The sequence below is a fragment of the Struthio camelus genome, chromosome 1 (genome assembly GCF_040807025.1).
Source record: "Struthio camelus isolate bStrCam1 chromosome 1, bStrCam1.hap1, whole genome shotgun sequence".
In the NCBI taxonomy this organism is placed as follows: Eukaryota; Metazoa; Chordata; class Aves; order Struthioniformes; family Struthionidae; genus Struthio; species Struthio camelus.
The window spans coordinates 176,350,232-176,638,589 of NC_090942.1; the positions used below are offsets into that span (position 1 = coordinate 176,350,232).

At 38.2% G+C, this 288,358-nt stretch overlaps 3 protein-coding genes across 12 annotated transcripts; 1 reads left to right on the forward strand and 2 right to left on the reverse strand.

Moving 5' to 3' along the window:
* The first annotated feature begins 27,981 nt into the window (after positions 1–27,981).
* EDNRB (endothelin receptor type B) lies at positions 27,982–76,438 on the forward strand. Of its 8 annotated transcripts, XR_011138305.1 has the most exons (10): positions 28,023–28,217; positions 28,496–29,023; positions 37,763–37,875; positions 38,056–38,260; positions 38,600–38,749; positions 39,718–39,851; positions 40,440–40,548; positions 42,133–42,278; positions 72,433–76,166; positions 76,359–76,438. XR_011138305.1 is itself a non-coding variant. In XM_068929407.1 (9 exons), exons 2-8 carry the CDS (start codon positions 28,805–28,807, stop codon positions 42,262–42,264), a joined length of 1,062 nt encoding a protein of 353 aa, XP_068785508.1. In that variant the 5' UTR covers positions 27,982–28,103; positions 28,760–28,804; the 3' UTR covers positions 42,265–42,278; positions 43,131–49,553. The 8 variants fall into 8 exon arrangements, 7 of the variants coding, with proteins under 7 accessions (XP_068785508.1, XP_068785501.1, XP_068785498.1 ...); XM_068929407.1 differs by lacking the exons at positions 72,433–76,166; positions 76,359–76,438 and adding an exon at positions 43,131–49,553 and having other exon boundaries at positions 27,982–28,103; positions 28,760–29,023; XM_068929400.1 differs by lacking the exons at positions 72,433–76,166; positions 76,359–76,438 and adding an exon at positions 42,476–42,829 and having other exon boundaries at positions 27,982–28,103; positions 28,760–29,023.
* Positions 76,439–108,584: 32,146 nt separating this feature from the next.
* On the reverse strand, positions 108,585–158,624 carry SLAIN1 (SLAIN motif family member 1). Of its 2 annotated transcripts, XM_068929416.1 has the most exons (8): positions 158,087–158,624; positions 154,408–154,547; positions 131,239–131,388; positions 129,079–129,228; positions 126,491–126,829; positions 115,502–115,666; positions 113,292–113,574; positions 108,585–109,685 (listed from the first exon to the last, which is right to left on the reverse strand). In XM_068929416.1, the coding sequence occupies exons 1-8, from the start codon at positions 158,614–158,616 to the stop codon at positions 109,610–109,612; spliced, it is 1,833 nt and encodes a 610-aa protein (XP_068785517.1). In that variant the 5' UTR covers positions 158,617–158,624; the 3' UTR covers positions 108,585–109,609. The 2 variants fall into 2 exon arrangements, with proteins under 2 accessions (XP_068785517.1, XP_068785525.1); XM_068929424.1 differs by lacking the exon at positions 131,239–131,388.
* A 10,318-nt stretch (positions 158,625–168,942) lies between these two features.
* Positions 168,943–225,559, reverse strand: SCEL (sciellin). Of its 2 annotated transcripts, XM_009670282.2 has the most exons (18): positions 225,462–225,543; positions 225,024–225,218; positions 218,603–218,675; positions 214,761–214,878; positions 214,035–214,097; positions 213,637–213,708; positions 208,683–208,751; positions 207,034–207,099; positions 205,706–205,771; positions 201,914–201,946; positions 199,671–199,742; positions 184,299–184,355; positions 181,731–181,790; positions 180,106–180,192; positions 176,970–177,044; positions 175,543–175,651; positions 172,493–172,595; positions 168,943–171,603 (listed from the first exon to the last, which is right to left on the reverse strand). In XM_009670282.2, the coding sequence occupies exons 3-18, from the start codon at positions 218,643–218,645 to the stop codon at positions 171,587–171,589; spliced, it is 1,110 nt and encodes a 369-aa protein (XP_009668577.2). In that variant the 5' UTR covers positions 218,646–218,675; positions 225,024–225,218; positions 225,462–225,543; the 3' UTR covers positions 168,943–171,586. The 2 variants fall into 2 exon arrangements, with proteins under 2 accessions (XP_009668577.2, XP_068785542.1); XM_068929441.1 differs by lacking the exon at positions 184,299–184,355 and having other exon boundaries at positions 225,462–225,559.
* Between the last annotated feature and the right edge of the window lie 62,799 nt (positions 225,560–288,358).

Below are 288,358 nucleotides of genomic sequence, written 5' to 3' on the forward strand. Positions count from 1 at the left end.
AGTAAACTGCTTTATGTCTGTGGCCTGGAACATATGGACGGACTGAAGGGCAGTCCCACACCGCTGCCTTACCCTGAGATGTGTGAAGAGGGGAGCCCTGGTCTCGCAGTCTCCCCTGCTCTTGCAAAGCCGTGTGTGCCTCCCCTGCTCTTCTCCACGACTTTACTCAAGCTATAAAGGTATGATTTGCAATACCATACCTTCGGTATACCGCCATATGTGCTACAGATCAGTGGCTGCATTTTGGTATGAATTACATTACTGACAGTAGAGAGAAACAAGATATATTAGCCTTGACAGAAGGCTAAAGGTATATCCTGCTTCCAGAACCTGATCTTGCTCATTGAGAGCTAGCTTGTATATATATGGCATTGTAGCATGCCTTACACAGCCCTTCTCTAGCAAATGCTTCTGTATATTCTCCTTCCAAAAAAAAAGTCAGCATAGCATGACCTACAGTTTTTGTACGCGTTCAGTGCTCTAAATACCACATTAAAGTCATTTTGCTTCAGCCAAGAGGTGGTTGATTCGTCAGTCAAAATATGCAGCATGGTCAATACCTCTACTGGCTTAACACTAGAGCTGGGCTGGCTCCTAGAAGCCTTTATGCTTGTCAGTAATCCTCCTACACATGAACAGTCACAATTAAATAAACAGGATTGTTCACAGCAAGGGAAATTGCTGTGACTGGTGCCTTATCTTGCATATTTTGAATCTTACTTGAAATTTTCACCTTGAAAACTCCTTTATGCATGGCTTAGTCACACTCACCTTTGCTCAGTTCCACTTCTGAATTTGACGCAATGGCTGTTCCAGGCATTTGGGTCAGAACTGCAGATTGTATTTATACTTCATTTGAATCTCAAACCTGCTCCACCCAATTTTTCACAAAGATTAACCACTTTCACGAATCACTTAAGTCTACACCATTCATCTTCTAACACCCTTCCTTCAAGGATACAGATAGCAATTTATCCTTTGTTTTCCTACTACAAATGAAATATCATATGCTTGCTGGGAAGAAGGAAATACACGATTTCTCAGAACCTGAAGTAGATCTGAAATAGCCATAGCTGTGAGCTGCAACCCTATTCCGTTTGTAGCTTGCTAACGTTTAGCATAAATGCAAATGGCAAAAACTCCAAGTAATAGAACATGCTTCTTATAGAAACCAACAAACGCTACTTTTACGAGCAAAACTATACTGTTGGCCAACAGTGTAGACCTAAGTAGCTCTTTTTGTATCCAGTTTTCCACTGGATATGGTGGTCAAATTGCTGACGTCGGTATGGTGGCAATTCAGTGAACAGGAGTAGCAAGGCTGATGTAAGAATGATGGAAACTTTATGAAGATGCATGTGTTTACAGGTGGAAAGAGGGAGGAAGCAGAAAAAGAGCCCACAACAGACAGTTATATCTGAAAAATGTGCAGAGTATCTGTTCAATATCTGAGTCTGAAAATATTTTTCACAACAAGTTTATCTCACATGGAGAATAAAGAATTGATTTTGTTACATCTAGCTTTCAACAAAGCATCTGAAACCAAATCAGCACTGGCTTGGGTGGCCAGGCTGCTTTGGTGGTCACTTATTTTCCCAACAGAGACAGCAGAGTTTATCTCAGATTGAAGTTCTTCCATAATTAAATTTTATGATATGCAACAGCAATCCATTCTCATTTAGACTGCTGATATATCACCCTGAACATTCTGACAAAACAGAGAAGATCTTGGAGAATAGGCCAAAAAATGCTGTGGATATTTATGTACATCATAGCACTCAGCTATTTCACAATGAATCGGCCTAGAGATATTTCGATTTATATTTTCATAGGAGATAAGAGATATTTATTTTTACCTCCAGGAATTGCTGATTAAATAATATTTGTCAACTATTAATTTCTTTAAAGTTTGCTCAGTTTTCATGAAATAATCTGACAACTAACTTTTTAAATGTTGAATTAGGCAATATTGAAGGATGCCAGAAAAACTGTAATCTAATAATTGAGGCCTTCTTAGGGACAGCTATGCTCATATGGGAGTCTTAGGGTTTAAAGTTGGTTTGATTTTAGTTACTAGTGGAGACAGCCACCAGAAAAATACAACAAACAACTCTGGGTTTCATCTGGAGACATCTACTTATGTAAATAGTCTTTACTTGAGCAAGAAGTTCAGAGGGAAGAGCTGGCATGCCATTCAGCTAATAATAATCTGACTAGCACCAGTGTCAGAAATATATCCATGTGTCTGACAGCACACAGACACAGAGGGAGCTGAGTGACCCAAGTGAATGCAGTTGAGGATGCAGTCACACTGCCTTCTGCTTCTTGCTTTGATTACAATTGTTAACCCACCAGATATCATTCACACTTACTCATTTCCTGGGTACATAAGTAACAACGACACCCATACATTACAACCTCAGTTTGGTTCCTCGCAGAATGTCCTTGTTCCTTCTACTTTAGAGAAACATTTAAATCAAATAGATTCCCAGCTGGAAGGGCGCACTTCATCCAACTGCCAGAAGAATAACTCTGCGCACAGAGTCCTAGTACTTGACTGTTTCCTAGGGGACCATGCAAGTGTCATGCAAAAAAATATATTTCAGAGTATAAAACTCTTCATACGTTAATCTGTGATTCTCAGTTAGCACTGACATTGTCAAAAAGGAAAACACTCCAAATTCAGTGAAGAAAAACCATAATGGGGAATTTTGACAGCATCGCCTGATGCGTGCACACTGAAGCTAGCCAGGAGAAACTCATTGCCTGACAAAATATACATGCACTTCATTTTCTCAGTAATTGGTGCTTGGTGAAATATTTGTGCACACTTATCATCACGTCAGAGATGTCACGGCCAATTGAATGTCTAAAGCGTTCTTGAACCAAGATGACAAAGGCCCTCCACTGTGCGATTCACGCTGTTGGGGCTCAGGGAAACCTTTTATGTCGTGTCAGACATCCTCGAATGTACCTGCTGTGAATGACTTGGTGGCATTCCTTCTTGATAGCAATGGACTTTCATTTAGGCTGGATCTGTTAAAGTTATATGAGCAGGATGCATGAACCCCTTACTGAGTGCCGTTTACCATGCGATAAACACACAGTCTTTGCTTATAAAAAGCTCTCAAACATTTCTTGTAGCTGTGGGTTGCTATTCCACTTGATTCGTGATTTTAGTCTCCAGCTGACACTTCTGCTGTCTTAATATCAGTCCAGAATTAATAGGGGAGCACAATTTAATCAATTCTGCAATAGCATGAATGTACAAGTACATTTGAATTTACTATTTTATTTCATAGCACCAGGAATTCTGTTATAAGCAAGAGCATGCACCCTCTCCCTTTATCTCCAGCCCATCATTAAAGAAGAGAGCATTCCCTCTGGTATGCTCTAATAGCCCCGTGCCATGTCAGATACGCAAAGCAATCATAAATCCACTTTAGCTTGTTAGTTTACTGCTGTTTTCTATCACCAGACAAGCACAAAGCAACTGGAATGTGTCAGTGAATCTGGCCCTAAATCACGCTTCTTTTTTCTTTCTCAAGTGGTATTTTTTAAGCTGTGCCAAGCAATAACATTCCAAAACACCAAAGGAGACTTACACCACATTTACTGGCTTTCTAGAGTGCAGATGGTCAGATCCTCTGTGAAGTCCTGGTTGCCTGGCACTGCTTGGGCAAAGCAGTAAAAGCCCAGCTCAGTTGACTAGTTAAATGGAGATTATAGCTGAATTACCAGGGTAGTATGTACAAACTGACTTGCCCAAGTATATTACTGCTGAAAGAAGTGCACCAGAATTCAGTAAGTTTATTTCTAGTTTTATAAAAGTATTTTGGGGAATTAATCAAATAATTAATTCTGTGGGGAAATAGTTGCTTGAAACGTTTCTAGGAGGAATATATTCCTCTCCTTCTTTCCTTCCTTCCATTTTGAACCGTGTTATATCTACATGTTACTGTTATTTCATCAAGAGCAAAAAAAGAAGTATAAAAGCAGCAGTCAGGAAGATAAAACTGTACTATTAATCCAAAGTTAAAAGTTAGATCTCCAGCAGGGTAAAAGGCGTGCATGTAAGATGCAAAGACTCTCTGGCAAAGCTAGAGAGACAAAATGTCTTTCTTTAGCAAGACATGGAAGCACATAAAAGTCTCTTTAAGACCACATTCCTGAGTGACTGTGCTTGGTTCCATAGCCAGACTAAATGAAATGGCAATTGCCCATCCATTACATTTGGCAAGGATGATGCTGTTATTAAAAAAACCTTTTTCTTTCATATGTCAGTCTGTCTCAAAGAAAATCATGAGAGTACACCAATGGTTCATGATATATTTGACGATCTCAATGCTCCTGTGACCAGGGAATGACTTTTTTAAAAATGTGGGACTTTAATATTGTTTGCTTAATCTGACACAGGAAAGAGCAGCAGTCTAATTCAGTTTTCTTCAGTCCAGGGGTCACAGTTTTCAGCTATTTTTAATGAATAAGCAGATCAAACTAGCTACATATATAAAAAATAAAATCCTCAAGAAAATTGATACAAATACACAATGCCAAGTTATAGTTAGCAGCAAATCAAGTACTCCAGAGGCAGGAGAGAGAATATTTTTACTAGTTTCTAGATTTTTCACTTAACCCTCCAGCCTAGCAGGGATTCAAACACAGCCAGCAAGTAAATGTAGTTAGGCAGCCAAAGGTTAGACAAAAATGAGCTCATAAAGGAGCTCTGCTTGTCAGTATTTTGAGGGTTACAGATTTCATTCTTTAGTGTGTATTCTTCTGCTCTTCTTTCATAGGAGATATATTTCATAGGCAATTCACAGCGTTAACTTAGTGGTATATGGTTTTCCTAGGGCAACCCATACGAGAGATAATAAAGTGCTGATGTAGAGGTTGGAATAATTTAGCAGCCCCATTTCACAAAGGTCTAAGAACGCGCTCATCTTTTTTCCTTACAAGTCTGTATTTTCACCTGATTTTGCAAACCCAGTTAAGTGTCGTCAAGTATGTCAGCTTGTGAGGATTCCTTGGTGCTACGACTCTGATACAATCATCTTAAAAGCAGTATGGGAATGTGCTTCACTTTCAGACTATCCTACACCTATGTCTATTATGTGGGTCAAGAGTCCACCTAAGTGTGCCCTTTCTCTGAGCACACTGCCATGCAATGAATGCCCAGAGGGCATATCTGTGACAGACCATAAAATAGCCAGGAATGATTCTCAGGTCAAGTGGAACAATAATGTCTTTTGCCTGTGCTCTTCTGAAAGTTTATTGTAGAAGAAGGTGTAATTTATGATGCTTAAAATCCAGTCTGTCTGTAAGTTTGAAAGTAAGACACCTACTGAGAAAAGAAGAAAGCAAGTCTTAGAAACCATAATATGGCCCAGTATCTCAGTTTCTGTTTAGGCTAATAGATTGTCAAATTCTTAGAGGACTTTTTGAAATATGTACCTTACTATATTCCACCCGGAAACATGCTGTTGGCATTTAAGAAGTAACCATGGGATCACAGGATAATATAAGTTGGAAGAGACCTTGAGAGGTCCCTAATCCAACCTCCTACTCAAAGCAGCGTTAGCTCTGAGGTCAGACCTAGCTGCTCACAGCTTTATGCAGTTGGGTTTGAAAACCTCCATGGACAGAGGCTGCATAGCCTCTATGGGCAACCTGCTCCACTGCTCCACCGTCCTCAAGGTGTTCTTTTTTCTTTATATCCAGTCAGAACCTTCTTTGTTTTGATATATGACCCTTGCCTCTTGTTCTTCTGCCATGCACCTTCTTGGAGATCCTGGATCTGTCTCCTGATGACCCACCTGTAGGTACCAGAGGGCTGCTGTTACGTCCCCTTGTAGCTGTCTCTCATCCAGGCTGAACAAACCCTGGCACCTCAGCTGTTTCTCAAAGAGCAATTGCTCCAGCCCCCTAAGCAACCTGGCAGCCCTCCTCTGGACCATTCTCAAGGTTTGTACAATCGTTTCATCTGCACATATGTCTGAGAACAGAATTTGGGTGGGCACACTTTTTTTTAAGTTACTTAATTCTCTGTGTATTTTAAATGCAGGTCTATGATCCAGTTCTATGATCAACAAGAGTTGATCTCACCTCAACCTGCCATCGCTCTGCAGAGCTTTCAGATATTTCTCTTCAGACTTTCACATCACAAATGAGCATGTCTCATATGAGATTCCATACGGACTCCAATATTCACTTGCGACTTTCACCTCTTTTCACTCTTTCCTTTTTTCTCTTTCTCATTGCTTCCCTCTCTCCATATCCCAGTTCACTTTATAAAGAAAAAAAAACATTCAAATGCCCTTTTCATTTTTTTTGGTGAAAGCACTTTCAAACTCACACAGTTTGCAGTTGCAGCACACCAAAAAGGAAAAGTCACTTAGGTGCAGCTTTGTTTGCATACTTTGTTTTATCTGGTGGACCTAGGCTTACATAGAAGAAGAATAATAGCTACAATGTCTGAAGTGCATCTTGAAGCAAGACCTGACAATCTGTGAAAGAATTTCAAATGAAAAAGAAAAAACATAACAAAACAATCACGGTCATTTCTGGTAGGTACAAAATATTTCTTTTCTGTGACTATCTTGAAATGTTTAACCCTGCAGTTAGTTAACATGTAAAAAGAATAACTACTTTAAGTTGACAGGTCTGAAACAATTTCTAATATATCAAAAGTTTATTATGAGATTTCACAAGATTTCTAAGACCTATTAAAAATAGAAATATGATATCTCTTATGACATAAGTGTTTAAAAACCTCAGAGTGTTATTACAAAATATATAGTATTTGGCAGCTAGTTGTCCTCTGCTTTGGACAAGGAGTTCCAATTCAGCTTTCTGGGAAAATACTTTCTGGAATTGGCATGCCAGTTCTTTATTTTGGTCCTTACTAAAATGAGTTCTAAGGTAGTCAACAAAATGGAGAATGAATAAAGATATTTACTGTGCCATTAATTCTCTGGGCAGTCAGAATGCCGCTCCTCAGAGCTGAAGTCTTTCCTTCTGCCAATTGGACTCCTTAAACAAGAAAAATAATACATAAATACTTCCACTATGTAGTCAGACCTTTAAACCAGAAAGGCAAAGCATCCCTATGAGCATGATGGTTGAGCTAAAAGGTCGAAGCAGTGTCAAAAGCGGTCAGATTTCTGATTCCTGTTCCCTTCATAGTTTATGCAGTTTACTCAGCGCCCCGACAAAATTAAACATGGAAAAAGTCCTGGTAGCTTGTGCTAAAACCCATTAAGCTATTGTGTAAAAGGCATCCTCATATAGTCATTGGCTGTCCTAAAAAAAGTGGCAACAAAGTCTGTCAGTGTGTGTCATATGTGTCCAAAATACCTTTACTGCATCAAGCCTATCAGGGAAGATAGGCAAAGGAATATTCCCAACTCAGTTAGGCTCAGATGCTCAGCTCATAGCAATTTTGTGCACGGTTAGAAATGTAGAAGTCACAGAGGGAATTTTCTATGACATTTTAGCATTTTAAACTATGTGACGCCTGAGTGCAGTCTTATTTGCATGCATATCATTTCCTCTCCATAAACTCTTCATTAGCCACCTAACTCCTGAGACATGGTCCAGCTCTTATCAGCTACATTAGATTTTCCCCTGTAGTGTCTTGCTTCTCTTCTCTTCATGGCAGATAGCTACAAGACAAGGATGTGAACTGTCCTACAGCCCTGGGCTAATGGCTCCTGTCTGACCTGACCTCTCAAAGTCAGCAGTTCTTTCCAAAGTACTAACTTAAAAGGAGCAAAATAACTGCAGGTTAACTGACATCGTTTAAGTTCCTTGGACAAAACAGAATCACTTGTGCTACATGCCAAAATCCATGCCAAGAATGGCTCCATCTTGGGTTTGTGAAATCTTTTCTTATGAAATCTTAAACTAACACAGCACACTCCTGCAAAGGATTTTGGTTTCATCTGTCATTTTCCAATGAAAATCACTTTCCTGAAAAATACATAAGTGCTTCTACTGACAAGCAGGACTTCAGTGTCTTTGGTGTTAAGATTACGACATTAGTGGAATATAACATCTTGGGAAGCACAGCAGACAGAAAAGCAATTTGAAAGGAGTTTCAGCAATCCAAAAATTTGTCTGTTTTCTACTGTTTTTTTCTTCTGGCTCAATAGCCAGTAAACTTTGCTCTGTCAATGCAGTAACAAAAGCAATGTGCATGGCAGACAAAAGCATAAAATCCTCATGTAGTTTGCCCCAGGATTTTGTTGGCAAATTCCTATTGATTCTTCTTTCAGGCCTTGAAAGAAAGCTGGATAAAAACTCCATTGTTTTGTTCTCTAGTCATGACATGCTCATGTCCATTTGTTAGGTTCTCGTTAGACAATTAATACCTTACTGATATCCAGTCCTTTCTTAGTAGCCCTTTGGAAATTAGAAAAACGTGGGCAAGAAAGACAGTATTACAGTTTACCATCTGAGAAAAGAGAAAAGAGAAAAGAGAAAAGAGAAAAGAGAAAAGGAAGGGGAGGGAAGGGGAAGAAGAAATAAGAAGGGGAAAAGGGAGCAAAGTAAAAAAGAGAAGGGATAGATGGAGGGAGGGAGAGAGGGAGAGAGGAAGGAAGGAAGAGAAAGGAAGAAAGAAAGAGAAATCAAATCAAGTCAAATTTAGAATGAATTTCTATTATACTCTTTCTCCTGAATAAATTACAACTTACTCCAACATTTGCTCCAACCACTTCTGTGGTCTGGTTTTGAATTATTGCTATTTTGGGAGGGACTTGTTTATTCAAAATAGTAAGTGCCAATTCCATTGAAAGCAAAAGGACTTCTGGGTATTGAGAGTTTACACTGATAATGACCATTTGGGACCAGATCATGAGCTGGTCTTTTGCTTGCCTTGCTGTTGTTATTTAGCTAAGACAGCATCGTATGTTTATACGCCTTAAAATGGGCTTATCAGCATAACGTGACTAAGGGCTAAGCCCTGCACACTGTCCTGAGAAGTTCAAATAGGAGTCAGTCCACTGAAGCACATGTTTAACTGTTTCACTGGGTCAGGAAAAGAGTGATTAGCGTATTGCAAGATCAAGCCAACCTGCACAGTACTTTGGTTAGAGAAGTATATGAATATTTTGAAAATAAGAAACCTCTAAACTTGTTATGCACTTTGCACATTTGGAATAAGCAAACTTTCAGGACTTCCTATGGGAAGATAAAGGAGTACTCTCTCTCTTGTATTACTGGACAGAGAGAGAAGGAAAACGTTCAGATTAATCACAGGGAAAGAAAAATTGTAGAGGGGTCCTGGACCTCTCACAAAGAACCCAAGTCACTTATGAGGGATTAAAAACGGAGTACACGGGCTCACCAGCATTTTAAGAAGATGTTCAAATGTCTTCTTCTTACCTCAAAAATTCTTATTATCTAATTATTTTGAGTTCATAATTCTTTTGCTGCTTTCTGGATTTAATCCACAGCCAAAGTTAAAAAAAAAAAAAAAAAAGTAAAGAAAGTTACTACAAACAGAAAGTAAAATTGAGTCAAATATCTTTAAAGCTTCCGAAGCAGAAACAAAAAGAAATATGCTGACATAGTGTTTTGCCTATTAAATGGGCTGTCAGAAATCTTTAGGCCACTTTTTTGTTTGTAAGATTGTATATTTAAATCACCATTAGTAATACGGAGGACAATTAAGTCCCTTAGATTTATTTAGGTATCTATATTTCACTTTTAGCATGTTTTTAATACTAAAAAGATAAAGGAATGTTGGTATTTTTGCTGATGGCAAAAAAGGTTTCCATTAATTTACTAGGTAAAATAGTGTGATCTCAGTGGACACAGAAAAGATCTACGAAATCTTCCAATCTTACCACTTATCAGTATGACTTCTTCTGTGACAGCAAATTTATTACTGCTTCACAGATCCTGCACCATGTGTGGAAAAGTACCTATCAATTTCTAATCTCTGCAGCGATGGCATAAACGTGTTTTACTAGGATCAGTAGCACTTCTTCCTATTACATTATGCCCGTGCATCTAAATTTGTTAAGAGACTAATCCTAATTCTAGTCCAGACACTAATTTCACACAACTGAATTGACTAAAATAATATTTTGTTTTCTACCTTCTCTGTAGGGTAGAAGCTTTTGTTGGAACCTTACATTCTGGGCACAGGAAAACTGCACAACCAAATGTGATGAGATTGCATCATGCCATTTAGGCTTCCCCTTAACTGCCTTCAAACACTGTAGGCATGAAATCCAGGCTATTCCCTGCATCTCCTGTGCCAACAGATGAAGCATCATGAAATCAGACTTTCAAAAGAAGGATGATAAGGAATTGGGTAAGTACAAAAGAGAAGCTGGCACAGAACAGGGAATGTGAGTAAATTCCAAATATTAATCATGAAAAGATACCTTAAGCTATATCATATACATCTGTTCAGTTTTTCCTATTCATCTTATATTGTGACACAGGAGCCTGCTAAATTTCAGTCATTTACATAAAATACCTACTACATTTACATTACATTTTCCTATCTTTGAGATGTGGCCCCTGGTAAAAAAAAATGGAAAACCTATCCAAGCTACTAAGAACTTCCACACAAAGATATCTGAAGTGTGGGGACTGTAGGTCTTTGCAGCAGTGAGATTTACCTTTTGCTGTCAGACACAACAGCTGCTTCAGATTCCTTCTTCTCTATAATAACTTAGTTTCCTGGCAGAGCCAAATTCTCCTTCTTTCTGGGTTGATTAGGGTTTCAAGTAAAAGAAAACAACTTTTAAAGGCACTTCTGCCTTTCAGAATGGATCTTCTTGTATTCAGTCTTGAATGCCTATGGGATGTCTGAAGCCCCTATCTGTGAAATCTAAAATACCTTAGACACTTTTTTCAGCTTCCTAGTTATTCCTTAAGAACTTTTCTTCTGATGCCATTCAAATAAATCTTCGAAGCCTTCAGTCACACATCAGTTCAGGGGTTGGTTATATTTTATAATGCTGGCATGAATTCAACTGACCAGAGTTCACAAGAGTCCTTTGAGATGGAAGCAGAAGATTTCCTTTATTCTGAACGGCGTCTCATAAAGGAAATATGTTGCTTGATCTGTAAAACTTCTTAAAAGCAGAACCCTGTTCTACCAGAGTCCCAACTAACAGTTTAGTTGAGGAACAGTTGAATCAAACGATTTGCTATGACTCCTCTTAGTGTTATATTGGTTAGATACTTAAAATCACGTGTTACAAAGATTTATGATATTTCTGTCAAGTCACATTCACTTCAGACTTGGGAATTAACTAAGTACTTAATGAAGTGTTTTCATACAGAAAATCATGGGCAAACTTTGGAAAGCTTGGATAAACCAACAAACGTCCAAAAGATTATTTAAAGGTCATTTCAACTTAATCAAAGCTGTGCTTCATGACAACCTCATGGCATAAGCTTTTCTTAAATACTTCCTAGCTTTGACTGCGCCAAAAATATATGAAAATAGCAGTTCCTTAAAATATACTGGCAGACATATACCTAATCCAGCAGCAAATAACATCCTGCAATCATTTAAAAATAGATAAAAAAATACATTTAATAATAAATTATTAAAAAAATGTTTGGTTGGTTTGATTTTTGGAAAGGTTTTTTGTTCGATTTGGTGTTCTGAATGACAAGTCTAACTGTATTTCCTATAACCGCATTTCTTTTTTACAAAGTAAGAGGATTGTAAGAAGCAATTAGCAATCAATTATGCTAAAGCAAGACATTATATTCATAGAAGATTTTATAGCAACTGCAATGTCCTTTTTGCATTACTGTTGAACACAGTGAGAGGAATGGGAAAAGAAAGAAATTAAGAGAAAGGAACAAGGAAAGAAGAAACATACGAAAAGAGAAAAAAGATCCACCTAGAAAAATGGAAGTTGGAAGGGTGTGATTCAAATGCCTGGAATTATATTAGGAATCAGGAGCTGATTTTAATAGCAAGCTGCCATGATGGCTTTGTTGAAGTCATTAACACCTTTGCATCAGTTTTTCCATCTTTAACAAAAATTCTTATCAGCACAGAGGCAATGGTTAAAGTTAGATCGCCTTTGTTAGATGAAAATTAATGCCAACATCTTACATCTTCAAAAGGCTGTGTCCAATTATTAACTAGCTTATCTAATCAAATGGTTCTAAAGTATAAAGCATCGTGACAAGATTCTTTTAATAGAGCACAAACAGCCAATAAAAATGTTTTTCCTCACATGTGTAGAAATAAATCACTTGTATAAAATAGAAATTGCCTGCTGTGCTTTTTATGAAAATAACAGTAGCACTTCAGACAATGAAGCTGAGGGTGGGACTACTAACAGTTATAAATACAACATTAACAACGTCATTGTATTTCCCTTGACTTCCACAGTTGTATCTCTGGGGACATAAAGACTCTGTTACTTACTAACTTGAATTCCTGTCATTGTACTTTGGGAATCAGTTGCTTGAGATGAAAACCTGCAACATATGCCTAAGGTTATCGTATTTGGGGTCATTCATAAGCACTGATGTACAGCTGAAATAAATGTTTTTTTTTTTTTGAAAGAGACTTATAATAAATTAGGAAGGACAACAAAGTACGTGATGTTAGAAATCGTAGTGGGAAAGTGAAAGATCTCTGTACTGTGATCATTGTAACTTTTATTTTAATTTTTCAACCATTCCAAAGTGATGATATGTCAAGCTTTACAAAAGCACCAACTCCATCATTTCCTTCACTCTATCTTTTCCTTGTTCCTGCCACTACCCAGTTAAAGTGAACTGACGATAGCAAAACACTTCGGGGAAATGTGCATCCCCTATTCTAGCTCATACCACTTGGTGTTTATGTCCCAGCATTTGCTAAAAATCTACCCTGGGTCAAGACAGAGCTGTTACTGAACTTCTTTCACCAAGCTAAAGCATTCCTTTCATTCTGAAAATATCTATTTCTGTTTAGAAAGGACTGCAATGTAATTACATGTTAAATCACATTATAAACATGTAGGTCCTTCTTTGGTTGGTGTGGAATTCTGCTGTTCTTGCAAGCGGGTGACTGAGAGCCCTGGCGGAGCCAGGCACAGTGTGAGTAAACAAGGGATTCCCAATCAGTTCAGACAAAACAATGCCACAAAACAGTTCAGATAGACTTTCAAGGTCCTGGAATCTCCATTCTGTCTCAAGCAGGGTTTGATTCTTCAAGATTGTCTTTCAAAAGAAATTCTCAGAAACATAAATGAGGAAGCAGCCATGTAGGGGCAGAAGAACACAAAGGTAATGGTCCCAGGTTGCTTTTTGATGCTTCTCCATAGCCTACATGTGATCATGGCTATGACATACTCTATTTCAAAAAAATCTAAAGTTCTGAAGAGAATAAGGCAGCATAGTATCAGCAGTCACTTATTCTGGGTCTAGTTGTTTTATATTTTGTATGACCAGTTCCCGTGTTTTCCCATTGGTCTAATAACTTCTAGTAGTTCATTTAAAAGGGAATGGCCAAATGCCAGTGTTATTTATATGGCGCTGCGGCACCAGGAGTTTCTTGTTGCACTTGTACTTAACCAGCATAGGTAAGACAGGGAAGAGTTTTAGTGCCTGAGCTGAGGCTGCATCTGTAACAGTGAAATAAGCATGCCCAAGCTATTCTCTGGCACCAAGGCTGAATGGCACAGGACAGCCAACAGTTAAACTCTCTTGGTTTTCAAGACAGAATAGCTACACCCTAACTGCTCATTAGAAATAGTTCCGGCCCCTGCTAGCTCTAGAAGCATGCCCAGGTACTGTTTGGGAGGGTGATAGCTAGCTCACCAGAGCCAAGGACTACAGCACGGTTTAACAGTACCAACAATCAAATCCCAGTACTTGGAAGATTCCCTGGCCATGTCTCATTTATTTATAGGGGCATAGCCGGAAGTTTCTAGGATGGTAAGAAGTGCTTGAAAGTAACTTTCTGCCTGTCTCCACAGGGACAATACAGAGACAAAAGAGACTGAGATCTTGTATTTTCCTTTCTTCTTTTCCTCCCTCACAAACTCTGCAGAAAAAGAGTAGATTCCAATGAGCTTCTTGGTTTTTTTTTTTTTCCATACTGACATAGCAAGACTATGTTTTATAAGTAACCTTGTTTTCATAGAACTACCCTCAGAACAGTTGGGCATTTTTCCCCTCCCATTTCTCAGCCTAGGATTGAGCAGGATGTGTATGCCTTTTGTTTTCTCAGTTTTCCTTACCTCATCTGAGGAGCTGATTCAGAAAGGTGCCGAGCAGCCTAGAAGCCACAAGGAGCCACATCTGTGGGGAACACACATGAAGAGATCTCTCTTCTCAGCTTCTCTAGGCATCACTTTTTTTTCTATATTTGTAAGGAGCATCTATCTGAGGTCTCAATATTTTCCTTTGCCCAACCAGAGAACAACCTTCTGTTTGTGTCCTCTTTATGCACAGCCCAAAGAAGAGGCTCTTACTATGACTTAGGGCCATTGTTTCTCAGATCTGGCTAGATTCCCATCTTTCCCAGGCTTTTCAGACTCAGATTCAAAACAAGGATTACATATGCGTGCCTGTGCAGATGAGTATGCTAATGGTTAGAGCACGTTGACAAATCCAGAAATATAGATTAATATCAAAATAAGTATAGGAGTCATTGGCTACAAAAAGTGCGTGCTGAAACATCAGTTGCTACGGAAGTGAGGGTGAGTGCGGTAATCCTGTGGCAAAGGATAACATTAAAAAAAAATGCTGGGTGGAGTAGCAAGGATAAGAACCCTTTTGGGTGAGAAAAAAGGTTTCTGAAGACATCAGAACAGTGGTCTGTGAAGCAAGCCAAGGGTAAATCCAAATGCACAATCTTGTCCTAAGCATTGAGAAGGCACTGTTTTTTCCAACCCAACCAAGATCAGGACATTTTGAAAATTCTGTAATGTGATTTCTTTCCAAGAAATCTTAAGCATTCATTGCAGATCCAGGAGAGGCTGAATAATTATCCAGACCAAACCTTTGGATCTTACTATGTTTGTCCATCACCATGATAAAATGTGCTATGCCTTTCAGTCATTGCCTTTGATACCCTGTTGTTTCATGCTGCACTTCCAAACCCATTGCCCATCAAATGGCAGCCAAACTGTAATGTGGATTTATTATATTAAGAAGGCTCCAATAGACACTAGCTCACAGCCAACAACGTATTTTACTTGGAACCAAATCCAGGTTTCAAGCCAGTTTTCCAGAGGCTGAATCCACTCCACCAGACAGCACTTCATGCACTGAATTCATTGTTGTCTGTTGTCACTACTTTTCAAACTAATTATCTAAAACTGGGTGCCTAAATCTATGCTAAAGGACAAAGGCCAAAAGATGGCTGAAACAGTAAGCATTGTCAACTCCTAGCATACAGTCCCCCTATGGAATCGGGAGACCTCAGTTCTAAGCAATACTATTTAAAAAATCTGCTACTCATCTTCCACATGATCAGATGAAATCCGTTCCTGTATATCTTCAGTAAAGCTACCAAGGTTACACCTAGAATTTGCCTATTGTTATTCAGAACAAACCAGCTTCACCAATGCAGTATTACAGTTCACTGTCTTTGATGCCTGGGAGTATGTAGCCATCTGTATAAAGGATGAATTTACAACAGCAGACAACTGAATTAAAACAATGCTGGCAGCTTTCAAAGCTCAATATTGTGTCCATGAAGCACATATGGAAACCCACAAAATGTTTATTTTAATCACATGGTTACTGAGACTGTCGCAATTTCTTAGGAAGCAGGGATCCTCTTCAGTGTCTTACTCTCAGCTCTCTGTGCTATGATTAAGGCTCTCAGCTTCGCTAGAGTTTAAATGAATGAGGAGGAGAGGAAAGGAGTGGAGCAGAGCGGAGACAAGGTGAGGCGAATCATTTCGCCTCAGACAAATTCATCCCACTTAAGCTCAACATTGGGGCTCACACAGCCTAATAGAAAAGGCTTGGGCTTGTTCTTCAGCCCTGAGGCCAACTGTTTGGCATAGTTTCAGATAGCGCTGATAAATATTTTCACATTCCAAAGATGGATGGTATCTTCCATTCTACCTTTCGGGAACAGCCCCTCAACTGTACTAACTCTCAAATTTTAGTACAGTGCAGAGGTAGCTCTAACAGTGTATAGGTAGCTATCTCTAGTCAAAGGCATGCTAGGGACTACGCTAACAATTTATAAATACCGACAGCTGCAGAGTAATGCCCATGCTCCTGCGCTCACACTGGTTAGTTTACTAATAGACATGCGCCCAAAGAGACATCTAAATTAAGAGCCTTATTGCTCTAGGCTTCCTTGAGGCCAACGGGAGAGAGAGGTCCTTCAGATTTCATATGGCTCAAATCTAACTTTTCAGATGTTTACCTTTTCTCATTGAATCTAGGTGGTCTAGGAAAACTAAGCTCTAGATTTAAATGATTCAATTAAGTTCCTAAATTAGATGGAACGAAACCAGTCCAAACTTGCTAGCTTGCCAGCTGCCTATTTTTCAAGCCACTTGCATGGTTTGCACAACAATTTAAAGTTATTAGGTCAAAACCTGTCTTCAGTGTTATTTGTACATTTCTAACAAAGGTAGCTTATGGAATATTATCAAATCCATTCAATTTACTTTCTGTACAGTAATATTTTTTACATTTTCAGATCTTCTGAATAGTTTTAATCATTTTGGTGTTCAATATATACAAATTCAGTTAACCAGAGAATACTGCATTTTAAGTGCTAAAAATGGTAAATATCAGAATAGCAAAATATCAGAATTTTCCATAAGGTACAGTACTCTATCTCCTTTATTCATGACATATTTGTTAAACCTAGCTTTTCCTCAGAAAATATACAGGAGCAGGATTTATTTCTTTTAGCATCACTGTTTTTAACTTTAATATAATTGAATTCAACAAAGATATTTATTATTAAGGGCCCTATTCTGTCCATTCAGGAGCCCAATGGGAGAGCTGTTATTGATTTCCAGAAGAGTAGGACTTGGTCCTAAATAATCTGTATCAATGCCAAAAAAAGAGTTTGTTTTGGTCTGAGCTTTTGGCTAGTTCCTTAAGTCAAAAATAGAGATAAAGGAAATGTTTCCTCTTGATCATGAATATTAACCCATTTGAATCGAAGCATGTGTTACCCTCTGGCTGTGAGGCTGTGATTTTAGAAGCAGGAACAGTTTGGGACATGCAATGAGACACTGTCTGGAAAAAGTGATCCCAACTTATTGGTGACCTAAACGGTGACTAAAGTTACACAGGGAGAATTAGTTGGTTAGGAAACAGATGTTAAGAAGAGAAATAAATGACAAAGAGAGGTAATATCATGTAATCTACCCTTGAGTGGGCACGCAATTTATACGACAAGATTCAGAGAAAGATGAGGAATCTCAAGAACAGCAACTAACAGATGTAGGAAAAAGCTTTTTTTTTTTAATTTATGCATACCTATGCTGAACATTCCTGCAGCTAAAACTCAGACACTGGGATTCATCTCATCTAATTTTAAACATCTAGAAGCTTGACAATTAAGACTGAGCTAGTCACTATAGTCTCATTAGAGTCAAAGGAGAGAGAATAGTAGATTGTCTGGAAGACAGTTCCTCTGAGCAATCATATGTCCTAATCTCCAGATGCAATTAATCAGCTCCAGAGACACCTGATATCATTCACATGAAGAAACATTATGGCAACTACCTCCAGCTTAGCATCTATCATGCAGATGTCTAGCTCAGAGATGACTCTCTGGCAGAGTACAGCCTCCAGCATGCTTTTTGTGGGGAAATAGGGAGATCAAGAAAACCAGAGCTCCATTAAGCCAGAGTCCTGTCCATCATTGTAGGCCTCATTTGCATCAAACTCTTTGAGATACAACATAGCGCAGAAATCCTACAGCCAGCCAGCAGAGATCAATTCAGATAGCTCCAGACACTGGCCAAGATCTAACAAGGGATGGGCTTTTCTTCTTCCCTGCTTCATGGCTGCCAGTTCCCTCCCAGTTCAGACTAAAACCCTTCTGTTTTTGCCAGATGACCCTTCTCCATTAGCTGCTTTTCTTCTCCACTATCTCTGTCACAAGTGGATCCAGCCCTGACTCAGGGAGATCTGCATGACTCAGTGGGAGCTGCACCTTATATTTAAGGCGAGTGGTTCACTAACTGAATGTCTTTCCTCCCTGTGCAGAAGGCAAGTCCATGGTCCACTATAATCCTCTCTTCAAGGCTTCCTTGGAACTTGCAGGCTATGTCTGTATTAGTAAATAGAGTTAGCCAGGGACCACTGAGGATCACTGGCAGGGCACAGTGTCTAGCCCCTTTCCCTCCCACACAAAACAAGGTGCTCGTGTCCAGATTTCTTACTGGGAACAGTCCCTGTCATGTATTACATCCCATAACACACCCAGGCATTATCTAGAACAATGCCAGCTGGCATTATGCCAAAACGAGGCAGGGTGTTAACAATCAAATAGCATCAATTGTCATTAGCTAGTACCTGAGCCCATGCCACAGCTCTGTTTTATGACCAGCACAGATATAACGACACTGTGGTGTGTGGGTTCTCTGAAGAGTGCTGAATTTCATCTACACTGCAGTTAGAGAGACATAGACAGAATTATTCTTTCCTGTTTGCCAAAATCTTGCTCTTGCACAATGGTATTTAGATTCATAGCTGTTCATGGTGCTTAAGAGACTGACATGCTATTGAGGCCAATCACCTATCAAGTGGGAGACAGTAAGTGGGATGTAAAGCCCTTAAAAACGATGGTTGACTTGCACTCTTGAGAATACATTCATCACTCAGCTGCTGATCTGTAGTAGGAACCACAGAGCCACATATTTGCAGGTAACATGAAAATGTTGGGGAAGGAATTCATGTCTCTAGCTGTTCTCTTCTTTTTCATTCCAAAGGTAGGAAACACCCAACAGTTTCACATTTGGTCTACAGAGCTTGTTGGGGTCTAAAATGTTAGATGGGGTAAAGGCATCATAAATCTTAAAATAGCAACTGCAAAAGAAATTATGAGAAAGGGACTGGACTGTCTTCTTTTAACAGTGAGGGCAAGCAGAGAGATACACTGGCAGGCTTAATTCTGATCTCAAGAATAACACTATTAACTAACATTATCTGCCTTACACCATCAACAAGCAGCAGTAAGTCTGGTCTTATGCATTTATTAATCAATAAAAGGTGTGCAAATTAAGAAGGAGCTAATTTTAACATTGTAAGGTTTGTAGTAACAAGATGGTTTTAGCAAATTAGATGTCACTACAAAACGTATCACACAGCAGGGAAAATTACAATTGCATTCTTAAATATTATGGTGTCTTATCTTCTTTGCCCTAATTCTCATGGCTTTTTGCCCTTTGCATCTGGACTTCTGGCATAACACAAGTATGAAAGAAATGTGCATTTCAGTCCAGCGATTCAAAGGAAGGGCTGCATCAATCTGAAGGCACAGGAATCATGTCTGAGGGATGTAACTTGTATTTAACCAGGAAATTCCCACTAAAATAACGTGTCTTGTTTGCAAGGGCGTTCTGTGTCTAAAATAGAGGAAGCAGCGATCCTCATTCACGTCATTACAGAAGGCAGGCAACATATCTGTAATGAGAACATGGGCTAATGGGTTATCATTCTCTTATATTTAACCTAAAAATACAACTTTGGTGCTTTATTTTTAACATAATAGGAACAAGTTCATTCTGCTGACAATGAACAGAAACAGGGGAAATGGCTCAGATATAATGAAACTCTCTCTGACACTTCAGCCCAATTGAATGAGCCTTTTGGAAGCTGCAATATTTGCACTTGTTTTTCTTCGTTAACTAATGAAGAAATTCTAATTCCAACCAGAAATACAGGTGATGAGGAACTGAGTAAAAGATAGCTATTGCACAATTTCAGGCCTCAGTAAAAATAAAATACGGTAGAAACAGTCATAGCCTGAGTTTTCAGTGCGTTAAAGCTGCTTCCAAAAAGCACTCAGAGTTGTAGTTGCTTATCCAAACTGCATGCACACTCCAGCCAGCATGAAGTAATGCAATATTGTGAATTCCTCTTCATTTGCTTTGCATGCTTTATGTGGTCTTACTCTAAAAGACAATTACCTAAAATCGGCACACAGGCACCAGAGAAAAGGCACAAAGGGCACAGGAGTAAATTCTTGAACTATTTGCTCTGCTGTGCGGAGTAAAGAATATAGGGAGACTAAGATGTGCTAGAGTGGGATTTGTAGGACCCCAGGAGAATGGGAGATGAATGAGAAAAAGGTAGTTATCAAAACTGGGTATGGTTAGAATGAGGCAAGATAAAAGAATCTGGAAAACATCCACTCGTCATTTTTCAAGATGCTGAAAAGTTAAGAACTTCAAGAACATTCTGAATATCTGCAGGTGAAAAACTCTGGAAAATGTATTGCCTGAGCACAGACAGTCTCTAGAAAGGCATACTCATTTGGACTGGAGTTAAGTTTGGAACTATCTTCATAAGCCTTTCTCAGTTATACGCAGTGTCTGTCTGGAATTTAAAGCTGAAATTTCAGTAGAGTGCCCATCTACTGCAGAATCATGGCCCATACCCAACTATGGTAAAAAGACCATAAATATGTCTATAAGGAGACAAGTAATAAGCACTTCAAGGTAAAAGTTAACTCTATGGAGGACTCAGAATAAGTTCAAGCAGCTGCAAACAGAAAAGGAGCATGCACGTGCACGTTTCCAGAGGTAAAATATGAAACAATAGAAGAAAGCCTGGAATCAGCAAATCCAGTCTATGAAGGAATCCCCATGATGCACTCAAAAATGAGAGGATAGCAGCAAGGTCTGAACACCAATTTTGTTAGAACAGATATCTAGATCACGCTTCTAACCTGTGAATCTCTGAATATTGAGATCCCCCTGGGCCTTATATTAGCTTCATGTCATATTCAGAAGCTTGGAAGTGGGAGAGATGGAGAAGAACCAGAAGGTTGCCCTGAAAAGAAATGGTATTCTGTGGCTGTGGCTTCCAGGAAAGTTCAAATTCTTGTAGGGAAAGATTTCAGTAGATGAGGTCAAGGCTACATAAAGTACATAGGATATTACAGGAAGAGATATGCCAGAGGCAGGATATCAATGCCTCAGTGAAAAGCTAAAAAGATTAGTGAAAAGTGAAAAGAGCAGCTTCAGAAACAGTTAACAAAGGAAAGGAGGTAGAGTAGAATCTGGAGGACTACATTTCTACCCATGAAAGCAAGGAAAAAATTAAGTTTACATCAAGATGTGACACAGTAGGGAAGCTTACTTGGAAAAATTAACAGCAGCAACAGAAAGTCTCCAGCTTAAAAAGGGGGTGGGAGGAGCTGAAAAAATTTCATTTCTGTTCAGTACTGGGGAGAATAAAACAATGCAAGCCTGGAAGAGAAGAAGATATGGGTACCTTTCTCTACCAGAGCAAAGAAAGAAGGAAGGGTCATGACGAGAAGGTCGCTGAAAAACGATACATAAAGGTCAAGGATGGGGAGAGAGCTACAAACAAGTTAGGGATAACATTTCCCTGGAGAAATCAAAATGTATTTTGGAGCAGGAAGTAACTTTAGAGAGTTCCTCTTAAGACAAGAATACTGCATTTCCTGGAGATAAAAAATAGACTGCCATTAGGAGCGAAGAGGTCCACTTAGGAGAATGGTAGCTTGACCTGAGAACAAAGATTTGCCCAGAGTACCAGAGAATCTACAGAGGTCTATTGTAAGACTCGTAATCAGGCAAGGTGCATGACTGTTAGTATCTGCAAGTGGAGTGGTGTCACAGGGCAGAGGACTGTGTGAGATGGGCACAAGAGTGGTACTTACAGCTACCAAGCCAGCCCAGCTGAAGGACCAGAAACATCAGAAGATGTCATACAAAATCAAAGCATTTAGAAAACAAAATGGATTCCAGACCAAAAAAAAAAAAAAAAAGCTTTAACGCACTTGGGAGAAGAAAGTACAGCAAACTTTTCAGAAGAGTCCATCATCTGGCAACAGCACGGTCTGTCGTTTACAGAGGGCTTGGAGGCTACAAGTCAGTACTTGTACAGGTTACATTAAAGGATTATTTTATTAGTGGTAGTTCACCTGAACAAAAGAATCCACTTTGGCCTTTAAGCCCAGACTCCCCAGTGCGCCAAAGTAAGGCAAAACATGTCTGGAATGGAATGAAGGATTTTGAAGCTAGAATCATCCTGGTAATGTCAATAACAAAGTCAGGTTTTAAGACCACTTTCTATAAAAAATAGCATCTGAAGACAAAATTCCTGTTTTCCTTTGGCTAAGTGTACGATCCTCTAGCACTTGATATAGATGGGTGTAAAACTGACACTTAAAGTCTGAGTCTTTACCATGTAAAGGGAGAAGGAGGTGTTATTCCTTGACTACATTTTTTTAACTGATGAAGACTAGATTATGCAATGACACATATAAGATCAATAGTAATACTTCTCTGTTTTCAGTGTAAGGACTGCATTTGATGAGCCAATAAGATGACATGCATCTACAGTAACTACAGAACGTCTATGTAGAAACACAAACCCTTCAGTAGTACACACAAAGATGTAGTTAAAGTAGTAATATCAGCAAGCAGCTATGCTGATTTAAAAGAATGATGTCAGTTCACTAGGCCATGTTCTGGACCTCCAAATGCCTACTATCAAAAATATGGTGATAGGCAGGACTCAGAGTACGCAGAGCTACCTGAAGGTACCAATCAACTTCAGGCTTCACTGACCTGAGAAAAGAGACTGCTCTGTCCTTCTCAATGTTGAGAGCTAACTAACAAGCTACTCAACTATTTCCATGGAAATAATACTGTCATCCCCCAAAACAGAGAAAATGACCAAACATAGTTTTTTCTTCCACTATCCAACATTTTTGTGAAACAAAAGTTAAGAGCTTCCTCAAATGTGGGATCAGTGAAGACCTATTTGCTCACATACGATTTTTGTACATTTTATACACGTATGAGAAAAAGATAGACATTATGTAGATCTGTAGAAAGCCTTTTCTAGCTTCTATAAACATCTGAATGGTTTCCAGTCATCCTCACAAGCAGTAATTCCGCCTCTTGAGGTACATGGCAACTAAACACTAACTCTTGTTTATTTACCGGGGTATTAATCTAGGCAGCTTGGTGAAAGTGCCCTCAAGGAAACTACTGTTGCCTTGGAAATGGAAGGGATTCCCTCTGCAAACTCAGTAGAGATTTCCAGGATAGTTGTTGGGAAGTCTAGCCCTGCCTATGTTAATGCACAGAACAGGCCCCTATGCCAGGTGGCAAGAACTGGCTTTCATGAACACTGCTTAGGGCTGGCCCCTCTGTAAGAGTTTTGTTTTGGAGCTATTTTGAACAGTCCTGAACAGAGGCAAGGGCTAAGCAAACAAGTGGTCTATCAACAGCCCTCTCCCTGGCCTTCTTATATTTCACAGCATGAATTTTTTTATTCCAGCTATTTTGAACTGGATGGTTTGACTGGTGTACAATTTATCAGTGCAATTTAAAGTCAGTATATTGTGGTGGATTCCGTTTATCCAGATGAGAGTTCTGTTTGCATTATACGGCCACACTTGCAGAAAAACACAGATGAGTGAATCACTGCACCTCTTGTTGAGGTTAGACATTTTGTCTGGAAATGAATCTAATCTAGACTTGAAAGGCTTTCCTGCAGTGATTTCTGTGCAATAACATAAACAATGTATGATTAGTTATCACCTCCTTTGAAGAAACTTATACCTTTCCCAGCAGCAAAAAAAAAATGACATTTTTGTTTACAATTGATCTTATCTAGGCTTCCTGGGAGATTCTGATCCAACCTCCTAACTGCAGCTGGAATTTAAAACTAAACCTGGTCACCTTCATTCTATTGAATTAATATGGAAAATAGTGCCTTGAATTATTTCAGAAAAATGCAGAAATGCTACTAATCCAAACCTCCAGCTACATCCCTAAACAACTTCTTGTAGCTTTTCCTTAAAAGACTGCAATTCAGTGTATTTCAGCTTACTTTGAGTTAATTACATGCTACTACTTTAATTTTAGAACTTAAATTTACATTGTGATTTCCTTTCCTGACGCTGAATAGGAAGGATGAGGAGAATGTGTTTTACTAAACGTCATTTTATTTTTAATCTTAGAAGAGAAAATAACATATTTCAGCTGGCAACCAATCTGTCTTAAAGGCTTGAAATTTATCCCTTCTAAAAATCCTCAAAATCATATAAATAAGGACTGTAAGAGAAAACTGAGTGTTTGGTTAGCACAAATTTGATTCAGTCTATTATTGTCATGCATTTTACATCTTTAAGATAAAAGATGGAACTCCTACATAAAAACAGGTATCTGCTCTCAACTTTCATGTTTCATTTGTGATTTCTACTACTATTGTTTTATTCTGATAAAATAAATATTGCTCACATTGTTTCAAGAATTAGGTGTAACTTCAATACACTGCAATTGAAAGACAAGAACCATATTTTATGGAAGTTGCTTATCTCTGTAGGAGAAAAGACAAAACACAGCTAGGCATCACACTGAAAAGACCAGCCATTTTCAAAGCCATTTTGGCATGAATTTAGACTAAGGAAAACAAAACTGAGACAAACGTGTTATTCTTCTGTATCATCTGTCTAGTATTAATGATGTCCAGATACAAAACTGCAACATTCTAATTTCTGAATTTCTCAAAGTACATTTTGTTTATTTGGTTAAAACTGTCATTGGTAATGTTACTATGGTAACTTTTAAAATACAGAAAACAATGTTCAGACTTTAATTCACCTCATGCATCTAATGAGTAGCTTACACTGAGGTTGCTATTCTCTCTATTCATCCTGAACTTGTCCTAGTTAGTAGGCAAATTTTCACTGGCTTCAATAAAAGGAAAAACAGGCCTGATGGAGCAGATTTTCAGTGCTACTTAGGCATTGAAAGATGTAAATAGATAATTAAAGAGATTTGCTAAAGTATCTGCAAGCTCATGACAAAATTCCCATTAATTCACTGAGTATAAAATGAATTAAAATATACATTCCTGAGGTGTGTCTCAGGATGGTGTTAATAAAAAGATCTTCTGATATCATAATCTTGACCACTGCTCATGATTTATTCTACATGTAATGGAACAAGTTGGAAAATCTTTCTGATGTTGAAAACCATTCTGGTGCTGATTACAGATTACCCAGTCTATTCACTCTGTGTACGATACTCCAGAAAATGTTGTCAGAGCATTATCAGTCCTTGATCACAAAGTTACATCTGACTTAGAATTAAAAGATTCATTGGCCATGGTTCATAGGCAGAGCGCTGGAATTCAGTGGAAGTAAAGAACGTAATAAAATGAACATCAGACAGTCTGAAGAAGCTTTTGGATGGTGATCTAACTTTCCCTGTTTTGCACTTGAAATTGAACTTTGTATAGGAAAGGGAGTATTTCTGCTTCTTAGAAAAAAAAATCCAGATACACTAGTGGCAGTTTGCATAATCCTATGTAATGAATTACATACCATTCAGTAATGAATTTATTTCATAACTTAATTAGCATGGACCATTTAAGGGCACCAGTCTGTTACAGTCACAGATGTTTTTTTCTTGTTGCAATACAGATTATTAGCACGTTAGTTGCTTCTTCATTTAAACAACAGTTAATTTGCCAAGATATCCCCTATGCTCTCAGTTTAATATTCTTTTAACATCCACACACATTTCTGTGGCAATATATTATCTTTTACTTTTTCCCAAATTAAAGAAGACTTGCATGATAGCACGTGCTCTTTTTAATTTCTCAGATATTCTAAACCCTGAAAAGAACAGAAGAGAAACAAGAAGGATGGTATTGCCTTGCCTATCCCATCATTTCTGACGAGCCATCAAATTTGTCATTATTGACAGTTCATCATAACCAGTAATTACGTTAAAAGAGCTGGTACAGACAAATTGCTGGCAGCCAGAAAGAGTTTGGATGCTTCGTCCCAAAGACCTACTATGTGCAGTACTACAGTGTAATTCTGTTTAGGTATCAGCAGTTGTCTAGAGTCCTGTATATCCTAATGCTTTTTCTATGATTTTCACTTCTGATGCTTAAGTAAGTGGTAGCAAATGTTGCTACCAAACCGTAGCAAATACAGCAAGAATAGGTGCACCAACAAAAATGTTAGGAAAGATACAGCAGTGCAGTTGCAATCTATTTCTCGATGGTCAGCCTAAGAGTTTTAGAGACTTAGCGGGTGACCCTGCAAGCAACAAGCACTTCAAGATAAAAGTTAATGTTATGTTAGTTGGCAGGAGTTTCTAGGAAAGATCAATACCACATCTAGCAAAACATTGCTCCCTTACAGATCACAGAACTGGAAATTCAGAGAAGGCAGAACTGGAAACTGTAAAGACTTTAAGTCCCCAGGTCTGAGAACACTACAGGGCTAACACAATTTTGTCAAGGACACCGACGCAATGAGAGTGGAATCAGCTGGTACTGCAAAACTTACCCTACTGTAAAACATAATCTGAGAAAGTCTGAACCTCTGAAAATCACTTCTCCAGCTAGAGTACAATCAACTTCCACTACACTCACACAGCTTAGAAGTGACTCTGGTGCCTTTATTTTACAAATAGCACCAAATGAAATAAGGTGGGGAAAAAAAGAACATGCCAACTAAATCAGGAAATGGATCACAAGTGGTTAAGTGAGAAAAGCACTGGATGTGGGAGACATTGAAACAAAGCTGAAGATGTGAAAAGGGGGCAAAAAGAGGAAGAGAAAAGACTGGCTGCTGCAGTCTCTCAAGGGGGTGTTAGCAGGAGATGCTGGAAAGAAAATAAGATGAAATAGGTCAGACTGATTTTAGGGAGAGGTTTGAAAGCACAGTATTTTGTTGGTGGTGTTTCCTCCTCAAGAGTATGTCAATAACGTGAGTGGGTCACTTGTGTAAATCAGTGGCTATACATTTATTTTCTGCATATGATTTAGCTTGCAGCATGATTTTAAACAGATCGTGGAGACATGCAGAGATGCTGGAAAAGAGCTTTAAACTGCATTATTTTCAGTTAGATGTGCAATTGTTTCCACCCCTCGGAGGCTATTCTGACTCTCCCCAAGACACTGTACGAATCCGAGTGCTCCTTATGGTCACTGAAGGGCCCAACGGCAAGACGGAGCTCGCTGAGATCAGGTGCGTTTGTTTCTAAGGCTGCCTAACGGTGGCGACGAGATAGCCAAGCTGGATCACTGCACATTCGCAGAAATCAACATGCTACTTCTTATAAAAATAGTATTCAAAGCAGGTACCCGAGTTTGCACGGCGCTAGCCTTTTAGGCATCGCACAAGCAACTTCTTCAGCATTTCAGCCACTCGGGACGTGCAGAGGGGCTGCTCGCAGCGGGGAGTAAAACGCAGAGGGAAAGTAGAGCAGCTACTGGAAACGGGTCTGGGGAGGGAGAGCAGAGAGAACACCTTGTCGTTCCCCTAGAGGTCCTCTCACAATGGGGAAAAAAAAAAAAACTCTAAAACCCAACAACAACAAAACCACTTCGCTTTGCAAATTGCTTTAAAAATCGCACAGGAGGAGGACGGACGGCAGAAAAGCCCGGCGAGACCAGGGCGCACCGCCGGCCCCACACCGAGGTACCGGCTGCCTGGCGAGACGGGGCGATGCCCGCCACGGTTTAACGGACGCACCTCAGGGCCAACGCCCCTCCCCCCCACGCCCCCCGCCGCGAGCAGCCCCCCCCCCTCGCGGCGCCGGCCCGCCCGGCCGGGCTGGGGCTGCGCGAGGGGCGGGAGGCGGCGGAGCCTGGGCGGGGGGCGGGCGCGGCGCCTCGGCCGCCCCCCCGCCCCGGCTCCGCCGCCGGCAGGAACGGCCACGGGCGGCCGGGCGGCCCAGCGGGCTTGGCCGAGGGACGAGGCCCGGGAGGGGAGGTGCGGGGGGAGGGCGCGGGTGGGGTCTGGCCGTGACGGATGGGACAGATGCGATTGAATCTTTTAGAAAAGGGAGGGGGGGCCCGGCCCTGCCCTACTGGCTCGGCTTCAGCCGCCGCGTTTGGTGCGCTGCTGACAGCCGCCGCGTCCTGTGGCGAGAGCCGGTGCCTGCCGCCGCTGGCCCCGGGCGTGGGGCAGCGAGCCGGGCGTGGAGCGCGGTAACCGGCGGAGCGCGTTTCCCTCGCTGGGCGGGCAGCGCCCCGCAGGCGGCGGGCGAGGCGCCTCGGCGAGGCTGGGCTGGGTGAGAGGAGCTCGATGCCGAGGGGAGCAGAGCGGGGCGCCGCGCAGCAGCCGCGGCCGGCGGGGACTCGTCGCCCGAGCTGCTGTTGGCGCAGGTTTCCCCGCGGCTGCCGCTGCGGGCTGCCCTCAGCGCCGGGCTGCGGTGCGGTGCGGAGCGGCGAGGCGGGGGGCAGCCCCTCGGGAGGAGGAATGGCGCGGCCAGCAGCGGGGCGGGGGGGGGGGGTGGCCGGCGAGACGGCGGCCGCCGGCGCTGACGCCCTGTCGCTTCTCTCCGCGCAGGTCGGCGCTGAGCGCCCTGCGGAGGATCGGCTGTGCCGCAGCGCCATGCCCGCCGCCCGCCTCTGGCGGCTGCCCGCTCTCCTACTGCTGCTGCTCCTCGCCGGCCGCGCCGCTACCGCCGAGGGCGACGGCTCCCTGCGCCCGCCGCGCCCGGGCAGGCAGAGCCCGGCGGCGGCGGCGGCCGAGGCCGTGCCCCCGACGGCCGGGACCCCGGGGCTGCGCGGCGCCGAGCCCAACGCCTCCCGCCCGGCCTCGCTGCCCCAGGGCGGGGGGGCGGCCGGCGGCAGGCCGCGCTCGGCCTCACCCCCGATGTGCACGGGGCAGACGGAGATCAAGGAGACTTTCAAGTACATCAACACGGTGGTGTCCTGCCTCGTCTTCGTGCTGGGCATCATCGGCAACTCCACGCTGCTGCGGATCATCTACAAGAACAAGTGCATGAGGAACGGGCCCAACATCCTCATCGCCAGCCTGGCCCTGGGGGACCTGTTGCACATCATCATCGACATCCCCATCAACGTCTACAAGGTGAGGGGGCAGCCGGCCAAGGGCCCGCGCGCGGGGGTGGCGGTGCCTGCCACCTCTCCTCAGGGCTCCCTGCCGAAACGCCACCTGGCCCGGCGGGGAGACGCCGGGGGCTAAACCCTCGGCCAAAAACCTGCCACGGGATGGAACTGGGGCTGCATGTTGCCCCTCTAATTGCAGACCGCCCCCATCTTCTGACCCTGTCGCAGCCCTCCCAGATCTGGGCATGGGTTTGGGACGAGGGCAGAGGGGGCCATTCGTGATTAGAGGTAACGTGGCCCTGAAAGTCACCTGGAAACAGATTTTGTCCCAGGGACGAAGGAAATGAGGAGTGCGTTAGATTTGTAGGTTCCCTCCTTTCCCAAGGGATGGAGGAATGCCAGAGAAGCACTTCTGCCGCGAGCGTGGGTACTGCTCAGCTCCTTCTGCTGAAGGAACCAACCCGGTTAAAGCTGAGGGCTTGACAGAGCAGGCGGGAGAGAGCTTTGTGTTTGTTTAAACATCCAGTGGCTGTGAGATATGCTGTTACTGTGATCCTCTCCCCCTTTCACACTCCTACCAGAGTGTTACGGCATGAGCAGTGGAGAGGGAGTAGCCACACCTGCTACTCTTGCAGTTCATCTCTTACACCTTCCTTACTCTTTAAGGTGATAAAGCTTGCCGCAGAAGGAGTGCAATCTGTGCCCTATCTACCCAGCTTGAGCAGTCCCTTTGCTTTTATGAATTCGAGTTGAATGCAGCCTCTAGTTAAGATCAGGACTCCTGGGAGGGATGATGGGAAAACAAGGCTGCCTTCTGCCCCAAAGTTTGCAGTCTAGGTTCCTGTGCACCCATCAGCTATTGCATGAAGTGAACATGAGAGCCTTCATCTATCTATTCCTTCTCCTCACTTCGTGTGCATGGTTTTAAACTTTTGAGTTTTGTTACTTTAGCTTTGGAAAGCTGTGTTGAACTGACAGGTTTTGAATTTAGTCTTTTATATCAGTTGTGATTTCTCCCAGAAGTTGTTGAAAGGGGAGAATGCTGCATTTTTGTATTTCTGAAGTAATGAAGCAGTGAACTTACACGTCATCATAATTGTGTCAAACTGTTGGGCTGGATAACTTGGATTACCTGAAAGTTGCTTCAATTTGTAATTTCAGTAATTTCCATACAATACATTTATGGGAGTTCTCATATGAGGCTACCAGTCTTCTGAGTGAGAGTGGAATTTATGAAAAAAATATTCAGGGTTAACTGTTTTCAATAACTTTAACATTATAAGAAACTATTAATTGAAAAGAAAGATTTTTTCCATCCGTTCTCAAAAAAGGCAAAAATAGTGTATCAATAATACAATTGTTCATACAGTAACACAATTGCTCCCTGCAATCTCAGGGACACTGACATGTCAAAATTAAATACATCAGTGATAAAATGCAGTAATATATTGCAGTCCTTATCTTGGTTGAATATCATCAAGTATATCATCATGAGTAGGCTGGAGCTGGAGGAAAGGTCAGCTTGCCTACTGATAAGTATTAGACAAGCTGCAAGTCCAGGGTTCTTACTGCGCTATTGATAATACTAGGAGCTTATCATAAGCTCTCAGGTGACAAAACTCCTATGCTGCCACTCATCTTTACCAAGAGCCCACATTAGAATTACATTATCCATTAGAATAGTGAGTAAAATATTTGCCATTTTAAAACAAGATTTTTGAATTAATATAGTCAGAAAAAAAACAGACCATAGATTGTATTAATTTGATTTTTCATCAAAATTGAATAGTTTGAGTGTAATTTGAGTTGATGATAACTTTTTTTCAACTCTACATCTCCTATAGTTCCACCGCAGAGCTGCTTTGTAGGTCTGGGGAACAACATAGTAGTGTAATATAGTAGTTAAGCCTGACTATAATCATCTAGTAGTATGGGAAAAACAAAAGTTAGCAGAGTCTTAGTTTGTAAATCAAGTGTACTTAACATTTGTAACTTGCAATTTGAAACAATTTTAAAGTGAATGAAGTAGATCGTCAGAATTGCTGTCAGATACACAGCTAGCCAGCTACATGGAAAAGAGTGTGAAAGAATTTGTTCTGTTTAAAAAAAAAATGCCATGGCTTTACTCAACAACACTTGCACTAGAAAGTGTGAAAGTGTCTGTGAATGCTTTCCGTAACAGATAACTCAGAATTTGTACTAGGAGCATAATTTTATTAGCTATTAAATGTGATGACTGCAAAAGATGTCCCTTGTGAGTATTTAAGTTAAGTGAATATTTAAGTAGCTGAAAAAATACACCAGTGAAGATTCGGATCACTCAGTTGAGAGTACAGCCAGGGTTATCTATGTAACCAGATGTTACATATGTTTTGAGAAAAATGCACTCTAATGTGTAAGATGCTAATTAGTCCATCTCAGTTGATAAATTTGACCAAGACATTGAGCTGAAAATGGAAAATATTGCAATCTTTCAAGCAATCAGGAAACTGAGTATGAAAAGGTATGAGAGGGGTTCTATTCCGGCTTGCAGAGCCTGGAAGACCTTTTCAGCTTTCGGGGTCCTAGTAAACATTCTGGCTTTGGCTGTAGCCCCAGAACTGCAGAATGTGAAGTAGAGAAAAGAGTGCGACAATCACTCTGCAGTATGTAAAATTATGGCAGTATAGATCCTGTGCCAAATTACTACTAGTTGGATGTGCAGATGCTTTTATATCTGGATCAATCGCTTCACTAAAACAAGCTTAAGTCTAGGCGTCTTCATTAATCGAAGGCATACAAGGCTGCGAACAGCAATTCTGCCTGTGAGCATAAGGAGCAGAAGAGTAGAGTAGGAAATACTATATGCCAGTGGTCAGTGAGTCTTCTGTGTCCTTCTCTGCATTTAATCCATGGAAGACTTAAAATAGTGGCAGCTTGTCTGCCTGACTGTATAGCTCTACGGTTTTGGAAGCTTTCTGCTCAGTTTCCCAAATTGAAAAAGGTGGTAAGACATCAAAACAACCCTAAGACTGAAAATTCCAAACTTCAGTGCTGTTACACAACGTTAGCTCTGCCTCCCACGCATATATCTGTAATGATATAGGAGCACATACTTTACAAAACAGTGTCATTTCTCCATGTAATACTGTGCCTTCTCTTTTGAAACATAAACATATCTCTCTCTCAAGTATAATTCTGTGATATTTATTCTCTTATATTAAATCGAATTTATTGTTGTGTTCCAGTAGATTTTTAACAGCACAGACACTTTTAGCCAGATCGTAGTTTTGCTTCCAGTGTTCACACAAAGAAATAAATGTGGGGGATCAATGCATACACTGCACACACTTGTATGGCTTTCTGAACTCTGGCTATCAATTTGCTATGACACAAATGAGTGAGGAAAAATGTGTACCCAGAAGAACTGTCACAAATTCCTTTATCTCAGTGCAAAATATATGAGTGGAAAAAATAAATTTCCAGGAATGAACGGAAAGCCATCATTTTCCAAGGCCACAGTCAGCTTTGTAGGCAATAACTTCTTTTTCCATAAGATATTTTAGGGTTTACATTAAAAATATTAGGTAAAGAACATTATATAGCGCTGTCAAGCACTGGAAATATAAGAAAGATCAGGTTAGGGACAGCATATCCCATACAGCTTCAGTTTTGCTCTAGAAAAGGCAAGTTTTCCATGGGAATGTCTCCATGATGATCTTAGTAACTCTCAGGACACAAGTACCTATAGAGCATGAATCAGTGTTGCCTGCATTATGATAAAGTTCATCTTTACTAACTTTCCAAAAAAGTCAAAGATCTTATCCTCAGAGAATATAGTTATTATTCCTTATTGCAACTCTTCTGCCACTAATTCTTCTGGTGTTAAAGAAAGAAACAGCCATTTTATTGAGAGAAACATATATTATTTCCTTTATTTCAGTGCCTGAACCATTTTCTTGAACTCTTGCAAAGTTCATCTCTGGGCAGAAATCAAGCATTGAGAATTTCTTACCCAAAGTTTAATCTATGACCATATTAAGTTAAAAGTTTTGTTTGCTTAGCATCCCTGTATGGTCAACAAATGCAGATGGGCACTTAGGAAAGGGCGCTGCAGCCTATCTAGGATCTGAATAGTCCTTTAGAGGAACCTGTGTCTCTCAATAGACTCTAGAGAGGATGGGGACAACTTTATTCTGCAGGTAGGTGGGAAGAACCTAGGCTGTAGTCCAAGATACGGGGTAGTAGAAATGTCTGTACATTGTTTGCAGTGCATGCATTTGTAAATTTAGAGTAATTTTTTTGTTATGTATACAGTTGTCATTCACCCAGAGGAAGCCTGTGAAAAATTTCAAAACCACTTTTCGTCTTGTTTTTTGATTCTGCCCTGTGTTTATACTTACCAACCTGAGAGCAACACAGTTTACTTAACAGTTAATTCTGCCCCAGTCCTTTCACTGAAGTTGTGAGATTGCAGAAACTTTTTACTTCGACAAGACATTCTGGGGTTTCTGTCATTTTCGAGATCTCTGTAGGATGTTGCCTTATCTTAATTCAGTATATAAGAAAATAAAGTTTATAAGCAGAAGTTACTAATAAAAGAACAGAGAATGGGACTAATTGTGTGCCTCATATTAAGATTTATAGTGTTTATCAGACAGACTCGGTAAAACATTCTTAGCTTAATTAGGGAAATGGAAATGTACTTTCTTGTCTAGAAAGACAATTCCTGCCCTGACATATGAATAAATCCTAGTTACTGTTAAGTAGTAACAAGTTTTTTAATGTTGTCTAAGTCATCTCTGACCGTAAACTTAATTTTCTGAGCAAAGTCATGTTTAGGGAAATACTTGCTCCTATGAAATACTGAAAATGCTTTTATATGCATGAGCCTATCTGTCTTCCCAGTATAACAGGAAAGATATGAATGTATCAGTGAAAACGCGGCAGTCTTAGTAAATTATTTATCATATAAATTATATATTAAAAAAATATTGCTCATGAATTAGGTAAACAGTTGCATGCCTGGTTTCACATGTAACTCTGTGATTTATAATCTCTGAGCATCAAGTCCTGTTGCACTGTGAGCTGGACTTCTTTGAATACACACATAAGGGGAAGTAAGTTCCTGCTTTGCATTTTCATGTGTGTTCAGCACTTGGGACTAGCACACAGACGTAAATAAGCATACACTTTGCTGCGTCTTCATGCTCGGCCAGAGAAAGTCAGCCGGTGCGGGTTGGAGCCATGGCATCAGCTTTCTGGCTGGTGGCCGCAGCAGCTGAGCCTCCAAGAGCAGAGTGTCACACTCTCATGCTGGCATATTCCAGTAGTAGATCACTAACGTCCTTCTGCTGCTGCACAACCGAGAGGAAGCTGGGAATTGTAATGCACAGGTGTGTCTCTGAGTCACATCATCTCTTGGGGCTACTTTCATAGCTATGCAGCTGTCACATCAGTTCAGGCTGAGATCTGTGCCTAGTCTGACTAAGTATTTGCTAGGAATGCATCCGATGCAGGAACAGTTCTTCATAGAACTAGTGCATTTTATGATTTCACATCATTCTACAGTTTATTCTCTGCCCTTTTCTTATAGTTAATTTAACCTTTTTACACATTTCTGTGGCTTAGCAGTTAAAACTTTGCCCATTTAAATAAGTCACTAGAAAATATTACAAAAGAACAGGCAGCATATAGCCAGTGGTAGACTTCTCTTGGCATTTTAGTTCTGAAAACGCAATATTATTTTTCTTTTTACCACTGCTTGGCAGTATTTCATGACTTAGAGTCATTCATTATTTGTAAAATGGAATTCTCTTTGCGCAGATAACATATCCTGAATCTTATGAAAATCTTTCTACCCATACAAAATTGTATTGGACTACATCCATAATTTGCTAAGAATAAACATTGTTTTTGTCCACAAATGATGATCCTAAAAACTTCACACTGGATTTTCACTATATTTCAGTGCAGTTTCTTGAGGAGATGGCAATACATAGGACAAACAGAAGCAAACAAGGGAGAGTGAATCCAACATTTAAAATATTCTGCTTTTCCTTTTATTTAGGTTAGTTTTTTCAAATTTTTACTACAAAATATTGAATTTCATGATAGAAGAAATGTATGACTCACGCATTAGAATGCACAAATTTCATAATAGGTCAGCTACGGGAGACAGCGTGTTTTTCCAATCCAATACAGACAGTCATATCCATTCTCCCCCTGATTTAAACTGGCTGAATGCAAGTCACATTTTGGTGTGATGCTAAACCCAAACTAACACACCCTCTCTGTCAGTAAGTCATACTCGCTCGTGTGCAGCGCCATTGTAATCTAGCCATAGGGCTCCCAAACTGGAGCTGGCTCAAATCCGGCCAACTTGGAGCACAGGTGAGACTATCTGCGTCTGACAGATAAACATTAGTTCTTGGGAAATCTCCGATGTGTGGCTGAGCAGTTGTGATTTTAGGGAATAGAGACAGGGGATGCCTTGCACATGCACCAGCTAGTTTTAGCTAAAATTCCTCAAATTAAGATCTGTCAACAAACGTTTGATAAAAGTTCTAAATTTTGGTTTGGGGAAGAGTAAAACATTCTGATTTTTAAAAAAATGCCTTTTTTAATGAATCATCTCTGGTTTCATATATACAGATACACTTGCTACTAAGTCCTGGATTTTTAAAGCAGCTAGGTGTGGTAGGCTGGCGGTTCAATGCCTGATTATTATAAATAGTCCAGGTGTAATTTGATTTTATAGAGGGTACATTTAGAATACCTGTAATTATTCACATTGAAATTTTAATAATAGTTTGTTACTATCACCCCCTTATGGAAATTGGAGAAGTCTCACAGGAGGGGCTTTAACTGGAAATACTTTAATTACGAAGACTGAATTATTAGCCCACATCACATAAGCAAAATGCATATACTGTGGTTATTACAGCCTCACGCCTGCTTCCTCTTTTTTATTACCTTCCATGAAATTCTCAAGAAACATAAATTGTTAGGATTTTTCTGCTTAATTTCTGCAAAAATATTGTGCTGTTCACCTCGCCTCAGTAGACAGTTGAGGAAAGAGATCAAAGTTGGGCTGTGATACGATATTCTTACTACTGTTTCTTCAAAGGTCTCATTTCAGCAGAGGACTAAAGCAGATTTTTGCAGGTGTTCATGAGAATCTTGGGGGATTTCCAAAAGCACTTGATTGTCCAGTGTACCTAGCTTCCTTTGGATTAAAATATAATGGTACTTAAACCATATAGGGGCTTTTGAAAAACTGTCTAGATCATGTTCATGTAATTGCTTATCCTTACATGCATGTATATGTGTGCTTAAGATTTTTGCTGGATTGAAGCCAATGTAAGCAGGCAACTACATGGCTATCTTGTACCATTTTGGTCCTCAGCAGAACCTATATATTATGATGATTTATTTCTTCTTTTCTCACATCCTTGTTGCTAAAGAAGATACTGAGGAGAGTTGAGTCGCAGGAAAGGATTTGTAATCTCCTTTTGGAGATTATCACTTTTTTTCCTCTACTTCTGCATTTTGTAGCCCTCCATCTGCAGTACATCGAAAAGGCCTGCTGTGTAGAAAGTTACGAGAAATAGATCTGTAGAAATGGGCTTAAATGATGTGACTAATTACAGAAACTCAGAAAGTTTACTTCTGTATATAACAATTGTGACTCTGTTTCTTGGCATAACCTCTATTCTGGAGAGTCTTGCTTTTATGAGGAATTGAAGGATTTGGCTCCTGCTATGATGTATTTGAGACGCTAGAATAGCTCACAGCAGGGTACAAAGATTAAATTTGTCTAAAGTAAAGCTACAGGCAAACAGTTTAGGGCATCCGCTGTGAGGAAAGTGTTCTCTATAATCCTGGGCTATTCACCCAGTAGATCTTTTCCTCTGAATTTGCTAAAACGTACCATCCATGATCTTAACATGTAAGACCCAAAGAGCAATTGAACCAACCTAAAATTCAGTGTACTGTTGTCTTTATTCAATAGCATATATGGGTATGCTGAATGCACGATTGGTCGTTTTGGTACTGTAATAAATATTAGAGTCACATCAGAACCTGTCAGCAAAGAACTCCAGCGCAGGGATTCATCTGATCTGTCTTTACCTGCTGCAAGACAGTTAGTACAAACTGGTTGTTTAGGCTTCCTGAGTGTTCTGTAGAGAGAAAAGGCACCCCCATAAGGCAATTCTTCTTGTCATCAGATAGTCATCAAAAATCTGTGAGATCAACTGCTCTTCAGCATTGCCTGACTTCTCAGCTGAGGGAGACACCTAGCTTCAATTAAATCCCACCCCAGGTGTGCGATCGTTAGCTTTTTCTCTGTCCTTGTCAGTCTTGAGTCATTTTCTGTATTTTTAGTAAATAGTTACCTGGAAGACTTAAAGAAGAAAAGTAGTGAACACCAAAGACAGATAATAGCCGATATAAAGAAAAGGGAAATCCAATCCTGCTCAGTCATCTTGCGCTATAATCACTGAGGTAGTGAAGTTAAAACAGAAGCATAATGAGTGGAATTTGTAGGGGTTTAACTAAGCCTTTATGCACATCCTTGTCTACCCAGGGAGAGATTGTGAGGCTACTGCCCAGTTTTTAGGACACACCTTGGAGACTCCCTTCTGAAATGGCTCTTTTTGACCAAGTTTTACATTCTTGGATAAAACAATTAAGATAAAAGTGTATGTTGCAGATACAGGAATGATTTTTAAAAGATGGGTCATTTGTAATTGTATGCTTTTTTTTTTTCTTTTCACAGCTACTTGCAGAGGACTGGCCCTTTGGGGTCGAAATGTGCAAATTAGTACCCTTCATTCAAAAGGCATCAGTGGGCATCACAGTCCTGAGTTTGTGTGCCCTCAGTATAGATAGGTGAGATCCATTTTTTCACCACACTGTAAAATTTCTTTAAATAAGGGCATTGGTTCAAATTCTCCTTTCCATTCAGTTGATGTAATACTAATGAGCTGAGTTTAAGCCGGTTAAACCACATGGTTTTTTTTTTTTTTTTTTTTTTTACTTTTAATCTGTAAATATGTCCCATTGCTTCAGATACCGAGCAGTTGCTTCTTGGAGTCGCATCAAGGGAATAGGAGTGCCAAAGTGGACTGCTGTTGAAATTGTCCTGATCTGGGTTATATCAGTGATACTAGCAGTTCCAGAAGCTATAGCATTTGACATGATTACAATGGAGTACAGAGGAAAGGATCTTAGAATTTGCCTACTTCACCCCACACAAAAAACATCCTTTATGATGGTAAGACGCTGAAGCTTGCATCACAACTTTCTGGGACAGTTCCTTGAATCTTCTCAATGTACTGTGAATTGAAATGTTCACAAATGTATGTGAAATATATGTGAATATAATGTTCAAATGAAATACTGACAAATTTCTAAAGTATATTGGTTAAAAGAGGGGCATTCAGAAATGTTTTGTCTTTTGGGGGCTTTGGCATGCTACTTTCTTGTCCTGTTTTCTCATCTGTAATATACACTTTACACAGAATTTTTTGAGGACAGATTGATCACATCATAGAGTAGACTTTTGAAATGCTCAGCGTTTGACTCCTAACAGTGCTTTTCTTTTCCCTTCTAGTTTTACAAGCAAGCTAAAGACTGGTGGCTGTTCAGCTTTTATTTTTGTTTGCCACTGGCCATCACTGCGTTTTTCTATACTCTGATGACCTGTGAGATGTTAAGAAAGAAAAATGGAATGCAGATAGCTTTAAATGACCACTTGAAGCAGGTAAAAATTTATCCCTGACAAGTCTGCTGACTATAGAGAGATTGACAAAACCACCTTTATTAACTTACGTGCCACATCATTATTCTGCTCTTAAATGACAATTGTGAGGTTCGTACTAAGGAGAAGTTTACTAGCAGTCGTACTGCTGAGCTCATATATATCAGAGTGCTCATATTTCTCAGATTTCCTTCAGAAATCTAAGACTAACTGACAGTCACAAAGCTTTGTTTCTTGTTTGGTGTTAATCCTTCAGGATTTATAGTTTTTATTTCTTCTTTACAATTATGAGAGGTGGATATTTTCTAATGAAAACTAAAATGTCACTGTAACTTAGAAGCTGATGCTGGAAGAATACTAATTTTTTTTGAGTCAATTTCATGCCAGACTGTAGTGAGGTTAGCAGTATGTCAGAACAAAACACGCTCCATAAAACTAGTAGTGGACCAAACAGAATTATTATAAGTAACTTGAATTAAACTGCATTTGTACTGTAAAGTGCATTTGTGATCCTTTTTAATAGCTTTTTAGTTTGCATGCTAATTTGCAGTGTCATTAGTCATTGCAGTGTCATTGCAGTGTCATTAAAACAAGCGTGGTCCTCTAGTCTCATCGTCCTCATTGGATATTTAAAATTAGACCTGAAATCAAAGCACAAGAAACAAGCTGGCATTTGAAAGTGATTGGGCAGAAGAATTTCTTTTTTCTTTTTATGTTTGTTTGTTTGCCCTTGATTTTCCATATTATAGTTCATAATTTTTTAAATTGGAGATATAGAGAATATGTGCAAGGCACTAGAAGAATAGAAAAGATATCAAAGTACATATTTCAAGAAAATAAGATATTCTGATGTTCTCCTAACTCCTATTTTGATAGCTATATTTTTGCTTACCTAACATTTTGATATTAGAAGGCAACAATGGAATGAGAGACAAAAACTGTAACACTGTTCTTTCCAATTTTGTTTTCAGAGACGTGAGGTGGCCAAAACTGTGTTCTGTCTGGTGCTTGTTTTTGCCTTGTGTTGGCTCCCACTTCATTTAAGCAGAATATTGAAGCTCACTATTTACGATCAGAAAGACCCGAACAGATGTGAGCTTTTAAGGTGAGACTGCAAAATACCCATGTACTGCTGACTTTATTTATTCTCTCTAAGCATATTTGGATTTCCTAATGAACTAATTTATTTTGTGTGTCTGGAGATCTCTCTGCTTTTTCACCCTGTATGCTCTGGTTTTACTCCAGTGGCAGAATCAGGAAATTCCAAGGAATCCCAGGAACACAGGGCTTCTGTGCTGTTTGTCCTATCTTCCTCTGGATCCTATCTGGATCTATCCTACTGCCTTGTGGCTTGATGTTAAAGAAAGAGGAAAAACTGTGTTCCCCTTTTCACTTTCAACAGAAAAGCTAGGATTGACTTGGTGAAGAAAACATGATAGATATTTCCTACCCAAAATTAAGGTGATTGGATCTTCTGTAATTACTTTCATGAGAATGGACTAATGATTCAAACTTTATTACTATGCACAGTTATTGCCTCCGTGAGCTCATCTTAGTCACATAAGCCCCACTCCTATTATTATATTTAATAGTCTTGGTGAGTAAAGTGGAATCCAATTTTTAGGTTGTTAAGCTCTACTAAGCCTTTTCAGAAAAAATGAGAAGTGTCTCATTTACTTTAATTTCCCCACAGCTTTTTTCTTGTGATGGACTACATTGGTATTAACATGGCTTCGCTGAATTCCTGCATCAATCCAATAGCTCTGTATTTGGTGAGCAAAAGATTCCAAAACTGCTTTAAGGTAAGAGACTCTCTGCAGCTGCTCCTTTAGTTAAAACATGGTGTCAGCAGTAAAATTAATTCCATAACATGCACAAAGTGCTTTAAATGGTAATTAAATATTACTTTAAATTTTAATTGGGTTATGATAGGTATTCTCTCCCTCTCTTACTGAAGCTATGTAGAAAGAGATTAAAGATTCATAGGGATAAAAAGAGAAAGCAAAAGAGAAGAGTGTGTAATAAACCCTCTCAGCACCCTCCTAATCAGGCTACATCACTTCCTGACTGGAGCTGGCATATAGCCAGCTTGAGAGCACTGACAAAGCAGACTCAGACTTCTCTGCAGGGATTCACGTAGACATATCCTCTCTAACCCAACAGGGAGGACACTGACCGCAGAATCTCTGCATCCTGACTGAGCACTTGAGGTGGTTATGTAACAAAAAGGGTATCAGTATTCATTTGGCCCTCTCCGGTACCTCCATGTAAAAAGAAAAGATGGACCTTTTCATGGTTTTGCCTTGGTTTGAAAGAAGAGTCCTAGGCACTAATTCTCCACACAGGATTTGAGGCTCTGGATCCCGTGTGGATTGCAGTCCAATTCTACCCTCTTCACCAGCCCTTCAGCCTTCTAGCAGCCCAGCTCTATCGTATCTGCTCAGAAAATGTCTAGATTTGATGCTCAGCAGCTCCAGAGGCCCCTAACTGTCTTTAGGCTGTTTATCAGGATTCTTGTTTTGCTTAGCATAAAGTCTTAGATTTCTCTCTTGGTACCAAGCATTTAACAGTTGTGTGCTGCAAGGCCTACTCCCTGGTTATCCAAATCCTTTATTGGCTATATCCTTCAGTCAGAGATAAATCACCTTTACATCTAGTAGTCTTGTATTTCCCTCATAATTATGACAGGACATTTTACAGAGGCTTTAGCGTGAGTCTTATCTTCCCTGTCTACATTACTGGGTCCCTGAACTACTGTAGTCAAGGGCACATCATCAAGGTCTGTAGAATCGGGTGCTGAGGCTGGGAACAGGTAGACATGAGGAGAGGAAAATTCCATGTTGGACACCATGTGATACCTGCTTATCAGGGGTCAGCACCAAAGAGCAGTCCGCAGCATCAGCAAACGGACTGCAGTACGTCAAGGAGTTTTTTGAACTGTAGGTTTTTTGCCATTCTCTTATTTAGTTCTTTTTCACCCTAAAAATCAACTAAATAGCAGCATCTCACTCAGGAAGTATAGATTACTGTGCATACATTTTTACAAGAAAGATTATTGTAGAAATTACAAGGAGGAGTCCAATTTTATTTTCAGGTGCATCTAGAATTGCAGATAAGACTCAAAGTGATATGTCTGTGGCCAGAACATTATTCTTCCTGTCGTTCAATCCTCAGATTATTAATAGGATATCTCAGGAACTAGTTGGTTTTCACTTGGGTAAAGCAGAGCTTAGCGATATTTCTTTGCTTACGTGGTAGCACCAAAATGGTAGCTTAGCCACTTTCCATTTCCTACTGTACCACTGAATAAGGGCAATGTTTCAATGCATTTTGCAACATGCACAAAACAAAATGATGTAAAATGTTTATTCCTTCTGTTTTAACAGTCATGTTTGTGTTGTTGGTGCCAATCCAAAGATCTGTTATCCCTGGAGGAAAGGCAGTCCTGTTTAAAGTTCAAAGCTAATGATCACGGATATGATAATTTCCGCTCCAGTAACAAGTACAGCTCTTCATAAAACAGGCGTAAAAGGTATATTCTCTTAAATTAATGCTGATGCCTTTTTGAGTAAGAGTGGCAATTACTTTTGATAAGAGAAAAGAACCTTCAGAAAGATCGAGTTCTGTGGTTTTGTGTTTGCACAAAAAAAGGAAATCGTAAAAAATAATTGCCCAAAATCTGTATAACTTTCAAAATCACAGACATATTTGTAAAATTGTCATTTATAGGACATGAAGAAAAGCACAGAAATAACAAGTCATTGTTAGCACTTGAATACTTCTGAATCAGCACTTCCAAATGATCCCCACTTCCTGTATATTAAACAATCATCTGTATTCACTATAACAGTTGTAGGAACTGGAGTCACAGTAATTACTAAGTAGTATAATATAACTTTATTTGGATCAATGCCAGTATTATATATAACTCAACACATTATCTTTTATAAAGCAGATTAACAAACCATCATTATTGTTTTTAAAAAATCTGAAATATTTTGTAATACATGTTTAAATGTAAAAAAAGTAGAATTTTTACTGGGGGTGTTATAGAGGTAGCTAATAAAAACATTAAAGGCTGCAGTCAAGTTGAAAGTGCATTTCACTTTGATGATTGTTTTTACCTATTATTTTTATAAGGAACTTCCAAGACCTCTATAAATACTGTTCTGTAATCAGTTTGCTTGTTCAGTGCATTTGGCAGCACTTTGGATATGATCACTGTTTCACTGTCTCCATGTTATTTGTGTTTCATATGACGGGAGAGGAGAGAAAAACACACTGAAACAAATACGTATAGTCATAGAACCACAGAAACTATGCCTGGTATTGGAAACTAGCTGTTTTTAACTGAAAACAAATTGATTGTGTCCCTTGTTGACAGCGGGCATTCGAGAACCTGGTGGCTGTTCAGTCAAGATCCTTCTGCGACAAATTGCAACTGTTGCAATCGAAATACTATTTTGGGGCAAAAACCTTTAGAAATAACAGATAGTACAAAATGTAACAAAGCAAAACAGAGGGAGACAGTGAATTTGAAGTTCTATTTGCATTTGGATTTTAATCTTCATAAAGAAAATAGTTCACAAACTGTACTTCTAAAACCAGTACTATGTAGCACGCTAGTCTTGATATTATATGTTCTACTTCTGTAGTTCCATAGTTAGGGGCTTAAGAAGGTATGTGATTATTTTCTGCTTCTGTAAATAGTTTAGTGAAGCATAATAAATTATAACGTATTAAAATATGGGCAGGACCCTGCAAGAAAACAGAAAGATAAAGAAAGATGCCTGTTGTAAACATGATGTGCATTGCCGGGAGCAATTCACATTTTGTACATATGTGACAGGTCGTTCTTTGGCTTTTCATTTCCTACTAATTTGTTGCAGATGTCCCCAAAGACTTATTAACATATTTCATGCACTAAGACATGAGTTTTTCAAGAAAAAATATCATATAACATGCTTTTTAAAATAATAGAAGTATTTATCAAAACTCAGGAATTTTTTTAATTTCCAAATTTCACGTGTAAGGATTTTTACCTTTTTGTCAGCCTTGATTAACTTCAGATTTTTTTTAATGAAGTGCCTTAAGTATGCTCAGGATGAAAACAGTTTTCATAAAATTTTCAGCTAGTGTTGCCTGGGATGAGGATCATCTCACCTGACTTTAGGCATCTACTGCATACCTTGTAGACACCTAAAACAGGTAAGGTGAACCCCATTCCTGGTATTGCCCCATCAAAAGCTAGTAAGTCTATGCCCGTATAAACAGGCTGAGGACATATGTATGTGCACTGGACCATATGCACGTGTGTGTGTGTGCGTGTGCAAGTGTGTATGTTTTCTACCATTAGGTTGCTGTTACCATCTTTCTGTAGACATACACTCGACTGCTAAAATGCTAAACTTTTATAAATATAAATGTATGTAAAGTTTTGTTCATTACATTTTTACCATGGAAATAATTCATAATATTGTTCTTTGGCAGTTCCTAAATTAAGTAGAAGATTAGAATTTTACGTGAAATTAATTCCTTTTCTTCTATCCAGGAAGGTAATAATTGGCTAGTTTGACTATAAAAATATTAATCATAGTTGTTTACACATGTTTTAACTTTCTCATGGTAAGCCGTGAATATCACTCCACTCTGCCTGCAAGTATTTCTGTGAAATGCATTTCCTCTGTTACGAATGGATAATCAGTTAAATCCTAAGTTTGATACTAGTCAGTGTTATTTTCATCAAGTTATATCGTTACAAATTGTACTTATATATTATTGTTATTTTTATTTAAAATACAGCTGTTGTATGGGCAGCTGTGTGAAAATTTTTTTTTTTTGCCTAGACTAATTCTCTGTTAAGACAAATCCTGCTAAGTCAGACATTTAGGTTTTGCAGACAAAGTACATGTATACTTCCTGCTTTTCAGAAATAATGTATACTTATGAGCACACTTTTTTCTTTTTTTTTCTCAGTATTTTTCAAAGCAGTATTTTTCCTGAAGTTCTCATTTCCTATAATAAAAATTAAAAAAACTATGCTCTCATACACTTAGAAAAATATACAGGAGAACTCAAACGTGCCTGCGTTCTAGCTAGAATTGAATCTCTCATACTGAAGACAGGCATTCTCAAAAGTCCTCAGTACAGGTCTATTCCTGCATACACTGAAGTCAGTGAATGTTTAACCATTCACTTCAGCTGGGGCAGAATTAGGGCACAACATGAGCTTTATGAAATTTGCTATCTTGAATAAAGAAAGGAAAAATAAGTTTGTTTTTTTTTTTTTGAGAAAGGAGTTGTCTAGAAAAATTAGAAAGTAAAAGCTCTTGCTGCAAACAGCCTATATAAAGCTCTCTAACTAGTTCAGCCTCAAACAGGGGGGTTGCACATAGCAGGACAATTGCAGAGGCACACGTGCATCTTACATAGGAGTTTGGCAGGCTTGCTCAGAGAGGTTTGACATAAAGGAAGTGTCATCAGTCCCAGTGGCCTGAGGAGCTGACACGGAATGGCTTGAGATAAAGCCATTTGAGATTAAAAAAAAAAAGGAAACTGCAGGACTTCTCTGAGTTTTCACCTTCAGATAATACATTTTAGTTCCTCAGCTGCTCTGAATTCTGTCTGCATACAGTGCTCTGAGAATTCAGAGAGGGAATTTCAGACTGGGTGGACTGAACTTATAGCACTGGTACTACACCTCAGAGAATAAAATGCAAAAATCAGTGTGTATGGAGCGTCTACTGTGAGCTGCCGTATTTCACTGTCCCAAACTGTCCCCTGACCAACACACCGTTGGCTTAACAAGAGAATGTTGTATGTGCTGAAATAAAAATGTTAAAAAGATTTTTTTTAATTGTCTGTATAGCTATGGAAAATAATTCTATATTTCATTTTCTCTGGTCACTTAATATAGTAACTTCTGTGGTTCACACAGTGTAAACAAACTAAGTTACCAATAAAATATTAGTAATTCTGATTCATTAAGAAAAGAAGTCTCTGACCTTTCTTCTTCTACAGGATCTCAAATCTTATTTAATTATTTAACAGTGACAGTGATATAAAAAAAGAAGTAAAGATTTCAGAACACAAAATCAAAGCCTTTATATGAGCTAGCTTTATACTGCTAGTTGAAAACTGGAAAGAGTTCAGACTTGCATAAGCATTGCAAAACTGTCTGATGTTTGTTGGAACAATCAGTCATGCCTATCTTTACTTGTTTTTGCTCAAAATGTCAGTTGCAATCTCTTCCCTACACGCCCATATATAGTAACAAATCCTCCTATGTTAGGGACATAACAAACAAAAGCCATGAAGCTTTTAATTCATTAATTTAGAAGGGCTTGCGTTCTGTGCTGGACTATGCATCATGAAAGCCATCATCCCTTTGTGAGGTGACAGTGCAATCTTGTGCATATTTTCAGTTTCCCTTTCTTGAAGCAATGGAAAACAATATCAAACTATATATGCTGTAGTCAGTCACATACATAATTTTATATGCTTGCAAAATGTGTATGTCCCAAAGCGTATTTGTTGTTATTGCTATTGGTTTTGTTCCAAAGAGTTAGGTTTCCTTCTGTTTAATTGGTGCCTGCTGCATCCATGTAGATTTGTCTTTTCTCATGGTCCCAGGACCTTTACTGCATAGTTTCAAGTTTCCTGTGCTTGGGACAGAGGTACCTGTAGAGATTGGATGCCTTGTGAGTAAATATTCTGTCTAATACCTTTCCTGCCCTCTTCACTTCCCTTTCCTTCATCTTTGGTCCTAAGTAGTACTATGTCCAAAGTCTTTGCCAACCATTCCTTACAAAAAAGCATTTTTGGCTTATTTCTCATTTCTTCTTTCTGCAGCTTCATATATGCAGGCCATAGCCCTTACACCCCAGCTAACTTACTCCCTGGCCACAACTTGCTTCTCTATTTGTCTCATCCTCAGTGTTATCTACTGAAATCTTGACTGTTTTATTTGGAGGATTAACTGTGCATCTTCTTGTCAGTTTTCTAAACATACTAGAGCTTACACAACAGCAGGGATATACGTGCAGTTTAAGTTCTTCAAAGGCTTGCTCACCCTGTCCACCCTGAGAAAGGTAGGTTTGGCACTCTGGTGTTGGAGGAGCAGGCTGGTGCAACTGGCAACCTGTGGCTGGGTCTGGTCGATAGGATGATTCTGTCCAGCTCATCACCTCTCCTGCAAAGGGGACAGAGCAATTAGGGTAGCAGGAGCAGGCAACACTTGGGCACTTTTTACTGCGTGTTCTTACAGAGGATTCAAAACAAATCCATATTCTTCTGGTCACCTTCCTTCTCAGTTAGCAATGGTAAGATCATTGTATTCTATAGCCGCAGGTGGTCAGATGAATTAGAGGTTCGCAGTTACTGATTTAAAGGTGCTATCACTAAAACCCTAGTATCCATCTCGTCTTTTGTCTTCCTATGTACTCTCATTTGACTGTGAAGGAGGTCCCAAAGCTCACCCTCACTACTGAAAAAGCATTCCTCCCATCACCTTTTCTTCTCTTGAGCAACAAAACTTGGAAAGAGAAATCTGGTATAACTAAAGGTACAATCTTCAGAAATTAATCTTTTACTTCAATAATCAGTATCCTAAACCTGTGAATCCTTTATGAAAAGCCAAAGATGTGTTAATTATGGGAGACAGTGACTGGAAGGAATTTTACCATAGTGATGTGGTAGCTAGTTTGATTATACTATAGATCATCCACCTCAACAGAGAGCTGTGTGTGTTAGGGCAGGGAAGGATGCAAAAAAATTTTTGAAACCATAATATGAAAAATATCAAACTAATACTTAAAGTGTGTCTGTCAGTGGCTATCTGCAATTACTGTAGCAGCGCTGCCATGAAACTTCCCATCCCACATTGTCAGCCTAGAAGAGGGCCCTGGAAAAAGTGAGAATCAAAACCTGAAATCAAGTAAAACCTGAAACAAAACACTGTTACGAAATTAGCTTAATGATAACTTCTTCACAAACCCACATTTTCCAAAAGTTGCTTCTACCTGTTCTTTTTGCTCTTGGTGGGAGGTGGTGCAAGTGGTGTTTGTTGCTCTTTTTCCTTTTTATGACCTTCATTTCCCAAAGTTTGCAATAATTAACAAGCCTGCTTGCCCTGAACTACTCAAACAGACCAGTGTTGAAAGTGAGGAAACCAAACTATGGCTCCCATTTGAAAATATCAGGAAAAAGCATAGTGACAAGTCCTCAGGACACTCTCATCTGCATCTTCACAAGGACTGCTTCAGCACATGCCCACCCTTTGCAGGAGGAAGAGAAAAAACATGCCAAGCTAAGAAAAACAGAACTGGTGGATTTTGCAGGTTTTTTTTATTTCTTTGGCACTCCAAGTGTGATGGCAAAATTCATGCAAACAGGGTTATTTTTTGATGAAACTGAACTGAAAATGCACCATAGTTGCTAATGAGTGTTCACTCCACAGGACCAAACTGCAGCTTGCCCAAGTTATATGGAGCTTTTCCCTGAAATCTATATGGAGCAGATATCAAATCCTAAAGCATTAACTTTGATACTACAGACGTGGTCCTGTAGTTCTACTTAACTTGTTAACGTACGTATAGCATGAGTAGTTCACCGCTGCTCTATTTCACTACCTAACACCTGCAGTAATCTCACACACGCATACACACACACACGCACACACACAGAGTTGAGATATATATATATTTTATACATACATATCTATACACAAACATATAGTACATATCATGTACTATATATTATATATGTGATTGATAATGTTTTTTGATTAAAGTGGTTTTATCAGAAAAAGTTCTTCCAATAAAATTTAGCATTTTTACAAAATCACATTGATTTGAACAAAACATACCCACCTGTTTTTTAATATCTCATGTGTTCTATCTCTTTGATTTCATATTTTAAATTTTATTTTAAGGGTTATTTTATATTTTGAAATAATTTTACAGTAATTTCTGGCATAATATTAATAGCATGTAAACTATGAATGTCTTATTTACCTAACTATTGGACTAGTCTATTATATTTTTTAATGTTATGTTTATAATCATTAGTAGTAAAATCCACTAAGCACTAACAAAAATATTTCTGTTGTTTTCTGACTTGGATATCTGCTCATAACAATAAATGTTTGGCATAGTGACAAATAATGCACTACTATATGCTACACAAAATTAGGATAAGGAATTAAAATATAAATCTGAGAATTTAAGTGATATTCACAACAAATATCTGAAATTCCAGATAGAAGTTGTTATGAAACCATCTTATAATTTTCTTACAGTAATTTTAATACACTTTATAATTTTGTAACTTTTATAACTATTTTATGATAACAGAAAAGCATTCTCTGTGGCAAAAATTTCAAAACTTTTTATTCTGATATGCAATGAAAACAGATTGTAAACGATGAAATGAACCATGAAATGAATATTCTGCTAACCACCTCCATAGATTTTGAAGATATTTCCTGTAGGACAGACTGCTAAAATTCTCTTGCAGAATTTGTTTACCCAAATTTTGTGTTAAGGAAACAAGAGTCAATGAATAGGTGTGTTCCTGGCAAAGTTCTTCATTTTTGAAACCCACCTAATATTTACTATCTTGAAAGCATTTGATCTTTGTACAGGTACGCATGCTTGATCTGAGATATTTTACTTAGCGAAGTCTTCATAGGAAAGACAATTAAGTCACACATAGCTGAGGTCATTCGATATTTGTTTACATATGTATGTAATTTATGTAAGAAAATTTAACATTATATTTTAGTTGACTAAAAATAAATTGGTATCATGATATTAAATATACAATTCAAATACATTGAATATACTATATAACATAGGTAGGCATATATGTGTGTTTTTATCTGTATGTGTATTTACATACACATATATTCGTGTGTGTACATACAAATATATATACTTGCACACATGCATGCTACATAATATAGGTATAATTACATTTACCAAAATGTAAATGTCATAATGAATGGTCACATTGAAAGAAGCAGAAAAGACTACAGAAGCTATAGCAGGGAGTAAAAGTACCAGAAAATTCTGGTAAACAGATTTGTTGAGACTTCCACTGTGCTTTTGTCTACTCAAGAGGTTACAGTAGTTCAGACCGGCTTTGATACAAATATCCACAGTTTTCCAAGTATCCAAAGTCTGACCATGATTACGCCAATCTTTCCAATGAGTTTTAAAACCTGGAGCGCAATCATGCTTCATGGCACTCTTACAGAAGAGTTGTATAGAAAAGTTGCGAGCCTTGGGCTCTTAGCCAAATTCCAATTTAAATAATTACAACCTGCTTGCTCTGCTCTTCTGCCTTCCTATCAACTGCAACGCGGATTAGAAGAGCACACTGCCCTGTTCTGGAGTTTCGCACTTTGCACTGAGACATCTGCTGTGTCTCACACTGGAGGTGGCTGTATTTTGATGCTAGAAAATGGGAGAGTTCCAAATCACTTGTGAGTTTGTAAAGTACTGGCAGATGTTTCAGAATGACAGACAGAATTTAAACATAAAATCAGTATCATAACACTGAAGCTTTCTTTCCATTTGTCAACTCAATGTTAAATGGATCTAAATCACTCCTTTTTTTACGGACTCTGTTGAGGAGTTTTATAAACATATGCTTTAAAGGGCTTTTAAATGTGTAGCTTTTATTTGTATAGCTAGAAGGTTTTATTATGGTCTCGAATCCATTAAATAACATTCAAGTACTTTGAATAGGCATTAGGCATGTCCACAAAGTTGGGTGTAGAAAGTCAGGAACTGCAGAGCTCAGCACTGCAGGAGGCTAAGGTGGCTGCACTGCTTCAAGAGCAGAACAGACTCACATGCATTCAACTCAAAACTTGGGCAGTGAGCTCATCAGTATGCTCCCACCCATCCTTCCTAAGTACTACATAACTGCTTACTAAGACAAGCCTAAGCGTTTGAACCATTAGGCTATATAAATATATCAAGGTCATCACCGCCCATTCCCTTAATCAGTATATTAAAAACAAAACAAAAAGCTACCATGAGCATTTCAAGGGGATTGATCGGTCTATGGACATACACCATGTGTATTCAGAATATGCCTTCTGGGGTTGTTTCTCTTGAGAGGGCCTAGATGATACTCCATGTAGTTTCTTGATCCCAAGTTGTCTTACATAGCAGCTAGACCCAACCTGCCCAGGGCAGAGCACGCTGAGCCTGCACATAAGCAGCACTTTATGCCCTTGCACAAATTCCAGATTGAAATAGACACCTGCCTATTAAATGTAGGTGGCATCTAAATAATGTCTTTTTTGAGTTACATGCCTAACATTAAATCTGTACCTTTATCTAAGAGCTGAAGTCATTCATCTGAATCTGCACATAAATTTCATTAGGTCTGTAAAGGACTTAGGCATTCAAACCCAACTTAACCAGCCTTAATATTACTAACCCCAATTTAATTTAGCCTAAATCAATTTATCAGAAAAGTTCTTGTGTTGCTGCAAGAGTTCGCTTATGAGAATGTCAATGCCTCCTTGAAAGACTGAGCAGTTGAGCTTCCAGTTTACGCCTAGCATTCATAAATTCAGTGATCCTTTCGGAGCGCTCCTGAGCACTATGAAACCCAGAAATGGTATTGTTGAGACACCTTTTTTATCTGAATCTAAGCCCAGTTATTCCATGAGCAATGCTGAAATTTTGGCTTTTTGAATTGGCTTCTTGCTTGCTTATATTCAGAAATTTCTGAATTCCCTATGGAAAATAAATATTTTCCATTTTCCAACCAGTGATCTTGATGAGACAAAAGATGGCTTGGAAATGAACTCTATTTAATTTATTTGTTTGGTAGAATCAACAAAGAACTAGCACCATTGATTTTAAGGTATTGTTTCATTACCTTGACTCATTTTGTATCATCTGACGTACAAGGTGGGGCTGAGGGAGCTGGGACTGTTCAGCCTGGAGAAGAGAATGCGCAGGGGCATTTTGTCAATGTTTCTAAATATCTGGTGGGAGGGTGTTGAGAGGACAGGGTCAGACTCTTCTCTGTGGTGCTCAGTGACAGGAGAAGAGGCAATGGGCACAAACTGAAACACAGGAAAGCGTCCATTTAAGCGTTAAGAAAAAAATTTTTTATGGTGAGGATGGTCGAACACTGGCACGGGTTTCCCAGAGAAGTTGTGGAGTCTCCACAACCTTGGTAATATTCAAAACCCAACTGGGCAAGGTCCTGGGCAACGTGTTCTAGGCGACCCTGCTTGATTAGGGGCGTTGGACTAGGTGATCTCCAGAGGTCGCTGGCAACCCTAACCATTCAAATATAACCTAGTTTAGCATAGGTTCATACCTAGAAAAGAATCTATCAGAGAGTGGGCACCTGATCAAGTATATAGGTAAGAAGAAAATGAAGATCCCATTTTTGCCTACATCTGTGCCCATATCGATCCTAGTCGAGTCACTTTTTTTTTTTTGATTAAAAGGATACTGGGAGATGCGTAGATGAAGAACTGATGTTTTGTATGTTGCGTTAAGTATGAATTAATGTACTTGTGTCAGTGAGAGTCAGTGGACGTTTTGGAAAGGTTGTCTTACAATCCGCCAGAATTGACTTGCTTGTTGTATGATAGCTGGACATTTAAAAAAAATCGATGGAAGTTTGCCAGGCAAAGCTGTGTTGATATGCAAGAGAAATAGCTGACAGGACCTTCTTATAAAAGACCCTTCAAGTTTGCAATTTTTATGGATATGAAAGGAGAGCAAAGTGATAACTGACACGTTGATTTTATGATAGCTGAAGAAGTTCAATTCCACTGAGTGACTTTTTTGTGGACAAACGTATGTCAGGTATAATGCTAACGATACTGGGTAGGTGTGTTTACCTTTTCATTTAAAATAAATATTCAAAGACAGTTTATCTTCTTTGTGCAGGCTCTAGTGTGTCTAGTTTTGATCTACCCTTTTATATCCTTCAATAGGGATTAAGCTGTGATTGTGTTTCTAGGAATTTTATGCTTATTGTTAACTGATGAACTCACAGCACAGGTAAATATGAAGCCATAATCTCTCCAGATTACCTTTTCTGAAGATTTTTATTTCTGTAACTTGCTTAGATAAGATGAACCTAGTGTTTCTTTTAGAGGTTAAAAGCAAAATAATATCTTATTTGTAAAGTGATACTAGTGAGTGACAATGTGTACACTTTTCTCCATTTTGTCCCATTAACAATTGTATGCATTTACAGTGACCTTGAAGCAGTAATTCTGTTGTTTAGAAACCTTTGATTTTGCTGAGCTTAAAAAGCACGAAGGAAGTTGTGAAACACACATACGTATACATACAGATGTCAAGTGCAGTTAAGGAAGATAAGCAGATGCATTCCTTAATAGTAATTAAAGAAGACAAAGGAGCACACTGTCCACTTCAATTAAGAATTTTCTCTTCCAGGTTCCTTACGTGACAAGAGATGTCAGTTCCTTTTCCTTTCTTATAGCAACATTTAAATTATTCATTAAAATATTTAGCACATAGAAAACAACACCAGACCTTTATGTAATATAGTAGTCTACATTTGCAGCTGCAACTGCATTATAAAAGAACTTAAAGTCTGGGAATTACTTTGCTTTAACAGGCACACAATGGATACTGACAAAGTATTATACAATATTTGAAAATATTAAAATCAAGGTGTGGCACACTGGAAATCCACGTCTATATCTTACATGTGACACTCCTTCCAGCACATCCCAGAATTAAATTTTTCTGTTTTTTACAAGGCTATCATGAAGCTGAATAATCTTTACTCTATGATCCATTACATTCCTTTTCCTAATTATAGCAGTGCATACTAGCCTTTATAGAGGTCACACTGTTGATTGCAGACCACCTGATTGCTTTCCAGCAAGACAGTTTTGAGTTCTAACACTGTTCTCCAGTATGTTTACATACTCCGTTTCATATCTAATTCATTAAATGTGCACTACATTTAACCAGTCCAAGTCGATTGTAAAAGTGTGGAACAGAATCATGTCCACAGAATATCTTTGCCAAACCTTACATGAAATGACCTACCAACTTAATGGGGATAGCTAATATTTAAGGGTGATTTTTTTTAAACTGTATGGGTTTGGAACAACTTAAAGTGATTATTTTTTAGATCAGTCTTCTTTAGGTTGTTCATGAGGATGTTATGTAAGACAAGGTCAAAAGTCTTGGCAAAGACAAAGTCTATTCTATCTTTCCTGCTTAGCCTCTATGCCGGTCAGTCCTTTTGTCTGTCTCATGTAAATCAATCATGTCATTGCCCACACCACCATTGCCTATACAAGTTCTCTTGCCCAAAGACTTATTTCTGTTCCTGTTCATGCTGTTTCCAAGTGATACTGTGGTGCAGCCTTCCCAGAAACTACCTTCCCACTGGTGTCTTACACCAAATGCGGTGTAAGACACAATAAGGAGAAATGAAAATGGTGCAGCCCTATGGCTGCAGTGGCTGCAGTGGCTGTAGCAGCAGGACACCTCTTTGAAAGAACTGTCATCCAGGCTCTCCCTTTCTCTGAAGCAGAAAACAAGCAGAATGGGTGTCCTTGCTTTGAGCGCAGTCACGCAGAGGTTATGGGCCTAAAAAAAGAGCCTCTTTATGTGCAAGGGACAGGATCCACAGTGCTGAACTGAGCAGCATTAGGAGCTGTGTTCAGAGAAGGGACGGGACTACAGGGTAGGGTTTTACTACAAAAATCTTGGTAATTTGTATTCTCATAGCTGCTAAATGGGTGGCTCACTTCATTGCTGAAACTAAAGCAGAAAGACACTCTTAAAGGATCTAGACTAAGATGGCAGTTTCTGATGTAGCTAGTTGCTATGTAGGAGATTATTTCCTGCAGCTCAAGGTCCTCGGACAGTTGCTTTAAAAGACCGCAGCCTTGCAGTCATGGCACATGGACCTTAGTGTAAGACAAGAACCACTTCAGGGTGCCACAAGATTCTTAAGTGGCCTTCTATTGCCACAGGCATGATAGGTGTGCGTTGGGCATTTTGTGATGGTGTGGTCTACTTAGAGGTTCACACGTTAATATCCTTATCGGGCATTGGAGGGTACTTCAAATGCAGATTCCTATTCAATTTCTTCCAAAATGAATCTAGTTTGTAATCACTGAAATTGCTTTGAGAACCAAATTCCCAGTAAGTGAAGACAATTAAGGCTTTTACTTCAAAACCACCCTACCAAATCCAAACTGCTGTAGACAGAGTCACAACCATTTTCTTCAGGGAAATGGATTTATGAGACACTTCAAATTTAGATAGTAATTAGCCCCTTCGCCCATCTTGATTTGATCCCCATACGCTTTTGCTATTTTTTATACCCATACTCAGCCCTCTCTCCATTTTTGGTGTAATTCCTTTTTTTTTAATTTTCAGATTATTAAAGTGTCTCTACACTTGCATTTAGAAATAAAACTGCAATTTTAATTCTGATTTTTCATTGCATATTTATGTATTGAGGTTGTTTTGGGGAAGTTTTTTTAACAGATGTTGTAAGGTTCCAAGTGACTATAACATCTGGAAACATTTGTCTGAGGCAGAGTAAATAATATATCCCCTAGCCCACACAGGTATCACAGAATCAGACAATATGTGTCCAGAAAATTCTAGGGATGAGATCCAATACCACAAATAATTACTAATTATGTTACGAACACTTATTTGGAGTAAATAAGGAATGAGGTTCTGGTGCAATTCCTCCCCTTCTGACTGAAATGAACAACTACAACGTCTGTGAAAAGGTTTCCGTTAGACTTTCATTTTTTCACACATTTATTCACGGAGGAGTTATCCATTTTCATGTCAGCTATTTCCTCTTCTCAGTACAAATAATGTCATGATAAGCTCTCTGTTTAGTCTTCCTCCTAAATCAATAGAAGTAGGAATATTACACGTCAGAACCAAAAGATAGCTAAGAAAACCGGTAACAGTGTGTCATAGCGTGGCTAGTATATTAAGACAACCAAACACCCAGCTGTCACTGGGATCCAGATATGTAAAACAGCTTCAAATACCACAAGGCAACTACAGTAATGACTTTTCCTTCATTAAAGAGTGAAGTATTTTATTTTAGCTATTTTTTTAGTACACGAAAACATACTTGCTTAGGGTCTATATTGAACTGTACATACACCAAACAGCTGCACAATCCTTGTTTGTGCAGAGAGCCAGCTCTGCAAGGGAAACAGCACAGTCACATTGCCATGTTAGGTGGATTGGCCCTTGTGCTGGCATGGTTAGGTAGCCTGAGATCACCATCCCTGACCAGCCCTCTTGAAGCACTTACCAGATCTATCATTCCCACTGCTATGCCACACCATATAGATATACTGGCTCTCTCAGAGCACCATGAAGAATCGACATATTCATACAGTTACTGGTAAAGGGCAGAAGGGCTCAAATATGCTTGTCCAGTCTCATTCCACTTATGATAGAGGTCACAGAGTTTCACCAAGACAGTCCTGTTTCAGGATCAGTACTCCTTGAAAATTAAAATTTGTCTTTAGAGAAATGTCCCATCTAGATTTAAAAACTGCAAGTGATGCCACACTTCTTTGGTGAGTGAATCTAGCTGCTAATTTCAGTGATTTTTAAGAATAAAAAAAAAAGAGTGCTTTATTTTTAGCTTGAATTTTTAGCCTTATCTTTTTGACAGAGGAGCTTGTCAGACCTTTAACTGCTGGACTGAAAAGGCCTTTGCTGTTTGTCCTGCTTTTGTGTACCATGACGAAGTTATCCTTGAGTCATCACATTGATAAACTAAGTAGATTGAACTCCTGGAGGCTTTCCAGGTCTTTAATGATTCCCATGGCTTTTCTTTGACCCTTCTCCAAATTATTCATATTCATCATGAATTCTGAATGCTACAAATGGACACGCTATTCTAGTAGCAACTGCTTCTCTGCCAAATGCAGAAATGACATAACCTTCCAGTCCTGTCCAGTGGATATACCTGAGGATAGCATTTGCCTTTTTTGTCAATGTGGTCTCAGTGGTGGGCTATAGTATACCCTCTTCAGAATCAAGGCTTCACAGAAAAGTCTTCACTCCCATTTCTATGGCTTATATTTTTGTCTCTAGATGTTAGAGCATCTATGTGGCTGCGCAGAAATGTCATTTATTTATCTGTTCTTGCTTATCCAGTATCCCTGAACACTCTTTATCACTGACCCATCTCTTCTTAATTTTCCACCCCTGTTATCTTTGTGCCATCACCAAACTTGGTAAGACATGATGTTATGTCCCTTTCCACAGTTATTGATAAAAAAGTTCAATGGCATAGAATAAAATATAATTCCTCTAGCATCTCATGGAAAGCATAGTTAATCAAACAAGATGAAGATACACCCTCCGTTACAAATACATGTGGAGATTTATCATTAAGGTAGTTTTTAGTCAATGATGTAGTGTGTGCTATGTTGAATAATTTTTCTTTAGTTTATTAATGAAGATGTCATGCAGTGCCAAGGCAAACATCTTACAGAAGTTTGTCAGTTTGTCAACCAAAGTTGGATCTTCATTCAAGAAGTTCAATAACTTTGAAACAATCCCTATTCCTCTTAAAAGTTATTTTGATTAGAATTAATGATATTATCCTTCCTTAATTCTTGTTAATTAGTGTATACAAACTCTTTTGTTATTTTCCTTAGACTGTGGTCTAGCTGCTAAGCCTGCCATTTCCAAGCCACTTTTTATTTTCTGTTTTAAAAGGATGGCAAAAGGTTAGCTTCCGTCTAGTCCTCTGGAAGTTCCTAGACTTACTGAAAAGCAACACCAGAGCTCTTCACACTACTCTTAAAAATGATTTGGTTGCAAAATATATTGATCTTAAAAACATGTGACTTCAGGACCTGTTAGCTATCCACCACTGGAGGATACCGCTAGAATCATCATCACCTGATAGGAAGGCATCGTTCATTCTTCTCCCCAACTCATAATACAGGTACACATTACTTCTGCTTTCTCTGTTTGAACTTTCACAATTACATCAGGATCGCCTAGCCTTTGCTATTGTTAGTATTGGTTTTCCTTTGATCTACTTCAAAAACATTTTATTGTCTTTAAGCTAGATAGTTATGGACTTCCTCGTTCATTCTTTTTTATCTTCTCTCATTAATTTTCTTCACACTCTGGCTTCTAAGTTGTACACTTATATCACTAATAGACGTCTTCTTTTTTAAGTATTTATTCTGCCCTGATTTCTCTTACATCTACACTGCTTCTTTTCATAGATATAACCCTCTGTCCACTTTGGAGAACTGTGGCTTTTTCAACATCTAGTAAAATACTTCTGAGCAGGTCCTAGTTGTCATTCCTATTTCTTTTCATATTATTTCTCCTAACTGATTACACTTATCATACTGAGTGATAAGACAGCAGTTTCACGCAACTTAGAGAGGAAGGCTGAATGGCAAAGACTGTCACTCAAATGAAAGAAGCATCCTGCAACTTAAAGATGCAGCAATGAACCAGCACAGGTTCAACGGGAGCAAAGAAACGCAAAAGGATCTACTTAACATTACTTTGTTCACAAAGCCATGAAAAGCATCCTTATTGCCACACAGCAGTACCACCACTGTGCAAGCAGATAAGGATATACAGCAATGTTGTGCTAAAACTGAGGAATTAAATTCACATTTCCATGACATTCAACAGCTACATTTTGATATCAGCATACACCAGACCAGTGTCAGACATGAAAACAATTTTCATTTCTCTTAAAAGGCAGTTGCATTCTTTCAGTCCTTTTTAATAAAATGTATTATTGTGCAGGCTCAAAACATATTTTCACCTTTGTAAGAAAGAGGGCAACTTTGTTAATTAGGTTTATTACCTAATTTTGAGGCAATCAAAGGAAATAACAGAACAGCAAGAAAAATTTCTTAAGTGGTATTGTTTTTATTTTTATTTTGGCTGTTGTAAGAAGATACAGCACCTCTTGGCGTGCATGTTTGGACACATATATGAAAGCTATATATACCTTGCTGTCTGAACCCAGGAATGGGTTAAGTTTCATTCCATTCTTCTTCTTGGCTCCACATATGCATATTGCCAGTCTGTATGTTTCATGTAGCACCTCTTCAAACGTCCACAATTATAAGGGTAACAAATCCCACTTGTCATTTAGATGTGTGACATTTGCATTCTTCCAGTTGGGCCTTTATGCTGAGTTGTTTTCTTAGCATTGGCTCTGTGTCAGCCCAGTGTGGTGACAGACGCCAGACACACGAGGTGGAATTTATCTCCACTAACTTTAGATATCTGTAGTACAGATGCCCACATTTTGGCTAGTCACACCAGGATTCCTTTTTCAGTCAGCGGAGAGAAATAGTCACTAGTGGTGTCCAATAGGGATTAATACTGGGGCAAATACCGTTTAACACCTTCAGTAATGACCTGGATGATGGGACAGAGAGCATCCTCAGGAGCTTCACAGATGACACAAAACTGGAGGGGTAGCTGATACACCAGAGGGCTGTGCTGCCATTCAGAGGGACCTCAACAGGCTGGAGAGGTGGGCAAGAGGGGAACCTCCTGAAGTTCAACAAAGGCAAGTGCAAAATCCTGCATCTGGGGAGGAATAACCCCACGCACCAGTACGGGTTGGGGGTTGACCTGCTGGAAAGCAGCTCTGCTGAGAAGGACCTGGGGGTCATGGTGGGCAACAAGTGGACCATGAGCCAGCAATGCACCTCATAGCAGAAAAAGGTCACCAGCACCCTGGGCTGCATTAGGCAGAGCGTTGCCAGGAGGCCAAGGGAGGTAATCCACCTCCTCTACTCAGCACTACTGAGGCCAGTCTGGAGTGCTGGGTCCAGATCTGGGCTCCCCAGTACAAGAAAGACATGGATTTACTGGAATGAGTCCAGCAAAGGACCACAAAGATGATTAAGGGACTTGAGCACCTTCCATATGAGGAGAGGCTGGGAGAGCTGAGATTGTTCAGCCTGGAGAAGAGAATGCGCAGGGGCATTTTGTCAATGTTTCTAAATATCTGGTGGGAGGGTGTTGAGAGGACAGGGTCAGACTCTTCTCTGTGGTGCTCAGTGACAGGAGAAGAGGCAATGGGCACAAACTGAAACACAGGAAAGCGTCCATTTAAGCGTTAAGAAAAAAATTTTTTATGGTGAGGATGGTCGAACACTGGCACGGGTTTCCCAGAGAAGTTGTGGAGTCTCCACAACCTTGGTAATATTCAAAACCCAACTGGGCAAGGTCCTGGGCAACGTGTTCTAGGCGACCCTGCTTGATTAGGGGCGTTGGACTAGGTGATCTCCAGAGGTCCTTTGCAACCTCAACCATTCTGTGATTCTGTGAAATAGGCAGGCTCAGACTGAGATCCACCTTGCCTATTTTTAAGTTCTGTATTAGGACAAAGTCTCACGCTGGAGGGGCTTATTATTCTCCAACGATAGAGCTTATACTTTACTAATGGAGAGAATTTAAGGTGAATAGCTCAGATGTAGATGATTACATTTGGTTCAAGGAATATTAGTGATGTTCTTACATCCACACTGTGGCTGGTGAATGCTTTGCTTTAATATAAAGAGTAATGAGCCTAATTTCCCATTCCTCCAGTTTGTCAATATCTTATCTAAACCTGCACCTGAGCTTGAAATTTTGCTTGAACAGATACTAAAAATACAATGGTCTTCTTATTTATAGGGCTAAACTCTGAATTTTTTACATCAGTGTAAGTTTAGAATGACACAAAAATGATGAAACTGAAATTAGACTTTGCACCATGATTTGAAACTGCTGTAGCATTTTCTGAAACATATCTGCATTTTCCTTCTCACTGAGAGCTATAGTCAGGTATGCTTAAAATTTGCATCTTCAGCAGTTAAATTTCTAAAAACACAGTTTGTTTCTTAAACCTGGAATGCTTCTTTGTGAAAAAAGGACATGCAGAAACTCCGAGATTTTTAAAACAGAATACCTGTAGCGACAACTCTTACTATCTACTAGGATGATTTGGCAGTTAACTAATAATAAAGAATGGAGAATAAACTGGAACATAAGTCCTTACTCTTCTCCAAACAATTCATTTAGCAAAAAAAACCCCAAAAAACTTTTCTGATATATGAAATCTGTCAATAAAATAATTTCATGAATTTTAATAAAAGCATTAATAGGTTTTAGAAATTTTCTATGATGTGCACTATTTACCTCTTTGTCTAAGAAGAAACTGTATGCAGATCTCTACTTTTTGTCATCTGGAGTAGAAATTAGCTGTATCAAGAATGTTGTTTGTCTACTGGTTTACTCCTTCATAAGGAGGATACTAAGTTATCTGAAGTTATACTCCTTTCCTTTTTTCACAATGAATGAATGTTGCTGTTATAGGTGACTAGAGAACAAAACAACACAAAAAAAATCCAGGATTTCTTTTGTAAATATATATTCGAGGATCTGAAGTCACATATTCATAAGAGTTCTCTATGTTATTTCTAACCTTTGCCTTGCAGGTAAGGCTTTGCTTCACTCTTGACTGCCTGTGGTTACAGATGAAATATGCACAACTACTAAGATAAAACTTTTTGGCTTCAACTCATTTTTTTTGTTTGAGTATTGTCAGATGATCTTCTTGTCTACCATGCTGGTACATCTGCAGATCCTGTCCTCTTTTTCTTATGACTCTTGGACACCCAACCAAAACCCATTAGGAAGTAAATTTGAATCCTAATGCTTTTCTCAAAAGTTTCCTTTCTACAGATGAAAGTCCTCTGTTCATTTGTTCTTGTATGTATTGCCTAAAGCTTTATACAATTCTACATTTGCATCTATGCTCCAAATTTTCCTTATATCTGTCAAGATTTCCTTTGAGCTTGCCAGACTTTTGTCCTAGCATCCTTCTGTCCTACTGACTTATCCTGACTCCATGATTCTCAGGCACCTCTCTTCTGTGTCAGACCCAAGTCAGTTTCCTTGCTCAGATCCCCTCTATATCTGTTCTCTTCAGATTTTTTTAAGGTAGTGTTTAACCATAGCATCCAAGTACACTACCTAACAAACCTTGCTAAACTGATTTCTTCACCTAATTCTGCATGCTGAGAATTATTATCTGCTTCTTTTGTATTATTATTTGTGCATGGGTTATCACAGGTTTGAGCTGGACGGGTAAGGAATCTGGTTTATGCATGTTTGCAATAGTTACATCTCTCTCTACAAAAGTATCTCTTGTATAGGCATTTCCGTTTGCTTTTATTCCTTTTCTGAAATCTGTTGGACAGGATCTGGACTTGATAAAAGCACTAAAGGGATTATTCAGTGGCTGGTAGGCATCCAGTGGTAATGCAGCTAAAATAACATCAGAAGCCATGACTTTGTTTAGAAAAGTAAATTCACTATTAGCTGTATTTATTTCTTAATGCACGTTGTTACCATCTGGCTTTAACTAAAATTGTGCATTTTTTCTTGTTTTATATTTCCTCCTAGATTTTTCAACCCTGGGAAAACAGGGAGAGATTTATGAGCATTATTTGAGTGCTCCTGCTTTCCATCTACTATATAGCCATAGATCCTTTGTTCAGTCTTTCCCCTAAATTGATTGAAGTAGGAGCATTGCATGTAGCAGAGCCAAAATGTGATACTGAATTGTAGAGCAATTTAGGTTGGAAGGAACCTCTAGAGGTCATCTAATCAAGCCCTTACTCAAAATATGTCTAACTTCAAAGTCAGATCAGGGTGCTCTGATCTGACCTTGTCTATTCAACTTTTGAATATCTGCAGTGATGCAGATTCTGGATTACCTAGTTTATCAGTTTCGTGGTGAGATTTTTTTTTCATTCTGTCTAGCTGGAATTCCTCTTGCTGCAACTTGTGGCCATTTCCCCTTGTCTTTTCATTGCGCACCTCTGACAAGAGTCTGGCTTTGTCTTCTCTATAACCCTCTCTCAGGGCTCTAAAGACAATAATTTGTCCCCCCTCCCCACCAGGTCCCCTCTTTTCCAGGCTGAACAAACCTAGATCCCTCTGCCTTTCCTTGTGCACCATGTTCTCCAGCCCTTGTGTTTGTGTTTGTCACCTTCTGCTTGCTTCTTTCCAGTCTGTCACAGTTTGTCAAAAAACAGACCTCGCACTCCAGATGTGGTCTCACAAGCACCAAAGAGAAGGGAAGGATCCCCTTCCCCAGCCCACCAGCTACACTCTTACTAATGGAGCCCAGTCTGAGATTAGCCTTCATTGCTGTCAGGGCGCATTGCTAGCCCATGTTGAACTTGTTGTCCATCAGAACCCTCAAGCTCTTTTTTTGCCGAGCTTCTTTCTGGTCAGTTGACCCCGAGCCTGCTCTTTTGCATGGCGTTATTCCTCCCCAGACACAGGACTTGGCATTTCCCTTAGCTGAACTCCATATTGTGCCTGTCTGACCGTTCCTCCAGCCTGTCAAGGTCCCTCTGAATAGCTGCCCTGCCCTCCAGCGTATTGTGCCCCCGCTATGACCCTCCCCCCCTCGGTTTGGTGTCATGGACAAACTTGAAGTCCAGAGGTTCCAGCCAATCACCCAGGTCACTGATAAAATATTACATAATATCTGTCCCTCCATAGAGAGTCCTGAGAACACCACTTGTAAATGGGAGCCAAGTAGACTCTGAACTATTACTCACTACCCTTTGAGCTTGATAGTCTAGTCAGTCTTTCAGCCACCTTTTAGTACACATATCCAGTCCCTATCTCACCACATCATTGTCTAAAAGAATACTATGGGAGACCATTCAGAAGGTCTTGCTGAAGCTGAGAAAAATAACATCCACTGCTCTCCTTTTGTCCATATAGCCAGTCATTTGAACACAGAAGGCAATCAGGCTTGGTCAGGTATGATTTACCCTTGGAAAATCTATGCTGACTGTTCCCATTTACCTTCTTCATTTGCCTGTAAATGGCCACCAGGAGGATTTGCTCTATAACCTTCAGACAGACTAAGGTGAGACTGACTGGTGTGTAGTTTTCCAGATCCTCTTTTTCTCACTTTTTGAAAGCTAGCATGGCATTTGCCTTTTTCATGTCATCAAGAACCTCCCTCAGTCTTCACCACCCTTCAAAGAAGATGGAGAGAAGCATCACAGTGACATAAGCCAGGTTCCTCAGCACCCCTGGATTCATCCTGCCCAGTCCCATGAACTTCTATATGTCTAGGTTGCTTAACAGATCATGGATACCACTTCTCTCTCCCCAGACTCTGCCAGAGATTCGGGAAGCCTGAGAGCAGTCATTGAGTCAATCTGTCTTTTCTGCATCCTTCATCACCAAGTCAAACTTCTCATTCAGCAGCAGATCCACACTTTTGTTGGTCTTCCTTTTTTTATACTAATGTACTTGTAGTAGTTCTTTCTGCTGCCATCTACTTATAGTAGTTCTTTCTTTTTTTCTTTCTTTTTCTTTTTTTTGCCCTTCATATCCCTTGCCAGTTTTAACTCCAGACAAGCTTTGGCTTTCCCAACATCATCCTGGCATGCTCGAGCAATGCTTTCCATACTGCCGCTTGGCCCATTCCTGCTTCCACTTTCTGAGCACTTCCTTTTTGTGTTTGAGCTTGATCAGGAATTCCCTGTTGAGCCATGCTGGCCTCCTGCCACACCTGCTCCACTTCCTGTAGGTTCTGACAGACCTCTTGTGCTTTCAGGAACTGTCCCTTGGGGATCACTGCCACATGAGTGAGGGCTTGTCATGCAAGGCACTGCTGAAGATTTTAGCATTTCTACAGCTTTGCTATAAGAGTTTATATCAGTGTTCCCTAATCCACTTCAGGCAAAATCAGCCAGGTAAACTGCTTAAACTGTATAAACTAATCCAAGTAATTTTGCCTGAAATGGGGTAAGGAGTACTCACAAATCATTTTACTGGCTGGATATAGGGCAGTCAATGGCATAAATATGGTAACAAACAACTGGAAGAAAAAAAACCCACTGAAACTCAGTGAACATATGCCTCCAGTCCAAGTTCAAATTTGCAATATTTAGAGCCTAATTGGGAAAGGTTGATTTTGTCTCCAACTGATGTGAACATTTTTCAAGTTATTACCTACCAAAAAAAGTTATATACATCTATATATGAGCAGTGGTTGAACAAATAATTTTAAATCCATTTTAATACCTTAGATAGCATAGGAACCGTTGGATACTTAAATCAAAGAAATTTAAATTAAAGGGCACGGTTTAGACCCAGCTCACAAAAATCTGTAGTCGCTCATTCTTGAAACCCATCTTCATCCACTGGGAGTATCTCTCAATGCCTCTTCTTGACACTGTTTCATTTTCCATTAAGTACGTAAGTATTATTTCACCTGGGAGAAGAAAAGGTTATGAGAATTCTAAACATAGCCTTTAGGCCATTCAGATGGGAGCTAGGAGTCAAAATCTTTTTAGGTAAGGGTGACATATTGAACCTACATCTACATGCCCAGTGGAATCACTTGTTCCTTTCCAATTTTGTGGATAAAGTCCTGAAAACAACAGCAAAACCAAAAACAACCAAAACTGATTTGCAAATAAAAATTAAATTTCCAGTTACCTTAAAACACGCTTCTGGCAAATAAGTCACCTGATGGGGAAAAATATTATTCAGGTCCAACCTCACGTTTATTGCAACAGCTTTTTTAAAAATCAAACACAAATGAAGTATAAACATCAGTGCTTTGGAAAACAGCTAAATGCAGCAGTTTTCCTCTCTATTTCAAATACATACACTTCCTTTTTCTCAGTCGTTCGCTGGCTAGAAATTCTAATGTTCCCTCTATTGTTTGTTTTTTCATAATGATTTTACCATTGTTAAGTCTCCTCCCCTTTACTGGAAATAACATTTCATTTTTCCCTCTCTTCAAACATCCTCGTCTGCAGATGAGCAGGATACAGAAAAAGGCACACCTATTTACTGAATCTAAACATGCCCGAGTTATCATGGCATCTTCAAAGTGCTCCTCTTCCTTCCACTCTGCCCCCCACCCTTCTTGCCACATACAAATTACAATTGCTTTTGATGTCAATGTGTCTGGATTTCTGGTTTTAGTGTCAACCACAATGTAGGATACTTGAAAATTGAAAGAGAAAGAACAAGTCAGATGAAGCCTACTTTTTGTTCTAGGAAACCTTGAGAACATGAATCACTTTAGACACGGGAATAATCCCATTAATATCAGAACAGAGGGTTTAAAACTATTCATCTTAAGAAGCTGAGAAAATATCTTACAACATCAAGGACTAAGAGCTAAAACCTAGGTCCATGTTTTTGTATACATGGCATAACCCAGTGCTTTGAGCTACCCTAGATATCAGGAGCAAATAGATATGTTAATGGGTATACTAACTAGGTAATCAGTCAGCCATGCTAAAGCCCAAATGGTGGATTTCAGCTGCCTGAACACAGGTTACTGGTATAATTTGAGATATCCTACACCCTGCCTCCTCTCCCACAAGTCTTGTGTCATATTTCCCACCCCATCAGCGTATCTCAGATGTTCATGACTGGGCAACTAAATCCCTCCAGAGCGTATTATTCCCACCATAGCTTTGTGCTAGTGCAGCCACACTGCAAGAGCTATCTGCAATTCATTTAAAGCTAGCTCAAGCACTCATATGTGACTCAGAATTGTGAAGTGTGCGTGTGTGTATAATGTAAGATCTGAGCATCGTTCAGCCACTTAAGACCCAAACTACCTTCCTGAAAATCCTAAACCACCAGCCACTTAAGACACAAACTGCCTTCCTGAAAATCCTAAGTTGCCACCTAGCCCTGGAAGTGCCCAAATTCTGTATTTTTCTTATTAAATTGCATTAAAAATTCCTGAGATAAGATTCTAGGATGTGGGATATGCAAGTTTGCTCTCTTTCAAGTCAAAGAAGTCCTAACATAAGGTTTTGTGCTATGAGCCACCAGCCTGTTGTGCATTTTGAATACCGTTCTTTTTAAGAAAGTATAGTATAGCGGAAACAATACTTCATATCTGCATCCAGATAGCCCTCAGAGCAAAGAGGCTTTCAGGGTAATCTCAGATTGACAGAGACCTCTGTGTGCAGCCTGGAGATAGATGCCTAAACCTCAAAAGAGCCAGTCAGTCATACTTTCCTCCACGGTGTTTCCTGTTAGCCGCTTTGGCTGATCTGCTCAGTGTGATGGATGGTGAGACACCTATTCTCAGGCACCTTCCTGATGTCTCTGGGACCTCTGCCGCAGGTCCCCCACCTGTTGACAATCCTAGCAGGTCTACATTCATAGCGACATTTTGGATACGGTCGCACATGCCTGTCTGTACCAGTGAATTTCCATGATAGTCTACTTCCAAGTACATGCAGAATTGCTACCATTTTGGCAAAGTGGAGCAGCTCAGCACATACCTCATGTTTGTATATAAGTGAGATCTTTAAATTAAGCCTTCCTCTATCTATTTTCCCAGGCAGCCTAATCTAGCAAGTAGATTCTGTGCCCACATAAAACACATCTAAGGCTTGTATTCCATGCAGAATACAGAAGCTACGACCACCTTTCTTCTAAAATTCAGAAGCAGATTATTTACTATTCACAAAAGGGAATTTATTATTCAAAAAAGATTATTTTTTGGCTTTCCAGCCCTTTATACAGTAACTCAAAAGATATAATAACATCTGAAAAGGGAAAACAACTTCTCAAATCTCAGTTTGTCCTTTCTCACTTCTAAACGATGCATCAGACATCAGACTGCAGGCTGCTGCTGTCAGGAAGCAAAGACTATCCATCCCCGCTGTTCATTTGTGCCTCTATACAAAAATTAAAACTACAGCCAAGTCCGGAGAACAAGTAGAAAATTGATTCCTCTTTTCTAGCAATCAGGGCACTCACTTACAAAAGGAATTCTCATTCCTGCTCCAAAGACTGCACTTCACATGAAGCAGTCATCAGCTAGCATGACCACTGAGTGCATTCATGATTTCCTCTTCTTACTAAATTACGCAAAGCCACGAATGTAAAGAAAAAAACAGTGAAATCTAGCTTTCTTCACTGCAAAGAGAATAATTCATCAACACATTATAAAAGAAAGAAGTTATCATTTTTGCTTTCTGTGACTAAATAATATCTATTCAAGACTCTAGAAGATGAAGGCTAAGGTCATTGTAAATCAGTTGTCAGAAGTACTTAACTCAGCAAATTGTTTTGGATTACCATTTGTATTTCTTATTATACTTGCATAAGAGCAGAAATTCACTAAGCCACAATTTGTGAGACAGGCTAGGAATTAGCCTTAAATTCAGATTTTTAGTATGGCATAGACAGCAAAGACACAACAATGTGTACATTGGCACAGAGCTCCACAAATCCAAGATTGCTGATGGACAAAATCTTTTACTTTTTTCAAACAAGTTGTAAATAAGTCTAGGTCTATCTGAATATCACATGGAAGACTGCCTTGCAACTCTAGCCTTTCTGTCTTTGTACTTACGTCTACTTATTCTCCTATCATTAGATTTTCTAAAATTTGTTTGAGATTTTTACTATCTTAGTCTTCTACAAAAACTTTTAAATTTAATTTAATTCCTAGTACTGTATATTCTCTTCTTCCAATTGGATATCAAGATAAACAAGAAAGCACGTCTTATATTTTAAACCAGTAATTGCACTTGTGGGGTTCTATTTCTTTAAGTACACTTATTGTTTATTGTTTTATGTTTTAACAAGTATTGAGGAGAGCTTTATGTCCTCTCGGGATGTTGATTCTTTTGTTTTTTTCAAATTAGAATAATTTACTTAGCCTGACTCTCTAACATACTCAGTATTTTCAGTGCCAAATGCCAAATGTAGTCAATGCATATAGATTGTACAGTAACAGTACACAGAATATGCTGTACAGGGAGAGCATATTCTTCCAGAACATCATAGAAAAGCTCTGGGAAAACCTAGTCACTGCATCCGGGAGAAACTACACGCTTATCACCACATTAGTAAAGCCAGCAATGCGTTATCTATATTGGCATCTGGTTTCTCAATAACGTCACAGAGCAGTCCGCCAGCCTTCCTACTCCAAGACAGAAGACCATTTAATTCTCAGACTATACCTTACACACAACTGGTCCAGGCAAGCACTGAAATATGCTGGATTTTTACTGTTTTTTGGACTTTCTAAAAATGCATATAGTTGTCACTGGCCACATTTCTTCCTCAAAGCTTCATTTTCTACCTAGGAACTTAACCTTTAGGATTTAGGAGGATTTTGAATATTTGTCCAAGGTTCAATGTGGAAGTTCTGAATGATCTCCTGATCTCCTGTCTACATAATGCAGATATGATTGCAGCATGCATACGGACCAACTGTACAGGAGGTGCCCAGTGAAAGAAAGTGTCCCAAATGCAGCATGCTTTGTGCTTATATTCACATTAATGGAATTGGATAGCAGGAATAGGAAGAGTCCAGTGCTCCCTGGAAGCCTGGGACTAGAACACATACAATATTCAGTAGGTGAGCAGGCCTCCAAAACACAGCAGCCCTAAGAAACCAAGCACCAGACATACATAACAAGAGGCTTAAAAGCTATGCCATGAGAGCAGACCTTCAGGGCAGTCCACAAAAGATGCACTTAGGCACAACTGGCAGCCTTTACACAGCCCAATACATTTCTGTTGGCCTACAAACTGATCAAAGGACAAATCAATAGAAGAGGGGCATTCCTTAACAGCATTAGATGGCAAAAAGTAGTTTGCAAAATAAGTTGTTAACAGTACCCATTAAACACAACACTCCGTGTCTTAAACACTAACCTGCCTTACTGGAATGTAACAAAGATTTGCAGACATGCAGAAAACTAGCAATATTATTAATAGTCTTGTTTATTGCTCCATGAGTTACTTTAGTCATATTGAATGAGACTTAATGACCAGTTTGGCAAGTCTTCTCTCTGAAGAATGGGTACTTAACATTTAACAGAAGCATTATTGGTTTGGTTTTAGTACCCCCTGTACCTCAATGCTGACAGCAGTTCAGCATTCAGCCTCCTCTGCGCTCAATTCAAATCCTGTTAAAGTCAATGGAAGTCTCTCCCATTTTAATGGGATTTAAATCAAACCTTTAATCCCCAGTGTCTGTGCTACTGAGAGAGAAAATTATGAATGTGGGTTTGCAATGTAGATACCACTGCAATGGAAACTGAATGGTAGTCATCGGTGTAACCTACTACCAAAAAAATACTTCTGTGTAACTTCCTCTCTGATGAGACCATAAGGTCTTGCATCCTTTAACAAAAGATAAAGCCAAGTAAATATTTTAGATATAAAAGTTTGAAGCCCTTTACTCTGCCATATTTACACCCCTGAAGGGATTTATCTGCCTTAATGAACATGCCTAAAACTTGGAAGCCTAAATCTGAGCTAATTCTTCAGGTTCCCTTCATGGTAAAAGAAGATTCCCCTCCAGAGAGCAATTCATTTGAGCTGTCTTAGATGTATATCTTCAGCTGAGTTGAATTGCCCTCTTCTGGTGCTTATTTCTTGCCATTGATTTAAGTGGGAAGCTTGAATGGATAACTCAGAAGTCTAACTTTTAGTGACCTAAAGTTAAGGTAGCTGTATCCTACTCCTTTCTGGATTTTCTGAAAATTGTCTTACTTGAAAAGTAGGCAGTTTACCTGTACTGTGCCAGTGCTCAACTACATTTTTAAGGCTAGAAGCAACTAGCGTAAACTGCTGGTTTGACTTGCATAAGGAGAACATAATTTTTGGTTAGATAAGAAAATATATTTTAGATAAAAACAACTGCTCTTATATACATTCTCTGAATTATGGAAATATCACCACATTCTTTGTTAGGCTATTGTTATGATTACCCACCTTCACTATTAAACATATTAACCCAGCTCCAGCTGAACTTTGTCATTCCTCCATTAGTCCTTTTAATCACAGCAGTATGGGAGGAGTTCATATACAATTTGGTGTCCGCTAAAACCTGTCATGCTTTTAGGGATGTTGTTTTTCAAGATACATTTCCTCGAATAGTAATATAGTCTATATTCACTTTCCCTAGAGCAAATGCTTCATAATTAGCTGTATTATAAACCTGATTCTGCCAGTTTGCTCTGCTGGCAAAGCTGTTTTAGCAAAGCATGCTAGTACGGGAATTTTTCCACCACTATATCTACCACACCTACTTTAATGACTTTAGCTAAGTCAGCAAAAGCACTTTTCTGTCATTAGAGATGCATTGTGTGTGCATAGATATATGAGTTTAGGGTGTGTGATTTTTTTTCCAAGCTCAGCTGACACATAATCCTGTCAGAAAAGCTTTGTACCATAGACCAGATCTATACTTAAAATTTTACCTACAGAACCTTACTGATGTAATCCTATCAAGGAAAACAAACAACAAAGAAATCTTAATATACATATAATCCAGTAAAAGGTATTTTTGGGATACAGCTTGGCAAACTCCACTAGCAAATATGCTCTTATTCCTCCCCTATACTTTCACACACTTTAATACTGCCTCTTTGCTAAGTCATTTGTTGATGTAGAAGTGCCACCCCAAAATATCAGTCCCCCTATTACTATCACAGTGCTGAAAAAAAAATGTATACCACCTGTTTGAGTCTAACTTGTAACGAGCTGTATAAATGATCTTTTCTCTTTACTATTTATTTGTTAACAGTTCCCATGTTATTTCTAAGAGATGATTGCTATATCAAATTATTATTATGAGACTTCAATCCTAGATTATGTGATTAGGTACCTATGTTATACTGTAAAATGCAATCACCAGACTAAGAATTCTTTAACTTTCTTCTTTTCTCTGCCTCATAGTTGAGAAAAACAAAATATTGAAGATAAAATTGAATAGAGAGAGATCAGCTTTTTTTTGTGGATTGTTCTGAAAGCACAAAGAATGTGTGCCTAGAACTAAATTGCCATTTGTAAACTAGACACTGGAGTACATGTAAAACTGTGCAGGAGGTGACAAAAACCTTTGAGTCACTTAGAAAATGCATAGCTGTGTTGGAGCAGGATTATTGTTAAAGCCACTAAGTTTTACAGATGATACACTGATACTAATGGGTATTGTCTGAGCTTAGAAAAGAATTATGATGACATAGAAACCTAAGATCTTGAAAAAATGAACAACTTCACTGATATGAAAAAGACTTTTATATTGTCAGGAAAAACAGTTGCACACAGTTGGAAGGCTCTAAAGCCTTTATAGTAAAATCACTATCAGTCAAGCTACCCTAAAAGAAGAAAGAAAAGAAGTAGGAAGAGTGAAATAACTAAAATTCAAAATCATGAATCAATTTTTAACTTGTTTGTGGGACCACTCAAGCGCCTGCATCTCACCACAATTACCCTGCTGGCAGATGCAACCACAGCACTAGCACTAGGTTGCTTGTGTGTTGTCATCACAATGCTTCCTTTTGTCTGCTGGCTGCAAATATTTGACAGTCATTAGAAAGTCATCCAAGGAAATACTTCCTTTCCATGCACAAGATCCTTGTAGTGGATTTTTAACACTGAGCTTTCTCAGTAATTCAGCCAGTATTAGCAAAAGAATAGTTTCTTACAGGCTGCCTCTGCCCTTAAGGGTCCTTTATAAAGAGGACAGAAGCTCTTTGTTGTTTTTCCTTCACACGTTATTAGCAGAGGTTTAACAGAAAGAAGAGGGGCTTGTTACATGCCTGCTGCAATTTGTCTTTTTTTCAGTTCATTCAAATCTTCATCATGTCCAACCAGAAGATGGATTAACCCAGATGCAGGGTGACTGTTTCCATACTAAATAGAAAATGAATTAAAAAAGGCAGACAGAGCAATCTCTCTCTGCAAAGAACCAGCTGAGGTAAGTAGACAGTAAATATTCCTGCATACCAAACAGTACGTTCATAAATGAAAGTGCTGTTAAACAAATGAAAGCAAAGCTCAGTAATACCCACATATACTATCTTGATAATTTAGTATTATCCTTGTTTTGCTAGTGGATACTTTCACTTTTTGTCTCTGCTGCCTAATTCTTTCTACTATACCTATGTACATCCATTTCTGAGCCCACCAACTGTGCTATGCAAAGCAGTAACTTACAGCGATTGCTTCTAACCCTGTTGCATTTGTGTCTCTGATTTGATAGGTGGGATTAGGCTGTCAGTTGGTGTAAAACAGCTTTGTCTAGTGATAACAGTGAAGTTAGGCTGACTCACACTTGGCGAGGCTCAGGGTCCTCAATTCTGCCTTTGGCAGGGTCCACACACCCACAATGACTTGCCACTTTTTACAACTCTAGTAATACTTCTGATGAATTTGGGATCAGGCCCAGCATGAATCATGGGCAGCTATCTAGTATTGCTGCTTTCTGCTCAGGGCAGGAAGCTGTAGATTTTTCCATTATGGCCCAATGAGTCATTTAGCATTCTGTGAAAATTTCCGTTGGTCCAGAATTTATAAAAGGGTGATGAAAACCAAAGAGACACATACATAAAAAAGGGAATTTGCAATATGGAAGCCAGTGCTATTCATGCTATTGTACTAAACTCCCCTGTGACCTCTTGAAAGTCAAGAGCCCGTAGCCTAAGATGTTTTGAAAGGTTTTGAAAGCTGACACTTAAAGTTAACCCTGCTTTAAATGCCACTTATTCAGGAAATGGGATCTAACCTATGTTTCTCTTACAGAGCCAATTACATGTTCCATTTTCTTCAGTAACAAAATCAGATCCTAAAAAGTCTCCTCTCCTCAACTGTTCCCACTTCCAACTGTAGTTGTCCAGCCTGAGGTCTGTCTGATCGTAAAACTTTGCAGGCGTATGCCAGGTCTCGGCAGCAATCTCAGTTTGAAAAAATTACAGCTTTGTATCAGCAATATTTACTATGTGGGAAAGTACAAGCAAGTCAAATGATGTACTGCTGCTGCTGAAAATAAAATGTAATTTTCAATTCTCTTGGAAAATATCACACACTCCGGTAACATCCACAGTGCCCTATTGTTGATAACAGTTGCAAGTAACACACACTCCATTCACTTGAATGTCTGAACACTAAGGGACATATTCTCTTTCCCATTCTGTTTCCCCTCCACACAGCTGCCAAAACGGCAAAAGGAAGCCAACTAAATGCTATGGGTATTTTTACTGAGTATAAAGCCTTCACTTGGTCATAGGAAAATAGTAGTTCAAATATACTCAGCTGCTTCAGAGCAACTGAGCAGCATGAAGACAGAAGATGGACTAAGAGATCAGCACTGTTTCTGTGCTACTTCCTGACAGTGAAGCCAAATGGAAGCGAAGGCCTAGATACTGTTGACAACCTGCTCTTCAAATACCTTTCTCGGATTAGGATTCAAAGCAGTTTGTGTGACTGGTCACCCCAAGTACTGATTTTTTTGGGTTTTAGCTAGGAAAAACAGGTTGAGAGTTAAGCAGGACACTCAGCAAAGCAGTAGTAAGTGGTGGTGGAAGAAGGTCCAGCTGTCATTCACCAGCTAGGAAAAGAGTTCTTCTAAGCCGGGGGCTGTGTGAGGTATTTCTTTCAGAAACAAGGAGTGTACAGCTTGCTGATGGCACAGTTATTGTCACAGTAACTGTGAAATGTCCTTATACAATTGGTACTGTGAACCAAAAGGAACATTCATAATACAACAGATGTCAAAAATAAAGTATCTTGTCCAGATCTTGTCCCCCAATAGGACATGCACATACTAACAAGAGATGAAGACAGTCATTTCTGAAGCATCTTTCGCCATAGAGGGGTATTAGACAGTCTGAGACTCTGAGGAATATGTTGCTAATGTGAAACCCTCAGCACTGGTTCATCCATATACTTGTATCTAACAGAAGGGTGCACAGACAAAGGAGAGGAAGCTTCCTAAAGTCCAAGAAGCTGGTAGTAATAACACGTGTCATGAATGGAAGACCCAAACCCAAGGACCTCTTCAGCCTAAGAAGTCTTTAGGCAGAGGCAGAATCACCACTTTTTCTTTGTGTGAATTGAAACTAATGCTCTCCATGTGTGTTAACCAGTCTGATCTCTATAAATAGATTGACCCTGAACTGAGGTAATTGCTACGGTTCAGGTTTCCACCTGTGCAGAGTGGGACAACTTCTGAAGATGCGTAGGATTCTGTGTTTGTGATGCTGAGGGAACTGCAAGTATCTATTATGACTAGATATTTTCAAGGGCGCTCAGATGTGGATTGGAGATATTCTTAATTTCTCTCTTGAACCTTGTAATCAAAACTCAATCTAAATCCAACTGAATAAAACCCAAATCCCTATGTGAACATGCTAGTTTGACACTGAGAGCGCCTTTCTGTAGTTTAGCTTAATCCCATGTTAAATCCTTCCCAAAAATGTGTGAAGAAAAATTGCACAAATGCCTTTTTATTGCAGAGAAGGGAGTACACCCAAGAACCTCAGGCAGACTAGCCAAGATGAGAATCATGGTCTGCTGGTGCTTTTCTTTCTCTCAGGATTATAGAGTTAGAAAAACCTACCTGTAAACTATATGATTTCACTAGATGCCTGAATCTAGGTGAAATGAATCCAGGACGTATAGCCTGGACAAAAGGCTGTTCACATTGAACAATATCTAGCTGAGACTCTATTTTAAGTGTCAGTGAAATCATGTGGGTACCTGTTAAATAAAGTATTATTCACACACAGTATGCATGTGGGAAGCAGAAACATTCTCTCTATGGAAGAAAAATACCATAAAAAATTCTGATACATTTCTGCTAAAAGCAGAAGCAGATCAACATACCAGGCAGTGTGTGCAAGTCTGAACTCAGAAAGGAAAGCAGGAAAAAGAAGGAAAAACAGCAGCTAATACTTAAGGAAATGCTTGTTTGGAAGAGTTGCATGAGAACATACAGACTTAATGTTTTTGGTTTCTTATCAGGCTGGACCAAGCTCAAACCAATGACCTCAAGATTAAAAGCCCTACATGTCTTTTCCATGTTCGTAAACAATCTAACCCTTCCTACTAATAAAATGCCTTATCCAGAAGTCCATACCACTGTATTACATACAGCTTGTAAAAACAATCAAGTTCAGGCAACCAATTGACATCCACACCGCCAAGTCTTTATTCCCTCAAATGGAGGACATGAAGAAAAGCAGTCTGATGACCAGCTGCTACAAAGTGCTACCTTGAAGGTAATGGGGAGTGATGCTGTCAACAGCAAACAAGGGTCTCACCTTTGGTGTTTGAGTTTGCATGTTTTAAGGACAGATCTTTGTGGTACGTGTGTTCATGGCAGATGTTCCATAGCATCTATTCCTGAATGAACTACGAACTTCTTAGATTAACATGTCATTTAATCTTTCAGTATTTCACTTTGTACAGTGGGAGATGAAGATAAAACTCTTCTTCACTATAGAAATGTTGCAAGGTTCATCAGTGCCAAATGGACACTTTTTCTTAGGTGTGCATCGTTCAGTGCTATCCTATTTTTGGTAAGTACTGTCTTTCTGTTTGTGCACACTTTTCCCTCCTGTATTTATCACTGAAGTTTCTCTAACATGTGAAATAGTAAATACAGAGATGTATAATTTACCTGTAAGTGGAGTTCACCAATATGTGTTGTTCATATCTCTCTTCTACACAAACCCATCAAATGCTTGAGCACAAATAATTTTTCTCTTTAGCAGTTCCAGTGCCATATATGTGCCTTGTATTCCACATGGAAGGTATAGAGAGGTGGGCATTTTCTACTCCTCCGTTGCCCTTCAACCACAAGATCCCAAAGTACAAGGGCCTTGAAGGAAGAAGAAAAAAAGGCAGTTATAAAAGGTATGTATGTATGGCATATATCAAAGGGCTCCAGTCACAGGTAAGTCCTATCTCCGAGCATTTACTCATTCCACTACAGGTGATCTCAATGCTTCAGGGTGTGTCTGAGGTCTGTGTGAGCAGGAAATTGCTTTGCTACATTAAATGGCTACTCTAGAAACTTCCAAAAGGACACAGAGTTTGGTGAAGTTGTACACAAACTTGCAGATGACTTCTCTGCCAACATCTAGAATATAAACACGTCAAAAGGAAGCCTCTGAAGGTGAAACAGGATGCTGTGGTAGTGTTCTCTAGGATAGATATATAACAAAAGAACAGCTGAAGAGTGCCATCGTTATAGTTCTTAGGCATGAAGGAGAGATGGATTCTCCAGAGTGTAGTATCAGTGCCAGGATTTCAATATTTAAAAACTTCTAGGCTCAGTCAGGATTCACCCAGGGTGACAAAGTTTTAAGCTAGCAGTGAAAGTAATTGGGAAAAGCATTTTCTCAAAGAACCTCAGGATGCGGATATCTTGCCAGAAGTGCCTCCAGGTCTGGTTAAGAAGGGAGAAAGACTTATGACAGTGATCTTTTGTCCAAGAGACCACTATCTTAAGTGATTTTTGCGTTCAACGTAGGAATGTGAACCTGCAGTTTGGCCTTATTAACCTTCCTTGTGAACACTGTCAAATACTTTCAGCTAACCTCCTGGAGACATGAGATGGAGCATATCTATGCATGGCAAGCGTACTGTCATCCCAGAAGACGTGTTGCTTGAAATTCAATTTGAGGAATAAAGGGGAGGTTCAATCAAAGTGAGGAAAATGAAGAAGTCACCTGGTTCAAGGGAGCTCAGGGCTCACTGTGGGGTAATGAAAGTGGATTGAAAGAGTAAGGAACAGGCTGAAAAAGGTTGCAGAAAACAAAGTGTGTGTCTGTGTGTCTGTGTGTGTCTGTGTAAGAGCCTGGGAGAGACAGAAGAAGCGTCCTTCAGCTGAAGTTCTGTAAGGGAACAGAGAAAGTAAGAGCATCTTCACAAGGCCTTTAAGATCCCTCTCAGTAGCAAGAAAAAGACTCTGTTACTGATCTTATCCATGATATCCATGTAGGCCATGTCTTCCCAGTAGGCCAGGAGTGGCAGGAGAATTAATCTTATCTGAACAAAGCCATGGGGCCTTCTTCCTTCAATTCGCTACCCTTATAGGAAACATGCTCAGGTGAAGAATGAAAGAAGATGGTGGACAAGCTGAACAGAAAGAACTAGCATTGTGGCATGATAAGGAAACCAAGTGTCAGTGACAGCATGTGTCTACAGAAATGTTTGCATTCAAGTAAGTTCTTATCACAAAGCTGGCATCCCTTTGTTTGCAATATGAGAACTCTGTGTCAGTTCAGAAAGTTGACAGAAAATATGTTTCTCTCCTCATTTCCATTTAGGAGCTACCTGAGGCTATTGTTAATATTTCAGAGCAGGATACACAACAAGCAATTCTTTATTCCCTTTCTTTTTTCTAGAGGTCAGCAAATGTGTGAGTAAGAAGGATGAAACAGATGAGGCTACAAAAAACATGTGGAACACAGACTGGATACGTTTCTGACATCCATGTGGCTTCCTTCACATTTGTTTCAGATTTCCAAGCATCCAGCATTTCTAGCCTCAAAAAAACAAAAAAGATTGGGAAAAACCTGGTCTGAGTCAGGTGGTGATATTTCATTAAAGTCCTTAAGTGCCGTTTAAATAGACAAACAGAAAATCCTTTCTCTGTTCTCAGTAGGTATAATTTAGACAGACAGTGTGTAATGAGGCAAGTTACTGTTGTCCATAGTAACCCTCAGATCCAACTCTCTGCTTGGATGAGCTATTCCAAAAGACTCAGTGTTACTGTTGCATTCAAAGGTACATCAAAGAATAAATATAACTCATAATAGTGCTAGTATTTCAGGGACTTTAAAAGGGGTTAAAAGATATACTGTCTTTTCATGACTCTTTCTTCTCAATGTAGCCACACAAAGTCAGACCACTTTATTAGGTCAATTAGTTTGATAAATCTACTGGGAAAATAATAAAACAAGTCTTCTTTCAATTATTTTCTGCACTCGTGAATTTACCTGTAATAGAGTTGCTAATTAAAAATATACTGCATCTGCAAATTACACTGTTCCCAGTTTAGTGGATTGTTTTTACTATTTCAGTTCTCTCTGTGTTTAGCTATAAACCCTGCATATTAACATTGAATATATTTAGACCAAAATGCTGTTTAATTGCCTAAAATGTTACTTTATTACAAAGAACAGTAGTTCAATATATAGGAAAATGAATATGTAATTACTAAGATGGTGAAATGGTGAATGAGTTGAAGGAATGGCATTAATATTGTAGGGAGACATTCCAAAAGAGACTAGTTGAAAGAGCTTTGTGTCATTAATGTTACTGGGAGTCTTTCCAAAAAAATAGTAGTTGAAAGAGCCTCTTGTAGGATGATTAATTTGTTGGTTTAAGTAGATAAGTTAACCCTTTTGGTATTTGATGTTGGGTTTTGACTGTAATTCACTAAGTTTGTAACTCTCATAAAGGGAAGTGGGCTTTCCCGGGCTGATAGTCACATAAGGTTGAAATTAACTGCTTGAAATCAGGAATCAGTGTTTCTTGGATGATAAGCAATCAGCAGCTTCCAGGTCATGTCTTCTCCAAGCCCCTTTCTCTTCCTTTTTAATGACATAAACACAAACTTTTGTTTCCATGGCCCTTCACAACTCTCTCCTTCCCTATTTATTTCCTCTGTCTCGTATTTATTACTGATATATGTTACTACTTTTTCATGTGCAGTAGCGCTCTTTCTCTGCCAGGACAGATGATGCCCCAACAGACGAGCTCTCAACATTTTTACTTTATTGCCCAGTGCTTCTGCACCAATAGCAGCTTGAAATGCTCACTTGTCATCATCTTTCAAAACTGTTTCTCTACAGCTGTCTTTCTTACACAACACACACTGTGTGTATTGGTCTATGAATCCATTACTGCAAAATTCTCCTGAGTCTCTTACATAGTAAGGGAGATAGCTTCAATGTCTGTTATGTTTGATAATACTTGTTCCCTTTTATTTCCACATCTTTTCATATGCCTCTGTCAGCGCTTGTCTTAGATCTTTTTTGGACATGGACTGTGTTTTCTGTATTTGTTTGAAGAGCACCTAGTATTGCGTAGCCCTGGCCATTGCAGAATTCTCTATACTGTTACATCTACACTGTCATGTTTTTATAGCCCACGTTTCACACCTAGGACTCAAGTCTTAGTCCTTTGATCATCCTGACTACATACATGTTATTTAGCACTCAAGCTCTAGTTTGGGGGAGCAGGAAGGGGGAGCCTAAGTAGTTCCCCTGTCAAAAAAATTGCAAGTGTGAACGGGAAAACAGTGCATACCAGGATTTCATTCCTATATATACAGTATAAAAACAAACACTGGCAGATCTGGCTTCTTCAGCCTGCAGGCTTCATGGCCTTGTGTGCCCTTCCCTATTCTTACGCTATACACTTTGTTGCAAAACAATATCCTTCAACCTTGGTAACGTACTACATTCCTGTGTCAGATTGAGGCAGCTGTTGTGTTTGTGTCTGCTGAATGGCAATGGTGCTAAACGGCATTTAAAGATGTGCCAACTAGGGCACTTCTAAAGAGGGGATTAATGTTCATAATTTTACCAGTTCAAATCCAGATAACACCATCTGAAGCCAAAGAAAGAAGCTGGAATTCAGAAGTTTCAGTATTTCCAGAATATATGTTACAATTTCTACAGAGGCAACTATCCAATACACCCATGCTCAAGCCAAGCCCTACAGAGAGGTGCCAGAGCTCACGAGATAGGTCTGTGTCTCAGGATCTCTGGCCACACCAGGACCCAGCTGTGCCAAATCCCACTGTGGTAGCTCCTGTGAGTCTCTAGATGCTGGTAACCTTATTGTGGTGAGGGTCCCAGGAGACAGAAGAGGAAAGGCACATGATCATGGTGTTCATGAATCTCCCCACTGATCAGCAAGGCTCTGCAGGATTAAGAGTGATACCTCTACTGATTGACAGTTATAGGTCCCAAGCACTGGGAACTCTGGGGGGAATCTATCCCTTTAGTGTCTCACACATACACTGTGAAAATATCATTACTACTTCAGAGAGGTCAAGCACACAGCAATGCATGGAAACGGACAGTCAGCAGAACAGCCTCACTTAACTTTCATCTAAGTTACCTGCAGGAAACTTTCTCTCTCCAAATTGGCTCAGGATCAGACTGCCCACCAGGTCACCTCTTGTCCATGGGAGGAAGGCACTGAAGATGGCGTGTTGCTGCTGCATGACAGCACAAAGAATTTCAAATGTTGTCATCCCTATCTTTTTGGATGCACTTTGAACATCTCAAGTCTGATAGATTATGCTGTGCCATTAGAGAGTAGCCTCTCTCATCCAAAACTGCCACTCAACAACAAGGACTGTGGCTGTCTCCCTTACAAGATGAAATAAAGAGTAATGTCTCAATCAAAATAGCCTTGATTGATAAAAGCATTTGAGATGAGAGAGCGTTCTAGCTTGCCAGGGTCTACTTATCCTGTGGAAGATATCTTTGCTCCAGCACATAGGGTGTGAACAACCCTGAAATATTATTCTCGGTCAAAGCCATATCTCTGCCCCTAACAGCAGCAGCAGCAAAAGCAAAGGACAAACTATGCAGCAAGTCCAAATAAAAGGTTAAGTACATGTCTTTGTTCGGTAGAGACCTGGAGACTTTTAAAACTCAAGTAGACAAGATCTTGAGCAACCTGATTTAAGCTGATTGTGCTTCAGGTGAAGAGTTGTATCAAATGACATCTGGAGGCCCCTTTCAATTTACATTATTCTACGAGTCTGTGATTCTAACTCAAAAATATGCCAGAATACCATCACATTTAACTGTTGGAGAAAAAAGTCACCTAACTTAAAAGAACAATGTAGAAACCATATGAAATCATTACTAACAACTGTGATGGTACAATGTAAAGCTTGGAAGTCCTTCAAAGGCTGAATCTATTTTCTTCCTCTGTCTTTATTAGTATGTGATAAGCAGAATACATTAAACAGGCAGCATGAACTAACTTTCAGAATACCTTCTATGAACAGTACTCTCTTCATTATGGCAAATTATTCACTATAAAACAAGACACAATGTGCCATATAATACATGTAGCATGAGACTACGATATTTTAAAAACAGTCTACATCTTGGACTAATTTTCAAAGAAGGATGCAGACATCAATAGAGTTAAACATGAACTCCTGTTGTGCACTCTGTCATTCAAGGCCAAAGTAAATTTGCAGCTGTACTTAAATAGGAAATGTGTTAGTGATAGTCCTAAGTGTAACTATGTGTATCCAGAAGACACAGGAACCCATACAAAATAAACAAATGTCTGGTGTCGAACACATCCCTGTGAGCTGCTTTCCCCCAAGGATCACAATCAGCTCTCACTGTGTTCTTTCTCCCCAAGACTGTGATCTTGGTATGCATATATTTATGCATATATGCAGACCTAGTAGAAGCTCACAATGTGCCACTAGAACCACTAACAAAAGTGCAATTCTCCGTAATTATTGTTATATTTGTTATGCAGCAGGTACAGGGCAACACAGAATAACATCCACTGTGTTAGGCCCAGACAGTACAAGCATATACTCAGAAAAAGTCTCAGGGCCAAAGAACTTAGAAAATAAATATACACAAAAGTCAAAGGGTAGAGGAAAAGAAAAACATACAAACTGAGCAAACAATGTGATAGCAGCAAACATTAGTGCTGTTATTATTATTATTATTATTGGCTTTATTTATTGCTTAAACCTTTTCAATGGAGTTCTGAGAGGAACTAGCTAGGTGGAAAAATAAAAGGATGGGAACAAATCTGCCAGAGTGAATGACAAATCAGTATAAATGAGAGACTATACAGAGCAAAGACAGCAGAAATAAGCTTTCTAAATCATTCACACTTTGGCTGGTTCAGGTCTGCTGCTTATTCTGCAGGTTTTAAAACTTACATGGCTAAGAAAGGAAGACATCTAAGCTCTGTCCAAATTACCTTCTGGATGGGCAGCAATGTACCTCAAGACCACCAGATGTCCACGTAACAGCGTGGGACTCCGACTTAGCCCCTGTTTTCAGCGCTCACTTCAATGTAAACTGGGAATCCTATGCGCCTTCATTACCCTGACACAGGTGGAACCCGCACCTCCATCTAGGATGCAGTCCTAGGTATGGTCCTCTAGACACAGCCCTAGTGATTCTTAGCCCATACCTCTCAGTCCTGAAAGTTACACAAGTTTGTAAGAGTCTTAAAACATCAGTTGCCTCCACAGAGTATGAATAAAAAGGATGAGTACTAGCTAAGGGTAAGACTTTCAAAAAATAACAACAGTTAGCAGAGGGTGGCCCTTCTGATCAGTTGAAGAGGGACTTTCAGACCTAGAGGTCTGAATTTTGGTTTAAAGACAGAAAAAATGTGATTCTTGCAATAACTTCTATTAAAAAAAAAAAGACTATACAGGTCATTTAAGGATTGAAAAACCTAAAAGGAGAACCAGAGATGCTTTGTATTGGCTCAACTGAACAGAGATATGGAGGAAACTGTCAAGGATTGTTATGTATGCCAAAGGTACAAGCCAAATCAAGCAAAAGAGCCCTAGTGATGGCACAGGAAAAATTGTTCCCCTGGAGTAAAAGAGGCTTAGATATGTTTAGATTGGCCAAGAAAAAAAGTGTACTCTTTTCTGGACTCTTACTTGCTCTTTCCTTAAATGGCTTTACTAGAATTCTTACTGCTAAATAACTATTCATGTTAATAATTTTGAAACTAGGCCACAGTTTATTAAGCAGCAATATTCTGTGAAGTTTGGATATAGACAAGTTACTGCCTTACCCATAATCCAACATTGACTTTGAAAAATTTACCACAGTTAATTACAAGACATAACCACAAAATAGAGGCTGTCACCTGTATACGTTTGGTTTATTACAGAAGGAGAATTATAATGCCTTTCATGTTGATAGAAGCTGATGTCAGAGATTTGTGGAAATATAAATATCCCTATATGCAATCTGATCTGATGGTCCCTGAGTTCCCAACGATTCCTGAACTTAAAATAGCATAAGTACATGACAGAAATCAGTAACAGAGAACAAAGGAGGTGCAAGAAGCTCACATTTTCCCACATTCTTATGAGATTGGCAACAGTCATCTCCAAATTTCAGGAGATAAGAATCACAGAGCTTGCCATTTTTTTCCAGAGACAGTCACAATTAGGCAGTTGTAACAAGAGGTAAGATAGCTAAGACCTAGGATTTAGCTATAATCAGCATTTAACAATGCTAAAATAAACACCACTTAAAATTTCTTGTTAACAGTAATTTTGACATTTCAAGAGAGATCTGCTAGTCAGCATACCAGTGAAAGGTACCTCAGAGACTAGTTGAAAATGGTTACTAAGCTCAGTTAGCACCTGATAAGCGGTTTACTTAGCAAGTTGGTTATAGATATTTGGAAGTAAGCTACATGCATGTTGTTTAAGGGTTGCTATTTAAGTCTGTTGGCCAAGAGGCTGAGCGAAGGAGAGCAAACCCAAAAGTAAGTGACAAGTAGCCATAACTTTGAACAATCTCTTGCCAGAAAAAGAGGGAGACTCAAACTAGGAGTTGTGTGATTTGAGGAAGGAGCTGTACATTGTTCCTACTACTTTGCTTCCCATCCCTCCCTTCCTCCCTCCCTCCTTTCAGTAAAGTACTGTTTAATTAATCTATTTGATTCATCACATACAGCTGTAGAAGTATTTGTCCAGACAAACTAGGCTTATTTTCCCAGGTTTCTGGGTGGATACTTTAGTCAGTGTTTTAGTAAATTGCTGTTGCCAGTAAGGGCCTGGCAAAAAGATTATACTTACTAGGTTTTATCTGGGAAAAGCAGCTGTGGTGCATTAAATCTTACCTTTAAGTGGTTCAGCTTGCAATCTGTATTACTGATCAAAAAGGATCTCTCTCCATTACCATAGACCCTGAGGATACATCAAACATATGCCACCATCACCACTCAGCTGGCCTGAAGGCTAGGTGGCACCAGTTTGTTTAACTCAAAGTGGCTTAGCATTAAGATCCTAGAGACTTGTCTTGGAGATGGCTAGCTGGAGCAGTGCAAAAAAAAAAAAAAAAAAAGCAAGGGAACTAGCTAAAAATTAAGTGATACGGATCACCTTGGGTGTAGCATCTGAGCTCCCTCCCCAGCCCCCTTCTGCTCAGCAGTGATTACTGAACCCTACCCTGACCTCTCGACATCTACCACGAAAGTGATATGGCACCAACATACAACTAAGGAGTGCCTGTGCCCTTTTGGAGGAGGCGCAGGAATCAGCCTGTAAGCTACTTGCTTGCTACTGTGTTTCACCACCTGCCAGAGGGAGGGGCACAGTTTGAGTTTAATGGTTTCCTTTTGTGCTGCAAGAGAAAAAAGCAAAGAAGGTAGAGAGACAGCACAACTAAGTACTGCATCTGATATGCTAACCAGAAATGAAAGCAAGCCCAGCAAGGAAGTCTGGACTATATCAGATGCAACAGAGACCACAGTCTGTTCATGCAATATGAACAGTATGATTCTGAGCTCATACTGCTTTCAGGTGTCAATGACAATTGCCAAGAGCCGTATTACTACTGACCACCTGACTGATAAACTGCCTAGCAAAAGCAGATTAAGCCACTTAAAAACCAGGATGAAAAAGAGGTAGCTTTTTTTGGTGTTGTGAATTACTCCTCCAAAAGCTTTGATTGTTCCAAGATATCAACTGTCTAGAGGTCCTGGTGCCTGGGTTTAAGCAAGACTGTCAGACTTCAGGCTTGTACCATAGTTTACTTCCTTGGATACAGTGTGCTGCACCATTGAGAGGACACAGAGTAAAGCCACAAGGAGTCCCTTGCAATTAGCTGTGATAAAGCTAACACCAACACACGTTTCTGAGTCTAGCTAGTAATGGTGATCACATTGACAGGTCTTTGGAAGGGTCTCATGATTAGGGATCTCAAGACTGTCAGTAATCTTGCCTTCAGTTGGCTCGGAATGACTCTGTTGCATTCATCTTTCCACATCGTTTTTTGATGAATGGTTTGTTTATCCAGATAATGTCTCTTGGAGGGTAACTCTTCTGCCAAAGCTAGGAAGTGCCTGAGTTGTCACTTCAAAGCCTACACTATAGTTCTGTTCTTTCACTTTAATACAGATTTCAAAAATGCTCTAGGCACTCCTGAGTATCCAAAAGACTTTTGGCCTGTGACAAAGAACATTTCTGCACCAACAGCTGCTAGAGGTATTATGTTACACTACTGGTCAACCATAAGTTTATATCCTGCGGTATTTTCTTATGGACATGGGAACACGGCCGTTAAAAAAAAAAAAGCCCACTCTACTGTGTTGGTCATACCTCTTACACATGTTACTAATTACCCTTTGTGACAGAAAAATATTTTTCCTCATGTAGAAGTGTCTTACAAACACAGTCTGGAGATTTTTTTTAAAATAATATTTCTACTACCCCTTCAGGCATTGCCTTTGCACAACATTTTGGCAAGTATGAGGTGTACTATCATGTCATAGAATACCATCTGACTAGCAGTAAAAATAAACTGATGTACGGAGTACGTCTGCCATGTAGAGTTGCTTTAGGCACTGCATCGCTTAATATAACATCCTAAACTACATAAACATTTTCTGATCAAATCCTACCACTTAAAATTCCAACATATGGAAATAATGTGAGGACAACAAAAGGCTTTATGAGCTAAAAAGTCAAAGTCTCTGTTGTTTAGAAGGAACATGTTCAAGATCATTTAATCTGCATTAGGTCAAATACTTTAGCGCAGAGCCCAGGTCTGGATCTGTACACAGGTTAAAAACATTTTCTTACTAAATAATTCCACCACTTTTAAATGACACTAATCACTGTAAAATACTCCTCCACGCGCCTGCCAGTAGATAAATTTGGCTTTCATAAGTCAGATCAAGGACTATTATAGTCAGCAATCTTGTTTTCTGAAAAAGTTCAGCTGAATTATATCCTGCTCTCCAGACACCATTGACTGTATTGATTAAATCTGCTTTGATTATAATGGGAGCTTAGACACGTAGTTCATTTGTAGGCATTCAATTCAGCCATTTCCAATTTAGTATTGAATCCCACTCCTGAACAACTTAAGTGGTGAAAACTTAACCATTTACAACTGAGTTCAGCTGCTTAAATTCAGGCCTCAGTGCCACTTAGACACCTTAGGGTATCACATTTGGCCTCCTTTCTTTCAATACAGAAGAGCACAGGTTTCCCACAAGCCCTATATCTTATCTGTCAGCCTCACATGGATGGCTCAAGATACCCTATCACAACAGCCAATTACTATGTTTAGACAACTGAATAAGTTCCTACATGTCAACCTTAAGATGAGATGAACCATATTACAGAACAGCCTGTTTCTCTTCACTGAGTATCAGCTTAGATATCAAAATTAAGTAGAAGAATCCGCTGTAGATGCTTTGTGTAATGGGTGGTGGTGGCTGAACCACCATGAATGGGAGCTCCAGCTGAATGGGAGCTGGAGGATGAATATTTCCCATTCAAAAAATCCTAAAGTGGAGCTAGATAAGTAAATTTGACCCCAGTCTTTGTGAGGATCCTGACACAGATATTTTCTCTTGAACATGCACCAAGTGTATCGCCTTGAAAAGAAAACAAGAAAAGCACAAGGTCTTTTCCTATTGATGACTCTAGTCCTGGGGAGAGCTGTTCTTAATACAGGACTTACACTTTACAATTACATTCCAATGTTTCCATGTGTCAACAGTGATGGATTATCTCCTCATACAAAACCTCTACATTGCTGTTTGCTCTTCGTGTTTTCCTTGGCCTTATAAAATCACTGCTGCAGGTAGTTTGCAAGCATAATCTGACCCTAAGGAACTCAGTCTTGGGCCACAACAGTGAGTAATTTCCAAACCCAAATTCTAATCATGAAGAGCATACATTTCAGAAAGAATTTTAAAATATACTTAAAATAAAAACTCGAAAACCACAAAGCAGCAAAATCAAGAAATAACATCAGACATTTCAAAAGAGTATCAACGTAACGTAGCAAGGAACTCATATAGCCATGTAAGGAATTCATTCTTAGCAAGATGACTTTTGTTATGTGTTATATTGAAAAGGAGTGGTAACAAGGATGGGGAAGCTAATTTTTGCATACACTGAAAGCAGCCAAAATCCTCCTCGTTTCATGGAAAAGCATCTAGAAAACTGAGGTAAGAGGATGGAAAAATGTGATTTTTGAAATAAAAATCATAGTACAAAGTCTTTCATCTGATAATTAACTTCTTGTGTTAATCCCCAGGAAGGTCTGTGTTGGTCTTTTATATCTTGACACCTTCCTCAGGTTAAGTTCTTGAATTTGCTTTAACACAGGTACAAGACTTTTCATTTTCTATGGCCTTCTTAAGGAGAGTTAAAAATCCCAGCACTATATTTTCTCAAAAAATTACTCAACCCTCCTTCTCTCCTATAATCCAGGGAAATCTACTGTTTGTCATTACTTACTCAAGTCCAATCTCAAGTGCAACCCTCCTGCCCTGCAGCTACTTTGTGATGGAGAATTTATCTTCTTTTCCTTTTCCACTTCCTAAAAATGATTTTTTTGACAGTCTTTTAATCTATGGCTCTTTCATTTCCAGTAACATTACAGATAATGCATTTCTGCAAGCTCTCCCTTTCCGAAATCCCATCTACCGTTCATTGCCCATTGCCTTGAACCCTCCAAAAAAAATTAAGTTTTCATAGCATATGACAGCTGTTACACTTTCCATTTTCTTATCCAGTCATGCTCTGTCTACATCTGTCACACAGTTAGAGCATTTCACTTAACATAAAATCTGAATATACAATAAGGCCAAGATTCATTTCCCCTAATTGTTAACACCTAGGTGAGGAAACCAAGGGAGGAACGTAAATACCTGATGTTCATCCATAATCAATGGAGAGAAGTAAACATCTCAGAACATTTGAAATGCCTTCCTGATGTGTACTTCCCTCTGTGGACTGCATAAGGAGATTACATTCATACTTTAGATGCCTTAGCTAGATGCCTGAAGTTCACTGGGACAAATCCAGGAAAAAATGTATACTTTTAATATACAGCAAAATAGTCAAGTTACGGGTCAAAGCCAGGAATGCCTTGTGGATTTACCTCTATTTATTTAGTACATATTATAGTAAAATTCAAAGCAATTGTACTGGAGTCAGACTGAAGTAGCTAATGGGATTTAATGTGATGCCTTGAATTTGAACATAAGTTTTAAAATCCTTTAAAAAAAGTCCTATGTAAAAAAAAAAAAACAAAAAAAACCAAATTAAATCCTTCATCTTTTCCTAGGGAAAATATTAACTTTTATACAATTTTTTGAACACTTTATTTTCTGGTTCTCCCCTCTTACAATATCATAAGATAGACAATTCATATATTTGTTGGTGCACTAAATTGTGGTAAAATTGAAAACTCAATTCCCAGAAAACTTTTTTTTATAATATAGCAGAAAGATAGAAAGTCTGGTTTCCTTCTCTGTTAACACAGTTCTGTTTCCTGTACCTAGCTGTTACTTGGCAAAGCCAGTTAACGTACACATGATATAGGTCCCAGCTATGTCTTTTTAGGAATGTAGGAAGTTTGAGTGACTTTAACTTTTGGGGAAATATGTGGTACACACAACTCCAAGAGTCAGATGTAAACAATTTGCTAGCCTAAACCGTGAAGAAATGCACTCTTGTAGTGGAGAATAGTAGTAAATGATGACAAATTGACAGTTATGAATAGGAATCACAATTTGGCAGAGCATAAAAATTGGCAGCTTGATGAAACTAAAAAACTGAGGACAAATGTCTTACTGCTACTTAATTAGGATGACAGATGTGCACCCTGCCATCAGGGCCTCATTTCCACACAGATTCCAATGGTTAGTTGATTACCTACAGGCCCTTATCTTTACTTGGAGTTGTCTACAGTGACATAGCAATTGCAGCGCTTGAGACATAAAATATTTACTATATAAGCTATATAAATGTTACTTGTGAGTACAAGTACAAAGAAGACAGAGAAAGAGCCTGTGTCTTTCAATGTCATTTAAACCTTTTCAAAGTAGTGCCTGGGTACACTTATTTTTAAATGTATAAATTGTCTTCCGTTGCTGTCACCAGGAATATGTGCAGCATTTAGAATAAATATGCCTTAATTTTCACAACAAAACAGTCTTTTAATACAATTAACATAAAATCTAATGTTCCAATGGCAGGAGCCTTGAAAGGACAGCTAGCCCTTGCAAAGGTCCCAGAAGGCCCTGGGAAATGACACATATTGTTAGATTGGGTGTAGGAATCCTCTGTCCTCAAAGTCTAATCCAATTGTCTAGGCCTTTCTCTGCTTTACTGAAGAGAGAGAGAGAGAGATACACAATTCCACAGGGAATAATCTGAATAAACGTCTCAGTAAAAGAGAGAAATTGCTCTGAAAAGATGCTTCTCTTTCTTCATGGCATATAGAGGAACCCTGTATGACTAACTTAGAGGAAACACCTCCTCTAAGGGGAAGAAAGAATGTTTAAATTGCAGAAACGGTAAAATAAAACAAATAAACAAACAAACAGATGGTAGAGCACCATCAACACGCCTGTAACAACCAGTTACAGGAGCGGGGAAGGCAATGGACGCTAGCAGGAATAAGCTGTGCATATGGCACGTTTGTTCCCGATCAGCTGCTCCCCTTGTCATTTCTTCTCTCTCCTTGATTAAGTAATCAAATACAATACCCAAATCATCTTTCACGTTTTATTGCTGGCTCGTTATGTTTTAGCCTTTGTTTAGGGCTGAACTGCAAATGCATGACAGTAATGTTAGGGCAGACATGCACTGTAGGCAAACATCACAAATCAAACAAAAGGGAAAGACTCTTTTTGCGTTTGAGCTATATCCCACAAGCAAATTTTATTTTAATACAGCAAGGTACGCTGCTAGAAACACCTTCTCATATTGATCAGACAGTCTGTGTCATAGTGCTATTCAGATGTTACTGCTGTTGACTGCTAACGCTACTTTGTGTTTCCACCACCAAGCTCGCTGTCTTGACAGTTTTAGGTCAAACTGTTCAGGAGAGTGATTCATACCTGTTCTCGAGCACTAAATGGGACAAGAAGTACAAATAAAAACCTGACCTGCATTTAAATTAAGTGTCCACTTTGTCGGTGCTGTTGCAATTTACTAATTCTGTATTAACAATCATGGACAAAAAAACCTACCTTCTCATACTAGTAAGGGTTTTCCATTTTGCATTTCAACGTTATGTTATAAAGCTAAATTTGGCCAACTGCCTTTGCTGGCTTTTGAGGTTGCTTTGTATAATTTAGCCACTGTTTGATATAAAATACTTAAAACTAATAAAAACAAATATTACTAAAGAAACCTCTGCAGTCATGGAAACAATGACAATAAGCAGTCAGTTATCTTCCCCAATGGGTTTCCTATCTTCCTGTGTCTGTCTCATAAACTGTTGGCTACCCACATCCAACAGTGCCTTCAGCATGTATACTGCAGAACGCATTGCCCATACTAAACGAAAAACATTCAATTATGGTATTGCAGATCTATAGGCCTTCTGATTCATTCTTGTTTCTAGCATAAGAGCAGGACCCTGTCCCATTAGTGACAATTCTCCTAGCACAGTTCTCCTGTGTCCAGAATAGGTACTGAAGTTCAAACATTATGAACGGTGTTCGTCTGGAGTAGGCAGCATGCTATCCACAAGACATCTCAAATTCACAAGGGCATTCTCGTAAACCAGTGTTTTCACCTGGGATCAAACTTGAAAGAACTAAAGGTAAGCAATGTGGTGAGCACTGTCCTTCTGTCAAGCTTTATGCCCTCCCTTTTGGGATCTCTATTCATCAAACCAAATAGCTGCATCTTGCTCTAGCAGATAGAGCTTTCTGGTGCCATGGTCCAAGAGTGAAACAGCAGTGTATTACTGTGGCTAGATCATCATTCCAAATTTAAACAAACTGGCAATTACTTTGGATTTAAAGCGTCCCGAACTCAGAGCATCTCCTTTGATTTTGTGGGTTTTAGATCAGACCTGAGGTACAAAAGTCAAAAAGCATTTCCAAAATAACTTATCATGGTTTTACAGTCTTCCAAGGGCAACTGACACCCAGTAAAATGCTTAGTCTGCCAATATGAATAACAATCGACCATTTAATTTACATAACTTTTTCTGAATGATCGGGTTGTTTTCGTCAACCAATAAGTAATACATCCACTCATACCCGAATTAAGAAGCTCACCTGAATTCAGGCTTTTTAAACATCAAAAGGTTAAAAATTCAGTATCAGTACAGAGAAATGCTTATCAAGAAGGGTTATAAACATAGCAGCAGCATGAACCCAAGGATATGTAATGTTTGAAACTGGTTTTGCATTAAATTGCTTAAAGTTTTAGCATAAGGCTGTGGAAAGGGATTACCTAGTAAGACTGACTGTGGAAGCAGTCCCACTGTATTGGATTGCAATGGAGCTAGAGTAAGGGAAAGAGGAAAAGAGACACATGGCATAAGCGCCTGATCTTCTCCTTGCTGCAGCATGCTGTAGCTTTTCTCCATCTTCGGAAGAGGTAGTGAGAAGTCGCAGTGCTGTTCACCTGCCTCTAGTTTCATTCAGCTGCACAGTAGGAGAGGAAAGAAAAATGGGATTAAGGAAAAAAAAATGATTAAGGCCCTCTTCGCTCCCTTTCCAAGGACATCTCTTTCTCCAGGAAAAGGAAGAAAGTGCACTGTGCACTGGCTGTGTTCTTGCATCCAAACAAACCTAGAGTCACTGACAAATAAAATGTGACAGCTGCTAGTGGATAGGAAAGAGAGAGTTTGAATTTAAAAAGGAGTTTCCTTTAACATAGTGAAGAAAAAACTACGAGCTAAAAGTAGAATAAGTTTTTTCAAGAGCTAAAAAAAACCCAAACAAGTAACTTTTCCTGTAACTGTGATAGGCGCTCTCTTTAAATTGAAAATAAGCAACCACATACAGCAGGGCTTCTACTTTTGGGTGTTCCTTGCTTGAATTCAGTATTGGGAAACATCCGTTAGGAGCACTAAAAATGCATATACTTTAACTATTACTGCTCAGGACTACATGTGCTTTATTACAGCCAATTTAATATCATCTGGGTATATATTATTTTGGAAATAACCTACTTCATTCTGATCAGATGTTCGACAAGCTACTCCCTTTCCTAAAGGAAATGTGATTTATTTTATTTGCAGACATGTACTGAGGCAAATTTCACCATTTGCATAGCCATTGAGGTTGGCAGAATAACACAATCCTAAAAACCCTATGGGTTTTTATTTTCCCTGCCCTAGGAGATTACTTATCCAAAGAGGAAGGAGATACCTATTTTAAGCATCACGTGGTCAAGAGTCTATTTTCTCAGAAACAAAACTTTCAAATTTGTGAGCGCTTGCTCTCCCTCCCGTCCTTTGGGCAAACAAAATGTAGTGCAGTTTACTCATGTACTGGGATGTGCATGCACAAAGCTTTAAAAGTTCCTGTTTATTTTGAGTGAATATCAGAGATCCTGGGACACATTTCATAGAACTAGTCTTTGTTCTTTTATACTCTGCCAACAACAGATTGCTCACTCTTCCATGGTAGTTTGTCTGTGTGTGTGAATATGTGTGTGTGTGTGTGTGTGTGTGTGTATATATATATGTATATGTGTGTGTGTGTGTGTGTATATGTATATATCAGCTTTGGGATCAGTTGGAAGACACTACATAAACGTAAGGTATAATGAAGATAATGAAATTTGAAAATCACATATATAGCTTGTCTGACAGCCATCTACTTAAAGAGCACAACAGCAAAGGTCTCTTGTGAACAAATCAGTTTTAATTAAAGCATCCATAGACAGCTTTTTATATTTTTAAAAACATAACTATCCTTTGCAGCACTAGACATTTCACTAGTAAAAAAAAATATGAAGTTTTGCAATATTTCTGAGTCATCTGTTAGTGCGACAACTCCTGTTTATCTTAACTTTCTGCAGCTTTAAACATGAAATCTAAGAGGGAGGAAGCAGGAAGACAATTTAGCAGTCAAGAATAGCTGGTGTGAAAGGAAGGGAGGGAGCTTTCCCCTTGAGTTGTGAAAAGATAACTTGCAAAGTCTTGTTCTTTCTTTCAAAATGCACTTAAAAATCAGGGATGGTGATTTACTGACTTATCAAGTTCTGATACTTCACAAAAGCTATTTATGCCAATACAATGCTGTTCATTTTGTTTCCAAAAAATAGTAATCTCCTTTTAGTCCAAAAGATCTTTCTCAGGAACAGATTCCACAGAACGAACAAGATTGCAGGTGACCTGCGCATACATTCAGAGCACACAAATCTTATTTAGTGGTATTTTTTCTATAATGATTTTGAAAGTTAGTTTCTATATTTTGCTATAGCATAAAAAGACAAGTTCAAAACCTCTTGGGGCTCAAGTAAAAAAGAGTTTTGTTTCTAGTTTTGCATTTTAAAATGGATTCCCTGAACTATTTTTCCTATATGATCAAGATGGTGGACAACTTCTTCATATATTCTCATTTTCTCTAGGTAGCGGGCAGATATTCTTAGATAGATATGCAAATACCTAGTTTAGGGTTTTTTGATGTTCAGTAAGAGTAACTAGGAGCAAAACAGACCTAGAAGTACATAGGTGTACATGCACAGTAGTTTGTTTTCTCCCCATCATGTAATTAGCAACATACACTGCACAAAGTGGTCCTAGTGTGAGAAAAAAATATGGAAGGGCTACAACCTTCAGCTTTGCATGCTTATAAGAGTATAGCTTGTACATATTTACAATCTTGCCACAAAGAAATGGAATGAAGATCTAGAGCCATGTACATTCGCATACACAGAAGGCTCAGCTCAAGGGTTGTCCATAAAGTTTTTTCCATTACAGTAATGAAGTTACACAGTTGAGTAGCACTTCCACTTCAAAATTTATTTTCATAGCTCGAAATTAAGCCAGTACACGATTAAGCAAACTAATAATTGCAAAACAAAATTTGGGACTGCAAAAAAAAATGTTGATACAATTATTTTCAGCACCATACACTCACTGGTATAGTATGCATGTCAGAGACATCTGAACATTTCCTGAGAATTTGGGTTTTGATTTATGAAGAGGCTCACAGGTAGACATTGCGTGATTGTTTAATGGCAACCCCTGATGTGAAACAGCTTTTTCGGAAGGGCAGAGTATTTAGCACAGGCCTCAAAGTCATGAGACTTGCATGAGACTTGGGACATAACCATTCGCACCTCTAACCTCTTTTGTAAAACGGCAAGAACAGCCACTGTTCTCTCTCCAATGGCTGCCAAAAAGCTTCACTAATCACTGTTAACAGAGCACACTGGGGCTCTCTCACAGCATGGGTTTTTGGTTCCTTGGCCTGGAAAACCATAAAAAACATGGAATCTTCATACAGACTCCTGATTCACCATAGAAAATGAAATTTTATTTTAGGTTACTAAGGAACTCAAAATCAGATGCTAATATTAGCAGTTTCATTGAAATCTGCTGAACTAAGTGGATTTATCTCAGTAAGAGATAAATCCCTCAATTTAAAAAAAAAAAAAAAGTAGCATTTTTAAAACATTTGAGAACTGGAAATTAACACAAGAGCTGTTCAGTTTGGCCTAGATTCAGAACAGCCTGCTGGGGAGGCAATTAAGTGCTTCTTAATTAACTATATATTGTGCCTAATGTTAGGCACATATTTTCATGCTTTCCTGAACAGGAACGCTATCAGTTTTGTTCAAGAGCTTTCTCAGTTACATTTCATTACAATTATTATCATTAAGAGTCAGATAGGTAGGACTGTTTCTGATCTTTTAAAACTGAACTTCAGGTCCCTTGTGTGTAGTGGAACAATATCTATTCAATGTTCGTTTCATAGAGTACATGCTCTCTAAACTATTTTTGAAACTGTATTTTCACAGCATTCATTTCCCTGGCATCTGAAGTGATTAGAGAGACTTGCTCATCTGCAGCAAAAGCAATAATGTTTCTGCCAATATCTGAGAATGAAAGCTGAAAAAGAATTCAAAATACATCTTGAATAAACGTTCAAAAATATATCCTCAGGGCAGTTTCCTGTTTTACCAGCAAATCTACTTTGTGTGCATCTGATAAAATGGTTTGAGCTATGAAAGTTTAATACTGCAAAGAATGTTTGATGATGCTTAGGACATGCCATATGACAAACTCAAAGCAATTCACTAGGTTCCTACTTCATCAGTTCTTGCCACTGAAAAAAGCTAGTCAAATGTATCAAATTGGATCTCCACTTTATTCATCTTTCTGCGGATTAGCATTTGTAGTTTATTTCCAAACTTTTGCCTCCAAGTTTTCTTGGAGGATTTTTGTTAATTTGTCTTTATTACTAACATGAGATATAAAACTCCCTGAACTATTTTTCCTATATGATCAAGATGGTGGACAACTTTTACATTACTGAAGTGAAAAGCAAGGCACCAGTGGGGAAGATTATTAGCTAAGGAAAACTTTAGCAGAGAAGTATTTAATCTCTTTCTCTCTCCTGAGCACTTCAGATCACGCCTAGATGACTTCCCAGACACTCAACTAACACAGGTTAATGGGTCAGTAATGAGGTAGGTAGGTAAATTTGCAGAACACAGGGAAGACTTCAGCGAGCATGGAGTCACTGAACCAAACCAAACTAACCTAACCCAAACCAACCCAGCCCAACAAAATTAGAGAATGGTATCAGGTGAATTAGATGACTCCATCTATTCTTCAGGATGTCCTTCCACAAGCACCTCTGTAATTGTCAAGCACCTCTGTAATTGTCACTCCAGTGGTGGTGGCCTGTGTGCAAAGTCCTGCCCAGGAAGGAAAGGATTGAGCTGACTGTGAAAGATACCTCAGACTCTAGAGGCACTAACACTGTGCACAATGTAGATAATTGTTTCTATTGAATTCTAATAGGAGTTCCCTAAAAACTGAGGAGTGATACTGCACAACATGCTATTTTAAGTTGTAAAGTTCATTCCATATTCTTCTACTTGCGAAACTTCTGCTTTTTGGAGAGGAGGTAACTGAACTGACAGAACGTGTCCTGATGTCCTAACAGTGGCTGGTGCCAGTGATGTCAGAACCACCATGATCAAAAAGAAAACATCTTCAGGTCCATTATTCTTTTGACCCTTGAAACATTTATCTGGTACTTTGACTGGACACAGCTCTATTTAAAAGTGAGCTGGGACCAGGCTAAATGACATACCAGTGATCAGCAACAGCTCTATTATATTAGCCCTGATTTGGATCCAGAGCTGACTCTGTATCATTTCACCAGGTAGTAAAATGCTCCCTGATTTATTCCAGGATAAAGAAATACAGACTTTTTTTTTTTTTTTTTGGGGGGGGGGGGGGAGGGAACTCTTCAAAACCAATGCAAAGTGAACGCCTCTGAAAATTGAGCACATCTTTTTTAAAGAAGTATTCCGTAGAAATATTTGAAAAATGTTTGTAGATGAATGTATTTGCCCTTGGCTATTAAATTCCAGTTTTCATCTGCAAAGCAACAGAAAGCAATATATCCATTTGGCACGCGGCTTTAAGTATAGCAACAAAACCCTGAGGCAATTAATACTAGGGTTTAAGACTAGTAATTTTCCCTTCCACATCTTCCTTCTTCTGGTCCTGTTTTGAAAGAATAATTACCAGTCCTGTAAGCCATGCCCAGAACAAAACCAGGCAGAAACCACAGGGTCTGTCTGCTGATGTTAGTTATTAATATCTGCATAAAGGCTTATTATGCTGAATGCATCTAACAGCTGTAGCCTTTTCCAGGGAAGTGGCAGTCAAAAAGACTATTACAACAGATGCTTTTCAGATCCTCCTACAGAACATGGTCGTTTCTGTGATATATACACAGCCTGCATCTACATCTTGTACACATCTTGTACCTACATTTGTGATGACTGCCTTATAGTAGCATAGTCGGTGAAGGGATTTTTTCAAGTTTATTTTTTAGAGTTAGAGCTAATCAAAAGAACTATAAGCATCTAAACTGCATGGCAATTCCTATATTTAATAACTGTGTAATGTAAAACACAGAAATAGGTCCCAGAGAGACAAAATACAATACAGGGTTTCCTTTCTCTTAACCACTAGCCTTCAAAATTATGGTGCAACTTGTGTTCTATCTATCTCCAGCCCAAAATTTCTGTAGTCTCTTCTGCCCAGTTTAGTAGGAGAGGTTAAGGGAACATAGTGTCATTGACACTCCTTTGGGATACAAGAGCTCTGAGATCCTAAAAGTCAGAGCTACCACTTCTCCAGGAAGCTTTATAACCACAGATTGCTATATAAAAGGTCATTATCTCGAGCGATTTTAAGACTGAGGGTCCTGCTCCACTCCTTAGGGGTGGATCTCTATTGCTAAATAGGAGAGGCAGGAAATTAAGTTAAGCGAGGGCCCCTCCGTCAATACTTAAATGTTAGTTCACACTCTGGCTCCCTTTTGGACTGCTTCAGGTAGCTGTCTCCAAGATAAATCTGTTCCAGAGGGAGCTATCCCTCAGCTGCATAGACATGAGCTGGTTTGTGCCATTTGGCTTTGAGATCAGGGATTGGCTTATGGACCTTTTTTAATTAATAGCATAAACATAGCTTCAAAGAACATCTGCGGGTTTCAAACCTCATTAGAGGATTTGTGGTTCTGAATCCCAAGTGTGCAGTCATCTCTGCTGCAGGCTTACTTCAGGCACCCACAGTGCAGAAAAGGGAAGGATTTAATTAGCATTTTTCATTAGCTAGCCCTAATGTGAGCACTCCTCTGAGGTGTTTTCTCTCTCCCTGGGCAATTAGGAAGCTTCATTTTTTTTTCCTCATGATTTTGGATTACCTCTTTGACAGGAACGTCAAAGGCAGTCTTCGTATTTCCTACTGTGTAGGTACCCACCTCCACTATTAGATCTGCCTCTAAACTGCTTCATGAAGAGTTTTTCTTTTATTGGATTCCACCAGGCTTAGAACTAATCTCTGCTCATGCAGTATCTGTTGATGCAAATTCAGATGAAAAACAGAAGCTTCCTGCTTGGAACTGTTTAGAAGTAGTTAAGAGCCCAGGACGAACAGAAGCTTACATGGTAGGAAAAAGCATGTCACAAGATTTTCAAACATCAAATAACAGCATCATATTCCTTTTCCTTTGCTGTTTTTCAAGACATGGTATATGCCATCAATCCTGTTATTTTCTTTTCCCTTTTAAGGGGTCTAGGCCAGCTCAGGGCAGACCACAGTTGTGTGGTCATGGACTCTCATGGCCCTTGTTTCTCAGAACTAATGCTTTAAGGTCAACTTCTGTGGTAAATCCACAAAAAGAGGATGCCAAATAAAATTGCCAGAGACACTTCCCTTTCAAGTACATACAATCTAAAATCTAAACTGCTCTATAAAGGTGCACACAGTTCGTTCTGCTCAGTATTACGTTATTGCTTCCTTGTTTTTTAGTTTCTTCAAGGCAGGGACTTACTCTTGATTTGATCCAGTTTACCTCCTTAATTACTCAGCTGCTATGTACATGGAGCAACAGGCACAATTCTGCAGTAACTACACTGAACCTCAGAAAACAGAACAGCAATTTTGTTTAGAGTTACTGAAAGACAACACATAAAGATAACAAAGTGTTTGGTTTGTGATGGAAAGCGCGTACACAATGTTCCATCAGAACATTATGTGTGCTAGCCCAAATTCTCTGGCTCACTGTTAACACATGTGAACTACTTTAACATAACATAATAATTGATATGCTGAAAAAACACAATCCCTTTAGTTTTCTAGTATTCGCTCCCCTCCATCTTGAGGACTGGATTAGCAGCTGGTACATATTAAGAGTGGACTCTTAAGGACACTGTTTTTTTCTTATTCTAGTCAAAACTTTTTTTCTGCCTGAATTCTGGTCACATCTCCATCTTGTATGCTGCAACATCCAGGAAAAGTCCACTGTCCTTTGGGATAAGGATGAGGTATGAGTGAGATAAGGATGAGATGCATACTACCATTTATACTTTTAAGGTCTCTGGAGATCTTTTAAGATAGCTCTGCTTGTAGCTCAAAGGAAACAGTACAGGGTCAAAGAACTGACTTACAATTGCTGCTTTACTATTAAATTTTAAAATAAGAAATAAAATGAAGAAAATAAAACAGCTCAAACATGGTTCGTGAGGTTTAAAAAAAAAAAAAAAAAAACAACCACCACCTCCTGCCCCATCCATACTGTTTAGGCTATATCGGTAGGGAAATTTTTGACTCTTTTCTCTGTGCAAAGCTACTTAAGCAGCTATAAAGTTGCTACAGAACATCAAAAAGTCATTTCTTCTCAGAAACATGCACAGCCGTTCTTAACTCACCAACGTAAAAACATGGAGGGCCTGGGAGGAGAAGAGAACAAAGAAAGATGTTGCCTTAAACGTCCTTTCTTGTGCTGGAAAACCTAGACTGCTGATGCAAATGACAGATTAGTACCTGCTATGGCAGCCTCCTAGTCTTCAAATGAGTACCAATCCCATCAATTAACATCATTTTTGATTCTCTTTCTCCCCTTTCCTTTCACTTCTGTTTGGCCTGTTTTGTTCCCTGATATGAAAGCAAGAAACCTTCACCAGCCTACAGAACAAAGAACAAAACTTAACAAGTTGTATAGAGTCATTTCCTCATGGATATCTAAACTTGCTGCAGGCCCTTTACTCATTAACACAACAGAATCCCATCTCCTCAATACCTACTCATACAGGAAAGTGTTTTCAAACTTGAATTAGAAAGTTGCAATATTCCACTGCTTCTCTCCATCGCTAAACAGTTACCTGTGTCCATTAGCATCAGAAATTATTATTTGCTTCACTGTACCTCCTGTAAATCCTAAACCAAATTAAAACTCCATTGTGCTAAGCTCTATGAGTTCATAGTAAGTTCTTTAAAGCACGGACTTGTTTAAGGAGAAACTTGATTATGGTACGAATGACCATAACACTATTTAGTCTTAGATCACTGCCTAAGTAGAGAGGAGAACTCAGATTTTCTGTTTTCCAGTCTACTACCGCGAATATTTACTCTTGCCCCAGAACTGGTTCTGGGATTCGTAACCGAAATAGTTTTATTCATATGATAAGGTGCACAACCAGAGCTCACACAATACACTCACCTAGATTGCCAGCTGCTTCAGACAAGGCGTTTTGTTTTTATTGCATAAAGTCCAACTTGGTTTCTGCCCACAGACACTTCCGTAATACAAACATTCAATCCTGTTACACAAGCGTGGGCATGTAAAGTAGGTTTTCCAGTGATAATGAGGATTTTATAAAATGCATTCATTTTCACTACTTTGTGATTTTGTAAGCAGGCTAATGCATGCCATGAAACTGTTCTTTCACATATCTTTTTTCTCCCAGAGGAAAGGGGAAAAAAAAAAAAAAAAAAGCTATTTCACAACAAACTTATCTGCTTTGTGGAACTAAGGAAAGGTTTCAAAACTGAGGGTGAAACTGCAGTTTACTGCTACACAAAGGATTAAAGGAATATACAGGAGATGTACTTTATAAATTCTCTTGAAGAAGATGGTCTGCTTTTACGTAAACTGCCTTTCATCTTATCATATATTGTTCACAGTAAGGATATAAAGTAGACAGGATATTGAGTGAGGCTACAAAATGATGCAGAAGGAAACAAAGCTCTTTTCAGCAGTTTATGTTTTTAAACACTGTTGAAACTCCAAGTTTTCCACATCTCCATCTCTTTCTTGGAAGTATACTTGTGCTTATATAAGCCTGACAAGTGCCTATGATTTATATTTTGAAACAATACATGAATTTCTTGAACAAATTTTTGGTGAGTCTATAAAGCAGGCTGTACGCCTGCTCTTTAGAGTACTGCTCAGACTTACTACGACAGAGTCCTTCTTTATGTAAATGCACCTTGGGTGTTGTTTTTGCTGTGCTGTATTATACAGTTAACTGGGACTTTTATAAATAACTGGAGCTTTTTATGAATTTGTGCATTTACACTTAACTCTGTGTGAAGCAACTGGGTGCCAGGGAAACCTATCGTGCCAATTGTCTGGAATAGCTTGTCAAAGAAATGACATTTTTCTTCCCGTTTATTTTGGAAAATGTATCATTGAAAATGCATAACTAAATCTGAAATGATAGTTCTAACATAGCATTTCGTACACTGAGTTCAGAATTCCACAAAAAGACAGAATATCCTTATCCAGGTAGTGAATTCTATTCCCAAGAATTTTCACTCAATATCATCATATAAATTGGATTCTGGAATAGATTTAAGATATTGCCCTACGCTAATACAATAACAGAACCTCAGTGTAAACAGGACTTCAGTAAGAAAACGTCAGGAAGATAAAATTTGTTCAGTGTCTAATTTCAGAGGTGCTAAGAGTCTCATCATTTAAGCTGGAAGCAATTGGAGCTGTGAGTAGTCAGTACTTCAGAAAAGCAAGCCCACATTGCAAGATTGTGCATAATTACATTTGGCTCTTCATCAGAGAATATCACTCAGCAGTTTGCTTCCAACTGCAGAGACTGATAACAAAGCTGACAGTGCAGCCTGATAGTAATGAACTAGGTAAGGCAGACCCAATGCACTCCTCCTACTCAACTTCAGATCTCCGTCTGCATAAGACTGCATCCAAAGTAATAAGATATCTTGAGAAGCAAGATAAACTCCACTAACACTCTGAATAGCTTCTGGTTCAGACTTCACTCCTATAACCCAGATCGGAATGTACCCAAAGGGACTCATCTGCACCCATCCAAGAAGCTGCAGCTGTAATTTAAGTGAGCTAGGGCCCATTTTACATCACCACTATTTCACATTGATTGAAAAGATCAGGTGCTGAACATGTTCCTTTTCTAGAGATAGAAGTAGGTTATTTATCATGAATTCTCTTCCAGTGAATAGCAAACCATGAATATAGCAACCTCATTTTGTCTCATGTCTATTTCCAGTTCTAACATATGCAAACAAAAATTATTTCTATTATATATGTACATACTACATCAGAGCTGCATAATTCAGAACAGTTAGTGACTCCCTAGAAAAACATGGATTAAACCAAAATACATTCTTGCATTTTTCTTTGACTTAAAAAACTTTTCCCGAATTAACTTTCCTTTTGATGTAATAAAACTTTCACTTCAATTACTCCTTTACATCTTAAAGGAAATGAATGGCACGATATTAGGAACATTATGTTAAAGAAAACGGATTATACGCTAATGTTGAACTGGACTATCTCAATTTTAGAACCAGTTTAAGAAAGATGTCTAAACGGATTAGTAGCCACTATATGTTTTGCTAAAAGAGAATTCAACATATTTTCATTGTCTCAATGAAATTCATATTCACAATGTAAAAAGGACATTTCAAGGATATCTAGAAATGAAACTATTACAAATAACCTCCTGTAGGAGGGTTGAAAAGCAAAGTGGTAAAATCGTAATGGTATCTTTTCCATTTTCTATTATTGAAAAAAACAAATAGTTCCAAATATTCCAGTTTAGGTGTGTTGCAGCTGACATCGGGATCATGTTTTCTGCTACTTTTACTACTGAAAAGTTCAGTCTTGGATATATAAAAAATACCTTGCTTAGAAACATCTGCATGCAGTCTGTAAAGTACGAGGATTGGATGGATCGCAAGAGTTTAGTTTGAGAATTTTGCTGCAGGCTTTTCTTTTCCATAGGTTCGGCCAGAAGGACAAAGAAATATTATTTTATTTATCTGAAGGAACAGCAGAAAGTGGGTGAGGAGTGAGTGAAGCAGCTATTAAAAAAGAAGTATTATTTTCATATTTTAAATGAAAAAATAATCTCAGCAGAAAAAATATATTATTAAATGCAGGAGCATAGGGAAAGAGCTCTACAAAACAGAAGGAATGTGCCTGACATGACAAAATACTATCCTTTGACTATGCTCACAGAACAAAAACAATGTATTTGAGTATCACTGTCGACTTGGACCCTGCTCGAATAATTAGCCTTTTTCAAGCATTCCACTTAACAAGCAAGGAAACTGTTAGATCTCTGGTACCTACATGAGCTTAGCTGACAGTGACAGCCGTGCATCTGGGTAACGTGCATGGCAGGCTCTGTGCTCCTCATGGCAGGACTCCTGCATGTGGGTGAATGCATGCTGCTATTCCACACCATATGACCAAATCTACTCTAGTCTGGAGCCACGAGGTTTACTTCTGCCCAGCCACAAGAACAAGTTTTGTGGCCCAATCAATCTCAGATGTCCATCCCCTTTATATACAGGGGAACGAACTCAGCAGTGCATCGTCACATAGTTAAGAGAGAGAGCAGTGATAGAATTGCCTTCATTTTGTTTGTGCTTTGTGACATTTCTTTTTAGGTAAGAGTAATTCAGTTGTCTGTGAGTATTATCTACAGTCTGTCTACGTACGGTTATACCCAATCTGCACATTGTGCACAACTTTTTTTTTTTGGTCTATGATAGAAAGTTCTCTACAGAAAGTTTGAAGGCCAACCACCATTCATTGCCCAAACTTCTTAACACAGTTTAGAGAGACTAATCTATCTGTTCATCCATTTTTCATGTCTATTGTAAAGACAGTCAGTTGCTTTTACACATATATATCTCTGTCTGCTACTATTTCATACTCTACCCAGGGTAATGTATGAAAGAAGAAATGTGTTTAGCACTATTTCAAAAAATGAAGCAAGAATGCGTGCACTATTTACCTCTCTAGATCTAGGTTCATATGTTCTTCGTAAAAATAGCGCAGAAGAGAATTCAGTATCCCTTCTATCTGTATTCATAAACATCACTTCAATAGTCTCACCTTCTTTTACTGAGGAATAAAAGCTACTAAACTCAGAGGAACTATATGTCCACGGGGGAACTATATGCACTATATGCTCACAGTACAAGATAAGATGCCCATGAGCATGCCTACATGAATGGTTGAGGACGTATCTTCTCCTGTAAAACAACTGAGCCAAATCTCACCCAGAACCACATTATGGCTTTCATCTTATGCTGTGCTCAAGGTACTACATCATGCTTCTTAATATGCCCAGATTAATAAACCCTAGCACAGAGTACAGACAAAGGAACTGGCCTTTATTTACACATGCTATGAAATGGATTGGGGAGCCACCTCAGCTAGTTGCAACCAAAAGGCATCCGGGATCTGATTCTATAATCAATAACATATAATGACACTTCAACTATGTACAGGGCTCTTGCTCAGCAAATGGCAGCCAGAACAGGTTTCATGTGAAGATTTCTAAACTTCTGTCCTTCTCCTCTCTTTTCCCCTACGGGCTTGGGATGTTTAGAATATGTTACCACATATTCTCTGGAATATAGAGCTTTGCACCAGCACATGAACTGCTCAGTATTGCCAAGCCTGCTGCAACATAGCTGTGCTTATGCCCTCTGACAAAAATCTAGCTGCCATAAGGATTACGCCAGCCACCATGTAGACACAAAGGACTCTTGATACCTACAGAATTTTTCGGTTTCTGGGCAATGGGTTTTGTAAATACAAAAAACACCTGAAAGTTTGGCTTTTATAAAAGAGGAATGAAGTTCCGGTTTCAAGAATGAACCTACCTAATCTCTCACTTCCTTCCTTCTGTGAGATACTTTGTAAAGTGTTGTACTGCACAAGTAGAAAGATAATTTCTCAGGCCTCTCTTTAGGTCAAACCAACTCCTTGAACTGTGCTTGGAATAGCCAGCAGCCTGGTCAGGTCAGAAAAGTACATGTGTGATCCCACCAAGGGACCACCAACTCTTGCTCTTATTAACAGCTGGCAGAGCTATTAGCATGTTAACATCTCTTCATGCCTTACTTTAAACATTCTCTCCATTACCATTAACTCAGACTAAGCATAACTGCTTACCTTATAAGGTGACAGCTGAAAGTCCCAATGACGGAGATAGAAGATGCACAAAAAATTGGCTCCTGGGGCTGGAGAGTGAACAGAGCAGCAGCATAACATGGGTCAAATCTGCAAGCAGATAGTCAGGAACTGCACCCAGCCAGAATCTGTAATCATTGTCAGAAGTCACAAGGAAGGTAGGAATCTGGGGAGATGAAGAGCTGGAAGTGTAGATAATGGGGAAAGGAAGGCTGAGCAGAAGGGTTTTAAGGGTTACTGCACGTGAAATATGACTCCAATTGGCTGGGAACAAAAAAAAAAATTAAACCAGATCAGCCAGGACATAAGCTTTTCACCATAATGGTGACAGAGGAAGCGATCCAGGCTTAGTCATTTCCTTTTTTATCCAGAATTTCCTAATATTGAAACAAGTCATGTCTGAAGATTAAACATAACAAATCTGTTTTTAAGAGATAGTGTTTGTCACTCACCTTTTTTTATTCTGAAAGCTAACCCATCATTCATTGTAAGTATTAAACATTCGCTGAGCTTTTTCATATATAGGGAATGATCTTATAATTGTATTTTGGACAGATCCAAGATGCAAAAGACTGTACCAGTTAATGTCAAAGAAAAAGATGATGCAGTAATTTAGACTTCAGTTAAGGTGGTCATGGATGAATGTTCTATCTGTATGGATGGACAGTATCTTTAACGTATTACGCAGAGTCAGCAAGACTCGGACTTAACCAGCATATCAGGTTGTGGAAAAGTCAAAGACAGTGCCCAAGTTACAGGGCTGAGTGACTGCGAAGTTAGAGGTGTTTTCACCAGTGATTGAAAAATGACGGGAGAGCTTAGAGAAAAAAGGTTGAGAGTCATGCTTCTGCCATCAGTGCAGGAACTGAGCCCAAGACAGTTTAGACAGAAGGAGGTAGGTCTTGGTTAGAAAGTCATTTCTGGGATTCACCAACAAAGAGACAAGAGTGGAATTTGTGTTCACAGATGAAAAGACAGGGGAAGAACCAAAGGGGGCCACAGAGAGAGTTCTGAAAGACTGCTTTATATTTAGAAATGAAAATAACTGTGGTAACTTGTGAAAATACAAGTTTACTTATTTTAAACATAACAACTGCATGGCCTAGCCATTACTGCATCACATTACACTGGAGGAGATTCTGCTGCACACAAAATCAAGAGTGACAGAAATATTTGTGCTGCATATTCCATACATTTTGCTCCCAGTGAAAGACTCCAGTGAAAAATGTGACACCTGAGCGCTGTTAAGCAGTATCTGGTTAGCCAGCGCTAAACTCAGGAGAAACGGCCAACTATCTTAGCTATAGAAAGACAGCAGCAATGTCGCAGTCTATGGCTGAAAGGAGTGTAGAAAAGAGATCAAGCTGCTTGCATTGTGGGTTTCCTCCTGAAGTAGGATGGCATCCGATGCGAGGTGTGTATTTTACAAAAACATTTTAAAGCAGCAGAACTATACAGTTACCAAATCCTGACATGATGAATGAACGTATCAAAAGGGAACAGAATAATTAACAATAAAGGAGAAACAGGAACGACTGCATGTTTTTAAGCATTCATTATATCAAAAATGCTTGATTCTCCAGTTCACAACACATTTTGTAGTGTGAAATTTAAACGTTCAAATCACAAACTTTTCGGCATCTTTCTTTAACAGGTTGTCATTGGCATGTAAACAACACTGGAAAGAAATATACGCACTGAGTTCAAAACAAAAGCCAGGAAAAGAAATAAAAAAGCTTTAGCTATTAAAAACAAAATGTTTTCAGGGTATATACTGCCCTCCTGTGTACAGCCGCATTATTGTCATCTATGAGCAGCTGCAATCCATCTCAGGTAATTCAGATTAACATGGGGCTGTGATAACCCAGGTAATGGAGAAACGAGGATAAAATGCTGGCACTAAGAAACACAGTCAAGAGACAACTCAGACCGGGCCTGATACGGCCAGCAATGAGCAGAAGCAAACCACTGCTTCTCCAACCATCTCTTATAAAAATGATTGCACTCATTCCCCAGCACCAGATGCCGGGAGAGCTTATTAATTTGGGACCCACATGCATATAAACGCATAGAACAAACTGGTCAGTCTAGTCTGGCTGGGTTAGCTCTACCTCAGCAGGGTCGTGCCCAGACATAGGCAGCCCCCAAGTGAGATCATTTGCCTATGTCTGCTGTAGGTTGTTAGCCCTCCATGTCACAGGCAAACACAAAGCACCACCAGAGCTGGCTCTGCTTCCCCGTCACAATCAATCTGTAAAGTGAGATAAACTGTCCATGAAAACAGAATTGTCCACAAATGATTGATTTCTTTAACCAGCAGTAATTTCTTCAAATTAAATCTTCTGATGAACAAAATGAGTTCCATGCACTCGTGTTGAAATACTTACCGTGCAGTGAGAATTTCCATGCTGGAACTTTTCTTGATGCCTTCTTTAATGACTCTGGTCTTTTAGAAAAAAACGAATTTTAACCAGATTTAAAAATAAGTGTGAAAAATAAATCTTTTATCTCCAATAACAGCATCAAGCTGCATGCTGCAAATACTACTGCACTGCTATACAATCATTTCTCACTTTAATAAATGTTCTACTCATAAGTTCTTCTTCATTTTTTATTTTAGTTTCCTTTTTTAAGGACAACAGGTCCTCAAGCGTAATTAAGAGGCTAAATTCATAGCTAAGGACTTGCTTTGTATTCAAGCTCTGTTTCTTATTACAAATCACAACATTTGTACTTGTAAATTCTAGATGCTAAATTGAACTATTTTCTTGAGACTGTAACAAAATTGATTTAAAAATAATATTTATCCATCTTCTATGTAAAGTACAGCTCCATAACATGATTTTTTTTCTAAATTTTCAGATGAACTTGGTATACGTTTGCAAAAACGCAGCATAACCTAAATGCTAAGTAATAAAAACTTCAGTAGGTAAATAGATGTCAGTTGCCAAATTCTGATAATGTCTTCATTGCATACTCAAGAACAGCATTATTGCTGAAATAGATTCTTTATTTCTGAAACATTCCAAAACAGCAGTATACACAGTTGTAATCAAATATTAAGTCATATGCCATTATAAGAAAGCATTGATTAGTGCAATTGGATTTTGTAAAAGATCTATCAAAAAGATTTATTTGCATTAAAACTCATTCATTTTCCATAAGCAACTGTTAATAAAACATTACAATTTTATTCTTGGTAATAAAGTATTGAAAATCAACTGTAGTTTTAGAGATCAATGTATCTTTGTAAGTGCAATGTGACTTACGCTGCCTTTTTAAATACAAAACACTGACAATAAATTAACAACTGAACAAATAGTGAAAGACAACAAAACCATGCTGACCCAGCTATATGGCAATTTCCAGTGAATGCTACTTTTTTGTGCTTCTGCAACATAAATATACTGCTTCGTATTGCCAATGGTACATTTTTGTAAGATATGTTCCTAGCGCTAAAAAAGTACATTACCCCAAAAATATTATTTATGGCACAGAAAAGTTAAATTATCTCTCTGTCGTTCAAGGTTCACGCAAGTTGAAATGAACTTAAGTATACAAAATAAAATGTACTGGAAACACTAAAAAAATTTCAAGCACATACATAGGCCCCCCCAATTCAAAATAAAATGCATGATTCTTTTACATTGAATAAATTATCTTAGAATTTCAGTATGGCAGACCTGCTCAAAATAGAACTATCTCCTAGCTGTTTCAAAGGAAGTATTCTTCTACTTTGCACACATATAATATTTCCTTCAGTTCTAAATGATAATGCTGCCATTGTTAGTCTGATAACAACATAGCTGTTCAGGTAACTGATTAAGTGCAACATTTAGTATTTAATAAGATGTTCATTATCTAAAAATGACATTGCATTATGGGTGTTTACATATTAAAATATCTGGGGAAATAACAGCATATGACCCTCCCTTCCCAAATCATCGTTACCCAGCCAGCTGGGTAATGAAATCCACGTTATTTTTCTTCCATTGTTCTTGGGTATTCTTCATCAATAGCAACCATCTCTCCAATTCCCATCCCGCATCGCGTTAAGTGATGAAAGAGGCTTTGGAGGCTGGAGAAAACTGTTAAAACAGACCAAAAAAAAGACAAAGAAAGCCATATTTCATGTGAAAGATCCTATCTTCCAGGACCCCCACCACCACACTCACACTCCTGGGCTGCATTTATCCCTAATAAATGAAGACTAATTAAAAAATGTTTGCTGACCGTCTTCCAAACTTCCTGGTACTACTGGGTTAACTATTTCAAATCAAATCAAAGAAAAAAAATTCTCCGCTCTGATACAACAGTCAACTCACTGGTGGCTAGACGGGCTACCTACAGTATGTGGCCACCGTATTTTACTTGCGCCATATTTTGCTGAAAATAAACTGTCCCAATTCTGTAAAAACTTTTTTTTTTTTTAAATACATTTCTCAAGCTTCTTTCCAGTTCATTCACTTCTTCTCTTTGCCTTTAGCTAAAACTGCTGCCAGTTACTGATGCCTCCTCTTTCCAAATGCCCTAGGCTGAAAGAAGGCAGAGGTATGTTCTAAAATAGATAGAGCTAGTAAGTTGAAAACGGTAACCAGAACAGATTCTTGCCTCTCTACTACAACTATTTTTCTAGTGGCCAAAAAACCGCACTTATTTAAAAAAGAGATGGTTCAATTTAGGGTGGTCTAACCAAACTGCTTTTGTGCAATTCCACTTTTTTTTTTTTTTTTTGCAGTATCACTTATCTTTACTAAAAAATCAGCTACTCAAGGCATAAAACATGACCTGCCTTTTCTTTCAGAAAACGTGATCTATCTACAACTGCTGCTTTCATTTTTTTTTCAGAAAGAAAATGAAGGAAAGCATGATTAACAATCTTCAAAAGAGAAAAGAGGATGAAAAGTAAAGGAGAATTAACTAAACTGAAAATAAATGTCAGAACCAAACTTCTGTTACAGGAGAGTGAACAGGAAAACACGCTCAAGAGTTGCAAATTGTGTCAATAAGGCGCAAGCTGTTAAAATTTACAGTATAAAGTCAGAGATAAGAGTTTTAGATGGTCAGTAGTCCTTTCCTACTCTCCCATCATCCATTTAGGGTAGTTAGATTGCAGTGACTTGCTCCTATGCAAGGCAGCAGGAACGAGCAAGGCTCCCACCTTCTCTCAGGAGCTGCATTTACGGTGCAGCCATGACTATGTCTGGCTGGTACCTCACTGATCCGGCCCCTGACCTGCTGACTTACTTCCTAGTCTTATCTTAGACCTGCCACATCACTGTGGACTTGTCTGAAGATCTGAACTGACCCTCGCCACCGTCACTGCTCTGTTCTTCTGGTTTGGGTACTGTGGGACTGCCATGCTGTCACACTCGGCTTCCACTCACTTTCCTTTATGGGAAGCAGCCCCTGCTGCCCCCAAAACAATGCTCCTGGAGAGGAAAGCGGGAGAGAAAGGAGGTCTGTAGTAAGTGTAATAAGCCAGGAGCGTGGAGTTGGAAAGGGGGGCTGGGTGGATTCATTCAACTGGAAGAACGCACGCACACCAGACATAGCAGCATTTCACTTGTAAGGCCAAGGACAGATGGACTGTATCCCTTACAATTTCTCTATTCTGCTTTTGGATGCACGCAGCTCTCTGATGGCAAGGAGGAAAACAGCTAATATTTAGCCAAGGTGGTTATTTTGGCCATTACCATTTTATTCCGCAAACGATCAAAAGCACTCCCTCAATGGAGCACTCTTGTGCTCCACATACCAAAGTTCCCTAATGCAGGGCCTATCTAAGGTATCTAGCAACCTATTTTAAGTTTCTAAAATACTAATAACTTGGCTGTCTAACAGTATGGCCACAGAAATGAAGTTTTGCTCTGAATGTGCACTTCTTCCTGAACATCTGATTTACTTAAAAAAAAAAAATCTACTTTTAATCAAGTTATGACTAAAGACACTGTTTAATTTTCTGTCTACTAATAGAAGCTAGACTCCTGCACTGATACTCTGAAATGCCATTCATTAGAAATGACCAGTGACAAAACCAATGCTGAGGAAATGTGCCTCTCATGGCTGAACTTTTTCCAAGAAAATTACATATGAACTGAAACCACCTTTATTTTCCATATTAAAAAGCAAAATGAAACCAGCATCTTAAAGACCTCTATGCTGAGCTCCAGTTTGTCAGTGGTTTTAGAGTCCTATAAACTTGTCACTCACACAACGCAAACACAATCTATCTTTGAGGATCATTGGTCTGGCTCTAGGGCAGCATATGATACTGCTATGGTACAGCTGAAGGTGAGAAGACAGGAGCCTGGATTTTCTGCACTAAAAATAGTTTTGTTACTGATTTGTACCAGCTTCTAATAAAAATAGTGTTGAGAGTAGAGTGTTTCACCATTTGACTAAAAACTCTTAATGATGTTTTTCTTTAATATTGTCTGTTGTATGAAAAGTTAAAAAATAGCAAGAGACTGGTCTTCATGGCCCAGAAAGTCTGTCTTTCTCACACTTTACTATGAAAGATTTAAGAGCTCTGCAGAAGAACATGAAGCTGAGGAGAGAAAGAAAGAAAAAAAAAAGAAGGAAAAACCTCTGTTCTAAAGAACTCTAACAGAGAGAGTTCCAGCAGAGAGCAAAGAAGGTTATAATAGAAATCTCATGGTACAGCGTTCATCAAAGCAGCAACCTGACAGCTCTTTATCAAAGTTTCACCACAGCTGGTGAAAATCTCGTCAGTCACATATAATCCCTGAATAACTCAACCAAAGAGACAACGTGAGCAATTGAACTTATTCTGGATCTAACCAGTATCAAGCAAGAAGAGGAACAATGGAGAGGACTAATAGTGACAGCTCACCTAAAACAGAACCAAGGGGTCATGCAGTAGGTCCTTGCAATGGGAGGGATGCATGGAAAGGGAAGAAGTATTTGGAAGAGCTTCACACACGCTGATAAAAGTTTCTGAAAGAAACTTCATCACCTACTAATCGTATGAATATACAGCTAAGAGTTTATTTCAGCTCCCAGCTGTGATTAGGTGATTACATCATAGTCTGTTTCCTCAAGCTTATTTTATTGCTTACACTAAAAAATAACTTGGAGACTAAATTTTCTTGCAAAAAGCAAGAACGCATTTGCTTAACAGTATAGCTCATTGCAAGCACATGATACTTCAGGATTTCCTGTTTGCCTGTTGTTCCCCAGATAGAATTTAAAAGATGTTGGTTGCAACCCAAGACCTTACTGACCTCCCTCAAAATGCTATAACGCCAGAAAGTGCATTTTGAGAGTCTATAGCCTTTTACAACAATGGGCATGCAACTCTATTTGGAAACTCTCAAAAAAACGTTCATCCTGTTACCCTGAAATAGCAGCTGGCACAAGTATTGAAGAAGGTGAATCATATATGGAAATGATGTGAAATTTCCATCTGCTTTGATTTCTTATTGATGGCTTATAATATATTCTTATTTATAACTAATTAGATTTTATCAATTATCACAGTTTACTAGGAATTAGCAGCAGGCATCGCCTTTTACTGTTTGTGGAAAGAAATCTTCACCCACTCAGTAACTCAGCATTAGGAGCTAGAAACATTTCTCTTTTATAGCCTGGCTTCATACTCAAGAGAAACAGAAAAAAGCTACCTAAGCCAAAATGAGCCACACAGGAAAGGAGGCCTGTTTAACTCTTACCTTCGAACTGGCTGTGCAATTTTACTTCTGGGTATGCCACTCCCACTGATGGCCAGTGATGGTCTTGGAAGAGCACTGCGTCCTACAATGCCTTGGTTGGCAGTCTTGTTTGGCATTGGGATTCCAGTGTTAGAGTATAACTGTAAATTGTTGGATACCGGAATACTACTACTGCCTTGAACAGTTGGGCTTACATAGGCAGTGGCTTTAAGAGGTTGTCTAACAGACGCTGGAAAATGTCCCACACTGTGAACTCTGTGTTGAAGTTGTGCTGGTGAGGGAACTGTAAAGAGTGGTAGGAAAGGAAGAAATAAGGTCAGTATGCAACAGGTGATGCCATGTAATCGTGTTCATTCCCAGATAGGTCCAAATAGACACATTCATTATGCAACTTAGTTCTTAACTATAAACTATTGAAAAAAATAGTTGGATCCAATAACACTGCATACAAAATAAAATATCCTATGCCATCCCCACACCAACTAAAAATCCCATCCCTTATTCTTCCTTCTTTCTCCTCTCAAAGAGGTTTCATTAGCCATTGCAGGTAAGCTAATTCCAACTATTTCCATCCATCCATTTGCATTCCAATTAGATCTTTAAACAGGAGAAAATGCTGAAGATATAAATTAATTACTGTTAGATCACTTAGATTTTTGTAAAGTTGCTTGTAATAACTACTTGTTTAATGAACGTTGCATTAAAGCATTATAAAACATAACAGATGTCCAAGCTTTATACAGAAAAACAACCAAAAGGATATAAAAAGATCCTGAATACAGCAACATACTCCAAGGACGTTGTTATGTAAACTATGATTTTAAATGAACGATACCAGTTCCAAAATCTTTATATAGATTCTCTACACAATTCTGCCCTCTGGTGTACATCAGACATGCATCTGTTTCAGAGTCCACATATCAAAAGCTAACTGTCAAAAGCCTCTAGCACTTTAACTAACTACCGGATATAGACCGATTCTTTTTCGGGTCTTTGAAAAAGGGCATCTTAAATCCATTCAAAGACACAGGAGAGAATATGGATGTGTGGTTCAATTAAACAATATTGGCAATATATTGCTACAGAACTCTCGTTATAACATACCTTCTTAAAAAAAAAACAATATAGACACTTATAAGGAATGTTTCTCATAAATACATTTCAGAAAATCACATTTTATACACCTCTATATATATATATATATACCCACAAATAAATAGATAGATGAATAAAAATATCTTAAAAATAGTAAATAAACTCTCAGCAGACTGCCATGTAAATTAAAAGTGGGAACCTAAATAGGTATTTCCATTCTCCTATTACAGCTGGGCAAAAATTAAAAAAAAAAAAAAATACAGCAGTAAAGTGTATTTGCCCAGAAGGATGCAATTAAATCATTTTGCCCAAACCCAAAAGAAAACACCAACAGGAAAAGGTATTGCCACTTTCTCCCTCCTAAAAATCTCACAGCACGTTCAATTCTTTCTCTTGCTTTTGTCAAGTGAAATCCACTTTTTTCCTCTCCTGCTAGACTACTTCAACCATCATGCTATAAAAGGTGGGCTGGGCTCTGGATCTGTCTTGTTGTCATTCTAGATTAATGATTCATCTAATATTCCAGATCCCTACCCCCACCCCATCCAGAAGTTACCTTACTAAACCAATTGCAGAGTCATTTTCATTCTCCCACTCAACAGGTATGTTATACTTGAAGATTTAACTGTTTACCACACTTGCTTGGAACAAAGCAGCTCACCTTCAACAGTAAGGGGTCCTATGTTTTAAGACTATTTTTATACAGTGTACTGTGAAAATAGCACTGTGTACGTTACCAATAAAAGCACCATTTTAAAATCCAATACCAAAGCTAAAAATGTAAGCTTATGTGAATTAATTGCATTGTTGGTGCTTCTATACCATTAATAGTAATAATAATGATGATTATTATATATATATTTTTTAAGTTTGCTACAAGATGAACGGGCAAAGAAAAAAGGAGGTGATGAAACTCTCAAAACTGCATAACAAAATTGGCCAGAATTTGCTTTCCAAAATAAAAACTTTGAAAATCCTGAGCTAGACTAAAACCTAGCACAAAAGGGACACAAAGCCTTCCTTCAGTTTTTCATAAAGCAGGGGATCAGTGACTGGGTCATGTATTTTACAACTTTATTGGTCCTTGCGGGGAGCCAAAGAACTTATGTACTTACTACATGACTGCATCCTTGAAATTCCATTACCAGCTCCATGTAAATTGGAATCAAAGCTCTGGCTGTTCCTCACAGTGACTGGAGAACTAGCAAAGCTAGCATTACTGTTAATGGTTGGGGTGCTTGGCATCCGAGCTAGGTTAGGCATGCTTCTTCGAAGTTTATCTGAAGCAAAAGAGCACAACATCCATAGGCATATCAGAATTTCCAACAAATACAAGGAGCCTCTGAATAATTTCTGTAGAAAATCAGAATTAAAACTAAATTACTTAAACACAAAGCAAGATTTTTCTCCATAGGAAGAACATGGGCACATCATTGACAGTCTACTAACAGAATCAATCTGACTATTGCAACAGCATAATTATTCACAAATTGTTTTAAAGATATCATTAGGCAACACATTGTAGGTATCACAAGGATTTAAACACAAAATCGTCAAAAAAAAGGATGAGTTTCATGTAAATGTATAAAGTAGGTCAGATGAATCGTGCCCTAAACGTGCCTATTTCTGCACAGTGAATAAAAAGCAAGGCTGCAGTGACAGAGTCAGATACGAGTATCTACACTGTGGGTGTCTAAAGATAGGTGAGATGAATCCATCCAAGGTGACTAAGTCTAGCTTTCAGGTGCCAATGAGATGCTAAACATTTCTATTCAGTACCTAACCTTATTAGCATGTTAAGTCCTTGGGCATCTAAGTTTCTGCAGGTGGCCATGCACAAAACCCGCTAAGTCTTGATGCTGTTCGCTTGCTTGCAGCCCTGGGTTGACATCACGATTTTCAAATCTGGTGGGATAGGAGGGAAAACACTTGTGGTGTCTGACTTGGTAGGCATTTTCAGAGCAGGCCTGTAGGATAAGGCCCTACACAAAAAGAAAGCTGGAAATGAGATGTTTGGGGGCTGGGTCAACAGCGAAGGCAAATGCCCAAGAGATCAGAAGATGCCTGTAATCGCACTCACACTATCCGATTTGGAGAGAGAAGTTGAAACCAAGCCCGACATCTGAAGAAAACATCTTAATCACAACAGCATTACGTAATCTAAGTTGAAGCTTTTTCAGTCTCTTCTGCCACTGGCTCAAAGGGACAGAAGAGTCAGTGACTGAATTCTGTATAACCAGAAAACACTGTCGGGGGGGCAGAAAGACAGATATTGAATGAACCGATCTGAGCTGCCTCCTGTAATGTGACAGACCTCAGTAAGGCAACACTGGGTAGAGGTAATGAGTCAGCCATTAAATTATTAATAACAACATTAAGCCTGGTCCCTAAGCCACGTTCCTTCGTGCAAGTGTGGACGTGCAAGCGTGTCAGCTTCTGCTGACACGGCTACACTTCTGCTCCACAGCCAGTGTGGAGCCCACTAGCTCAAGAGTCTCTGCACTATGTTCCAGTCCACAGTATAGATCTGCCTCCCGTTGTTCCACTGTGAAAGTAAGCCAGGGTATTCTTTTCTTTTAAAAGGCAGCTACAACTACTCTCTTCAGATGCAAGCAGAGCATTTCAAGATTGCAATTTTGTATTCATGCACAAAAATGCCACTTATATCACACATATGACTTGGAATTGCTGTTTTATATCCCCCTCAGCCTGTACAGGGCAAGTTCAATTCACAATAGCAAGAAATTGAGTTAGGAGTCTCTATTAACCCATTCATATAAATATATATCCTATTTAGCACCATTGTGAGCACCTCTAATCCTTAAAGCTGCTAATACCTGCAGAGTAATAAGAAGTGACATTACAGTTCTGCCTAAACACTGTATTAGTAGTCACTAACCATAACTTTAGGATATATGATGCCTATGTAACGCCAGTGAACTGAATCAAGCAAAGCTACAACCGTTCATTATGACTTGTTCTCGTCATATGAGCTGGCAGAGGATCCTGCAGTCAAAAATCATCCTTCTGTTTTCAAGGGTCCAAGATATCTAATATCCTCTTGTCCCCATTCCCTATTACTAGTGCCTACTTGTCCTTGACACTAGATTATGCACACCAGAGCGATGAGCAATTCTTCCCTTTCATCCCAACCAAGGTTGGTTTTCACTTATCGCAGTCAGTCTGACACAGAAAAACATTATTTCTAGAAAATAATTAAATATTAAATGTTGCTATGAATTAAAAACATTACAGTTTTATATTTTTTGAAATCAAACAGTAAGTACAGGAGGTGGGACAGAGAGAAGTTCAGTGCCAGAAAAGGGAATGCAAGGTTCGAGATCCCCAAAACTGGAGTACCACCAAATCCCAAGAAAGCTTTTCCAATATGAAAAGCTATATACCCTCATTGCTGATACACTTATTTTGCAAACTGGAAGGAAACTGGCCTTCCTGTGATGCAAGTCTTGGTTCACAGTGGCAGGAAATTCATGAACATCAGCATGGGATTCATGGTGTAACTTAAGCAGAGTTGTAGTAGAAACACTGTTTTTTTCACAATAGGAAAAGCAGAGATTTTATTCTCATCAAATAACAATAGTACTGATGGGTGTCTGAAGCTACTGTTAATTAATACTAGTCTATTCTTTGAAACCGTAGGTTAACGTCAAAAAAAAAAAAGGTTTAAGCGTCAGGATGGTGGCACGGAAGACAGGACTGCATGAAATAAGCTTTTGTCTAATACTACCCATGCATCATACAGTAATAAGCAGAATTCATAGGATTCTGCATGCTTTTCCACTCAGGAACAGCATCAGCCACGAACAGGTATGTTCTACTCCTACAACTGTCCACTGGATGCAGCTACAATACTAGGGAAAAAAAAAAAAAAAGCACAGAAATAGCTCGGATTTCATCCGTGTGTAGGGGTGGCCACTTCTGCCTCTTGTTCATTAGTCCCTTCTCATTCCAGCAGATTGCTCTGCTGCTGCCTCCATCCTTAAGTAAGAGATTGCTGCTGTGCCCATGGTTTCTCATCCATTAACCATCTGCATTTCTTCTTTGTGTCTTTGGGTCCTTGTGTCTGCTGAGCTAAATGACCCTGAAAAGCAATGAAAACAACAGGTCAGTTCTGTGTCTAGGCAAAAAACAGAAATGTTTGTCTTGTTATCTTTTTGCAGCTTTCATGTCCTTGGGAAATGCATTCTCTTTCGTCTCTTTATTATTTGTTCTGTCACCTGTTCCTCTCCAAAAAACAGTAGCAAGAGTCTTACAGATGTTCTGGTTTTAAGTGAAAAACTGGCTCTTGTGAGCTTGATAGATGGAAGCTTAAGGTGAATGTTATGTGATTTTAACATTAGCTCAGGCCACAGAGAGATTGCTAGATATGAACATGCTGAAAATCTATCAGAAGGAAACAAAAATATTTTTCTAAGTAAACCTTCCCTCTCTAGAGCTCTTTGCTCTCCTAAACCTGATGAGGAAATTAAACAAAAGAGTGAATGAATAGAGCTGCGATGTATTCTCAGATGAGGAAATAAGTAATTTGCCAAAAAATCCAATTTATGGTCCATGTTGAACATAGTAAATTTCTGCTGCAGTTTCTGCTATTTCCTACCCACTAATATGCTTCAGTGACAAGCCTAAAAATCATCAGTTGTTCAGTTTGCTCTGTTAGAAAGATATGGATATTAACACCGGCTAGGAATTTCTGAAGGATCTGTAGCTTCTATAGCTACAAAAAAAAAAGTTATTGCGACTTATCATTTAGATCGGACTAAAATTCTAGCTGAAACAAACAGGATGTTTAAGAAAGATGCACTCATATAAAAGAACCAGAAATGTATCTTCACTTTTCCCAGCCCTTTTTGAAATGCAATAGCATGACCTATAGATATTTTATTTGTGTGACCTATCTGAAAGTGTGAAGAACAAAATGCAAGGATAGGTCATGCAAGGGGTTAATAATCCCCCCGGTTATTATCAGCTTCTTAGAATAGTTCATGCATACATACACATGCGCTTGTGACTTATGAGTTTATGAGTGTTCTTCCCCTTGTATAAATTGTTCTTGTTTCACATATCTGCAGCAGAGTGATCCACAATAAATCACCTGCATTTTCTTCAGGCATGGCATCTGTGCTGAACCACACATTGCCTAGAAAATGGGACAAACTAGGAACGGTGAAAATACAGGGTCCTTTGCCCAAACTGAAAGTATGCACGAGAAGACCACCCCACAGCACAGATCATGCTCACTACAGTACAGAAACTGGTCAAAAAGCAGGCAAGACTGTCCCTTATTTTGTAAAATATTCCACAAAATTACAGTAAAGGCAGCAGTTTGCCTCTTACCCAGTTGCTTCAGTTCCAATTTTTCCAAGTTTTTCCTCTCTTGCCATTTCTTCTCGGAAGACAGCCTGGGATCTGCAGCCCAACTTCATTCTGGCTGGGCTCCAAAACAGAGAGCACCTGCCTTTTATCTTTTGGTTCCAGTAGTGTCATTGGCTGCCCTCCTTCCACCATTTTTCTTTCTTTCCCTTGACCAAATACTGTCATCAACTGAAGATGAATGCTCACCTAGCATGCAAACAGACTTTGAACTTGGAGTAAAGTTGCACCAAAAGAGGCATGGTCTTCATGGACCACCAGACTGCAAGTTCTGATCTTCGGTTTTCCTGTACAGATTCTTCATAAATATGATCTTCTCTCTGCCAGTGTGCCTCACCCAGTGAAGCATTTCTTGTACCAGTTTCTTAAAGGTAGCCCCCGATTATGAATAAATGTCTCTAGCAACTCTTACAGATCTCACAGAAGTGCTTTAGAGTCTGAGGGAACAGGTTTCTTCAACAGAGGGGTCTCTAGGAAATGTAAAAATGTTGCTGATGCAACAGGCAGTATGCTATGTCAGGCTGAGATACCAAAATGGTTTATACAAACTTGTTGGTGATTTCTAGAACTGAAGGAAGGAGTTAGCAGACAGCAAGAAAACAGAACCTAAAGTGAACTATGTGAGTACATACTGGAGGATTACAATTGGATGGCCAGCCGTTTGCAATTAATTAGTCTGCATTCAGTCTACAAAAGGGGTAGGTTATCAGTTCAAGTGTTGCAAAACACGGGTATTTTGTTTAACACGCAACAGGACTAACAAGCCCAGATTTGAAACACACCAAATCAAGGTCAGACATTCAACGCCTGTGGGCAGGAACAAGACTAAGTGCAAGACCACAAGACTGTAGGCTGACCCTACAGCGAAGTGTTTCACAACATGTTTATTTATTCACTGTTATTTTTTGCAACAATGCTGTCAACATTTTATTTAAAAGGGATTGACAAGCATGACAAAAAGCGCACTATAGTTACGGAATGAGAAACAATGAATTAGAATTATTAGTTTCTCAGAGAAATCTATACTTCTGTTTAAGCTAAATTAACAATCTTTTAAACATATTTAAATCCTTCACACAATCCCTGGAAATACAACCCTGCCTTCCTGTACTGTATGCACAAATAAATTAGGGAAAAGTTGCAAGAAAAAAACTGTTAGCGTCAGATGATGTTTTTTCTATTTTCAAATATTATGTTCTACATTATGTGTAATGGAAATATAATGGAAATATGTTGTAAATTAATTTCTCTTCCTTGTCTTCAAACACCCGAGTACAATGTCTGCATTACATTTTCTATGGTTATGACATCCTAAATACATCAGGGTCCGATAAGAGGTCTGTGGAAACATCAGTTGATACAACAGATATATCAGTATTTAAAAGTACAAATACAAATTAAGAACTAAAAATAAGTCTTTCAGTTCAAACAGGAGATATCATTCTTTGTTAACTGTCAATACTTGCATTTTGTTAATGTTGAACAATTCCATTTTATTTAGAAGTACTACTTCATCTCTCCCTGGCTTCCTAGGTATATATCTCACTCCAGTGACACTTAAAGCAAATTAATGATTTTTCCATGACCTTTCCATGACTTCTGCCCACGGAACACTACTCTCAACAAAACTTCAGGGGTGACTGAGAAAGATTTCTTCTCCTTTTCCTTAATTCAGAGTCTACAGCAATTTCCTACAGTCATTTCTCCCTTCCATACTCAAAAAAGAGGCTCAGAGCAGGAAAGCATTGATGCCCAGTCAACTAGCAAGAAAAGACCTTTTCCCACCTCCAAAAATACACCAGTTAAAGTTAACCTATGCTGAACTGGAATCTAAGCACGGACTTGCTACATCCAGAATGCTGCTCTTGGATGTCTGTCTGGAGTTTACTTTAAAAAAGTTAAAAAAATCAACCAACCAAACCAAACAAAAAAAAAAAGGCAAGGATGTTGCAACAGTCAATGATCAGTTTATCAAATTTTGCCTGAGAAAAGTTATTCTCAGAATAGTAAGCAAGGAAGTTGCTCATAAATAATAATTCCTGAAAATAAACCTACAACTTCTGAAGTGAATGATACCTGTAGCCTGAAGGTATCAACCATACTAAAAACTAAAAAATCACCATGAAGAGATAGAGGAAAATATAAATTAAAGTTAATCAAATTGCCCATGCTGCTACTCAGTAAAGGATGTATTTTTCATCTGACTGTTCTTATTGCATTATAATAAATTCCTTCTTTAGCTGGAATCACTTTTCTAAAGCACAAAGTTTCTGATTTTCAAGTATTATACCAATGTACACTTTAAAACGTACATGAAATAAGACTGTCAGAATATAATATGCAAGATAAAAATTCAAGTACAAATTTATCTGAAGATCTGGAAAGTGGGCCTGAATACTAGAAGATCAATCTTCTTTTTGGTATCTTGTCTATCCTGGATTTTGACTGCTCTAGATGTTTTCACAATACTACAGTTTATTTTTTTAAAATAGATTTTAATAAAGTGGCCAAAGAGAAATTATAAAACATATATTTTTTAAATTAAAAAAAGAGGTTACTTTTATGTCACAATTAAAAATAACTCCTGCACTTATGGACAACATGAAGCAGAAAACAGCTTGCTTTTATGAAATTTGGTGATATAAGTATTTCTCACATAAAAATGACTAAATATAAAATATTCTTAATATTAATAAAATTAGCAACATTTTAAGTTCTAACCACGAACTTCTTCAAATCAAGGGAAGGGGAGGGAGGTACAAATCCAAACCTTCCCATTGTTGATATTAAACGCACTGCTAAATTATGACACAGACAATAATTGGGATGTACTCACTTTAGCTAACTGCAACAGATACTCAAAAGCTATTCACTTTCTGCCTCTCTCAGATCTTCTTTAAATGATCCATTTTGACCCACTAACATATTATTAGATTACATAAATAAAATGGCTGCTCCCCTGAAAAAGAAACTGCCTTAACAACGTTCAGAGATGGAATGGTTCTGGTGAAACCCATAGTTGCAACTATAGCTCAACTGATTTAAGGAGAGGATGTAATTAAACAAGAAAAAGGTTTCACGCAAAATTTTTGTAGTAGTGAATTTTTTCATCAGAACTGGAAATAACGTATTAGAAAGCAATCACAACATACACATGCTATAGGTGGTTGCTACAAAATGTTGTTTAAGGGGCATGTCTGCAGTCTGCTACATGTGGCCTCAAAATACACTTTTAACACATTTTAACATATTTACACTTGCACGCATCTGCCATTTTACGCTAGCATTTCCATCAGCCTTTTAGAACAGCAAGCAGCTAGGGTCTGGCTGCACATCGGGCTGGTATCATTCATTCAGACAATGTACAGATGGGATGAGGTGAGAAAAAGAACCTGGACAGGAGTGCGAGGGCTAGGTGGTATGGTGTTTTAAAATATAGGCAAGACAAAATAAAACAGAGTAGAATAATAGAGTAACAGCATGGGGCAGCACTTTGCTAAAGTAAGCTAGCAAGAACAATGAGCAAGTTCAAAATTACGGCCTCAAACACAGCTTGAAAACATTTGTCATGCATATGCAGTATTACCAGAGCACCAGAAACACCATATAGACAATCTATCTCTATGCTACCTATAATGTAATCGTGTGAATGGAAAACAAGTAGACCATTGGCTATAGTGAGAGAACAGACACCTAGTACGCAATTCAGTGCCTATATAACAGCATTTGAAGTACCCTGATGACTGTAAGACATCCAAACAGCACTGACACATGGCTATGGTGAAGCCAAGCAAGACACTCTACGGTATCTCATACAGCACTAAGTGCTTCTATTTGGGCAGCTGAACGGGCCCTTCATTCACATGTGCGCACCTACATCTCAGCATCTAAACGCAGATGTCCTCACCAGCAAGGTGGATCCCATCCAATATGTGCATATTGACACAAACAATGCATTCTAGGAATAAAACATTCCTTACTCACCCTTTAAAAAGTATAAAAGCGTATACAGCAGTGACCCAAAGAGCCAGTTCTCTCTTCTTATCTTGTCAAAACAACTCTGTTACAGGGATTATGGCTGGGGCTTGTCTCTTCCCAGCTATTGGGAATCTGGCTACTGGTGTCTCAGTGCTTGCTGGGATATGTCCTGTCTAGGTCATCATTTTACTTTTCCCCTTTGTTTTCTTCAAAAGTTAATCTAGTTCCACCGCAAGTAACATGTAGAGCTACTCATGAGGCACCCAGTACTATAGTTGCAGAAAATAAATAAAGTTTTCCCAGGTTATCACATCTTCATCATATTTTTACTGTACTAGTATAGATCTAAAGTTAGAATAATTATTTCAACCAGGATACTATACGCTTTAAACAAATACGCCTCACTAACATCAGGTAGGACAGTATCACTGATACCATTTGCTCTTAAAGGCAAAAAATTGTATTTGAGCTAAACAGCCAAGTTCTGGGGAGACACTCCCTCAAAGCTAAACACCATTCTTCACCCTGCAGTGAGCACCAAACTTCAAAGTTTACTTGACACTTACTCTTCTTTTATGGAGACTGATGCAAATGATCAGATGATCCACTGGCCAGACTGCTGACTATACATACAAGAGTACTGCTGATATCTTTTCAGGAAGATGAGGAAAAAGGGATTTGGGAAGATTGCTGGAACGGCTGAACGCAACATCGCATGCTGCAAATGCATGATTAATTTGATTAATTAAGAATGGTATTTTCCACATATATTGAAAGTAGTAACCAACTGGGTAAGCCTCTCTATCGCATCCCTCCTTCTCGTTTGTCTTAATAAACTATGATAGCGTGGAACACAATGTCCATCATATTGAGCTTGAGACAAATTCTTATTTTACAGGCTATATCGATTTCAGCGTAGGAGTTCATGAAAGACAATGAAATTGTTGCCAAGATAATGAAAACTAGTGATGAAAAGATACTATTATAATACTATTGAGACATACTCAGTATAGCAAAAAATTTACTCCTTGTCTGCCAACGAAATACAGCCAAAGAAATAAGTTTCTTATGACTGACATTTGTTTTGATCACTGCTGCCTGAGTTAGATGCTGAAGATGCTGAAGTTAAAGGAACAATTCTCCTCTAAGCATAGTGCAACCAGCTATTGCAGGACTGCCAGCCATTTCAGAAAACAACAATTAACTGAAGTCATGGGTTTTGATCTTTTGAGCAATACTAAACAGATACTCAATACCTCAAATTTCTTGAGGAAAAAAAGGCAATCAGAAGATAAAATTGGTCACCTTTCACTTATTACATAGAAGTTAAGAGAGAGGTAAAGTGGGATAACAGAGAGTAAAGGGGAAAGGACACTTTGCCTTGCTTCCTTGATAAGCAATATTTTTAGTACCTTGTAAGTACTTCCTGAGGCTTCCAGGTGGGAGTCCAATGCTTATGCTTCACTGACAGGGAATATGAAATGGTCATTGAAAAATAACTTGCAATCATATAAAAAGATGGCAGCACCACATCCTGCCCACATTCCTGAATAAAGAATTTCACATACTCTTCCATTCCATCTCCCAAACAGATTTTCTGCAAGCCTTTCAGTGCTGCCCCGTTCTTCTATCACTCTGACAAAGAAAAGAACATTGAAATGTATACAGCACTTATGCTGTACCAACAAACGTCCATATCATTGCACTCCATGTTAACTTCAGCCTTCTTTATACACTGCCATGCCTTGCCTTACTTTAAAGGCAAGTGCTTGTGGCAGCAACCTGTCATGTGTTATTTGTCAGGTAAGTAACATGCATACCTGTGGTGCTCTATAAATAGCAACTATTTTGAACACTACATTTATTTTCTTGCCCAAGGGTGAGATATAACGTGTAATATTACGAGCAAGACCTTGATTGAAAACCGATTACCTCAAATTAGCTTGGTGAACAGATTGAAGGAACACAACAAAAAGAGACAGCAGAGAAGGTAAATTAAGATCATAATAAGGAATGAAAAAAAGGGAACAGGAATAACGGAGGGGAACTTAAATTTTGAATTAGCACTGAAATAAAAATATCTTCCAGAGACTCTGAAATACATCTCAAATGCAGTGAAAAAAACAGCAATGACTCAGGGTGGTTTGGCAGTGACGTTCTCTCTCACTGCTTCAACAGTCTGCCCTACTAGACCTGGAACCGCCAGTGTGAAGAGCAGAGGGCTGACCTTTGTGATAAGCATCACGGATTCACAGAGTACCTATATACTACTGGCAATCAGAAAGTAAGAAGGTGAATGAGGCTAAGAATGAAAAACTGAAAACCGCATTTTGTATTTTGCTATATGCATGACAGACATACATAGGCCAAGCTCAAAAGCCTGACCAGTTTTTCCACATAACTATTGCTCTGCTAAAAGATGCTCATTTTTCCTTTTTCTTCTCTACTTGCGCTCATACTTGCAGCCTTTTAGAACTGACTAAAACGACAACTTTTATGATCAGATCATAGATTATATTTTGTAGCAAATTACTTAACAAACATATACTTGAAATAACGCAGTCACAATCATTTACAAAGATTTAAATTGCTTGCCATAGTTCACGGTCTAGCTGTCATAACCTGAACACATCTCACTTGGTTGACATAACTTGATCTTTAAAATGGTACTGACATTTTGCAAAGAGGAGAGGAACAAAGGAAAAACTTATTTCTCAGAAAAGCATGGAACCCACCTCCATTAACTCTATTTGGTTGCTGCTCTGGAATTTGGGCTTGAGGAGAATAATACGGCTGCTGATAATTATTTGAAGGGAAGTGCTGGGAAGTAGGGCTTCTCCTGCAGTCCCGAATACTGGAGAAAGTCTGTGAGTGTGGAATTCCTCTTTGGAAGGGGGAACAGCGAGTGAGCCGAGGCTGCGGAGGTGGGAGGTGGTCAAACTCTTCTTCGTCCTCAAGACTATAGCGATCATAGTCCTGATCGCTGCCTGTCCCTTTCTTTCCTGAATGCAGAGATACACTTGAACTGTGTCTCGATACAGATGCTGAAGTAGAAGCATAATCTTGTCTAAGGCCTGTAAATTTCAAGGAGAAGATTATTCAGTTTCTGCTAAGTGATTAATTCTAGCATACGCTTTAATCTTGCAAATTAAACAAGTAATTAGACATAATTTTACAACAAACTCAATTTACAATGTTTCCAAGCTGAAGATCTGAGGTAGAATTCATTTGATCTAATTTTAAGTGTCTACCTTTTAGATGCCTAAGTCTCATCTACTTCCCTCGAGAACACTGTTCAATTTAAAAAAAAAAAAAAAAAAAAAAAAAAAAAAAAAAGGACTAGCATCTCCAAAATGCCTGGACGCATTTTGCATCTCCAAAATAGCTCCTGTGAGCTATCATAGATTCGTCTCAAAATAAGGTCAATAGCCCTCAGAAGGTGCTCGTTTCTCTGCCAATAAAAAGACTACATAATTATTATGTATAACTTTTAAACACTCTAAATTAGAGGAGTTAACTCTCATTTGTCTATTACTATTCCAAATTATCACTATTACACTTTTACAGTAATGAAACAAAATGCTAATAAGGCAATGACATTTGCTAAACACAAACTCTGCGTAAATATTCTGGCTCTCCAACTTCTCTGAAGCAGAATTAACTCCTGGTATCATCTGTTATTACGGCAAAGGCTTAGTGGTAACACTCGTACGTTAGATACATATGCATTTCACCAACCTTTTTCAGAACTTCAGGTTTTAAAAACTATCCCACTATTAGCACTGCCCCAAAGAGCCTGTGTGCTCCAGGTCAAGGGAGAGGCAAGCACCCACAGCCCTTGTATATCCTTCTTTTCCCATACTGCATCACAGTCAGCCCTGGAATACATCGTGTTTCCAAGGGCTGAGCAATTCTGTGAATAGCTGTGAATAACTGCACCTTCAGATGCAGTTACAAAAAGCACTCAGCTTTGGCAGATGTCTTTGGTATCATAACGGAAATTTCTTAATGTGCTTTTTTTCCCCTCCTTCAAGTGGGAGTTTCTACTTATAGACATGAAGAGAGTGTGCCTCCATGCACGTATAATACTATCACTTTCCGAAGGATTAAGCAGCTAGCCAACAACTATCATGTGTTCAAACATTCTGTATTGACGGCTATTACAAAAATGAGATACAACTATCCTTCGAATAGATTAAAAGGAAAACACGTATTTTTCCTTACATTTTACCAATGACCTGATCTGTTAAAGAGCTAAGTACGTGAAGTCTTTTTCAAACCTTACTCTGAAAGAGAAGAGCACAGCTGTCATTTAGGTAACACAATACTTCTCATCTTTGATAGTGATAAAAATTTTTTTGAATTCTTATCACTTGCACATACCATCAGAAATTTTCCAAGTTCTGACCATACACATTTGCCAGTTGACAATGCAGCTATCTTGGAAAGTCTCACAATTCCTAATTTCCCTGGCAAACATAACTAGCGCTACCAGATTCTCAGCAAGTTCAATTGCTGATAAGTGATGACTTTGGCCTGTTCCATCTGGTTGCTCCAGCCAGATCTGTTTTATAATTTCTTGTTCCCATTTTCTTTTTTCATTTAGTCACTTATTATCTTGCAGTTTCCTTCAGTCATCAGCTCCATATTTCTCTTGTTTTTATCTCATTGTTTCCTCTTTTATGTCTTGCTTGGCACTAACAGGAAGGCAAAAAGATACTGCATTTATTGTCTCAGTGACTTCTAAGCAAAGTGCCTTTTATTTATGAAGAAATTTATGGAAAATATATCAAGCCAACCTGTGATCTATGTTATACAAGCCTCAGATTTGTGCATAATCACTAGTCTCAAATCAAAGTGTTCAACTTAAAATGTCCAAATTCAGGATTTAAAGAGGAATTCATTTCAAAATTCACCTGATAAAAATAAGCAGTTCTCATTTTTGCTCATACTTTGAATTGTTTAATTAACTTTTTCATTAAATGTATGCATGAAAAGGATGCTTCATTGTCTCCGCTCCCCCCAAATAAACTAATTTTAATTTATTTGGTAAGACATTATAAAACAGCTAAATCTAAATGTACTCAGTGGGTATGGAGCTACCAGTATCAAGTTTGAAAAGATCCAGCACCCTTAACCTGAACTCAACAACTTGCACACCTCCTCCTTGCAAATTAAAGGGAGGTTTTTCTGCCTGCCAACCGAGAGGCCACATTCTTTAAGAAAGATCTAATTGACTGAGATCAGACATTAGCAGTTTTGGCTGTTATGGGAAATTTTTCTGAGACTATTTTAAAAAAAAGTTAAGAAAAAAGCCACTTACTCTCTTCCTGTAGACGAGCCATGATCTGAACATCAGTGAGGTCCTGCAGTTTGTATCCCATGGAGATGGAATCATCCTCCAACTCTGAGGTGCTCAGTTCACTGTCTATTGATGACTGTGGACTCAAAGGGGAACTTCTAGAAGTGTAACCTATACAAGAACACATAATCTTTAGTCTGTGAATAAGTATGGCAATTTTTCGTAGACAGCTAACTGCCCTTTGTGATTCAATAGCTTAAAATATTTTCTATATAACAGATAAAAACTTTCAGAAGTATAGAGCAATTTACTAACAATTAGCAAAGAGATTTGATACTCATGAGATACAGTAAGTGCAATACTGGATCACGAATTTTTCTATTCCCAAAGTAGTGTTGTGTAGCCCACACAACAAATAATTTACCCAACACAGTTCTGATACCTCAGACTATTAGCATAGTAAACTAAACGCATCTGCATGTCTCCCTCTTGTGAGACTGTGGTTCTTTATATTCTGTTAAATAGTTGTGTATATGCTACCAACTTCTGCTGGAAGTTCATTACTCAGATTCCATATCACAGCCACTCACCTAAGTTTTACTAAGGTTTTTTTTTTAATTTTTCATAATCATCAGAGAAACAAGTGATAACAACCACAAAGACCAAACTAGGCATTATGCAATAACAGAGGAAATAATGCCTCCTTCACAGATCTAACTATGGGAAAGGCCTATTGATTCCTGCACAATAATAAAAGTATATATTAGTTAGTCAAATGGGTGCAGGTCCACTGAGAACTGGAGCTGGGAGGAACTGAGGCTCATGCTTTCAATGCTCTTTTTCACTAGGGGTAAGAGCTAGCGTTCGCCCAGCTTTAAAGAAAACTTCAAATAAAAACGCAAATCATTTTATATTATCCTTTGGACCACCAGAGGCCCAGAGCCTACAATGTGAGAATCACTGTGACAAAAGTTCTAAAGCTGTGCTTACATCGCAGACGTCCTGGTACCCTCTAGCACTGCACAGGACATTCACCTGAAATTCATCATAAATTCAGCTGTTCTCTGATACTATCTCCAAAAAAAGCACATCCAGAGGCTTGTTTTGCTTCAGGAATGACTGTAAGGGGTGAACATGTTCGCTTTTTTAAATTTGCAAGTTACAATACTCCTTTGGGACTTGCAGAGGTAAGAACACCTGTACTATTTTGGAGCAGTAGTCGAAGGCCAACGAGACACCTGAGGGTGTCTCAAAGTATTAGATGCCTTTGCTCAGGCAGCTGAACTATGCCCCATTGAATAGGGGAGCTTAGTCTAACTCCCACATAGACACCCACATTAGGTGTTCAGAGTCTGCAGCTGTATCCCACCCTCAATGACCTTAATAGGGCTTTCTGCACTGATTTCAGGCACTGTAAAGAAGATGGTGCACAGATCACTGTGACACTGATGCTAACTTCTTTGGACCACAGCTGCTACTGCCTACAATCAAATGTTAAATACCTCTTCCCCAGAAGATTATTTTCTCTACTGCTGCTGCAGTTTAAGAGAAGTCACAGACATAAATTGACTCCTGATACCTGCACCGAAGGAAAAAAAATAAATAAATAAAATGTAACTCTGCCATTTACAACCCACAGGAAGTAAGATTTATGTTCTTTCTAAACTTCCTTAGTATCCCTTCAAAACTGGTAGTAAAAGAAGAATAAATCTTTGATAGTTGTAATAAAGCCAGACTAAAAACAGCCATGCTTTTGCTGGCTATTTTTATAGTCAATACATTCTCCATGCAACTTCACTACAAGGCTGCACAATTGTTTCTGTAGACAAAAAGAAAGGGGACATTGGGGTAGGAGTGAACAGTGAAGGGGAAGGCTGAAAAGGCTGGGGACTGTCTAAGTTGACACTGTTGCCAATCACACTCTTACGTAATCCATCAGCGAGAGCCAGGTTCTGCTTATTAGCACCACTTTTCTACAACATACTGCATAACAAAGAAGATAACCTCTAACCTTAATTGTTAATCGTCAAATTTTAGGTCATCCTTCTTTTAAAAATTTCCCTCAGAGATGAGAGTCTATTACAATCATTTGTAGAGTGCATTGCAGTTAAATGGCAGCATGATTAGATTTAATTAAGCAATTTTATAAGCTCTATAAGTCAATAAAAAGTTAAGAATTACCTGTCCGTTCAGGTGTTAGTATTGCTTTACTGGAGGTTTTAGAGAAGCTGGGACTATTAAAGCCATTGGTATATGGGGTGAGTCTTGCAACAGGGCTATAGGGAAAAGCCAAGGAGACAGGTGTGGAGAAGAGGTTCCGCCATCGGCTAGCTGTTACAGATGTGAGGGAGAGGGGAAAAAAAGATTTATAGTTATAAACAGAATAGTGCTTTTAGAGTGCAAATCATCTAATCAATCTCTTCATTATATCTTGTTTACTTATGGCAAAAATGGAAAATAATGTCCAAAGCTCAGCAACAAAATAGAGGATTAGCAGAGCCTTCTACATGCAAGAGTATGTTCCAAAAAGTTTTCTAGGAAATATGCCTTATTTACCTTTTTCTGTATGTACACCTTTTTAATATATTATTCTCCTATATCACTGTATGTCAACACACTAAGAAACAGAGGAAGTAAGAACCATTCATTACAGTTAATAGAGAAACTCCCAAATGAAATTTGCAGTGATCTTCAAGAAACTGTTCACGGCAAGCAGTCATCACACAACTGAATTATCAGCTATGAGAGTTCAGAGATACAACAGTAAATTATGCCTAACCATCAAGTGTTAAAAACAACTGTAATCCCATAGCAATCTTTTAAGCTACATGCCATATTTTTCTTTTTTTTTTCTTTTTTTTTTTTTTTAAACTGCATCAAATTCGTGATTACACAAGCATGAACTTTTTCCACTGTTTTTTGAGGATCAACCAAACAATGGAACAGGGTATCTCTTTTTCCATAGATTACTTGCAGTAAGGTTGCAAGGCATCTGGTCTGTTCGGCTACATCACAATAGGCAAAAGCTAAAGGCTTATTTAATTTACATTTTCTTAGCCCGTTCGGGAAAAAATTAATAAATCTGTAGTTTGGTTTGCTTATTTTTTAACATATGTTCAGAAGGCAAAATATCCACCCATAACAACATCCATATGCTCTTAAGAAAATAAGTATTACAAATAAAAGCCATTATAAGTAAAAGGAAAAGGCAAAAATACAAAAATGTATATTTCAATTAAACCGTTCAGATACAGGCAGGCACGTACAGACGAAAAACGAAGGATTCTATCACTATTTGCTTGTGACAGAATCTGTTTTGTCCTGAGAGATGTTATTCACATAGATACAAAGGAAGAAGGTAGGAACATATGCCTCACTTAGAAATCAATGGAGTAACTTCAATGCTTAACAGGGTGCACTGCTGTGTCAGATGCTGCAAACCAGCTTTCAAAACCAGAAGGGTTCAAAAGCTAAGTCTCCAGCATATGGTTAATTCATATCACAGATCTGCTGTTTATTTGGACCTGCTGATCCAGTTGTCTTAAACACTCACAGATACTCAAATTATATTCAGTCCCTCTTTATTTTAAACATCTACCCATCACCAATATGATTTACCAGGACATATGAGCTTTATTCTTTCTTCTCGTCAACATTAACATAGTGGGTGGCCACGGGAACAGAAGGGAAGCGTATCCTATTGGCAGGTCCTCAAATTCAGGGTTCCCGCCTTTTAGGGCGGTTTGTCAGCCCACCAAAAGATATTATTTCCCACCAAAACCTTTTACTTTGTCCCGCTCAAAGGTATTCTTGGGTTTGTAAGGGAAAACCAGCCTTTTCCACTCTTCCCACTAGCGCTGCTAAACTTAGAATACAGGAAATATATATATATTCCTGTATAGAATACAGAAAACTGTTCAGTCTTAGCACCAGAACAAAGCAGTCTGCAATGGAAAGGAAATAATGGCAATGCTCAATCTCCGTAGGAGGGGGCTAAAGAGTAACAAGACATAAAAATTCAAATTGTGATCTTTGTTGTCACCCCATCAAAGAATTATTGCAATTCTCTAATTTTTCATGATGTTGATCCCTTCAAGCCTAAAAAAAAAAATTTAAAGCTCTGGCATCATATCTAGGAGTTGCATCAGTACCACTCTTAGAAAATTGCTCAACACCTAGCAACGCTGCTATTTCTTCCAAATAGTGCCATTTGTCCTTAACATTCATTAAAGTGATCAGCTTGAAATTCAGGCATGCAAGTGCCACAGGACAAAAAGGAAAGCAAACACAGATGAACATTACTCTATAAAATATTAACTAACACAACAGTTGGGGACCAGTTTCAGCCACAAAGAGCTAAAAGGTATGAATTGATTTGAAACATTCAGTTAAAGAAATACACATGACAGTCTTAAAATCATATCCACAGCTAACATTTGTCACTTCCGCTACAAGTTATCAATAAGGAGCAAAGTTCCTTGCAACTCTATTCTTCTGTCTTCACACAAGGTTCTGTTTTGTAACCATTTGATCATTTGCCAGGCCAATTAGCTGCCTGCATGTCCTCACCCACAGATGTGGTCAACCGTATAGCACAAATAAACATCATTCATTACTCTGTACAATAACCACTATGAACAGGCCTACCAAGCACAAAGCAACAGTTATTGTGACTATGAAAGCAAGAACCCACACTAAGAACATAACTAGCATTTATGGTAAACAAGATTCCAAATTATTCTTTCAAGCATGCAGTCTCAGAAAAAGATGGAAGAGGAAGTGAATATATTCTAGAGATACACGAGACTAAAATAACCCCTGACTCTAGAATTATTGGCTACTATGTCTATTTAAATTTCAGCAGAGGATTGACATTTCATACTTACGGTTAACTCCGTTGTTTAGAAACAAGGACAGTAAAATATTTTCATGAGGTATGAAATGGAAATTTAAAAACAAAGTAGATACTGAATATGTCTATAATATTAACAAAGATAGCAAAACTACATTTTAGACTAAAGTCTTTAGCTATGCCAAAAACATAAAAAGTACATAGGAAGCAAGTACTACATACTTCTAAGAAAATACATGAGAGAAATGCAAAATTTATAAAAATCACAGATTTGTGCAATGGATATTATTTTACTCCAACCTGATTTTGAGACTGTCCAGCACAGTAAAACATCACTATCGTATGCAAGGATTTGCATTTTATTAACTGTCGCATGTAGGCTATCTCCAGAAAAGGAGACAATGTTGTTAAGATCTTCATTTTAAATTTAAAAGCACAGCTGGTCAGCTCTCTATTTTATAACATTTGTACCTTTTTCTTAAAGCTGCTTGTCCACAGACCATGTAAGAAACCCACCTACCCTTAACAAAACAAAGCAAGTTTCTAATCCTTGTAGCTGAACAGAAACATGAATAAACCTGCCCTGAGTACCTTATATCGAAGATGTACTGAAGAAAAAAATCATCAGCCGTGGAAAGGAAAGCAGGGATACATAGAGAATCATCAAGACAAAACAGAAGGAAAATCCATTTGATTCACTGATGGTAAAGAGGTGAATGCATTAACAATTTGATTTTTTGAGGCATGAAGCTGTTTATGCTCTACAACACAATTACTACGTGTCCCGGTCTTCAAAGTCTACAATTAGATCAGAACTGTCCATCTTTTTGGATATGATTGTCTTGATCTTGATCAATTCTCAGAACTGGATTACTAACAATATATTGTGTTCTACAATGGCTACTATAATATTTAAAACAAAGGCTACATAATCATATCCTTTAAAAAACAAAACCTTTACTTTAAAAAAATAAAACAGCAGCAAGAGGTCTGTTCATAACTTTAAAATATTTACTAACACAATTGAAAGTTTACAAATAAAGTAAGACCTTATTTTTATAACTTCCCTGAAGATCTCAAATATTGGCCATATCGACTCTTGTTGGTAACTGGCATACAGTAAGAACTGATGAAATATCTCACGTGAAAACTTGAACAAGAAAGCAGATCTACAAAGTTGCATAGCTCAGAGGGAATGGAGCACACCAGCACATGACGTGTCTTCCGTTTTTCATATCTCTATTATTTTTGGGAAGTTCTAATAACCTGTATCAGTTTGGCTAAATTCTGTAACATGGTAATTCACTTTCACTCTAAACCACACAAGTAAGTATTTCTTTGCCATACAGAAAAAATACATGGTCATGAAGTCATACATGTGTTATACAACTAACTAGCCATACTAAATTTTATCCAAGTTTCTAGCTAGCTTGTTTATCCTCTCAATTAGCTTAAATTTTACATAAGACTTCAGGTCATATTCAAAAATACTCTCTAGACTTAAGTTAAAAAAATAAATTAAATCTCATATATTCTCATACTTGAAGATGGATACTAATTACATACTCTGCGTAAAAATTCTCTTTTAAGCCAACAATAGGAGGAGGATTTACAAGACTGTCAATCCAGCAAGTTCAAAACCGTAAGTCAAGATAAATCCAAGAGTAAACGAAGTTGTAGGTCTTGCTCTGCACTGTGGTCATGTTCTACCTCCGTACAAGGGCAAATACCACTTCCCTACTGACACTGTTTCCTCAGCGAAAGAAACCCAAATCACATCCTTTGTGTGCTCTCCGTATGTGTGGCTGTGCAGCAGTTATGCTTAAAAGTGAAATACCTGCTTCAGAAGTGAAATTCACAATCCTGCATCAGAAAAAGAGTATGTATGTACAGTCCTTAGGTCTGCTTCACAGAGTGAGATATTCATCTTCTGTATTCAAAATAGAAGATCTGTAACATCTTTTATCTTTAGGGTTTATTTGGAGCGTATGTTTCCAAGCTTTCTTCTGCAATTACAAGTCCTAAAAACTTACTCTTTTTTTAAATTTGAATTTTTACTAGTTATATGACTACCAATTCCAGGACTGAGGAAATATTCTGCATGACGCAGAATGGCAACGTTTTGCTCCAGTAATTAACTATATGTAAGAGTACTGAGTTGCACTTGCAAAACTGGAAGTCAGTCTGGGACTTGCATACATTCCCATCTTTTTGAATGTTATTGTACAGTGAATGTCTTGACTTTCCAGGCAGCACCCTGTTACTTCCAGATTAGCAGTCTCCCCCAGTCATCAGCCATGGCTGTTTCAACAACTTGTTTCAGCACTTAGCTCAGTGGTTTCATAACCATAGCAACAAGTCCCTCCATCAGCCAGTCAGCAGTAGGAACTTTGCCTGGAGCACAGAGCCACATTTCATCTGCTCAATGTACATTTTCAGTCACTTTGAATCTGTCACTGTCTGAAACTCTTTCCTTGTGCTGCCATTCCCAGCTAACAGAACGCTCCTGGGGCTCGTTTGCTGTCCCTTGATTTCTTACTCAAGAGAGGCAAAGTACCCTCTCTTCCCCCAGTACAACGATAACAGAAACAAACTCCACAGATGTAGACTGCACAAGGGGAGTCCTTTCAAGGGCCGGTATATAAGAGTCCCTGCAATAACACTTCCTGTACATTTTTATCCTTGACCCTTTGATTTAAGGCTGAAACTGAACCTCCGCAATCAGACTGCAATGGCAGCACAATAACGTCCCAACCACCTTCTTTGGTTTTGTTTTTCCCATAGATGCTATAGATGAGTTGCCAGCTCAGTTATCAGAAAACTAATTTTACTGTTATTACCAAAATCTCTTTCAGAAGAAAAGATTTTATCTAACTCTACCTCTGAAAAGTGTATGCAACGATTTTCGAAAGAAATCCATCGATATTTGTAACGTTTGAAAGTAAAGGAAGAGAATCCAGAGCTAAAAATTTAGTACTCCTGTTAGAAACTGACACGCTGTAAATAAGTTACATACATGACAATACTTCATCTGCCAAAGAAATACCTTTCTAAAGCCTAAACAAAGCTCTTGCATATCTCAGCTAGTGCGAAACTACATAACAATGAAATGTCTTCATTTGATTGTCTTTTGTAACATAACTTCTCTACAAAATGTTTAAATTTTTCACATTGTTTTAGCAAAGAACATAAGAGATTGCTGTGTAAAGCAGAAAAGAGAGATGAAATACTCTTCTCACACTACTTCAAAAATAATCAAGAGCAATCAAGCTCAGTTTCAAATGTAATAGCAAATGTCTGATGAAAACAACTGCCATTACAGTTAGGAGACACAGTAATAGACTAGGACCAGCTGAGAGAATTAATAAAGACTGCCTCCTTTCCTCTAAGTGTATGAAAATTGAAAAATAGTATTAGCTTAAATATGTCAGAACTAGGAGTACCTGAAAAGTTAAACTCTTCCCTAACTCATAAAGCAAGTCCTTCTGTAAAAATAATATAAAAACATTCAGTATTCATGTACAATAAGAAAGCAGGTCAGCTCCTATTGACTGGTGTACTACTATATAAATATATAGAACTGCAATAGTTCTTACACCTCAAGATTTGTCCCAATAAAAGTAGCATAGCCCTCTTTTAAAGATTCAGTTGGAAAGTCTATCTAAATTGCAGCAGTCCTGGATTTTCACCTAGCACAGCAGAGCAATGTAACCAGTGGTGGTGTCTGACATACTGCAACTGTTGGAAAAAATGTAAATCTAAGTAAAATTCAGGAGTGATGCACTTTATCAGAAATATTCCAACTGTGCCAATGATTACTGATCAGAGTGGGAAGATCTGTATGTTTTTCAAGGTAGATGCACAGCTACTCTACCCAACACAATATCTCAACATAACAGTGAAAGGCTGGCATGAGAACTGTCTTTGGATGCACTGAATACTGGGAAAAGACACCATTACTTTCCAACTGCAATGCACACAAACCTTAAAGCACCCTTTCCCAACCCAATTTTTTCAAGTGATTTTTTTGCAAAATATTACACAAAGGACTAGAAACAAACTGGAATTAAGAGGTATGACTTACACAATTTCTGTAAAAAAGGATACTTTGCCTAACTATGTGCTTTGGAGGGCTGGACTGGGGTTCTTCTTTTTGTTGGCTAGGTAAACTTTTCACCAATGAGTTAAGTAGACAAGCACATAGGCTTTGTGAAAAATGTAATAGTCTTACCGTTCATTTTCTTCCCGAGTGCACAACTCTCTCCACATGAATAGGCCTCAAAGCAAGTTTTCAGAGCAGAGGTAATAGCCATACTTGACTTCCAAATTTCCCTTTCTTAAGGGATCAGTCAAATATTATGCTGAACTATTACATCACAGGCATGACATAGGCCCAGAACATCTATTCCCTCCCCAGCTCCTTTATTCAGCATGTGGCATTTCATATACACTGCTAGTCTGATGTAGTTTCATTCTGTTTGGTGGATTCTTCATCAGAGTCCACACATATACAAGCTCTCGTATTTCAACTGATTTGCAATAGGATACAACTTCCTAAGCATTCACATGTATCATTACATAAGGCAATCTGGAACCAAATGTACCCTTGACTTTTTCCCCCCCACTGTTATCATTTCAGTCACTAAGAAAGTTCATCCTACGTAATTTTAGGGGCAGTCCCATAATAGCAATCCTTACTAAAGGACATTTCGAATGCTAGAAGTTTACATGGTCTTACGAGGAGATTATACAAATTCACAGAAGAGAAATTCACCAAAGGTTACTACATCAGAAATCACATCTGGTTTCGGCTCTGAGCCGAAAATACCTCCGAGAGAGAGTCAAGGCAAGTATATAAGCTATTTCCCCTTGTTCTTACTCTCCCCTAGCATCCATTTACGACACTTTTAGACAGAGGATTCTGGGCCACATAGACACAATAAAGATTCTCTAGTATATAGATATATGTGGCTGACCTAGTCACCACAAGACAGAACATGCTCAAAAAAGGAAGAACAGGGCACAATTCACCTAACCTCCACTCTAAAATGACATGAATTGTACCTGTTTGTCTCTGCTGACTACAAGGAGAGCTCACGTGACTGGCTCAGATACCGTCTCGACATATATTCAAACGAAACCCATTCTGATAGCATTCTTTACAGAGAACGTTTTATAAAGAGAGCTTAAAAGACAACTCTCTTCTGCACGGCCAGAGAACAGCAGTGCTTGTATTCATCCTATCTAAACAGCTTTAGCAATCCAACTAAAATTGCTGAACATCCTTCTCGGCAGCAGTTCCCATTTAAAGGGGAACCCCTTGCTACCTTCCTACATCGTGATGCTTTATCCTAACCCTCCCTATGCCAGCCTCCTAGTTGTACTGGTACAACTGTACCAGCAAGTACAACTGCCCTTGCAAGACTGCAGGGTAAATCAGATCAGTAATCTGATCTGAGTTAAAAAGACCCTTTGTTTGTTTGTTTGGGTTTTTTTAAAGAACAAAGAGATTCTCAGTCCCATTTACTAGGAAGTTGGTACCCGATTGTATCGGGGCCATTAAGAGAGGGATGAAGAAGCAGAAAACAGAACCAGAAAGGTGAGCCTGCTGAAGCCAATATTGTCTCCAGAAAAAATGCTTGTCAGAGAATGGCCTCTCTGAGGTGTCTTCAGTTAGGTAAGACTAATTCAGTGCCTGCACTGCTTACGTATGTACATAGCACAGAGCAAAGCTATGTTACTGGCATTTCCATCATATTTTATCTTTACTACTTTGTTCCAGTTGTCTGTTGCTAATTGTTAACCACCTTATGAATTCATGACTCCCTGTGCTGTTGACATGGTGAAGAAAAATATTTCACCATGATGTGCAGACAAGGTACATACGGCCACAGAAACATCTTCTTCCGGTTCTGAGCGTGCCAGCTGGAGAGACTTCCTGTATCTGCCTGTTCTCGCTATGAACTATCAGATTGCTGCTTAAGCTAACTCAGCACGTACTAAATTAAATGGGCAAGGAAGTCGTCATGTTATCATCTCACCCCTCCCCCCCCCCCCCGCAGGGGTAGCCACTCCTGTAGGCACAGGTGAAGTTAGAACAGGATATACATCTCTGCCAAAGAGAAAGCAGATTGCACTTCCATGGAGAGGGGTAAGAGGAAGACTCAGCTACACCAACCTAAGATCATCTTATTACAAAATTAGTGGATTCACAGAGACTTTCAGGTGTGTCTATACCATGACAGAGGAGAGCACCCAGCAGTCCCAAACAAGCTCTGATGTGTGTTTGTGGAGGGCAAAGGAGATTCACTCTTGGCAACCTCATCTGAAATCAGGCTGTTTGCAGGATTTGTATTGTACATATTGACCCTGGGCTAAGCTTCTATAAGTTAAAGTGTTGGCCAGAATATATGCGATTAATATTTCCTATATCCATATAAAATGTGTCAAGGTACACCACTGATTTTCAGGTGTATTTTGAAGAAGCGAAGATAGTTTAAAGTCTAAATGTCGGGATCATAATGTAATCAAGGTATTCAATAAAAATGCTAAATAAACTATGTTAACCAGAAGGAGAGGAAAATGTCTTGGGCCCAAGAAGCAGCATTTGCTGTTCCAGTACCAAATCAAAAAGGATGGGTCATTCCATTTTGAGACAGAGAGTAGTTATCAGAGTTGCTATTTTGAGACACTCTGCAATCCACTTTACAGAAAGGGGCAGGGAGGTTGTAGCTCTACAAACCTTCCAGGGCACGCACTCCTGAATGCTCTAATTAGCCATCCTCACAAGCTGAGATTCTGAAGTTATATGTAAGTTCAATAACGCATGTTGGAGGTATTTTTTTGTTGTTTGGTTGTAATACTGGCTCGTTACAGCCAGTCTGTGCACTTCAGTATCTTCGTTGATCATCCTCAAAAGCATCTGTCGACGAAGCTGACTTAAAGTCTGGCCTGCCACTTCTTTGGGCATGGTTATCTATTATTCATGAGTAGGCTCTCAAACTCTTAATGTATATACCATCTGTATACACATCAGTTATTGCAGGTCATCTTCTTCCCTAACCACATAGCTATGTCCCTTGGGGCTGCCCTGATGTGTGAGAGTTTGCTTCAATATCCAAAGAGAAGGAGAAGCAGTTTCATGTATCCTATTCACATTGGGGCTGCATCCACCCTTGTACAAGTCACATAGATGGGGCGATGACAGGCTTTTTCTTAAAGCTGTCTTCTAACAGGCACAGCTCTTTTTGGGAGGCAATAAAAAGCTCCTGATAGCTAGTAAATTTAAATTCATTTTTGGACAAGTTTCCTTATCAAATTACTCCTTGAACTGCTACTCACGACAAAGATGCTTTTCCTGGCATCTCTCTCATGGCTTGCAGATATTTGTTTCTAAAAACCAGTCTCCCCGACACATACAGTCACTTCTTCGGCTTACTTAACAAAGACCAAGTAAGCATGTTGGCAAGCTTACTGCAAGTAAGCAGTATTTTGCCAGTATGGTGTAGGAGGACTTCTAAATGATTCTTACCCCAGTGGGGAAAGTTGTTCTTTATGTTAACGCTTTACAACCACTGCTACGAACTAAAAAAACCTAAAGTTTAAGATGGCTTAAGTCAAGTAACAGGAGCCTGATTTTGAACGCATTTATAGCACGTTTAACACTGTTACAGAGACATATATGGTAGCTAGAGAGGACATGATATGAAAGCTGAAGTGCTAGGAGTATCATGCCAAGCACTCAAATTGGATCCAAGTGACAGATATACTGATGCATATCATCCACGCAGCACTGCATCCACAGTGCGTGGAGGAATTGGAGCTAGGTTGTTTGACATGCCTCTGCACAGAGTAGACAGGCTGTATGTATTGACAGTATCAACTCTTACGGTCTACTCATGTTTTGATAATACAAGGAGGGGTGAGGTCTTCTGCATGTCTGCATATGCTCTGTATGTATTCTTACTCTTCACGACTGCTAAAAACATGAGAGTCAGATATCTGCTTTTTATATAACAAAAAATTACAGGTCTCGTGCATTTTCCTAACGTCAATCTGAGGAGAAAGAGGCTTGTTGTCAAAATCAGCTAACCTAATAGGGTCTTTTAGTGCAGAAATAAGTCTCTCTAATCTCTTGCAACGGTATTTTAGAAGGTTTCAGTTTCATCAGCCAAAAGCAGTTTTAAGATAGAGATGACAGCAGTGTGTCCACTCTTGGAAATGTTTTCACTCCTTAAGGAACAACAGCTGCTTTGTGACCTGTTAAGTTTTTGTGTCTATGTACTGGCAGGTCTAAAATTGTCAGTGCCATCACATTTACCCTCCTGTGAAGTCAGCTTATAAGCTGTGTCACTGCAATCGCAGCAGTCTCAGAACTTTGCTGGACAGGCTCTCTTTTTGCAGTTCTAGTCTCAGGAGTTGAGCAAAAGACTAGAATAGACAGTAGTAAAAATACCATTCCAGGGGAAAAAAAATAAATATCAGCTAAAATTATTCATGAATATATGATAATTATGGTGATAAGACTCAATGACAGTGTAAACAAAGTTAAAAAAAATCGTTGAAAGGATTAGTTTCAGGAAATAAAAGTTTGACATTTTTACATAGATTCCAAGGAGAGCTTAGGTGCCATTCATAAAACGGAGGAAGATGAAGCGGAGCCTTGCCCCTTCCAGTCTACAGGGGAGACCCCAGCGGATTCTACTAGCAGAAAGGTTTCTTATCCCTCTTCTGCTTGATTTAAAGAATAGGCTCTAATTTGTCTCTTAGGTCAGAGCAAAGCTATTATGCAAGGTGTTCTAACACAAAGCGCTCTGAAACTCCTCCATTCTTTTAGTCTATTCACTGAACTAGAGAAAAAGCAAGGTCTACTCCTACTAGTTACCAAGAAGGTACCTAGTGTAGGTGCCCAGACTGGAGTTAATAAAAAAGAGAACTCTGTTCCTATATGCCACATAAGATGAAAGATAGTTCTCCTAAATGGACATGTACTATATCACTAAGCAAATATTATAACAACAATTCATATCTAAGTCAATAGATAAGTAAAAATCTTCTCAGGAGAACAGGTGGCTGCAGGAAAAATATAACTAATTGCACTTCTTAAAAAGTTTCTGGAAGCATAGTTAATTCCTTCTATTTTGTACATTGACTCTTTCCCCTCCTTTCCCATTGAACTTACATGGGCCCCATATGCCACAATAAAGAGTTGCAGGGAAGATATGTACAAGTTTTAAGGGTATCTCATCTGTTACGTTCTGTAATTAACAGACTCATTTAAGGTCAGTTTCCCATCCTTCTCTTAACAGTACAGGATAATAATTACACACCAGGTGGAATCCAAATATACAAGTCTGTTGGGATATTATTTTCTTGTTCATTCAGCGAAACATGAAAAAGATTAATTCAGACATTCACCCTAAACTACATTTTTTCTGTCCCTGTGAGTTACTCATAAATTTCCCTTACACCCAAGAGACACCCTTAAACACATCACAGTTTCCCATACAACTATCTGCCATCTTTACTCCCAGTTTAAACCTTTGGCAGGATGGTGCCGCAAAGGAACCGCTCTATGTAGGGTTTCCAAATCTGACACGCTGGTTCAAGATGCTACATCTCTTCCTCTGCACAATTATACCTGCAATCTATACTGAAACAGACTGTAAGAGCTAAAAGTTAGGCTCAAATCCAGGTTAGAAGCAGCACTGTTCTCCAGTATTCCTGTTGCTTTTGAACAAATACAGCTGGTGTCACTGTGAAGTGCTTATTATGAGCAAGCATTAACACTTTTAGCCAAAGCACAGGGGAAAAAAAAAACAAACAGTACCAAACCCTTCAAAACTACAAAATATTGCAAAATATTATTTTCACACTTTCAAAACTTCAAACAGGGCAAAAACACCATTAAAGTTTAGGATTAAGAAAAAAGTTCTGATTGATGTTTAAGTGACTGCTAAGCAGAAAAATATAACACGAAAGTATTAAGAATACACATTTTAGGAGAAAATTAAGATTCAATACCAACCCATAGCACATTCAGAAGTGCTAATCAGATAGCTATTTCTGGAAAAATGGATAAAATGGCATATCAGATGGTTGATATAGATAGTGTTACTGTTATTATTACTATCGTGTAGGTCAAGGCTTCGGCAATGACAGTTTTTAGCCTAGAGAGAGCAGTCTCTCTGATTTGTCTCTCCATAAGTAGTCTCTCCATAAAGAGAGACTGACTCTCCCCAGAAGTAACACAGAGCACAATCCTAAATTTAAGCTCCTCTGGAATGATTCCAAACATCTCTAAAGAGACCCCTTAAGTCAGCTTCGACTTGCGAGTACCTCCTATAGGAACCTATACTGTGGTGAGAATTGTACAAACATTTAACAAAGACATAATTCTTGCTCATAGCAACTAGATAACGTAGGTATATGATGATATGTAACAAGAGACGAGTATGACATTAACAAAGAACACAGTACAACAAGGAAAGCATGAGAGCAGCACGACAGGCAACAGTCAAAGCAGAGCAGCACGACAGGCAACAGTCAAAGCACACAAGTTGCAAAAGCACCATCAACACAATTATTATCCTGTTGCAACATCTTTTTGCCTTAGGTCATATTTTTCAGGATGAAAGGCACTCTACAGTATTTTTTAACTGTTTCCACCACCAGAATCAATCATTTCCACAGTAAGCAGAAATGAGCTTGAACAAAGTTTGGATGTTTCTTCAAGCTACTCCCTAAAAACCTTTTGTTTCGTTCTTCAGAGTATTTATCTCAGATTTATCAACACCAAAAGTAACATCTTTTTTGGAGTAAACATGTATGTCTACTTACAAACTTAAATGTTATTTATTTTTAAATAAAGATCCATTTATAATGTAAAATACTTCATTGTAATTAAGTGTTTCAAAATAAGTTAAGAACAATTATGAATCACTTTTAACATTGGATACACTAACACAAAACATGATGCAGAAATGGCAAAAAAACTGGTCACACCGCTGAGGGACAGCCTGAAGTAACCTTTCAAAAGATTCCCTCTCTCACTCCTTCCTTGTCCTATTTAGTGTTTGTCTATAAATCACTCTTTCCTCTGCCCTTCTTATTGACTGGGAAGGAGAAAGGAAGGACTACAGAATGCTTTGAAAGCCACTTTGATGGGACAATAAAGAACACAGAAAAGGTTTACTAGTATTTTACCGAGCTATTTGAGGGAAGTGGTGGAATTCTAGGAAGAAAGGACCTTAAAAGTGTTAGGGTACTGAGTCCTCTGTATTTGCAGGCAACAATGAAATACACGGCTATTTTGGACATCACCCACGCACAGGCCACAAAATCCCTTCCTGTACTTCCACAAGATTTAAAACATATTATGAAGGAAAAGCCACAACTATAACTACGCCTGAGGCCAAAATCACAAACATGTTAACAAATTAAAAGCTTTTACTAATGAACCTATATCCAGAATTAACTAGGAAAAATACAAGCTGTACTTCTGAAACCCTTAAAATACTTCCATCAAATTAGCAGATTACATACTAAAGTCACCTGCAAGGTTAATACATATATCACTGAAGAGATTAATGCAATTTTATCACTCATAAGAACAACGCATATTAAAAGAAATGTAACACATCAACATACGTATCTCTAGAAAGCTAAAGAAATCAGACTTCTTTCATAGGAATCCATTTGAGATATAGACCACAGACCTTTTCTCTAAGCGTCTACAAGGTCGGCAAGTAAGTTTCGTGCCTAAGCTCTGATTCCAGTTAATGGAGATCTACAGCTCAATTGAGCTTCCTACATGTAGGCACCAAGTGCCATTTAGACTTCTGTACAAGCCTTTTTAAAGGCACTCTGCCATCTATACGGACAACTAAACCTAGCCCTGTCTTTCTGTTAGCCATAATGCGAATTTAAATACTACCATCAAGGTATGCAGTCAGAGGACTTGGCCCTGGCCAGAGGTTAAGCTAAGTCACAGAATCACCAAACACCTGAGGCTGGAAGGAACCTCTGGAGATCATCTAGTTCAATCCCACTGCTCAAACAGGGTCACCTAGAGCACACTGTCCAGGACTGTGTCCAGATGGCTTCTGAGTATCTCCAAAGGATGGAGGCTCCACAACCTCTCTGGGCAACCTCTTCCAGTGCTCAGTTACCCTCACAGTAAAGAAGTTTTTCCTCAAGTTCAGACAGAATTTCCCGTTTCAGTTAGTGCCCTTTGCCTCTCACCCTATCGCTGGGCACTACTGAGAAGAATCTGGCCTCATCCTCTTTACTCCCTCCCTTCAGATATTTATACACATTGATGAGATGCCCCCTCAGTCTTCTCTTCTCTAGGCTGAACAGTCCCAGTTCTCTCAGCCTTTCCTCATATGAGAGATGTTTCAGCCCCTTAATCTAGTGGCCCTTCGCTGGACTCGCTGCAGTAGTTCCATCTCTCTTACACTGGGGAGCCCAGACCTGAATACAGGACTTCAGGTGTGACTTCAGCAGGGCTGAGTAGAGGGAAAGGATCACCTCCCTCAGCCTTGAGCTGGCAATACTCTTCCTAATGCACCCCAGGATACCCATGCCTTCTTGGCCACAAGGGCACATTGCCAACTCATTAAGAATGGAATAAGGATGGATGAATTGCCCTTTATAGTCAATGGACAACTAGGTTTTTCTAGGTATCTAACTTCTATAATTGTGGGTACTAAAGGCTATGATTAACCTTACTTAACCTCCATAATTTATAAGTGCTCTACTTCTCAAACCCTAACTAAAGGATCATACTTGTTCAAAAACTATCTGTCCTCTGGTAGCTGCAGATAAATTAAGTGAGAAAAGAAATTAATGGATCATGTCTCCTAGATATCACAGGATAAAACTCATCAGCTCTTACAGCAGAATTTGACTCCATTAAACGTCTTCACCAAAGTTAGCCACCTGTAACTATTTGCTGCCATTTGAGCAACACATGCTTCAAGGTGCAAGTCATCTCACCTGAATCAATACTGCATGTTCAGTAAGATCAACGTTGCTACTACATAACAGGGGAAGACATATGAATACAGGAAGAGCCTGTTTTCTTTCTAAAGGTGGAAAAAATTTTATGTTCCAAGTTAAAATGTATTTGCAATGCCTCTCTGCAGTAGGGGAGCATACAAGCTTCAGTAGGCTTTAGCTATGAGTTGTACTGCTATTCCTCCGTTTTCAAGAAAAAGCTATCAAAAATGGCAATACCTTTAAAAAAAACACAAATGCCTTTTTAAAAAGGCTTAGTCAGCGCGTCTTTGAATCCTTGTCTCAAGTTCTTTTGGTTATCACAGTTCTCTAAACTGTAGTATTATCTATGCAGTACAGTTCTGCAGCATCTGAAGTGATACTAAAATCCTAAAACTAATGTAATATTTAAATTGCTCCAAATGGTTTTACAGAAACAAATCATCTAGGTTTGATCTAGATTTTGCTGAAAAGTAATTCTTGTCTTGCAATCAGATTTACGCTACTTTTCTCTCTCAATGTTCTCAGAAGCATTAAGTTTTTAATTAAGCATTCAGTTACACTGTTTGATCAAGACACATTCAATGACTTCAAGAATCACTTAATGACTCCCCCCAAAAGGTGAACATTGCACAATAAAACATTTACTGTAATTATAAACATTTACAGTTATATCTCACTCTAAATTAAAATTAAGAAAATGATATTTTAGTTTTCTTTCATGAATATCTCCTATATAAGAAACTCAATAATTTCACTTTAATAACCTCCTATATCTCAGTCATTTTTACTAACTTATTCTCTGCCTTGCAATATAAAAAAAAAAATTATGATCAAGCAAATCTGAAAATACCCATGCCTCTCAAATACTCACATTAGAGCTTACTGACTACATCTCAGTGTCAGATAGTATCATAAAAGTTCGACTGTATTAAAAGAATATTTTTATGTCAACGTAAATACAAAGCCCTGGTGTAAATGTCATATTTTGATAAAATATGAAGACAGATATGGGGGACATGGAACATTTCGTAAAGCAAGTGCAGATAATCAAGTTGTTTTGAATATACTAAAATGCACGGTCAGCCATCCAAGGACAAAGAATGTATGTCACACAAGACTGTGAACTATATCCTAAACTGAACAACTCTGAAAAAAATACTTACAGGCACAAAATAGTCTGAATAAGAGCTCCCCAAAACATGCAATACCCACGAAGACAAGAACCAAAGCGCTCCCTGAGAGTGAAAGAACGGAAACAGATAAAATTTGAATAAAGAAGCAGGGCTACCTCTAGACACCACATGGGGGAGGCTCCTCTACGTTCTAAAATGCTACGCTCAGTTCTCTTCTGTAGAGATCAAAAACGGGCAGTGAAGTAAAATGAGTATATATGTCAAAGCTATAAGAATATTTTGAGGACTAGTAAACAATAAATAAAACACATGGACAATCAAGAGCAAAAATGAAATATGGGCTCCCCAAATAGCCCAGTTTTGAAAAGATCCCTTTTCCCATAGAGAAGCTATCTTCAGAGAATGAGCTATCAAATGTATCCACATCCATTAATAAAACCTAGTTTTATTTTTAATTTCTATCTGGGCAAGTAATTGCATTTTGGAAACAAAAGCAGTGATTAATAGTCTGCTGAATAATAGCAATTGTACATGTATTCTCAGCATAACTCTTACGGTTGATGCTATCACTATGGCTTTCAGGCATACACTGCATTACAGACTTTGAGACTATACTGCAAGCATAAATTATTCTTATTTTAAGCAAGCCTACTGAAATCCTCAAATAAAATTTGACAGTACTTCTAGTTGTTCCGCCTCTCATGATAAGTTGATGATCCTAGCTCCGTAGTCAGTGCATATTAATAGAACACTTCCATTCTAAAACAGGATAGGTATCTTCCCAAGTGAGGCAACATCTAACACTACTTCTCTGCCAACCTTTAAATAAAGGATGGCAAATGAAGCATCTTCTTGTAATTATAATATCTAGAAATCAATTCTAAGAAAATATTTAATTCTATGAGTTGCACAACAATCAATTCCTAACACATGAAATCAACTGCTTAAACAGCACATTTATTAAAATTTGATAAAAAGTAGGTACAATATAGAAGAGTCGTATTAAAAATGGAAGGGTATCTGTGAAGTGAATAGAGGGAGGTGTCTGATTTTATACACATTTGCTGCCACAAAGACTTCCCAAAAAACACTTCTATCTTGAGGTATATTTGCAGAGTAGAAATGTTCCAGTCCTAGAGAGAAATATTCTATTTGAAATGCAAACACATACTTCTAAGTAGAGCATCAAAAATAAGTTTTCACATCGAAATATACAAATCATCTTCAGCAGCTGTGTTAGAAAATCTAGCAATATCAGCTTTTGCACAGACTCCAAGAACTGCTTGGAATTACACTGATGTAAAGAACAGGTTCCTTCAAACAAATGAAAACTAATAGGAAATAACTTCTACGCATGTGTGTGTGTGCTCTGAGCGCTGAATTTGTACTGCAGTAGGAATGTGCTATACATCCTATCCTTCAAGATGCCACAATCCCTGAAAGGTGTTCGATGCTCATAGCAGTTACAAGTACTCAGCACTTTTTGTTATCAGAATGATATACAGAAAAGAACTGAATCATTCTTGCCACTTCTTCCATTTCTTCTAGAGCTTTAAAAATTTTATTATTTATGATAGAAAAAAAAATCCTGCCATCTGGAAGCACATTATCACTTGCTACCTTAAAAGATTTTATACAGAATTTTAATCTCTATCACATATGAAAAATAAGGATGAGAAAGCTGTATTAATCTTATTAACCAAATCCAAAGCACCATAACATACATCTCAAACTTTAACCTCTATTAGTTTAAAAAAAAAAAAAACTCATTGTTCAAAACAGCACTGGATACAGCTCAAGCATAGGAAACACAAGCTTTCACTTATTTACACTTTCTGCATGTTTCTACTGTTAACAGACTACAGCGTAGAAGTTCCCTGTAACTGCAATTTCTAACAGTTCATGAGATGTTTTTCATATCTTAAGGACTTCAAACTGCATGATTTCACTCTGAACCCTTACTGAGGGGAGACAGACTTAGGAGAAAGGGACAGAACCTGATCACTTTCTGTGTAAGAAAGAAGTCTGAGATCAGAGTAAAACATTCCGCCTGGGGCCCTACTGTAAGATATTTTTTACAGGTAAAGAGAATATTGTACTGCTGAATGAGACATCTTTTTCATTTCCTTGTTTTTTCACATTTTCATCTGGGTACATTACATGTTTGCATTTCAAACTTCAATTGGCGCATGACTTTGGGATCCAACAAAATAAAGGCTAAAATATCACTGATCATAAACAATTAGAGAAACTGCAGCATATCTGCTTCACTATATGCCCTAACATCCACATACCACAGTGACATTCATATTGAAGCATATTATTCATTGTAATAATTGAAGAGCAGTGTCATCTTAAAAAGAAAGACTATAAATTACTGTAGCCAATTGCAAACCAGTAGATTTCTGTTGCCTGTTTTTGAACAGTTGAAGCAGCATTAGTGAATGAGAAGTCATCTAAACAAACTCTGAATCTAACTAATATTTCTTACTCTCCATGAAAGAGGGCTTTTCCCTCTGGAAGGCTGAATTGGATGAGATATGGTTTGAAGCCCTGCATAAAAGCTGAGCTCCTGCAGACTGACTCCCTGCTAAGCCTCTTAACTCCTAAGTTTATCCACCCGGCTGCTCCAGAGCTTTTTACAGAAGTGAAGTTATACAGTGTATCTTCAGCCAGGGTGTAAATCAACATCATTTCATTGATTTCAGAGGAGTTATACTGATCTGCATCAGCTAGGAACTTTACACGTTGCATCTCTCTGCTCAGTGAACTTAACTGACATCTCCCAACATCTCCCAGTATTAACAAGAAAATACAGAGCAAGCTTCACCAAACTTTTAAGTCTATTATGTGGTCCTGGTGATTTGAATGAATCTAAGGGAATAGAATTAGTAAAAATTGAAGGGAGAGGGAGCTGACTCTCTAGTAGATAGAAAAGTGCTCTCTACACAAAAGAAAATAAAAGGTTTCAAACAAAAGATGACTGAAGAAGAGCAAAAAGAGAGAAGTGATCCAGGTCAGGCCGTAGAGTAAAATCAAACAAAGATCACCTCATTAGAACTGCTCATAGAAAACAGAACACATTCTCAGAAAAAGTCTTAGTAAATGAAGTTACATTTAACTGTCATCGTCCTTAAAGCTTGCATGACTAATCCACAGAAGCAGAGCTTGTAATGAGCCTCGTTCATTGCAAACTAAATATAAGCATTAATGAATTAATGGTAAACCAGATGAATGCTGAGAATCTTGTCTAAGTTCACACAGTACTTCACAGAAGAACCACCTACTGGAGATGACTGCTATGCTTATGTCCTTAAAGTTTTACTCCAAGATGAAATCTTACTTCCGCTAGGGAATACGTAAAACAGGCACTTCCACTATAAATGGAACGTTGAGCACAACAAGATGAAAACTAAACAAGCATCATTCAAGTGACTCTCCAGCTTGAAAGATCAGGTAGTCATTTTATTATTTGGTTGCCTGGGACTGCGTTGGCATAAGTCTCTCATGAGACCTTTGGGTTTGTTATGAGCTGTTCTAACACTGGGATATTTCATGACATGTGTCAACGTTTTTATGAAGACCATGATATGATATAATAAGGAGAACTCAGAACAGCTGGAATAGATGAGCACAGATTTAAAAGACATCCAAATAAAACAGAAATGAGTTAAAACTTCAATAACCCCCAAAAACAAACAAACAAACAAAAATGTCTGGCAAGATTATACTTTCCGGTTCACAGCTCTTCTCTCTGTGTGCCCTCATTCAGATACGCTGACTTTGCGGAAAAAAAATCAATTTTTACTACTTTTTATTTCTATGCGCACTATAGCACTTAAAGAACTATGAGAATCTAAATTGAATTAATTTTTGGCGCATGAGTCATACAAAATTATTAAGCAAATTCTACCTACAAGCCACTTCAGAAAGCACAGACTGGTATGTAAATGCTTTCTACTACATGTTTAGTATTTCTTAAGTACATCAACATTACCATTGACTTTGTGCCAAACTGAAGAATTACAACTAGATTTTAAAATCCCTCTAAAATGCCCTTTCAAAGTATATGGCTAAAGGGGGAAGACATTTTTCAGCTTGCAAGTAAAAACTTTCATGCTTTTGCACCAGGCAAGAACACTATTCTTACAGAATCACTTTTAAAATCAGAATAAAATTACGTGTGCATATTGACAGACTGTAAGACAAAACAAAAACAGGAAGGTCATATTACAGAAAGTTTGTTTTTGTTCAAAACATAATTATTAGATTCTTCCAGATGCCTCATCTTGTTTCAAAACTGGAAAATAAATAAATATCGTGAAAGCCACTTCTACAATGTTTGAGCATGAAAAAATGACATGACGTTTACTTATTTGCAAAGGTACAGCTGGCAAAAAGAAAATCTTTCGCAATACTAGTGTTCATTAATTTAATTATTAATGAAAACAATTTTAACACAGAATTACTACAGTAGAAACATGAGTCCATTCCCTCCTTAAACACAGAGCTCCCATAACAGGGTTTTATATGTGGCATATAATCTCATAGAACTTTGTACAAAGCCAAGGAAATTCATAAAGCCATCACCGTGATTAGAACATATGGATCAAAGTGACTCCTTGCCACGGCAACTTGTTGTGACTTCTTTAGCATAGACATATCTCAAACAGATAATCAGAAAGAGACAGCAAATTAAATTCTAAATAATAAATTTGCCTTTCTCATGTCTTTATTTCCCATTAATTTGAATCTTTTAAGTCTTCTTTTAATCTTAGAAGGGAAAAATAGATAATGCATTCCTCCAGCTTGTATTTACATTCACGTTGTGGAGTTGATTCAGCTGCCCACAGCCAGATGCCTAGGCCCACCTGAGATGCCCTTGGGACCAAGGCCAAGAAATCCCTTGAGGAACAGCAGTTACGGCACAGGACCCATGGGAGATCTGTTTCCTTCCTGAGTGGAAACCAGAGGTCAGCCAGGGTAACCTAGGGCATCTCAAATGGCACTGGATGCCTATCTGGGAGAATCTGAACGGAGCCTCTACACCAGGATTCAGCTTCAGATTTGGATAGCTTACATCACAGACATGTATGTTCAGGTGACTAGTTGTGAGGTAGGTGTCAGCGGGCCATACGGAGCTATCAATTTCATCTTAAGGTCAACACCTCCATCATCTCATCAGAGCAGCTCCCCAGATTCCCCTGGCCAAAAATTCCCATTGATTGCAAAAGCAGCAACAACACCTAGCTCATACTGCAGACACCTAAATTCAGTATCTGAATCTGGTGGCAAATCCCACCCTTAAGATGGGTGGGATGATTACCACTACATGAACCTCAGTTTGGTCCAGCTAATTTAGCCGCATATTGCCAGGACAGAAATTGTTGTAGGATTCTTTTATAGTCAGCGCAAAAAGACAGATACCTTCTGAGGCCAATTCAGTTAAATGTTGATTTTGGATGAGACTAATCCACAGCTCCCATATCCTCCAAAGCATATAGTTATATGTTTAATCTCTCTTAATCAAAACTGTAGCTAAAGTATAAAACCACATGCCTACATTGCCATTAGCTTTACTTCTTTCTGCTACCCTCCTGCTATATTATTCATTTGTGTTTTCTTTCATTGCCACTTATAAATCTTAAGATAGTATTTCCCACCCTAATCACATTCTTAACAAGACTTATTACAATCTTAATAGGCCTCTGGATGGTTTAAAAAAAAAAAAAAAAAGTAGAAATAATTCAGAACCGAATTCAACACTCCCAAACATAACTCTGTATAGGTTCACTGGCGCTGAGCAGCCATCAAATTGATCCCAGTTGGGGGCTAGTGAGAGCCCAACAAAGAGCGCTAGCAATCAAGTTATCGCTCCTCTTTGTCTCTGCTATACTTACTGCTAAGTCCTGATACCACGGTGAGATATGATCAAATATACCTTACAAATTTACCGAATTTAACTGTGATTATATTGGATTTACATCTAAACAGAAGTATTGTTTTTCATATCTCAGTGCCAGACCAATTCTAAAGCTAGCATCAAAGTTCTCTCCCCGCTAAAGTCTCTAATTTATATTTTAACCAATGTTTGAATACTGCTGAGGAGTTTAAAACTGAGGAATTACTCAGGGACAGAAAAGAATAATGAAGAAGGAGAATACTTTAAAAATACATGGTCAGAAAAAAATATCTCAAACAATCGCCTGTTGTTTTCACAGGCAGAGGAAGACCGGCAGACCTGAGAGAACTGCATGCCTGTCATTTGTGAAATATGCCGAATTGTCAAAGTCACTGAGTACTAGTGATATGCCAGGCAAAAATGCCAACTTAACAGTACAGAAATTCAAAGAATAAGATTACCTTGTTCCAATCTAAAGCATAGAGAACGTTTTGCAGCCTCTATCTCAGGACTTGGATGATCCAGAACACGTCTGCACCACTGCAGAGGACTGAGTGATTTCTCTTGAGGAGTGAGAGTCTTGGTAGGTAAGACATATAACCTTAACCAAAATACATACAAATATCAGAAAGATATGCAATACTTAAAAGTTAACTTTTGTACTCTCAGTTTCTTGCTAATTTCTAACAGTGCATAACCCCGCACTATGAAATTCTATTAACAAAAAGCATTCAGCAGGAAAAGAGTTTACGCTGATTTTTTCCCTTCTCCTCATGAAACGTGATGGCGAATTATAATCTCTACAGCTTTGGAACTTCAAATCAAAGTTAGATTAGATTACTCATGAAAATATTACATCTCATTATTACCACTGCCTGAACTTCAGCACCGCTCAGAGTTCAAACCCGTTAGGTGCTGTACACACAAAGATGCTATCAGTTTTCCCCTTCATATTTATCAAAGTTTAAATAATTTCAGTGTTTTATTTCACATTTAAATGAGAATTTCACTGTGATCTATTTCATGTGTTTACCTTTAATAATTTACTCAACGTGTCAGAATGCGGATTGTAATTTTCATACCCAGGCTCTTCTCCTAAATGAACTAAATGTTGTATAACAGTCAGACTTCAAAGATTAGAAAACATCTGCTGAGAAATGAAAATCCAGTTTTGATATTTGATTCCAGAAGGAAAAAAATTATTCTTGAAAAACTAGTATATATATCCATAATTCTCAGAGTACACTGGGCAACTAATCAGATGATCAAACACGTTTAGGAAGCCAGGTACCAAAGTAGCTTTCACAGGTAAATTCTTGAAGCTGGTATCTGCATTGCTCCTGCTCTCCTTATAGATTAGTGTACACATGCAGACATCAGTTCACCTGGGAGAGCACAAATCTTCCAGAAAGTGAACTATTAATAGCTACTGAGGACAGCCCTCAGCTCCTTGGCTGAACAGCATGCCTTATCACTTCTGATCGATGTGACTACTGACAAACTCTTACACAGATTGTCAGGCTCCAGCAAAATACCCAGATAACGCAAAGGAATTTGGCATGCAAATAGGGGCACAAAAGGCAAGACACAAAAAAAAAAAAAAAAAAGAAGAAGAAATTCTTCAGGTGGCCACTTCTAATGTCTACTCAATATCTTTTTTGTCTCTATCCAGCTCAAAATGAATAAATACCTTCATTGTAATTGATTTCTCTACTGGCAATCCCAGAGTTCAACTACTAAATTTCTCTGAGGAGAGTACTCATTTCCCCTTACTCCACGCTGTGCTTGGCTACACGTTTAAAAACATGATACTGAGAAAAATGAAAAAAAAAAAGAAAAAAAAAAGGAAAAGTTTTGAGGTCTCCTGTTAGCTTGCAGAAGCGTTTTGAAAGCTAAACATCTGACTGATGAATTCTCAATGATCAGACATTTGTATAAAAAGCTGACAAGCAGAAATAAATTTTGGCTTGTGTGCAATAAAGCCAATTCTTGTTTTTGTAACTACAGTTAAAAATAATAAAGATGTACTCAAGACTCCAAAATACTAACTCAACAGCGAGGAACATACTGGCCTTTGGATTATCAGATATCAGTTTGCTTTAATGACTTAAATTATAAAAGCCTCAAAGCAGCTGACATCAAACAGCTGACCATTAATGGACAACAAAGGAGATGCATCCTTGAAAGGAAAACGTACAACAGCTAACACAATTCACTCCAAATTGAATAAAAAAGTTAACAAACTCCTATTACCAGATTCTGCCTGTAGACACATATATGTGTGACATGAGTTGGAACTACAGGTCATGACATGAAGATAAGTTTTGGCCCCAAAACTGCACTTGGGTGGCTTCCAGAGTGCAAATCAAATAGGAAACTGATCAAAATCTTCACCGCACTAAGATACGTAAAATAACGCTGACTTTGTACTGCTCTGTTAGGTCAAACAAATTTGAGGAAAAATGCTAATGCAAAGGAAAGTTTAATCACTTCTACTCATTTGCCACAAGCAATGGGTTAGGTCTGAAGGAAAAACTGACTGAACTCAGAATCAGCATTCTCACAACAACTCATGCAGACGAAGGATACACAGAATGAAACAATACTGATAAAAATGTATGCAAAATTTCATGATAATTCTCAAAAGCAATTTCCAAAAACTAAGTCACAGTATTACTTTTGTGCTATGAAGTACATATAACCAGTGTTCAAGAAATACTGATGATATTTGCATTTTTAAATCCCTTCTTTACTACCAAAATAAGGATGTTTAACTGCATCTCAGCTGCATTATACTGTATTTTATTCTCAGCTGATGTATTCTTCAGCTTGATTTTAAAACTAAAACAGGTTAAGAAACTATGCTGAGGCATGAACAGATACTTAAAATGGTTATTTAAATATGATTAATATCCATTTTACTACTGACACTTTAATACAATCGACCATCAATTACGCTTAACGTGGTTACGTGGACAACGATTTCCACAATATTAGTGCAGCGCTTAAATAGTCTCTAAGATGTTTGCACAAGTTGCTCAGGCAACTTACGTAGCACCAAACAATCTTTCATATTTTTAGTCTATAATTTCTCCTTCTATTTATTTTTAAACGGGCATAACTATTCCTTTAGATCAATTTATTTTCTGCCCTTTTTTAAGAAAACATTTACTAGCACAGCGCCATGCGTTTTGGAACTACGTAAGCACTTCGGATACACAAACAACCGCGTAGATCAATGTCCCAAAAACAAAAGCCCTCCCAAATCCCGGAAGACCAGAGCCGAACTGGACAGAGATTTTAGGATGGGGAGGAAGCACTGTTCAGATAAAGGATTACTGGAACGGTTCCGCTATTTTTAATACCTTATGTAAGCAGTAGGCTGAAATTAGGCTGACACCAAACTGAGAGACAATTTTTTTTTTTTTCCAACGGGAAAAACAACAGCGAATCCCTGCTTTTCCCGACGGGAAGCCTGTGCCTTGGTCCAGCCGCGCCCGCCCGCCCGCCCGCCCGCCCGCCCGGCCCCTCGCCGCGCCCGGCGCCGGTGCCTCCTTCACATCACCGGCCCGGCCCTGAGCAAAACCGGCTGCCCCCGTGTTTCCCCGTCGGCCCTGCTGCGGCGCAGGCTGCGGCCGAGGCAAGCCGCCCTCCGGCCCCTCGAGCAGGAGCCCCAGGGCGGGCGGGCATCCCGGGGAGGGGAGCAGGGACAGGCGCCCCGGGGGATAAAGCCCTGACCTGAAGCGGGGCACAACCCCCGGTCCCCCTACGCGGGGTCCCCATTCACCGTTATAGGTTGATCTCACCAAGCAGGTGACACGTTAAAGAGGAGAGGAGAAAAAAACATAAATAAAACGCAGATTTAAGTTTAAGCAGAACAAGAGCAAGTAGATGTGGGGGCTAATGCTTATAATAGCCTGGAGAGCACCATCTGGGTGAGCATTAGCGGGGAGGCGGGGGACACCTGCAGCCCGGCGGGGGGTCAGAGCAAGGGCTCTGCTGCCCCGCGGTGGGGTGGGGGGGAGGGAGACGGCCGGGCCGCGGCCCCCGGCGCTGCCCCGGGTGGGGAAAAGGGAGGTGGGCGAGGGGCACCGAGACCGAGCCGCCGCCGGGCAAGGCCGCGCTACGAACCGCACGTACCACGTATCCTCGTCCTCTCCGCAGCAGCCCTCCTCCAGCTCCAGCACCGCCACCTCGTCCAGCACCGTGGCCGCTGCCGCCGGGCCGCCGCCGCCGCCACCCGCTTCCTGCCCGCCGCCGCAAGCCGCCGCCAGGCCGGGCGTGGGCTTGAAATAAGCGAGGGGCTCCGGCGGGCCCAGCGCGGCGGCGCACAGCAGGGTGGGCACCGCGCTGGGCGCGCAAGGAGCGGCCCCGCCACCGCCGCCGCCGGCCGCCGCCGGGGGGGGGCCAGCAGGGCCCAGCCCGCCAGGAGCCGGCGGCGGGGCCAGCAGCAGGTGCGGGCTGGGCGGGCCCGCGGCGGCCGCCGTGGCCGTGGCGGCCGCGGCGGCGGCACGGCTCCGCAGCTGCTCGTTTTGCTTCTCCAGCTTCCGCACCAGCTCCTGCAGCTTCTTCACCTCCAGCTCGGCACTGACGACCGAGCCCACGGCGGGGCCGGCGCCGCTCCCTTTCACCTCCGCCATCATCGCCGGCTTCAGCAAGGCAGCCTCCATCCTCCCTCGCCGCCGGCACCTGCGCCGCCGCTGGGCAGCGCCCGGCGCCGCGAGCGGCCGTTGGCGCGCGGGGGCGGGCGGCCGTTGGCGAGGGCGGCTCGCGCCGCTCCCTCGCCCCTCCGCGCCCTGCGCTGCGCTGCGCTGCGCTGCGCTGCGGCGGCGCCACCGCCCCCCCCCACCCCTCACGCCCGCCGCGACGCCGTAGCAGCCGCCTCCGCTGCTCTTGCGCCTCCTGTCAGCGGCGGCGCGGGAGCCGGTGAGATCCCCTCCCACTCGGCAGCCGGAGCCCCCCTCCCTTCCCGCCCCATACAGAGAGAGGGAACAAAGAGCCGCCCGGCTCCCCTGCCGTCAGGCGGCGGCGGGCGCTCCTTGGGGGCGGGAGGCAGCGCGGAGGGGGGTGGCGGCCCGGCAGCCCCCTCAGCGCCACGGCCGGGCTGGGGTGGGGGCTCCGGCCAGGCCCGGCGGCGGCCCTCGGCGGGAGAGGGAGGGGGAGGACGGCGGCGGCGGGGCGAGGGCCGCGGTGACCCGCGTGGGGGCGGCGGGGCCATGTCATCCCGGGGCTTTAGACAAAGGTCTTTGCCCGGCCGTGGTTGCGGCGCGCAAACGCCGCTGCCGGGCTGCGAGCTGGATCCGGCCCAGGCTGTCATTCCTCCTGTGAGCCATATAATTAGCGCCTGGTGGTGTCAGGGTTGTAATTATGCAGATTTAGCTGTGATGGGAATGAGAATCACGAATCAAGGCTTTGTTGTGTTGGAAAGGAACGAATTCAGCCCAAAGCACGCATTTGTGGCTTTGAAACATGCTGATTGTAGGACTTTTGATTCAGGACAAGGAAAGTGCATGTCTTTTTGGAGATACGTTGCTGAAGAAGCATGAAGACGATTCAAAGCGTAGTAGAAAACCACATAAGCAAATCGTTTATGTATCAGAGAGCCCCTGAGATTAAAATTGGCCCCGTGTTGAAATGAGGTCTTTTAACTTGATCCAGATACGTATATGGGTTTGTAGTGTTGAGTCTCTGCTTGAGAGGGATGGATGACATTGAGATATGGAAATGTTTTTATATTGTTCTTCATTATCCAGCACTTAGAGAAACTATTGTTTGCTTTTCTCTCTCCTGCCGAGCAGGTGACCTGGCAGCTTGGTCTGTCAGGCATGTGCATGGAGGTGAAAGCAGGAGCCGAGAACATCACCCCCGGTCGTCTGCCATGGTGCCCTTGCCAGGGGCCAGAGCGAGTCTGATGTGAGAACAGTCAAACCACACAGGGGTACCCTTGATCTGAATTATTCACACAGGATAATGTAACTACAAATAACTTCAAAATACTGACCACTTCTGTGAGCTCATTACTGTGAACATGAGTATCCCAAATGCTCAGCAATAGTGGGCATAGTCAGCTCCTCCCTGGAGGCAAGAAGATCAACAGGGATTCAGTGTTATGCCCAAGGCAACTTGGCCATTATAGAATCCAGGACTGCCCATTTTCTGGTCCATTTCCCCGAGCTAGAATTACAGAGGACAGCTTTCTAAATGATTGTCCTGAAGTTTCCTAAAGCTATAATACAAAATACGCAATAAAATCGCAGGAAGCAGTTAAATTGCTGGGTGAGTCACTATGGACTATAGTCACTATAGTCACTATAGCTATCAAGATACATAGGGTAGCTTCCCAGTTACTGAACATCAACACTGGACAGAGTAGTACCAACAACAGTCACCACTGCCTCTTCACAGTGTCTATTCCCTATCTCAGATTTCATATGTGAGAAGGGGACAGGCCCTAATTCTCTGTTCAGGGCATAAGTAAACTTTGAAATCATCCGGCCTGTCAAAATTTTCTGTCTTTTGTTTACACTCTTTGAAAACAGACTCTCTTTTTTCTGCATATGCACAAGACAATGAGTCTACTATTTGTTAGTCTTCTAAGCGCTATTACAGTGCAAACAACAACTAGCACTTCAAGAATGGATGGAAAGGAAGATAAAATAGGGCATAAGGCTTTTTGACTTCCAGATAATGTAACTTTTATCACTGAGGAGAATAAAAATAGCCCTCACTGTATTAGTGTGCAACCAGATATCAGTAAATCCAAAAATGTGTTTGATCTCCTCTGCCCGTTAGGAAGAAAGGAGTGAAAAAATGTTAACGGTGTAGAAAATGGCTGGTCCCAATTCTGTCACACATCATCAGAGTGAGTAGTATAATCCAGTTTTTGTTACTACCAATAATCTTCATTTCCATGAGAAAAAGAGGAATAAGTTTCAACATGTTTAGCCCCAGGCAAAAGGCCTGTCTCTCACGTTGTCATCCCCCATAATGGTACTAGCCTTAATTCTTAGAAGTATGTGTATGCTAATCCAGTAAAATTTTTAAAATGATAAAAAGGTAACTAGCAGCATATGTAATATAGCGTTTACTGGTCATTGGTGCTGTACAACGTAAAAAACGCAGTAGTTTGTGATAATGTCACAATAATTATGGTGGATAATGCAATGAGGCAGAGGAAATACTGAAAATGTTCCAGAACGGAGAAATTACTTTTTCTCTTTGAACCAGGTGAGCAAAGTTATTTAGACGACGAACAAAAAGCAGGAAATTGATATCTGATTGTTTCACCTTTCAGCTACATAGCGTTTTTCCTAATATTTCCAAATGTTTTGGCACGGGTTTATCCCTATAACCTTCAATATTCAATATTAAATGTGGACCTGGCAACAATATTCTAATTATATACCAGCTAGGTTAGCCCTGAAGAGTATTGACAAACAAATGTCCTGAAAATACTAGTGATCCAAGCTCTTCTGACTGCCAAAGCAGGAACACTACAGTGTGGTCAGGACATTTTAGAAGTAAAAATATCTAACACAGACACCAGTTTGGGGATACGTTTGGAGATATACTACAAGTATCATGGCACGTGACCTTAAGAGTCACTATTAAAATACTTATCTTCAGTTATGAGTAGAAGCAGTTTGTCTGTGAATTTTCAACTACCTTCCACTGTTTAGACTGCCTACAAACATATTGTATGCAGACACTTGTTTGGACCTAGTTCCAGAAGGGACAAAGCTTAGGACTGAGTATGATGCCTTAGCATGGGGATAAAAACTTTTCCAGGCAGTTTGTACAAATTAATCAAGTTCACTACATCCAGTCGCCACAAAAATGGTCCAGAAGTTTGGCTCTCCCTAGGGTGGGTCTGCTTTGAGCCTAATCTCCATCCAGCAGTATGGATTGAAAACAGCTTAAACTTGTGCATGTTCACAATCTGGGTGAGAGACTCTATCTTTTTTACCAGGCATTTCCTGAAAGGGTGGTTCTAGTGAATGGAAAAAATCAGTTTCGCTATGGTTGCTCTATATTAAACGTACAGGTAGTTTCACTAACATTGCATCTTCACTCAGAGGTTCTGGCAGATAGAGTGTGTGTACATGAACATGCTATTTCATGGTCTTTGTGCTGGCCAAAAAGATGGTTTTGACATCCTAGTCATTAAAATATTTTTGACCTAAGTTGTTTTTTTAATACAAATGGTTTTTCTCCACTGTTGACATTGCTAATAACTTGCTTGACCAGCTCCATTCAGAATTCCCACACTTGCTGATGTGTTTGGTCAACCCAGAACTCCTACAGCTCTTCACAAAACACAATGAAGACTGTATGAAGACTGCATCCCTTTTTTAAGTTATTGAAAAAATGTGTTTTACACCAATCCAAAACATCCAAACATGCCCATGAAGCCTGTTATTCCTCAACCGGAGAAACTGTGGTAGCATAGAAGATGGTGGTTTAGGCTACTTATGTGACATAGTATAGTAGAAATTTCTGAATCAGAATAGTTACTAATAGACACCCAGTGCAGAGAACAAAGAAGCAGGAAGTCTATAAATCCCATCTGCTCTTCTCTGATAATAAGCATATTGCTTTATTCTGTAATAGCTGCAGGCTGGACCTGCCTTTCAGGCAAGCCAGCATAGAATGAACTGCAGTAATCCAGTCTGGGCTATACAAAGCATGTGTTACAATAAAGTCAGAGCATGAATGGTAAAGTCCAAGTCTGGTGAAATTTTTAAAATGCACTTGCATTCTGAAAAGTCACTGCGAAAGTAGTTTTATAAAAAATAGAACATCTGCCATGTGGAGTTAGAGCAGAAGTCTATCTAACCCAGTATCCTATCTTCAAGAAAGGCTAATAGTAGCTGCTTAGGGAAGAATATATCACAAACAAGAAAAATATTGAGGGATTCTCTCCAGTTTTCAGTGGTTGGTGGATGGGACATCTGGACCGTTTGTTTTTAATTGCCAGCAATGTGTAATAACATTATAGTTGTCAAGCCCCATTTTTAAACCATTTATACATTAGAACTTTACAACACCCTCTGGCAATTAGCGCTGCAGTTCAATTATGTATTGTATGAAAAACTGCTTCCTATTATCTGCTTTAAACCTGCTGCCTAGTAATTTAATTGGGGGTCTCTTAGTTCCGGTATTCTGAGAAAGGCAGAATGATTACTCATTCTCTGTTCAGCTTCTCTTTGTCATTCACGATTTTATAAACATATTTTCCCTCAGTTACTTCTCTTCCAAGCTGACAAACCCTAATCTGTATGATCTTGCCCCCACAGAAGTCAGTCTTTACCTCCCATTCTTTCCTATCTTCCTCCATAACGAAAACATTTTTTTTCATACTGATGTTTTCTTTCTTTTATTGCTGCAAGTTTTCTTATATGATGATAGCTTAGGGAAAGAGTGTAACAAAAACTTATCGAAAATCTAAATATACTCAAATACATAAATCACCTTAACTAAAAGCATATTGGCTCCTTCAGAAATACTAATATATTTATGAGCATGCCTTGCTTTCAAAAAGCTGTATGGTCACTGCTCCAATATATCATAAATATCCGTATGCCTTTATATTCTGTTAATTATTATAATTTGTACAAATTGGCTTGATTGAAAAGTCAGACTTACTGATCTGCAGTTCCCCAGAGCAGCTTTCATATTTTTTAAAAGTCTGATGTCACAGCTGATGCTTCAAATTTGCTTGGCACCGAGTCTACGTTGAGTGATAGGTGCCTGTAGAGTTCAACAATGTCCACACTTAAGTTGCTTTAGAATTTTTGCAGGGATACTGTCTGGTCTTAGACATTTGTTATTGTTAGCTTTATACATTTGTTCTAAAATATCTGAGTTGTTAATTTCTTCTTTGAGTTAGAACATGGATTCTTCATTCCCAAAGTCTCTTGCAAATGTTTTGCCACCGTAGGTTTTTTTTTTTTTTTAATTTCCTGGTAACTGGCTTTGTCATTTTTATACAATTCTCTCTCTCTCTGTTTTTTTATCATTATGTTTATGACTTTCTGGCTTTTTCCGTAATAAATTAATGTTAAATTCGAGTATATTGTAATAACTATTAGAATGGATTTTCTAAGGGATTAAATTCAGAATTGCATCATTTTCTCTGAGCTCCACCTGTTTCAGAAAATCAGCATTTACAGTATCTAAAAATGGTGTCCATGTATTAAGCATAGGGTCTGCTAGTCTGTTGGTCTATCTAGATGGAACCGCCCATGACAGTTCTAGTTTAATGGAGTGTTACTGTATTTTGACTCATCAATTCCATATCAAATTTCTCTGGCTTACAAACGCATTGATTCCTTACCTTCTTTGTTTTTTCCCTTCCTTAAGTTCTAGACAGAAAGCATGAACCTGAGTCTTATAAATCAGGATAAGTTCTTTTGTTTTCATGAGTTTTCACCAATTATAAAAACTACTTATGCTTTTAAAGACACTTGAACATTTGCTTTGTCTTCAGTATACATATATATTGGAGGATATAATTTGGTTCACAGAACACTATGACTGGTGAATAAGAATTCGCACTCTCTCTGTATGTGCCTTTGAGGGTAGAAAGCTGAGGAAGAGATGTGGGGTTCAGTGTTTTTAATGAACAAGCTGATAATGTTAGAGTAAAAGGATTTGAAACAGCAGATAGGCTGTTTGAGTATAAAGTGCTGAAGACTATAATGACAGATGTACTAAAACAACTTACCTCCAGGAGGCTAAAAATCCATGACACATATTTTGCCAAGAATTCTGATTTCAGCTTGATTTGTCTTTAGGGTAGCTGTTGACACAAAAAAAATTTTGAGATGACATAAATATACTGGAGGGCTAAACTAATTCTAGTCATTGTTTTCTTCCTTTTTTTTGGTCTTCTGTCTACATTCTATCTACATTCAGTTGTGGAAGCTGATTTAAGAAATTCAGCAGCTTTACAAGAAAGTGGAAAAAAATTACCATCTATGTTAGTAACTCTATCATATAGATAACAGTAAGTGATTTTTATAATTTGGAAATTTTAGTAAGTTTAGGCCAACAAGTGAATGCTTCTTCATGCTGTAGTGGTTGGTTTTGAAATTACCTTGTTAAAAAAATAAACAGCAGTATGCTTACCATAGATTATGTGACACGTGTTGGAAAAATTAAATATCACAGAGCCTCCTCAGTCCAATAGGAAATATTTTTTTTGAAAAGGAAAACCTGACTGGTGCTGATTCCGTGGTTGAATCAACGTCAAAAGAGCATGGAACGTTTACAGCTGCTTGAAAGGTTTTTCTTGCGTTAAAATGTGTGTTTGTTAAATTCTTAGATGGGGGAATGATTTAAAACACTAAGTACCTGAACTTTCATCCAAATTCAATTTAATTAAGTACAAATCTTTGCTGAATATCCAGAAATGCTTGTGCAATTTATTTTTTGTGATTTCTGTATTTCCTGTCAGATCGGATGAGAAAAAAGCCTAGCATGCAAAAAAACTGTCCTTGCACTATCTAAAACCCACTCAGTCACAGAAGAGACTTGGCTCAGATCCAATAAATGGCCAAGAAACCTAAAGCAGAATTTAGGTGGTAAATTTAGAATTTAGGTAAAGAACCTAAATCCAAACATGTTGTCCAGAGCCTTTCTTCCATATGCTCCTTAATTTGTAGGGTACTTAAGACAAATCATTAGACCAACATTACAACATTTGCCATGGTGCTATGTCTCCTGGATCTGGGTTGTGATGGATCACTTTCTGGCTGTGGGTCATTTCCATCCATTCTGTAAGTATATGGTCAATGTCAGACACACCTCCAAGGCTTGAGGAGAGCTACTTTATAATCAGTCCTTTCAAGACAATTTGGAAATAAAAGAAATACTAGCACTGCAAAGACATTTCTTAAGCACACCCACTGGATTGATGAAGGGCGTATGAATTCGAGCACTGTGGGAAGAACATATTCTTAGGCAGATCTTACCCTTGTGTTTGTTCCAATTACTTTGTGAGAAGCAGTCTCTTCTAACTCCACTCTTTTGTTTCATCTTAATACCCCTACGGAGAAAATCCTTTTTCTGAATGAGAAGGTATCTAACTTTTTAAACAGTCCTGTTGATCTCTGAGGTAACAAAATAGAAAATGCCATCTTCAAAGCATGTGCTCTCCTCTGACTGAATATCTGTGATGTCTCACACTACAGCTGAATAGGCAGAAAAATATCACTCCTTCCGTTTTCCTCCTCCCGCTTTCCACAGATGTCATTCATGTCAAAACTGGTATACTTGTTCCCATGGAAAATTTTGTCTTGAGAAAACTGATATTTTATGAGAAAAAGGTGTTTCATTGGTAAGCTGATAAAAGCAGTGTTTAAATGCAGTACCAATTGTATAATTTTGTGGATTTCCCAAATTTTAGTATTTTAAATATTTGTCTGTTTGAGATTATAATGCTACAACTATGGTTTCACATTCTTAATTCCAAGATATGAACTACTACATATAGGGATAACATAACTCTCAGTTCAATAGATGGAAGCCTCCTAGAAGAACCAGAAGATATGAAGAACAAAGTTTTCTGGAGTATTCCTCTTGCAGTAAAGTTTTATTGATTTCAATGACACCATATTTATGGCAACACCACTGCTTTTTAAATGTTTATCCCCAGTTTTAAATCACTGATTCTACTTGTCCATAACTTTGTATAATGCTCTAACCTTTCTCTTAATCTTTTCTCCCTTTTCTGATTCTTTTGGATATTTTAACATGAACACTAATCCTTTGTTTCCCACTAGGAACCATACTGACTTGAATGCCAGATTATTTTTTCAGAAACAATTCTCTATTTCCTTTTTTCTTTCTGAGGAGGTGGTTTTTAAATGTTGACGGCCCATTATTTTGACCACAGTAGCTATCTGAGCACCCTAAACAGATGTCTGATGACTGCACAGCAATGCCAAGACACAGACAAGGGCTTTTGGCAAAATTATACTCAGATATTGACTCTAATAGGACAAAACCAACCAGTTTTAAGTCTTGGCACAAGTTATGAGAGTGTGGTTGTCAATTTGCAGCTGACACATTTATTAAAACTCCATGAAAAACTGTAAATTTGCAAGTAACTTGCCTGGAAAGGGAGGTAGATATCTGAGTTTTTCTTGTGCCACACACATAGGTGCAGCAGTACCACCCAGAGGCCACTGCTATTCTGGGCATAGCACAAACACAGACTCAGTACCTGTTCAAGAGCTCACACCCTAGGAAGGCAAGTAAGATATTAAGGCTTAAAAGAGATTAGCATGTTCTTTACAAAAGTGAATGGAGACATTTCTAGGATGCTCAAATAAATCCTCCAAACTTCCATTTTCAAAGAGAGTGCCCTTACCATCCTGCTCCAGCCAAACCTGAGTGCAGGCAACACCTCTAATGTTGCTAGAAAGGAGCACAGAATTAACAGAGATAAATAGAGAATCATTAATATTGCTTTTAATTATGAATTAGACCACTCTAATGAGATGGAGGGATTCCAGAATCTGGTCTTTGCTCCTGGGACTGTTTCTGCATTTTCTATTCAGCCATCTTTCCTGAAGGGTAGATGTAGGCACATAGGTAGGAATTGTGCAGGCAGTACAGCTGTGTTTTGTTCACAGACCATAAGGATCCAGGCTCTACAGGTCAGGGAAAATGGCAAAAACACTAATGGGAACATCTATTTCATTCCACACACTAGAGTCCGTGGCATTGATATTACACCAGTTCATTGAAACATATGTACCTTGAGAGGGGAAACTGAATTTGGCCCTCCCAGTTTCTGGGACAGTGATCTATTCAAAGAGAGGAGCAACACCATCTCCATGTTTTAAAAAACAGCAGTCATCGCTGTATTTTTGTGGGGTCTGATCTTAGCAGTATGTGCCAAACATGCTTTGAGAATACCTACAGATTCTTCTCCCTAAAACATATGGAATGTTTCTAAGTCCCAATTTTACTTATGCAGAAGATAAGAACTGAGTCGTTCAGACCAGGCCAAGCGCAAAGCAGAACAGCAGACTTCTAGAAACTTTGAAGTCAAAGAAGGAAATATCTCCTGAGGTTAAGACCTCAAGGATTATGCATCAGTTAAGCAGCTGAACAGAGCTATTTTGGTTAACAATTTCAGACTTTATGGAATGAAACGTGTCTCTGTTATGCTGCTGTGAAGAAAAATGAGGTGTTTTGGTGCAGCAGAGGGGAAAAGGGAAGGCTACATTTCTCCCTTTTAGTCTGATACCGTCCAGTCTGGAAGCTAAAACCACCTCCTGGTGTAACAGAGCAGTTGCAGTGAGCAAGCAAGCATGATTGGAAAGCAAAAACTAACAGGAATGTAGATTTTTTTTCCCCCTAAATAATGAGATTATGTTAATAATATCAAGGAGTGCAACATGGGGAGCAGAGGTCTGACCTATATACGTTCTCAGTAAATAAAGTGAACACTCAAAACTATCCCAACACAATGCGCATCTCCATATCAAGGAAGAAAGAGTAGAGCTGACCGACTGAATAAAAGCTAGGACCCTTTGATGTTGACCAGGCTTTTATAAGCCTAGGTAATGAGGTTCCAGAAAGTAAGACGGTGTGTGTCTTGCCAAACTCAAGAGACATTTGCTACAAGAATAAAAGGATGAGAAAACAATGCTGAAGACGTTCATCACCTTGCTTCAAGCACTGCTAAGGGATGCTCAGACTAAGCGTGCTGTAAGAACTTATACAGCATACAACAGAATATATTAATTCAGCAAAACAGTTCTTGTGACCTCGTTACTGCATCAAAACTGCAGTTTTGAAGCCATCTACATGCATCAATATGCACTGTATGTTTTATTTCACCCCTTTTCTCTTACTGCTTGATTCTCCGCCCTTTAGAGCTATGCCCTTGCTTTGTAAAATAAAGAAGTATCCGTTGCTTATTGAGAAAATGGGTGTAATGATTCACAAAACACACATAATTTAGTACACCATGTCTCAATACAGCTTTTCAGTCCAATTTAATGGATTATTGAGGATAACACTTTCATTAAAGCAGCTGCCAGCAAACTGTTTCTTTGGATTGTTTCATGGACGTACTAGTCAAAAAGAAATAAAATAACACATGCTAATAATATGCAAAAGGCACAAAAAACAATTGAGTTTTGATAAACTGGTATTGAGATGTTAATGGGTTTTTTTAATGAGTACTGCCATCCAGGCTTTTATATGGTAAATACCATGCATCACAAAACTGGTGTTTCTTTTCAGCAAACTTACAACGTATGATAAAAATAACAACAACAACAAAAACACATGGCAAATTATGAAGGCTGTTCAGCAAAGATGAATTAATGAGCACAGAATTACTATTTATTGTTTCTGTATTGCTGCTTCTCTGTCAGCGAGCATTTAAGTAGCAGATATTTGGATCCAGGGTTTGTTCCTGGTCTCTAGTGGAGTGAACTACAATATCACATCTCCTCAAACACTAGAAAACCCTAGATTCTAGTGGGGTGGCTCAAATGAATACCTAATATCTTCTGTTGTAAGCAAGCATGCCCAAGTACTGTTGGTTTCTGAATAGAACCAAATTTGCAACCTGCTGTTAAAACTTCTCCACTAATTCTCTCCAAGTCTTGAACAAGTTTCATTGTTGCCTAGTGAAATACAGGATAACAACCAGTACAGTTTAACTAAAATACATCATCAGCAATAGACACACACCAGGAAAAATATTTATAATATTTATAATAATATGTTTTATTAAAGCTACTGCCATAAATTCATAAGAATTTTCATAAAAAAATAGCAAACCAAATTATCTGCTCTTTCATGACTCCTTTGTGTGCAACAGTCTGAACATAATTTAAGATAGGCAACCTAAATTACATCATTACTCAGGTGAGATTCCAATGGTTTAAATTACAGATATCCATACCACCTGTCTCCACCACTGAAGGTGCAAAAGAAGGGAGAAAGTATGGCTGGGACATCCCTTCAGTAGTCTAACATTAATCTGTGGCTTTGCTACTTTTCAAACTTTTAAACTCTGCTCAGATTCCGGCAGTCTTGGAGCATTCTATTTTTTGTGCCAGGAAGCTAGAATCAGCTAGATCATAGGACTGCAAAGATGAACTTTAAACCCCTGGGGCCACTGCTTTCTAGAATATGTAGCCCCTTCATTCTTTTTATATTTATGTTTGTTATAGATAATTAATTGAACTGTCTCCTGAGTAACAGGAGAAAAAAATAGATCTCTTTACATGTCTGTTTTCCTTTTAAACTAAATCTGCATTACTCTAGAGTCATTTTGGGGGTGAGGGAATCACTTAACTAATGTGTACTTTACTTTTTTCAGCCTTTGGGGGAAAAATAGATTCTGTCAAAAATAGATATCTAAGTTCTTTTCAGCTGAGATATAAGGGAGAAATATCAATTCTGAATATCCATGATCTAAAACATCCCAAGGCAGAGGATAGCAGTTAACACCTCTTTTGTCCGGTAAAACGCTGAATTATTTCTTATTTCAGGCAAACAGGACATACAACTATAGACTCTCGTGGAAACTTGTACTATAACAAAGCATGAACTCTTCTTTGTATTTCTATATTTTAACACATATACCCTGTCCAAAAAAAGAAAAAAAACTACTCTCATTGTAGTCTCCAGGGAAGGAGTTTGTCTGGCCTAATGTAGATGTCTAGAAATCAATTATTCACTCCAAGTTCCTTGGCAGACAGTGGAAAGGAAGACATACTTTCAGAGCATGGTTTACCACATCAAAAAATAGATGTTTATAATTTGATTAGATGAATCGCTTCCTAAAAATGTCTACTTCTCTGTAATGACTATAAAGAGAGAATAGTAGATGTGTACACCATAGATGTTTAAATTTAGCTGAGATGAATCTATCCAAAGCACTTACAGATTCAGCTTAATAAAGTAGGACAGATTAATATGTGACGAAATGCAAAGTCTATATTTCGTGACTTCATGGCAGCTATTAAGTATGTATTTTTTAAAAAATGGTAATACAATAATTGAGGATTAAAAACACAGAGTGGTATACTAGTAACTTAAACTTTCTAACAATTTTTCTCTAGAATACCCCTATAGTCAATAGAGATAGGCATTTTCCAAAGATGACTTGTTTTATCATAAAATTATCACTGAAGTTATTTGGAAACAATCTTCCACTGGAGGCTGATATCTTTCCTCAAAGGTACAGAGGAAATCCACTTCACTCTATATGAAACCAGTAGTTTAAGCTAAATATTTGACTTTTAGATGCTAATCTTACATGAAATTAATCCCATCCATGCTATATAAAGATAACAGTTCTTTATATCTGAGGAAGCGTGGTTTCAGCAAAAAGAATACAGCTGTTTCAAAATTTCTGTTAGGTATTTGTGTATTCAGTAGTTTCGCACATCTGATGAATATACTGAACGATATCTTGTTTTGCTTTCTGGAATGTGTATATAAAAAGGCATTTAAATTCTACTGGAATTCATTCCTTTGGGAACCATGCAGTAGGGCTACATTTAGAGTACTTTAGTTTTAGCAATAATAATCATTTTCCATAGCGGTTTGAATACACTTAACTAAACACCAGTGGATCTTCTAGCTTTCTGTAGGTCCAGATTAGTAGATCCATTTTTCTGCAAGAGAAAAAAGATGGGTCAGAAATGCCAAGCAAATCAGTATTCCCTAAATGTCATATGAGGAAACTTTAGACTTTAGGGCAATTTTTTTTTTTTTACAGATTTATAACTGTCACAATGCCTTATTAATTTTTTAACCTGATGAAGAGAACAGTGAATTTTCCAGTTAAAATGTGGCATTGGCTTAATAGCATTGTATATTTTAACAAAACAATTTGATTAATATAATTGTACTTAGCATAATGCTATCTCAAAAGAAGCACATCATTAAACACTAACTTATCAGAACATTTCATCTAGGTTTCTGTTTGTCTCTATCCAGTACAGAGGTCCTTATTTATAGTATTATGAATTAATAATTGCCATGAACAGGGAAGACATAAAATCTTGCAATTCCTAGAAAAAATAATGAAAAAGCTTCATTTTTTACTGTCTACATGCCTTGCATGTTTGATTACTCACTATGCTCCTCACAAGGGAAAGAATGCTACTCACTGTAAAATATTTTCATTATGTTTTTGTAAATCTGCAGAATCATAGCAACCTGATTCTCAGATGACCTTGGAACATATTCCTGTGACTTTCAGGGCAAGAATCATTTGCATCACTGTACACAATGACTGCACAAGTAGGTGTCTACAATGAGAACTTAGAGATCTCACTCATGGATACAAAAAAACTCATATGAATAGAGCCTGGAGTTGGATCTCATCCTAAGCAACCCAGTCTTACTCAGTGTAATATTTTGGAAAGGTTTAAGTGCACAAATAAAAGCAAAAGCAATAGCTGTATTGCAAGATATTCAGGCAATATATTCAGGTTACTGGAATGAAGTTCTCTTTTTTTCCTTCTTCTTTCTTCTTATGTTCAACACAACACATCTTACCTCTAACTTTGGAATAGCAAGGCTCACAGTGCACAGTTTGTCTGTAAATCCAAATGCTGTCTCCTGCTTTCAGATCTTCCAGTGGTCTTTTGCATACTTCACACTTTAACACACAAGTACAATAAAAATTAAAACCCTTTAATATTCATTCCTAGCATGCTTTCTTCTAGAATGCTAACATTCCCAGACCAGAATAGGGGTTATGAGTACTGCAGTATCATCAAATCTGATGAAAGAGTAGTTTTCATCAGCACTAAATCTGAAAACCTAATCTTTAGACCCCCTAAAAGTAAGATATCTAAATCTGGACTTGTTTCCTACATTCTCTTTATTGTTAGCAACCCCTCCTGCCCTGATGCTTCCAAAGGGTAATTTCTCTGTCTTAGCTTAGAAATGTGTTCTAAGATGAATCACCCTTTGGAAATCTCTTTTTGTTTTCATTGAGTAAAGAAAGCATGATCAGACTTAAACATCCAACTAAGAGTAAATATTCTCATCTCAAGGAATCTATACCCGCTTATCTCAAAATATTTTATGGTACTTTTATCTTTGGTACTACTATCATTAAATATGTCCCCCATAATTGTTGAATCCAGGTACTGCTTTAATAAATTTGCGAAAAACCAAACTTTTGAGATAAAGGAGTATCTCCCGTGTTCCAGACACAACAATACAGAGATATACAGAGGCAGACTTCCCAAGATCACAAGGAAACCCTACAGTGGATCAAGGTGCAAACTTAAGTCATTCAATCTATAGACCAGAATCCTGACCTCCAGATCATTCTTTTTTTCTAGTCCAATAAGAGAATGACAAATCCTTCTTTCTTCAGGTATTTTATCATTGATATGTGAAAATTAACATCGCTTTTACAGTGCCATTCAGTAACCAAATTGTCAGCTAGCCCATAAAAAAGGCTTTTCCATAATTTTCACATGATGGCTGTCTATTCATATAATTTTGGATTGAAAATCTTTGTTAAAATAAAAAATTGAAATTCTATCCAAGACATCCCTTTGCAGCTAAATGAATAAAGAATTTGCATGATGTCAGTCAGCACTATTGGCTTAAAGATATTTTGATCTATCAGACTCAGGATTCAACAGATCCAGGCAACACACAGTTGCCTTATATTACACATGATTTTAGGCTAGTATGAAAATAAGCACTCAGTATTGCACTTAGTATTGATAAGTATAACAGAGCACTAGAGAATATTTTCCTTTTTCTTTCCAGTTTTATGGAAGAACTATGTTTTTTCTTCTATATCATTTCTAAATAAGCTGTTAGTAACAAGGTACCTAAACTATTCAAAACAGCCTGCTTTTTCTTCTCTCATTTCATGTTTTCTTATATAAATCACCAAAATGATGGGAATGTTTTCAAAGCTTTGATCACCGAGTTTAACTAGTATTTTTATATAGAGAAAATATATAATGCAGATGATTCTCTATAATGCAGATGATTCAACTGAGCTTTTGGTATATGGCTTTCAAGGGAAACAAAGACCTTTTACTCCTCTCAAACTACACGTAACTCTCTAACGGATACAAGGGATTTATAAGGAGCTAAATGAATATTAATGTGAGGTATTGTAGTACTTAGCTAAGTACATAACTGCAAGCATGAACCACAGAGCTACATTAGCTGTTTAATTTTTTGTAAATGCTTTCATAAATAGGTAGTTACACAAAGCTTAAGCTGAGTTTTGCTGGCTAGACAAGTTGCCATTTGGGAATAAGTAGCAAAAAGAATACCATTTAAAAAAGTAAACTTCAATATTTAAAAAATAGTTCAGCCAATACCAAAAGGGTAAGTTAATGCTCCTAACTGTATTAGAAAGCCTTTTCTTCTTTATGTGGGCTAATCCATTTAAAAGGAAAGGAATCCAACCAGAGTTTATTTTTACTTGTAATAATGCTTTTGAGGAAGTATAACATAGTGATTGTCATGGAAGAAAATTTTATGTCTAGTGCTCACAGAGCTCAGAAAATCTATATGAGACAAAAAGCATATGCAACTTCATAGATGTAAAGTACAACCTTACTGCTGTGTTCTGGTTTGGATTACTTTTCATGCAATAACTAGGTAAAAGAATTGCTGTCAGAAGCAAAAGTGTAAGCTATGCAAGACGACTGAGAATGAGCTGTGCTAATGAGGCAGTTTTGCTCAGTATTGTTTGCTGGAACAATGAACTTTGTGCATGAAGATACAAGGAGAATCAAGAGAAGCAGGGCAGCAAGGAAACACAGACTACAGAGCAGAGCTCTGTTAGGTGAACTTTGACAAAAGGTTGAAATAGAGTTTTGGACTATTTAGGCTTTGCAACTTAGGCTTTGGACTTAAAAATTTGTCTGTTGTTCTTTCATTTTTTACTGGGAAAAGGAAACAAGACTGTCTACATAATTTGTAATAAACGAGATTGAAATAAAGACTTACCCAACTTCAATATCATTTTATCAGTACAAAAGAAACAATTCATAGGACCCAAATTTTAACCAGTTCTTTGACCCTGAGGTCAAATGATTTCATATCTGCTGCCTTAAATACCTCTTACTAATGACTTTGAATATGGCTCCTTCATAAGCCATGATTTTAGGTGTCACTTAATCAAGAACAAAACACTTTATATAAAATAAGTGGAACAAATACTTTCTTTATAATATAAAATTAAGTAGTATATACTAGATATACCAGATATATCAGACTGGAAGTGAACATAACTGAAGGCTTATAAACACATAGGAGATTCAGGGTAAGTCTTACCACATCCTTTATCCTCCTTTTGGTTGCAAGAGGAGAGAGAAAAAGAGAAAAGAGAGATGGGGGAGAGAGAGAGATGGCAGGAAAGAGAGAGACAAAGGAAGAGAGAGCAGTAGAGAGAGAGAGAGAGAGGAGATATGGTATTATCTAGATTAATCTTCTCCTCCAGTGTGCAAGTCTTCCTCTTCTCCCAGGTGGAGAAGGCCTAATTCTCTTATTATATGTGTAATATAAAGTAGGTATTATATTTAAACTGTATTTCTTAGTAGCAGGTGTAACCTTCTTACCTTGAAGCAAGTTGAGTGACAGCAAATTTGCAAGGCATCTAAGATCATTTTGACATCTATGCCCAAGGGCTTCCTGCAGTATGTACATATATCTTTTCCAATTATACTCCTGTGTATATAATATAACATCAGCTGTCAGAAAAAAAAGCTACCACTGAAATCTTAAGGAGAAAATTGGTTACCTTAGTGTATTCGATGGGAGAGACATTAGTGTACAGTACAATGGTCATAAATGGAAACATGTCACATGTATATTCCCTCCACTGTAGTTGACAGGCATAACATATATGCTGCTGTGATGGGCAAACTGATGAATATAATTGTCAAGTAGCAAAAATGCCTTGATAAAAAGAATGGTCGTCTTTGGTGAACGGAATGATTTCAAACAGTACTGAAACTGTACTAAATTGCTGAATGCTTGAAAGCATGTATACTAGATGGGGATGAAGTGGAAGGTAATAATTAGAACATTTTAATCACAAAAGCAAATTGGTAGTTGAGTTTAAACTGCCATCATGTGATCAATCTGGTACAGAATTCTCCTCAGTGTTGCAGAGGTGACCGCAAGCATTTTTTATTTTCTGTACCATAGACAGAAATCCTACTTTCATGGCAATTATAATGAACACATGAAATGTACAGAATTGCCCACCTGGTATTCATAAGAATAATCATTTTTTAATCCTCTCAGTTCTTTTTGCACCCTCATGTGATATTAATCTATGCTTTCTCTAGACACAACTGCTGGTGTTGTTTTTGCACTGCAAAATTAACTGGTCTTGCTCCTTTCCACACATTGATAAACTGTTGTATTCATATTTTCACGGAGTTCCTTTTACATATTTTAGAAAAGATGCAAGTTTTTATGATTCTTTATATTTCCAAATAATGGGAATAGCCATATTATCTGTATTGAAATGGTGAGGACAGTTAAAAATTTTCTTTGTCCAAGAGTTAAAATATTACTGATTTGAGCAAATATCCATCTTATATTTGGGAATATCTTAATTTGTGTGAAAAAATAAAGCTTTTAACAACATTATTATGCCAACTTATTCATCCACATCTGTACTTAAACTTGATCATCACAGACACTATTTTCACACAGGAAGGACATTTTAGAGTAAGCAGCTACCAAAGACAGAAAACTGCAGAATCACATAGCCAACTCTATCACTTAAGGCATTGGCCATTGTTTCAACAGATATTTTAAATGTCATCTGTGACAAGCCTAATGTAAGATTAGGCTGCAGAAGTATGGTAATGGATGGTCTGATGGCAAGGGCCCACTGAAAGGGAGCCCTTTATGAAAAGCTCTCTGACTAGCCTGATGGTGACTTCCACGCATCTCTTGTCTGAATGATTGAAAGGTTATGCAAAATGTCTATGCCCTTTGATACTGTACAGCACTATTAATGTGCACTTACCTATCAGAAGTAGAGTAAACAGTTTTGATAGTATTTCCAGTCATATTTTCTTCATAGATACCATGTGATGATTTGCTGTGAGGCAGTGAGGGTATAGCAATTATTAAAGAGTACTTTTTATTTTTAAAGGTTGCACTACACTGATAATATGCAAGTTAAACAAGTGTAATGCATTTGTATAAATACGCTGAGTGATGAGTACTTTCATCCCTAATTTTCATGACTATCAAGAAAAATATTCAAATAAAAATGTATAAAGTAGAAGTATAATGTGTCCTGTCTTAGTCTGTGTTCTGCTATTGTATGATTCTTCAGTATTTCAAAATGAAATCTATAAGCCCATTGAGGAAAATCTACAAATATGACATTGGCTTTGCCTGCACTCTTTTCTCAGTTTAAATGTCAGGAATACATGTCAGGAATAAATACATAAATACATGTCAGGAAACGGTGGCAGGCTTTATTTTTCTTTGTTATTCTTCTTTCACTAGTCCTCAAATAGCTGTCAAACAGCCAAGCAAGATTACAATGTATCCCTAGAAGTAGTGTGAGGGTCTTTAGAGCACAGGCTGTTCCATGTGTGATTTGTGTTTACCGCAGTAATTGTGTTTGTTCCTTATATACAGAGTAGGAAGGAATCTCCTGAATTTAACTACCAGAGAAGTTAAGTCTTCCTTTTTTAACAGTCTCTGTTCTGGTTGCTTACCTGTCAGTTTTGTTTGGCATGGAAGGGATGAGCAAGTATGTGACAGCTGTGGAAGCCATCTTGCCATACATGTTTTGAACACTTCTGAGCTGATTTAAATATCCTATTTCTCCAGAAATGCATAAGGTATATAGTAATCATTACACATTTTGTATCACTGTTGAATGATGTTTAGCAATGTTATGAATTGTTTTTTTATAATTGTGTATTTGAAGAACATGCCTTTTTCAGGGAAAGTGTAATAGAGTCCACTACAACCGATAACATGTATGTATGAGGTATTACACAGCCCAGACACACTTTTTCACATATTTCTCTTTTGTAATGAATCTGTCTTCCTTGATTTCTATGCAACATCAGAAACGGATTAAAACTGCACGGTTAGTGAGTATTTTAAATGATAAATGCTTATATATGTTTGATAAAGTGTAGCAGGATGTTTATTATTTAATAATTAGTAGCAAGCCTGGATTTGCTCATCAAAGAATTAGCTCCTCTCATATGAACACTCGGTTTTTCATTTACATTGTAGGCAATATGAAAGTAAGCCTTCCAAGTAGGAAAGCAAACTGAAGTTAACTGATTTCCTTCTAAAAGAGTTTTTCTGGCTGGCTTTGCCCTTGTCAAGCTAGACATATGTGCAAAACACACGTTACTGGATGGAGTATATTGGCAGATGCAACTAAAGTGCCTAAAGTTTCTTGCTGTAAACAAAAGTGGCATAGTAATAATAGCTCTGTATTTCTAAAATGTACTGGCCTCTCTGAGCTTCCTTCTGTTGTTAAACTTATTTCTCTCAAATCTTCTCTTCAGTTCACTATATTTAGCTGTAGAATCTGATGCTGGGACATTCTGACATTGCAAATTTTCTAGCTAAGTCAAGGCTGAGAATGGCAATGTGTGTACTGGGCACTGCATACTCAACATAACATGGATATTTGGTGCAGCAAGCCTGAAAATGACACTGTTTGTCTTAAGCATGTCTTTTCAGAATCACTGTCCACGGTAACACCACACTGAAGCACATTCTTTGCCCCTCCATTCTTGTGTTATCTTTCTCTTTCAACTTTCAAAGATAATCAGAACATTACACCTGATAAGCTGTATGTCTGCAAAATGCTGCAAAGTGTTAATTAATTTGTTTGTTGAATACTCATTATGAGTTTTAAAAGTATATGCTGTTTGGCTTTTTTTTATTCTCAGGCAATTTATTGGTTTAGCCTTCATGGCCACACAGAAGTTTCAGAATATGCAAATCCCAACCATGCTACCTCACCCCAAGTTCCTGCAGCAAATAAAAGAAAATGAGAGACCAAAGACTTTGTGCCTAGTCATACCCGACCCACACCAAGGCCAAGGTGTGGGTGAAGGCAGGGAGAAGGACCTTGGCCATTGCTCCCATAAAGTTCCAGACTGAGGAGACATTTTCCCAATTACTAAGGGTCAGTAGAAGGTTTCTTCTTCTCCTTCCAAATCCTCAGCTTTGAGTCCCCAGTTCATCACCACTGTATAGCAGTAAAACCCCTTACATGCAGGACTGTGTCTTCAAACAGTCCTGACCAAATTAATACTTAAATCTACATGGATGGGTTGCTTGGTACTGAAGAGTGATTTTTCTAATCCAAAAACGTCTTTCATTCAAGAATGCTATATTACATTTTTTGTTTTATATTACATTTGTTGTTGCTGGAAAATACTTTTTTGACTGTGAACAAAAATATAGTTTCCTTTTTTTCAACAATTTCCCCTTATCAACAGACCTGAAGTTTAGTCAGTTCTATTAAATATCCATACATTGCATTTTACACTCAGATTTGCAATACATGCACTTCTAGGACAGAGTCCAGATAGAGCAAGAGTACTATGAGAAAAATGTGTTTAAAAATAATCTATATCCAGCCATAAAAAGCCAGAAACCCATGTTACAATTTCAGTGTTTAGGAGAAGAAATGATGCATGGGTTCAGATTCATCCCGTATACTCTTAGAAATCTAATGAAGCACTTGAGTGAAGAGCATGTTTTCCTTATAGTCTCGGAAACAAATAAGCTCTTCTAGAATACAGCGCATCTATCATCGGAATAACACGCTGGAGATGCCTTTTCTCCATTGATTATATGAGAATTCTGGCTTTACTACTCTCCTACTTTTCATGCCTCAGCTATGTCTCTAGAGTTATGTAGGGTATGCTGGGCCCTGCCCACTCTGTGCACTAGAGCTGTGTGCTTCTGTGGGCTTTTATTCATGGGATCCCGCAAGCAAAATTTGGAAGGGGGCTGACAGTATAAGCAAGGTTCCAAGGACCAGCGGGAGGTTTTCAAACGTCCCTGAACTTTCTTTCCTAAAGATATATAAAGATGGTTTCTCTCATTTTTTTTTGCAAGAAATGGCACTTTAGACATTATGGTTCTCAATTCGTTGTGCATAATACCTGGATTTTCTTTCACTGTTGCTGGAATAGTTTGTAGAGAGATTATTTGGAGCACTTGGAACATTTTCATACACTTGCTCAGCTACCCTAAGAAAGCAACAAGAAAACAAACACTTTTAAAAATCACTTTCAGCTACACCCATAGCCATAAAGGTAGAAGCTTGCGTTAGTAACAGTGAGTAAAAGAAAAAGATATTATCTTTTTTTTCCAATAGTGTTAAATTAGCGCTTGTGAACAGTAACAGAATCCCTATACTTTACAGTTCTCTAGCTGGTGGGTATATTTGTATTAGCATCTTCAATTAACTTTAATTGACCCCTAGTTTCCTCAAAGTGTGCATTGAGGCTTTCATCTGTACGCTAATGCTTCAGCGATTGATAGCATTCTGCACTTTCTTGGCGGTATTCTGTACTGTTAGATTCATACTCTCTTGGAAAAGAGAATTTAAAATAACAAGATAGAACAGAACAGATCCAGAGATTTGGAAAACTGTAACAAGGATCATAACGTTTTATTCTTGCTTTTAGTAAATTTTAGTTTCAACTGAGAAATAAGCTGAGTTTGTTTCTTGCTTTGATGTACTACAGTGATGGTTTTATTAGAAACGACCAGCTAAACAGATACCTAGACTGTTATTTCAAAGAGCAGGATTATGATTCAAGCAGAAGAAACCCTGTCTCCTGCAGTTTTCTCTGCCATAAACATGGCGTGCTACCAAACACAAAAATAAACCTTGTCAGACAAATTATAGGATTTAAGTGCTAATAATTTTCTTGATGATGTTACAAAGCAGCTCAAACAAAGGCTGCTCTTCTTTAGTTCTGCCAAGAGTTATATTCCGAAACAGTTTGACAATTATAAGCCTTAACTCTGAATGTTTGCCCTGCTATTTGATTTATTTCAGTGAGCTTGCCAAGGTCTGAAGCTTCACTAAATAAACCTTGCTCAGTGCCGGTCACTGTTTTATATGCATGGCATGTTGCATGAAGCAGCACCCTCTATTGTGCTTGCGTCCTAATCTGGCAGGCCTCCTTTCAGAACTAAGAAAAACCCACCCACTATACATGTTCTGTATTTGCTTCTCTGGTCAGACGATCAAGGGGGATCGCTAGAATTAAAATACTTTATATTAAAAATAGTAGAAGTATTTATGTATTTAAATAACTAAGTTCTTCCTTGTCATTTAGACATACAACTAAATGAAAAATTCCAAAAAATACCATGTGAATTCTATCTGAAAACATAATACTAGCTTTGCTTTAATTAAACAAATTGCATCCTAGTGTCTCCAAACACTATGAATTCTAGTAGCAGTGACTCATATTTCTTTGAGATACGAAGGGCTGAGTTCGCAAAATATCTAGATAAGCACAAACATACTTTTATGGATCTTGTCACCAGGCATTTTCATTGGCTAAAAGATTATAAGTTTCAGTTATTACTTATCATTATCAAAATATATGCAGTTATATTGCACATTTTATAAATAATTCAGAATTCTTACTCAAGCTATGCCATTCTGTTTGTTTGTATTAGGAATGAACATTGTCAGGTACCACGCTAAACCACGCTACGACTCCTAATATTTGCTAAATCTTAGAGAGAACTATGAATTGAGTCTCACCCTTTTTTACGTTGGGCACCAGCAGGCTTTATTTCAGTGTGATCACCAAGGTCCTGATCTCTGTGAAAGTGAGAAATACCTCAGAATTAATCAAATCATATGATTCAATTTAAACATGTTTAGTAGGTTGATTTACATTATGTTAAAGAAGAGAAAATTATATGCACTTCACAAGGAAGATTCCTGACTCCATCGAATGTGTACCACAATTGTTTCATATAAAGCTTTAAGTTATTTATGAAGTAAGAGTTATTAGTTCAAACCTCAACATTTTTCAGTTGCTCTCCAGTAAATATGCAACATTAAAAAGGCATGATAAGCTACTCAAAAATGTTCTTGGGATCATGGGGTGATTCAGGTTGGAAGGGACCTCAGGAGTTCTCTAGCGCAATCTCCTGCTCAAAGAAGGTGCAGCTCTGAGGCCAGACCAGGTGGCTCAGGGCTTTGTCTAGCTGGGTCTTGAAAACTTCTAGGGATGCAGCCTCTCTGGGCCACTTGCTCCACTGCCTGACTGTTCATGGGGAACAGTTTCTTCTTATATCCTGCCTGAATATCACTTGCTTCAACTTGGTCCCATTGTCTCTCCTCCTCCTGCCACATAGCACTGTGCCAAGCCTGGCTCTGTCCCCTTGCTGACCTCCCCATAGATACCGAGGACTACTGTGAGGTCCCAGTGCAGCTGTCCCGTCTCCAGGCTGAACCAGCCCCGGTTCCTCCTCAGCCTCTCCTCAAAGAGCAAGTGCTCTAGCCCCCGCCATCCTGGTGCCACATGCCCCAGTTTATCAGTCTTTCTTGTAATGGGGGGAGGGAGGCAAACCGGATGCGGTATTAATGATGTGGTCTAATAAGCGCTGAGTAAAGGGGATAATCACTTCCCTCAATCAACTGGCTGTGCTTTTGTTAATACACCCCTGATGTTGCTGGCTGTCTTTGCTGCCAGAGTGCATTGCTGGCTCGCATTCAGCTTGCTATCCCACAGGGCCCCCAGAGCCTTTTCCGCAGAGCTGCTCCCAAGCCTATCAGCCCCCAGACTGTATCACTGCAAGGGGGTCTTTCCTACCACAGGTGGGACTTTGCTTTTGTCTTTACTGAATTTTTTAAGCCCTCCTGGCTGTCTAGGTCCCTCTGAATGGCAGCTCTGCTCTTCAGCGTATCAACTGGTTCTCCCAGTTTGTAAATCTACTTCGCTAAATCTAACACAAATATCTGGGGGATTTGAAAGGTATTAACAAGGTATTAACATTTTAGCACCTCAGCTAAGCATGCTTTCTTCAATCACATTAGATCAAATTATTTGAAACTTACATAAAAACTCTGCTATAAATATAGTACTACCTATTAATGTAGCACTACTATAGTGCTGTAGTACTATGAGTTTCAGACTCTAGCATTTGTTTCTAGACATTTTTCCACTGTTACATTGGTTAACATGGTAGTTAGACATTAGTATGCCTACTAAAGTTTATGGGTGTATAAAACAAAAAAGAAATCATTGCAATAATCTAGTCTAATTTATAAAATCAAGCCATAGTACTTTTCTTAATAAATTCCTGCTTGAAATTGAGTATACTTTTTAGGTAAAGAAGCAATCTTGAAAAAAGAACTGAAGTCAGTAAGATAGGAAACTGCTCATAAGCCTTTTAAACTTATTCCAATAGATGATTAATCTTACTATTAAAAATGATACTTTGGGTGTGATTTGCTTCAGGAACCTAAAGTTAGGCAGTCCATCTAATTGGGCATCTTGTCTCCTTCCAAAGTGAAAGAGAGGTAGGGACATTAACAGAGATTTATCTCAACTGTTCTGGACATCTATAAATGGAACTACACAATTGAAATGGTGTAAAAGGCACGAAAAGGTCTAAAGGGATGGTGACTCTACCATTATAAGTTGATAACATCATGCAGTAGTACATGCACCTGTATCAAGAGTTACAGAAATGGCTGCCAGACTGTGAAGTGCCTTTACTTGCTTTGTCTGTATATTACGACCAGATTCATCTTACAAATGCTATTATCTAGGACTCTATACGGTCTCTAAGACCATATGACTGCATTTACACTAGTAAACAAATTCATTGGCTGTGAAAAAGCTGATTCTTTATTAACTGACCTGTAATTAAAAATGATAATGTTATTCACTGAAAAACTATTTAAGAGGAAGAAGGACAAACTGGTTCTCATTCGAAAATGAAGGATGACACTAAGAAAAAAGCGAACTTTTTTTTAAATGATCCATTTTTATGGCACTCCTCTTTTGTATTTAAAGGAAAAGCTCTAGTTTAATGGGACATTTCACGTTAATATATGGAACTTCGGTGGTCGTGCACCGATTTTTTAGAGTTTCAATAAGATAAAAATCACCTTCCTCCACAACAAATTATTTATATTTACTAGTATTTATTTAATGAGGAGTTAAATAAAGTTAAGATTCTGTGGCTTAAATCAAATCACAGTATGAACTTTAACTTCCCTAATTATCTTTACAGAATTGGACCTATTCATACCAAGATCTAACTAACCACAAACATTTCAGAACTGTGTAAAAGAAGATTATGACAGTCTTGCCTCTCATTTTTATGAGCAGCACTCTTTATTTCAGTTATCTCCTCAAGGTCTTTTCCTCTGAAAAAAACAACAAAATAACACAGCATTATAATATTCCCCCTAGATGGGAAGAGGTAGTAAAAATAAGGGAATACGTTTATGCATACATTTTAGAGGGGAAAAAAGCGAATTATTGGATAAGTTAACGTTCAGAGTCTGCAAACATTTATGTTATTGACCATCAGAAGAAAGTAAAATCATATCCAAGAACCTATGGTTTAGTGCTAAATGTGTTTATAGATGTCTACATATATGTGTCTGTATACATACATATGTAAGACTGCTATAAAATAGATGATTATGTCTTGGCAGCATTTACATGCTGCGAATGCTTACAACATTGCTCTTGAAAGCTCTGCAGAGTTTAAGTGTTAAGTGTGACAAGCATCACATAGCTGTTCCTAGCACAGCACCCTCGCAGTTCCCCCTTTGCTTACTCCGAAGGGTTGCTTACAGACCACTAGAAACTTGGCCTGAAACACGCTGAACTGATGTGCTATTCTAAAATATAAGAGCTGCCTTTTATGAACCATGCTTCTTGCTGACTGAAATGCTAGATGTCACTTTGTCAGGGCAACACTTATCATCCATTATTTTGTCAATATTTTATTTAATGCCCCCTCCCTAAATATATTAAAATATTTCAACGGTAGTTTTGTTGAGGAAGCATGTATGGAAGTTCACGGTAAATATCCCTTGTTTAGCTGATAGTTTGCATTCCGATTAATTCATTCTTATTTTTACACTAATAGCATGCCATATAAGGAATGCTATTTTTTAATCCTGAAAAGATTTTACAGATTTGCAATGTTACTCTTCCTGATATTCCAACAGCTACAACCTACCAACTGCCTTAGAAAAGCAGGGCCTGAGATTCTTGCAAGACTTACTCCATGCCACTTGTGAAAGAAGGCAGATTCACTTTGATTAGGTTATCAAAATCTTGGCCTCTTTCGAGACAGAACAAAAAACAGATCCAATCACAATTAGCATAGCCAGCTGTCGATTAGCCAAATTAAATAGTTACTTTAAAAGAAATAGTAGCTGAAACATTCTTTTTAATGGATGAAATTAAAACTGATGAAAAGTTCAAAGAATACATAATTTTAATAATTCAAAGATATTCATAAAACAGATGCAGCCATCTGCACCCATATGCACGTTCTCTTGCTGGAACAAAACCTCCAAATTATGTTTAGAAACAACAAGCTATACTTAATACTCGTGTCAAAAAGGATAACTCCTGCTGAGCATGTAACACGGACAACTCCAAGGAGTACTATCCTTTAATATGCAATGAAGTAACAAGAATCTTTACCAGAACCAAAATAGTACAATCAGTCAAATACTTCCGATATGGTCAAGAGGAATTTCTTACCTGAAAGGTAATTATGGACTAATTTTTTCTGGCTAAATCAGCCAAAAAGTACCTTAGTCTATTTGATAGGCTGTCTGGACCACCTCCTTCCCAATTAAATTCTCACTTCTCACAAGAAATTTCAGGTTTAAACTGAGGAACGCTGGGAACTGGTTACATCCACACATTATGAACTTCCATAAAAGAGACAGCATGTAATTTACTATTATTATCTGATGTTAAGAAAAAAAAATATTCTTCCTGAAATCAGATTTTATTGGTTAATTAATTTTTTTTTTTGCAATATAATAACATTAAACATAGAATATGATGGGCTAATTTTAGTGTAATATATCTGTTCAAAAAAGAATAGAAACATAAATCAAAGTGTTTTACTCTCTTCAAATGGAGCATTCACTAGTATCAAATCAAACATGGGGGTTTGCTTTGATCGCCTTTGACTATTTGCCTTCAAAGAATTTCTGTGTCAACATGCTTCTGTAAAAGACTTTATTTCAGTGAAAAAGCATTTTCCAACTGAAAATTGTTCTATTGAAAAAAATTCAGCAACTTTACCTAAAAAGTAGCCCTGATTTTGCCTGCATATATCTAGATTACCATCTAGCATCCTTAACTTGCAAAACAAATTAATAATTGACTGAAAATTTTAAGAATTTTTTTCTTAAAAAGAAGGCAACGACAAAACAACGAGTCTATAATGGTCTGACAGTGCTTCCGAATAAGGTCCACTTTGTAATCTGGTAGTCAATAATGCTGCATATGTCTCATTACTGACACTTCGTTCTGAACAGTTCTGTCATGAGACAACATCTTAGTGCAAGATAAAGACAGCTCTGGAAGATGTCTTCTTGTCACGTTTTTCAGTTTGGGGACTCTTTGATGAGATTATCAGGATCTCTGTTTCTTTCAGAAGGAAACAAAACCAGTTCAATGCAAGGAGAGACCAGTCAAATGTCAGTTAACTAGATTTCCATTTCCGTCATTAAAAAAATGAGTAATCTACATATTACATGGCATTGTAGATTCTCTTTGTGTTATCTCAGGTTTCACATTTTTCAGTTTTTCTCCAGAACTAGAAGTAATAAGTTTATCCAAGAATCTCAGCTTTCATTTATGAATTGGAAGGCAGATTGCTTCCTCAGTGTTTGAAGGTAGCAATAACAAAATGGCTAACTAAAGAACAAATAAAGTCCTCAGATAGTTACTTTATCCACCTATATTTTTACAGTTTTTTAGTAAGAAAAAGCATTCAGCTGTGCATGTATCTGGCTTGAGTAAAACATAGATTATTATTCTTGTCTCCTGCATCCTTCCCCTTTATGTTCTTACACGTACTTAAAATATGCCTCTCAAGTCTACTCTAAAGCTTATAATCTTTATGTATTATGTGATCCTCAAATATATATCATCCTCAGTGTTGCATACTCACCCAAAATACAGAAGGCAGTAAATTTTGGACCTCTGTTCATTCTGGCCACTATTATGGGATTATATGCTGCTTGCTCAGGTATCTATCAGTCACCTTTCTGCTTACTTCTGCTGACTTTCACAGCATGGAGCAACAGAAAGGCTGTGGCGTTAGCAAATCTGTGCCCTGCAGGTCATTGGAGTAAATGAGTCCAGGTCCAAAGTGCCTCTGTCCCATTTTCAAAATATTGCAGGCATTTAGGGAGCCAAAGTCCAAATGGCTTTTTATGAGATAAATTTCAGTAGAGTAGATACATTTGAAAATTTTACTCAAGATATGCACATAAAATATTGTATTTACTTTGTTACAATTTTCAGTATATTATTCTTTTTATACTTCCTGGGGGTGGTTCTTTTCAAATCAGATAAATTAGTTGGAGATACTTTCCTATACAAAAATCAAATACTATGAATAGAGACAGATAAAATGTGCTCCCTCCAAAAGACCCGAACACTAGAACTTTTTTGTATTACTCTTTGTGAGCGCCATTAAAATATCTTAGTGTTTCTGTATCAAATGCAACAGGTTTGAATTAACAATACTCTATAACTTGTTTGAAGATCACTGGAAAGTTTTATCACTTAAGTACCTGTTCTTGTTGCAGATAATATTTTTCTATTGCCAGAGAAGGAAGAAACTGCATCAAGATAGCAGGAAATATTGTGGCTTTAAAATTCTCCTCTTTTTAAATTTTTATATATATTTTAACATTCTTCCCAGGTAACTTGTTTTTCTTTACCTTAAACTGTTCTGCTCACTTTTGCACAGAGATTTCACAGAAGAGTAGACAAGTTCTCTAAAATAGTTCATCCTTTTCCTATTGCCTATTTGGAAATCATGAAAAAAAATTAGATTCATAGACATCCTCCAATAATTTAAGAATCATTCCTTCAGAAAAGTATTTACTGGCCCATATTAAAACTCGGTGTAACTCCAGAGATAGATGGACTTGTCTCATTCTGTAGACTTTAAATCATCATGACTCAGCAGCCAATAGCATTTTTTACTTCGTGTACATGACTTTCAGTACTTTGAGTACCAGAAAGCATTGACTGGCTTGTGAGGAAGATTTTACTTCCTATCCATAGGGATGCTAACAAAAGCAATAAAAGTGTAAGCTGCACGTGCACACCCTGCCAACTAGCAGCCTGATTTATAGAAGGCTAACACTGAAGAGTCCTAATAAGTGAACAAAACCAGTTGTAGCTGCTGCTTTCAGTACAAAAATGCATGTTGAGTTGCTTTTCTGACTGACTGACTTGTTCAGCTGTGGTTTATGGTTCCTACGAACACCACTTCTTCTGTAAAATATAACCCTCAGGAGATATTAACGGACTGCACTGGTAACACTTCTATAACTTTCACCTTAATTAAACATTTGCTTGACATGACTGCAACAGGACTGACACCTTGCATGTTCTTCTTGAAATAGCTGGCTAGTTCAAGAAATAGGTTATAGGATATGCAACTTTTGGCTTCTGATTCAAGTACGGCTCAGATATTGTCAACAACAAAAAGTTTGAGAGCCGTTACTTATAGAAGGATATAGCATAAAGTAGGGCTAACTGCAGGACTTGGTGGATAAGTCCAAATTTATCTGATTGGGTACAAGACATACCTACCTTTTGTGAGTTTTTTAAATCTGTAGTTGTTCGTGGCAAAGCTACATTTACTGTAGCAACACTATGCAGTAGCCATCAGTGCTGATATCACCACATAACCCAGCCTCTCATTTAAAATAAGACTAGACGTACAATACAGCTTCTAAATAGAATCTCAGTTTAGATTCCATTTGAGGGTTGTTTATATGCTAAAAATTAGCCGTACAATTCATACCTTTTCTAATCCTTCTAAAAGAGAAGCCTGATATTAAAGAGAGGAAGAGACTAATGTATGCATTCATACTTAAAGAAGCTCCTTAAATATTGTAATACAGAAGTAGTGAAATGGCATTCATTACAGAGAAGTCTTTCTAGTTGCTCGTATAACTGTCATTTGGAAAAATAAAGTATTTCAGTGTTCAAGGCTGGTACAATTGAATTCTTTACATTTGAAAATAATTTTTTAAATACAGATGATTGAAAACAGAAAGTAGCATAAAACTTCTGGGCATATGTGAAGGAATTTAGACTAACTTGGGGAAATAGCTTTCACATATGGTAGGTGGCTGTGTAATGGATGCTGACATTTTCCATAGGACATTCAAAGGGATGCCACCTCCAAATATAATCGTTTCAGAGAGCACCATTACATTGCTGTGGGCATTATGCCTGGGGTGAGTATTTTTAGAAATGGATGAGAATAAGGCAGGTCAAACAGCCTGCCAGGAGGAGGAGGCATTGTTTGCTGGTAAATTCAAGAATATGAAACATTTTAACACAACCTCTGGACATGACTGGAATTTTCAGGAGTTCCCAACTCATAATAACAAGTATATCTTTTTCATATTCTGCATATATCTGTATATATTTTTGAATAAACAAAAAAAAAACCCCAAAACTGAACAACAGTATAGAGGCTTTCCTTATCACATTTTGTAAAAAAGAATCTGTTTAAATCCAGTATATCCAAAGTGAATGAATTTATTATAACAGCATTAAGTCTTAGATCTGCAGCCAGCAACGTGCTTGTTATTATCACCGAAGTATGAAAACCAATTTTTTTGATCCAGTTATTTTTCCTTTTTTAAGTGACCATACCCAGCAAAAAAGTCTCTCTCTACCTTTAGCATCCCATCCCAGAAAAACGCTTAAAATAACACTATGAATCTACAAGAAATTCCTACTTTGAGGAGCAGAAAAACTTATATTCAGTTGGGCCACTGTGGGCCTCATGCTATAAGCTTCCTAACCATGAGTTATGATGCTCCTGCCTGCTATTTTGCCTCTAGCTCCTTGTGTAAAGCAGGATTAGAAACTTGACAACTAATGAAGACGCTCCACCAGAAGAAAAGGCTAGCAAAGAAGATAAGTAAAATACTTCTGAAAAAGCTATCATGGCAGGCTGCATGCAAAATTAATGGCTTGGTTTAACCAGAAAGTCCTGTCCTGCCACAGCTTGGACTTCTCTGGCGCCCAGACATGAACAGAAAGGGAAATTATTCAGTGCTTGTGTGACAACCTCTCTAGCAACGAGCTAATTTCTGAAGGCTTAATAACTCTGACTCTGAATTAATATCAGCAAAACTTCCCTTCATTTATAGAACAATTCTGTTTTGTGTTATTTCATTTTATTACTACTAAGTTTTTAATGTCTTTTTGATTTAACACAAAAAAGCCCTAATAAAGATATATGGTAAGTAATCTTTAAAGGTGTCATAATGAAAGTATAATATAATCAAAACTATTAAAATTTGCCTTTTATATTCTATATTAAAAACTCAGTGAAACCGAGTTGTGTACATTTTGCTTTGACTTTCAGTCTGCATTTGATTTCTAACTCATTTCACTTGAGAAAAACCCTAATACTTTCCAGTACTTCTGCTCTGTCAGTTATATCTGTGAGTCTTACATATTTCAGTGGATAATCACAGAATCAAAGAATGGTTTAGGTTGGAAGGGACCTCTGGAGATCATCTAGTCCAACCTCCCTGCTCAAGCAGGGACCTCTAGAGCATATTGCCCAGGATCACATCCAGACGGGTTTTGAATATCTCCAGCGAAGGAGACTCCACTACCTCTCTGGGCAACCTGTGCCAATGCTCTGTCACTCTCACAGTGAAGAAGTTTTTTCTCAGGTTTAGTAGCTCATCAAGAGCCAAATTCAGAGGTGCATTAGCGAGTCTCAGGTCAAGGGTCCACAAACATTTCTCCTGGAGACCAATTTGACTTAAGAAGCTTCTGGCCACTTTTTCCCAGTCCATGCCATCTCCTCTGTCATGTTAGCATGGACTGTAACATTTAGCTAGTTCTGTAATTTTAGTTTAACTAGTGACAAGTCAGATCGCCATCTCATTCAGACATTCAAGCACAGCTAATACTTTTTTTGTCTTGAAAACATTTGGATAAAGTTTTAAATGTCATAGAAACAGGAAATACCTGAACCATGCCTACAAAAACAGCTATGGGGAAATTGTCGGTTGTTTGACAAAAGCAATGAAAACCTTTCTAGTGTTCATATTTGCAAATTCTAAAGACAATGAAGAAAACAATCAGCAAAAAAGATTCTTTGAACTTCAGTCACGTTATTCTGACCATCCTGCTGGAGCCAAATTGCAGATGATCTTGCACATATGTGGTGGGAAAGAGTTTAAAAAGTTTCTCTTACCTTTCATTTTAAATAGAACTCAACCATGCTATTGAACTATGCATCCTCTCAGAACAAGACTTTTCCTTAGGCTCTTCAGAGAGGGCAGGTAAGTATGTGGACACAACTCCCAGCTTATCTCAGCTAATGCTTACCTAACCTGTAAGAGTCTTACTGAGGCCAATTCTAGTTCCAGATATCCCTAATTCCTGGTGACCTTTTTGCTTTGTTTCCTAGAATTCCACCATCACTCTTTGCTAATACATGGACTGTTCACATAATATCAAAGTCACCAATATCGTAGGTGTTGTTTTCGGACCAAAAACTGAAGGATCACAGTAACTTGAAAAGACGTGCTGTAATGTCTTCACTCAGTGGGACGTTTCATGTTAAATCCCAGGATACTCCATGAACTTTTACATCTACTCATTCTGTCATCATAAAGCAAACAAGAGACAGATATACTCAATAAGTCATACCCAACAGTTATTACAGATGTCAATCTTTTTTCTGACTCAAAGCCCTGAGCGGGATTATAAAAACTGATAAGGTGATCCTCTATTTTGAAGAGGATAATGCTACTGGTAGAAGAGCTGTATAGAGCTTGAGCTGTGCAAAGAGCTTTCATTCAAGTTAATGGCAGCTACGTTGCATGGCTTCCTATGAATTCATGGGAATTCATCGAGACGATATCTTGTCACCATCATTGTTGATACCATCCTCAGGTAATTGTTGAATATGCTACAGAAAACAGCTGTCCAAGGAATTTAATTAAACACTATTCTGCTTCAAGATCTACGGATGATATTGCTCTGATGGCTCCTCTGGTGAATCGCTACAACTGATGGCAAGCCACACTGAGCAAGAAGTAATATGCCATCATCTGGATATCAATTCCAGACAAAATTAGGAATCTGTCCATAATTATCAAGCAGCTTCCATCCCTAGACTCAGCATTGACTTTTCTAAATGTAGTACCAAACAAGTAGCATCTGCTGTCCTTTTTCCAGTGATCTTTCCCAGTCCACCTTCCACAAAACATTCTGATGAACAACTTCGTCCTCTGACATGATTGAATACGCAAAGACCACACTAATGAAGTCTGGCTAAAACCATAGGGTATTTCTGACCTAGTAATGTCAGCACAGAAAAGGACAGTTTAAAGTTACAGAAACGACAGATTGCCAACTGGACCTTCCAAATCTGAAATAAAAGAGTTCATCTAAAATATAGTAAGTATTTCAGGCATCTTAGTTAACAAAGCTTAACATCAGAGGCCTGTCTGAGTTTTGATCCACTATCCGTGGCTGCTTTACTGTCCTTATATCAGACTCTGTCATGTATAAATGGGAAAGAATAAAGAAGTTCTTTGAGAAAAGAGTGTCATTTATTCTTAGGCAGGGTGCATTTCCTTCCACACCACTATGCTCCACTAACCAGTGCCAGAAGCCCTCATTTAGACCTTTCATCAATAACAGCCAAGGAGGAGAGAACAGAAGAACTCTGGAGTCAACTGTGAAAACCAATTTATACTGTGCCAAAACCACAACGTAATGCTTAGCCCAGAGGATTTCAGAGTTAAATACAGAGGAAGAAGCTGTAGATCAGAATGTTTTGCAGGAGGTAGACTGGGAAAGATCACTGAAGAAAGGACAACAACTTATTCAGTTTTTCACAGAGGATATGTATGACCCTGTAAACACTCTTTTAACTTTTCAGTTAGGAATAATGGGCTTGGATCTCTTCACACAAGCTCTTCAACAGTAAGTCATTGACATCAACGTGCAGAAGAGCTGTAAACCAGCACTCCATTGAGAGACAAATCTGTCAAAACTGGGAGGCAAGAGGTGTCTGTCACTAGAAAGTAAATTAATATTTTTTACCTTCTGCTGAAGTTCAAAAATGTATCAATGAGTGCACTAATTTGTATTAAGAAAAAATATCTAGAAACTTTTAAGCTACTTCTTCTAACAAAATAAAATAGTCATTGTAGCCAAAGCCACATCTGGCTGCAGTTTTGACCATTAAGTTATGACTATGCCTAAATCAGTCTCATTTTAGAATTTTTGTTTCCAACACCTTTTGGGTGGCATAGGTGTCCTCTAGAACATTTTAGAGGTCTGCCAAATCGTTACATAGTCTATGAAAACTGAAGATAGATCAGGAAGATATCACAACGGAAAAGCCACACAGGAATACTTGGTATTCATGCCTTCTAATTTTGGTCATCTAAGCTTTAGTTCAACCTGAGATAATTTTCTAGGGTATTTCTCTGTCTACGGAGAGTGACAATCCAAAGAGCAACTAAGCCAGCTTATTTTAGATACCTGTCTGAAGATGAAATAATGCACCTTCTGGAGACACTGGAGAACACTTAAACTAGATGCCTAACTTTTAGAAGACTGAAGTGAAATTAATCCCTCCTTCTGTGATAAACATTTGGGGTACCTTAACATAGTAGGAGGTTTAAAGGGAAGCCAATGGAAGTTTCTTAAATATAATAATAAGGAAGGGCTTCAGGCCAGAAACGGCTAAAATAAAGTTAGCAAAAGCAGAAAAAAAACAGAGGAAAAGGGTGAAATTTAAGGGACCTACAGAGAATTTCAGTATTTAAGTCAGATGGAGCATAATTAAAGCTTTGTTACTGGTATAATTTAGTTGGTTAGAAGGGAGCACTTTTTAGTCTAAACAAAAAGTTCTGTCAGTACATCCAACAGCAGTGAGGAGAATTACTCTTTAGCTATGCTAATACAGCTAATACAACGTCTGAGTATTGCCATGTCCTTAAGTCTACTATAGCCACTAAACTTTTAGATTGTCCTTTATTATCACACCTTCCACACATTTATTCAGTTTTAGGTCTTGCCAGTAGAATGTTGATTGTTAAACAATTTACCTGAATGAAGTTCTTTTCCCAAATTGTTCCAGGATACCATTGCTCTACTTACCAAAAAAAAAAAAAAGAGGGGGGCAGGGCGAAGAAAACATATATCGCTCAACAGCTATTTCACAGTGCAGCATCTCTCTCTCTCACAGTGCAGCAGCCTATGCAGTGATCATAGCTTAAATCCTTTTGCTTAAGAGGTCACAGTGAACTAAAGTTGTCTTGTCCTCCTTCAAAATCACCAGCCTATCTTGGAAAGCTCAATCTTCCTACAAACGCACCACAGAAAACAGACCTAAAAGAGGTATTGTTCAGGATTATGTGTGGTATGGTTCCAGCTAAACTTTCAGCTGCGCTTTTCTAAGGCCAAATCCAGAATTTCCCTAGTTTTGAAGGGATGAGGCAGTACACACGAAACTGAGGAATAAGCACAGAAATAGAGACTTCTGTTCAAGTGCTGCAGAAGGACACAAAAGACCTGAGGCACAATGCCGACTAGCAGCAAAGCCAAGCAAATCTGAAGCGTCCCTTCCTGCTATTGTTAGGCAGAGGCAGGGACTATACTTGGCAGGGATCTGTTACCACCTGGCCTGGCAACGGCCAGCCTATTCGACCTAGAGAAAAACATACAAGAATAATTGGGGTACTGTGAGTTAGGGGGCCTGGAAAGGGACTTCAGGCACAGAAATCTTTTGTATCGCAATGGAATAAGCGATACAACTTCAAGGTTGTTCCACTAAAATGTCCCACAAAGGATAGTAACTCTAAAGTCCCCACAGAAGAGCATCAGCTGGGCCTTCGCTTCACTCAGCAAAACATTTTCTTCTAATGGGAGTTCATATAACTGGCAAATACCTGAAAATGCGCCTACATGTTCTTTCAACCGTGTACTCTTGGCAGCTCTAGAGCAACAAAGGTTTTAATCAACAAATGTTTGTTTAGGAGATGGTCTTAATTCCGTTGGTTTGGAAAGTTCCAAGCTGATACCAATTTACTCATTAAAAAAAAAAGGAAAAATCTGCATCTTATTTTTTTTTTTAAATTCCACTCTTCAAAGTTGATAGACACAGAAAAACATCATTGTTGCAAGAGGTACTTTAAGCACAGGTAATTAATTTGTTGTTCTTTAATGATCTTTCAAAATGAAAACTGGCAACATATCTCAGTTCAAATAGGAATATCATTAAAAAGGAGCATAATAAAAATATATATATAGCATCATATAAATTTGCTATTATCTGACTGGAGTAATTATAGCGAATTACCCTCTACAGTACTAATATTCAAGGAACTGTAACTTTATAGTTACAGATATAAACTCTATAGTTCGTAACTCTAAAGAGCCAAGAACTGCAGCAGATATTTTACAGTCAGCACTAATGATGAAAGACTGAAACATATTGAAAATTTTCATGTTGAAAATAAAAAGAACATTAATCTCTCATAACTACCCGACTTTCATTTACAACAGGTCTGAGAAATCTTGTCATGTATAATCAAAAACTTTTCCTCATATACTACTAAATAAAATTTAACTATTCATATATATGCCATTTGCTCGTAAATCATACCTGAGACCCATTATTCACTAAATAAATAAATGTATAACTGAAAAAAGCTAATAGGGAAAACACATACATCATAGAGCAAGTGTAGAGTGAGCTGGAAATAGGATGACACAGTCATAACCGCACAATCCAGAACCTGTGCCATTTGCATGCAAGTGGCCCATCACCATTTGAAAACACGTCTTGAGTAAGAGCAAATCATTGCCAGAACCCAACAATTGCCTTATTCACGATTGCTACCACCTCTACTACAAAACTTTCAAGGGACCACAAAATGAAACGGCAACAAGCAACATGCAACAAGTCTCCTATTTCATTGTGTCTTGAGAGAGCTTTAAAGTTATATTTTCCATCTCAGGTTAAATAATGTGAATATGGACATGACTGGCAGGTAAGGCAGGTACAGCCAAACTCTATAATGGAAATCCACTTTCTCCTGATCAAAATGGGCATATGCAGAATTTGAGTAACGAGTGATGATGATAACAGTGGTTTGAAACATAGATTTGAAATTTGGACCTCTCAATTTCCCCCTAAAGAAATATAGTATCTAATTATTTTGGAAAAATATTCTAGTTCCTTGATTCTATTCCCTAGAAATTGCCTATCTACATCCACATACATACAAATAGATACCTGAAGCATTTTATTCAACCTCTTTCTGCTATACTTGGAATGGAAAACAGTTGCCTTTATGTAGCATGCTCCTTTATTATGTCCTGTGCCCCCACAGACTTATAGTCGTTCACTGGTAGCAGACAGTCTCCCTACAGATGCTTTCAGAGCTGAGTAAGATCTCTTTCCAGCTTTTTATGTGGCTTTTGTTACTATTACCTCAAAAGCTTCTCAAATATTTCCAACACAAATTCTAATATAGCTATGCAAAATACAATACAGAGTCATTAATTCTACAAATTATAAACTGTTGTAAATATTACTTTCTAACTATTCTGCATCTTTTGGTGGTAATAACTTTGCTATTGCAGAGGTAAATGTGGCCAACTGTGCCAAATACTGCATATGGTCTCTAGACGAAGGAACAAAGAAAAAGCATAGTCAAATACAAGTGAACACTGTCTAAAAGCATTGCATGGAAATACACACTTTTGCTTCCTAACTATAATCACCAATGAAAGATTGACTAAAGCTCTGTTGAATACCCTAAGGATGTTTGAAATGGTTTAACAAGACTGCCCACAGAACATGGTTCTTAATGTAGTTTTTTAAATACCTGTACTTAATTATTATAGTAGCTACAGTTCTGTAATGTAAAAATGCAGAGTGAGAAATACTCCCCTTGAATCTCCACTGAAATGGAAATAAAACATGAAAAGAACTTCACAAGCTATGATTAAAAGACCCACAGTGCAAATCAGGAAAATGTTTTTGTAGGTGTTCATTGAAGTGTTCATATGTTGCCACATATACAAGACACTAAGAGACATGATTGGAGGATCACTTTTTAAGGTCTGAGTAACGCATGACAACTATCACTAGACAGTCATTATCCTCACTTTTACTAGCTCCTAGACTTCTTATTTATGTTTTTCTGGGGTATCTATAAATGTTCTAAATAGTTGCAAAATGCTGATTCCTTTCTGTTAACATATTAAGTTCTTGCTTACCATCACATCTAAAGCGGAGGTCCGTATGTTAATTATGCCTTTGGCATGCTAACTATATCATAGTATATTCTATATAGATTTATGGAATATATGGATATATATTTTTTCTGCATATGGACGATAGATGCCACATCTACTGTGTTCTAATTTAAAACAATGCAAAAATTGCTTTTTGCACTAATAGAAGCAGATCTTTCATGGAACAGTGCACAGTGAGACTTACTTTTTTTTTTACTCAAAAGACAAACAGTACCTGACATCCTTTTCAGGTAAACCCCTTCCAAAAGATTTTCCTTGTACTACTGAGCACTTTGGCAAAGGACCAGTTGCCATTCTCCATTTATTTTATGATGGAATTAATTCACAATACCTTTAACATCCCTACCAGTAGACAAATAATAGTAGATATCCCTACTCAAGACAAATAATCAAGTAAGTATGGCTTTAAAAAGCATTACTTGAAAATCATTCAATTCTAAGTAAAAGTACTTAAAATTAAATGATTTCACATAAGATAAAATATTGTTCTAATAAACAGCAGTTACTAGAAATATTTTTCATGTAGCTCTTAACTTTCATTGTGTGACACAATCTTTCTTGCCAGAAATATAATATTTATATGGCATCTTTAGCAGAAGAAAGTCATTTCTGATGACAGCTGCTTAATGCATTTTTGGTTAGCGTAAATTTAGCAAAATTTGTAGTTCTGTGAAACTGACACCTCAGTAGCAGATGGATGACATCTGAGGTATGAGCCAAGTGTAAAGGAATCAGCAAGAGTAGGGGACTGAATTTTGCTCACTAACATTACAGGCTACTTAGAGTTTACACACTGACACAGATAACTGTAATGTAACGTTACCATAGTAACTTGTAGACCAGTCAGACATCATTTCTATAGCTTTCCACCAATGGAGAAACTGGTATACAAAGCTTGATATGCTAATAAGAGCCACTGGGGGATGCTGAACGTGAACTGATTAAATAAGACTTTAATAAGCCTCTATGAGTGAAGAACGGCTGTGACTTCCCTAGTTAATAAATTACCGTATGTAATTCTCTAAGATCTCTCAGATTTGTTGACAGGAAAATGTTGAAACTTTGAAGCATTCCATAGTTCCATTTAAGCATTGCTTCTTTCCAAGGGATTGCACTGTTAGATATCTTTTGGATGTTTTTTTCTTTATTATTTTGTACTAATTTTTTGTAGTGGGGGCACTGGGGGTGGGGTGGGGCGGGCAGGGACTCAAAGTAATACACTCAAAGTGGTATAAACTGTGGCTCCAGACCTCAGAAAGTTATACTTTGTGAATCAAGTGAAATAAAATTAGCTAATATAAATTGTTTTTAATATCTGCACCTTTTAATATTTCCAATTAAAAACTGTAAAAATGAACTGCTATAGTTCTCAGTGCATATCTAGAATTATCTATTTCTAATTCATTCACTTTTTTATTGCATGTTCTGGCATTTTGTTCTGTTCAGGGTCATAAAGTCAAATTTGGTGCGTGGATATTACAGATTGTTTTGAAAACCTTACCATTTCCATTAGTATAAGACCTTACAATTTGCTGGAACTTCAATAATCATCATTTCTGTGTCACTTTCCACCAGTAGCTTTCACTGAATTCTGTACACTTTCCAAGGTACATTATTACACATGCTGTCTAACTCACACCACAAGAACAAGCCCATCTGTTTAAATGCACTAATTTTGTCACATGAAACATGGTTTTTTTCCTATTTATTTCCTGCAGTCCTATGCGCAAAAGGAACTTTTTACATATGTAGCAATGTGTAGATAACTCCCTTTCCCACAATTTATTGACTGGAAAACTGAAGCACAAAGAAAATATAGTATATAACCCTTACTACTGCTATTAGTCTGCTTCCACTCATTTGCAGAAAGTATCTGGATACTGCTCATAGGATGCAGGCTAGATATACCGAAAGAAAAAAAAAAAAGAAATATCTGAGATAACTCAGCAAGCCAATGACTCAGTTTGTGCTTCCAGGCCAACAGGCAGGGCTAGATAAATGCTGCATCTATCTCATACTGTGTCATACTGTCATACAAGCTACACGGAAATCAAATAAATCTAGTATTTAAAAATCACATTTTTTGCATACAGTAACATCATTTTGATTATGTCTGCTTATGTTACCTTGCTATAGCTTGATTAACCATGTCAGTCTTTGATTTCTGAGGGGTCACCTGTTCCGATGAAAAGGCAGTCCTGCAAGAAAAACAATGAAAATATGCTTAACGCACAGGAAGATACACAGATATACATGATATCATTTAAATAGGTTATCATTGTAGCTTTTATTTTATTTCTTACAAATGGAACCACAATGTGTTCGAATTTTTTTAGAAACGTTTTCCTACATTTTTTTCCCTTTAAATGTGTATCTAAAGAGCTCCATAATGCTTCATTGTGCTAGATTACTGCATCCACTGAGCTTTTTGAATAGCTGGTATTCCAAGACTGGCTGTTTTACTGGTAGTGTTATAGTAACAAAGTGGAGTTCCTTTACTGCTTCAGATGATTTCAGCAATAAAAGAATTTCCAAAGATGGGATCTGATTGTCCCTTACGAAGGATACTGTGTGAACAGGCTAAAAAAAACAGGGTTTTTTTTTGTCCTAGTTTCCTAAGGAAATGAGATTTGTGCACACTTTTGTCTCTCTGACATATATTTGTTAGTCTCCTGCCGTTATTATTTTTAATCCACTGGCTAACAGCAAGCAAAAGGATTAGAAACCTTCAGCATATTAGGTTCCACAACTGCCATGAAAATCAGTGGCCCAATAAAGGGGAAAGTCTTAAATTTGGAATTTCATCGTAAGTTCAGCTGTTACATGTTCTATCTGGCATAACTTCTTGCCAATTAGCATGTTTTCACCAGCCAGCCAGTGAGCTGTACATAGATCCATTGCTCTATCCAGGCATAATACAAGCTGCCTCTTGCTCAGGCAGTAATTCAGCGAGGTGAGAGGGAGCCAAAGATACTGTAAGTGTTATTTAAGGATTATGGTGAGGGATTGGAAAGTGGTGGAAGTGTGAAAGCTTAGGACATGAGTAAGATCTGAGAGGAGGGAAGAAATAGAGACATGCTACAGGGGAGCACATGGAGATGGGATTGGGGTATTCTAGAAAGTAATTAAGAGGTGGAGAATATAAATCCTGAAAAAATAGGAAATATTAGCTCTGCTCATGGAAAAACTTGTGATATTAAGATGATACTGCACCACCCTTAGACATAATAGCTATAATAAATAAGTAGCAAAGTGACATTCTTCTGTTATATTTATATACTTATGTAACATTTACAGTTTTGAATTATTTTATTCCTATAAATGTTCCCACTGAAGTCAATACAACTACGCATTGAGACAGAGTTAGGTATGCGCAGAAGGTTTTGAGAGGTCAGGTCATTTTTTATGTAGCAGTGGTTAAAGATAATAAAAATGCAGCAAAACCTATAGATTTAAGAATGGTTTGGGTTTTTTTTTTTTTCCCCACTGAGCCACAAATTACTAGCTGCTCACAGTGTTCTACACCTGCTCTTAACTTCCATCATATTAAAAGACAGCTAAAAAAAAAACCTCTGAAACACTTTCCTATCATTGCTTATTCATGTGAACATTCAGTTCTGTCACTACAGGAATACTTTTAAATCATGAGAAAGGAAGAAGGTGGCCAATACGGTTGGAAATGAGTATACGCTCCACGAGACAATCTCCCTGTTAGGATAGCAATAATACCATGACAAGTTTTGCAGCTCTCTTAATTATGAAATTGCAGGTTGGTTAAGCAATCATTTTCTAATTTAGGCCATGTGAGACGTATATTAAATTAATTAAGTTTATAAACTTATTTTCTAAAATTAGAGGAACCTTTCACACGGACACTCAAATCAGTTTAGCAGTACTTTACATTAATTCAGTTCATGTTTATGCCTTATATTACAAGCCTTCACATATATACAGCTTTTTAATTTACCACTTTCTCCTTCCTTTGGTCACTCACTCTTTTTTTCATTCACTGTCTCCTCCCTAGAATACCAGTTTCGTATAAAGGAATATTTGCAGTAGATGTATGCTATATAGCAATAAGATATGGAATTAAAATTGTGAAACATTTTTACATTTGTTAAGCAGTTACAGTTGTTTTTTCAATGTGTAAAAATATACAGTGATATGTGTTAAGCTATATGATATTAATTACACCTAAAACCTAGAATGTCTCCTTCATGTGCTTCTATGAGATGGACTGTTCAAGGAAAAACCCCAGATAAATTATGCACTTTTTGTATTATAAATAAATGTAAAATAATATTTAAGGTTTATGCATGGCTGTGTTGTATTTCTAAAGCTACTAACAAGCAAAGTACGTAAGACATACATTGTGGGAGCCTCTGAATTTTCAGAAGTGGTCCTGCAGAAAGAGAAAATATTTCAGAAATAAGGTACCAAAATGCTAAAAATCAAAGCGCTTTCCAAGATTTCAGATCAATAAAGTAGCAATTAATTTTTCTTTTCCTTGCTTCCAAGACTGTAAGTTTTTCTTTATTGCTTAACGTAGATATAAATGAACATAACTTGTATAACCAAAAATAACATAATGTTTAATTCTAATCATATTCCTTATACGTTATGAAGACAATCATTCTTCAGTTAATCATTGTCCAGTAAAAAACTCTGATCAATGATGTGTGGTCTTCAGCACTCAATTCACAACCAAAAAGTGCAACTAGAGTGAACTGTTTATATTCTTAGCTTCAAAAGCAATTTCTTTCAAGAGTTCTGTAAAGTGTCCTTAATCTGCAGGGCACTGAGACAAGGCACTACAGAAGTTTACCTGTCATGCTTGAATAAAGCAGTCTAGAATCAGGCCTCAGAACCAGAACAAGTAAATAAATAACAAATCGAGAGGGGGGAAAAAAAAAATCTTTCTCAGTAGATGATCCATGCTCACAAAACTCCCTTCCTGAAGACTTCAGGATAATCAGCTGCTCTTATATGTGAGGAAAAGACATAGCTCTTTGCTTTAGCTGTCTTTAAGACTGATGGTGACCTTTTCAAACTATGGTTATTAGCATCTATACTTGGCACTTTATCTCCTGAAACACACTTCAGGCAAATAAAAGTGTATCCTTTGTTGGCTATTATTAGTTATACTAATATTCAAAACTTCAAATAGCTCTTATATCCGCACTGGACTTCTCAAGGATAAACAAACTAATCATTAAAACCTCATCACTGTTTAACCAAGTACCCTTGGTGACATCACTGTTGATAGATGCCCCAGTAATGCAAGGGTCAGGAAAGCTTAATAAAAAAAAAAAAGCCCCTATTTTGGTCATCCCTATGCTCAGAGTAGAGGAGTAATTTGGTAATTAATGAAGAGAATGACACAGGAATCCCAGCATCTTGCAGGGAGCCGGGAAGGTGTCATACAGAGCCTTCAACCTAGGCTTTCAAAATTACCATATCCCTAATGAGATACTGAAATGAAGCCAGATAAATTCATCACAGTCAACATACAAGAAAATATCTAGTAAGTACTGACTTAAAATAAAATAAACTTCCAGTATCCAGGAGCAATCTTTCTCTTGGGTGCTGAGTCATTCTAAATCTTCACTAAACAGATGGACAGTAATAAAAATACTGTATCTGTGTTTCTATCTGGAAGCTTATCAAATAGGAAAATACTTTAATAATAATATATCTCATAAAAGTACTATAGATACATACATATACATACTATACATACATACTATACTATACATATAGATATTACAAGGATATGTTTGTATTCTGCAGTAAGTAGAATAGCTGGAGAGAAAGTATGCTAGAGTATAGGAAAAATGCCTCTACAGTAAACTTCAAATGAATAAGTTGTGGTCACTGAACTTGGTGGGACCCAGGGTGGCCTGTATAAAACAGAGATTTCTTTGCAAATATCTCTCTGTGCGAGAAAAAAAACATATGCATTTAGTATCTAGAATAAAGTCCAGGAATGTCAAGAAGAATGATGAAAATGCAGAAGTCAGCAGAAGGGTACGATTATAATTACAGTAAAAGCTTATTTCTTTGTCCCTCAAATAACTTGGTGAAACCAAGACCAAATCAGCTGAAATTGCACAGGATGGCTACTGCCATGATAAAGATTTTTTTTTTAAATCAGATTTGAAAAGCTAGTTTCAAGACTCAAGCCTACAATTTGTGTGAAATTTTTAAAAGCTTTCAAACTTTTTGTTATTGCTCCTTCGATTACCTATAAAATCAAGAGTATGTCAGATAGAAAGAATGATCCATGTGGGTGGGGACAGCATAGTCCTTCCATGACCCAGTTCAGTCCAGTTTTGAAGACAATCTGTGATGTTATCTTTCTTGCCTTAACTATTGGATAGCTCCACAGTCTTGCAGTATTTTGGTAAGTTAATATATTCAGACATCTACAAGTAATTCACTAACAGCCAAATATATAATTATATATGTAAAAGCATAAACTAATACTAATAAACAGACTATTAGAATTTTTCAAAAAAACCTATAATTAAGGTGGCCTGGAACACTCTGCTATAAGACCTTTACCAAAGGACTCAGCTCAATCAATCAACTTCATCAAGCTTTAACAGTGCTGAAGTATTTCTCTCCTGGGTGTTTTGAATTTTTTTAGCTTTTTTTTTTTTTTAATATTAGAAATCGTATTTCAGGAATTTCCAAAAATAGGGAATAAACTACTCAGTTTTGCTCGAAAAGAAAATGTTTACCAGTATTTTGCAGCACCTCTGAAATTTAGGCCTGAAATAAAGTGTTGGTGAGTGGGAAGTCAAATGCTAGTGTAAGATGTATAACTTCTGCTGTTTCTATGAAAATCTGAACAAAAGTAATCTCTGAAAATTACAATTTCTGCATTTAACTTTATCAATTAAGCCCTCCAAAAAACAAGTCTTTCTCAAGCATACCTCGGTTCAAGAAGGTGAGGCTAAGCATAACTGAGAGCAGTAGCTTTGTTCCTTTTGGAATAGTACCCAGCTAAAGCGGAAGACAGAAAGGTTTCTCTCTCTCCTGAATGCAAAAAAGCAAAGGCTGGTCCTGAATGCGTAGTGAAAGGAAAATAGGATGGAAAGGAGAGAGAAAAGCAGGGCTAACTGAAGGAGCAAGAGTTCCATGGAAGCAATATAGTATGACCCCTCTTAAAATACAACTTGAAAATGTAGAAAATGGGGCTCAAAGGATCTCATCTAGACAAAACGTCTATCTCAAGGCGGAATCAACATTACCTAATGTTGGTCTACTGTATTTCTTAAAGTCCTTCAGTGGCAGAGATTTCCTAGGCCGCGACCAACCAGGGAATCCTACCTAGCACAACAATGTATCCATTCCTTTTTGTTTTGTCTAATTTTGATCAATGATATACATGAGACTCATGTAGGAGGCTGCCCTGATTGAGACTTGGGAAGCACAGGGCCTTGCTGCACCCAGTAGGGGACCTAAGCAAAGAATATCATGAAAGTTCATTCATGAACGTTTTAAACCATTCATATTCTGCTTTTAGATGAGAGTAAGAACTATTGTCTATTCCCTCTCTGATCTGCCAATAAGCAATTACAATTTTAGAGATAAACATTAAACATTCATCTGGAAGTAATTGTAACTGGAGATTTTTTTTCTAAACTATTTCTTGGACACCTTACTGAAAACTAACTAAGCAGATTTTGAAGTTATGTCCATACTGACAAGTAAAAGGAGCCCAAATTAGCTCCTGGCTGTCATGCCAAATAGATTTCTGTTCACCTATGGTTAAACACTCTGTAGTGGATTTTCTGGTGGATTTCTACTACTAGAGTAGTCCAAATCAAAAACAAGAAGAAAGCTAACAAGTATCATAGAAAATTAGGAGTTCAGCACCTTAGTTCTGTCCCTTGCCTTCTTTCATTTTGGCACTGATGAAATCTCAAGCTGCCAGCACCTCACATATTCAAATGTGCTCAGTTAATGCTGGGCATCAAGCTGCTAAAAGCGCCAACAAGTATTTAGACGTGGGATCTTCTCTCTTCCTATACCATCTTATTCAGCAAACTCAGTTCCTCAAAGAATTGCCTTGTATGCTCACTCCTGAAATCAGCTCAAGCCTAGAATTGCAAAAAAAAAAAATCCAAAAAAACAAGATATCATCAGTACTTACTCTTTGGTTTCCACTGTATCCGTGGTGGTCTTACAGCTCGAAACTGGTGGAGGCATCCAAGATTGCCTGTCAATGTCAATAAATAAATACATTCTTAAGTATGAGCATGCAATGTTATAGGGCTGGACAGCAGGTTGAATCTCTTCCTCTTCAAACACTACGAATTTTAGAATATCAGAAATGGTGTGGAAATGTTTGTAACATTTCCTAAGTTATTACTATTTTGAAAAACTGCGTAATGACACTTTCTAGAGGATTTTTTCACACAGCTGAATGGCATTGGAAACAACATGGTAATTTTAATTACTATTGTGAAAAATATATTGTCTGACCCAAGATGGTACTTTGTGCAACCTGAACGATACAAATATGTGGATGATTATTGGGAGGGACAACCAGACATAATGTACAAAGGAAAGGGTGCCAAATATCAGTTCAAGAAACAAATTCAGGATGGTATTAGAGGTCACATAAACATCAAAAGCACTTTCAGTTCTCTTTTTTTTTCCCTCTCTCAAAAGTATCAGTCTACCAATTGTTTGTTAGGAAAAAGCAATTGCACTACAAACAGAGCAGTTCAGTGTTGGCCTTTCACGTCTTCAAAGGGCCTGAAAAGAACTACTAAGCTGAAAATACCATAAATTCCCACAGAACAAGCAGGGCCATCAATATGAGAATCACAATATTTTAATTTCTATGTTGATAATTCTACTGATCATAACTTTTGGGCATGGACTGTGGAAGATAAAATCACAAACAGACAGAATGTAGGAGTTGCTACTGGAAAGGTTACATTAAAAAGATGGCTATCCCCAGCAGTACATTTTAACTTAATTTTTAAGTTCTGTGTTCTACAGCCAGTTCTTTCTCTTGTCCAGATAATACTATATAAAATCCAATTTTTTAAAGCTAGCTGTGTATCATGCGGACAACCATACTGCGGTTCATCTGTACTGAAACAGCACAGGATCAAGTTAGGCTGAGAGAGTTCAATTGGTCCCCATTACAATGAGCTGCAATGCTTTAATTTTGGTATTGGACACTGAAAAGGCATACCCTTGTTGAGTTAGGGGCTGTGGCAAAAAATTAACTTCTATTGTACTATGTCCACAGGGCATACGGACTGGCTGTACAAGGATAAGTTTGCACCATAGCGCTCTCATGGAAAAAATTCAGAGTATGCAAAAGCTTACTGAAGTTTGCTGAAGAGTTAAAGCTTGACAGAGGAAAAAAGCGATAATGTTTTTGGATATAATCATGATACATTACTGAGTTACAACAGAATGCTATATATCCTCTGGCAGTCAAGTAAACGTGGCAGTGAATACCTTTTTTTTTTGATAGGAGAAGTGGCAGCAGTGTTTGGGGATGATGTAGTGGGAGTCCAAGATTGTCTGTTAAGGAAAGAAACTTAATTTATTCATTCATCTTCAATAAGTGTATCATGAGAAATGGGAAAATAAGAATAAGAAATAAGATTTCTGCTATCAGAATGATACAAATATGTACAGTAATTGGTACTATTATAGTTATATATGCCAAATGAAATTGGTAAATTCCTCAAAGGATACCAGGTTTCGCAAAACTTAAGGGATTCTGATGCTTAGAGGACAGATGCGTCCGTACTTGATATTAAAGTCATTTTTGACTTCTGAAGATCTTGACTTCTATACCTACACTTCAGTTTACAATATTAATATCTTTATTTTTCATACCTTAACTATTATATTTTATTATATGCCTGTAAAAGGAACTGCCATTCCTCATACTCCTAACTACATAGCTTCCAAGCTAGTTATTTTTCTCATACAGTTTATCAAAAAGTTATTGTCTTGTTCGCCGCATTTCTGATGCAACTGAAGAACAGAACTTTACCAATTATGTTATTGCTTCCTATCAGGACAAGTTATGTATCATTTAAGTCTCACTTAAGTCCTACTTCAAAATTCACAGGAGGTCTGTTCAAAAATGATCTCTGGACAAAGCAACACAAAATCCAATTTATATGATGTCTCACGTGCCATCATCATCATGATTTACAATAGAATGGTGCAAAATTATTACTAAAAAAAGACCTCCCTTGCACGTCAAATGCCAGCGTCACTCATTTGCTTTTCAAAGCAACATCTCAACACTTCACAAGATGACTGCTAATTGTTGTTCTCAGTCTTCACTGGCAACTATATTGAGTGCAATTTGTTACTGACGCTATACTGACACTGATGAAGGCACACAAGGATACATTTGTCTCATTAAATTTATAAATATGGTGCTGGGCTCTTCTGACTTCTAATTCTTTGGAATAACATTTTTTAAATTAAAGTCTCAATTAATTAAGAGCTGTAAGTTCTTTAGAAACTAAATTAACTTATTTTAAATGACAATTGGCTTGAATCTGTTTTACATTAAAAATTGACCTTCTGACAAAAGAAAAACTTTTAATTAAACTACATAATTTCTGTTTGCTTTCCATTGGAAAAATCAGTTCCTCTTCCTATCAAAAAAGAGTAATTTTTACATTTTAGTTCCCAGGTTTTCCTGAGAACACACCCACACTGAACTGTTTTCAAAACATGTGCCTATTCTTTCTTTTCTGTTTTTAAAATGTTATATATTTTAAATAATTGCTATGATGATTAGCCGTGCAAATCTGACCAGGCTGTTCTTTCAGTCTATGGGAGTAATACGTATTTCTAGAGAACAAGTCCTGTTATTCTAAAGGAAACATGAAGAAAACATGATGAAAGATATCAGATGATCTAAAAGACCTTTTTTCCTCCCCATAGAATACAAAAAGAGCTTATGACAGCTCAGACATAGATGTCTACATTCCAGATGTCAGACAGTGAAATGGAGGCAACTGTTAAGCCATATAACACATACCTTATTTCCGTGCATCATTTTGAAATATGCATACAATTAAAAGTAACGATAACACATAATATTTAGATAATAAGAAAGCTTCCAAAACTCATACCTATTGCTTTGTTTATTATCCAGAGCTGGAAATGTATTTATTTTATCAGCATCACTTCTGGCTGGCATTCTGTAAAAAGATGGAATTATTTTTCATACACACTATAGATCTTTTTAAAAATCACTTTGAATGAAACCAAAAGATGAAGTATCACTTTATCTTCTGTACAGATTATAAATTACACTGCATTACAATAGACAGAGAACAGAGGCCAAATTAATATACATTCAGTGTATTAATATTCAAAAAGCCTAAGTAGCTCACTCAAATAAATTGTTTTAATAGGTTACGTACAAATACTAATTGACAAATATATTATATGAAGCCTTATTGCTGTCACAGTTAATTTATTACAAAACCTTTGAATTAGATCAGAACACTAGAAAGATAGCAAAGTCTTTCAGTGAAGCAGTACCATAAGTTTAGAAAATAAGCCATTCCCCTTCGCTCCCCATTGCCATCCCCTGAGATTTGTAATAGTTTGTTTTTCTTTATGGCTTTTAGAGATCAATGTGATCTGAAACTACTCTGGTATAAAAGTCCTGATAAAGCATAATAGTTACATATAGGAATAACTTCTATCAAAGAAGTTAGATTATTTGCACTTAAACTGATATTATTAAGCCATTAGATTTACAATAAGAAACAGCTATGTGATTTTTCAAACCCTTTATGGACTCTATAGTTGTTTCCTAAAGCCCTTCCAAAATTTTACAGAAAGCATTACGTAGCTGTAATAGCTGACACGTAGCTTATACACTTAAATACTATGAGTTTCATTCCATATATGGGGCTTCCCTTAATAACAATAGAAGGACTGCAAAAAGCTCCATTATAAACTGCTGTTAAATTAAGATAGATAATAAAACTGAGAGGTTTATCTTAAATATATAGCTAGAATAGCTGAAAAACATTTTGAACTACAACTTATTTAAATATAGAAATTACTTAATTTTAGCTATTTATTCCCTTTTATAAACTGAAACTATAGATATAAAACGATATTCAATTAGTAGTTCTAGGACTAATTAAGTGCTGAAACAAAATATTTTGTACTTTGCTTTCAGCCAAGTATCACAGATGTCTATCGTATTTAACGGGAACCCTACCCGGAAAGGGGTTTCATGATATAATGTGTGCAGGCATGTACTCTGTGTTTTTTTTCAAATCTTAAATGTACCTGTGCAAATAGCTATCTCATATCTCTGGCGACTTGTGACTGTGACCAGCAGTTACTCAAAAGATCACTAGAGGTCTCACTAAACTTGATAACATTACTGCAGCAGCAAACATTAACATTTCTTCTAATCGGTTAGCTATCCAGGGAATCATTTGCCTCCATTCCATATTTTCAAAATTTACACGCAATAATTAAAGCAATACAAAATTTGGTCATTTTAAAGACTTAAAGGGTACATCTGGCATCCTACTCCACTGCTGAACAATGTAGCAGATGCTTTGAAAAAAGTAGAAGAAAAAAAGGTAAATATAATATCACCTTTTCCTTGTAAAACTTTTCAGCTTCCAACAATCAATACTTGAAAAATTTTCTGATGAGGAGTTTGCACCCCAAATACTGTCTCCAACAGAAACCTTTTGACCAATGCTTCACTAATTCATCTAACCTTTCGCTGAATCAGTTCAAACTTTTGACCTCCACAACATCCTGCAACGCTGAGTCCTACAAGGAAAGGCATGCGCTAAGGGAAAAACAAGCTTTTGTTTTGTTTTGTTTTGCTTTAAATCACTACCTAACAATTTCTTTGAGTGTTTCTTCATTCTTACAGTGAAATAAACAGTAAATATTAATTCCTTCTTTATTCATTTTCCCTATATCATTCTCTTTGCCAATGTGAAGAAACTTTGTCTCTTTAGATAGGAAAACTATGCTTGTACTTCCTTGTGCTTGCAGCCAATGATGCAAATGGATGTTGTCACTCCCAGCATCTCTCCTAAATCCTTAATATTGAAACTGACGTTCAAATTTTGTAGATATGTAGGGTTAAGCACAATTCATATCAAACTACCTTCTTTGAACATAGAAACGGCAGTAGCCAGGAAGCAAGAAGCTGTAACAGCAGTATTTAAAATAGCTTGTAGAGGAGCTTTTGCTGTCAAAGGCCATATGCAATGAGGAATTCAAAATTACTCCCGTACTCCTCAAACAATTTATTTCACCTTTTTTTTTTTTATTAGAACTTCAATGAGTATTTTGCCAATTTGAAAACTGGCTACTGAAGATACTTTAATCCAAATAGATCCAGATTCTTAAAGTCCTTATCTTTTGGAAAATTACAGTTATAGCCACAAGGGATGGATGCAAAGTAGAAATGTGTAAAGATGTTCCAATCTCTGGCTTGAAATGCAGCAACTCCTACAGGCCTTTTACAGGATAGAAGCAAATTACCATCACCATTTGCCATAACATCTTAGCTAGATGAAAATTATTCTCCTTATAAACAACATGATTTATAACAACTTTCTGTAAATAGCTCAGATCTCCAGTATGAAAGTCACTCTTCTCAAGGAGAAATAGTCCTTTAGATTTTGTGGTACATTCAAAGAAATAGTGTTGCATTTTTCAGCTCTGCCTTTTAGGTTTGAACAGGAAGAACCTGAAATGTTTCTTTTTCATATAAACAACCAAACAATATAGCTGTTCTGCAAGAAGCCCAAAATTCCAAGCCAGGAGACTCGTATACTATGCTTATGCTTACCAGAAATCATCTGCAAGAAAACAAAGGAATTGTATGTGGTGGAGAGCCTTCCTTCACTGAGGAACAGAAAGTACCAAATTTGAATGAAGGCTATGAAAACGTGCTGGCGTAAAATGAATCACCACAACCTTTTATGCCTTAGTTTGCAAGTCTGGGGAGATGCAGAACACGTGATCCACCCTTGTAAATGTGCCTTATGGCAATGAGTGTGCACAAATTAATCCTGGAATGGCTACATCCTACAGTTTTGAGAAGACCAGTGGTGAATGAAGAAAAACAAACAACTTGACTGCAACTTCCTCATTTTAATCATTTTAAGATCAAATCATGATTATTTACACCATTTATGGGCATATTCTGCATTAGCTATCAGAAATGTATATTCATACATAGAATCCTTTCTTTGTATATTTTTCCATATCTGGTGTATATTAAGAACCTTTTATGTTAGATATTCATATACACTAGCACACAAAGATATTCAGCTTACAACCTAACATAATTCAGACATCTTAATATGCCAATCTGAAACAAAAATTCATAGGTAGATGCAGATATATATATATCTAAAAGGGACAATGCTCTTCAGTAACACCATAGGAAGTGGAATTCTATGACTTCTGACACAGAAGTCAGGGCTTCTATGCAGAAAATTCAATCCTTAAAAAACTTTTTTGAAGTCAATGAGTGTGTGGATAACAGCAACATAATTGATCCATATTCTACCTGGATTTCTAGAGAACTTTGTAGAAATTTCCTCTTTAAAAGCTCTTAAAGAAATTGATCCGCTATGTCATAACAGAGAAAGTCCTTTCAGACAAAAATAACTGTTTAAAAGGTGGGAAGTAAAGGTTTGGAATAAATGACAATTTTTCAGATTGAAAGGAGGGATATGTGCAAGACTTGTGCTTTTCCATATGTTCATGAATTTTCTAGAAAAAGGAGGAGAGTGAAAAGATATTGCTTGCCAATGACACTACTCATGGTAGTCAAAACAAATGCTGATTGGCAAGGCTTTCAGAAATCATCTGCTAAAATGTCAGACTTCTAAAATGGCAGACGACATTCACTTTTCCAAGATGCAAAGTAATGCTTGCCAAGAAAAACAATTGGTCTCTGAACTAGATATCATCCCTGAGGAAAGAGGTCTTGGAGTTGTAATAGATAATGTCATGAAAATGACAGCTCAATTTTCAGCAGCACTCAAAAGAGCAAAGTCAATATTATGAAGTATGAGGGGAGGAATAAAGAATGAACCTGAAGCCATTGTTATGCTATGGTACATATACAAGGTGTGCTCACATTTAAAATATTTGTATACAGATTTGGTCCCCTCAGATCAAAAAGATTGTTATGGGAACAGAAAAGAAAGGGAGAAGAGCAATTGGTAAATAAAAGGTACTAAAATGGCTTCCTTGTGATGAGTGAACACATAGAGCAGGTTCATCAGCTTGGAGAAGAGTCAACAGAGAGGCGATACCACACAGTTCTACAATCTATTCCATTCCAGAGCTGTATGCAGAAGGTAAAATTTAAGTAAAAATCTTTCATTGTTTATTACCATACAAGAAGTAAGAATCATCATATCTGCACAAACAAATACACTTTTTCCAGACAGTATAAATTCTGGTATTCATAGCCTCAGAATGTTGTGGATACCAGATGCTGATGTGGGCTGAATTTTGAAGATGCTATGCACAAAGAATCTGCAAACTTAGGCACAGTCGTATCTGAAGTAAACTACTCTACAGAGGTCTAAGCTGAAGAGGACTTCCAGTTTAAGCACCTGTATGATAAGTATACAGTTCTGATATTTGTAGTAATCGTGATACAAAGTGGTAGTAAGGATTTGCAAAGGAGAACGAAGGTTGTAGCCATACTGAGATTAACTATTGCAGATAGGACTTTGATTTATAGTTGTAAAAGAGGAAATGAGTGGGTGGGTTATCTGCAGAAAGATATTTACAATTATGAACACAAGAATACAAAGAGATTGATACAGAGAATGAAGAGAAAGATGTCTGAAGAACCACTTCTCAAATCACATTTACATTAACGTCATTGACAATTCATGCATAAAACATTCAAAGTCTTGCTATTTAGATGCTTAAAAAATAAGCATAACAATTAATTTATAAGCTGCTTTCATTCATATTTTCATTTTTAAGACAAGACAAAAACAACCTATCACAAGTATGACAATCACAAAATATAATATAGAAGGAAAAAAGCCCTACCTGTCCAAGGTAGTATCAGATCTATATCGTCCAAGTAGGGCTTTCTGATCTTCCTTTTCATTTATGCTACTGCTGTAAAAAGGGTTAGAAATGCCACTTTGGTCACTGTTTTTATTAAACAGCTCACCACCAATAAAACAATGTATAAATCTTGAATTACGATATCATACAGGATTTCAGATCATTCAGGTGTTAGCAGATCCAGTCCCACACCCATTGCAATCACCAGCTTAACAATTATTGATATCAAAGTCTGATTAACATGGTAATACGACTAGGTTAAAATAGAATAAAGAGAGCTCTTGCTTTAAACAGGATTTAGTAAAAGGATGTTCAACTTTCTAATTCTTTCTAATACCTTTCTTGCCAAAGAAAGCTGTTCAGACACTCTACTGTACCTGTGTAGGCTATCTTGGGATTTATATTGGTTAAGCACAGCCCTTCCATAGTTTTCATCAGCACTATAATCAAAAGAAAGACACTGTTCAGTTAAAATTTGAAAATTAAAAATAGAAAACTCTTTCTTGGCAAAAGATCTCTGCTCTCAATCAGACTTCACAGCTGTCTGTCACCTCACTAACCACGCCAACTGAAGATCCCTGCATTAGATCACTCCCGTCACTTTGGAGTAAGAATTATCTCTTCCTAGACGCTGTTCATGGTCCAGATAATTAGGACCTGCTCTCAAGGTGGAGATGCTACTGTAATACAAGTCTAAGTCTGCGTTACAGTAAATTACAAATGATTCTGACATCATTAAGTTCCTTAAAGGAATGTGTCAACTTTTATAATGTTCATGCCTGTAAAAAAAGTCAGATGGTATTATTGTAACCTAAATGCATGAAATGTGCAATTTCTCAAGCTGAGCAGAAGCCAGAGATTCTCAGTACATCCAATCAAATGCTCAATGCACAAGAATTCCATTAAAAGGCAGTCAGTTAAAACCAAACTAAGACTTGCACAGCCAATCAATACCTCATCAAGGTGAGCAAATAACACTTATTTGATGAAAATTATGTAATACTAGGTGATAAGAGATGAGCCATAAATAAGCAGACCCTCAAATAAAATATACATACATATTAAACTAAAGAATGAAGGCATGTACGTCGTATCTTTCCTACCTTTCCTCTTCAGATCTCTTCTTTATCCAGCTGTTATCTTGCAAAAGGGTCCGCCGTTTGTTAATATCCTGAATAACCTGTTGTCTGCTTTTAATTGCAACAGAGGGGCTCTTATTATCTACAAATGCAGAGAAATGTGTCTTGAAAATGGAAGTACGAGATAGCTTGGGAAACTTAAAGTTCTATCAGAAAGGCTCAAATGTGTAGAAGTCTACCACGGATTAAATCTTCAGCTATCAGACACAGGCACAACACTTTTTTAACATCAAAAAAAAAAAAGGTCACTGGATTATGTCTGAAGCTCATGTTTAGTGCAGACTATTTCCTTGCAATGTTTGCGGCTTATTCCCATAAACCTTGAAGAGACTGAAGAAGCTCAGTTTACCAAAATGAGTTCAGTTTCATTCCTAACATGAAATAGCTTGGCCTATTCTTTAATATAAACAAATATCAGAGATTTGATAAAGGAATTATGAAATACACACACAAGAGAAATTCCCGGAAAGAAGAACTAATGAATCCCTCTTTCCTAGGGGTTTGCCTGTGATTGTTGCATTTTCAGGTGTCTAACAAAATTTAAAGTGGAAGCTGATCTTGAGATGATCACACGATCCTCCACCCACATGCTGCCCAGCATGTATCAATTCTCAAGTTTCTCAAAATTTCTTACCATTAGCCTGTTTTTTCGGAGAGAGAAGGGGATATTTTCGCGCCATGATAATATCTCCCTTTAAAATGGGATTCTAGAAGTTGAGCCCTAATAGAAACTCAGTTTTTGAGCTGTGATACTCGCACTAACCTTTCCAAGACAAGGTAAGGTGAAAAATTAAATATACAAAACCTTTATCAATATCATCCAATTAATCAAAAAACTGACTGCTGAAGCATGCTGAGTTTTTCAGGTTTTGCTTTAGAGACCTTTGTGATTTTCTCCATAAAGTACTCTCTCTCTGAGCATCCAGGAAAAGGAGTTCAACACTGCTGCATTTCAGGAGACAATGACGTTAGGACATTTCATTGTACAGCTTGCATACAGAAAGACCGTACTTCAAAGAAAATGCATGCAGTTAGTATTGCATCGTTTGTTGGAGCTATATTTTGACATTCTGTTCTGATTTATAAGAAAACAAAGCTCCTGCTTTTACCTCAAGTACTTCAGCTGCAGTGATAACCATGAAAAACGACAAATAACTAAAGTCAATGGAAGACCTAATCATGACAAAGCAATGAAACATTTATTTTAAGTAAGAATAGCTAAGACTGATCTTTCAAATATTTTTTCTCTCGTGAAAAAATAACCAAAAAAACAAAACACTAGAATACAAAGATAAAATTCAGTCTAAAAATACCTATACCTAACTGTAAGCCATATTGTGCCTACTCTCATCTGTTGCAGTTCCCTGTGGATATGTCCATACTGCCAAATGTGGAGGCCAATGGGTGAATTCAAACACTGAACATCCACATCAATCCATATTTGCTTAGCTGCAAACTCATCATCTGGCTCTGTCTTGGACTACTTCTCTCCAAGATTAAGCTGCTGTAGAGGGCACAAGCATTTAGGAGGCATGGATGTGACAACGTACGCTTTGCTGTCTCTTAGCCCTCATGCCAAGGTCTGATAGCTTTGGCTTTCTCTCTTTCAGCCACATAAACGTGGTTCTTTGAGGCCATTCAGAAGTGAACAGGCACATCAAAGATGACATTTGTAAGAACGCATTGACAATCAGCTTCAATTAAAGGCAGAAAGTCATCCTTATTGCATGATTTCTGCATCAGTCTGTTCACTTCTGCTTAAGCTATGGTTATTTCTTCTAAATCATTTATTAAAAACTGACCTAGAGACTTCAGATAATGGAGATATCACAGCCTTAATCTGCATAGTTCCAATGGTTCATTGCTAGCACTATTAAAATATCCACTTTATTTCTTGCAAACAGCAGATAGGAAGGAACTGCATCAGTTTAGACAATGGTACTATCTCATAGTGACTGTCAAGAAAGGAGATAGTTATAATTAGCAAATTATATTAAGTGCATTTCCTCTAAATATTTACAGTTTTGAATATATTGATAATACTAGCCATGACTGGAATGCCATAGGGACCCAGACAAACAGAAAAAAAAAAAAATGCATCACTCAAAAATCAAAGGTTGTGAATGAAGGTGCAATACCAAGAATTGCTGCTTCCCATTCTTTTAAATGTTTAAATATTTTTAATTGAGCGCAATCACATGCATTGAAAAAATAAAAAAATTGTTAGTTTTCAAAAGTAGGAAAAAACATGAGTTCAAATATATGCATTCCAGAGATAAAACTCTTCAGCAAGGATAATTGGCAGTAACTGAAGGGGGGGATATTATTCCAGCATTCCTTTCATACTAATAGTTTTCGCCAAGATGCTTTCAACTCTCTGCAACAAATTTAAACCTATGCTCTGCTGTCAGTCATAATCTCCTGCATATGCTGAAAAAAAGAATTCCTCAATGACATGTAGAAAAGCACATCAATATATCCAAGAAGCGCTCAGCTATTAAAATTAACATTGTATATGGCACATTGATTTATTTTCCAATGGTATTTTAGGAAAAATGTTGTCGCCTACCTAAAAATCATCTGGATTTCATAGAAATCATGGATTCATTAAAGTAAACAACTTCCCAGCAAGTCACCTATAAAGGCAGCGGCCAAGTATTGTATATTGTATTTTCTTTCCAAGAAACAACACAAGTAATTTGCTAAGTTAGGAAGCCTAAGTTTTGCTGAACTGTACTAGTTTCTGGCCAAATCATATACCTCCCGAGCCTAATCAAAAAATTAAATATAGATATGATAGGTCAGACGAGCACAGATAGATGGAGTTTATCCCCTTCTTATTCGGACAATAAAGAGTGTACGTCCTTAACAAGGCCCAGTTTGCAGTACTGCTGTTTCTACCCGCTTTGGCATTTACCAGTTCCTCATTATTTTCACCTGAATCTTTCCAATTCGGCTGAAAACAGAGGCGTTAGGTGTGACTCTGCAACGTTGGGCTCGGCGCCTTTCGCGCTGCGCCTGCCGGGCTCAGCCCCGGACGCGCCCCTGGCACCCGGTTTTGTGGGCTTGGGCCTGGCGTGTCCGACCAAAACCAGGCCCTCGTGCACGTCACATCTTGTCGTCTTCAAAGGTATTTTGTAGGATCCAGAAGAACGGAAAATCTCGTGGGATTTCCAGCTTGCATCTGGGCATTTCCCCCGTGTAGAAATCAAACTCTGGCCCTCCTGAAGTTTTGTTCTTCTCCAGCAACAAACTCTCCCACCTGATACTGGTTCAATAGCACTTCCTCCTCCCCACCCCCTTCATTCTCCTCTTCCCAAGCTCTTTTCCCTCAGTTTCTCTCCCTGTTTCCCCTGTGCGGGTGAGTGAGCCAAAGGGACAGTGCCGTAGGTGACGCACCCCTCCCTGCCCGCCACCCCTTTGCCCGCTGCCTTGGAGAGCCGGCCGCCATGCTGCTGGGGCGTTGCCATGGCAACCACAGGCCTCAGCCTGCTGAAGGGCCATTTTGTGCCACAAGGCTTCGCTCCCCTGCTCTGCCTCACTGCGCTGCTGGGCGCTGCTGTTCAGCCAGAGTCTCCGCTCGTAAAACCTTACACAACCTTACACCTTTGCCTCCAGAGCAGGTCCTGCCGCTGAATCAAGTATACTAGTGTGTCACTGCTGAAGCACGGCAGCTTGCTCTGGGAGGTAAGCGTGTAACGGGCACGGCGACGCTTGGAAATGGTTCCTGGGAAAGGAAGGATGCGTTGCTTCAACTTCTGCTCTAAATGTCCCGAGAGTAGAAAAAGAAGGAGAATCAGCATTACCGTTTTGTTTAGGAGGCTGTTTTCGTATGCTGAAAGCTGACATTTTGTCCAGTGAGGTGTCTTTCTGCGAGATCTAAAAGAAAATATTGGAAAAAAAAAAAAGACAATTACCGATTAAGAGTCAACCAGGAAGACAGTTTAAGTTCATTACTTGCACAAGTTTAGTAAGATATAGTGGAATTACTTAGACCTCTTTGAACTGAAGCAGAAACAAAGCGTTTCTGTAGATAGCCTGCCCTGCATCCGTGTCCATCATGCCTTCTCTCACTTCTGTGTGGAGCTCCTTCCCTGAGAATATGAGGGGTGGTTAGAGCCCTCACAGGAAAAGATAACAATGAAGAGTTGGATGAGATGATTAGTTTATGTGAAGGTTATATCATGTGATGGCTCGGTGTGGTGCCTAAAGTACACGTGGGCTCGCCCAGCTAGCTGACACGTTTCATGGCTTTAGTGGCCTGCTGCTAACTCAGGGGTCCAGAACAGAGCTGTACAAAGTGTTTCCTTTCTGCCTTGTAACATTTTTCAAGTCATTGATGTATTTTTCTCATTTCAAATAAGGTTAAAGAATGAGCCTCTGAAACAGCTGATTTGAAAAAAATGTTTGGGCCTTGAGGCACTCAAATGATTTCATGTTATGTTTTGAAACATTGGATTTTGATTAAGGAACGTTCATCTATGAACTTTCATATGGAAAGCATCAAGCAGAACATAATGACATTTTAATGACAAAAAATTTCCCCCTTCAAAAAAAAAAAAAAAAAAGCAATCTTAACTTTGACTTAAGAGCATTGACAAAACTGACTCTATTTAACAAAGGGATTCCTTTCTGAAAAGCAGCATTTTCCAAGAAAACAATCCCAAGCTGGAATGCTCCCAACCAGCTCCGCTGGTCAGGCTGCTAAAATTTACAAAAGCCAGAGAAAACAACTTTTGTGACAGCTTTTGTTAAAAATCAGAAACGTTGCTGGTTTTCTGGGTGACACAGTTACCCTGTTTTCTTACAGAAATCAAGAGTGTACTGCTCACTCACCTAACAGAATGGAGTGAGAGATTGGACTCTGCAGCTGTTTCTTTATTGATGGAAGGGGAAAATGTTGACTTTTGGCCCAAGGTTGGCAAAAGTACTAAAAGCAACTCTGATAATAAAGCATATTGGAAACTTTTATTTGCCATGATAAATTGCACTTACAGCAGATCTTTCTTTTTTTATGTCTTTACTGCTAAACCATTTGGTAAAAGAGCTTATGATAATTGAGAAATAAGAAAAGAAAGTAGGAAAGCAAAATATGAATGTAAACAAGTACAAGTATTTTTATAAAGTGAAGATATAAAGACAAAAATAATATCTCACTCCAAAAGCCTGCGTATTTCTTATGCAGTTGCGAAATTCCAGATGTTTATAAAAGTATAAAGTTCTGGCATGTTGTTTCAAAGGCACTAACCAAAATTCCTTCCTTTTAGCATTATTTGTAGGTACCAAGCTCTCATTGGCACCGTACGTGTAGAAAACATGTGACTGCTGAATGTGGTTCCCACTCAATAAAAATATGAGCCGTACTTATTTTGCAATATGTTACAAAATATCTTTCAAAAATACTGACGTACCCTTTTAAGCAGATACTAACTTATTTTCCTAGAAAATATTCAGATAGGTTATCAAGCAGTCAGTTTTAAATAGTAACTAGTCTGGCTACATATTTTCCTGAACTGGCACAGTCACCTGAGAAACAAGATGACAGATAGGGCTCTGATTTATTTATATTTTCAGCTTAGTAACAGCTGAATATCGGATGTTGCTCTTCATTTCACTCAGTCCCTGGATAATAGGAAACTTGACATTTCCGTGTTTCAAAAGCAGTGAGCACTGGCACTTCTTCATCTGGAGAAAAACAGTAATTTGCATGGAAGGAACTTGAAATTTTTAAAGCACTTCTTGTCCACACATGACAAGAGAAAGTCCAGCGGAGAATTAAAACCAGTCCAGAACAAAAGTGTTTCTATCATCCTCCATCAGTTAATTGAAATGATATGTTTTCTTGTTGCATTTTTTTTTTAAAGTTTTTTAGGGCAAAACCAATTTTTCTGTTGCATATATGTACAGCATCCAGAATAAACTACTACCAAGTCTCTAAGCCTAAAGGTGGTATGCATAAATGAATATAAGAAACAGCTGTACTCCCTTTTACAATCAGCATACTTTTTTAAACTCATGCATTTTAGTCTTAGAGAATGCTGTCATGTTGTCCTAAAGGTCTATTTCTTACTATTGTACTTTCAAATTACGTATCAAAGATTAATGCATTAAAATTTGAAATGCAAATTAAAAAAAAAAAATCCTACTTTAATCTCCAGCACAGATAATTAAGAATTACCAGAGTAAGATTTAAATTTCAAGATCTTAGAAATGAAAAGAATCACATCTAAACAGTCAAGATACAACTCCTCAAGGCATTTTTTCTTGGACTATTGTGAAGCGAGTGTGTGTGTGCCTGTGTATCTGTGTTTGTGGAAGAAGAAGGGGACAGAAGATTTTGAGGATCACTTTAGTTTAAAATCTCATCTCAAAGATCTGCAACCATTATGTAATTCATACGGTCCAGTGAGCTGTTTATCTTCAGACCATAATTTAGGAGGTGTCAAGAAAATGTTTTTAACTTTGAAAATAAAATTGTGAGAAGGGGAAGTTATAGTCTTCTATAGTAAAGTAGTAAATTGTGTGCAGCATTCTTAGTACGATCTCAACCACTGGAGCAAAACAGCTCAGCTGGAATGCAAAACAAAAACAAACAGGAATGCAGTTCCAGTGTAATTTAAATTTAAAAACAGCATCAGGAAACTTTAACAGAAAATGAAAACTGCCCCAGCCAGTCCAATGAGCAGTTCCCAGAGAGTTCTAAATCATGCCAGCCCTGGACTCAGACCTCAGCGACACGCATACATTTTTAGGAAAATCTAAATACAATCCCAAAGAAATTCAGAAAAAAACTTCAAATGACCTCAGAGAAAGTCAAATGCCTCTTCCAGCTGGTAGCAAGTCACTCATAAACCAGCAGATGTCTTTGTTTCTGCTTTTATAATAAATAGCTACTTCTACATCTCCTTTCTACATCCTACCAGGACTGATAGCAGACGATCTCAGGCTGCCATAAATTCTCGAAGCTAGAGCTTCTAGTTTTAAACTAGTCTGAACGCACCTATTCTTCCAACACAGAGTCCTCTTACCTTCCTTGATCTCTTCTTGGCTATGACTTTCTACATAATTAGGTTTTACATGTATGCATTGCTTTATTTAAAAAAAAAATACATAAGAATAATACAAACATTCCCTGTAAGGATCATATTTTCCACATCAGACTGAACTAGTTGCAACCAAGAAAGAAGTCTTTGTTCTTCAGCTTCTAGCTATGACAGTGATTAAGATCTTACATATAAATATTCAGATTATATGTATTTTGCCTTTAACAGACAATATTTCTTTCTCCAACTTAAAGGTACTGCATATCATCACATTGTATAATAAAGAATTCAATATACTGAATTTCAAAGTGCAGAGTGAGGTACACCCGTTTCTCCCTAAAAGTCAAGTAATTTGTCTTCATAGTGCAGTTATTCACATGAATAGTGAACTTCGTACTATTATTCATTTCCTGGATGATAAAAAAATGTGTATAGATGAAAATAGATAGATTTTAAAATTTGACTAAAAAACTTCCTGTCTTCATGCTTCTTGTGCTACGTTGTTAAAACAACCAAGCGAGTATAGAAACAATGAAGTCTGGTATTTTCACATAAGGTGCCATCTGGAACAAACAGGTTTCTTCTACATGGGTCTATAGAGCCATAGTTAAAGCTGGCTATTGTTTTCTACACCTACTATGTTCTTAAAGTTCCAGCTTTTCAAAAATGCAGAATATGTGCTATATGAAGAAGAAAGCAAACAGATCATTAGTTCTTACTCTGGCTCAAATATGGAACTTTTCATCCAAATTTCACTTTCTTGAATCACTATTCTATCTAATGTAAGTTGAACATTCAGTATCTTGTGACTAATCAGTACTCAAAATTTTAGAATTATGGCATTAGAAATCTGATAAGTGGTTAGGAAATTAATGTTCCACATCCTTTCTGTTCTAAACTATTTACTTTCTTTAACTGCAGTCCAAGAGAAATTTTTCAATAGAATGACTTTATTTCTTGATGAGAGAACAAAACTAAGGTTACCTTGTCTTTACTTTGTTTTGTTTCTTTTTGTTCATTGGAACTGTTAACATTAATTCTGTCATACATAGCTGTCTTTCATTCGTATGAGATGAATGTGGATGATATGACATTATAAACAAAAAGAACATTTCATGCTACTTATTCACAGTTTCAAAACGAATGACAGTATTTCCTTGCCTTCAGTTAACAACTTTTATGTCAGGTCAGGAAACTATGTTATTTTCTGCATCATTTCCCTGAAAAACAATAAGACCTAGATGTGTGAGTAAGCAAATGACTAAGGTCACTTTGGCCTGAAAAAGGATCAAGATCTCCAAGCATTACAAATCAAACATTAGGGAGATATAATAACTTATGATTTTTACCCCTTCTTATGACAACGGTTCTTCTAAATAGACATCTATATGTGTGTGAGCTGAAACCCTGCTCGTGTCGGAATTCAATAGCAGTTTTGATTTTACTTCCGTACAGCCAGCATTTCTCCCTTCAAATGAAGATCTATCAGCACCTTATCAGAAATGCTGTGGTTGGGCTGTCAGATCTAGCTACCTCAGTTCAAATAAGCATTGGATTTCTAGACATGGCTTCACTTCTTCATTGCAAGTAAAGGCTATTTTTCAAATCACCTTTACGACTAGAACCTGCTTATTGCAGTCAAAGCTGTGCCATCCTTCGTATTTCCAGGCTTGCTATTTGGTCAAAGATATCAGTGGAAAAGTAAACCTCTCCTAAATAGTCTCAGGGGTCCAGTCTGTCAGCTGCAGATCTTGCACAAATGTTGCACTTTCATGCCCCCAAAATTGTCACCAGTATCAACTGCCCCTTTTCAAAACTGGAGATCAGGACATGAAATAGAAAGAGTAATGCTGTGGTTAGCTCAGCACAGCACCAAGTGTTTACTCAGAGCTTAACAAATAAACACTTGGATGTCATTTATATACTTCAAAATCACAAGTGGAATGATTTTTCTTTATTTGGTCACTACTTAGTCTATTTGTCATTTTCCTGAAGGCTACATGAAAAAAAAAAAAAAAAAAAACTACGTGTAGTAGTTTATGAAGCACTTCATAGACATTAAAAAAAGATGAAAAAAACACTCCTAGAATGATTTTTTTCCTTGAATCTCAGATCAGATCAATAGTGATATAATACACTTCTAAACTTTTAGAAATAATGACGACTGTTTAGATGCATATTTCACTATATGATTTAGGCCACAGAATTGATAAAAACCCTCACAAAGAATAGAAATACCCTCTATATGTACATAAAAGAGACACGAGACAAGGTTAGAACAGGCAAGGTTGGAGTAGAGAACACATGGATGTAAGACAGAAACCATTCACCTATTCATAGCAGAAAGAGATCTCAAAACTGGTTTTTCAGGACGTGGGTGGATGAGGTTCTATTTTGAAAGAAATTCAGCCTTGGAACTGTCACTAATATAAAATAAGCTGCTAGGTCAGAACTCAAAATATATGTTTTTAAATGAGAAATATATGATCAATTTTAAATGACTTTTTTGTATAGAGTATATGAAAGGTGTTAATTTTAGACTTTTTTATTCATTGCTTTCCTTTCACTTCTAAGTACTTTTAATTAAGAACCCTTCCTGTTTATAAATAAGTTCCGTTCATGGTGCACAAAACTGATTATACCCAAGTAAAATAAGTACTTTTGTTATATGTCTTTTGCAAAGGTGGTAATGATTTATGAAAACTTCACAAGTAGTTTGTTCTTAAAAGGCATGCTATTGCTAGATTTTTTTTTCAAAATAGTACACTTAAGGCAAATTCAAGTAAATTATATTTTTATTCTCTTCATTTCATTTTAGATAATATACCAACAGAAGTATAAAGAAATAGTAAAACAAACCTTAGAGCAAAAGGAACAGTAATACAGCCATTCATGAAAAGCTGTGTGAACAGTGAGTTCGTCATCGGAGAAATATCAATAAAATAAAATACTATGACGCTGGCAAGATAATGTAAATAATCAATTGATGAAGATAGTTTAGCATTTCAGAAATGGTTTGAAGACCTAAACTGAGACTCTTTAAGAGATGGATTTTCATAGGCAAGTTCTCTACACCTATTGAAAATCACATCCCTTGAAGCGTCCTAAATTGGACATTCAGATATCACTGAATGTTTGAAAATGTAGGACTTTAGATAAAATGCAGACAAGTAAATCCGCTTACCTGTATATGGTAGAAGATAGTGTCCTAGAGTGGCCCAGTATGGTATGCCCACCTGGGGATACCTAGAAGTGAGGTACAGTCAAAGCAGACAGAGCGCTGTACTCCTCCATCCAGCTGTCTGCAAAATCAAGAGGCTTCTCCTTCAGAGGCTGAGTCACTTAAGGAGGAGGTAGGAGGTGTGGAAAAGGGTGGCACCTGGTAGAAATACCAGATCAATTAAAAATACCAGTGAGTTGTTATACTCCTGTGCTTGGTGTACTTTTCAAGTACAACAGGGCTGGGTTTCACCAAATAAAATGCTTTCCTACACCTTGAAACCAAGCAACTATTTGGAAGAATATGCTATGGTCATTTGGATTTTCCACATAAATACACATTACAGAGCTATATGGCTGCCTTTCAGCTAGAGGGTTTAAAGAACAGAATACAAGTACTTACAGAGAGGAATATGAGGAAATACTGTCTTTCATCAAAGACAAAGTCTGCAGGAGTGTTACGTGGGGAATGCACTCTGGAATCCAACACAAATTAAGTACTTGCTCTGAGTATGTGGGCAGAGGCAAAACATCTGGGGGGAAAACCCTCCCACATGAGATCTTGTTGCAAGTCCCTCTTATCTGTACACATTTGCATTCTCCTTCAGTACAGACCATAATAAACAGAAAGAAGAGACTGCCTTCGCTTTTTTTTTTTCCTTACAAAGACTGCAATTCATTTCTGTGTAGCTAAGAACTGCCTTACTATTAATAAATGGGGGAGATGGGAACAATCAATTGCTTGTAGGAATGCTCTATAACACCCTATGCTTCTGCTTAAGATACAGGGTCTGCTTATAATATGTCTTATATAAATCCACATTAGTCTATATTTGGGGAACTTCAGTAATGATGTATGTGAGATGAGGTTACACAGGATGCTGAGTATCCTTCAGTGCTATTGATTTCCATGGAAGTTAAGACTTTCTTTCTATACAAAAGACCAAACGCTGAAGAGGAACTAACTTAGCAAATGTTTCTTCAGTCATGTTCCTTATTTTTGCTGATGGTTACTCCTTCATAGGCTTGGTACTTAATAGCGTGCAGTTATTATCTAAACACTGCTTACATCTGATGAAATGCAATTGATGAAGCACAGTAGCAGTCCAGAAAATACAGAGTATGAACAGCCGGCTACCACAAGTCTCAGAATTAATTAATGCAAGTGAGCCTACCTTCCTGAACTTTGTACATCTCAACTTCCTGGTTTCTGAAAGTGAAAAATATTTACAGCAGTTGGGGCACGTTCAGGTACACTGTGTTATATGTTCATCTTTTTATGATCGAGAAGAGAATTTTGTGAATGCATCTGTCTACGTATATACTGCATTTTTACAGTTTTAACCCACATGCCTCAAAAATGAAACAGGTCTTTCTTCATAAGCAGTGGAGGATGGGAATGAGGTTTAAAAAATTATACCTAGCCCTTGAGTTGAAATGGAAATATAATTTGACTGATAATAATTATACTTGAGAGTAGGAGGATCTGTTTATTTTGAAGGGTTTTTATTTCGTAATCCAGGTGCTGGATGATATTAACTCATCATCATTTTACATTCAACTAAAAGACTTCTGCTCATAAAGCAGACAGAGGTAAGCTTAACTTGTCTCACAGCACTGCCTTCTTTAGCCAGATTGCTGGAGAAACACAACAAGAGAAACACCCCAATAGAGTCTAGAGAAATTAAACTGATACTTTGCAGTATTTACTACCTTTGAACTCAGAGAAGAAAGTGGTGCACAGTAAGCCAGCTCTGCTACCTAAAGTAAGCCTCTGTTAAGGCAGTTTTTGCTAAATTTGTACTGGACAACATGACAGTATGGAATCTATACAGGAAAATGTATAAATACAAGAAAATCCAAGAGTGGTTCTGAGATCAGCTTAAGAATAAAGCAGGCCAGCTTTATTGACTGATCTGTAGCATTCAGTAGATTCAAGAGATGGTGAATTTTTGATGTTAGCTCTGCTCGTTACTTACAATTTTAAAGATGGAAAAAATCCAAAAGGAAACATTATTCTATAGATTAAAGCAAATATAATTGATAATCATTCTATCTATTTTTCTCTATGGTAGTCATATACAAGTATTGTACCTTGCCAATAAGGAGTATATGATGCAATACTACATATCAAGAATTGATTTTTTTCAGAATAAGCATACAGTGAAAGTGACCTATGACTGTTCTCCAGGAACAAACTTCACATAATTCAAAGAAATTCAGGTTTCAGAAATCAGAGGAACTCAAGCTTTCCCTCTGGATCTCAGTGTAACTAATAACACAGTTATCAGAAATCCAGCCGTCCTCAGACTGTGTAAACTGTTCTGCAGCAAGATTTGCAGAATAGTTCTGCTTTCACTCTCTAGATTATGGTCCTTACTTGAAGGAGAGACAGAAATTTAGATATAGATATTATATAGATTATATTATTATAATATATAATTCTAGATATATAATTATAAATTAAATTTCTATAAATGTATAGATATTATAATATATAATTATACATAATCTAAGACTATGTCAGAACCTGAATCATCTCTCCCTTTTCCCTTTTTTGTGTGCAAGAAAATTACCCACTTATAGCATAGACAGATAGCATTCTGGATTGCAGTGACTGTGTAATCTGCCTGTTGGGAATTAGGCAAATACTCTGCTTTTGCTTCCCATTCTCTCAAGACGAAAGAGAAGATTTTCCAAGAAATAGATATATGCATAAATGGCCATATCCTCAGCTAATAAAAAGGGCTGTAACTACGTCAAAATTTAGCATCATCAGAGGATATGACCTGACACAGGTTTATGAGGGATAACAAGAAGTACCTTAGAATTCCTCCCTACAAACATCTATTTATTGACTCCAGGTTTTAATGTATTACTAACAAGCAATAGGGACACATTACTGATTACTACCAGAGGTCATAATATCTTGCTGCTCAGATGGCCAGCAAATTCTGGAGGTCATTTTTAGCAATTTAATTTTAAATATGTTGTCAATAATAGAGGTTTAGGCTTACTTGTCATCCAAAGAATTCTTAAAATGCTTCCTAAGAAACAGCCCGTAGGGCATGTTGACTTTTAAAATAGAGTAGAGGTGGCAGAAAAGTGAGCATAACTGGTTCAGAAATACCATGATTTAGATTTGAATAGCTTATTCAGTGCTATTAAAGTCAAATGCATGTAGCACCCTACAGTGGTAATACGTTATTATGCTTCCTGATTCTTATCTTTCTCCGAACAAGATAGTTGTGTTCTGTGCATTTAGCTGTAGCTTATACTTTTCTACAAAGTATTTTCTTTGATAGTAAGATCTTTTTCTTGCTAGTAAGATCCATGATTTTCTTGTCATTTTGTTGAGTTCCCATTTTTAAGTACAAAGCATATTCCAAAGTGTTGTTCTATCTCCACATTCTTATTAAGGTTTATAGGATGGTCATCATATGAAAAGAGCATAGTGTAGCGTGGTCCTGTTGAGCTTTCATACAGATCCACAAGGGAGAAGTAGAATGAGCAGTGACTCAGCAGGCAACTTTTTAGACAAATACCATTACTTGACTCCTCCCAAAAAGGGAGGAATGCATTACTGAATACATTCTTTCACACATCCAGTCCTCCAAAAGAAAAATCCTTTAACACTTTGAACCTTCAGATAGGATTGGTAAGCTATTGGTTTCAGGGATATCAGATGCTATTATTCTTATTTTTATTGTTGTATTCAAAAGACTTAAAAGACATTCTAGCAAATATTGTCCTAATTTTGAATTTCAGGATGCAGATAAAATAGCTACACCTATCCTAGCAAGATAAACATACCAAAGCCCAGTCTCTGGCCTGGGGGCAAGTGGCACAGCATGGTTTGCATCTGTATGACTAAACATGCTTTCCAAAAAAACCCTATGTGGCCTCATCCACACTCCTTTTGGAAACAGGAATGTTTTAGAGAGATCTCTGCCTGAGTTTTGTTTCAGAAAGTACCAACTGGCAAGGGCAAAACTGTGTCAAGGATTATGCTAACAAATAATAGCATGGACAAACATAGGGTATTGCTCAAGCCCAGGCCCTGCTCCGTTCAGTTAACTAGCACAGCCATACCTACCCATTAGACCTGCTTTTTCCAAAGTGAATAGTGTTAAATGTAACTTAGCTTCAAAAGAATGTCAAAACTAAATACTCTAATATATAGAGAGAGGTGTCTGGAGTGGGTGCTGGCTAGCTGCCAGATACTGTGGGTTAGCAGGTAAATTGTTAAGGTGACCTTTTTTGGGGGGGTGGGTTCTGCATTTGTACTCTCAACATATTTTTCTTGCTAAAGTTTGATCTAGGATCACCTAGATGTGGGCATCAGCTTTAATAGGTAAATCAAAAGGAGAGGGGTGACCCAATCTGACAAACATAAAACTATTTATGTAAAAAAGAAAGTGGCTCTCATGCTTGGCAGGACACCTTTCTCTTGAAGGTGACTAACTCGAGGACCATGCCTCCTTTAATTCCCACTCAAGCCCTTCATAAACTGAGGGGATCACTGGCATTTGTTCTACCTGTATATACAGAAGTGCTTTTCACCCTCGAGTGAAAATAGCTCATTAACCAAGAAAACATATTGCCTCTGGGTACACCCTTACCCAGAGGTATGTGTGACTCAGAACTAGGCTAGAAACGGTTATGTGAATCCCAGGAGCATTTACAGGTACAACAGAGAGGAGACAGAGCAATAAGCAGTACAGTTTTTTCCTATAGGCAGATCATTCCATCATTAGACACCCATGAGGTCTCTGTAGCTTTTCTCCAACGATTCTGGTACTTGTGCTCCTAGAAAGACACCCCAAAATAAAATAAGCTACTGACCTACTGTAAGATGGAAACTCCCTTTCTCCACGGGCATCCTAAATCAAAGTAAGATGCAGGTTTTAAAGGTAGATCATCAAAGTCCTGTGCAGCCTTGCAAAGCCTAACTGCCGGCAGTGCCAAACAGCTGGGCTCCTTTTTAACAGCGCTGTTTCTCCCTTGGTGCTCACCAAGTCAGAAATCCTCTCCCTAACCCACCTGCCAGGCTCAGCTCAGAGCGTGCCTAGCCCTTTCAAAGCACAGAAGGAGAAAACAACAGCCTACAGGTTGAAAAAGTCACTTAGATTATGGTTAAATCCAAGTTAAAAATCCCTCCTTCTTTTGACAGGAGCCCACTTTTCCAAGCAGACTACCTTACCCACCAAGTTAAAAGATTTTTTTTTGTGGGAGGGAACACAGTTACCGCAGCAATTCCACCCTGCTATGGTTTAAATACTAGCTAGAGAGAGAACAGCTCCACAGCCTTTTTGTTAAAGCCTAGAGATATTGGTTCCACTACTGTTTAAATGAATATTTATCTATAATATAAGGAATTCTCCTCTTTCTTTTTGTGTTGCACTTTGCAGAAGTTTATCCTTTAGGTGGTTAGAACGGGTGGAGAGGAGAGTCGTTTTGTAATATTATGTAGCAACAGCTGTTTGTGGAGGCAAAGTGGCTTAAAGCTACTTTAAATATGTTATATTATTGTTAAAATGAGTACAATATTTCAGTGAATCATAAGCTGATCTGAAACACCAAAATACTCCAGGAATAGTGCTATTTTTTATGGATTATTTTGTACCGGCGTAACTTACGTTCACTACTGCTATTGCAGGTCATCGTTTTTGGGGAAGACCTTTCAGCTGGTGAGTATAAGGTATGCAGACCAGCTGTATAATCACACCTTCCTGAGTAGAGTCAGAGCTTTTTCAAATGCATTTTTAAATGCTAAGAAATCATTCGAGACAGTGAAGATGTGTTTGGCAGCCCATTGTTCTGTCAGAAGGTGTAGGCAAACTCGATAAGCTGAAGAGGGAAGAAAAAATTGCTATAAATAGCATGCGAAGTGTTGTAGCCATCTCACTGCTTCTAGTTGCCACAAAAATGGGCAGAGCACTTTCTTCTATTTCCCTCTCCAAAGTTGATTGGTAGAGAAAATATGCTAATCATAGCAGGTGCCAGCACATTTCATTGAGATTTACGGTCTTTAATGTAAATGGGCCTGCTTTTCCCACAGTTTGACTACCTCCCTACTCTGCAAATGAGTGCAACATTTTGCAGAAATCCTTGAAAGTCTGGTCCACGGTATGCTAAACTTGTACACCTTAACCTTACACCATTATTACCTTAGCTAAAAGAGCACAGAGAGTTACTGATAACATCAGTTGTCTAAGGAAAATTATGCTGAAAATCTGGCAAAGTCAAACGACATCTGCGTGGTACCAGCTGAATGGCTGTAACCAGTTTTGCAGCTTATGTTTTTGATAAATAGCCTATTTGTTAATGTGTTATCGTCATCTGAATTAACAAGGACCATTGATGTGAGTGGCTAAAAAAATGAAAATCAGTCTCAGACGAATAATAGTAGGAGTGTGGGAATTATGATTAGGTCTATCCTTTTCATTTAAGAATAGATAAAACTTGATAAATACCCGCTTCACCTACAAATCCTCACTGGGAGCTCTGGGAAAGAAGCCACGGTATCAATATCTACGAAAGCCACCATATTAAAAGATTTCAAAGGAGGAGGAGATGTTAAAGGGAGGAAAGTTTCTGCCTGTTGCCTTTGAAATTTTGTTACAGCAATTGATCACAGACACTTTAAACACATAGGAGACAAACCACAACCTGTTGTTTGTATGGAGCCAATACTGAGATACTTAGAATCAAACGATCGCCATGTGAGGAGATTCAAATCACACTTATCCCATATGCTGGGTTTCTCTTTCTGGTATCGTGCGGGGATTATCTGTTAGGGCTAAGCAGCCCTTGCTATTATAATGATTCTTTCTTTTACTCTTTGGATCAAAGTAGTTGATTGAGAAATTAACAAATACCTGTCATTTGAAAACTCATATGGAAATTTTATATCAGTCAAAAGAGTGAACCAATATCCTACCTCTTTAATGAAACCTTCATTGGATAGGTGTGTTCTACATTTGTGTTACCATCACACATAGCTGCTGTGCATGTCATCCAGATGTAACAAACTCTGAGCCCATGCGCTATCCACATTGAGGTTGAATATGAGAATGGTAAAAAGGTCGTTTTCCTGCTCATTCCTGGAACATACTGGCTCTGGTACTAGTGTAGAACAGCTTCTGGTGGAGGACAAGGTAGGAAACACATTCTAACATCAATAACCACAGAAATAAATCCAAGGCCAAAAAACAGGAGTCAGAAGGGATGTAACTGAACTTTAAGAGGTTCAGAGAAGGAGAATGAGGATCACCAGAGACAGAATTACTTCCTCAAAAGGAACAAAGAACAAATACATCCGCTAAGATCCTTTCAGTGTGGTGAAGGGACATCTGAGGGGAGATATAAGAGGAGATCTAAAAATCATGAGTGCTATGGAGAGAGTGAATTTCAATTATCTCCCAGTATAAGAGCCATTATGCATCCAAAATTAAACCAGAAGGAAGCAAAAAAAACCAGCGTTGTTTCTTTATACAATATGTATGTTAGCCATCCTTTGCTGCAGGATGCTATGTTTACAATAGTTTAGGAACTACAATACTTGTTTTATATACGTGTACATATATGCCTCTGTGTGTGCATATATGCATGTCAGTATGTATAGGTATACATATGCATGTATATATACATTTATATGCATGTGTGTGTCCATAAACATAAAACAGTTCAATGAGAAACAAGACAGTTTCATGGAAGAGAAATCTACTGATAGTTGCTAGGTACACAGAAAACACATGTGGCTAAGGAAGACCCTAACATGCCCACAGTTAGACTGTGAGGGCACTCAGGGAAAACAACATATATGCTTTCCCTGTTCTTCCGCTCTTCCCTAGGCATCTGCTTTTGGCCGTTGTTGGAGACAGAATACTGGGCTAAATAGACCTTTGGGCTGACCAAGGACTGTCACTCCTGTTATGCCCTAATTTGCAAAATTTGTATAACGTACATAAATAAAATTGCATTAACATTGATATCTGCTGTGAAGTTTCGTAATTCTTTAATCCTAACATAACAATTAGCAATATAATCAAGCTGATACCAAATTTTTATACAACGTTGTTGCTTTAGTTATTAAAATAAGACAGTCTCCTAAGTGGAGAAGATGGCTGAGAGTCATTCAGCATAGCCTTTTTAGTTTCTTGAAATGATTCTCTTCTCAAGGCGGATGGCGAATGTAGAAATCATGTACATATGTACATGTAACTATGGAGAACATTATATTTTTTAACATATATTTAAGGCCCTTTCCTTACTCCTAAATACCTTTATGGCCAAATAAAATTGCTCATCCATTCAAAGGACGGATAAAATAGCAGGGCAGATTTATGATACATGTTGAAATGTAGGTCGTCTGCTGGAGTAAAACAGAAAATGATAGCACAGAAATGGCATCTTCCCTCCACATTCCCCTTCCAGCTTCTCCAGAGAAGAATTTTACTGTTTCATCATCCTTCCTTGTCCACAAGAGTAGAAAGATTAATTGCATTTCTAAGCAGAGAATTAAATTACAGGTGCAGATTTCAGATACATACAGAATTATGTAAAATAAAGGACAATAACTTCTCTAAATTAGCATATCTGCAAGTAGGGTTTAGTGGACTGAGAACCTGAAGAAACAACTGAACTCTGTTCCTGCTTTTACAGAATACTTGTTCTGTGATATAAATTGGCCAATAGACTGTTGCAATTATGAGGAAGTTAATATATTTTAAATATCAACCTCTTCTTCACTTTTATTCTGACTATATTCTCTTGATTTAGCTGCTTTCAAAACTGTAAGTACTTTGGAAAGAGGGTTGGCAGAAACACTATTTTAAATGAGCTCTATCATTCAGTACACAAGAATTGGGCTGGAATTTTTTTTTAGTATTGTTGTTGTTGTTGTTGAAGTGCAATGAAAATAAACGTCTCTTGTGTTTTAAGCCTGGACTTTAAAACAGGATGATTTCAAAGTAATTTGGGTGATACTAAAAGGGAAAGAATCAGGTCAGAGTTGTTATAATTATCTGGACTTAGTCATGGAGTCCTAGATCAGCTCCTGAAGTTTCAGACCCTGCCATCACACTGTTGTAGCATACCATGAAGAAGCTAGTAATTTCAGCTACGGGCTACTCTGGATCCTTGTGCAGGCTATTAACCTGACAAAACTAAATACCAGTTAATGTCTAAATAAATAATGCAAATTCTAGTCAATGAAAGGAGAAAACTGATGACAGCTATTTTCAAACACTTGCTTTTTCAGAGCAGGGCAAGACTTTCCATTAAGGACTTTATTAAATAAAAAACTAGCCTACATCAAAAGTCAGGCTCCTGCTTCTGCGTTTGTCACCCAAGACTCCCTTAATGTAATTCATCTCACTCTAATGTGGATGACTAAAGTAGGTCAGAGCACTAGGCTCTAGAAGTGACTGTTTCTCTCCACTGTCTTGAAAGGGAGCCTAAGATGACAAGTCAGATGTAGGCATCGGTGTTGTAAACACCTAGACAGGTTGGATGAATCCCATATAATGACAGGTTTTCAAATAAAATTTTTTCTCTTGCAGAAAGCAGTGGCTTTTTATCAAAAGAAAAGAAAAGAAGAAAAAAAGAAAAGAAAAAAGAAAAGAAAAGAAAAACAAAACAAAGGAAAGGAAAGGAAAGGAAAGGAAAGGAAAGGAAAGGAAAGGAAAGGAAAGGAAAGGAAAGGAAAGGAAAGGAAAGGAAAGGAAAGGAAAGGAAAGGAAAGGGAGAAGGAGAGAAAGAAAGAAAAGAAAGAAAGCCAAAGAAAGAAAGAAAGCAAGCAAGACAGAAAGAAAGAAAGTACGCAAAAAAGTTTTTTCTCTGTTTCTGGCTCAAATTCAAGCTGCAAAGCTCATTCTGCAGCTTCAAAAGTACAGCAGCTATACCGTAGCAAAATTTGTCTCTTTGTCAACCAAACTGTCTCCTGTGATGCATCACAGAAAATTCCTTCCCTGCTACACTGAGGCCACTTACACAGAAAGTATGGCAAGGAAACTGTAATCCCGCTATGTGGGAGTCTGACCCACATAGAAATGGCAGGATGAGAGGCCACAAACTATAGCTCCTTTAAGGCTCTGCCGCAGCATTTTCTAATCAAAATTGTCAGCTTTCAGACAAAAGCCTCTGTGAGAATAAGATTTATTTTCTAACTACTAGTATCTTTTTTAGATACTGAATCTCCTGGCCTTAAAATTAGTTAAGATTGTTTACTGTATACTCACAACCATAGACAGAAAAGTGTGCTGGATTGAAGGAAAAGTATATTACTTAAAACAGGTAGTGATGTGGGTTAATCAGCTAATATTAAAGCAGTACTTTCAAAATATATTGGCAAGTATAATACAGCTACGTAGCCTTGGCTCTTTGGACAATAACTCTTTGGACAATAACTCTTTGGACAATAGCCAACAGTTCCAAACTTCTGTTGCTAAAGTGAAGTACCCAACATTTGCCAGATTTAGACACCTAACCAAAGGCAGAGATGTCAGATGCTAGCAAATGATGTTAATGAAAATTTTCCATGCATACTTCAGAGTGCAACTTAAAGTTACGTGAATGTAACAGTTCATTAAAACTGTTATTAGGCTAGCTATTCTCACATGGTTTAAAGAAGACCAGAAGCATTAAAAGTTCCCTAAGGAAGCTACAGTGAAAATACAGAGAGGAAATACAGCCAGACGACATGCTCTGCTCCAGTCTGTGTGACAGCCCTCTGGGGAAGTAGTACAACACATATATGCTGAAGAAGCCTTGCTAAAAGCAAGGATTAGTTAGGCAAAACTTAGAATTCAGGGAAAATGCCCTTTGAAGAGCAGCATAGTTTTATTCTAGAAGTTCCCAAGGTGCTCTGTGATCTCCAGGGCACAGCCCCCACAGCTCACTCCTGTATCTGTGGCTGGTAGTGAAAAAAAGAGAGTAGGACAGACCCAAGATAGACTGCTTGTATGTGAAATCTGATTTACTCTGGGACTTTTTATTTTGTGTGTGTCTCTGGCCTCAGTACCTGTATAGGTCTGCACCACTGCATTCGTTATTGCTTGAAAGAAGAGGGAAAAGGCGAGATACCAAGAAATCAGTGTGATTTTCTGGCAATGGCTTGCCTTTCATCTTTGTGTACAGAAGGAAATAGTCTTTCCATTTCTAGAAGGACTGTGTCAGATCTTTCTGGATTTCAGCCCTCTAGCTATAGCAATAGCAATATTTGAATTTATAGACTTTGATTTCCTACTCGTGGTTAACTATATTCACTCAGTTCAGATGTCTGAGCTGCAGACAAACCAGTATAAATAGGGTTTGACCTCTTCTATGGATCAGCAAGCCAAACCTCCATAGTACTGAGCCTAAATCATATTTGAATTCTTTGCCTTTTTCTTAGTTTTCATTTTGAAATGTGTAACTGCTCCAGAGATTCTGAACCATATGGGCTTATAGTGGTTTTACCATTTTGGATGGAATCAGAAAGCTCTAAGTCAGCGAACTGTACTGCAGCTTGATTATATGGCCAGGTTGGGTGTGTGTTAAGTTAGCCACCACATACAGGAGGATAAATTGCTGGGTTTGGTTTTTCTTGATTTACAAGTTACTATAAGAGGTGCGTGTTCCCAGGGAGTGGTGAAAAATAGGGGTGTGTTAAACAGGTTTAAGTACATTTTAAAGACACACTGTCAGGTCTGAGACATAGTAGATTTGATGCACTTCCTCCTTCCTTCCAAATAACATTTTCTGTTTCTGCAGTTAAAAGAACAGCTGAGCTTCACCCCACCTCTCTGTTTAAGTGATACCACAAAATCCAGTGTAGCAGTATGTGTCACACTGAGCTTTCTCTTTCTCTTTTTTTTCTTTTTTTGCCATCAGGCAGGAACTGAAACTGCCAAATACGCTGTTCGTTGCACTCCTTGGGGAGCAGAATTGATTTGCCATTGAGTCAAGCCAGTAAAATCTTGTGGTTGTCTGTAAAAATAGCTGTGGTGAGGACAAAATGCACTTGAATCAAACTACTGCTCCACTCAAAGGCATGCAGAAGTTATTTGCTAGCGTTCTTCAAGTTATCGTTCTAGGGTCTGAAATACCCCAATCTGAAGTCTGAGTTGCAGGTTCTCAGGAAACCTGGCAAAAATCACATGATTACGTATCTGGATTTTCTAGTTTCTCTGAAGTTTTGCCTGGAGAATGAGCATCTTTTTGAAGTTTTTCTACACATAGCATTGGCTTTGAGCCTTGGACAACTACTGGATATTTTCTACTTCTGGGCAAAGATCTCTACTGAAAGTAAAGATAATTTCCATTGGAAATGAGAACAATCTTTCTTAAATGGCTTTAACAAGGGATGACTAGCATATCAATTTCAAACTCTTGCCTAGCATAGGAGAAGAGAATTAGCAGAGTGCAATGTATATACAAAGCTGAGGCTGCCTGTTTTACAAATAATGCTGAGGTCTTCATTTGGAAGGATTAAACCTCACTTTCTAGGGAACATTAAAAAATCACCTTCCCCTCCACCCAGCTGGTAAATATGCTAAATTTTGGATCTTTTCAGTGGCATTATACTACAATACTTGCAGTTGTATCTGACTTTCTGTATGATACAAACATTATGCACCAAAATATCCTGTATTCAGTTACATGAGAAAAATCATCTTTTCAATTCTACCTCCCAAAGGTAATAAGTGAGCACAAACAAAAATCAAACCAAAAATTGATTCATTATAAGAGCACGGTAGGGATGTGACCTGAAAGTGCTACTATTTGGAAGAAGCAGAACAGGTGGAGTCTGAAGTTTGGAAATACATAGCAAAGTAACTGAAGAGCAGTTGAAATAAAAAGGAAGGAAGAAGATGTCCAAGAAAAAATTTCAGCAAGCAGAAAATGACCTAGAAGGACGAAGATCAGTCTATTCTCATATACTAACAACACAAATCCTACAAAGCCATGCTCATGGAGGGTTTCGGGGACTGGAGTCTTGTATATAAAGATTTTATGTCTTCTATTGTTTTTAAGTAATGATAAAAGAAGTGTTTGATATATATAAAAGGACAATTCTTTTCCTAGATACCTTATAATCTAGAAAAAAATGCAATCAAATGAAAGAGAGATGATGAGCAGTGACGTTGTACAAGAATTATGTCAGGAACAATGTGTGGCATGTTAGCTATTCCTTCCACGTGACTTGGAAACTGAAGAGATTAGCAGCTGAAATACTCTGCAGAAGGAGTAAATACAGGCAAATATATAGGCTGAGAAAGGATGATTGTTCAGCTGAGGTGACTTGAGGGATTTGAAGACTGCCACAAACAAATAAGCCTTGGAAGTTCATGCAGAAGGCCAAGTTCAGTTATAACCTCTTAGCACGATTTTTCTCAGACTTTCCTAAGGTGCACCTCCTGAACAGTCAAAGGTGTATCCACAGTGACTGTCCATTCAAAAATGCCACACAGACCTTCATCAATGTCTCCGTCACCTATCTACTTGTACTGTGCAGTGATCCAGTAAACGGGTATTGACAATAGGTTTTGTAGTTAACAACAAGGGTGCGGTTTCATTATCAGTTTAAACTGATCTAAAACCACATTACCACCAAAAGGAGCAGTGAGCAGTTCTGCCTTCCCAGTGCTGCCCTTGGCCATGCTCTCCCACTCGTCCCTTAACCTGCACCAGCCGGATCAGTAAACTGATCCAACTCACCGCATGTCTCACGATCAAATGGACTGAAACAAAGCATAGGGCAAAGAAAGAGAGATACAGGGTAGGGCAAGACCACCCATAGGTGGTAATGTGCTACAGGTTTACACCAGTCGTGAAACCAGCACCAAAAACTGGCATCTTCATTTAGAAACTATTGAAACAAAAGGACAGTTCGTACCTCAGAATTAATATTTACTCCCTAAATTCAGGCATGTTATTATTTCTCTAGAGTGTTTTCACTGCTCTAATAGATATAGATTTTTTAATACAAGGGAACTGTCCCGCAGGATTTCAATTAGAAGGACTTGCCAACACTTGCAGTGAATCATTTATGGTCTTTCAGGGGTATAGCCTAAGTTTCCTGACATACTGCACTAGCTCTCCTCTCATCTACAAGTCATATCTTGCTGAAATCCTCACATGCATACGTATGACAAAATCTATTTAAACATCAGCATTTGCCAGGTATTACCCATACATCTCCTTTTCCATATGGAAGAACTTTTGCTAAATTTGCAAATTTGTTTTGGTATTAGTGATCTTTGATATCTGTCAGGAATTGCTGAGAAGGGCAAAACTTGGTGGTGGGATTTGAGTGAGGGGAACCATTATCACTTTGGTTGTTAATGAAGTCATCTGACATCCAAAGTAGTCAACAATGCAAAAAGGAGATATAACTTTCTTGTGCTTCCCTTCCACACCCATGAAAACAAATTTTAAACAACTAATAAAAGCAATTCAACCATCCAAAGCATGACCTTCCTTCCTCTTATGATGAGTGATGATTTCTCTTCTCCCTTAGCTGAATGTACACTGCACAAATTGTTATTTCCCCATAGGGAACCCCAAGCCACATTTAATAACTGTGAAAAGCAACTCACACTCTCTCTGTAATTATGCCCATTTTCTCTTCGCAGGACAGTACTAACCTCTTTCCTTCCTTTTTTCCTCTCGTCCTTGCCACATCCTGTGTCTAACAACTATGGTAGAGATTAAGGGCTTTCTTGAACTCCTAGTGTAATAATAAACAAGAAGGAAGAAGGTAATCACACAAACAGTGGCAACTCTGTTTTTATAAAGTCAATGAAATGTCAACTATCTCCACTTTTGCTTTATAATTAATTTTTTGTAATTACTGCAATGTACTGATTTAGTTTCCTTCTTTGGTTGCGAGAGAGGTGACTATAAAGATGTTTGCAGGCAGAAAGAATAGTACAAACTAAAAAACTGAAATTCATAAACAAGAGACTTTTTAAAAGCAAGTAAAAATGTGTGAGAAGCAAAGAGGATGAATGTAATAAGCAGGCCTATTAAATAGTAACACCTCTACCACCTGCACAAAATGGTATTGAAACAGTTTCAGTTTTATCTGAGTAAAATAAAAAAAAAAACTGTGGCACCCAAGCTTGTTTGAATAGACAGGCACAGTACTTCATAAGTAGTAGTACTATCATAGGTAAAATACATAACAGCTTTGATTTATTCAACAAGGTGCAGAATATGCGTTCAGGCAAGTGTAATATGACCAGCCAGTAGAAGCAGACATCACAGATGGTATACAAATGAGGGAAACTTTAACCATTATTTTGTAAATTTTCTTTCCACAGTAAACTTCATGTTTGTGAAAATTAAATATTGGTTTACTGAGCTTAATTAGGGTCACGTACAAAATTCATGTTCCAGATGACAAGCTTTCTCTATAGCTGTCACAAGCAGTGTGCCATACAAACAGGAGGAGTCCCAGCTCTCATGGGTTCCTCATGCAGATCTCTGAGCACACTGTGACTGTGTGTCCTTTGTATTACTTTTTCTTTAATATATATTTAAAAAATAGTCCTTAATCAGTCCTTTGAAATAAAGACTGTGGACATCAATCTGTCTCTGGTTCCAGATGGAGAGTGCCCAGAACAAGGCTCCTGCAGGCCAGGTGAGAGACTTCCTCTACCCAGAATACATTTGTATTGACCAGGCCTAGGTGTCTCTACAAAGAGAACAGCAATTTCAGGCAGCTCTATATTCAGGGTTCCCTGACTCCAGGCACCATTTCAGGCATGCAGAGGCCTGACTCAGAGCTTTAGATGCCAGACAAAGTGGCAGACACCTCCCTGCATGCTCTTTGCAGACACCTTGCATGCTCTTGCCATGTCTGACCTTCTCCGAACTGCTCTGATGTCCTTGCTGAGACCCTCATAAGCTCTCCCTGTAAATCCAGGGACTAAGACTAAGGACAGATGAAGTTCTGAAATCACAGGACCAAATGCAACGTGTTTCCCCTTGTCAGAGGCTTACCCCTGACAGCAGATAAGGGTTTTCAGTACGTGTGCTTAGGCACATCCAGATACTAATTCTTACGGCTCCCAGACTGGGGTTCTGTTCCTGCCTCCCAGGCCAGCACGGTACACCCACATCACAGCAGCTATGTCATTTTGGTACACTGAGGCTTCAACATAAGAAAGAATTGGACTAGAAAGCTTCTGCTGAAGCTCAGGATCACTCAGTACAATAGACAGAAAAATCTGGGAAGGGTTTATTCATTATTCCTGGCATCACAAGATGAGTCTTCAGCAGGCTGCTTGGTGTGTGTGAACAGCTTTATTATCTTCATGGTACAGTCCTTGCACCCTCGTCTGAGGCATCTGACTGAGCTCTCTCAGAAACAAATTACTGGGCTAGATGGTGTGTGGATCTGTTCCTCTGTAATGGAAAGTATTAAAACCAGAAAGTTAATCAAACCTTTCTTTCTTTCTACCATTCTTCATAGTAGACAGGAGTGATTCAAAATATAGTATTGGCATAAAAATGTTACAAAAGTCTAAGTCAGCTTCCTCCTCACTTTTAACTCCAGTAATTGATTTAATTTTCTGCAGTATCTCCCATAAAACATGAATATTTTCATCCAAATACTCATTAGCCCAAAGATCACAGGGCATGATAATTTACCCGTGGCTAAAGAGGATATACAGGGCTAATTTAACCTACTCACAATCAATTAAATATTTGCATAAATACAATCCTCCAAAGAAATCTATTTTTATTTTGCCAAGAGCAGTTCCTTGAAGGATGATGAGGTAAGAAATGCTCCACATACTATTATAAATGAAGTCTTAGAGGTGAATGCACGCCTTTTATTTACATCAGGTTTTTTTAAGGCTTCCCATACTTTCAACAATCTTATTCTGCCTGTACTAGTTTATAATTGGATATAGATACTGACAGTACTTTGTTTCTCCTTTAACAAAGCCCTGCTTTCCTTCCCTTGGAAGGCTGCTGCCTCAGTCCTACCCTGCTGAACGTAATATAAAGGCTCAGATTGACTTCATCCGATTAGGTCACTACAGAGAATAGAACAGCGCCTCACCATATCATGATCCAGAAGAAAAGCGGCTGTTCCAAGATGGGTGGGATTTCCCCACAGATCCCACCTATAGACCCTACCTCTCTTCAGAAGCTTCCTTCTGTAGGGCAGAGCTGCATCCAGTGACCCCTTCCCTGAAGCTAGCTTACATGTCCTGCTGGATGATTTTACTGTAGGACTCAAACCAAAGCACATCTGTGCTTCAATGCAGAAAGCTCTCTTTAAGGGACAGAGCATTCAGGTAACTGCAGAGAATACCATGAGGTAGGGCTGTTCCCCTTTCTCCAAATGCAAACTCCATTAAAAGCACTATTCAGTTAAGATTATTTCACAGATAAGAAGAAATTGTCTATAAATACAATTTGATTTTACTATTCAAGCAAAACGTTTGGATGATACAAACTGGTCTAGATTTGAGCCAGTCTATAGCTCAGAGTTCACAGTAATGCTTACAGCAGTAAAAATAATTCAGTGTTTTAACAAGCAAGCCCTGGTAGACAACTTTTGACTTAGTCTTAACACATTTAGTCTTTTGAAAGGCTAAACAAGTTATTCTGTTACTGTCACTTTGTATTACAGCCTGTAAATCAAAACAGAAATAGATTTCAGCTGAAAGGGCTTTTTTCATATATATCTATGATATTAGGACATCATTTGTCAAATCTAGAAAAAGGGCTGGCTAGTAAAATGAAATACAAATCCAAAGTGATAACTCTGAAAACCTCAGCCCACCTCTTGCCTGTCCCTAGAACGATGCGAACTCTATAGACAAATCATTTTATGCAGCGTTCTCCAGCCTTGTACATGTATACTTCTGTGTATGTACCTGTCTGGATTGCAGCAAGCATCTTGGTGCCTAGCTTACACATCAACTGGGTGAGGAGTATCCAGAGGTGATGCTCATAGTCCCATGAGGAATACCTGCAAAGAGTTCAGTGCAATAGATGTTTTCAGGGGACACCTAACCCGGCAGCCAATGCTGGACACATCACAAAATAGAGCTGCTGCAGATGCTTCCTTTAAAATAGAGGAAGAGAAGGTGCTGAACACATCTGTGCTGCCTGCATCTAATAGACCAGTAGCTCGTATACCAGAAGTGGAAGATTTGAAGGACCAAGAAACTGCAAGTTAGAGACGGTATAGTTTCTTACTCTGGACATTAACTCATTTCCATTTTGTATGTGCTAAAGATGGAGCAGAAGGTAAAAACAGGCATTGAAGCTTTTTTCCTAAAGGAAACTTTCAAAGTACAAATCTTGAAGGCAGGAGACTCTGCCCCCCTACAAATCAGAAGCTAAGAGAAATAGCTATCCTGAGTTTTTCAGATGGTGTCTGTGGTGCGACTAAGAGTCATTTAGATATTTGGCCCTGGTTACAAGAATAGGTGAATAAACAGAGTTTCTCTATCTAGATTTTGCTAAGAAATACATGATTTAAAAAATAATTCCTATAGCTACTGCCTAAGTTATTGCCATACTTGTACTGTACGAAGTGCTGTTTGAGATGATCAAACCCAATATTTTTTGACTTATTTATAAGAATAAATAACCCTTTACAAAGTATAACACTGAGGCCCAATTTATTTTGTCTTAGAACCTGAAAGCGAATTAAAATATCCCTTGCATGGCTATACATGCATTGTATCCATCCATAAGCCTCCTGCTACTTTTCACGACATAGCATACTACCCACAAGCTGTAAGTCTTCTAGCTACACTCTAGTCAGCCTACTGAAAAATCCATTTTTCCTCATTCAGCACAAAATCTCTCTCTTTTTTTTCCTCCTACAGCACAGTGAAGCTTTTGAGGCCTTCAGCCTCTTGTACTAAAACATTATGGTTGCTATAAAGTGAGAAAGGTACCCTATAGCTTGAGATATATGAGGAAAGATTGTTCAGCTGAATGCACCTGGAAGCCTCCAAGCGGTTTCAGTGACCCCCTTCTAGACTTCACCTTCAGCGCGCAGTAGCCTGTGAGAGCAGTGAGCGCCTCTCCGTGACCTTGGTGCACCCTTTATGTTCATCCGCGTCCATCTGTCCTCAGTTAACAACAGAAATTACACAAAAACTAGATCCACAAGAGAGTAATTTTTAAAATATTCAAACCAGATAACTGATGTCCTTCTCGTTTCTCAACAGCTCATGCAGCCAATACCATAGTAGAAACTTGGCGGTCCACAGTCTAGGAGCTGGTGCAAATACTTTCCTGTAAAAGAAATATTTAATCTTACTATATCTATCTGTGTATCTTATGAATATCAATTCTAGAACATACTTACAATTCAATGTAGTTTGCAGTTTGAGCACTAGGTGGAAATAGAGCAATGAAAATAAGACCTGTTATCACAAAACCTTCAGCACAGCAAATGGAAGAGCTTTCTCCAACACACATTACAGAAATCCCAGAGGGAGAAATGGCAGCTTAAGCCTTCCTCACTTCATTAGGGACCTCTAACACGCTCATTTCTTGCACACAAGCAGAAGGGAAATTAATCTCCTTAGACTTCTTAAATTTGAATTTTTAATCATCTTTCCTTGCTGGTTTGCCTTAAATTTTGGGATACTTGTGTTCAGAGTGCTCATATACATTTCTCTTGATTATTGTTCCAGTATTTCAGTGGAAACCAGTACCTGAGTTAGACATGTAGCAATTTTTCCTTTTTTGCGATTTTGTATAATTTGAGACTGAATATATACTTAGACTGCGCTGATTTTGTCTGTTTCTGTTTGATTGTCATAGATTATGAACAAATAAAACATTGAAAACAGAAATTAATGCTTTACTTTCCCTTCATGGTTATGTAACAAGAAAAGCACAGCCAGAAAAGAAACATCCTAATTTTAACCCTTCCTGTAACACAGTTCTAGGAGCCTCTTTATTACAATTTCCAAATTTCTCAGCTCAAATAAAGGAACTGAAATGATATTTACCTTTGGATATATCTTTTAGATATTCTGTTGCTTGTGGAAAACTTGGCTCCAGAAAAATCCATCTTCAGAATACAACTGTAGCAAAAGCCCATAGAAATAACCAGGAATGATGCAGCAGTTCATTGGAAACCACAAAACATAACGGAGCTGCACAACAGCAGTGCCAGTCCAAGCACGTACGGACGGGACGCTTGGGCATTCTCTTATTGCCATAAATAATCAACTTTAGTGTAAAATGGTCATCTTGTTGAAAAGATGTAGCCATGATTTACAAGACCTCAAAAAATATTGACCTACTGAGCCCCTCGCCGCTTTCAATGCTGGCTGGCAAGGGGCATGTGGCATGTAGCAAGAAGCATCTCTAGCCTTATTTATGGTTCTTGACATGCTAGTTATTTTGTGATTGGTACCTTATTTGTATCCAGAATGAATAGATAACAAGTCAAAAAGTTTACAACAATATTTTCAGTTCTTCCAAATTATTCTTATTTTTTAATAAATATTTTGTTGCTCATCAATAACTAGCTCTGTTTCATTCTGCAAGTTTACCGAAGTTCTGCCTCTTTGCCAACCTCTTAACACAATAATGGCATGCAGAAGGCAGATATTAGCATTGCAGGCCAGTTTTACAAACCGTTTGAAGCAAATTTCAACTGCCTGAGGTGACTTAGTCAACTGGCTCAGATACCAGAGTAAGTATTCATACTGATGGAATGCAAGTCAAAAATCTTAACTGAACTTGAAACCTGTTGAAGCTTGGTGAATAACTGAGCCTATTGTTCCCAAACTAAGTGAATATAACCCTCTCTCTACTGAGCTTTTCAAATTAGTGTATTAGATTAGATGCTTTTGAACACATTTTCTAAACTTTGCAGGAACAAACACTAAGCCAAACTCAAAGAGCAAAAATTGGGTAGATGCATCAGACCTACTAGCCCCATTTGTGATTAAAGTTTGCTTGTGATGGTTGCAAGGAAGCTTAGAGCAAGATATAAATGTAATTATAAAGTAAAAACTTCTACTTTGGAAGAGTTTTGAGGAGATCAGTGCAGATATTGAATTAATCCTTCCAGTGGGATATTATATACTTTCTCAGAGCTTTTTTAAAATTTAAGATTCGGTAGAACATATAGTGTCTGCACAGAGTTAATTCTTTCTGAACGGTCATCTCGGTCCTTATCGGTAAGGTTATTTTTTAGAACAGATGGCACACATTAAATAGCATGAAAAGCTCGTTGCGATACAATCGAAAGGTGTTGGGTGTTCTTCACTTATCTGCAAAAGGTAATTAACTCCTAAATAAAATCTGGCAATTGTTAAATGCAGAACATGAAGACATCTTTCAGAAATCAGGTTCCTGCGTACATTCAACTCACCTCCACTTGAAACAGTGATAGAAGATGCTGGCATGTCTGCTATTTGTGCTACTAGTCTACTTCTGCTAATTGTGTGTAAACTGGATTTTGTATCAATGAGGCTTTTAAGTAAGGTCTAGCTACATGACTGAGCAGTTTATTAAGGCCAGCTTAAAGAAATCATGTATTAATGCCACGGTGAGAAGAGAAAAGAAATTTTCTTGACAATCAGAGCCCAGATTACATATGGCAGGAGTGAAAGGGGAAACACTGCTTGTAAATTAAGCAGAGGTTGTATGGAAAGCATTGACAGTCAAACACTTTTTTTTTAAATTCTAAAATTAAACAAAGTTTCAAAGTTCCACAGACAAGCCTCTTACTATAACGCGGACTTACCAATTTTGGCACAGAAGAGTGTGGCTAGGGAGAGCTTTCCAGGCAAGTGCTTTCACTGCTAAAAAAGCCGTTGATCGATATTACCGAAGAGAGGACCCTGATGTGCTTCAAATTCCTACTTTCTAGAGCTAAAATCCCCTTCCACAGGGTCTCAAGTTTCAGGTTAAAGAAGACTGAAATTTTGTCTCCGCTGTTATCTCTTCTTAGTGGTTGGTAGTTGCTGTCGGTGACTGAAAGTGTTACTAGGAGTGGTTTTGGCTTTGATTAAGACAGCTGTGAGTCAACATATGGGATAAATCCAGACATGCCCAGCTTCCCTCCTGGTGTGTAAACAAAGCAATCGGATACACAAAATTTGACTTCAGTGATCTTTAGATGCAATAAGCACAAAGACTGTCCTTCATGCTGAAGCCAATGGGCATGTGACACAAGTGTTTTTTTTTTTTTTTGAGGCACTCTCAGTGGTCACATATGAATGACAGGCATCAAGAGTGAGATCCTGGCTGTATTAATGACAGGAGTTAAATCCCATCAGTCTCATCAGAGTAATGACATTGTCCCAAGACACTGCAGTGCTTTGCAGGAGGCTTCCAGTGGAGCCTAGTTTCTTCCTCTTCATCCTACTCTTCTGGCAGCTTCTTTGCATTCTTCTCCCATCCTTTCTTCTAACCAGTGTCATCTACCAGAAAAACCCTCTTCACAAATTTCCCTGCCATGTTTCCATTGTACCCTCATACAGGCTGCCTTTATATTCTAGTTTGTTTTGGTGAAGATAAATTCCAGCTAATAGCGTAATCTGAAATTTTTGCGCATTAAATTTATTTGGAAGATGAGTAGCTGCATTGAAACAACAGTCTTTCAGCTGCATTCTCTATGCTTCATGTTGTGGGGATAGCAATTTGCTTTCCCAGGTTAATATCACACATTACAAGAGTCTTGGCGCTGTAAAATATCTTCTGTAAACAGACAGCATTTTGAGCAGATGCCCAGCAGGTTTCTGTATCTACTCACATGACACTACAATTGCTGGCATAAGTCTGGAATTTCATATATAAAATGTTAAAGGAATGTATTCAAGAGACAAACTGGAGCTTTGTTATTGCAACAGAACATCAGGAATCTTATGTTTCCAAGTTTCTCACTGGTATGGAAATAAGCTGAGCCCACACAGAAAAAGACATATATAGTCATGTGCTTTGTCAGGCAACACCTACACCTGGTCTCTCCAGTGAACAGAGCAAACAGAAATAAACACATTTTGCAGAATGTCTATTAAGAAAACTCAAGGAGAAATGAAGATAATGGCATTAAAGAAGTGAGAAGCTTGACTTCCATGAAGTCAGGATTTCACCGTGAGTGGTTACTTATATCACCTGCCCATCCACTAATGAGTCTGCATTTTTGCCCCTGTAATATTGTAGAATCATAAATTAAAATCATGAAAGGAAACACTTTGATCATTAATCTGGCATCTTGTAGAACAGAGGCCATTGAACTGCCTTGACTTTTGTTTGTATTAGAAAATATTTTTTCAGACAAAGCTGATAATATCACAATTTATCAGACAGTGATGTACAGATTTTGCTTTCTTGAAGATAATAGAAAACTGAATCTTTGCAGAAATGCTGTATCTGTAATGCAATTATTTGCAGAATCTGTAAGCAGGGCATAACAAAATTTTCTCATTACTCAAATAGGCGATCAAATAGGCAGCCCATGGAACAATGCTGAAATGGTCCTCAGATCATTTTCCATCATCGTTTCACAATGTAAAATTTAGTTGCCATCAAAAAGTTTGACAGCCCTTGATTAAAACATATGCATCTTAGATGCAGTGCTGCTGCCTATAGGATACTTTCAGAAGTAAAGGCCTTATCAAAAGCGAAAAATAGTTTATCCGTGTTGTTGCATAGCTTTTGGAGGCTAGACCTCTTCTTCATATCTAAAAGGTACTGAAAGTAATTCATTATGAGCTCTACATACATGGATGCATGCATGCATCCACATTCTAATGACTCAGTGTGTTTAATTCAGTTTCCACATCAAATCTCTTTTGGGTTATTAAAACAGACTGATGGACTGAATAATACCATTATAAGTGAGTCTTAGATAGCGTAAGTTATAACGATGTTGCACAGCCGAATAAATAATTATTTCCTCCAATACTCAGCGAAGAGCACAGAAAACACCACTTACATATTAATATATTAGGTCACCACAGTAATTTTCTATCAAAATAATTCATACCTTAAAGTACCTTATAATTTTTAGCATAGCTGATCATAACATTGTAGTGAATACTTCAGTAACAGTTTTAACAGCATTTTAATAAGACAATTCATTTACAGTGGTGTCTATTTAATGTCAGTTAACTATGACCGTAATTCTACAAAATGTCCACTACCTACAAGACTGTGATTCTTGGGTAGTGATTCAGGGCATGTTCATTTTATAACACCAGTCCTCGTTCACCCCATCAAAACCTTTGATTCAATGCCCCTTGCAAAATGGCAGAAGTTCAAGAACATATCAAGGAGTGGAGAGCTCAGAGCGTACACAGTCACTAACAAGTATTATCATGCACTCAAAATAATTGCTACTAAAAAAAGCAAGCAGCTATCAAGCAGCATTTTAATCTTAATTCGGAATAACTACCATGTATTAAAAAAGCCTTTCCGCTGCAGTTTCCAACCGGTGCTGCTTAAAAATAATTTCTCTTGCAAAGCTGGAATGAAGGGGACTATTGAATGAGGAAGCGTTACTAACTGATGTGTCCTCAAAATATAGAGCACTGAGGAAATCACAATAGGCATTCAACTACAAGTAGACATAGCTTTTTTTTCATTTTTCATATTTTTCATTTTCATTCATCAACAATACTCTAAAAAGTAAGGTGGATTTTGATTGATAACACATTTCTTCTTATAACTATTTTAATTCTAATCCTATTTTGCATGTGAAAAATGAAATCTTGCCTCCCTATGTGCACTTTACAGAAGCGTGTGGCTTATATCTTAAGAATGCTTTCAGTTCATAGTGTTTTGTGTTAATGTACTGCCCTGTGTCTCCTATGACTCTAGAGAAGCCTAAATTCAAATTTTAAGGAAGCATTCTCTCTCTATATATACATGACATAGACTGCTTTTGTTTTTGAATAAAGAACTCTCAAACTCAAGCAGTCCTACAATGAAATAGGGGCATGTGGTCCTTTAATACTTTAATAGAAAACATTGAAAATGTGACTCGAGCAGGTGGGACTCTTTCAAGGTAGCTCAAGCACTAAATGCCTGCATCAATTCTGCAGAACGGCAAGGACACATCCTAAGCCATGCCAAGCCAGAAAGGGCAAGTGCCAAGCTTCAGGATGGCAAGAAAATCTCATGGCATCTGCTGTGAACAAAGCCAGCTCCAGCAGCTAAAACAGAAGGGAATAGCGCATAATTACTTCCAGTGCTCTCAGGGGCCTTGCTCAAACTCATAACCATACAAATTAAAGCTATGCCTCACTCTCCTTATTAACTAACCTGCTTCTTTCCACAGGTGTGATGTAAGAAGAAACAGCAATTATGGAGGCATAAAGTGTCTTCAGGAGCATTGTCACCATGTCACTCAGCATCCCACGGCAGACCAGGCTGCATGTGAAAGCTGCTTATTCACACAGTAGCAGGGAGAAATGTTTCCTAGCTTGCTTTGCTCGCGGAGAGCTTGCAGGCTAGCAAACAAAGAAGTCAGCTGGCCACTTCAGCTTTGCAGAATCGGTGATCTCACCCTCTCCTCCCACTATTACAGAGTAAAGAACTGCTAGGCTTTGACTGATTGGCTTTATTTTATTGCCTGCTCGGCTGACATATGAAAGCAGTTAACGCCCAATTCTTGGCCTTTTAAATTAACTTCCATAGTGCTGTTTGGAATTGTTGGACACAAGCCAGCTGATGATGACAGTGCTGGTGATTTTTTTTCTCCCTATAGAAAGAAGCAAATGGTGGACAGTTACATCACAGCTTTTTAGCAGGGCATTAATAAATCACGTAAAGATTACTGATATCGAGCATACAACGATCCTTCAGCTCTCATGTTCCTAAAAAAGAACTAGGTACCTAAAAATATGTATTTCAGTGATTTGTTCTGGACTAAAAATATTTTCCTTCTCTATACAGTTCAACGTTATGAAAGAATTAATCACTAACAGAAATGCTATGAAAAAGTTATTTTTTATTCATTGCTATTTTTGTATAAAAGTAGACACAATAGTAATAGTACCTCCTGCATTTTGAGAAATGATTACTCTAGGAACACAGTACCTTGGTTTATTCATTGTTGCATTTAAGAAACCACACTGAATTTCAAGTTGCATAGAAACCTAGAAACATGGAAACAAGCAAAGAAAAATGTTGATTAAAAAAAGCTGGTTGTCACTGTCATGGGAAATAGAATATTATTTTGACTGTTGGATTGATCATCTTCAGAACTGAGGAACAGATACCGAAAAAAATCTACATGCTTAGAAATCTACACGCAATCTATGCAAACAATTTAGGTGAGAAGGAAGAAAGGGAAGAATGTCTCTCAAATAAATTATTTCAGTACTGTATCACTTGATCTACCTGACTATGCTGTTTTGCTGTCTGATGAACTGCTGAAAAAGCATTTTATAAAGTTTGGCTCTTCTGTTTCCTCCTTGCTTTGTGGTGCTATATGCAACTCTGGATCTTCTGCAACCCTGTTTCACTACTGCTTTAAACTCACAAAAGCTGCCATTTTGATCATCTGTAAAACATGCCAAAACACAAGACAGATGCTCCAATGGTGCAGTTGTGCAGCCTCAGAAGACAGCGCCTTTTTATTGGAGAGAACATTATCTCTGCACTTGAGATGAAAGAAAGGATTTGCTCTTCCTTTGTTTATTCTCCTATTGTAGGCAAAATTTCAGTCAAATATGGCTACCACTGAGAATGGCAACTTACTTGTAATCAGGAGTGGAGAAAGATTTGTGATTAACGCGAAGCACTGGGCAGGAAAAGATACAGATTTTTGTGCTGGTCTTCTATTCTTACCTGGGCAAGCCCCCTAACCATGAGACACATTACTTCCTCAGACAGAAAATGAAAATACTATTTAGTGGAGTTGCGGATGGTAAATCTTCATGCGTGAATGAATGTAAACCTCAAGGAAGCTTTAGAAACAAAATGCAAAGTAATCTTTGATTGCTTTCCTAATTTTAAAGGGACGTTCTCAAGTGGCTTGTAATTCTTCTTTAGAAACTAAAAGATGTTATTGCTTTATTAAGAAGAAAAAGCTGCCAGGATGGACAAGAAGATGAGCATGGTATGCCTAACCCTCTTCTCAGGAGGCAGGACCCATAGCAGGTAGCAAGTGACTTGCTTACTGCAGGGGAGGTGGAAAAGGGAGTGAAGAGTCCCCTCTGTCACCAGACCTGGGGAAGTAAGGGCAAGGCCACTCTCTTCCCAGCCGTCAGGAAGAGAGACCCATTAGAGCTGTTACTATACTGCCAAATCTACCTTACTTGTCAAAGGGTTTTCAAAGGGCAGCTTTAGACTAACTACCTGGTGCAGGCTAGTGTATGCTGCTGCCATTTGGGGAGGGCTTTTTTATCGGTTTGGATTTGGGGTTTTATTTTTGTATTATTCATTTATTTTTTATTCTATTACCGACTTAAGACCAAACACTGAACTAGCCTCAAAGGATACTCCACACTGCTAAAGAAATAGGGCTAGGGTGCAGATGCCTGCACAGGGTCCCCCACACATTGCCTAACTTCTGGTGACTCTGTAGCTCTGCTCTGGACCTTGCCAACTAGCTGTCTGCCAGACAAATCTGTCAGAGAAGGAGCAAGCCACAGGCCATATGGACACGAGCCAGTCTGTGACACTTGACCATGGGATCAGGAACTGGTCCCTTGCCCTCTCTTTTTAGCAGTATAGATGTAGCCAAAGGTTATTTATCCAACTATGGACAAAAGTACTGCAGTCAGCACAGGCTGCGAAGAACGCTAACATCAGCTTGGTGATCGGTACTGGATTTTTTTCAGCACACGGAAAAATCCAGGATACTTGAGTTTTTGGGTTGCTGTTGGACTGACAAGTAACATTGAAGTGCATTTCTATAGGATGACTTGGTTGCTGAAAGCAAAGTCTATATTGATCATGAAAGGAGGACTGTGGAATAGCCAGACTGTAATCTAAACTCTCCTACACTCTGGACCTTTCTTTTATCTTCCTATTATATTTCTGGGAAACAATGATTGAGGGAAAGGAGGAGATTGTCATCTGGAGTCAAGTTGGGAACTGTGAATGGTAAATGGCATAACTGCTGGATGGCGCTATCGCAAATTGCTGTTTAGATCTGTCGTGAAGCCACGAGTATTGTTCACAGGGAGGTGGAGATCCCACCATTTCCCAGTGGCAGTGAACAGCAGCATGGTCTAGATGTTGATTGGCAAAGGAAGTCTTCTACAATCAGTTCCCAAGAACGCAACATGTGGAATAAATTCCTCTAAACGAAAAACAGAAATATAGAATAACACATACGTGGCGGTACTGGTCAATTAAGAGACACATCACAGTTAGAAAATGGGTACAGCTGAGTGCTAAAATAGCTGGTTTAATATAAACACAGACTACAGAATGCATTTACTTTTTAAATTCAATGTACGATTTTCTGGAAGAAAGAAAGGGTGGGGAAGACTCTTATAAATTTTTTACTTTGCTGGGAAACTGCCTGAGTAAACAAAAGGTTTTTATCCGAGCTACACAGAAATTCAACACAACAGCCTCCTAGACTGGCATACTCCATGGGTTTTTTTTATTTGTTTTAACAGTGTTTGCTGCAGTAGAAATCTGTGCTCCATCTCCTTTGCAACTCCGAAAAGTTTGTGACATAACCATTAGGGTTGTGTTAACGATTCGGAATGACTCAGTCATGCTGTTCTGCCAAATCAAACCCAACTGTCCCAACCCAAGCACAAACTCTGCCGTTTCGGTTAGTAGATAATTCAAATATGTACTTCTGAAAATAAACAGGGTCCCTTACTTCCTATGATCAGACAAGAGATACTTCTTAATGATAGTCCTAAAATATCTCTAGTAAAATAAAAACAAGGAGGGCTATTGGTCAAAGTCTTCCCCCTGTAAAGCATTATCAAGGGATGACAGTTTAAATTACATCATAGATTTATATCAGAAATAACATGTATTGACACATCCATCTTGCTAAGTTTTGTTTTTGTATAAGATGTGAAATGACTCTACCTAATGGCTGCACAACCTCACGCAAAAAAAGAACAAAATGAAAAATAAACTCATTCAGTTATTAATATGGTTTCAGCATCCTTTCTTCCAGATCTCAGAGATATTTATGCTTAAATAAGAGTCAGCTACAGTTCATCATCTTGGTCCTGCTCTGCATTTGTAGCAGTGCAATGCCATTAGTCATTCCCAGAACCGTATCCATTAGAGATTGAAGTGACCTTTTAATGTCATCTTGTCCTACCCTGAATCCTACAATCCATGGCAACAGCCTAATACCAAACACATATTTTGACTTCATTGCAAAATGTAGCACAGGAGAAGCCGACTTCAATCTGCAAGCTCAATTTCAGCAGGCAGAGGCCTAGTTTTTGCTACCAAATGAAAGTTATTTGAATTTCATTTGCAAGGCATTTCCAACCACTCACCTAGTTTAGGTACCTAAATGGAAAATTGATTGTTTACTTTAGGTAGCAGAAGGAAAACAAAAATGGCCAAATCATGGAGAAATCCGTGTTTGACCCAGAGTCCTTCCAAACCAAGGAGAGCTTTCTTGTGAACATGGGTGGCCATAGTATATCTGTCTCTCTTACCCCCACTAAAGACTGGCCCCTGACTCCCAGGGCCAAGGGTTTAGACTAGCCTATGCTCATTTGATATGGCAATGACGGGTGAGAGCATGAACTACCTGTCAGTTGCATTCCCCCATCCCACCAAAGGAACTGCTCCGTTTTGCTCCAGATCGGAGCCTATGACTGAACTAACATGTCTGCAATGTGGGGAGCTGGAGCCTGGGACAAACACAGGGCAACACCAGCATCATGGTGTAAATGCACTTTATGAGATGAGAAATCAGTTTCTATCTGGCCAGGTATGGCTAGGTATGTGTATATCTGAATTGCATCACTGTGTAAACATATTTCAGCTTGTTTTAGATAAAAAGCTGTTTAGCAGTGTTAGTACAGCCCCAGCCCTTCCTCAGAGGTAGGATTAAATAGTCTGGGCCATTGCCATGTCAATATATTTCTTTTGCTTGAACTGTACCTGCTCTTTCCGAGCATATTGCTCTTCACTGAAACTCACTTCTATTTTTTCAAGGTTGCTTGGTATGCACATATTTTTGTAACATGAACAATAATCAATCTGCCTTTTTATATAGTTAAGTGTAATCACTAGAGCTAGGTTTTTTAGCCTACATAGGAGTTTGAACTCCAAGTGTAATCAGATCCAGATCTTCTCTCAAGAATTGAGATGTGGGACTTAATTTCGTTGCTGAACCTCTCTCTCAAATGGGATTTAAAGCAAAATTCAGAAAGAAGAAAAAAATATAATAACTGGAGAGATTTAGGGTCCTGAAGCATCTCATCTCTGGTATAAACACAGTGACTACCACAGTCGAAAACTTACGGGGAAGATACATCCTTAGTTTTTAATTTCACTGTATTCAGACCAATTCCTATTGAAATAAATGGGATAAATTGAATTAGATAATTTCCCTCTGGAAAGACTAAACAGAACTGTGTAAGGATTTACTTAGGAGTTGGCCCAGAGTTTTGTAAAATGCAGTGCTGGAAAACTGAGCATCTGTGGTTTTATATTTCAGGGATGAGGCAAGATTTTTCAACCTTTAAATTACAGCTTGTGCAAGCAGTACTCTGTTACTTAACTCTAACAGATTTGCAGATGCGTCCATCTCTCTCCAAGGTAATGAGCATTGTATTTCTGTCATTCCAAAGGCTAAAACTCAAAATAAATCAAAGAATGAATTAATCTCATCCTCTCATTCTCTAAGAGCTTATACATACTATTTGGAGGAATTTTACTAGAGATAATTATAGCAGTTTTTATAAAGCGTTTCTAGAAATAGGCAAAAAATATTAGTCTCTGTTTTAGAAACAGAAGACACAAGAGGGCTTTCCTGGAACCAGTTGTATAGCACTCACTGCTAAATCTGGGTCCCAGGTCTGTGCCTTATTGAATATATTATGCCCCTCTCCCTCTGCCCATCTGCCAAAAAAATTCAATATGGATTTGGATGGATGGATGGACAGAAGGAAAAGAAGGAAGCTTGGTTCTGGAAAGTCAAAACATTGACAATGTTTTGTGACAAGGTTAATAGGAGTTTTTCTTTGACTGTTGAACATAAGACTTATAAAAAGCTGCGTGATTTTATGACTGATAATATCTGCAGTGATGCAAGCTAAAACAACAACTCTGTCTCAGGAATAATGGCTAAGGTCAATGAAAGGACACACTGCTATGTGTGTATAACCACAGGGAAATACTGACTGGCTTTTTCCCTTTTGACCTGACATGTCAGTGTTAGATTCCAACAGACAACATTGCCAAGTCTCAGTTCAGCATGAAAACAACATTAGCGAAAATAAAGAATCTGGTAGCAGATAAAACTGAAAATTGTTCCAGTAAAAAAGAATAACATTTAGAGACAAACACTTCCAAAACAGCATCTCTGAAAGTATATTTATTCTGTTGCCTCAGACCTGATAGGCCTATAACGGATTAAACGAATTATAGTTCCTTTTTACAAAATGAAGTTTTTAGGGTGAACTAGAAACACCTTGCTTTCTTTTCCCACATTAGGACTCAGCCGACCAACATACCGCATCACAAGATACAAGAGTGTGACTCTGCCCTTCTTACCGTGTGACAAAAACTTAAAAATAAAGGCCATGATAGAGTCAGAAATAGAAATCTTGGAAGCTTGCTATTATGCAAATTATGTCTTAATTCAGTAAAAAGACTTTTTACACCTCAGCTTCATGATTTTAAGCTTGTGGCTGTCAGTTTGCAGGATTAAATTGCAAAGGAGAGTCAAGTTTGTGTGGGGCTGAGATAAACTGTTACCTCAGCTCTTTGCGTTGCATTGGAAAGAACAGCCTGTTAACCTGCTCTTTCTGAAATAAACGAAATAGTACCTCTTACTTGTAAACAGATGAGATTTTACTAATAAGTGTTAGCTGAAATCAGTCTTCTGAAATGAACCGACCTGTGGTATAATTTCCCCTGCTGGAGACTACTGAAAACTATTTCCCTAAGCTGAGGGGAGAGACAAAGAATCCCACTTAGAGATGCCTCCACCAGCTTGTGAATCCATAGGAGATCCAGAAAGACCCTTAAAAAAAAAACCCCAAAAAACAAAAACAAAAAAACCCACTTGGTTTTATATCTACATTGGTAAACTGAAACACAGACCTTGGCACTGCCGTTTTCCCATCTCTGCTGTTAAAACTCTAAAGAGGCCTAAAAGTACGGCCTTGCCCATCCAACAAGTTCCCAAACAAACCCTTGGCGTAGATCTAGAGTTAGGAGGAGCCAGGCACTTCTTCCCAATAGGTAGCTGGAATGTAGCAACCTTGTTCGTGCGACTTCAATAATAGGAACAAGACCAGACCGTGCCAGCTGGCCAGAAGATCAGAGCTATGGATCCTGGCAATGTTGAACTTACTGAATTAGAGGTAGCCCTGTTGTTTTAGGAGCAGGGTTGCACCACGTTTTGAGGAGACAAACTCTGTTACGTTTACTGCTAGGAATGGGATGAAGTAGCTAAGGTTCCTCACATGAATAATACTTGTGAAAAGGCTAGGATATTTAGAGAAGTAAAAACTCAGTTTATATCCTGTGGGTAGTAAGGCTCAATGTTATTTTAAGTAGGGAGAGAGGTAGGTAGAGTAAACGGATGGGCTGATTCTGATGGTTCTGATCATTGCAGAGGAGAAGGAAAGCAGAGGGCCCCGGGACATTTTCTGCATGTAAATTCTAAGGATTCTTCTATCCTACAATATTTGCAGATGTGTTCAAGACTTTCAAGACTCAACATTTTTTTTCGTACTGCTTTATTTTTATGGTCAACTATTTTCCACAGCTTCAGGAGATGTTTGTATTACAACAAGCCAGACTAGGCTTTTGTTATAGATTCAAAACTCAGAGTAAACTCCCCTAAAGTTTCCAACTTATTAGACAAACTGTTGTGATGTATCAAGGGCTAATGCAGCAGAATAGTAAGGAGGAAACGCATATCTGCTGCAACACTTAGAGAAAAATAAGATTTTCACATTTTAAATAAGAAACAAAATTCATCCATTTAAAAAAATCAGGTTGTAGCTTGCATGCAGAAGAATGGGTCCCTGACCTACCTCTGAGTGTATATGTAAATTTTCATATTTTAAATAAGAAATAAAAAACAAAATACGATTATTCCAGTAGCTTGAAATGTTTGTTCATGCACCATGGACAGAAAATTCTGCACATGGGGTGATACATGGATCTAGTCCAGTGGAGGACTAGATCTAAGAAAATCTAACGTGCACATTCATCCCATTTCACTTTGGCAAACTTAGATGATTCTAAAAATTTGCAAATTAATCCTATATATTTTTGTTATATATATAGATATCTATATATATAAAACAGTTCATTATTACTACATATTTTCTTTACTTGGAAAGAATATGGAGACCAGTTTTTATAAAACTGAGGATGACTTTTAAATCCTGCAAAAATTGTTTTACAGTCTGTAGACAAAGTTTCAATTTAGTGGCAAGATTAAAGTCTTTAATTATTTGGATTTGCTGGAAATTCACTACCTCTGAAGCTGCAGTAAGAAGACAAATGAAATCCTGAGGAGTGAGACTGGCAAATTTTAATAATTGCTTTTTCTCAAAGAAGAGGGTGGTAGTTTTATATCATTATACCTTCTGACATTTCCCTTTGAAACTGTTTTAAAACAAATAAGGATTATTTCAAAAGCACTTGTAAATTAAGAAAAACATATTTAGACTCATTAGTTTTAAATTCCTTCCCTCTAGCCATTCTTACCACAACTAAGGCAAAAGAGCGGGATAGACTCTGCCCCTTTTTCAGGAATTCATTAAGACAGATGAAGTCCTAGGTTTTGATCCTTTCTCTCATTTTATTAGGAGATAAATTTAATTTTGGTACACACTGAAACACTAAAGCATATTAATAGCTATTTTAGCTAAGTGTTAATTCAACACCCAGACAAACAGAAAATTTTGCATGTTCTTGAGCCAAAAATGATGAGGATATTTTCCTTTTAAATGAAGTGAGTTAAACTGAATGTTGGTTTCATCCTATGGCTCCTTTCACTCAAGTTTCTTTATTTCTTGTACCAACCTGTTCAGCAATGCCACGTGCACTAATAAATTACACACTAGATTGTAAAGAAAGATAAAAAATCTTAATGCATTTCATACTGTAGGATGAAATTGCTTCCTCCACTACCTCCATGCTGTGTCTTGATTAAAATACCACGCCCATATAACAACTCACAACGAAATTCTGGAGCAGAAAGAATAGATACATTTTGGGAATGTAGATGGCCCTAAGCAGCTTCTGTTTCCAAAAGGAGCAATAAGAAACGGTCAACCTGATGGATGTATCTTGAACACGGATTTAATAAGGTCGGAAGAGAGAAAATCTATGATGTCCTGAATTACCAGGGCAGCTTGACACCACACCTGCTATCTTCCTGGTGGCCCTGCTTTTGAACTTGGCTCTGCAGGGAAGCTCTCCCACCTCCCTCCGGAGCAAATCTAATCCTGACAAGTCTGAGTCAACTCATGATTTCATATCACAGGAAGCCAAGGTGTGGAATGAGCGCAGCCTGCATAGTGCCAGGCAGCACAGGTACACCAAAGACATGTATATGAAGTGAAAGCTCAGGATGGGCATCCTTCAGAATTAATCCGTTCTCTCTCTACCTAACAGGAATCGGGGTGGAATGAGCAGAGTTTTCAAAGAGTCTGTGGCTCTGCATCCAAAACTGTAATACTAAAACCACTATTTTACTGCTCGTTAACCCTGAAAGCATCAGGACTTGCTAGTCAGTTTCTCGTTTGGTTTAAAGTCCTTTATTGGTTTACCTTCCATAATAAATAATAATAAACATTTCAAGCTATTGGAAGGATTGTATTTTGTTTTTTGTTTCTTATTTAAAATATGAAAATTTACATATACACTCAGATGTAGGTCAGGGACCCATTCTTCTGCATGCAAGCTACAATGTGGTTTTTTTTAAATTGATGAGTTTCTTCATCATTCTTACATTCTTAAACTGAAAGATTAGGGATTAAATAAGAACAAATAGTCAAAGAGTTACATATAAGATTAAAATGTGAATGACTGCAAGCAAGGTTAGAAAAATGCTGCTAACTTCCTTCACTTTTCATTGTTCTTTAATTTCATGTGGGTGGGAGGAGGACTTTCTCTGATGATAGTTTCTTAACTGTTGTTTTTGTTGCAAGACGTATCATGATATTCTTGATATATTACCTGCAACTCCAAAAATAATGATAAATATATCATCTTTTAAGTTGAAGTTTCCAAAATTATTGCCTATTAACAGAGAGCTAAATTCTGGCCAGAATTTTGGAAAATTAAAAAGGTAATCTGCAAGACTTCATCTTATAAAAATTAATTGTATTGGGTTGTTCAAAGGTGTGAACTTTGACCTATTAGGTGCCCCAAGCCTGCAAGCTAAATTACCTTCTTGAATAGCAATTCATTTTTAAAGTTCAGAATGAAAAAGAAGCCTAAATAAACCATCAGACATCCTACAATGGAGCTAGTGAGAATTTCAGAATTGTACTCAGGTGAATTAATGAGGCTGCTTATATATACGTTAATATGAATGAAACCACAGTGACGCGAAGGCCTTATACTGACTTTATCTTTTCCACTTCTGCAGAGGGAAAGAGAAGACTTTCCAAAAAGAAGCAAGGCACACAAAAAAACCCCACCATTTGCTGTGCCAAAGCAGACAATGTATTTGGCCTGGTGGCATCCAGCTTCTGTATTATATTTCCTAATCTAATAGTCAGGTTTGCTTTAATTACCTTTTCAATGCAGCACCAACATTACTCTTTGGAAAGCAGTGTAAAATCTACTACACCTCAGTTGTCTATGTAAAGACCATTCCTGGCTGCAAATGCAAGAAGGAGCACTTGAACCCCAGCGCATAGAGGCATATTTTTACTCCATCCTCCACTCTCTGCTCCCTCCCAGCTTTCCTCCATCCAAGGTACAAAGTATGCGCAGAGCCTTATTCTGCCCCTCACATCTCACTCAATGAATGCTCTGGTGAGCACTTGGCAAGCTTGTCCCAGCTGCAGTGCATGCCAACGCTGCAAAGCGTTCTTACTACCCAGTTTTTTTTTCCCTTATCTAATTTTAAAATATCATAGAAATCTCGCCTTTTTAGGCAGTAGATATAATGCCACCAGATAACAAGATGAGGAATAATAAAAGCTATTTATTTTTATTTTGCTATTAAATAGGCATGGGCATGGCATGTTCTGGCCATGGATCTTTTTAAAAGATGTCTCTACAAGTTAGGTGTTTTCATATTTACATTCCATAAGCACAAGGGGAAACTTTGTCAGTATTTATGCTCCGTTACACCAGGAACCCTGAAAATTAGCAGAAAGATGGCTTCCAGTATCACAGTAAAGACTGTGACCTCTTGCCTTCCTAGACTAAATGTGTGTATTTTCACCTTCAAGGCTTGCCAGGTGGTTACAAGCGAGTTAAAGCACCTGGTAAACATGAATTCTGGGTTCATCTGAACTGTCAGCTCAGATTCCTCCTAGTCGCCGTGTGCACATGCTGGAGCCGCGGCGGGGTGAAACAACTTGGTGTCCGCCCAGCTAAAGCCTGGACCTGACTCAGGGCTGAGATCATCTCGGGGCCCTCTCTAATAGACGTTACAGGTGGAAACAAGCCAACTTTCACTACCTCCACCTGGCCCAGCCTTCAAACACAGTGCTAGCAGGCTGTGAGCTGTCATACTGCATAAATCCTTATGCAAACATACCCCTGGTATCAGGTGCAAATATGCCGGCTTTAGAGATGCCTGTGAGAAGATGCAAAGGGACAGCTGCCACGCTAGTGATAATTGCAAGTGCTACGCACTAGGGATGAAGCCGGGCTGCTAGGGGGAAAGGTGCAAGTAGCAGGATGCAATCTAGTGGCTTGAGGAGCAGCAACCCGTTGCTGGCGCAGGTGATGGCACCAGTACAAACATAGTCATCATTCTCCCAGTGGATCCAACTGAGAGAAGTCTGGCCATGCCAAGAATTGAGACTTATTTCTTGCTGACTCTTAAGTGATAGTTTGAGGACTAATATCAGCAAGATACTAATTTCGTGGGGGGGGGGGAGGGGGTTGTTTGTTTGTTTGGGTTTTTTTACATTGAGATGCCCTGTGCTGAATGCTGTGGATCAGGTTTGGTTAACTAGCATTGCTCCAGGGCTTGACGCAGTGTACAGATTCCTGTACTGCGCAGCCTATTTCTTGTTGGATGACTGCAAACTCCTCCCCACTCAATTGTGGATTTTCAGCTGTTTCCATTCTCTGTGAGTTTTGTGGTTTTCTCCAAATGTGATATTGCTTGCATTTTCCAGGATCCGAAAATAGTTTTTGTATTTTTGTCTACTGTTACTTCTAAATTCATCTTGCTCTACTTCATTTCAACTCTGTGAGGCTTGCAACACCGTACCTCACGAGAACACAAACATACTATTCCAGAGTTTGATTTTAAATCATTAACAATTATGATTATATGATAACACTGAAGTCTGCAGAAGTCTACCAGATATCTCCCAAATTCAATGCATCGCAGAAAACAGGTAATCTTTGTAGTTTTGTGGGATATTTTTCAATGTATGTGGCAGAATGTATAGCCAACCCAATTTGGCAGAAATATTTAAAGTAATCGTGAGATAATTATTCTAATAGTTTGTTAAAATCCACACACGAATTACATCGCTTTCTTCCTTTCACCCACCAATTTCTTCCAGCATAGTTTTTCTTGAAACATTAGTGTAATGTAAACTCAGGCAGTGCAATACTTTCCTTTTACTTTCTTTGAGCTGTATAATATTTATTTCCGTATAAATATCTCTGTAACACTTCCATGAGTAATGGAGGTTTAAACAGGATTGATGGAAATTACTTTATTTTCAAAATATCTTACATCTTACATCTTTGTTTCTAATTAAAAGTAATAATTTCTGATTTTATTGAAGAATCAGCTTTCTCTTCTGGATTCTTAATTTAACCTAAGTTTATAACCCCTTCCTTTTTTAATAATATTTAATGGAACTGAATTTGGGGTTTATTTGGAGGGTTTGAGTTTTTCCTTCCCCGCTATCCCCCCATATTCTGAACAGCTTTCTATAATCTTTTATAGTCTTAAGTTATAGTCTCACATTTCATATTTAATGACAATTTTTTCCAACTGGATGTCTTGTACTCTCTTTCAGAGGAACTTCTTGTAGGGTTGTCTTTCTTTTCATAGGCTCTCTTCTCTGCTCATACCATTGATTAAGTCCCCTGACATACGTATCATTCACCAACTTTCTTAGTTCTCCAGATATATCTGTATTGAAATTTGATGGCCTTCTAATCTCTTTTATTATTTTATCTCTCTCTAAACTCTTTTATTATATTATTAAACATAAGTATTTTTCTCTAACTAAATGCAAACTTTTCAGCTTTTCTCACTCAGCAGCACTACCATAACGAAGGAGAGTAAGAGCTACAGCTTTCAATGGATACTTTAGTATCTAAATTCTAGAATTGTTTTCTATGTATTTTAGGAAGTCCATCCATGATGATTTACTACCCAGTGGTGACCAAGTTACCTAGGAACGTGACACTAAATCTTTCTTATTCCAAGTCTTCTATAGTCACTGGCTACTGAAACTCAGGTTTTCATTCATTTTATTCTTTCCAAGAGGCTTTCTCAACCAGGCTTTACTGTCATTTTGCATTTTATCCTGCTATACGTTGCATCCTTGCACTATATTCTTTCTCCTTTATTATTTAGCCAGCTATAATAATAGGTAAAGGCCCTGGGGGCTCAAAACTGGACACAGTATTATAGATGGGAGCTACACGTGAGCCAGCAGTATGCCGCAGAGGCCGCAGCAATGGCAAACAGCATCTGGGGCTGTAGGAACAGGAGCGCAGCCAGCAGACTGAGGGAGATGATGGAAAGATTTGGCACTCTTTAGGCCACATCTATAACACTGCATCCAGTTTTGAGGCCCCCAGTAAAGAAAAGATCCAGTTAAAATGAGGAGAGTTCAGGGAGGGCCACCAGGATGACTGGGGCTGGAGCACTTGCCCTGGGAGGAGAGGGTGAAGGACCAGGGCTTGTTCAGCCTTGAGAAGGAACGGCTGCAGGGAGACCTCACAGCAGCCCCGGTACCTACAGGGAAGTCAGCAAGGAGACGAAGCTAGGCTTGTCACAGCGGTGTATGGTTGGAGGACAAGAGATAACGGGCATCATTTGAAACCAGACAGACTCAGGCTGGGTATAAGGAAAACCCTTTCTCATCACGATGCAAGCCGAGTTGTGGAGATGTTGCCCAGAGAGACTGTGCCATTTCCATCCTCAGGGATTTTCAAGACCCAACTGGAGAAAGGCTTGAGCCACCTGGTCAGACCTCAGGGCTACCCCTGCTTTGAGCAGGAAGTTGGATTAGAGACTTCCCGAGGTCCCTTCCCACCTGAATTATCCTGTGAGATCACGGTTACAAAGATCACCCACAGAGAGCACTAACTATCCCATAAAATCTTTCTCCTAGATCCTCCTATTAAAATTCTTCCAATTTACCATCTACCTGATTAACACAATGACTAAATTTCATCACTTGCAATGATGGTGAGATCTGTAGCTCTGGCTTTTTTCATACAGTCTTTTCTATTGTGTAGAGACACTAGAGCACATTCATGCCCTTCTTGTTCTTTGCCTGCTGTTTCCTAGCAACTCCATCTGCTGCCTTACTTTGTATGTTGGAAGTACATTTCAGATTTTTTTAGTTAGGCAAAAGCTGCTCCTTCCCTGCTTCCCATCTAGCGTAACCACACAATTTTAAACTTAAAATGATGGAGTCCCTTTTGCACAAGTGAAGTTCCTTTCATCCTGCATTGTATCTGTCATAACCAGACCTTCTTTTCCAGAGATCTAGGTCAGTCCTTTAGCCACGTGTTCTTGGTCATGCAGGAATTTCAGTGAATATTAATATTTACTTCCCTGCCAGTTCCAAGACTCATTAATCCATGTTTAGTTTGAGGGAATGTCTCTATTGCTTTTTTACCCCATTGTCTGGTCTTTCATGAGCTATAATTAGACATTCTCTGGCATTCGTAATTCACACAAATCTCTGTTACTCATTCTTTGGCGCATGACATATTTTCTGGCCAGTAGTTGTGGAGCACACTGTGAAATGAGTGGCGCTGAGAAGTACGTAATAAAAAGTGCTTATGCTGTATATGCCTATCTTTTACACATCTGTTAAATTTAACTCATCAGTCTCCACTATGATACTGGTATCCTTGACTACAAGTGATTAATCATCACAACAACAGAGTCTCTTACTCGTTCAACAGATAAAACATCATCGTATCGGGGGATGGGTAGAAAAAAGACTGAAAATCAGCCTGCATTTGGAGGATGTGAGAGTGTCTCAAGAGACCACCAAAATACTACGAAACAGTTTGACTGTCTTAAAACATTTGATTATTTATACATGAACAGGTGGCTTTTATCTACAAAGTCACAGGCTGAAACCTAAGACTTCTTCATAGCCTACAGAAAAATCATGACACCTTTCAAGTAGTTTCAATAGAATCAGAGCTGAACCTTTTTTTTTTAGAGGTGATTGGCTCCTTAGTCTGACTATTCTCTTCAATATCTTCAGTCCTTTTCATAGCATGCAATTTTTAGGTAATTCAGTCATCTTTCCAAAGCTCTTCCATTGATCTTTAACTGTGCCAGGCATTGACTTTTCTGTATCAGAAAAAAACATTATTGGCCTGCTCATTTCTGGAGTGGAATTTGTGCCTAAATTTTTTAGAAGTGGATTGAGACGAAAAATTAGCCTTTCCTTACTACATACAGGTTAGCCTGTACCTTAAGAATCTAAAACAGGAGAGCAGCGAGTACAACAGCTAGGAAGATTTTTTTTTGTGTGTGAATATTATTATCTGTGAGAACAGATTAAAAGAAAACACAAATATCAAAGTGTATAATGACCCGGAAAGCTTCCCTTATAGAAAGTACTGAGATAACACGGACAGGTCAGCTGTAGTCCAGACAGAATATTAATTCTGGCTTTATATATGACTCTTACATGTGACTCCTTAAAAAAAAGGGTGAGTTTCAAGAAAACCCACATACTAATGGTGCCCATTAGAGAAGTGGCAGCATTTCTCTGTATCAACAATAGCAAGGTAACTACTATTTGAATCAACTGCAAGCATAAAATTCTCCCCAATCTTCTCTTACTCAGAGGATCTCAGACTTTTGGGCAGACCTCGGCTCCTCTGTCCTACCCCTTTCCTTACCCTGTCTCTGCTAATGTCTGTCCCAGCAAATTGTTTCCTAGCGTTTTGCTGAATTCCTTCAGTGATGGAAATGTTATAGCCTTCCTAACCCAGGCCTTCACTGTCCCTACCATTGGAAAGTTTTTCCTGGGATCTGACCTGACTCTTCCTTGTTATTATTTAAACCCACTGCTTCTTATCTTAAGTGCAAAGGACACAGAGAATAGACAGATTCCACCATTTTAGGAGCTACTTTTTACCATCTGAAGACATTTTCCCTTTGGTCTTCTCTCTCTGGATTGTATCACCACAGCTAGGTAAATCCTGCCTTATATGCCATGTTTTCTAACCCTCTGACTACTCTTGGTCACATAGTTTCTAATTATAAGAGACCTGGGGCCAGAAAAATAAGATTTTTCTAGATTTTTTATTTTTAAAACATTCTTGAGCAATAGCTAATGGCCAATGGTACAGGAGATCCCTGGGTTGATAAAGAGGTGATATCGTCAACCATAAAACCCACCCCATTCCAAAATTCGCATGTGGAGATAAATTAGAATACAGCAAAAGCCCATCTGCCCTGATGACCTCTTGGCATCTATTGAGGCTGTCATGAACACAGCCAATAATCCCCTAGTTTAGCAGAACAAAATGATGACATTGAGTGAATCCTCTAAACGCTTTGCCCATCTCACAGGAGCAACTAGAAAACAAAGAAGGAATACACTGGTTGTTTGTATTTATTCCTTTGGTAGTTGCCACTGGCAACAAGAAAATTAAGACGTAAAAAGTATAATAAAATATATATTGATTTTAATCAGCAAAGAGCATATTGTTTTGAAAATAAACAACCTTAGTGGGAACAAAGACATAATGAAAAATATGAGCTTTTTAAAATTTCTTTTGTAATTTGCACTGCTGCAGTCTTCTGTCATAGTGATTGGACGAAAAGAACAGTAAATAATAGGCAGCTGACACTTAAATCATTATATATCTCCCAGTTTTCAGCTCAGCATCTGCCGCATGAGTTCTCAAAGTAGCTGGGAAGAAAGACCAAGGATAAGAAAAATGCATCTCGTTAAATGAAAGCATATATTTTTGAATGACAAAGGACTACAGACTATATTCCACTGCTGCTACACAGCAGAAGAGGACTTGGAAACTGTCATTTTAGTATAAAGAAAAAGTTACCTCTGCAATAGCAGTTTGGAGGGAGGGGGTGGTTGACACTTACAGGAAAAAAAAAGGAAAAAAACCCAGTGAAAATTAACATGTCCATTTTTCCAAAAGGTGTAACATTACAGTGCAGACAAGATGCTTCACAGTGGGATAACATCCTCAGGTACTGGTAGAAGCCAATTCAGAGAAATCGTTGTCTGTCCTTTCCTACAAGTGATTTTCAACATCAGAAGAGCGTTCCGATTTCAAAAATTTCCTCCTTAAGACCACAGGGCCTGATTCTTTTCTTGCACCCATGCAAATCCGGAAGAAAAGACAATAGAATAATACTAGCATTAAAGAAAAGGGAGAATAAGACACAAGAGCTTGAGTATTGCTTTATTAATCATCCCTTTCATTAAAAGGAATTAGAGTTGATTAGCCTAGCTTGTAGTGAGCCTAAGTAGTGAGATATGGTCAGAGCAGCAGTTTTCACCGAGTTGTAGGGAAAAGTGATGCAGTTATTTAGGGAAAGGAACGGGAATGTATTTGCTTCCTTCAAATTGTTGTGTAAAGGAGAAAGGTATTGTTGTCCAACTGGAAGGTCAACAGGCCTATGGAGTGGCTCACTCGCACCATCCTCGTCACCCTGCAAGGACAAGTGCCTCTCTCTGGTCAGCACTCATCACCATGAAGTGTTTACTCTTTTCCTATGAATTACAAAAAGTTGAGAAAGAGTCATTCCTATTTCTTGAAATATAGCTGGAGAGCAGCGAAGCCATCTTAAGTGATTTCAGCTGCATTCGCCACCTTCCCCAAGCCCCTTCCCTTTCTTAGATGGTGAGCTGCCGTGGAAATAGGGAATACACTTAGTCTTTCCTGTTGAATCTTTTCTACCTTGAATAAAACAATTCAAATGTGATACAGACTAGCAGATAGCACAAGACTGAAGCCTGGTCTCCAATTTGGTTCATTACTCTGGATCCTAGTTTAATGAAAGTGCCTTTTTGAAGGTGCCTTTTCCCCATTTTTCTTAAGAACTAGCCCAAATAGCTCTTGTTGTGCTGGAGCTTTATGTTCCCCATGCACATGCACACATACACACATGCATGCATAAATACCTCCCTTAGTGTGTGTGGTGCTCTCATCCTACGGTGCCATGGAGGGACTCCGCTTGGCAGCAGCGTCCTTGTAAGGTACATACTGTAACCGTACATTTTTCTGTGATTCCAGCCCTGGTCTAGGAAGCTAGTTAGGTGTTTTTTTCAAAATATTAGTCATGTTGCTTAGTTACAACAAACAATATTTAAGGACTTGGACACAATAGACCTAACCTTTTGTGAGAAATCATCTAAAAAATAAAATGCAGTACAACCTACCACTGAACTACTATTTTGAGCTGATAGAGACTAAAACCTACTGAAAATGTTATTTTTGCCATTAACTTCAACAAAACATGGATTTCATGTTATATCCTTGTTGGCAACTCCCACAGTTTGAACAGTGAACATGAAAAGTCATTTCTGAAAAAGGTTAATTTGTACAGGGATTTGGAAATTGTCAAGCACAAAGTCCTTATCAAAAATATCTGAGGATTTTTGCTCCCATTGTGGCAGAATTTACCATTCATTTTCTGGTGATCTGCCTTCTGCAGTTAAAAAAAAAAAAAATCCTGGAAATCAGAATTCCAGCACTTTTGCAGTGGTGCTAAGTAAATGTAAAATCTCCAGCTTTGATGGCTTATTTTTGTAGGGTTAATTTACTAGGTTTTCCTTCTGAAACATCAATACGCTGTACAACTAACAAGGATGTTCAAAATCATTCAGATATTGATACAATCCACTGTCTGTTGCTAAGATACTGTACTCATTTTATATTCTCATTTAGGTTATAGGAACACTTCCTCTGTTGTTTACCACCAAAAAGGCAAGACAAAAAATGGATACTTTTATTTTCTTTCCTATATAAGGAAAACTTTAACAGATTCTCTATACCCCTGCCTTTTGTTAGAATTACAGGGCTGGGAAGTCAGTTTGGACATCAGCATTGGGTGTGTTAGCCTTTTGTTTTTAATCTAGTTACTAAAACACTGAAAAAGAAAAAAAATTGTACATATAGGCTTATATGATGAGATGCATCTGTCCTATGTGGGAACAGTCTGGAAATGGTTAATGAAAGTCTTAATTTATTTCCACTTGTGCCAAGCTGACAATTAAAAGCAGCTTAGAGTGAGAAGAGCCATGGGGACAGCAGGTGTGAAACTTGTCCTGGGGATATTTTGGCCTCACAGATTAAGAGGCACTGTCAAAAAAAAAAAGAAGAAAAAAGGCACAGAAAGCATAGGGGCAAAACAACTGAGTAGGGAGGCAGGATAAGCGACACATAAGACTTTTTTTAATGTTTCATTTAAAGCTTCTGGGCTGTGGTTTGAAGGATGGTCTGGTACTGACTCACTTTTATCTTATGCTACTAATTTAGCTAGTTTAAGGCAAGATGGACTGACTTGCCTGTTCCTGAGGAGCTGATGATGGGAACATTCTTACCTAAAAACGTGTGCCTCTGCTTCCACGATCCCTTGTCCATCCTGAGGAGGTAATAGGTAGGGGACTATCTCCAGCTATACAGTGTGCCCCGACTTTGATGGGCCTTTCCCCGTTCCTCTTCTGCAATGGGGGTAGCCTTGGCTTTCCTGGTCTTTTCTATAGCTTGAGAAACTCAAGGAGCGTGAAAGGGCATAAGCAAAAGGCATATCCTAATCTCCACAGGAAGGAATAAAACCAAAAGAGGTCTGAGAGGGAGCAGTGGCTTTGGGGAGAAATGAGAAAGTCACCCGCCTTCTCACAACCTCTCAAAACCCTTGGTACTTAGGTACCTTGATTCTTGGTGTGTATCAGCCCCATCCATGGTTTTCCTAGAGCCTACAGGCCTTCCCTCAGACTCTCCAACCCGCATGGGATCCCATCAGCCTCCTAGAAACATGCTCCTCCACAAAACTTGCTTGCACTGCCAAAAAGCTTTGAATTAGTCCTGGCCCTTAGCCAGAAAGGAAGCAGTGGCTTTGGAGATAAGGGAGCAACGGGCTAACAAGCATCAGAGTAGAGAGAAGGTCAAGGCTGACCTATAATTGCCCAGATTTTATGGTGGGACTACGCAACTCCAAATTCCCTGTTGGATAGGGATTAGTCCCTGAACTATATGGACAGGAGGCACTGTGGGTGACAGTGTTATCAGCCTGTCTGGAGGGGAGTCTCACGGGCATTGTTGGAGCTCTTTGCGTAAATATAAAATTGAGTATCTCTTCAGTGAGCGCACCAGGCGGTTTGCAGGAAGACACTTAAACTACATAGGGAAGAATACTAGGCAGTGAGGACGTTGGCAGGAAAAGCGGTGCATCCACCTGTCATATGACTGTGCTGTCTCCAAAACTGAGACATTTGTGGTGTAACTACTCTGGCATAACAGTATTAGCAATTGGTTGTTACGCTGGTCTGATTATATGCTAATATAAATGCACTAGTGAATTTTCCTGTGCAAACAAGCCTTACAGAGGAGACTGCAATATCTTCCTTTGTTCCTTCATGAAGGACTGAAATATAAAAAGAATAGCATGCACAATCTACCCTTTGGAAGGAAAACTGCAGTTCTGAGTGTCCCTTTCCCTCTTGGACATGTACAAAAGACTTGAAGGGAAGCCTGTTTTCTGACTCTTTCAGTGCTCTTTGCCCCTTGTTTTAATTAATATAGAGCACTGAGTAGGAACTAAATCCTGCTTGTTTTACTCAAGCAAGTGATCCCATTGACTTGAATTAAGCTACCTGAAGGATTAGAAATGGAAGGATTAAGACCTCAGTGTAGCAAATTCATTTCATTCTTTTTCAAATGCAAATAGCCATCTCTCGATTGTCAGCTTGATTTGTCTGTCAGTCGTTTAGCGCAACGAGGCCCTGATTCTGCTCCCTGATTCTGTTTCCTAGGCTGCACTGTAGCGTAAATGTACACTCAACAGACGACTGGAAAGTTTTCTCATAAGGAGTTTGCTACATCAATTAGTTGAATCCCTGAGCTTCTAGTTTGTGATGTGGTTTTATACCTATTTTCCTTTTTATGTAGGCAAGCTTTTGCTCACCTCTCTCCCTCACTGTGAAGTTGGAGGAGAGCTAGTGACACTTGTCATGCAGCATGGGAAGTCTCACATTATATTATGACTGGTGTAACTATCCTGTGAAACCACGTTATACCTGCTCTCGTTAGAACGTCTCCACTGAGTTCAATAAATCACTCAATGTTAACTCAGCTGTAACTGAGAACATGTTTTGATCTGAAATGCCATTTTAATCTGTAACCTATTATTTTAACATACGTTATAATTATTTGGGCAGGGAGAGCACTGGTATTTTACTGTTATTTTTATTTAAATTATTTTAAAAATTCAGTGCTGTTCAGATTCACAAAATTCAAGTTTGTTTCAGACTGTTTTATCATAAGTCTCAGTATCTTCACACTCTCCCAAATTATTCCTGATTGTACAATGTATATATTTTCTTTATCTCTACAGCAAGGCTGAATCTTTCCAGAACTTCTCTTTGATCATTTACTTGATCTGCCACTAAATCTAGGTTTTACCTTTCTTCTGAAGTAATATGTTAAGAATTCTTACTAGGTCAGTGTAGTAATTTCTTTAATTTTCACAAAAAAAAAATTTAAATTTGACAGTATGTATCACTGAAAGCCATTGAGAAAGGAAAGCAGTGCTGTGTCATGAGGTTATATCTCATACCAAAGGTTGAGTTCCAAATGGAAACTAAAAAAATTAGGAAAATGAAAAGAATGTGAGTTAGGGGAGCACAATGAAGTGTCGAAACTGTTTTTATTTTTTTTTAAAATCTGTTCTTCATCATTTAGTGCATTTCTACATCATATTTTTAAATGAAATGCTCTGTTTTGAATATTTCCGGGTTTGCAGCCGGAATCACCGGATGAGCAAGTACTGCCTTTATTAAAACCTTCCAGTCTTCTAAGGCTAAAGACAATTGGAAAAATGGAGCTCATTAGAAGCAGTATATTTTGTGTAACCCTCAGAAACTGTAGGCACTCTACTGAGTGAATGTCAGGCTTACAACTGTGTTTGCCTATGCTGATCCTCCAAAAGTCAATGATGTCAGTGCACTTGGGTATACGGCATGCATACTACGTGATTCTGATTGAAGAGTAAGAGCTCAAAAGTTGGAATGCTTGTCTGAATCCATACTTCAAGTTTTTTTTCTTGAAACTTAAATTTTTTAATGCCTTTCCAGTACAACCCTCCTGCTTTGGGATTACTCTTGCCTCATCCTGACTTGGCAGTTGAGGGACATTGGGCCAGTGCTCCGCTTAAAATATATGAACCTAGGATGTCAAATCCTCATCAAGTTTAATAAAAGAATAAGGAAGAACCAAGAAGTTAACTATCGATTCTGACTGTGGTGAAGAAGATCCTGGAAAAAGTATGGGTCAATTACAAAGTCAAAAATTACAAAGAAAAAACTTAGAAGCCCCTACAAGGAGACATAACAATATGATGAAGTCAGAGTCAAGTATTGTATTAAGTGTAGCAACTTTCTGAAAGATATCTGACGTCACAATACAGCAGACGAAGAAACAGTCAAGTCCAAAATAGATACTCTCTTTCACTCTTCAAAGAATATTTTGAGCTGAGGACAGGCACCAGTTAGCTGAGGTAATTTATGGGTCAAGGTGCAGACAAAGGCTTGCAAGTGAGCTAATAAAATGCAAAATATATATACTATTGTCTTGGTGATATTTCACCAGGAATATCACAATGTCATAAATCATTTGCTAAAACAATAACATGATTCCTAGTAACTCTGCAAGATACCCAACCAAATCTTTACTGCGTTGCAATAAACATTTTACAGGTAAAATAATGCTCTATAAATTAAATATTAATTTAAGTGTATTAGTTCTTTAATCATTGGAATGCTAGAGGTGGGGCATGGCTCAGAGGATTAATAAAGGTGCTGGACTTAAATGACACACAAGCTCAGGAAGCTGCTATTACAGTGCTTCTGCACTGCCTTTGATAGTAACTAAAATTCTCTCTAGTGGTTGTTGAGTGACCAACACAAAGCACAACGTCAGAGTTCTGGAGGACGTGCTGTCCATATTCTCAGATCCTTAACGAGTATCCTGAGCAGAGAAATCAGGCATTTTTGAACAACAGGGCAGAAGTCTCTCGGCTCGCATGTGATTCTTCAGTAGAGAACAGAGCAAGAATAGGATTCGTTACTGTGTTCCTTCACTATTGTTTCATTTAGCCTACAGCTCACGCCTGTGACAGCAGTGAAATTGCACCTTTGTTTAGCGCAGGAAGTGTTGCCGTATAGTATAGCATATGTGTATGTTTTTAGAAAAGGTTGGGTCTTTGTTGTTTTAGCTGCTTGTCAAAATATGAGGAAATTTGAAATATAATTGCAAAAACAATATTGTTTCTTCAGGACTGATGCTTAACTTTTATCTTACATAAAATCATTCACATAGAAAGGTCAGAGAAGATCAGTTTACGACCAATCCAGAGAAAGAAGTTAGAGGCCTAAAATTGATGTGAGTAATATGCCTCCTGGGAATGGTTTGCCCTGTTAACTTCCCCCCATGACACTGTAAAAGGAGATGTCTCAGGATGGAATTCAAAACAGCTGGCATGCTCAGCATGAAAACATCTACAGCCAACCAAAAGATGTTTGAAATCCCATCTCTCTCTAGAGCTCAGTGTCTCTGTGAACTTTTAATCAGTCTAATTTTCTCCTGAAAATATGGGTTCACATCCTTCCTTTCACAGAAATCTATAGGCTTACAAATTACGTTTTAAAAGCTGGTGGGTGGAGTTGCTACTCAAGAATAGAAGACTTTGTTTCCTATGGCATTGGAGCTAAATGTAGAATCGTATCAGCACGGAAGTCAAATTTTGCCTCTCCTATGATTGTTCTGACCATGAATATAGTGTCATGTTCCTTTTTTTTTGCTATTCCCCTGCTCCCCAGTGCTCTTGAACTGTTTCTCAGGTGTGATACGGGCCAGGAAAGAGCCTGCTGTTGAGGTGCTGCCCTGGAGTGGAAGATCCCAGCTCGCTCGGATCTGGAAGGCATTGACACAGGGCGCCTGGGTTCAGTGAATGGTATCCCTGTTAGGCTATTGCATTAAAAAGAATCGCTACTTTTGCTCACTCTATTCTAAAGGAAGAGATATTTTCCTCCTCAGGGAGCCTGATTCACTCTGGGTTTTGGAACCTCTCCACAAAAATCCTTTGGGATTAGAGTTCTTCAAAGGACTTGGAAGCCAAGAGAAATGCCTCATATCTGGTTCCCAGACAACCTTAGGTGGAGGGAAGAGGCTGAGCTACTCAGAAAGGGCAGTTCTCAGCCCTGACTGAAACTACACGCTTAAGCATAAATTCCTCCAGTATATGCAAGCATATTACAATGAGTAGTGACAGATCATGCACACTGAAATTTCAGTTTAAAAGTGTGTTATATTCTTTCAGGCTTGCACAAAAGCTTTTTCAACATGCAAAGAGAGAAGCACATTGCCAGAAAACTTTTGAACGTTACCAAGGGCAAATAAAACAAAGATAGGAAGTAAATTCTTGGAGAGAGAGAAACACATGCCAGAAATCTAGAAATGCTGTGTCAGTGGACAGTTAAAGCATAAAAAGTTATTAGAGAGAGACCCGACTTGTTTTAGACCCACTAAGCAAGCCGATAAATTCTATTTTGTGTAATGCATTCTAAAGCTAAATGGAAACCATTTCTAATCGGCACATTTGAGCAAGGTCTGGGGAATAAGGAGAAAATACTTGTGGCCATTAGATATCTGCAATGGTAGATTTGTAATTTTAAAAAAAGTTGGAAGATTTCCCTTGAAATTGATTGATGGTGAAGGTATGCGATAGATATCTACCACCAAAGCAACTCAGAAGGTTTCAAGTGTACTTATGTTAGAACAGTGCATCATGAATAAGATGAAACAGAAAAAAAGATTATGCAAATGAGAAGAAGAAAAAGGCAAGGACACAAATGTACTCATAATATAAGATTTATTCTGTGTGACGCATACTTACAATTATGCTGTCCTACTACTTGTCTAAATTCATTTCAGTACAAAATATAGACATTAGATACTTATGTATATTTTTCTAGTCCATACCAAGACAAATATTCAATATTCATTTGATTAGTTTTGCTACACCTCATGTTTTCTCATATTAGAGTTCAAATACAAAGACAGAGGAAATCAGAGGATGAGAGACATTTGCTATGAGTCTATCAGGGTTAGGTGAGTTAAAGAGCTTTTGTTTACATTTTCTTGCTTTGAAAGGCTGCATTATAACTTTTAATATACTGCATTTAACCATCTGCAGAGTTAGTCAGAACTTGTAAATGGGATAGTAATTAGACTGTTATTCCACATAAATGATTTTTATAAGAATAATATGTGTTGCAGCAATCAGGATTAACTCATTTCCACATCTCAATGCTTTTAAACAAGTGAGTATACCTATTTTAACTTGCCAAGTTGTAATATTTTAAAAGAAAAAGCTTACCTGCTATCCTATTTTATTTTTTTAATTGCAGCAGGAATATCCATATTCTTTATTTCCAGTTTTTAGAATAGTTTCAAAGATACACTTTCTATGAGGAAAAGTGAAGCTGGCACTCATTTAAGGCTCAGTTCAGCTGCCCAGGCATTGGCATCTAGTGCTGTTTTAGCTGTTCTATCATATATGCTACATCCATGTGGGGCTGGCAGACACGACATAGGACCTTTTGGGAGGCCTGCTTCGTTATTAAATGCCTTCTGGAGAACACATTGGATACACACTCTCAGTTTCATACTTCAAAAAAGCAGTCCTACTAAGGCTTCAGACATTTTGAATAAACAGATCCCGTAGAAAATGATGGCCAAAGGAGCATCACATGGGACTCGGAGGAGATGCTTGGTAGGGCTCGTTGGCGGTTCACACCTTGCTGGTTGATGTGGGTGATGACGGCAGTTTTCACCACCATAACCACAACGACCGCTATGGTGCATTTTACGTCCCTGTGCTTTCTGGGAGAGCAGTTACTGGGGTAGGACCAAGGGAGGAAGTCCAGAGCCGTGCCGGAGCTGCCTTTGGCACAGTACCATCAAGCATATGTTGACATTTCCACAAATCCCATACAGCAACTTTTCTGTTGAGTAGGTGAAAGAGCTGATGTTCCTTGGCTGATCATTTTATCCTTCCTTGTGTTCATGGTAGTACACATGCACTATCATGATTGTCAGCGTTTACCAGCTATGGGGAGAAAATGTGAAATACCTGGATCATTACTTATTATAAGTGCAGTTTACAACAGTCTCTGACATATCTGCAATTGAGACCACTTGCTTCAGATTTCTGTTTCTTATAACACAAAACAAGGCTATCCAGCATAGTATTTTTATAGGGCTTTCCTTGAGGAAAGTCTTGATACTGCAGTGTCGTTAACATTTATAGATTCATAGATTTATCAGATTTATAGATTTATAACACTTTCTGTGACAGATAAATGCGAATTTGTATTGACAGCATGAGTAACAACTTGAATGACTGAGGCTTTCTTACTTAAATTCCCAAATAAACTCAACTGCTCTGTCTTTTCCTAGACTGTTAATGTCAATAACCATTCAAATTTTTTTGTATGGATTATGATTTATAATATTTTATATGGGAAATCTTTCTGCTTTTGAGCTCATTTTTTTCTGAAATAGCACATGGGTATCTAATGTTGATTCACAGACACCTGCTATGATTCATCATTTTATTCTGTTCAGAAAAAAGGAAGGCTAAGTAGCTCACATAATTTAAAAAAGAATGCTAAAATTAACGAAACATAAGCAACAAGCTTCATTTGCTACTCCCTAAGAAATCATCTATATTTTAAAACAACGTTAGATGAAAATACAGAGACCATCTCATTTAACTTCACTGATTAGCAAACAGTCTTACTTCAGGCACTGTTACATCCTACGCATTAATTTGGTCTTTTAAAATATTCATGGATCTAAATTAAGTATTTGAAATAATTTCCTATTTTGAGTCTTAATATGAATATTAAAATCCCAAGGCAGCTCAGAACCTGCATATTTAAGATACCTTTTAAATTTACTTGTAGCCTCCTGAAAGTATGGTAATCTGTTGAGCTCAGAGCTGAACAAGTGAACAAATTGTGTAATAATATGACCTATATTTTAGTAGCAAGATTATGAATAGATGGTTGGTTGGCTTGTAGATTAATCCTATGAATGTGCTTCCCTCCCAGGTGCAATCACAAAGAAAACCTGCATCTGCTTCACCTATCGTCTGAATTAAAAAAAGGAAAACATTTATTGTATTTTTACGTAAGTTTTTAATGAAAATTGCTAGCTGAAAATGAGGAGAAATCAGTGTCTGCTTCATCAAGACCCACCAAAAACAGGAAAGACAGGCTGTGTACGACCACTTATGGTACCACACCCAACTGCACAATAGAACACTTTTTTAAGAATGTCTACTTTAACTATGCAATTCCAAATAATCTCAAGTAGATTTTTTGCTTTGTATAGAACATATCAGCTTAGTTTCAGAACTACTTCTGGTAATCTCAGGACTAAAATATCTTAAATTGAGCGCTTAAATGCCTCAAACTTTTGCTGTAGGAAGGAAGCAGAACACCAACAGAAATGTGGCTGCAAGTTTTGTTAAAGATAAAAATAATATGGAAATCATTTATGTGTACCTTACCCGCACTGCAGCATAATTCAAATAATTTCAAGGTGATCTTATGGCATAGGCATAGGCACCAGTAGCTTCCCAGAAGTATCTAGTATATGCCATTTATTTTGTTGCTAATGCTGGAAGACTTTGGAACAAACCTGCAGGGCAAATTCTGACAAACTAGATGAGATGAAGGTAACAATGCTTTCCCCTGAGTGATGGGCAGATGAGTTTTTAGACTGCTGTACCTTTCACGAAGACGGATTTGAACAAGATGTGGCAATTATCTATCTATTAAACTTAGCAAATACACAAATCCATGACTTCTGAAATTCATTTCAGTTTTTTGCAGTTTACACCGTAACACTAAAGCTATGTGTTGTGACTCTAAAAAGTTTAAGTAAACTTCAGACTAGTGGAATACACTATACTGTAGGTTTGCTAACTTCCATATATGGCTACATAAATGCTAAGGACAATCAAAAAGATGTACAGATTTTTTTTAGGAGCAAACTTGGGCGCTGCGCTGGGCACTGCAGTCCTAGATTCAAAGGCAGTATGCAGTATTGGTGAGATAGCATCAGGTTTGGCTCTCTTTGCCTTAACCATCCTCCGAAACTAATCCAGGAGGCTGTGAGTCCTCGTAAGCCCCTACACCAACCTTCAGGACATATATACCTTAATTTCATTCTATGAAAATATCACTCTGTTAGGCCCCATCACAGCTGTCCCTTTATTTCAGACTGGAGCTGGATGCATTTGGCAACATCAATGTAGTCACAGAGTCCGGCCTTGCAAGGATGATTTGGCAGTAAGGGTCAAAGAGGGACAGCAGTTGAAGCACAATCACCCCACTTCACTTCTGCTTTCTTTACCACAGTTGCAATGCGTTCAGCCTCTCCTCTTTTCCCATCTTCCTCCCCTCTCCCTCAGCAACAGAGGGAGACGTGAACCTGGAGCTTCTCTGCAGCCGAGGCGCTGAAAAATGGGGAGGCCATCTTTTGCTTAACATTATATTTTGTCTCTGTGAGCAGGAAGCTTGTTGTAGAACTTGAGCTTTGAGAAGCAATCTGCTTATTAAGAAATGTCTTCTTAGCTCAACTCAAAAGTTTTCTTGCTCTTACAGAGGAAAAAAAAAAAAGTCTCCAGAATGTTTCCAGAAGTCAAATATACCAGGGTGGAGACATGAAAGATGCGCCTTTTTTTTCCTTTTTACTTGAAGATCACATTCCTTGCATTCTGCATTCTTATAGTTTTCGATTAATTAGAATTTAGCAGGAGTCTTTAGAACATCTTAAAAATGTTTTATAATGAATCTCTGAATGTGGAAAAGTATCTTGCTTTTTTGTTGCTTCAAAATTATACCTTTTGTTACACTCAAAATTGCTCTCTCAGCTCCATCTAAGATGCTCAGCAAGGTGACCTCTAAAATGCACGTTTGAATAAAGCAAGAGACGTGCAGCGAGAGCATATTCTTTATTTACTCATCTTCTGAACTGCATGGACTGGCGGTGAAGTAATTGCTGACAAATGAGCTCATTATATGGGATTGTGGGGTTGCTCTCTTCACTGAGTCCTCAACAGATTACATGGTCTCAAAAGGTGGGGAGTGGCAGTGCTTGCAAATGTTACTTTCCACTCTATCTAGGACAGGGAATTTTGCAGCTACAGCCCCTTTCCAGAGAAAACCATCGAAGCTGCAATTTTTACTCATTGGTTTCTAGGATGCTTTCTATAATCTCCAAGGGAATAATTAACAGACTGCAGAAATCTGCTGTCATTTTGAATGATTCTTTTCCCTTTTTTCACCTCCATAGGGACCAATACAATGATTTCCATTAAACAAGATCAGCTTTTAGCTGCACTTTATACCAAGTTCTCACTAAAAATAAATGAGCACAAATAACATTCATTAGCATAAGTTACCACTTGTTTCCTTTTCCTTTCTTCATTGGATGATGGGATCTCACATGCCTCTGAAACGAGTCTCATTTCATTAACCTGATTCAGCTTATTTATTGAAACTTTGCATCAGATTTTCAGAAATTTGAGGCATACAATGCAAATATGTACCATTTTATGTGTATAAATTTTGCATTTTCTGCATTATTAATCTGTTTCCTAGAGGAAGCTGCAAGCTACCATGCTTCTAAGTCATTAATGAAGTTCTGCTATCTAATTAGTCAGAGGAAGTTTTCAAGGGAAAGGTGTTTTGTGAAGCTATAAAGGTATATTGTTCCACAGAGTTCAGTACTGGAACATGCTCATTCTCTGTTCCTGAACTTTGGTGTTGCTGTGAAACCTTCATAATTCAAGCACAAGCCATTATTCAGTAAGATAATTTTGACCCAGTGTCAGGGTTAGGCGTGTATGATGGGAGCCAGGTCTGCCCAGGTCTTCTGGATGGATGCTGTGAGTCTTATCTTCATAGGGGAGATGTGGGTTTGAACTCCTAGCAAGACCCCTCAAATCTCCTGTAACAGCTCTTCAACGCTTTCTCACTCAAATCAGCTATTTAAGAACTGCCTCCAACAAGCTCTGCTTCTAACTGCTGATTCAGTGAGTATTCCAGGAGAAGTATTTTTTATCATTACTTAGACTGCTGATGTTGCAAGCGTGGTAGGAACATGGAATAACACAAGAAATATATTTTTCTTCATATGCTGAAGAATGATATTGGGCAACTGTATTCCTTTGTCTTTTCAATCACAACATGTTATAGCAAAAATTTTATTTTATCTTTTCCAATTTTAGTTTTCTTTAAATTTTCCATATAGCTAGTAGTTACGTAAATAAAGGGTGAAAGAGAATGATTTAGCCATATTTAGCATACAAAATTATTAGCTGGGAGGGACCATGCCCACATCTAATCAGAGAAGAGAAAGGCGTACATGTACAACTGAATAGACACATATTTTATAATCTGAAACTTTCACAGGGGAACAGTAACTCATGAAAAAAAATTATATAGAGAAAAATTTATATAACCAAAATTTTGACTTTGCTCAGATCCCCAAAGATAGGCCTATCTAGTCAGTTCACTCTAAATAGCTACTGAAGAACTATCTCCTTTTAAATTTCCTATTAAATTCTAGCATAAGTTACATTTTATAAGCCTGCAACATTTTTTGCAAAATAGATCTGGCAACGGATGTGTGGTTTAGTCAAACATTTTTCAGGCATCTAGAAGGTGCTCATCAACAGATGTTCATTCAGTCAGACTTGTATCTTATGCTGTTCAATGTTCACGATGCTTCTCATAAAGGATTTCCTATTGAAATGGATATTTACATGTATGACGTCCTCTAATCACAAGTGCAGAAAAGCAATTTTGAGCAACCTAACTTGTGGGCCGCAACTACTGATTACTTCTGGTATATAAATGTCTTAGACATTTAATTAGGAAACAGAAATGCCGACTTCTGATTTGAGTTGCTAGTATCACACAAATTCATAAATATCAAGTCTATAAATTTGGCAATAACTTGGTTAACCTTGATCAATACACATATGCAAACTAGGATAGACTTACAAATAAGTAATTTGTAAGTCTTTCTTACAAATAAGCAACGGAAAAAATGACTCAGTTCAGCTGGAATTTAACTGCAAAGTAATAGTCTGGATAAATCTCATCCTTATCAATAACAATCAAGAATATCTTAATAAAACCACCTAAAATGAAAATAGTCTTTTGTTATGCAACAAAAATTGTTTAACTAAATACGTGATTTTTATTTATACTAAACAGAAATATCAACTCCTTTCACAGTATGATACTTAGGTCATCAGAAAATGTTAACTGAATATCAACATGGTACCTTTCTCCTAATGAACTTTACAGAGCATGTATCACACCAGGGATATGTAAACCATTTCATGCCAAAAATTCCCTCACCTGCTATGTCCCATCTCTTAAAACCCTTATGGAAATTACTCTGCTGGTACTGCATGAGAGGATTTGAAGCCATGTAGTCTGGATAGAGACGTAATTGTCATAAGCATCAGCATATTTTTATGCATGCTGTCTTTTACCTGCTAGGGTTCCCAGTGCATCTTAAAAAAATTCTATTTGCTTTGATCAGACTACAAGAGACTATCTTGCACTACCTTCCAGTTAGAGCAACTCAGTGTCTTATTAACAGAATGGCTAATTTAAACTGATTAAAAAACATAGAGAAAACATCATTTGCTTAAAGGAAGGAAAATAACGCAACTTCTATAATTTATTAACTCTGATTGTGTAGTATTATTTAATGATTCCATAAAATTTACCATGTATTAAGAAAAGCTAAAATTCTTACTGTGAAACTGTAGAAGAGAGAATCAAAGGAAGGCTGATAGTGATAAAAGGTGGCAAGATGCCACTATTCATTTGTTGTCATTGGCAAGAACACAATCATGTGCCTTTTAATCTTTGTTATTCAGCCTGCTGTTCGTATGGATAACACAATCAACCACTTCTTTCAATCAAAGGAACAGGAACAGAACTATCTGCATTGAGAGAAGTGCTAGGACGAGACTGGATTTATGAAATCCAGCCACTATAAGTCCCAAACTAACAAGTAGTTCTAGACCGTATAGATAAAAGTACCTTTCTGTATACTTAATATTTTCTAGCATAACAATTTCCTTATGAAATAATTGAAAACAGAGGGCCCATAGGTTAACATTTAGAGAGAGAATAGATTTCTTCATTTGACTACTTAGATGATGATAGTGTTAACAAATTCGTATATTTCGTTTCATACCTCACAAATGTAGTGCACAAATAATGCATTATTAATACTACTGGACTTGATAAATGCCATACTCTCTGCTTCACAGAAGCTTTTCTTTCTTTGTAGTTTTCCTAAACCTCATTTCCTCTTATGCCTGATGTATATGTCAAGAGCATTGAAAACACTTTCATTTGTAAATTCTAGGAAATGTTTTACGAGTCTTTGTCCATTTTTTCTCATCTGATTTCTTTTTAAATAGTAACATTTGCGCAACTGGTAACTGACAAAGTAAATTCTAGTTAACTTTAAAAAAATGATTTAGAAATAGTTTCAGGCTGTGGAACGCCCTTAAGTCTGTGATTTTACAATCACTTTTTAATATATTATTATAATATAACAGGAAAATGAGACTACAGCTAGATTCAGAGGAGGATTTTGGTACAGTAAGACTGACCACTGAATGTCTATTAAATAGAACGGAACTAAAGCTCCATATACGGTCTATGAAGAGCCGGCTAAAATTAGGTAGGTTATGCTAAAGAAAGCAGTGTATTTTAAACCCTGCTTCTTTGTGCATGAAATACCATGCCTCTATATGGTATTCACTATCCAGATCATTTAATATCTCCCCTCTATATGGTAGCCCAGGAGACAGAGCATTTGCCTATGATGAGCAAGACCTGATAATCCTTGGGACTGATTACTGCTTAAAGTACTTCAAAGTTAAGTTATTGTTAAAGTTAACTATAGTTACAGTACTACACTTACACATATAATAATTAGGTTCATATTTGGAATATTTTTCTTGTACGATAACCTCGCTTATTTTCTCTCAGACATCTCACACAATGCAGTGGCAGAAAGATCATAACGAAAGAACAAAACAGTCCATAGATGATCATTTTCTGTACATGTCGTATTCTAAATGTCAAAAGAGTCACTGATCTGTCAAATGTCTAGTGAAATACGCTAGGAAAAAGTTATTGCTGAACTTGTGTTGACTTTACTTGAACTTGAAGACTTCACGAATAAAAGTAGCCTACAGATCATTTGTCAGTTTTCTTGTTTTATTTTACTGCATAAGGATCGGACAATACAAAAAAAGTATTAGTAGTATACGCAGAAGACAGGCCTTACACAAAGATGGCAGAATTAAGAGATTACCATGTTGTGTCTGTGATACCACTTATGACGCCATTATTTAGGCAAAAGTCTTGTTCAATGATAAACTTGTTAGGCATCTTTTATTTAAGATGGAATGTTACTGGTTCTTAAAGAAAATTAATGGAATAGAACAGATTACTTGCATGCCATTCAATCAAAGTTATTAATGTAAATATCGTATACAATCACAGCTCAGTATTGTTTAATCTGATACGGATCGACTAATTTTTAATATGAAATCAAGAAATAGTATATTATTTAGACCATCCAATGCACTGATCTTTATCAGCTAAGACAGCCGAGATCCTTACTAAAAGCTGAAACAAGTGTAGGCCACTTCACTGAATCCTTGTCTAGATTATATTTTGTTGAAATCTCCCCACACTGTCTACTATATCTCCCAGTACTAAGAGCAAACATTTCTGAAAAGGGTTCAGTGCAATTTCCCAGAATCTCATATGAACATTTATAATCAAGATGAATTATGGAAATACAATTTGTGCCTTAATTAAGAAAATGAGACTACCTCATACCTGCCTTACGCAATTTAAATAATTTATGTGCAGAGCATCTTCATATTTATGTCATTGTATACAAAGCTAATCATACTCATCCCAAATATTTTACACCCCCTAGGCTCTTATGTGACTCAGAGTAGACTAATCTTATTTTTCAATGAAGAAATCTCACTAGAACACCAAGTCAAGGAGTAAAAATGCTTATGATTGCAGAGGCCTCATATTTGAATAGATGAGAGCATTCATAAGACCAGTATTTTAATTTTAGAAAGAGATAAAAATCATCTAGCTTAATTTTAAGTCTGCTTATCTGAGATCACAGGCTCTCAGTCTTCTTTTGTGAAAGCTCTTCTATAGTACAAAGACACCTTCATTCCTTAATGACAGCTGGGTAACTTCATAGGTCCCCAGCACCCTCTCTCGCCAAAGAGTTCTACCTTGCGTCTTCATGTGTTAAGGCCTCAACCTTGATATTTTCAACACTTCACTATGTTTTTACTAATACTCTCTCTAGTCTAAGAACGTCCACTGCCCCTACAGTATGATAGATCTCAATCGCTAGACACTTTGCTGATAACCTTATTAAATTTCATCCATTTGCTTAGCCTTCCTAAATAACTCTCTTCATAGCTTTTGATCACTTCAGATGTTTAGAGATAGATAATTTCTCCTTTTTGATCACTGCATGTGCAATTTATACATATGCACATATTTAAATATATGTTTGTCTGTAAATTGTAAAAATATATCAATTGTGCAACTAACTACTTAGATATACTGTAATATATATACACATATATATAGAATATATGTGTACTTGTGTGTGTATCTATGTGTGTGTATGCATACACATATATATTTTTTTTAACTGTAAGGCGAGGGCCTGGAATTGACCTCAAGCAACCCTCTCCTGTGCCCCCAAGAAAGGATCAGCCATGCCTAATTCACTCCAGTACAGCTCTAATAAGTGACTGTCACAGTATCTTGGAGACAGAACAGAATAAAATTTGCAACAGTACTTTAGGCTGTTTAATTAAGAGTACCTCTAAGCATCAAGTAAACAAGGCAGCTATCTACTGGAAATAAATGGGGAGCTGCATTTCTGACATGCCCTGCTGAAGAAGGGCCATCCAAGAGTAAAGACTTTGCTTCAGAGTTTTTTAGAAAAGATAGCTGAAGCTCATGGAACCCATGAACTGATAAAACCAGACACGGACCATCCACTGCTAAATGAGAAAACAGGGGCAAGGAGGAGAAGGGAAGGGGAGGTATGTCTGACTAAAAGCCTGGCCACAAGAAGATACCGTTCTCCAGTTATCAATATCATCCATGCAGCAAAACTACCTTAAACAATAATAAATAGTAAATTACAACATAAAGTCACATTTGGTTTGTAATCCTCAGCACCCTGCCAGCTCCTTTGTAGAAAGCCCAAGTCAGCCTTCTCCATCTTGTATTTCTGCAGCTGATTATTTCAATCAAAGTGTAAAAACTTTCACTTCTCACCATGCAATTCAAATATAACTATGTCAGGCCACTTCTCCTATCAGTCAAGGTCACGTTGAATTCACATCCTGTCATCCAGAGTGCTTGTAGCTCTTGCCAGACTAATATTGTTTGCAAATGCAGCAGATGTCCTTTCTGTCCTATGATACAATTAATGATAGCACTGAGGAGCATCCAGTCTAGGGCAGGCCTTTGTGAAACCCTTCCCAATATATCCCTACAGTTTAACAGCAAGCCATTGAAACTACTCTTCTGAACTCTATTTTTGCACCTAGTTGTGCATCCACTTTACAGTGGTATCATCTAGATCCCTTGCTTTTGTATGAAACTGTCATGTGAAATGGCGCCCGTAGCCTTTCAGTGGTCAAAATAAATTATATCTGCTCTTTCTGCTTTATCCATCAGCCTGTTATCCTGTCATAAAGAGAAATAATTTGGTTTGACATGATTTGTAACAGACAAATCCAGAGGGTGGTTATTTTTCACCTTTCCTTCAACGAGTTTGATTATTTCCTCCAGTCCTTTCATAGGAACTGAAGTTAGGCTAAATGGCATACAGTTTCCTGGTTTAGCTCCTTCTCCCCGGTTTTCAAGGATTAGTGCTATTTTTGCCCTTTAACAGTCTTTTGGAACTTTCCGCATAAGTTCTCAGATATAAATGATAACGGCTTTGAGATGGTTTCATTCAGTTTGCTGAATCTCCTACTGTGATTTTTACTTAGCTGAGCAGATTTGGAAATGTCTCAGGAACATCTCACCTTTTCTTTTCTTCTACTACATTAATGCTTACCTTTGTTTCCACATGTGTTAAGTGTGTTAATCTACTATGCTTTTTCTGAAAAAAAAGCATTAAACACTTCAGAGTTCAAAGGCTCTGCTACTATTGGATATCCTTTCCTTTTGACCAGGGCTGGGTTTTTTTGCCTTATAACTAACAGTACACTTTCAGAATATTTTGTCTCTTAATAACAGTTTCTCATTTTATACTTTTGTGATTTTGCCCCTATAAGTTCATGGTATTCTTTTATATTCATGCTTCTTAATTTCTGAGTAGTTCCTTCTGGTGTTTCAGGTCACTGAAGAGTTCATGTTGCCGTCAAACTCATTGCTTAACATACCTTCTAGTCTTCCTTTGCACTGGGTTAGTTTGCATTTGTGATCCGAGTATTGCCTTTAAGAATCTATCGAACCTTGTTGTTTTCCTCCTTTAAATTAAGTTTGCATAGATTCTTGATTATCCATTTTCTGAGTTCATAGAAGTCTGCTTTCCTGAAATCCATTCTTTTTAGTTGTTTTTCTCTGTCTTAAGAGCTTATCAGACTCAATTCACGCTAACCCTTGTCCATCCACTTTCACGTTCTCAGTCGGTTCTACCCCATCGGCTGGAATCGAATCCAAAACCACTTAACCCTCCCTTACCTTATGCTACACCACCTGCTCTATTTCTTTGCAAGCTGATGACTAAGGAATTGGAGATTCCTGACTGACACTAACGGCTGACTTCAACTGTTGTTTACTCATAAAAAACCCACATCTGACATTTACGGCTCAATGGTCTACAGAAGGCCCTCACAGTAACCTTTTATAATTAGCCAGGTTAAATTCAGAGTGTCTATCTACCTCTGTGATTCGGGTGTGAATGCCTTTCTATACACTTTTGATATGAAAGGCAACATCTCTTCCCTCTTCCACTCACAGTTAAGCTCTGCTTTCCTATATTAACATTCTAGTCCCATTAATTAAGTTTCTGTATGCCAGTTAAGTCATTATTTTGCTTATGTACTAAGAAATCAAGTTCATCCTTTGCATCATTTACCTAAACCTAATGCGTCACACATCTAAAATGCTCACTGTTTTTCTTTTCTTTCTATCACCATTACGGCAATAGAAACTTCCCTCTTTCCAACTCTAGGCCTTTAATGCTTACTTGTAAGCTTATGCTGCCATCGTTTGCTAATCTAGTTTAAAACTGTCTCCTCTTCCACAACGTGGAAAATGTTCCTCCGTCTTCGGCAGCACCTGACTGAAAATCCCCGTGGAAGAAATGAAGTGTACCTCTGCTCAGCAGACTTCCTAAGAACAGCACTCGCAG

Bases quoted from the DNA above. Each gene is read 5' to 3' on its own strand.
- EDNRB (XM_068929383.1), top strand. From the start codon at position 28,541: ATGCCCGCCGCCCGCCTCTGGCGGCTGCCCGCTCTCCTACTGCTGCTG. The intron at 29,024-37,762 runs GTGAGGGGGCAG...TTCTTTTCACAG, and splicing joins TCCCCATCAACGTCTACAAG to CTACTTGCAGAGGACTGGCC. The intron at 39,852-40,439 runs GTGAGACTGCAA...ATTTCCCCACAG, and splicing joins AACAGATGTGAGCTTTTAAG to CTTTTTTCTTGTGATGGACT.
- SLAIN1 (XM_068929416.1), bottom strand. From the start codon at position 158,616: ATGGAGGCTGCCTTGCTGAAGCCGGCGATGATGGCGGAGGTGAAAGGG. The intron at 131,389-154,407 runs GTAATCTTATTC...CATCTGTAACAG, and splicing joins ATGCTTTAGATTGGAACAAG to CTAGCCGATGGCGGAACCTC. The intron at 109,686-113,291 runs GTAAGAGTTAAA...CTGTTTTAACAG, and splicing joins ATTGCACAGCCAGTTCGAAG to TTTTCTCCAGCCTCCAAAGC.
- SCEL (XM_009670282.2), bottom strand. From the start codon at position 218,645: ATGTCAGCTTTCAGCATACGAAAACAGCCTCCTAAACAAAACG. The intron at 213,709-214,034 runs GTACAGTAGAGT...CCCTTTTTACAG, and splicing joins TCCCAAGATAGCCTACACAG to CAGTAGCATAAATGAAAAGG. The intron at 175,652-176,969 runs GTAAGTGCACAT...TTATATACACAG, and splicing joins GTTTACTCTACTTCTGATAG to GAGTATAATTGGAAAAGATA.